Source organism: Trachypithecus francoisi, unplaced genomic scaffold (assembly GCF_009764315.1).
Source record: "Trachypithecus francoisi isolate TF-2019V2 unplaced genomic scaffold, Tfra_2.0 Lachesis_group11, whole genome shotgun sequence".
NCBI classification, from domain to species: Eukaryota; Metazoa; Chordata; class Mammalia; order Primates; family Cercopithecidae; genus Trachypithecus; species Trachypithecus francoisi.
In genome coordinates this window covers 131,645,753-131,884,080 of record NW_022681456.1, presented here as the reverse complement: position 1 = coordinate 131,884,080, position 238,328 = coordinate 131,645,753, and the positions used below count along the sequence as shown (strand labels likewise).

Genomic DNA, 238,328 nt, shown 5'->3' with positions numbered 1-238,328 from the left:
GCCAGGTGATGACAGGCTGATGGCGGGATTACCAAGGGGAGGGGCACGTCTGGGGGGAGCTCCTCACCGCCTCCAACAGAGGGGGCCTCTCTTCCCCCACCCCAAGAGGCATAGCTCAACAGAAATGGAGCCAAGCAAAGGAGACCAGCACACAGGGCAGGCAATCCATACACACTTGTTAACTAAGGCAGGGGGTTAATGGGTAGACACTGGCCTGAGCACAAGGAGATAAGGTTTTAGTCATATATCTGGCCCCCAAGAAGCCATGTGAACTTGAAAAAGTCCCTTTGTCTCTTTGGTCTCCAGGTTCTTCATCCATGAAGTCAGGGGTTTGCGTTAGAAGCAGGATGCCAAATGGTGCTGCCTGGAGGACATTCGGAAGGATTGTGAGGCGGGAAAGAGTCTGTGGTCAGTTAGCAACGTCAGCCGTGGGCAGCGGAAGGCACAGTACAGGGAGGCATGCCGTGTGTTTGTGAGGTCGAGGAATCATCTCCTAAGCCCCTTCCATTCCAGTGCTCCAGGAGCTCATGAAACACCTGCAAGAACAGTGTGGAACTAGGGCGGGGGCTGGAGATGCCAGGAGAGACCCGGAGGCGACTGCAGCCTGACGGCGTGTGAAGGCTTGCCTCTGTCGTTAAGCCTAAGGAAGAACCCCCAAGGGAACCTGCGATCCAGCGTAGTTGCTCAGTGTCACTTCCAACAGGGTATGTCCCATCAGGCTCTCCACGTCGGACGGCAGTGTGCGTTCCAATTAGAGCTCCTCTCCCCGTGTACAAATGCAGTCAGCTCTAACAAGAGCCATCCCCACAGCAGACTCCTCATAACTCGAGGCGTTACAATCAGATGGTGGCCTCCAAAAAGACCCCCCTTTATCAAAACGACGGTGCCGTCCCACAGGGATGGCTTCCCAACATGGCACGTCCCCGTGGTAGTGCCGTCAGCACAGGGGAAGGAGCTGCTCCAGCCAGCACAGGAGAGGAGTCTGGCCTCCAGCTGGGGGTGCCTGGGGCTCTCCAGAGGTTCCCAGCAGGATTGTGGCAGGAGACAGAGGCAGAGGCTGTCCGCTGAGAATGGAGGGTGGCCCTGACCTAGGTTCCCGGCTTAGGAGCCGTCTGGCCTCTGGCCACACCCTACAAATGGGTCTCCTTCTCCCCGGCTATCAGTCCTTCCTTTGCTGGGGAGGGCCCAAAGTCCCGGCCATCGCTGCCATCCAAGTAGAGGTGTTGCTTGGGCTGTGGCAGACTGGAGTCAGGGGTGATGAGCTGACGTAGGCGCTGTGGAGAGAAGAGGCAGGGATTGGAGCCGTTGGTGAGGGAGGCACAGAAGTTTCCTCGTGTGAGCATCCCCAGGGCCCAGCCCAGAGCGGAGCACATGGCCAGCACTGCACCGTATGCGTGAGTAAATGAATGAACCATTTGAGGTGAGAGGGGAGGCAGTAATACCGTGACTACAAACGAGTGTGCAGTGCCTGGGTTCCAGTCCTGGCTCTGCTACTGACCTGTGCCATCTAAGGCCACTCACGGAACCCCTCTGTTAATTTAATCCCCCTCAATATTCTCACCTGTAAATTGGGCATAATAGTAGAACACATCTCACAGAACAGTGCTTGGCACAGAGTAGGTGATCAATAAATACCTATTTTTGTTATTATCATTACTATTCTGATTACTTTTGTTATGTGCTCAATAAGTATCTATTATTTTTCTTCTTATCAGTGGTACTTCCTTCTTGCCTTGAATGCAGATGTGATGACGGAATCATGACAACCTTCTTGTGACCATGAGGTGATCAACATGATGATGAAAAAACAGCATGCTCAGGATGGAAGTGCAGAAATACAGGAAAGGTCTGGTCCTTACGGGCCTCTTTGAGCAGCCGAACCAAATACCAGCAGCCCTAATCTCTGACCTTCTTGAAATGTAAAAACCAAATAAGCCTATTTGCCAAAACTGTTGTAGATTGGGTTCTCTATTATTTATAGGCAAGATAGATTTCTACCGTTGTGGGTCACTGGCTATAGCTCCTTCCAGGAGGACATGTCCCAAACTCTAAACAGGGAGCCTCTTGCGTGTGTCCCCAGGAAGAGTTAAGATAAGAAAAGAAGCCAGGAGCCTGTGTATGGAGTGAACTGTGCTCGCTGGTTACCAGTTTTCCGAGGGCAAGGAATCTCCAGTCTGTAAACCTTCTGTGTCTGGGCACCTTCCTATTCATGTTTGTGACTTAGTTTTCTCCTGAACCTTTCAGCAGTTTGCCCTTGGTTAGCCTGCCCAGGTCATCCGCAGGAGGTCAGATTCTGCAGCTCTAGGACTCTAGGACTTTTCAGAACATTTCTGAAAAGCCACTGGACTGGTCTTCAAAGTTTGCCTCCTTAAGATTCTGTGAGACTGAAGGGCTGCTCCACAGAGTATGTGTCTGCTCCCTGGCCCCAGCCGTGTGTCCTGCCCCAAGTCCAGCCTCTCTCAGTGCCCTCCCTTAAGAGGTCACTCTCCCCGCACCACCTACCTCCTTGAAAGAACCCTGAGTCTTCAGGAGGGTGATGACGGTGAAGAGTGGGACACAGACCATGGAGGACAGAGCCAGGAACCAGCCAATGGAGTATCCCCAGGGCGGGTACACATAGACATTGTTGTACCTGAGGGGGGTGTACTTGCTCAAGGAGAAGAGGAAGGTGGCCTGGGAGGAGGAAGGGGCAGCCATGGGTGAGATAGAGGGCGACTGAAACCCTCCCTGCAGCTACGTACAGCCAAGGACAGAGGACAAGTCAGGTGCACTGCAGCACGTCTGTAAGGTGGAAGAGCAAAAGCCCCTGCAAATCCCAGACCAAGCCATCACGCACATCACAGACGGAGACAGGAGGTGATACAAAGGAAGGGAGGGGCTCAGAAGAGAAGCACAGACAGGAGACCAACCATGGAGAAATCAGGCAGAAGCGGGAGGCACTGTGAGGAAGGGGTGGAGCAGGAAGTAGGATAAGATTCTACTCATGGATGGATGAAATGGCCCCGGAAAGAAGAGCACGAAGCCAGCAGAGAACAGGAAATGGCCCAGGCCCCACGGTAGACTGGACAGGTAGGGAAAGAGCCCCGCATGTCAGCCATCCTTTCCCTCATCTCTGGAGTCTTCTGGGGCAAGAAGGAATAGAGGGGCAGCTGGGTGGGCACATACCAGGCAAAGTCCAGGGGTCAGGAAGAGCCAGGAGATCTTCACCAGGGGCCATGGCCGGTAGCCAATCATGTCCTCAATGTTGTCATAGAAACGGTCCGCCCCTGAGCAGACATGTGTGAGAGAGCGTGAGCCAGAGGGTGAGAACAGCTTCCCAGTGTTTGGGAGAGACCCACTTGGCTCTGTGCTCTCCCCTCACCCCCGCCCTGTGCAGGGAAACTGGAACAAGGCACGTGAGTGAGACGCCTCCGAGACACCCTGCATCCCTGCATGAGATGCATTCCAGTCATAGGGCAGGGAGTGCAGCGCAGACAGGGGCTGCCCCCATGCGCTGCTGCTGCCATCTCTTGTCAATGCAGTCTCTTGCCTCCGTCTTACGATGGAGACCCCACTGTCCTAACCACAAAGGAGGGGTGTGTTTTACACAAACGCCCGTTTACGTGGGTAGCAGAGATGAAACTGGTTCAAGTCAAAAGAGAGAAACCACAAGGCTCCCCTGTTCAAGCATGTCATAGAAAACCCGTAGAGGGCTAGAGGGCTGCTGGGAACAGAACGGTGGTCTAGATTCCAGACTCCAGAGGAACCACCTCTGAGTTCCCAAAAAAGCATAGTAAGAAGGTTAATTTGTGTTTAGTAAAAACATTGACTGGCTTAATTTTGTCCTGTTTAATTCCTGAGGTTTCCACATTTGCTGTAAGTTCTAGGCAGAGCCAGTCTTCTAAGTAAAGAATCACTGATTGGTAAAGATACTTGGAGGGGCTCTCTACCTTCCCACCCAAAATACCTTCCCACTGAGCCCTGATGCATGAAATCACACCATTAAAGAGTCATTCCTTTGACTGTGAAAAGCCAAAGGTAAAAGCCAGATATTGCCGGGTGAGCGAACCATATTAAGGCTTATCAGCCATTCACACCCGTTGTGATCAAGTTTAGCAAGTCCTCTCGGAGAAGAAGTTTTTAAAAGGAGTTGGGGAAAATCGGAAGGGCATCAGATGCCTGAGGTGAGAAGGAAGGAATATCTCCATGGAGAGGAAAGGACCCAGGTGGGAAGGCTTAGGGTAGCAAACTAAAGTATTTACTATTCATGGCTCTTCCGGAGGCTTCTATGTGGCCCCCACTTGACCTCTACCCTGAGCCTTGTGACATTGGCACTGTGTTCCCCGAGCGTGGTGCAGTGGAGCCAGAGGGACCTGGGGTATGATGACGGCTTCTCTGCTTGCTTTGTGAGCTTAGGCAAGAGGCTGAACCCCTCTGAGCCTCACTCTCCCCCTGCACAGATTATAAGTGCGTGAGACCAGCCAGCACAGTGCTTGGCACGCAGTCGCGCACTGGCTCAGTAAATCGGGTTTCTTCCCCTTCCTGTTGTAGGACATAGTCACCACCTGGCTGCTGCAGCGATCTCAGTCTGAGGGGCCAGGCTGCTGGCGGGGGCCAGTGAAAGGCAGAATTCACCTCGGTATAGGAAAGAATTCACCTCGGTATAGGAAAGGTATAGTCCTCGAAAACACAGGAAGGAGCTCTCTGTCCGTGGAAGTACTCAGACCAAGTCTGGGTGATCCCCTAGTTGTTGGAAGGGCAGTGTGGGAGTTTATGGAGGATTGGGCTAAGTGGCCATAAACATCCCTTCTGACTAAGATTCCCAGTGGCAAAGGGCCTCTGGCCACCTCCACATCGAGGACACTGTGCACTGTGTACTGTTACTGGTCATTCTCTCACTGTTGAGGGAAATCCATTTTGTCATCATTACAGCTCTGCCTGCTGCCATGAAAACGCCAGGCTTCCCAGCCACAGGTAAATTTCCCAGCAAGAAGCAGGGCAACAGCGCACAGACACACAGAAACCAGAGGGCCAGAGAACGGCCTCCCCCAGGCAGAGCCTGCCCCCGGCTGGCCTAGGTGGTCTGTCTCCCGCCCTGCTTGCCCACCTCACTCCACCCCACTCACCATACACCCAGCTGATGCAGACCACTTCAAACACTGACAGGAACAGCAGGCATATGCCACTGGAAGCATAGTAGTCAAACAGCTGGAAGATGTACATCCCGCCCTGTGGGGAGAGCGTGGAGCTGGGGCACAGCCGTGCAGGGATGGGACACACGTCGCCCATCGGTGAGACGGGAAATGCCCACGTGGGGCGCACTCCTGCCCGGCCCGTGGGACGCCATTCCTTGCCTCTAAAAGGAGTTTGCCCTGTCTGCCCCGCCTTCAGGCCTCCCAGTCAACATCAGGACAATAGCCTCTGACGTCTGCACTGGGGGACTGTGGTGGACGCACATCATTTCGTCTGCCCAGCATCTCCGCTTCTGGAAAGTGACACCCCCCATTCTGTGTTCCTTTTAGAGTGGGGTGTCCCTCTCTCCCTACTCGAGGCTTGAATAAGAGTCACAGCCTGGACACTTGCCACACTCTCAGGAAAAGGGCCCTCTCTTTCCCCCTGGGTTGGCTGACACTGACAGGTAAGCCTGAAGCCCAGCATCCGTCCCTAATGTCACAGGAGGAAAACCTGCCTCTGAGTGAAGTCACAGGAGACCAAGGAGTATTCCTGACAGTGTCACAAGAGCAGCTGGATCTGACCATGCCGAAACCCAAATATCTCTAGGGTTTTCAGCAACCTGACCCAGTACGTTCCCCTTTCTGCTTAAGCCAGCTGTATTGGTTTCTGTCACCTGCAACCAAAAGAGACCTCACAGATGCAGGTTGTGTGGTCTGTACAACCTCACTGTGGAGAGGCAGGGCAGGTGTCCTCACCCCTCATCAGCAGATAAGAAAAGTGAGGCTCTAAGAAGGGTCAGCATGTCCCCCGTGGCTCCCTCCCCCGGAGCCTGGCCTGCAGGCCACCGGCCCCAGCTCACCTCGGTGACCATGAAGAGCCCTATCAGGTAGCATGTGACGGCAATGGTGAGGATGAGGAGCTCCCGCCGCCCGCTCTTCCGGAGCTGCCTGGGGAACATGTCTACAGAGGCTGTCACCAGGCACTCCACACAGACAAACTGTGGCCAGCAGGGGAACTGGATGAGAGGGTGTGGGGCAAGCCGGTGGCCACCGGCCCTGGCCTCCACTTCCCCTGGCTCATCCACATGGATGCACAGGGGGGCAGGGAGCGGCACAAAGGGAAGAAATGGGGGTGCCCTGGGGTGAGCCAGCCCCACCCTTGACTACAACTCCATGACACAGAGTCTCAGCAGTGAGGGTTAGAGGGGGGATATGTTCTGTCCCCAGGGCTCGGGGGCTGGGGCTGGGCAGCTCAAGCTGAAGGAATATCTGGGAGGAAGCATCCATGCATGCCGAGGCCACGCCTGGGAGCCAGTGGCCCCTTCACACCAGAGGGTCTCCAGGCTTGGGGCCACACCCCCAGCCCCAAGGAAAAGCCCTGGACAGCAGAGGGGGCCTCAAGTTTATGGTCAGAGGAGTGGGAGTGAGGGGAAAGCAGTGCCAGGACAAGCAGAGGCTGGGAAGAGGGTCACCATGGCAGGGCAGGCTGGGCTGCAGTGACGTACCTGGCTGTCCAGCCCTAGGAATATGAGCATGATAAAGAACAGGCAGGACCACAGCTGGGATAAGGGCATCATAGTCACAGCCTTGGGGAAGGCGATGAAGGCCAGCCCAGGACCTGCCAGGCACACAGCACAGTCAGGGGGGCTCCAGGGCGTGCACTACCCTCAGGGAAGAGGGGTCTCTCTAAGCACTGTGTGTGTGTGTGTGTGTGTAGCTGTGCACACACTTTAAGAGGAAAGGGTGATTCCATCCACTATTCTTCTCTTTCCAGGCCTGGGAATCACACCGTTCATCTAACCATCCATCCATCCATCCATCCATCCATCCATCCATCCATCCATCCATCCCTCCATCCATCCTCTATCCATCCATCCATCCATCTATCCATCCATCCATCCATCCTCCCTCCCTCCATCCATCCTCCCTCCATCCATCCCTCCCTCCATCCATCCTCCCTCCATCCATCCCTCTATCCATCCATCCATCCATCCCTCTATCCATCCATCCATCCCTCCATCCATCCATCCCTCCCTCCATCCCTCCCTCCATCCATCCCTCCCTCCATCCATCCATCCCTCCCTCCATCCCTCCATCCATCCATCCATCCATCCTCCATCCCTCCCTCCATCCATCCTCTATCCATCCATCCATCCATCCATCCATCCTCCCTCCCTCCCTCCATCCATCCCTCCATCCATCCCTCCCTCCATCCCTCTATCCATCCATCCATCCATCCATCCCTCGCTCCCTCCCTCCATCCATCCATCCATCTATCCATCCATCCCTCCATCCATCCATCCATCCCTCCCTCCCTCCCTCCCTCCATCCATCCTCCATCCATCCTCCCTCCATCCATCCATCTATCCATCCATCCATCCATCCCTCCATCCATCCTCTATCCATCCATCCATCCATCCCTCCCTCCTCCATCCATCCCTCCCTCCCTCCCTCCCTCCATCCATCCCTCCCTCCATCCATCCCTCCCTCCATCCATCCATCTATCCATCCCTCCCTCCATCCATCCCTCCATCCATCTATCCATCCATCCATCCCTCCCTCCATCCATCCCTCCCTCCATCCATCCCTCTATCCATCCATCCATCCATCCATCCCTCCATCCATCCGGTGTTGGTCCATCTAGCATCCATCATCCTCCCCCTCCTCTTTCCCATGGTAAAGGAAGCCCTGCTTTCTGCTAAGCACTGCCCCAGATGCTAAAATTAAATCCTATTACCCACAAATAAATCATATTGCCCATATTCTGGGACTCATGCCTTTCAACAGGAGAGAAGTGTGTTTGACTCTCTTTCCCTTCAGACCCCAGACAGCAAAGTGGCACCTACCTGACTCGGCCACTTCAGAAATGGGCACCCCCTGCTCTTGCGACATGAAGCCCAGGATGGAGAAGACAACAAACCCAGCCACAAAGCTGGTGGCACTGTTCAGGAAGCAGAGGGCGACACTGTCCCTGTGGGAGTGGGGCAAGGGCAGATAGGAACGGCGAGGAAAAGAGAGGAGGAGAGGTCAAAAGACAGTGAGAGGGGACGGAGGAGAGAGAAGGGGAAGGTAAGGGAGGCACAGAGGAGGGGAGGAAGGGAAGAGAGCGTGGGAAGAAGACAGTAGAAGAAAAAGACAAAAATCGGGTGGCAGACAACAAAGAGAGAAGTGAGAGAGAAAAGGAAGAAGAAAGACATTCAGTCTGGGAACTGAACCCACCAGGTCAGTTTGACACAACTTATAATGAATAAGGAAGGTCTGAGCCCAGAGATGATGAGTCTTTGTCCAGAGCCCACCCCCAGGCCCCCAGCCCTCCTTCGCCCCACCCCGGCCCACGCTGTTCTCACTTGTAGCAGTTGTTGTGGTACTTGTTGTAGCTGCCCAGGGCTGTCAGGCACCCCTGGCAGATGGCAAAGGAGAAGAAGATCTGGGTGCCCGCATCCATCCACACCTACACAAAACCCCAAGAAAGAGGTAGAGGAAGCCCCCAGGGCCCAGAGCCAGGGTGACCTGAGATCCAGACCCATCCCGTGCAGCACCAGCCTGGCCCTTCAGTGCTCCCTGAGTGCTTCCCTCCTGCATCCCAAGTCTCCGTGAGTACGTCCTCCTGTCTCCATGGTGATCTCCTCCCCAGTGGGGCCCAGCTTCGGTTTGGTTCTGTAGGCACTTAGTGAGTACCAAATACATGTGTGTTGCTTGAATTTCTTCAGGGGAATCTACAAACCATGGCTGCACCCAAGGCCTATCTGCAGGGCACAGCTGGGAGTCACTTGTCTCATTCAACTAAGATCTCTATATACAGTGTCTTAAGCAGCTATGACCTGGGGACAAAGAGGCTGCTTCATCAAAATATCAAGATCAAATGCCCAGGAGCCATGGCTCACGCCTGTAGTCCCAGCTGCTCGGGAGGCTGAGGCGAGAGGATGCCTTGAACCCAAGAGGTTGAGGCTGCAGTGAGCTATGATGGCGCCACTGCACTCCAGCCTGGGGGACAGAGCCAGACCCTGTCTCTAAGAAAGAAAAAAAAATTTTTTAAGAAAAAAAGGTATATTTGAGTGGTGCAATTACAAGAGATTTTTAGTTTCTTTTTTATACAGCTTTCTTCCATATTTTCTAATTTTTCTCCAGTGGGCATCTATTGCTTTTAAAACAAGGAAAAAGCAATACAAGACTTTCAAAAATACAGACCTGGTTGGGTGGGGAGGGCATCTGGGGAAGTGGTCCCAGCACAGTACATACCTGAGGGTCCTTGAGGCGGAACAAATCTGGCTTCAAGTAATAGATGATGCCCTGGGAGGCCCCGGGAAGGGTAACACCTCGGATCAGCAGAATGACAAGCATCAGGTAGGGAAACGTGGCTGTGAAATAAACCACCTGGAGGTGGGGGGGCAGGCCAAGGTCACTCCTGGTGGGGACACAGTGGCCCTCCAGCCACGCCCCACAGGCAGTGCGAGTCACATGGAGCTCAGTCCCAGCTTCAGAGACCGCTAAGAGGGGCTAAGCACGGGAAACTTTCCACACCTCCCTTTACACATTCCAATGGGTCCGTGCTCCCCATAAATGTGGGGATACATATCCTGTGAGATGCACATCGGCACGGGAAGGGTGGGGAGGGGAGGAGGAAGACAGGGAGGGAGGCAGGTACAGGCTTCCAGCCCATAACCTTCCCAGACCATTTTTTTCCTCTTATGTTTAGTCAACATGTACGTATGTACATAATCTGTATATATTTATGAAAAAGAGTGGTAGTTCCATCCATGTATATAATGCGTCATGATAAAATCAAGGCAAAGACTCATTTAAAGTCCAGAATCTGGTCTTTCTTAATCCCTTATCCTGGCTGTTCTCTCCTTGCCCCCTGGCGACCCAGGGGAATGGTGACCAGATTTGTCCAGTGATTTGTGGGGAAAGTTAGACTGCACTTTTCCAGGCTAATGGTTGGGGGAGCAGTGGTGGCCGGAGCTCTGGGGCATTCTACGCTGCCACTCAGCAAACTCAGCTCCTTCCCTGGGTGGCAGCAGTGGCACTGTCTGTGCTGTTCTCACTACGGTGACCACTTTCATCATCACTATGACCAACTTGTGACAATTCAGGGAGGGGAAAGGCTGCTGCGGGAACAGACTAAGTGTATGGCCAAGCAGAGAAGTCTGTTTACTGACCATTCCTGGCTTTAAAAAGGCACGAAGCACCGTCTCCGGCTCTCTGGGTTGGAAATGATGCTCAAGTCTGAATTCTTTCTATGTGACAAGCCCACTGATGCCCGTTCTTGGTGGGAACCCCTTCGATAACTGGAAACTCACCACCTCAAAGACAGTTCTGTTTGCTAATTCAAACTCAAAATTATCTTGCTATGTGTTAAATACAACAACAAGTGAGTCACAAGAGCATGTGACCCTAATGATGTCATAGCCACACATAATGGACACACACACACACATGTGAGAGAAACCAGAAGGCAACACAGCAGAAACGAACAGAGATTCGCAGTGCCAACCTGGCAGCGCAGTGATTAGCTCCAACAATGGGACTTTTCTGTTTCGAATTTGCCCTGAATATCTTTTTTTTTTTTTTTTTTTTGAGACGGAGTCTCGTGCTGTCACCCAGGCTGGGTGCTGTGGCTGGATCTCGGCTCACTGCAAGCTCCGCCTCCCGCGTTTACACCATTCTCCCGCCTCAGCCTCCCGAGTAGCTGGGACTACAGGCGCCCGCCACCTCGCCCGGCTAGTTTTTTCTATTTTTAGTAGAGACGGGGTTTCACCATGTTAGCCAGGATGGTCTCCATCTCCTGACCTCGTGATCCACCCGTTTCGGCCTCCCAAAGTGCTGGGATTACAGGCTTGAGCCACCGTGCCCGGCCTGCCCTGAATATTCTTATGTAAACCGGATTTTTAAAGTCATATTGAAAAAGAAAGATTTTCCTTGCAGAGAGCTAAGATCCGCCTTCCTGTGACTTCCCCTGTTCTCACTATGCATCTCCCCTGCACTGCTCAGGAAGCATCGTTTCTTAAGAGAAAGAAATCCGTTCTCCAGAGGGTCCCCCCTCAAGTGTCCCCGAAAGCTCTGGGGGCCTCAGGGAGCTTCCCAGGAGGCAGAACACCTCACCTTGCCTGTGGACTTGACCCCCTTCCAGATGCAGAAATAGCAGATGACCCAGGCGAGCAGGAGGCACAGGGCCAGCTCCCAGCGCAGGGCCCCCAGGTCATGGATGCCCGAGGTGATGCTCAGAACTCGTCTCCTGGAGGATTGGGAAAAATAAGTAACGAGGGGAAAGGCTAAAGGGGGCAGTTTGCAACTGTCGGCAAGTTTCCTGATTCTCAGATTCTCAGAGCTGACCCCATGGGTCTCATATTCCAGGGCTTCCCCGACCCCCTGCCTCCCCCACAGTCATGCCATGTTCCGGTAGACCAAACTTCTACCATCATCCCATACGTATCTTTGTCTTTCTAACTCATCCAGATTTGTTTTTCTTGTACAGAAAGATGGAGAGAGAGAGAGATGAGGAATGTACACATGAGCGTTTAGCGAGTAAATATTTATACATGCAGGTTGATGGGCCAGTGGCATGGGTACTCCATGGAGGGGCTGGATGTGTGTGTCTAAATATGTGATGGGGTACTGGAACTGCGTGCTTGGGTGTGAGGGTTCGGCACTGCGAGGGCATTCATGTGTGAGGGCAGTGGTGCCTACGTGGGGGTGAGCTCGGTGTGAGAGTACAGGCAGCCTTGCGTGGGAATGTAGGTGGGCGAGTGTGGGCACGGGTCATGTGAAGGTGTAAGTTGTCATGTGAGAGGGTGAGTATGTGAGCGGAGGGTGAGTATGTGAGCGGAGGGTATGCCCAGGTCTTGATGTGCTCACTCCCACCTTGGGTGATTGCAAGCTACCAGCACGATGCCACCAAGCATGGCACTGGGGAGACACATGCACACCCAGCTGTCCTAAGGCTGTGAAGACTGTGTCCAGCACCCCACGGGACATGTATGGGCAGACACGCGTGGAGGTAGGGATGTGGGGGTGAAGGTGGACATGATGGAGAAATGTGAGTCTATGCGGAAGCAGGTGAGTAGATGTGAGTGCGTTCTCCCCTGCCTCAGCCACGTGAGGGGTTGGAGTGGGGCGGGGGAGGAAGTGCTGGAAAGCATACAGAGAATCTTAAACTTGCACCCCAGACATTCAGACTTGCACAGCTCAGACATCCTAATTTCTTCTGCTTGGAGCCTCTTCACATGTGGCATATGGGCCCAGCACCTACTCCCAGAATTCCATGACGGGGGAGGTAAAATTCCCAGATGGGGTCACTGTGCCGGCTTCCGAGTGGTTCAGAAAGTCCACGCAATGCTCTGTTGGGGACAAGGTTAGGGACAAGATGGAGAGAGATGCCCTCATACCCTAGTCCCCCGGCCCTCTGGCCTTGCAGCCTGGTGGTCCTCACCACTCTTAGCCCCAGGAGCTTCTTTTGGAGCCCACCCTCTCCAGAGCATCAGGAGGCTCATAGAGCCAGCTCTTCCTCCCCCTGCTCTTGTTCCCTCTGAATCTGGCTGCTTACCTGGCTGCCCTGCCAACCTCAGACACTGTCCAGACTTCAGATCTCCTCAGACCTCTCATGGGCAGCTGGTAGGGAACGCATTCTCCCCACTGGCCCGTTCCTGTCTCTTCACTTGACAGACCAAGGGACTGAGGCCCTGTGCCTGCTCTTCCCCCTGCTTGGAATGCTGTTCACGTGCTGGGCTCTTTCTCACTTCAGGCCTCAGATGACACGTCTCCCTCCCCTTGTTCTATGGTTTCTGCAGTTTCGTTCACCTATCACAGTTTGTGGTGGTTGTGTTTATGTGTCTGTTTCCACCACCAGACTGTAAACATAGTGAAGGCTGGGTCCCTGCTGCTTTTGCTTAGCCTTGTACCCATCTCCAGCCCTTGGCACCATGTTTAGCACACAGTAGGTGTCCAGCAAGTGCTTGCTAAGTGCACGAATGAGTAAGTGGCGATAACCCTTGCAGTTGTTTAATACACTCCCTTTGGGTTCTCCCAACCACACTGACTTGTCCTAGTGGCTGGCCTGAGGGCCCCAGAAGAGCCAAGGAGCAGAGCTGGCCCTGGAGCCCACATGGTTTGGCTGTGAGGCAAGTCCTGCTATACACCCCATCGCTGCTTGGACATCACCAGCCGCCGCAGCCCAGCCCCTATTAGGCAACATCCCAGAGGCTGAAATGATGGATACCTGTGTTCCAAACGTTGCTACAGGTCGTCCAGGGCAGCTCAGAGGTGAAGGAGCTGAACAGGTAGAAGAGAGCCCAGGCAAGGATGATGATGTAGTAGATATTCAAATATGACTCAATGACTACAGACGCCAGACCAATGCCTTCCAGAGTGGGGGAGAGGTGGGGAGGGACAAGAGAGATCAATGTTAGCAAAGAAGCTGCCAGTTGAGGTTACAAGGGTATTGGGTGCTACACAAAGAGAACCACTGGGTTTATCCAGTGGCATGAGAAGCCATTCACAGCATAGTTTTCTTTCTTTTTTCTTTTTACTTTTTTCTTGAGATGGAGTCTTGTTCTGTTGCCCAGGCTAGAGTGCAGTGACACGGTCTCGGCTCACTGGAAACTCCACCTCCCAGGTTCAAGCGATTCTCCTGCCTCAGTCTCCTGAGTAGCTGGGATTACAGGCATGTGCCACCACACCCAACTAGTTTTTGTATTTTTAGTAGAGACGGGGTTTCACCATGTTGGCCAGGCTGGTCTTGAACTCCTGACCTCCCAAAGTGCTGGGATTATAGGTACATAACCTGTGCCCTAGCAGAGGAAGTAAGAACTTTGGGCAGGGGACGGAACTTTGGGCAGGAGCCCGTGGGTGTGATGCAAGGGACAGCAGATGGCAATGCTTGGGAGTCCTGGTCCCTCAGACTACAGGCATGAGCCACTGCACCTGGCCCACAGCATATTTTTCTAAGGAAGAAATGCAGGTTACAGGACATTACCCTACGCATTTTCCCATTTTTGTAATATATATTTGAACGTATATATATATTTTTTCATGGGAAAAGCTCTGGAAAGATCTTCACCCTAAAGTTAACAAGTGATTCTCTAGGTGGTAGGATTTCAAATAACATTTTCAAGTTTCCAGGTTTTTTTTTTTTTTTTTTTTTGGCTATCTGCATTTTCTAGTTTTCCTACAACAACCATGTATTGGTTGGAAAATGAAAAGGGGCCAGAAGGAAGGAGTAAGTAGGAAAATTTGGTAAGAATGTGTCTTGCACCAATAATCCTAGCACTTTGGGAGGCCAAGGCGGGTGAGTCACTTGAGGTCAGGAGTTTGAGACCAGTCTGGCCAATATGGTGAAACCCAACCTCTACTAAAAATACAAAAATTACCCAGGTGTGGTGGCACACGCCTGTAATCCCAGCTACTTGGGTGGCTGAGCCACAAGAATCCCTTGACCCTGGGAGGCAGAGGTTGCAGTGAGCCGAGATCATGCCACTGCACTCCAGCCTGGGTGACAAAGGGGTCTCAGGATAACAGCAAAAGAAAGAAACCAGAGAAGAAGGGAGAAATGGTCCCTGTGTCAGGACCTTAGGAGCCTGAGTCAGCACCTAGCGCCATCTCAGCCAGCAGCAAGACCGCCAGCAAAGGTGGAGACCTCACGCTATTTTAACACTTGTCGTGAAGCCTCGTGGTTAGCTGGATGCACTTGGTCTCCTGGCAGCGTATTTGGGGAGGGAGGGTGGCGGAGAGGGAGGGCTTACACATACCTCCCCAGCACCCCTCCACCACCACCACCCCCCCCACCCCACCCCACCCCCCCCCCCACCCCCGTCTACAAAGTGGAATCTTTTCCACAGTCATTTTAAAAGCAACGTGTTGCCAGGTGGCTCGGGAGTCCTGCGGAGAAGGGCTGGAGCCCAGATTCCCCTGTGAGAGAACCCCCGCCCCTTTCCTGCTGGGTTAGCCCTCTCTTTGTCTTTAGTCAATGCTCAGTAACTTTATGTGTGTGTGTGTGTGTGCGTGTGCGTGTGTGTGAGAGAGAGAGAGAGACAGAGAGAGAGAGAGAGAGAGAGGGAGGGTCCAGGCTAGAGCTCAGTGGTGTGATCTCGGCTCGCTGCAGCCTCCAACTCCTGGGTTCAAGCGATCCTCCCATCTGAGCCTCCGGTGTAGCTGAGACCACAGACAGACCCGGCTAATTTTTAAATTTTTATGTAGAGACGGGAGAAGGGGTGGGTCTCACTATGCTGCCCAGGCTGGTCTCGAACTCCTGGGCTCAGGCGATCCTCCTCCCTCAGCCTTCCGCAGTGCTCCCTACTTAAGGAAGGACTGTGGACCTTTCAGAACAGCCTGGCTGAAAAATCAACGCTATGAACAAGACCACTCCTCTGGGGCCAGGCGAGCCCACCGTGGCAAGGACGGGTTCTGGGGGGCCCGGGCGGCCCCGCGGAGGTGGGCGTGGCGCTGCGCAGGAGGGAACCCGCCGATGGCAGAGGGTCCCCGGGGAGCGGGCGGGGCGTTGAGCGCGCGCACACAGACACCCACACAAACACACAAACACACAAACAAGCGGCCACTGTGCCGAGGGGGAACGCGCTGTGCTCGCGGCCATCCGGCCCATCCCGCAGCCCCGGGTCAGCCCCGTGAACTCAGCGGACCCGGGAGTGCTGAGCGGGGGCCGGCGATTCGGCTGGAGAGGGGGCAGGGCGGCCCCATCTCCGAGAGAGCAGGAGTGGCGCTGGGTGGAGAAGCCGGCCACCGAGCGGCCTGTGGCGGGAATGTGTGAGCGCAGGGCGAGCCCCGAGCCTGAACCCACCGTCTCTTGTCTCCCGGGAGAGGGGAGCGCGGTGGGCGCTGCGGCCGGCAGAGGGCGGGTGGCGCAGCCCGGGCCTCCCACCCGCATAGCATGGACCACACACCTCCCGCTGAGATCCCAGGCCTTGGCGCCTCTCTGACTTGGAAAAGAAGGAAAGAGCCACGATATCTCCTTCTCTCGCATTCCAGTGCTCCGTTTGCTCACCCTGACCATGGCACCCCCATAAGCCCTGTTTGTTCCAGAGAGGCCAGCCCTGCATGTGCTGTCCACGAGCGTGCTTGGACCTAGGCATAGGACCCAGCTGAGTGGGACATTTACAGCTGCTGGGATGGAGGGCAGAACAGGGGGAAACTGTTCTGGCTGAGGCACAGCAGTACCCCTGGAGCACCCACACCTGTGACTAGAACCACAGTAAGCCAAGCTTCACTCGGTTCCAGCCCCTCACTTCTGCCCCTGCAGGGATCCCATGGTTGCCCCAAGAGGCATCAGCACCAAACTGGCCTCCCCCACCTCCCCCTAATCAGTGGTAAGAGTCCCAGCTTGCTGGTGTTTCCCCACCAGGCTCACCTCTCTCCAACCCGCCCATGAAGCCTGCTTCTGCACTTGGCGCAGGATGGGAGTGAGCGGATGAGTGAGGCAGTGGGTGGGTAGGAAGGGAGAGACAATGGGGGGATGCAGGCAAGATGGAGGGCCCATGAATAGGAAGATGGGGGAGGATACATACCCTGGAAGAGGGGGCAGATCTTCCTCCAGGCTGTGACACTCCCTTGGCTGGTGTACTGGCCCAGCGCCACCTCCAGAAAGAACACCGGGATGCCGCAGACAAAGAAGAAGATGAAGTAGGGGATGAAGAAGGCTCCTGTAGAAAAGAGAGAGGCAGGGCTGAGCCACACCAGGGCTCTTCCTCAGCCTGGATCCTTTCAGACCCCCCTCCCCCAACAAACCCACCCTCCACCATCCTGTTCTTAATCTCCCTCCTGATCCCTCCCGAGGACCCAAGTCGGCTTCCTCCTGTCTGCCTGCCGTCCTGAGTGTTAGGCAGGTACAGGTGGGAATGTTCTGATCTGAACCCTACACAGAATGAGAAAGACCTTGGAAGGGAAATTAATGAAAACTTAGGTGGAAATTCTAATATATATACTATCTATTTTCTTAGTGTACTTTACAAATCTAGTCAATAGATTATTTTTGGAATAAACACATGGCTTCTATATAACTTGTTATGCTTATTAAACTTTTGGTACATTTTAGAGAAAAACAAACACAAACACGTGGGAAGCATTGTTTTCCCACTAATAATTTTCAGGGTGTTTGTTGCTTCCACCCAGTTCTGATCTGAACGGGGCTCCCAGCAGAGAAGGCCATGATGTGATTAGGTGCCAACCTGCAGGTGCCAGAGGGAGGCCAGGCCTAACAGACTTCCAGCAGGTTACACAGGAATGGAATCTGAAGACAACACCAAGCCCAGGAGACCCACCTCAGTAGGAGTTACTAAGGCATAAACCTCGCGTCAGAAGTTCATCTCAGGATGAATGGATTATTGTTTGTTACACCATGAGAACACTGAGTGCTTACTTGGTGCTGACTTCATGTTAGGCACTCTTGTACATGCTTCATCAACATCACAGTCCTTGCAAAACTCCCACGGGGCAGGCCCTACTGCTATCCCCATTTTGCAGATAATAAAACTGAGGTCACTTTAAAGATGGAAAAACCGAAGCATGAATGAGGAAACTGAGGCACAAACCCAGGCGGTGTAGTCCTGAGGCTGAGCTCTTAATCACTACACTATATACCTCTGATACTTCATATCCATATTATTATGTAGAAAACACAGAAAGTGGCCGGGCGCGGTGGCTCAAGCCTGTAATCCCAGCACTTTGGGAGGCCGAGACGGGTGGATCACGAGGTCAGGAGATCGAGACCATCCTGGCTCACACGGTGAAACCCCATCTCTACTAAAAATACAAAAAACTAGCCGGGCGAGGTGGCCGGCGCCTGTAGTCCCAGCTACTCGGGAGGCTGAGGCAGGAGAATGGCGTGAACCCAGGAGGCGGAGCTTGCAGTGAGCTGAGATCCAGCCACTGCACTCCAGCCTGGGAGACAGAGCAAGACTCCGTCTCAAAAAAAAAAAAAAAAAAGAAAACACAGAAAGTACAGAGGAAAAGAAAGGAAAAAGTATTGATTATCCTTCCAGATTTCTTAAAAGCACACACACGTATTTCTTTTCTGCAAAAATGAGAAGTAATCGTGTATCAAATACATGATTTGATAACCGCTTTTTACATTTTTACCATAAACCTCTTCATGTCAATAAATACATATCGACCTCATCATTTTGACTGCTGCACAGTGTCCCACCCTATGTATCTACCCTAGTGCACTTAGCCAGTATGTTGTCATTGGACTTTTGGTCATTTCCTCCAAAACGCTGTCATAATGAAGACCGCTGTCCACATCCTCGTGCACTTGTCTAATTCACTCCTTAGTACAAATTACCAGTAGAGGAACTCCTGAGTCAAAAGGTATGCACTTTTTTTTTTTGCTTTGTGTGTGTGAATGATAAAATATACATAATATAAGTCACTTTAACTGTTCTTAAGTGTACAGTTCAGTGGCATTAAGTATATTCGCAATGTTGTGCAACCATCACCGCCATCCATATCCAGAGCTTTTTCATCATCCCGGACTGAGACTCTGTACACATTAAACCCGAACTCCCCATGCCCCTCTCTCCCCAGCCCCTGGCCACCGTCATTCTACTTTCTGTTTCTATGCATTTGCCTCTTCTAGGTACCTCATGAACGTGTAATCATACAGTGCTTATCTCTTTGTGCCTGGCTTATTTCACTCAGCATGCATGCCTCCCAGATTCATCCAGGTCGTAGCATGAATTCCCTTCTTTTTGAAGGCTACATAATATTCACTTGTGGGAACCTACCACGTTCTGTTTATCCATTCATCTGTTCATGGATATTTGGCTTGTTTCTACCTTTGGGAGATGCACATTTTTTAAAACATGCATTTCCAAATTGTTCTCCAAAACTCTTGCACCCATCTGTCAGATTCCTGATAGCAATATGTGAGAGAAGGAAAAGGTTGTGTCTTCTGGATCCTGGAGAGCCACAAGCCAGTAACTCTCCACTGAGTTCCAAAGTCCCTTTGAACACCATGTTTGCCTTTCCAACCCTGGGAATACTAGAGTGTTGGTCAACACAGTGCCAGTAACACCACTGACCCAGGTTTCAGTGGCTTGGGAAGTTCCAGGACTTAGGCTGAAGGGTAGCGTGCAGTAGAGGGACATGGCCTGAGGCCTTCCCAGAAGGCGCTTTACAGGATGTCTGTCAGGTCCTCCCTGAAAGGGCGGCACCAAGTCTGGACCTTCGGGGGCAGATGAAAAGGTTGGCTCTGGATCGTGTATAGGGCGTCCTCTACCCTCGGGTTTCTAGAACGCTAATGCTGCCAACACCCTCCCCTCAAATTATCCGATCAGTGCCTTGCTTTGGAAGGTTACCCTGGTTCATGTCTCCTTGGTGTCAGCCCAGGCTGTGGGCACAAGCAGTCCAATGATGTCCCATGGGAACCTTTACAGACAGGGTGTCCGGTAGCCTGTGGTTGGTTTGAACACCTCTACGGTGTGCCTTACCTCCGCTACATGCTCGTTCCTGAACCACTCACAACCCAGATAACGGGAGTTTCCTAAAGTTCTCTTCTAAGGTGAATGATTTCTTAAGGAGGATCTAATTCAGGGGCTCCCCTCTTTTTCATAACCAAAGACCTCATTAGACCAATAGTTTTATTACTTTTTGTTTCTTTTGAAAGATTTTTCTCTACAGAACTATGTTTACTAATTAATAATCAATAAATTTCCCTATGTATATTAATAAAAATCATATTTAACTGCCAATCAGGCCTTATGGTCAGCTTGAGATAAACTTTATTATCACTATGAGTTAGTACTAAAACTAACTCAAATTAAAAGACGTTTGGACTAGTCTGAGACGTCCTGTTTCCACATCCATCCATCATTAGGTTGTTGGAAACGAGAAGATGAATTCCTGGTCCTTCTTTACTACATTCGTAGACCCCCAAGGACCAGGGACTCCAGATTGGGACCCCAACTTCATTTGGCCCCCTTGTCTTAAAGATGAAAGAAAGGGTGTCTTTCCCAAGAGTTAGGCTGGGACAAGGGTCACCCGGATCCAACATCCCATGATGTTACTGGGGGTACTTATCTCTCTCTGTGCACCCCGCCCCATGGCCAGGACAGAGGCCACAGCCACAGCAGAAGCCAGTGGCAGGACAGAGGCAGGGTGAGCGCCCGATGCCACGGCCCTGCCTCCCAGGCCCTAGTGCTCTCTCCCTCCCGGATAGCTGGGTGAGGAGTGTGCCGTGACGCAGGAACCAGCCAGCCTGGTTCCAGGGCCCTCTGAGGTCCTGGGCAAATCCTCCTCCACCAAAGGAGGGCTTAGCCTGGGCCACCTCCATCTCCAACCCTGACATCCTATATGCCACGAGATGGTGGCCCTGGATGAAGAAGGAACCCAACACCCTGACCCTTCATCCTCCTTCCCCTGACTTTCTGGCCCAGGGTCAGCCTACCCTCTCAGCCTCAGCACTAGAGACCGAGCCAGTCCAAGAAAGCCTACTGCTTTTTCTTAGGAGTTGTCAATTCAAGCAGCTTGTGATCATAACTGTAAGCTTTAAAACACATAGCAAGATATGTAGTAGACACTCCATAAATATTGGTCAGATTTAATATAAACAGTGGTTAGGAGGATTTTCTCAACAACGGTTATCTCTAAATGTGAATATTCTTTCTACCTTCCTGAAAGGTTCTAATGTTTGCAATAAACATATACCTTTTCCACAGGAAGAATAAAAGTGATTTCAAAAGGCAAAAAAAAAAAAAAAAAAAAAAAAAGAATCTGACCACTCACAAAGGACTGCCCATTGAACGACTCTATTCCTATGAAATAGCTCTAACAGGGATCCGCAGAGACCGGCAGCACGTGAGCAGTTGCCAAGGGCTGGCTGGGAGAGGGAATGAGGAGCGACTGCTGATGAATATAGGATTTCTTTTAGGGATGATGAAAATGTTCTAAAAGTGGTTGTGGTGATGGTTGCACAATCCTGTGACTAAAAACCACTGAACTGTACACTTAGAAAAAGGAATCCGGCCCCTCCCCACCACTGCTAATTTTTACATCCAGTGTTGAAAAACAATAAAATCCTGTTTCTCTAATTTGGAAAAAAAACTCAAAGGCAAGGTATTTCTCCAAGCAAAATTGCTTCCGTGGCTCCTATCTCACTCGGAACAGAGCCTGAGTGATCCTGTTACCTCTCTGACCTCACCCCATTCTTCTCTCCCTCTCTCATTCCGCCCCAGCCACACCTGGCTCCTCACTGCTCCTCAGACAGGCCTGCTGCTTCCAGTCCCAGGACCTGTGTCGGGCGTGTTCTCCATCCAGGATACACCCACGACACTCACACCTTCACTTCCTTCAAGTCTGCTGAACTGTGCCCTTCCCCTCCGCACGCCTAGCACTCCCTATCCCTCTTCCCTGCGCCACGCCTCACCCCTCCACGCATCACCATTTGACACGGACCATGCTGCTCTGTTTGTCCACAGCCTGCCGCAGACACAGCACCGCTCCCCAGAACCCTTCCACAGAGTGTAGCACGTGGAATGTGTTCTGTTCCGCACCTAGTGCCGGGTCTGGCACGTGACAGGCCTGCAGTCATGTTCGCTGAATGAATGGCGGAATTCTATCAACGATTGACCTTTACATAGTCATGAAGGAGCTTTTGCAAAAAGCTAGAATTTCTTGGTCCCGCCCATGGCCTAATTTCATCTTCACCATCGCCCTGGGAGGCATTGTCCCCATTTCACAGAGGGGACACTGAGGCTAATGGTGGAGCTGGAACTCACACTCAAGTCCTCCGATTCCAAAATAGCCCTCCTTTTATAAACCACACTGCCCAGGAAGGAGGGCCCAGGTAGGCACTGCCCAGCTGCCAGGGCACAGCTCTCCCCACCATGCCCACCTCAAAGTGAACTCACCACCTCCATTTTTGTAGCAGAGATAGGGAAACCTCCAGACATTGCCCAGCCCAATGATCTCCCCGGCCACTGACAGCACAAACTCCATCTTGTTGTTCCATTGGCCCCGATCCTTCACCTGGTCCTCATCTTCCTGGTCCAACTTCTCTTCCTCCTCGGGGACCCAGGAGACCGCAGGAGGCCCATGCTCGTGCACTGCCACTTTCCCGTCCATGGCCGTGTGGCGGATTGGGAGGCCCCGCTGGGTGGGCAGGATGACGAGGGCCAAAGCCTGGTGGGAAGAGAAGAAATCAGCTGTAAAACCCGACGTGCTCCCGCCAGCCCTGCTTTCCCGTCCTGATCTCTGCTGTCAACGTATCGCTGTTCTTCCCAAGTGCTCATGGCATTCTCACCTAAGGTTACGCTTCCTTCTCATCACTCTCAGAGCAAATAAAGAGCAAATCTTAGTTTCTGAGTTTGCAGATGAGGAAATCCAGGCCTTGACAGATGAAGTGATTTGCCCAACACCACTCAGGAGTAGAACTGTGACGAAAACCCAGGCTCGAGCTTTTTCTTTTCCTGTCCCTTTTTATCGGCACAGCTCGCCACCATCCCAGCCGGCCCATCTGCCCAGGTCCTTGATGTCTGCTGAGTAACCTCAGCTTAGCCTCTGGCCTCCAGGCCAGAAGGGATCAAGGCTGCCGAGGTAGCAAGGGTCAAAGGGCAGGTGTGGCCAAAGTGACTGCATGGTTCTCTCCTAGCCAGCTGTGTGCTAAGGTGATCGATCAACACGGAGTAAACAGGGGAGCCAGCAGCTCTGGGCAGCTGATTGGGAGGAAAAGAGAAGGTGGGGCCTCTGAACAAGGCCAGATGACAACAAGGATCGGCACCAGGGGCAAGTATAAGCCTTCAAGGGAGCCCCAGCTCCTCTTCTCTCTGCTGCATCTCTGTCCTGAGAAAAACTGGGGGGCCCTGGTGCCAGAAGGGATCAGCAGACCAGTTCTCGCCTGGCTGGAAATCATCTCCAGATGACCCCCAAGGTGACCAAATGACTGGCTCTTCAAGAGGGAGGCCCAGCAGTGGCTGCCCATCTCGGCAGGTCACTGCCCTTCCTTCTCCCTGCCCAAAGGAGCCTTTTCTAGAGAGCCCAAAGCGCCCTAGACCTCCAGAAAAAATGACGTGGGCCATTCTCAGTTCTACTCTCTGGCCCTTGGCCTGCTTGTCAACTGCCAGGAGATAAATCCGGTTCTGTCAGGGTGTCTCTCCAGTCTGTGTTTACCTTCTCCTCCCTCTCATACACACAAACAATTACCCTGAGGCCACCTCTGCCTTTATTCCCAGGGAATTGCCAAGAGGAGGTGCCCCAGACCGTAGAGGGGAGCACCCATCCCACAGCCCCTCACCTCTGAGGGGTATTGAGGGAATCAGGTCTACCGAGTGCACCGTGCTCCTCCAAGGCTCTAGAGAAACACAGGGATTCTTTTTATTAAGGAAAAGTCTGTGTGTATTTGTTGGTCCTTTTAACCCAGGCAACAGCCCAAGCCCAAGTCAGTTAGAAAGGCGTGGGCAGGAGCCATTTGAGGCTATGGAAATTTTTGAAGGTGACTTGGAGGGTGCCAGGAACGGGAAAGCGTGTCAGAGTGAAATTCTGGTTTGGGACCTACTTGGAGGCTTCCCCGCAGCCCAGGAGGGAGGATGAGGAGAGACACCCAGTGGAAAGCAAAGGCACTGAGTCTCTGATATAAGGGAGAAGGCGGGCAGCGGGGGAAAGAGCGCTTCTCAGTCCGTCCGGAGTACGTGACGAGACCCATGGGGGCTTTGAGCACTGCAGCCTGGGAGAACAAACGGGGAGTTAGGCCCAGGGGAGAAGCTGGTACCATCTGAACCCAAATGTCGATGCTGCTACAGAATTAGGACCGAGGCACCCTGAGAAATGACCCTGGACTCATCCCCGAACAAATGAACAAACTAGTCAACGAGCTTGAAAACATTCATGAAGAAGCACCAGATGGGAAACCCAAGTTCTAATCCAGATCTAGCTGTTAACAATAGCAACAGGCTGACACCTGAGTGAGCCCCGTGGTCACAACAGGCACTTTTTCTCTGTGTGACTGACGTGCGTCTTCGTAAGAATCTTTGAAGTTAGGTGTTACTATTAGCTCCACTTCATGTGTGAGGAAGTGAAGCTCCGAGAGATGAACGAACAGTGCCTGGCGCCTGCGGGGCCTCGGGGACACCATTCTCCAATGCTAGAATAAACTTACCAAGGGAGTGAGTGGTGGAGCTGGGTCTCTAACTTGCTGTGTGACCTCAGGCCAATCACACCTCCTCTCTGAACCCTAAGTCTCCCTGGAAGAGAGAACGCTGCTCAGCAGGGGTTTTCGGAGGCTGAAGGGATAAAAACAAGACTCAATAAAGAGAAGGAGAACCGAGGGTCTCTGCTCACCGGCCATAGGGTGAGCTCCAAACACAAGGACCCCTAGGGCAGTGGTCAGAAATGAGCCTGACTGTTCCCAGACTAGAGGCAGCGATCGCAGGACCAAGGTGGTCTCCAGAGTTGGGGGAGTGGAGTCTTGTTGGGGAAAAGGAGTAAATGAAGAGAAAGCCGGAGGGGAGCAGGGGCAGGGAAGCAAATCACAGAATCCCGTGTGGGCCCAGGATTTGAGTTTTATCGGAAATAGGGGAAGAGAGAAAAGAGAACATGAGGTGATGAACCGACACTGACACGTGTTTTTTTAAAAAATAAAAAGATAATTGGGAGGAGCATAACTTGTGGTTGAGAATGAAAATCCAGAATAGCAGGATGAAAGCAAGAGCAAGTGAAAAGGACAGCCCCGAGCCGCGGTAACTCAAGGGGAAACAGGCTTAAACTTCAGCAAGAGGGATTTAAGTCAGACTCAGGGAAGAAATGGCCCAGAGGATGTTGGACACCAAAACAAGCTGTACTGAGTTCTCCTTTCTGGCTACTTTTCAAAGGTGCACCCCACCCCCGCTGTGTGCTTCCACCACCAGCTTCAGCTGGCCGCCTCTCCTCCCAAGGCCGCCCACCTGCTTGGCTAAGCTGCGGCAGGGGGTGAGGGACGGCGGATGCACCCCATCATACTTCAGTGCCCTTCAGAAGCAAACACACCAATTTCCACCCCCGGGCTTGGTGCTGCCCCGAGAGGAAATCTTCAAGAGACTAGAAACTCCGAAGTTAACTCTGTTTTCAGGAGCTGGGCATGTAGCCAGAGGTCCAGCTGGGGCTAGCAGAGGAGCAGACAAGACCAGAAATGCTGCTGCCCATGTGCCGCTGGGGTCCCAGCTCTGTCCCCTTTGCTCCCCAGTCCAGCATAGGAACAGCTCAGCCCTTGCACATGGGGGGATGGGACCCAGCCCCCGCTTCAGCCCACACCCACATGCCAACACCCATTCGCGTACCCACACTGGTGCCATTTCCCGTCACGTCCCTTCGCACACACATACCTGTGTGCATGACCAAAACCTGGCTCCCTCTGTAGTCCTTCACACCCCTGAGCTGCTTGTCTCAGTTGGTGGCTGCCCGCAACTCCCCTGAGTGCCCCCCTCGGGCACGAGCACACCCAAGCCGCCCACCGCCCAAAGCCAAGACAGCTTCCTCCTGGGAGACGCCGGGCACCCAGCTCGTTATGCTCGGCCGGTAGGCAGAGGACAGGAGCCCCTCACCTGTGATCATTTATTGCAGTTCCTGGGCCCTCAGGAATGCCCCGAGGTTTCTCCTCTCCACTGTTCCTTCCACCTCGATGGACACCCTCTGCTTCCCTCCCCTCGCCAGATGACCACCTCTGCTTTCACCCACTGCGGTGACCAGCTCCCCATCGGTGGACTTTCCTGTTCCACAGGCTAATCCCTGAGCCGCTCCCACGCTGGATGGGGCGGAGCCAGGGGGCACCCCTTGTCCTGAGAGTCGGTCGTGGGCATCAGACTTGCCCTCTGGCCTGAGGTTACTGCTGGTCCTGCCTCCCACCACAGACACGCACAGTTCCACCGTCTCACTTCCCAGGGCTGTATCCCTCCAGCCCCTCTGGAGAGCAGGTGGAGGCTGCAAAAACAGAGCCAGCCCTTCCACTTCCCGCTCACCTCAGTTCCCAGCACCGGCTCCTGCGGTCAGCTCAGCTGCAGGCATCAGGTCTCCAGGAGAGTTCCAGGGTGGCCGCTTACAGGAAAGTCAAGAGAGCCGGGACCTGAAAGGGAAACTGTCCTCCACGTTCACGCCTTACCCTGTTCCTCCCAGTGCAAAATCCCATGTGACTTGTCCAGGGACTCCCAGACAGAAAGAAGCTGAGTGTGTGTGTGTGTGTGTGTTGGGAAGTGAAGGGACAGAGAAATACCAGGAGCGACAGGAGGGACTGAGGCCAAAAGTTTGTGAACCAAGATTACAACATCCAACCTCAGGAAGTCAAGTCCTCTGTCCCCAGTGTTCCCACCCCCATCCCACTCCCACTATGAACCCACTGTCTCCAGACCGTGCCCTCCCAGTGGGCATGGTCCCATGATGACCCCTCCAGAGCTGGGCTGAGCTGCTCCCTTGGGCAGGGGAAGGGGCTCAGAGGCTCACAGCCTGACCTCATCTCCCCTCCTCCTGCTCCTTGCCCTTGCTCCTTCCCCCTCCCCCTTCCCCCTTTTCCTCTATCCCCCTCCAGAACCATCTCCTTCCCAGGGACGAGGAGATGGGGATGTGCAGCACAGGGGCAGCCCTCTCTTACCAGAGACTACAGGCTGGAAACTGAGAACCTGGGAGGGGAGGTGACCTCACTGATGAGGGCAGGGGAGGAGGGTGAATCACACCCTGGAGTTTTCCACCAAGTACCTGCCCTCTGTGGCTTTCAGGCAAGGCCCTGGACCTTCACAACCACTACCCCTCTCCTTGGGATTTTCCTAGAGAAAGCACCCAGAGCCTATCTCAAGAAGCAGTGTAGAGAGGACCCAGGCTTGGGACCAGACAGACCTGAGTTCTTCTCCTCTATCATGTATCAGTCACAACAGCTAGACAGGGGTCAGCCTCGGTGTCCCAGTCTGTCAAACGTAGGTAACAAAATAATATCTACTTTGTGGGGCTGCTGTGAGGGTGTTGGGATATCATAGGTGCTTCAGGGGAGGTGTGGGTCCTCTGGAAGCAGAGGCTGGGACAGTGGGGTGTCTGGTCCCAGGCACCTCTGGTCACTGCACAGCACCAGGCACCTACCTAGAAGTTGTCTGGAGTGGTCTGGCAGCTATCAGTGGGGAAGGGTATTTTTGAATACATGTGCCCTATGCCGTGCGCCCAGTGAGTTCCTCCAGAACAGTGTCCTCGTCACTGTCCCTGAGCACGTCCACCTGCTGCTGGGTACGGCACCGTCCCACCGCCCTTCATTCAGAATAGCCGGTGCCTCCTTCAAGCAAAGGAGACGCTTCTTCAGCTCTAGGTGGTATGAAGGGAGAGGAAGTTGTGGGGAGAAAGGGAAAATTCCTTTTACATGTGCTTCCTCTTTGTACTTTAGAACTTCCCAGCAGGGGTGGGGTGTGAAGTGAGAATCTGAGTCTGTAGTTTTCCATCAAGCACCCCCAGTATGTGCCTCTCGGTCCCCTCTCAGCATGTCCTGTGGGGTTTCACATGATGAGGAAGGCAGAGCAGGTCTCAGCTCTCAGACCCATTGTCTCTACGAAACCAGAAGCCGGGCTGGGGATCAGCTGTGGCACAGTAGGACGTGGCCCAGCAAGAATCCATACTTGAGCCACCCTGGTGCTCAGGTGTGGCCTGTCCCTGCATGTCAGGTCTATCATGGATTGACCATAGAGCTATTGCAGAGGGGACATCAAAGTCCATGCAATCACCTAACTGTAGCTACTCCAGAACAAAACACGAGCCTCTCCATAAAAAGGAGAAAGAGGGGAGAGGATCCAGCAAGCCACGAGGGTGAGTTTCCCTGTTGGTTCCCTCAAAAATTATATCTAGCTCCTATGGTGTGACATGCTTTCTGCAAGGATGAACAGCAACAGCCCAGCAGTCCTGTCACCTCTCCTTCACCTTGTCAGAGAACAGCTGCCTGGTTGACCTGGCCCAGGGAGTGCAGTTTGACTTGCCCCCAAAAGAGCTACCTAGTCCCTCCCTGTTTTTATCTGACTACCTCTGGCCTTAGTCCCACCATCTTAATGTTGAGTCCTTCCTTACTCAAGTTCTCCTAGCCTCCAACACCCACTTAGTATTTAGACCAGTTAGTAAACTCCTGGAGGCCAGAGACTCTCATCTTTGCAAAAGATAGGCATCCTGGAAAGCCTAGCTGAGACTGGGCTGTTTCCACACTGAGGAGTGTGCAGAGTGAAGAGGACGTGTAGCTAAATGAATCTATTACCTTTGCTGCAGTAGGAACCACTGGCCACCACAGAATGTTCTCACCACCCTCATCTTCTAACCCCATGCATACTTTCAGAGGGCCTGGAATAGGACTTATTCCTGAGCATCTAACTCAGACGAGGGGTTTTACATGTTACTTCATTTCATCCCCTTAAGAACTTTGAAATGTAAAAATCATCAGCCCCATTTTACAGACAGGAAACTGGGGTGAATAAATAGAAGCTAAGTGGTTTGTCCTAAGGCCACACACAAGTGAGTGATGGTGCTGGGATTTGAACCTGGGTCTCTTGGCTCCAAAAATCTATGCTTGTTCCACTGTAGCATACTGTTCCCCTGACCATGGATATCAATAGGGCAGGGGTCTCATTTCATAATTCTTTATTTCTGCCTCTCGCATGTAATACAATTCTGCCTCAGAATAGGCACTCAGTGTTTACTGGATGGAGGATGGATGGATGGATGGATGGATGGACGGACGGACGCATGGATGGATCAATGGATGGATGGATAGACGGACGGATGGATGGATGGACGGACGGACAGATGGATGGATGGATGGACGCATGGATGGATGGATGGATGGATGGATGGATGGATGGATGGACGGACGGACGGATGGATGGACGCACGGATGCACGGATGGACGGATGGATGGACGGACGGATGGACAGATGGAACTTGAAGGGGGAAAAATGATTACAGTTTTCCCTTTTCTGGGAGGACATTGTTTCCCCAGAATCAGAGGGCTTAGATGACTCAGGTCCTGCTTATCTTGGATGATGCGGCTGTGCGGAGTAGCACTCTCAGGCCACAGGAGGCAGAATTATTTTAGGACTACCTCTCCCTCCAGTGCAACCTAGTCTGAGACTGGGCACAGCAAGGATATCTCTAAACTCTTCCTGAGCTTTTCTGTGATGCTGGCACCCCGAAGTGGTGGGGCTGGAGCTATGGGAAATAGAATGGGTTTGCCTGAATGCTCCCCAGGGCAGCTGTCCCTATAGCATCTGTTGGACTCTAACAACACTGATGTGAGTAGTAGTATTCCTGTTTTATGGAAGAGAAGACTAAGGATCAGAGAGGTTAAACTTGCCCAAGATCACACAGTTAGTAAGTAAAAGGGCCAGGATCCAAGCCAGGCCTGCAAGCCCCTCTAAAGGAGGACGCTCAGCTGGCTGTGGCGTCTCTGAGTTGGTGCACATGTGCACATGTCTCTGAGGATGAGGAGGGGCTGGTGCCTGCATGGCTGTGTATGGATCTGAGACCTGGGTGTCCATGTGGGCAAGGTCTGAGGCCCCACACAGCCTGGTGGGCTCAGTGTCTAACACGCTGCTTCCCCACAGCCCTGGGCATAGTCTGTAACTCCTGCTACCTCTGCTTCTGCTCTCCCTGTTCCGCGTGCCCCAGGCTCTCACTGCTTGCCTTTCTTCTCTAACAGGTGTGGCCTCCAGACAAGAGAGGGCTCCCTTCCTTTTGAGTCTTCTTCTCTGGGAACTCCAAGATATGGGACCCACCCTTCCAGGCTGGGGAAGCAGGTGTCACTGACTCGGCTGCCCTACACCCCCACCCCCACCCGTACCCCCATCTCTTCGGCCCTACTGGCTAAGGCCAAGATACTCCTGCTTCCTTCCCTCAACCCTGACCCCTGACCCAAGCCAGCAACATTCTCACATCACTGCCTGCCAGCCCCAGCCGCGGTCAGAGCCTCATCTCCTCAGCCACCTCCCTCGACTTCGATGACCTCACACCGTGTGTCACCAAGTGACTGAAAGGACCCTCACACCCATTACCTCCTTTGAGCCCTACAACAAGCCTGCTTGGAGAAGGAGCGCCTGGCATTATCTGCAACTGCAAAGCAAAGAACCTGAATTCCAAGCGACTGCACAAAGACACCCAGCAAGTTCTGGAACCACACCTCCTGATTCTTACACCAATAGGCGACTCTCACACCATGTTCTACCATCAGGACGCTCCTAGATGCGACTCAGATCACATCTGAGTCTCACATTCCCACTGAGGCTGGCAGTTCTGGCAACTTTGGTCAGATGGATGGATACAGACAGGTATTACACCCTTAGAACCCAACCTGCACCATGAGGTCCTGCCCTACCCCCAGTTATTCTTTTCCACAGCTCTTTGCTCTTTTCTGTCATGGTATCTGTCACTCATTGTTTAAGAAATTGTGTCTGTTTTTGCCCAGGCGTGTCACGAACCCAGCACGGCACCTCGAGCCCAGCACGGCACCTCGAACCCAGCACCGCACCTCGAACCCAGCACCACACCACACAGGAGGTGTTCTGTCAATAGTGTCCAATGGATGGAGCTGCGGGTCTTGCAGCATCTCGAGTTCCGGCCTGCCTCTCCAGCAGATGTATTTCTCTCCCGGTGAGACTGAGATTGAGCCCAGCACCCTTGGGGAATGCCCCAGCAGTCATTCTCCAGGAAAGGGCAGCCAAGGCTGACATACAGTAGGACAGCTGTCATTAATCTTCACCAACTCTTCCAAAGACAAAAAGTCAAAAATTGAAGACTAGCAAATATTTCAGTGCATTTTTGTCCACTAATGGACATGTGAAGAACTGAGATCACCCGGGGAAGCCTGTGCACCCTCAGACTGCAGATCTAAGAATCACGGGACACACCAAGGACAGCATGAGAAGACCCATCTGGACAAAGGTGGGTACGAGGGCAGACCCCCAAGCCCGCGCATAGGCAGGGAGAGATGTAGCCGTGTGTGCAGCCACTTCCAAAACCACACACAAAGCAACAGCCAGTGGCCGAACGTGGTGTCTCACGCCTGTAATCCCAGCACTTTGGGAGGCTGAGGCGGGCGGATCACGAGGTTGGGAGATCAAAACCATCCTGGTGAACACAGTGAAACCCCGTCTCTACTGAAAATACAAAAAAACTAGCCGGGCGAGGTGGTGGGGGCCTGTAGTCCCAGCTACTCGGGAGGCTGAGGCAGGAAAATGGCGTGAACCCGGGAGGCGGAGCTTGCAGTGAGCGGAGATCCGGCCACCGCACTCCAGCCTGGGCGACAGAGCCAGACTCCGTCTCAAAAAAAAAAAAAAAGCAACAGCCAGAAATATGTGGGCCCCAGCTCCATGCCCATATCCAGAGGTAAGGCCTGCAGAGACACACCTGTGGCACCCTCTGGGCACCCCCTCCGCCAGGCCCACTGTCCCCGAGTGGGGGCAGACTTCCTTCCACCTGGATCGTCTTTACAGCCTCACCCTAAAGAGCTCCTCCCGGCAGCTCAGGCCCTGACGGTAGAGCTGTGGCCACGGCAGTACCACCCCCTCGTGGCCACATCTGGCGGTGACCCGGCATCCGCTGTCTCCAATCCTCAGAAGAGCGAGGCGGTCCCAAGGAAGTGGCATCCCTCTGCTGGATGAGCCAGGCAGTGCCCTCCTCTGCCAAGGCTCCCGAACCTGCTGCATTGGGCGTGGTCACAGCCAGCCCTCTCCCACGTCCCCCGTGCCCGGCCTCGGGGGTCACACAGGCAGTTTTGGCTGCAGGGGGTAGGCGAGGACACAGCAGGGAAAGTGGGGAGGAGGAAGCTGCCACCAGCCTTCGCCTTTCCTTTGGCTAGGACTCGGGTCTCCTTCATGCATCCCTCAATTTCCTTTCTTATTCCACAGCCCAAAGGAGGAGGAAGGAAGCTGAGGACGCGTGGAGAGAGGCGGGGCAGCCTCCTCTGGTCCAGATGCCTGAGGATGGAGGCCCTCAGCCTGGCCCCACCACCAGCCCCCGATCACCGTGCTGAGTGGGCCCCAGGGAGAACTCAGTGGGGGACGCTAGGATGGGGAGGGGCAAGGCAGCCAGGCAGAGGGGCAGAAATCAGACAGAACCACTAGCAGTCAGCGGGAAGAATGTGGATTTAATGGAATGAAGGGTGAGAGGGCCCGAAGCCAGCAACAGTCTCGCCCCACCCACCAGCCCCCACCCAGCTTCCCAAGGGTCTCAGAGGGGCACTCTTGGCACTGGCCTTGCACATCTGTTCAGCAACTCCCGAGCTGAAAAGTTGGAGTGGGAGGCCTCCAGCTCAGCAGTGGATTCCAAAACACCCCTTTTGTCTTCTCCACTCCAGGTGGGGGGCAGGGAAGCACATGGGGCTCTGCTCTGCAGCCATCCCCACGGCTAGGCTCACAGGCACCATCCCAGGGCCTGCCGCCTAACAGTGAGACTCCAGCTCTGTGAGTCTGAGCAGCGAGGTCCTGGGGGTGGCGGGAGCCGAGGGTCCTGCTGGGTTCCGCTGGGGCAGGTCCTCCGCTGGGCACATGAGCTGACGGATTCTCTGCAGGGAGCGCGGAGGTGGCTGTCAGGGGGCAGAGTGGGGGCAGGTCTGCCAGCTTCCCTCATCACCAACATCCGCCTGCCTCCCCACACAGAAACCTGCCCTCCTGTCATCACAGCTGCTGTCTGGGAGTCACCCTGTCTCTTCCTGAGACCTCAGCAGCCCCTCTAGCTCCCTGACACCCAGGCTAGGCCCACGGCCCCTCCATACAGCTGTGTGCACCCTGGCTAGCCGTCCACCTGTCAGCACCTGCGAAGCCTCCCAGCCCGTCGGGCTACCTCTTGCCCACAAAGGCCCTACCTCTCGGAAGGGGCCCTTGAGGGTGCCCAGTCTGTAGAGGCTCCAGGCCGGAATGCAGACCATGGAGGAGAGAGCCAGGAGCCAGCCCAGGGCATCGCCCCACCACGGGTACGTGTATTTCTTGTTGTAGGTCAGTGGAGTGTACTTGATCAGGGAGAAGAGGAAGGTGGCCTGGGGGGGAACAGAAGAGAAAGGGGTTGAGGGGCGGGGCCCTGTGCCCTCAGCTCCCCCACCCCCAGCAGCCTGGAAGAAATCACCCTCCAAGCCTGGATTCCCTCTAGGCTCTTCTGGGCCAATCAGCCTCCAATCTTCTCCATCCACACTCTGCCCGAAACCCACACCCTCCAGCAGTGGACTCTGTCACGCCAGGGCCCCTGTGCCCCTGGGCACCTCTACATGCAGCTGACTTCCAGTTAGGACGTGATCGTGTGCCCACTGCGTGCTGTGGGGTATCTCCCTCCCCTCCTGCACCGTGAGAGTCTGGGGTGTGAGTACCTCGAGGGTAGAGGCCATGCCTCGTTCTCCCTCTGCCCCTCAGTTTTATCCTGCACACAGTGGGGCCTTGGAAACGGCTGACACAAAGAGATACAGCCAAAGGCAGTGGCCTGTTGTGCTCTCAGGCTCACACTCTGGAGGCAGGTTGCGTGGGGTTGAATCCCAGTTCTCTGCAACTTTCTAGCTCGGGCCAGTGGCTTAACAACCTCTTCAACCTCAGTTTCATCTGTAACACCAGTGCAACAGCAGCACTTCCTTTATGGGGCTCTTGTGAAGGTGAAATGAGTGAATACGTGTTAAAGCACCTTGGACCCAGCACCCAGTCAGTGCTCTGTACCGGCCGCTTTTACCATTGCTGTGGTGATTACAATATTATGAGCCGTCCAGTGCACCCGGGTTCAGTCCTGGCCTGTGATGTTAGACTCACACTGTGGTGTTGGTCAAACCGTCTGACAGCTCTGGACCTCAGTTTATCCTTCTGTGACATGGAAAGGAAGAATCTATCTTGCTGTAGTTTTCTAGAATCCACAAGGAGGATGAGTGAAAGCCTGAGATGATTTTCAGTTCCTAGGGAGAAGTCCATGGCAGGGCTAACGGCTTCTCTACCCTGCTAGCCACCGTCTCTCCCTCCCTTCATCTGACTGTATCCCTGAAATGAGCTTACTGTGCACACAGCTGGCGTGAGGAACAGCCAACAATATTTGATAAGAGGCCACGGCCTGTACCCAATCATGTCTTCGATGTTGTCATAGAAACGCCTGGCTCCTACCGTGGAGAAAAGAAGACAGAAGCGGGAGTCATTCTTCGGACCCAGAACATCAGAAGGGGGGCCACAAACAGACCAGAACGGGCGGGGACCCATTCAGAGACGGCATCACAGCTGTCTGTTCAAATCGCTGCTGGGAGAAAGCTCTTCCCTGGCTCTCACAGGCATAAACAGCAGCAAGCAGGCCTGGGCCTGCGGACGGGCAGTCACTTCCTGATTGTCGAGGTTGTCAAAAGCTGAAAACATTTGGACGGGGCGGGATACGGGCCCACCTGAGGTGGTCTAGGTACAGCCATAACCAGACTGTGGGCAAGGCAGCTTCCGGGGGGCCTTCCAAAGGCAGCAATTTAGGATTTGCCCGATTTTTGAGGTTGGGTAGGGAGGCGTCCCCAGGAAAAGGTAAGTGTGAGCAGTGGATGTCTGTTTCGTGTCTAAGGGCCCCGAGATCCTTAGACAAGAGGAGGATGCGGGGACCTAGAGGAGGAGTCACTCACCGTAAACCCAAGCCACACAGAGGGACTCAAAGATGGCCACGAACAGGAGACACATGCCACTGGCTGCATAGTAGTCGAAGAGCTGGAACACGTACATCCCGCCCTGCACAGGAGGAGAATGCTGTAAAAAGAACTTCATCCAGTGGAAACAGACAGATTCCCTCCTACGCCCTTGAGCGTCACACAGTGGAGGCACAGAGCAGAGCTGGTGAGGATCACAGGAGACGGATCATAGAAGTCATTTGTAAGGCGTAAAGCACGAGGCAGATATGAGACGCTAATTATTTTTATTATTGTTTTGAGACAGAAGATAGATGAAATAAGACAGCGATTGCTAGATTATGTCTGAGAACACTTAGGGACTGGCCCCAAAGCCCAAGACACAGAGTATACTCTCTGGGGAAAGGATCAGGATAAGGGCTGTCATTGATATTGTCAAGCTGACAAGCTCCATCTCCCTCCTTCTCCCTTGAGACAGCACACAGAACATTACCCAGCCCCAGGGCTCCCTTTCTCACTTTGAAGTTTGTACACAGAACTTGGTTCAGCTGCCTGGGAAATCACCAGATCTTGCTGGAGAGGCAGCTTCTCCCAATCCAATGCGCCACATACCTCTTCACTTACTGGGGAGCCAAATGGCTCCTCACCCATCCCTGGAGGTGGGTGGTCCATGCCCAAAGGCCAGAGGAGGGACCTGCCTACTTTGAAATTCCTGGGATGGGGAAAAGAGGGAGTCCTAGTGTCCGGAAGCCCAGAAGACCTGCCCTGACCCGAAGCCAGGGTATCTGCCTCACTGACAGGTAGCAGCTGTCACTCGGCTCCTCCTCCCCAGCCTTCCCCCGCCTCCCAGGCCCTCACCTCCGTGAGCATGACCAGCCCTACAAGGAAGGAGGCGACAGATACTCCAAGGATGAGGACTTCCCTCCGGTTCTTCTTGCGGAACACGCAAGGGTACATGTCCACCAGCGCTGTCACCAGGCTTTCTACACACACAAACTGGATGAGAGGGCAAAGGGATTGCAGGGAAGGAGAGCTCCCAAGATGCCCTGTCCATGAGCGCTGGCTTCTCGCTCCCAGGATCAGCCCTGCCAGCCTCACTCTCTCAGGTCCCCAGAGCTATTGTCCTCGCCTGGTGAGGTCAGGACAAACCCTCAAGCTCCCCTGCGTCCCCAAAAGGGCATCCACTGCTGACATTCACCCAGTCCCCAGCTAGTTTACGGGCCCTTGGGGCATAAAGTCCAACCACATGCCCACTGCTCCTCCTCCCCAGCACACACCCCCCACTCATCTCTCAGCCCCTGAGCGGCTGCCTCTTGATACCTGACTATCCAGTCCCAGGAGAACAACCATGAAGAAGAAGCAGCAGGCCCAGAGCGGAGAGAAGGGCAGCATCACCACAGCCCGCGGGTAAGCGATGAAAGCCAGGCCAGGGCCTACGACGAGGAGCAGAGGAACACGGGCCAGTGCCTGAGCCAGCTCCAGGCCGTGTGTGACCCACGGCTTCCCAGTGTGGGACCATGGAACACCAGGAGCTAGAGGACACTTCCCCCCAAAGTTACTATCACCACCACCGTCCTCACCCAGGAGAAGCCACCCCAACCTCCACCTGGTTCTCGGATTTCCAAGGTACCTCTCACTGCATTCTCATTGGTAAGAACCAAATTTAGAGATGGTCGGTGTAAAGGGCTGTGGGCCTAAAAGGACTCCAGATCTCCAGATCTATTGTACAGACCTGAGGTTTCAAGCCTGGAATGAGCTCAGAAGCCAGCAGGCCATAGACATGTGTGAAGCAGACCCGGTGCAAAACACAAGGAGGTGGCAGGGCCTGGTGAGAAGCGGAGCGATCAGGCCCCAGCTGCTAACGATGTTTTGTTGTATTTGTAAGGAATGTAGATGGTACCAAAGAAAATTGCTCCAAGGCCAGGTTTGGCCTGGGGCCTCCAGTTCACCACCTCTGTGCCTGGAGCCCTTTCTGTCACCCTACGACACTGGCACTGATTTCAGAGTGCTGCTGACCCACATCCTCGCAGTTCGTGAATGCTTCTCTCAACTGACTCGTGTGGCAGGAAAAAATGCACATAACGGAGCCTGGGTCTACCCATGGGAAGTTCCTCTGAAATGTGAAGAGCATCACTGTGACCTTGGAGGTCTTTTGCGTCTGCCAGTCCCAGCTCCCACACTGGTGAGGCGGGGATGGTGCAGAGCCTGCCCCACAGGTTTCTGTTGCATGGTACAAGCAGAGTGCCTTGCCCAGCACCTGGCATACAGTCCACACTTAGAAAGTGAGACATGGGCCAGGCACGGTGGCTCATGCCTATAATCCCAGCAGTTTGGGAGGTTGGGGTGGGTGGATCACTTGAGGCCAGGGGGTCAAGACCAGCCTGGCCAACGTGGTGAAACCCTGTCTCTACTAAAAATACAAAAATTAGCCGGGTGTGGTGGCGCACACCTGTAATCTCAGCTACTTGGGAAACTAAGGCACGAGAATCACTTCAACCCAGGAAGCGGAGGTTGCAGTGAGCCAAGATCATGTCACCGCACTCCAGCCTGGGTGACAGAGCAAGACTCCCTCTCAAAAAGTTTTAAAAAAAGAGAGAGAGAGAGACTATCCTTCTTAATGAGAATTCCAGACCTCCCCCGCCCAGGGCTTGGCATCCTGTGTGGCCCAGGCATGCTTCTGAATGCCATGGTAAAAAATCATCTTGTTACAGGGCAAAAGTAGGTGAGCAAGAGAAACATTTTACGGCTTATTCAGATCAGAGCCTGGTGTGATTTGAAAGCCTTGATGTTATTTGAAAGCAGCAACAACAGCACTGCGTGGCGGAAAGGCAGTCACTCACAAACGGGGGAGCTCTATATGCTAATAGACACTTTCCCTTGAGATTCATTTTAAAATGAACAAAATGAGACAAGGTACAGAACAGTGTATATAGTGTGTTATCATTTGGTTTTTTAAGAAGGAGGCAAGAAATAGAAATAGTAATATGTATCACATGTATACGTCTGTATATATATTTTTTCTCATATATGTCTAAACTATTTCTGGAAGGATAAACACGAAATAGATAACATTGGCTGCCTCCAGGGTAATGAACTGGAAGCCAAGGATGGGAAGAAAAATGTTCACTGCATGCCTCCTCTTTAAAGCTGGAATTACTGTTGCAGTTCTCCCCCAAGCCATCCCAGAATGCATCCACTGAATGGTGGCCGTAGCTCACCCAGAGTGTAGGCGACACAGCAGAAACGCCTCTCGACCCTGGCTGCCAGAGGTCTGAGCCAGGCTGCCTGCCTCCGGGCCTCCCCAGAAACACTCACCTGACTCGGCCACCTCAGAAATGGGCACCCCCTGCTCCTGGGACATGAAGCCCAGGATGGAGAAGATGGCAAAGCCGGCCACAAAGCTGGTGCCACTGTTGAGGAAGCAGAGGGCGAGGCAGTCCCTGTGGGGCAGGGGTGAGGAGAGGGTGGAATGGCAGGATTAGAACAGGGCTGCAACCTCTCCTGCCTCCTGTCTGGGAGCACAGCCCCTCCTGACAGACACTGTCCTGGCCCCTTCACGGAAGCCGGAGCAGGGCTACCTGGCAGAATTCAGAGGACCACGCATAGCATGGGCTCTCCTCCGACACTCCTTGGCCCCACCAGCCCAGGCATGGAATAAATCAAGGTAGTCCTAAAAGCATGAGGCTCCAGGGGAGTAAAACATGAATCCAGATGTGTCAAATTGCCACACAGCCGCCCCTCTCTGCCATCCTGGTCCACACCTCATGGGACGCTACCACTTGGCCATGATCCCATTTGGCACGCCACCACAGGGATAGAGACAGGGTAATCCCAAACAAGAAATAACTCTTGTCACCTAAATTCAATGTTGAGATGCACAAGAATGATTTCATTTCAGCTATGTTTCAGCCTGTGTTAAAATCGGCTTAAATTTTCTGAGCACAAACCAGGTAGGCAAGGAGAGAACAACAGGGACAGGACGTGATGTGGGAGATGGTGTGAAAAATGGGTAAGGATCAAACTTTTGGGGGCACATTTACCAAGTAGGCAAGACTGGGGTGCAATGCAGGACACTGCTAATCACAGTAGGACTCACTCAACATCATCGATACATTGTTGCAAATTGCAATTTTATGCAAAACAATCTGTAATGAAACCAGTTTTTTTTTTCTCATCAAAGTTATAAGGAAACTACATTATTCAAAGACCTGTTGTGCTTCTCAGGCTTGCTCACCTAGCACTCCTGAGCCCACCAACCTCTACATCAGCCAGGAGGCCGGGTCCTGTGATTGGTCTCCCAGCCAATCACAACTATCCCACCCTTTCAGATGCAATCCTCTGTCCATCTTGCAGTTGGCTCCTTGCAGCTCCTGGTAGCCCTGGGGTGTTGGATATGGAAGTGTAGACAGGGGGGCAGATCCAGGAGCTGAGGCACCCTCCGACTCACCCTCGTCTAGCGTTGCTGGAGGGACAGTAGAGAGATGCAGGTTGTGTAGCTCAGGCCCCACGCCCCCAATCACCTGTAGCAGTTGTTGTGGTACTTGTTGTAGCTGCCCAGGGCTGTCAGGCACCCCAGACAGATGGCGAAGGAGAAGAAGATCTGGGTGCCCGCATCCATCCACACCTACAAAGGGAAAGGGCAAGAAAGGTGAACTCCCGGGAAAGCCAGGCCATTCAAGCCATGAAGGACACAGGCATGTGGCTGAGCCGGACACTGGCTAGGGATGGTGAGAAACCTGTTCTCAGCCAACACTGGCATCCTGCGACCTCTGTCACCCCGGTGGGCTCTACTCCCGGGGCTCCTGGATGAAGTTTCTTGGGCACTACTAGGATAGAACAGGCATTAAGCATTCAAAGAAAATGAAAAAGACTAAAAGACCCGTGGTGGAAGTGTGTAGGAGGGTGGGACAGGGCTCTAGAACAACGCTAGGTCTCCTGTCAAGGTTTGGATCCTAGCTTCTGCCCCCACTTTCTCCTGTGACCAGTGTGGAGGAATCCAGGCACAGGGTCTCCGGGAACACTGACCCTAGCATCAGGGCTACCACCAGATGTAGCTTCGCCCTCACATCTCAGCAACCTGTCTGCAGACAGGGAGAGTAATTCTTGGCCCGCAAAAAGGCCAAAGGACGAACAGAAACACCTCTGAACAGGGCTTTGTAGTGCTTGGGAGGGGGAAAATCACAGTCCAGCTAAACATAGAGTTGGCTGTTATTGTTATTATCTCAGCTGGCTCGCCCAGCCTGTGCATGTTGTGATTTAGATCTAACAGCTAGAATAACATCCCAGACAGAAAGAACATCAAGGCAACAGGACCGAGTGACCCTGCAGATCCGCAGGACCCTCCCCAGGCGCTCCTGCCCCGGCGACGTGCGCACAGCCAGGGAGCGCCCCGCTATGGACGCAGACATCCAAGCAGGTGCTCCTCACATGTCTGTGTTCCTGACGGAAGGGGTACCGGATGACCCGTCTGTGTCTGTTGCTCAGCCTCCTTCTAGTACCCCACAAGCAGGCCCCTACTTTCCATAAAACCTATGCTTTCATCACTCCCTTCCGCTAATATCAGGCCTCCGATTCCTCAGTCCCTTCCTGGTCTTTGCCTGCCTGCCTAGGCATGGTCCCCACCCTCCGCCCCTACCCCTTGCTCCCTCCTTTCACGCTCACCCCTACCAAAGCGGCCACATTCCTCAGCAGTGTAGAGGCCCGAGGGATCCACCAGCAGGCTGACCGCCTCAGAATCACGCCGATTCCTCAGTCAGCATCCCCAGTCGAGACGCTAAATCCCTAGGCCTGAAGGAGAACCCAGAACTCGTATCCTTTTCAGAGCTTCCTGGCTGATCCTAATGGTCACCAGGTATGGGATGCTGTCCTAGGCCCCTGCATCGGGGTGCACCCAGGGCACCCATCCTCTTACCATGTTTCCATTCTGCAGGGCCAGGGACAGAGTAGGGAAGACGGTAGGGGGAAGGGGAGAATGTCTCCAGCCTCCCATTCTTGAGATCACTGGGAATCCTGTCCTGAGATGGTCTGTGAGGCAGGAGGTGCCACCAGGGACAGGGGGTCAGCAGCAAGAAGCACAGAGGAGGATTTGGAGGGGCTGGAGCCAGTGAGGAAATCACACAGAGAAGGAAATGGTAGGAACGAAATGCTAGAGAAGGAAACAGTGGGGATGAAAGACAAACCGTGAGGACAGGCAAGGGGAGTGCTTGCAAATTTCAGGGTCTCACTTCTCCCAGTTAAAACAAAAAGTTTCAGTGTGATGCCACACCAGCTTTGAGGAGATGCCTTGGCCAGTCTGTTTCCTCCTTCGAGATGTTCCAAATCCTTTTCTCTTCTAAAACTCTACCACACAGATCATGCAAAGATAGTCATCTCAGGAAAACTCACTGACTTTGGCATGAAAGTCACTTGGTTCTATCTTATTCCTGCTTCACCGGCTAAGTTATTGGCAGCTTCAGGAGCAGGACCTTTTGGCGAAAGGCCCTGAGCTTATAGAGAAAGCGTTTTCCCAGGGTGAGAGGTATAAGGGCTCAGGACCAATGCATGTCTCCTGGGTACTGCCCCTTCATGAGGTCAGGCACCCCCTCCCAAAAAGATCATTCAGGATGTGGCCCAGGAGCCTGGAGGCCTCACGCCTTGGACATTTGCTCCCGGGCCTGACAGTGCACTGGGTGCAGACCGGGCCATGAGTTACCAAAGAAACACAGTGCGGCTGCCCACACACAGGCAGAGGCACAAGCCCGAGATGGGCAGCTTTGTGAACCTGTGCTTGGGAAGGAATAAGAGAAATCGTGACTTGGCCATTCACCTCGCCTCGGCAGGGGTGGGAGGTCAGAGTGGGGTCATGTGGAGACTGAGTTGGGGGAGACATTAATGAGAACCAAGGAAAATGCAGCAGGAGGGCTGAAAACCCAGAGCACAAGGGTCAATGCTCTCTTTGACCAAAGCCTTTGACTAAAGCCCCCTCGCTGGGAGCTTGGCAAGCCGCAGCTCCCCACACAGCTGCTGCCCGACAAGCCTGCTGGGATGGGGAAAAGAACAGGGTCAGAAGCAGGGCTGAGGGACACGCAGAGCAAGCTGTTCCATTCCCACCACAGGCGACCACCCCCTGCCCATGTCAGAAGCTCTGGTTTCTGGAACAAAGCTCTGACATGTCTTTGGCTAGGGCAGAAGGCCGACCAAGGGAAAAACAAGTGTAAAAAATTCTTGGTGGAACGCAGGTAAAAAGAGGTCCTGGGGGGAAAGAGGAGGAGAGAGGACTCTAGAAGATCTGGGAAAAATGTTTTCAGCCTCACGTCCAACCCCCAGAATTATTCATCTCTATCTACTATTTCTAGGAAGGCAATGTGGTGTAGTGGAAAAGCACGGGCTTTGAAGTTACGTTAATCTGGGCTCAATTCCTGACTTTATTAATTGCTGGCTGTGTGATCTTAGGCAAGTCACTTTACCTCCCCGAACCTCCCTTTTCTCATGAGGAAAATGGGTATAATAACAAATAAAATAATATATGTAAAATGCCTAACGGATAAGTAAATATTTGTTTCCTATCTCACCTTCTAGAATAATAAAAAGCAGCTCTTAAAACTCTCAAATAATTCATATTCTTTGGGAAATATCTATGACGGTGAATAAGACAGCAGTCTTCGAAAGACTACTTGAGATCAACCCAAGCTCCCCCGCGTGCTAGTTTTGTGATTCTGGGCAAGTTTCTTGGGTTTCCTAAGCTTCTGTTTCTCCCTCTGTAAGATGAGGCTGACCCCCAGACTCACAGGGTTGAACTGTGTCAAGCACTCGGCAAAGGGCCTGGCAAATAAGGAGGATACAGTAAGGTTAGCTTTGGCCACTGTTTACTGCTGCTATTATTTTAAAAAGCAACTCATCTTTCATTGGTAATGAGGTGGCATAGATTGGATTTCAACTTCCTCCCTAAACAAACCTTTCCTTAGACTTGCTTAACGTAAGGATTTAAAAGGTTCCAGGAGGGCTCTCTGGTGCCCTCCTCCCATCCCCCGCCTTCAGCAATCTCCCAAAGTGCAGTAGAACGGGCACAGGGCCAGGAACCAGGAGAGAAACAAGTGGCCTGAACAAAGCGCACACTCCAGCAGAACCCTGGGTCTCCAGTGGCCACTCTCCAGGGGGACGAGACAAGGCCTGGGAACACCGGGAAAGGCAGCAACCTGCCCCCCAAACAGCAAGCCTGGCAGAAAAAGGGGAGCAAACAAGAGGAGAGCACGGCGTTGTCTCTGCCTGGCTCCCAACGACCAGCCCCAGTGCTTGGCAGAGAGACGTCTTTGGTCTACGTGTTGTGGAGAAGAAATTTTGCACCTTTCTCAAGTGCCAGGCAAATGCCAGTGAGAATAATCACACCTCCTGGGGAGTGCCAACGAGATTCAATTAGGACTCTGGCAGGGCACCCCCACCCCGCAGGTGCTGCTTTGTTCACTGACAACAGAGGCCTAGCTTCAGCATGAGACTTGGACCAGGCAGAGAGGAAGGCTGCTCAGGACCAGTCCTGGCACTTGACCCATCCCCCTCCCCACCACCCCACAGCACTTGGAAGACAGACGCAGCCTGCACGGCCCAAAGCTGGCTGGAATGGAAAGAATGGTATCCCAGAGCACAGGCTGAAAGAGGTCTTTGTCCCTGCAGTCACCCAGACAGAGACTTACGGCCTCATTAATGCTCAGAACTTGAAAGCGACCTGGTCCACCTTCTTTATGTTTTCTAGGAGCTATTATGTACCAAACATGGCGCTGGAACAGATCTGGCACATAGTGGATACTCATAGCAGATTCATTCAGGTTTTTGCTGATAAGCTGTGAGACAAACAAAGGTGAGCAGCCAGGGACCTCGTCTCCAAGAGTGGACCATAAAGTGCCTGGCATTTGTCACCCTTCGGACCCAGTCCAGCTGCAGGTATGAGGGTGAAAATATGCTTGAAGCTCTCTAGGCCTTAATGTCCTAATCTGTAAAATGGGGTTGCCTTGCTGACCTGCTGCGAGTGTTTGCTGAAATAACGCATGTAAGCCTCTGAACGATGTCAGGGACAGAGTAAGCACGCCTAGTAGTTAGCTGTAAATAGCTGATCAGGACAAAGTCACGAATCTGTTGTGGAAATACTGAGTCCCTCTGTCCTTCTTCTCTGCCAGCCTCCCTGCCTGTCACCTTTCCTGGTCATGCCTCCATCCTCTCTGTCCTACCTGCAGACAAAGGTGATCTTCATAGCTTAGCCACTGGTTCTCAACTCTGCCGCTCCAGAACCACCGTGGCTTTCTCGTGTGTGGGGAATCCAAGCCGAACTCTTCCCCTGGCCTTCAAAGCCTCCCCTCCACTCAGCTTCCCCTACAACTCCTGCTCGCCACCTGCTGTCCACCACAGCCCTTTGGTTCTAGGTAAGTCAAAGGGCTTATGATTCACAAAACAGAGATATCCTTTGCCTGGTCTGCCATGATTACTGGCTGCACAAACTTAGGCCACAGTGGGCTCATCTTACAATGAGGAACGTGCACTGGGGTCCTAGAAGGACCCCAGTTGTGCTTCTACAGTTTGGCTCCGAAGTCTGACTGCAGCGCCAGTACCCCGCGTGGACATGCGGCAGTAGCGAGCTGTGTCTCTGTGCTGTCTGAGAAATGGGAGAAGGGAAAGATAAGCCTGTATCCACCGGAAGGTTATTGAGAAACACTCAGGACCAGGACTACTTGACTCTGCAGGGAGGTTTCTGAAGAGCAGTGGTCTGGCTGCTTCTGGAAGCCACAGCGTCCCAGTAGAGCTCAGGATGAAAGAATCCAAACCTGGCCGGAGTGGCCAGGAGACCGAGAACGGCGTGGTTTCCGGATGGCCTGACGTTCCGCACCAGGGGGAGCCATTGGCCTGTGTGCACGGAGCTCCCAGCCTCGGTGTGCCTGTCCCCTTTCTCTTGCTCCCTGTCAGCAACGTCAGTGAATGTGCTGGTGCCCGACTATTTTAAAACGTTTGGAGCCATCCCAGAGTGTCTTCTACGTGCTGGGAGCCACTCGCCCTTATGTCTCCTTGGGGCTTCTTTCAGAGACACAGAGAGACTCCTCCAGCAACAAGAGGAGGATCTCTAGGTTGCACACTCACTCCCCCGGCAGGGTGGCCTCTGCGCCCGGGAGGCAGAGGCAGGGCATAACCGGGTAACATTTCAGGGCCTCTGGGGCAGAGATTACCCACGCTCCCCTGCGGCCCTCAACACCTCCTAGCTTTGCCAGCTTTCAACTGGCTGCCAAAGAGGGGAAGGTAAGAGACCTGTCAGAGGCAGGGGCGGCCCATTCCAGGTCTTGCTTTTCAACCCCCTTCAGGCAGCAGGCAACACCACCTCTCCCTACCCGGACGATAAAAAAGCACGCTGTAGCAGAGGGAGTGCAGACCACGAAGGAAGGGTGGGGAGGAGACCCGGAGTCTCTGGACATCTGACAGGGAAACTTAACACTGGCCCAGCTGGCTGAGGGCAGGGCCAGGGAGCTGGGGCCCAGACATGGGTCACATGGGCAGAGGGAGGGAACCAGGAGGCAGATTGAGGGGTAAGAATTAAAGAGGAAGCTCAGTAGGAGACAAGCCCCTAAGAGAGAAATGTATGAAGTGGGAGGGGAGAGGATGGGAGAAGGATACCCTTGAGTAAGGACTGTGAGTGACACTTGGGGCCCTTGAGAAACATTATTAGAAATATTACCCTAGTAATATTTGCCTGGGTTCCCCGGCAGCTGTGAACCCAAGAAGGGACAGTGTCAGACACCTTATGACCACAAACAGCTCCTAACACGTCAGAGGCATTTGAACCAGAGCGACTCCAGCTTGAATAGGGGCTGGGTGAACTAAAGCTGAGGCCTACTGGGCTGCGTTCCCAGGAGGTGAGGATTCTCAGTCACGGGATGAGACAGGAGGTCGTCACGTCCCAAGACACAGGTCATAAAGACCTTGCTGATGAAACAGGTTTCAGTAAAGAAGACGGCCAAAACCCGCGAAAACCAAGATGGCGACAGAAGTGACCTCTGGTCTTCCTCACCACTCTTTTTTTTTTTGAGACGGAGTCTCGCTCTGTCGCCCAGGCTGGAGTGCAGTGGCCGGATCTCAGCTCACTGCAAGCTCCGCCTCCCAGGTTTACGCCATTCTCCTGCCTCAGCCTCCCGAGTAGCTGGGACTACAGGCGCCCGCCACCTCGTCCGGCTAGTTTTTTGTATTTTTTAGTAGAGACGGGGTTTCACCGTGTTAGCCAGGATGGTCTCGATCTTCTGACCTCGTGATCCGCCCGTCTCGGCCTCCCAAAGTGCTGGGATTACAGGCTTGAGCCACCGCGCCCGGCCTTCCTCATCACTCTTTACATGCAAATTACTATGCATTAGCATGCTGAAAGACCCTCCTACCAGTGCCATGACAGTTTACAAATGCGAAGGCAACGTCAGGGAGTTAACCTCTATGGTCTGAAATGAGGGGAGAACCCTCAGTTTTGGGAATTGCCCACACTTTTCCGGAAAACTAATGAATAACCCACCCCTTGTTTAGCATATAATCAAGAAATAACCATAAAAATGGGCAACCAGTAGCCCTGGGTCTGTCCTACCTATGGAGCAGCCATTCTTTATTCCTTTATTTTATTTTATAGACAGAGTCTCACTCTGTTGGCCAGTCTGGAGTGCAGTGGCGCCATCTCAGCTCACTACAACATTTACCTCCTGGGTTCAAGTGATTCTCCTGCCTCAGCCTCCCGAGTAGCTGGCATTACAGGCTCCCACCACCACGCCCAGCTAATTTTTGTATTTTTTAGTAGAGGGGGGGTTTCACTATGTTGGCCAGACTGGTCTCCAACTCCTGACATCAAACGATCCACCCACCTCGGCCTCCCAAAGTGCTGGGATTACAGGCATGAGCCAGCACACCTGGCCTCCTTTACTTTCCTAATAAGCTTGCTTTTGCTTTATTCTACTCCCCCCAAATTCTTTCTTGTGCAAGGTCCAAGAACCCTCTCTTGGGGTCTGGATTGGGACCCCTTTCCAGCAACAAGCAGATATCTAGAGAAGGAAGGGTGCACCCCTGCTGCCACTGTGGACATCCTAGGGTAGTGCTAGGTGCAGGGGTTCCCTGCCAGAGTGCAGGGAAAGCCTGGAGCTCAGGTGCCCCGGGAGTCACGTGAGGGCTCCTGTCTGTGGTTTCTTACCTGGGGATCCCACAGACGTGTGAGGTTTGGGTACAGGTAAAACTGAATTCCTTGGGCTGCCCCAGGCAACGTCACCCCTCGAATTAACAGGACCACCAGCATGAGGTAAGGAAATGTGGCCGTGAAGTACACCACCTGGTCATGGACAAATGAGAGACAAGGAGCTTGTGAGGAAGTGGCAGGGGCAGGAGCGCCTCAGAAAAGGTCAAGGGAGTGTTCCTCCTGTTCCCAGCTCGCCGGCAGCTGTTTAGTTCTGTTGTGGGAAGTCAGGGACCCCCCGAACGGAGGGACCGGCTGGGAGCCACGGCAGAGGAACATAAATTGTGAAGATTTCATGGACATTTATCAGTTTCCAAATAATACTTTCATAATTTCTTACGCCTGTTTTTACTTTAATCTCTTAATCCTGTTGTCTTTGTAAGCTGAGGATGTATATCACCTCAGGACCACTGTGATAATGTGTTCACTGTACAAATTGATTGTAAAACATGTGTGTTTGAACAATATGAAATCAGTGCACCTTGAAAAAGAACAGAATAATAGCGATTTTTGGGGAACAAGGGAAGACAACCATAAGGTCTGACTGCCTGCCAGGTCAGGCAAAAACAGCCATATTTTTCTTCTTGCAGAGAGCCTATAAGTGGACGTGCAAGTAGGAGAGGTATCACTAATTTATTTTTCTAGCAAGGAATATGGGAAAGGAATGCATTCCTGGGGGGAGGTCTATAAACAGCCACTCTGGGAATGTCTGCCTCATGCAGTTGAGATAAGGACTAAGATATGCCCTGGTCTCCTGCAGTATGCTCAGGCTTACTAGGGTGGGGAAAAACTCCACCCTGGTAAATTTGTGGTCAGACCGGTTCTCTGCTCTCGAACCCTGTTTTCTGTTGTTTAAGATGTTTATCAAGACCATACGTGCACCGCTGAACATAGACCCTTATTAGTAGTTCTGCTTTTGCCCTTTGCCCTGTGATCTTTGTTGGACCCTTATTAGTAGCTCTACTTTTGCCCCTTGTCCTGTTCCCTCAGAAGCATGTGATCTTTGTTAGACCCTTATTGGTAGTTCTGCTTTTTGCCCTTTGAAGCATGTGATCTTTGTACCTACTCCCTGTTCTTACACCCCCTCCCCTTTTGAAACCCTTAATAAAAACTTGCTGGTTTTGAGGCTCAGGTGGGCATCACAGTCCTACTGACACGTGATGTCGCCCCTGGCGGCCCAGCTGTAAAATTCCTCTCTTTGTACTGTCTCTCTTTATTTCTCAGTTGGCCGACACTTATGGAAAATAGAAAGAACCTACACTGAAATACTGGGGGCCAGTTCCCTGGATATAGTTCCATCTCCCCTATCCCTTGAGCCACAGCCTCCCCTCTACCCTTCCTCCCTCCAGCTAAAAGCTCCCGCCTCCCCTGACACATATTCAATACATATTTGTTAAGTGACTGAATGACATTTGGCATTCTCCCAACAAATGTGCTTGGCATTCATGGCAAGGATGGTCAGATATGAAAAGATTTGTGACACATGACCCCTGTCCTCACAGAGCTTACTAGCTTAGCACAACCAGGCAGCCAGATTAGGAGAGGGCCCCCGGGCAAGAGTTCGGAAGAATTCAGAATGCCCTCTTTGCTCCAGGGCAAAGAGTCCCCCGGAATTCTTGAGTTGGTTAAGAGTCATTTTGAGATGAAGAGTCTTCATGGAATTCTTTTTCCAAAGAACTGTTGTATGATTTAGGGAACCATGACTCATGTTCAATTCGCAATGTGCCCACACATCATCAATTCCAAGATCAGATTACCCTGGAGGTGTCCTTCCTGTCCTTCTCGCTCTCTTCCAGTCCCAAAATCCAGAAGCACATGAATCCAGGAGAGGCACCGAATCAAGGATGGAAGCTGCATCGAATCCTTGCTGGGTCATCGCCTCCCATCCTCGACGGGGTCCCAGCTTCAAGCACTCCTGGGTGACAGCCCTTAGTGAGGACAGGGAGTACGGGGATGGGAGGGGTAGGAGCTCCCCACACAAACCTTGCCTGTGGACTTGACCCCCTTCCAGATGCAGAAGTAGCAAATGACCCAGGCCAGCAGGAGGCACAGAGCCAGCTCCCAGCGCAGGGCCCCCAGGTGCTGGATCCCATCAGAGATCTTCAAGACCCGCCGCCTGGGGAAAGAAGGGTTGAACCTGGCTTACTTTTCTGTCAGCCTCTGTTTTGTGGCCTTGTACCTGGGACAGTGCAGCCGAGCCGTGCCTCCCGGCTCTTGTCCAAAGGCTTCTCTGCTCTCTTCACATGAGGCCATCCTTAGCCCAGAGCTGAAGGTGGACATCAAGGTAGAGAATGGAGACTGCAGAAAGGTGAAGAATAGAGACTACAGAAAGGTGGAGAACAGAGACTGTCCCAGGTAAGTTTGCTCTGAGTGCTTTCTCCCCAGCCAGGGGAAGGAGGTGCAGGCACCTATGTTCCCAACCAAGGTTTCAGGACTTTTTGACAGCAGGACTCTTGCCCTGGGTGAATATCAGTGCTGGGGGGAGGGGTGGGTCACAGTCCACACACTTGCAGCCACAGGGAGGAGGAAGTGTGGAGTGAGAACACATATGCACACACACTGTCTAACGTGGGGCAGGGGTGCAGGCAAGGAAGGCCAGGCACAGCCCCAGGAGAACTGCAGGAGTCTTATCTCTGAAACGAGTCCTGCAATAACCACAAACACTGGCACCACAGAAAAAAGCCACTTAGTGAAAATTCTTCCCTTGCTGTCTCTTGAGAGTGACCTTGGTGTGAACTCCTCCCCATACCCTTCTTCTGAACACATGGCTCACACTGGGTGGGGTAGGGTCTCACTTACTCCCAGAACTCGATGACAGGAGAGGTGGCATTCTCAGAGGTACCATTCAGGGAGCCATTGGTCTTCTGGAACTCCACACAGTGTTCTACCCATGGGTCACGAGGAGGGAAAAAAGAGAAAAATCATCAGCCAGCATATGACACAACTAGAGAGCAGGGTGAAATTCTAGGAGAATGGGAAGGTAGGTATTTGGCAGAAGCCAGGCTAAGGTTATCTACACAAAACATCCTCCCACACATAGTAACCTCACCACACGCAGCTGACTCTCTACTGCACACTTGGACATGTGGGTACATAGATGCTTGGGTATATATTCTCCTTAAGCATGATCAGATGGCAACCCTGTGCAAAGTCACCACCTTTGAGGAATAATAAGAACAGTTTCTGGGGAAGTGACGTGTCAGAATGACCAAGAGCACGGGTTGGAAAGCTGTGGCTTGAATGCTGACCCCCCGGGTATGAACTGTGCATCTGGGGGTTAGTTATAACTCAGTTCTCTGTGTTTGGCTTCCCTCGTCTCTAAAATGTAGATAGTAAGATCCGTTACGTAGGATTGATAAGAAATTAAATGAAAACATGGATGTAGAGTGCTCAGTAAAGGGTCTCTTTATTATTTGTATGTGACTTTGGAGCTTTACAAAGAGTATTGACTTTTTTATGTTTGATAAATACAATAATCCTGGGAAATATTAAAACAGATACTGTTTTCCCTATTGTGCCCATGAAGACAGTGGATTGTCTTAGAAATGGCCTGTATCTGCTCATGAATGAGCAAGTGTAGGCCTGAACCCAGGTCAGCAAGTTGTCTGGGTTCCGCCTTCAAAATATCTAGACGGATCCTTCTTGTCACCTCTACTACCACCACCCTGGTAGAGGGTAGGCACCATCCGCTCCCGGCTCCTAATTGGCCTTCAGTTTTCACCCTTGCTCCCCTCATGAAATCTCCATTTTGTTAAACCTTAGATCGCTCCATGTCCCACCCCAGGTCAAGGCCTCCAATGGGTAATGGGTTTCCCATCCCGCTCAAAGGAAAAAGTTGCAACCCCTTTAGTTGCCTTCAAGGCCCTACTGGATCCATTCCTGCATCATTCCCTCAGCCACCTGCCCTCCCACATCCACCCTGTTCCCTGCACACACGGGGCGTGTTAGGTGCCGTGCCGCCTCAGTCCCTTCCTCCTAGAGTTCTTGTCCCCCAGCTGAATGGCTCGTTCCCCCTCCTCCTTGAGACCAATGCTAAAGGGGCATCTCAGTAAGGCCTTTCCCGACTATGCCACTGAAAATTGCAATCCCACCCATAAAACTCACAGTCTCTGTCTTATTTTCCTCCGTAGCCCGTCTTCTAACATGATGTACTGCTGCTTTCTAACCGGACACTTCTCATCCACTTGTTTTGTTTATGTCTACCTCCCACTGCTAGAATGAAAGCCCCAGGAGGGTGGGTCTCTGTTTTTGTTTATTACCATATTCCCAGTGCTCAGAACAGAGCCTGGTATCCTACAGCAGGAGCTCGACAAATATCTGTTGGGTGGTTGAAGGCCAGCTGGGTGCTCTGTCCACTAAGCCATTCACTTTCCTTGACGCTGCAGCACACCCAGAAAAGCATTATTTCATCTTGGCGGGACAGCATGTCTTGTGCTGTTCAAATGCGGGGCTCTGAGTAAAACCAGGCTCACCAGGAGAGATGTCAACAATGTCAAAAAATAACACTCAGGTATTCAATCTGCCTTGGCATTGTCCCAGAGGCCGCCAGTCGATCCAAAGGGAGACAGGCCTAATGATGCCCTGGAGCAAAAGCTCTAGGCCACCAAAAATTGACAAAATCGTTTTAAGAGGGACTCCACTGAGATCTGGATAAAATCTTTACTATTTGACAAGCTGGTTGTCAAGGGTGGTTTCAGTACACAAAGATATTTTTAAAAATAAAATAAAAACGAAGAAAAGAAAAATATATATAAAGCTAAAGAATTATAATAAAACAGATTTTTTTTTGGAGACCAAGTCTTTCTCTACTACCCAGGCTGGAGCACAGTGGCACAATCTCGGCTCACTGCAACCTCCACCTCCCAGGCTCAAGCAATCCTCCTGTCTCAGTCTCCCAAGTAGCAAGGGCCATGGGTGTGAGACACCACCCCGGCACATTTTTTGTATTTTTAGTAGAGATGGGGTTTCACCATCTTGCCCAGGCTGGTCTTGAACCCCTGAGCTGAAGGGATCCACTGGCTTCAGCCTCCCAAAGTGCTGGGATTATAGGTGTGAGCCACTGCCCCAGACTAATTATAATAAAACAGATCTTTACACCTCGATTCATTCAATCAATATTTTTGAGTGCTTATAATAGAGCCAGCACCGTGCTAGGCACAGAAGCTGTGGAGATAAAGACACCTTTTCCGCCCTCACGATCTTGATGCCTAGTGGGAAAACCAAGTCAACAAACAGAAGAAACGTGAGGGAAGTGCAGCGGTAGGACCGGGGCCAGTGCAGGTTCTACCAGATACGTTTAAGAAGAGCCTCGTGCAATCTTGGGGTATCAGAGGAGGTTCCCCCAAGGCTTACTTTCCCTTTGAAAAATCATGGTGGAATGGAGGTGGTGGCAGTGATGCACAAAGATGTGCCTGGAAGGGGAGCAGCAAGTACAAGGCGAGAGAGGTAAAGGTGAGGTGGTGACACAGACGGGAGTCAGGTCATGAAGGGATCAAGAATATCATGCCAACCGGCCAGGCGCGGTGGCTCAAGCCTGTAATCCCAGCACTTTGGGAGGCCGAGACGGGCGGATCACGAGGTCAGGAGATCAAGACCATCCTGGCTAATACGGTGAAACCCCGTCTCTACTAAAAATACAAAAAACTAGCCGGGCGAGGTGGCGGGCGCCTGTAGTCCCAGCTACTCGGGAGGCTGAGGCAGGAGAATGGCGGAAACCCAGGAGGCGGAGCTTGCAGTGAGCTGAGATCCGGCCACTGCACTCCAGTCCGGGCGACAGAGCGAGACTCCGCCTCAAAAAAAAAAAAAAAAAAAAAGAATATCATGCCAACCATGCAAAATGCTTTTCCGGGTAAGTAAAGGGTTCAAACTCCAGTTCAAAATTGAGTAACTTATCTGAGCAAGAAAGAATTGGTCCAGGCGCAGTGGCTCACATCTGCAATCCCAGCACTTTGGGAGGCTTAGGCAGGGGGATCACAAGGTCAGGAGTTCAAGACCAGCTTGACCAAAATGGTGAAACCCCATCTCTACTAAAAATAGAAAAAATTAGCCGGGCATGGTGGTGGGCGCCTGTAGTCCCAGCTACTCTGGATGCTGAAGCAGAGAATTGCTTAAACCTGGGAGGTGGAGGTTGCAGTGAGCTGAGATCGCACCACTGCACTCCAGCCTGGGCGACAGAGCAAGACTCCATCTCAAACAAACAAAAAGATAAAATAAAGAAAGAGTTAATCATGGCTAGCCCACTTCAAAGGGGTAGGGCCTCGTTGACTGGCACTGGAAGATACTTGGACAAGGAGAGAGGGATGTGCCAAGAAGTCAAGCTGAAGAGTGTCCCCTGTGCTCTCCAGCCACGCTGTCCACTCAGGCAGCCACGAGCCACCTGTGGCTGTTTAAGTTAACATTCAATGCAAATGTTAAAGTTCTGTTCCTCCGGCCACTTGCCACATTTCAGATGCGCAATAACCACATATAGGAGTCACTCCAAACCTACGCTGGTTGACTGCGACTGCCCAGAAAAGGTAAATCAATAAATAACCACATGTAGCCAGTATTAATAGCTACCATTTTGGATAGTGCAAAGAACATTTTCATCATTACAGACAGTTCTTTTGGACAGCATTGTCCCAGATATTTTTGTTGTTGTTCTTTCTTTTTTTTTTTTTTTGAGACAGAGTCTTGCTCTGTCACCCAGGCTGGAGTGCAGTGGCACGATCTCGGCTCACTGCAACCTCTGCCTCCCGGGTTCATGCTATTCTCCTGCCTTAGCCTCCTGAGTAGCTGGGACTACAGGCGCCACCATGCCTGGCTAATTTTTTGTACTTTTAGTAGAGATGGGGTTTCACATGTCAGCCAGTATAATCTCGATCTCCTGACCTCGTGATCTGCCCACCTTGGCCTCCCGAAGTGCTGGGATTACAGGCGTGAGCCACCGTGCCCAGCCTGTTGTCGTTCCTTTCTACACATTAGAGTCAGTAGTTCTATTACCATGGGTGGCTCAGGTAGTCTTACAAGCACAGGAGAAATTACAGATATGCAGCACATAGCAACATTTCAGTCAACAGTGGATCACCCATATGACAGTGTTCCCGTGTGATTATAAAATACTGCATCTTTACTGTACCTTTTCTAGGTTTCACTATGTTTAGATACGCAAATACCTATCACTGTGCTACACGCGCCTACAGTGCACAGTACAGTATTACAGCACGCAGCCCAGGTGTGTGATAGGCTGTGCCATGTAGGTAGGTGTGTGCACTCTGTGATGCTCATACAGGACAAAATGCCAACAGTGCATTCCTCAGAGTGTACCCGTCATTCAGTGACACACGACTGTAATTGCTATTATAAATCACAGCGGACCCTGGAACAACATGGATCTGAACTGTGCGGGTCCACTTGTATGTGGATTTTCTCCCGCCTCTGCCACCCCTGACAAGCAAGTCCGGATGAATTGCAAGTTTGAAAGACCTAAAATGTATCAGAAAGAAGATATGAGAAACAAATGAATGAATAAGGCATGTATCCATATATCAAACTAACCATATTCCAAGTTGATTTAAGTAAATGGCTAAACAACATAACAGTGGTCAGTTCTCATTGAAGATGTTAATTTTTTCTTTAAAAAGTTCCTGACATTTTGCCTGTGAGGCTGGTGAATTCTCGATCTTGTTCTTGACATAAGCTCTCCATGATCTACTTGGGTGATTTCTGGTGCGTCCGTGTTAAGCTGGGATAGAGGGACAATCCCACTTCCGGTGAACATGGCAGAACGGGAGGAGGAAGTGGGCCCTCGGGAGATGACCATACCTGTGTTCCACTCATGGTGGCAGCCGCCCCAGGGCAGGTCGATGGTGAAGCTGCTGAAGAGGTAGAAAAGGGCCCAGGCCAATACAATGATGTAGTAGACGTTGAGGAGGATGACGATCATCTGGGAGGCGTAGCCAATGCCTGCGGGGAAACTGCAGAATTGGGCTAGGGAAGGCAGACGGTGGTGGCGTGCACCTGTCATCTCAGCTATGCGGGACGCTGAGGTGAGAGGACTGTCTGAGGCCGGGAGTTCAATTTACCATTGAGGAAAACTGCTATTTTTGTAACTCCCTGTCAATCTATAATTATTTCAAAATAAAAATGTAAAGAAAATCCTATATATGGAGAAATAATGAAATTAAATACTGTAAATTTTAAATACTTGTGTCAAGACAGAATTTTTATTTTTTTAAGAGGCGGAGTTTCACTCTTATCGCCCAGGCTGGAGTGCAGTGGTGCAGTCTCGGCTCACCGCAACCTCCGCCTCCCAGGTTCAAGAGATTCTCCTGCCTCAGCCTCCTGAGTAGCTAGGATTACAGGTGCCCACCACCACACCCAGCTAATTTTTTGTAATTTTTTTATGTTTGTATTTTAATTTCACCATGTTGGCCGGGCTGGTCTCAAACTCCTGACCTCAGGTGATCCACCCACCTCGGCCTCCCAAAGTGCTGGGATTACAGGCCTGAGCCACCACGCCCAGCCAAGATAGAACTATTAATGAAATAATTTTTTCTCATTTAAAGTTCTCTTTTAAAATTTTTATAATTGAGCGAAATATGTCTTAAAATACAACAACATTTTTATGTATTTAAAACATATAGCTAAAGTAGCTTTGCACTCTACTGACTTGACTTAACTAAAACCTTTGCCCCATCCTCACTGCTGTTTCTCGCCCACTCTCTGATGGATCAGCTGACTAGCTTAGCATGCAGCCCACAAACCAAGGGTTTAGCATAGAGACTCGCAGTTTTATCTTAACCTCAGAACTGCTACTAATCACTCAAGTCATTCCAAATAAGGTTCATAACCACTAATGAAGATGCTTTGGAATCAGATACAGAGCTACTCACCCTCAAAGATGGGGCAGATTTTCCTCCAGGCTGTGATGCCTCCCTGGCTAGTGTACTGGCCTAGTGCTGTCTCCAGAAGGAAGACAGGAATGCCACAGGTAAAGAGGAAGACGAGGTAGGGGATGAAGAAGGCACCTGTGGTTAGAAAACAGGCTGTTCATTTCCTGGGTCTATTCTCCTCATGGTCTACATTCACCTCCTCCCATGACCAACCCACACTGCCAGTCAGAATCTCGGAGTAGAGAACATGCAAAGCTGCAGGAGACAGCTGTCTAGATGTTTGGAACCACAGCAGAGATCAAGAGTCACCTTGTTACTACACGTTCTCTTGCCTTTTTTCACTGCAAAGTTTCAGTCTATACTGAACAATTACTGCCTAACACATAACTTGTGGCAATAACAAGGAGCGTATTAAAAAACGGATGTCTAGGAGCACTGGCACAGCCCACAGGCTATCATTCTTTTCAAAGAAATCATTGCTGTTAATGTCAGGTAGTCTTTTAGTAGGCTGAAATGAGAAGCCCTTTCAGTCATTGTTGTGGTTTGAATGTATCCTCTAAAGTGTGTGTGTTGGAAACTTAATTCCCTGTGCAACAGTGTTGGGACGTGGAGCCTAATAAGATGTAAGTCATGAGGGCTCTGCCCTCGTGAATGGATTAATGTTATTACTGTGAGAATGTGTTTGTTATAAAAGTAAGTTTGGGCCAGGCATGGTGGCTCACACCTGTAATCCCAGCACTTTGGGGGGCCGAGGTAGGAGGATCACTTGAGCCCAGGAGTTCAAGACCAGCCTGGGCAACATGGGAAAACTCTGTCTCTAAAAGATATACAAAAAAATTATCTGGGCATGGCTGTGTGTGCCTGTAATCCCAGCTACTCGGGAGGCTGAGGTGGGAGGATTGATTAAACCTGGGAGTTCGAGACTACAGCGAGCTGTGAGTGTGCCACTGTCCTCCCTCCAGCCTGGGTGACAGAGCAAGACCCTGTCAAAGAAAAAAAAAAAAAGGTTTATGTGGTCTCTGACTTTTGCATGAATAGTCTCTTGCCTTTCTGCCTTCTGCCATGGGATGACACAAAAAAGAAGGCCCTCACCAGAGGTGGACTCCTGCCCTGGACTTCCCAACCTGCAAAACTATAAGAAATAAATATCTGTTCCTTATAAATGACCCATTTCAGGTGTTCTGTTGTAGCAACACAAAATGAACTAAGCTAGTAATCTGTCTCCTTCTGCTTCTATAAGCATTGGCGGAGACAAGACTACTGATGCCAGATATACTGATATTTTCTCTACCATGGACCTGTCATCTGCTGGCAGAGTGGACGGGAGAGTTCATAGGACACAGAATACCAGAGAAGAAACAGCTGCACAGAGAGGAAAATCTGCTTATCGGCAGAGGGTCCCCTCAAGCTTTCAATTGAGTACTAGTCAGTGCATACGTGTGAGAAAACTGAGGTGAGGGAAAGAACCATTCAAAATGATTAAAAGTAGTGGTGCTCACATGCTGCCAGAGTAAACTCAAGATTCACCAGGCATTAGGCAGAGTATGCAGAAAGGCATTTCCTCAGTAATGGGGAATATTTATCCCTAGACTGGGCACACTTCTAGTCCTACCTAACAAATCTTAAAAGCAAGACATAAAAAGAGCAAGTAACTTCACTGGTCCCAGAACAGAGCTCAAGAATATTTATAGAAATATGAAATTGGCCAGGCGTGGTGGCTCACACCTGTAATCCCAGCACTTTGGGAGGCCAAGGTGGGCAGATCACGAGGTCAGGAGTTCAAGACCAGCCTGGCCAATACAGTGAAACCCTATCTCTACTAAAAACACAAAATTAGCCTGGCATGGTGGCTAGTTGGGAGGCTGAGGCAGGATAATTGCTTGAACCTGGGAAGCAGAGGTTGTAGTAAGCCGAGATTGTGCCACCACACTCAAGCCTGGGCAACAGAGTAAGACTCCATCTCAAAACAAAACAAAACAAAAAAAAGTCGGGGTGCAGTGGCTTACGCTTGTAATCCCAGCACTCTGGGAGGCCGAGGCAGGTGGATCACGAGGTCAAGAGATCAAGACCATCCTAGCCAATATGGTGAAACCCCATCTCTAGTAAAAATACAAAAATTAGCTGGGCTTGGTGGCATGTGTCTGTGGTCCCAGCTACTTGGGAGACTGAGCCAGGAGAATTGCTTGAACCTGGGAGGTGGAGGTTGCAGTGAGATGAGATTGCTCCACTGTACTCCAGCCTGGCGAAAGAGCGAGACTCTGTCTCAAAAAAAAAAAAAAAAAAAAAAAAAAACTAAATTATCCAGCAACCCATAAAGCAAAAATATTACTAGGTCTGGTATTCAATCAAAAATTACCAGGAGAGCAAAGAATCGGGAAAATGTTACTCACAGCAAGGAGATCGAACCTGACCCATAACTGACACAGATGTTAGAATCAGCAGATGAGAACCTTTAAAAATTATTATAACTGTATTGCAAGTGTTCCAAAAGTTAGGAGTATAAAAGATATTGAAAAAGACCCAAATAAAGCTTCTAGACATGAGCACTACAATGTATGAGATTTAAAGAAATACATTGGATGGGATTAATGTTAGTAGGCAGAGAAGAAAAGATTAGTGAACGTGAACCATAGTAGAAACTACCCAAAATGAAACACAGAGAGAAAAAAGAAAATTTTTGCCAGGCATGGTAGCTCATGTCTGTAATCCCTGCACTTTGGGAAGCCGAGGCAGGTGGATCACCTGAGGTCAGGAGTTCAAGACCAGCCTGGCCAACAGGGTGAAACCCTGTCTCTACTAAAAGTACAAAAGTTAACTGGGTGTGGGGGTGCATGCCTGTAATTCCAGCTACTTGGGAGGCTGAGCCAGGGAAATCACTTGAACCCGGCAGGTGGAGGTTGCAGCAGTGAGCCGAGATCATAACCCTGCACTCCAGCCTGGGCGACAGAGTGAGACTCCATCTCAGAAAAAAAAAAAGAAAAGAAAAGAAAAATTTTAAAAAGAGCAGGTGTGCCTAAGTGGTGAGACAGCCTCAAACAGCTTAATGTAATGGGAGTCAGTGAAAGAAATAAAAGGGTGAGAAAAAGCTTACAGAAATAATAACTGAAATTTTTACAAATTTTATGAAAACTATAAACCTATAGATCCAAAAAGTTCAACAGACACCAAGACAAAAAAAAAACTTTAAAAAAACTAGTCCAAGGTGCATCATAATCACATCACTTAAACCAGAATATGGAGCTTTTAAGGGAAAACCTTAAAAGTCACCAGAGAAAAAGGACTCGTACGTACAGACAAAGATAGCATCAAATTTCTCATTTAAAACAATGCAAAAGAGAAGACAGTGATGAGGGAGCACATTTGTTAAAGTAATAAAGGAGGGGGGAGAAAAAAAAAGCTGTCAACCTGGAATTCTATACCCAGCAAAAATACTGTTCAAAAACGAAAGTGAAATAACTGTTTCTTTAGACATGCAAAACCTGAAAGGATCTATCATAAGGAGAACTGAACTATAAGAAATGTTGAAGAAACTCCTTCAGGGAAAGTGAAATGATATCACCAGATAGAAATATGAATCTATACAAAGTAATAAAGAACTTTAGAACCAGTAATTACATAGAGAAACATATAGAATGTTTTTCTTATTATTCAAGTATTTTTTAAAAGATAATTGGTAAACAAAAATAAAAACAATGTAATACAGATTTTATAACATATAAAAATGTATAACAAGAGCACAAAGATCAGGAGGAAAGAAATGAAATTGTAACATTTTAAGGTTCTTATATATATAAAGTGGTACATTATCACTTGAAGATAAACTGTGATAAGTTAAAGATGTATACTATAAAGTTTAAAACATCACTAATGGCCGGGCGTGGTGGCTCACGCCTGTAATCCCAGCACTTTGGGAGGCCGAGGCGGGTGGATCACAAGGTCAGGAGATGGAGACCATGGTGAAACCCTGTCTCTACTAAAAATACAAAAAATTAGCCAGGCGAGGTGGCGGGCGCCTGTGGTCCCAGCTACTCGGGAGGCTGAGACAGGAGAATGGCGTGAACCCGGGAGGCGGAGCTTGCAGTGAGCTGAGATCCGGCCACTGCACTCCAGCCTGGGCGACAGAGCGAGACTCCGTCTCAAAAAAAAAAAAAAAATCACTAAAATAACACAACAAAGCTACAGCTAATAAGCCAACAAAAAGAAGAAAGCTAACAATGGAATAATAAAAAATATTCAATTATTCCAAAAGAAAGCAGGAGGAAAGGGAAAAGGGGAAACAACTGATAAGACAAATAGAAAACAAATAATAAGATGATAGAGTTGAACCTAATTATATGGATAATTGTATTAAATGCAAATGGTCTAAGTATCCCAAATAAAAGACAGAGACTGTAGATTGGCTTTTAAAAAACTGACAAGACTCAACTATATACTGCCTTAAAAAAATGCACTTCAAATAAAAAAGACATGAAGAGGTTAAAAGGATAGAAAGATATGCCGTGCTAATACTACTCAAAATAAATCTGTGTAAAGTTTATCTTAATGTCACCCAAAGTAAATTTCAGAGCAAAGAATATGACCAAGGGTAAAGAAGGTCATTTCATAATGATTAAAGAGTCAATTACTTGAGGGTCAATTAATCAGTCAGTATTTCAAGTGCATATTCACCTAATAACAGAGCTTCAAAATACATGAAGCAAAAACTGAGAGAACTACAAAGAGAAATATATAAACTAATTCCTGATAAATGTTAAAAATTTTAATAGCCCTCTCTCAATAATTTATAGAATAAGTATACAGAAAATCAGTGCAGACATAAAAGATTTAAAAATTATATCAACCAACTCAACTTAGTTGACATTTATTGAATATTCTATCCAGCAGTCCAACAGCAGAATATACATTAGTTTCAAGTGAACATGAAATATTCTCCCAAGATAGGCCCGTATCCTAGACCAGAGAACAAATCTCAGTAAGTTTAAAAGGATCCAAGTAATACAAAATCGGTTCTCTGACTAAATTAGAAATCTATCAGAGAAAGACATCTGGAAAATTTCCACCTATTTGGAAATTAGGTAACACATTTCTAAACAGCCTATGGCTCTATTGAAGTAATCAAAAGAGAAATTAGAAAGTATCTTGAATGGAATGAAATGAAACCCAGTATCAAAATGTGTGGCATGCTGCTAAAGCAGTACTTAGGAGATTTACTAAATGATAAAAGAAGAAAAGTTTCAAATCAATTACCTCAGCTTCCACCTTAAGAAATGAGAAATTATTGCTGAAATGAGGGTGTAGTGAAAGAAAGAAAGAAAGGAAGGAAGAAAGGAAGGAAGGAAGGAAGGAAGGAAGGAAGGAAGGAAGGAAGGAAGGATAAGAGCAAATGAAAGCCAAAGTAAGTCAAAGGAAATAAAAATCAAAGTGGAAATCAATAAAATGGAAAACAGGAAAATAGAGAAAATCCATGAACCAAAAGCTGGTTCTTTGAGATTATAAAATTGATAAAGTTTTAGAAGATACAAATTATCAGCATGACAAATGAGAGGTATCATCAGTAAAGGTTCTATATATATATTAAAACAATAATAAGAAAATATATGAAGAACTTTATGCCAGTAAGTGCAACCTATTTACCTAAATAGGTAAAATAAAAAATTTTCTCAAAAAACACAACTACCAAAGCCCACTCAAAAAGAAATAGTCTGAATAGCCCTATAACTACTAAGGAAAATTCGTTTTTGGTTTAAACCCATCCCACAAAAATTTCCAGGCTCAAATGACTTCAGTGGTGAATCCTCCAAATATTTAAGGAAGAAATAACAGCAATTCTACACAAACTCTTCCAAAAAATTGAAAAGATGGAATGCTTACCCAACCAATTTTATAAAGTGAGCATTACCCTGATAATAAAAGCAGACAAATACATTATAAGAAAAAGAAAGTTAAAGATCAACATATTTCATGAATATAAATGCCAAAATTCTAAACAATTTTAGGAAATCAAACCTAACAGTATGTTACTAGGACGTTATATTATATAGCAATGTTTATCCCAGGGATACAAAGTGGGTTTAACATTTTTAAAAATCAACATAGTGCTGTAGCCTCCAGCTCTTAAAATAAATGGATAAATAAATAAATAATGTGACTCATCCTGTTAACAAATTACAAAAGAAAAGTTATATGATCATTCCATAGGTACTGTCAAGTATTTGACTGAATCCAACAATCATTCCTAATGAAAACTGCCAGCAATGATGAGGAGAAGAGAACTTCCTCAACTTGAGAGAGGGCATCTACAAAAAACCCTGCAGCTAACATCATACTTAATAGTGAAAGACTGCTAAGACTGAGAATAAAACAAGTGTCTATTCTTACTACTTCTATTCAACATTGTACTGGAGATTCTAGCCAAAGCAATAAGGCAAGATAAGGAATTAAAGGTTATTCCAATTTAAAAGGAAAAAAATAACACTGCTTTATTCTCAGAAGACATGATATTCTACATAGAAAATCCTTTGGGATACACATACAAAAAAACCCTACTAGAACCAATCAGTGAGCTTAGCAAGTTTGCAGGATACAGGATGGGCATACGTAAATCACTTGTAGGCCGGGCGCGGTGGCTCACGCCTGTAATCCCAGCTCTCAGGGAGGCAGAGGTGGGAGGATAGCTTGAGCCCAGGAGTTCGAGACCTGCCTGGGTAATACAGCGAGACCCCATTCTCCACAAAAAGGAAAAAAAAAAAAAAAAAAGACATAAATCACTTGTATATGTATTAGGAACAAACAACCATAAATAAAATGTAGGAAATCATACCATTTGCAATAGCATCAAAAATATGAAATACTTAGGAATAAATCTGACAAAAGTTGTGAAAGATATATGCACACTCACAACTACAAAACATTGCTGAGGGAAATTAATGAAGAGCTAAATAAATGGAGAGTCATACCATATTCAGGATCAGAAGACTTAATATCATTAAAACCTCAATTCTTGGCTGGGCGCGGTGGCTCACGCCTGTAATCCCAGCACTTTGGGAGGCCGAGACGGGCGGATCACGAGGTCAGGAGATCGAGACCATCCTGGCTAACACGGTGAAACCCCGTCTCTACTAAAAATACAAAAAAATTAGCTGGGTGTGGTGGCGGGTGCCTGTAGTCCCAGCTACTCGGGAGGCTGAGGCAGGAGAATGGCGTGAACCCAGGAGGTGGAGCCTGCAGTGAGCCAAGATCGTGCCACTGCACTCCAGCCTGGGCGACAGAGCGAGACTCCATCTCAAAAAAAAAAAAAAGAGGCCGGGTGTGGTGGCTCACGCCTGTAATCCCAGCACTTTGGGAGGCTGAGACGGGCGGATCATGAGGTCAGGAGATCGAGACCATCCTGGCTAATATGGTGAAACCCCGTCTCTACTAAAAAATACAAAAAAAAAAAACTAGCCGGGCGAGGTGGCGGCGCCTATAGTCCCAGCTACTTGGGAGGCTGAGGCAGGAGAATGGCATAAACCTGGGAGGCGGAGCTTGCAGTGAGCCAAGATCGCGCCACTGCACTCCAGCCTGGGCAACAGAGCGAGACTCCGTCTCACAAAAAATAAATAAATAAATAAATAAATAAATCTCAATTCTTTACAAATTGGTCTATAGATTTAATACAATCCTAATCAAAAGCACAACAGACTTTTTTGTAGAAATTCACAAATTCTAAAATTCATCTGAAAATGCTAAGGACCCAAAATAGCCAAAATAAAAACAAAAACAAAAAAGGGCTGGGCGCGGTGGCTCACGCCTGTAATCCCAGCGCTTTGGGAGGCCGAAGTGGGCAGATCACAAGGTCAGGAGATCGAGACCATCCTGGCTAACATGGTGAAACCCCGTCTCTACTAAAAATACAAAAAAATTAACCGGGTGAGGTGGCGGCGCCTGTAGTCCCAGCTACTTGGGAGGCTGAGGCAGGAGAATGGCATGAACCTGGGAGGCAGAGCTTGCACTGAGTGAGCCGAGATCGCACCACTGCACTCCAGCCTAGGAGACAGAGTGAGACTCTGTCTCAAAAAAAAACAACAACAAAAAAAACACCTTTGAAAAAGAAGAACTGAAGTAAAATTTTGGGCTAATTCCACCTGGTATTTATATTATCCTCAAGCACAGTAATGAAGACAGTGTGGTACTGGTGTCAAAACAAACAGATCCATGGAACAGAGTAGAATTCATCAACAGACCCACATACATACAAACAACTAATTTTCGATGAAGGTATAAAGGCCATTCACTGGAAATAGGACAGTCTTTTCTACAAATGGTGCTGGTATAAGTGAATACCTATACAAACTCCAAGAAATGAACTTCAACCCATCCCTTCACTGTATACAAAAATTAACCCAAAATGAAACATAGACCTAAATGTAAAACCGAAAACTATAAATCTTCTAGAAGAAAATATGAGGCCTTGGGTTAGGCAAAGATCTCTTTATATGACATCAAAAGTATGGTTTGTAAAATAACTAATTGATAAACCAGACCTCATCTTTATTTATATATTTATTTATTTATTTAAAATGCCTTCTCTTCAAAAGACACTGTCAGGAAAAGGAAAACAGTCCAGGTGCAGTGGCTCATGCCTGTAATCCCAGCACTTTGGGGGGCCAAGGCTGGAGGATCGCTTGAGCCCAGGAGTTTGAGATCAGCCTAGGCAACATAGTGAGACCTTGTCTCTACAAAAAAAAAAAAAAAAAAAGTTTTTAATTTTCTGGGTATGGTGAAACATGCCTATAGTTGCAGCTACTTCTTGGGAGGCTGTGGTGGGAAGATCATTTGAGCTCAGAAGGTCAAGGATGCAGTGAGCCATGAGTGCACCACTGAACTTCGGCCTGGGTGACAGAGTGAGATCCACCTCAAAAAAAGAAAAGGAAAATTACAAAACACAGAATGAAAAAAAAAGTATTTGTAAAATGCATTTCTGTTAAGGGACTTGTGTGTTAGAATATATGAAGACACCTCAATAACAAAGGATAAACTACTGATACGTGAAAACTACAAATGAATCTCAAAATAATTATGCTGTATCATAATTATCAACATACTGTATGATTCCATTTATATAATATTCCAAGAAAAGCAAACTAGTTTAGTTTGCATTTAGCATAATTATTGATTGCACTGGGATACGATGGCAGGAGTGAAGTTGGGAGGAAGGAATTAGAAAGAGACAGGAGAAACTGTTTTGGAGGTGATGGACATGTTTATTATCTCAATTGTGGCAGTAGTTTCATGGGTATATACATATGTCAAAATTTATCAGATTGTACGCTTTAAATATGTGTGGTTTATTGTAAGTTAATGAGGAACCCAGTTCTCCAGGTCTTCACCTTCTACTTCTCAAGGTTGTAATCTACACATCCATAATTCAGGCACTAAGGGAGATTTGATGATGAGGACAAAGAAAGAAAGGTAGCAAACAATTCAGCCTAAAAAGTCCATAAATCAATCCAAGGTTTGCTGAGCAGGAGGGAAAACAGGAAAGAGAGAACCCAGCAGCTGACAGGAACAGTCACTGTGGAGAGCCCAGTCCAGAAAGCAACAGCGATGGGCCCAGCCCAAGCCCCTCCCCATATTCACGTTGCCTGCTCTTTCTCTACAAACCAAGCCAATATTTAACTGCACTGGGCCCCGTGGTCCGCTGCTCCCACCTTCTCTGCTTCTTGGAGCACCTTGGCAGCCTGCCAAGAGGGACAAAGTCCATATACCTGCAAGGAGGAGCTACAGGACCTAGAAGTGTGAGAGGGGTCGGGAGGAGGCCAAGGGGGTCCAGGTACAGACTGAGGAGTCCTGAAGGGCATTCCGCCTCTTCCCCTCCGCAGGCACCACCGTCAAAAGATGAAGTTAGTCCTGGGGACGGCGGGCGGAGTTCACAGTTCCCTGCGCCCCGTATCAGGCGTACTAGTCTCAAAAATTCTCAAACGTGCTGGCATTGTCTCTGTGAGATGGGAGAGGCCACATCCCCATCCCAGAAAGGAATCACTCTCTTGGCCCTCCTTCTCAAAAGGAGCACGCTCTGTGGTGTCACCAGCCAATTCCTTAAGGCATAAACTGACGATCGTCCACTTGAGCAACAGAAGAGCGAGGAGCTTCCATGAGGTGTTATGTGCTGTCCTCGGCCTGAGCCTGCCCAACAGCGGGCCCTGAGTCATTAACTGCACTTGATAACACACTGTCACGCACTGCTAAATAACCATTACTTTTATAGGGACACATGAAAAGCGCTCCTTATTTCTCTTTATTCTCCGCTATCTAGAAACAGCATAGGGCTAATGGTTTTCCTTGCTGCCAAGGGAATCCTCTTTGTGTGGGCATCCCCGTGCACCTTCTTTACAGGCTGGCGCTGCGGGGTCTGTCCCTTCCAGGCCCTTCCGAGAGGTCCTGCTGTCCTGGCCTCACATGGTGACTCCAGTCCCAAGTTAATTCTGGGTGTTGAGCAGCTCGGCCCACCAGCAGCCAGGGTCCAGGCAGCTGGAGAGGTCTCAGCTGAAGGCCGGTGTTCTGAAGCACCCAGGACCTGGGTATTGGAAGACTGAGGTTCTGAAGAGGAGTTGGAGGGGACAGGGAGGAAGTCCTCACAAAAGGTGGTCTCCGGCTGGTGTCCTGAGACTAGTAGAAAAATTAAAGGTTCTTGGCATGGGTAACTTCTGCATCTAGTGAAATTTCAGCAACCTGGACTTAGAAATTAAGTGAAAATGTTGGCAGATGGTTTTTTCATCTGGGTTGAGATAGGCAGGAAGGTGATTTAAATTCCCTGCTGGCTACTGACAGCCCTATTACCAGAACCCTCTCCCGCTAGCTTCTTCCCACCTCACGCCTCCTGTGTTATCCAGCATCTCCTCATCCCATGACTGGAACTTTGGCTGGGCAGGCCCTAGTAGAAAATCATATTTGCTTTTCCTCCTGGCAGCTGAGGGTGGAGGGCTGGAGGAATAGTTCAAATGTACAGCTTCTTCAGCCACCTCATCAGCTCAGGGCCCCATCGCTAAGGCTGCCTGGTCACTGGCATACTGTGGCTGCTATGCAGGACTCACATGGCCTCCTTTCGTCCAGAAGGGAAATACACAAGGAAGGGTGGATTTTACCTGCTCCCACATTTTGCCCCAATAACCCACATTTATTATCTTCAATTATTTCCTCCCCATCTCCCCCATTATCTTGAATCCATTTCAATCAGTCCTTGCCCCCAGCCCTCCACTGTAACCGCTCTTACCAAGGTCATCAATGACTTCCCAGCTGCTAAAACCAACAATCAATTTCCTTTCCTCATTTTTTAAACCTACCTGCAGCCTTTGCTGCAGTTAATCTCTCCCTCCTCCCTGACAGAATTTCTTCACTTGGCTTTCCAAAACACTTCATTCTCTTGGTTTTCATCCTGCTTTACCAGTTTCTCATTTTCTGTCTCCTCTGCTGGTTTCTCATCTTCTCCCAGACCCACTAAAGGTCCTTACTTTCTTTTCTTATACCATCAAAATGCTAATGGTCCCCAAACACACACCTCCAGCCAGATCTCTCTCACAAACTCCAAACTCACATTCTACTGCCCAGTTGCCATCTCCACTTGCACATCCGATAGATACCTCAACTCAACTTTCCCAAAATTCACCCCCTTACTTTCCCTTCAAAACCTGCTCCTTTGAGGCGAGACACAGTGGCTCATGCCTGTAATCCCAGCACTTTGGGAGGCCGAGGTAGGCAGATCACTTGAGGCCAGGAGTTTGAGATCCGCCTGGCCAACATGGTGAAACCCCATCTCTATTTAAAAAAAAAAAAAAAAAAAACCACAACAAAAGCTTGCTCCCTTCATGGCCTTCCACATCTCAGTGAATGGCAGCTCCTTCCTTCCAGTCACTCAGGTGAAAACTCTTGGATTGCTTAGATGGGTGCTAGCAGTGGAGGGGATGTGAAGCGGTCGGGTCCTGCACATCTCATGGGTGGGGGGATCTAGTCCCAGGCATTCTGGATGCTGAGTTATTCACTCTGCCAGCAACCAGGGTCCCGGGAGCTGGAGAGGTCCTGAACCTCCCAGGACCTGCGTGTTTGGGTACAGTCAACAGTTATGAGAGGTGGAGAGAATTAAGGATGACTCCAAGATTTTTGCCTTATAACTGGTCAGCTTCTGCTCTCACTCCCCTATACTCAGTTCTCAACATAGCAGCTAGAGATTATTTTAAAATGTAAGATGACTGGCCAGGCACAGTGGCTCATGCCTGTAATCCCAGCACTTTGGGAGGCCAAGGTGGGTGGATCACCTGAAGTCAGGAGTTTGAAACCAGCCTGGCCAACATGGAGAAACCTCATCTCTACTAAAAATATAAAAATTGGCCGGGCATGGTGGTGCACACCTGTAGTCCCAGCTACTGGGGAGGCTGAGGCAGGAGAATCACTTGAACCCAGGAGGTGGGCTGAGGTGCTGAGATCACACCGCTGCACTCCAGCCTGGGTGACAGAGTGAGACTTCATCTCGGGGGAAAAAAAATGTAAGATTACTGCTGCTCAAAACCCTGCCCTGCATCTGAATGTCACTAGAGCAAAAGCTGAAGTCTGAGAGTGGCCAACCTAGCATACCCCATCTGCCTGCCTCCCTGTCCCAGCCCATTTTCTTCCCTGACCTTACCTTCTATTCATCTGCCCAGCTCCAGGCTCAAGTCCTCAAATAAGCCAGCCAGGCTCTTGCTTTGGTTCAACCTTTGTTTCCTCTGCCTGGAGCAAAGCACTTTCACCCCACCCCATAATACCCACAAGGCCAGTTCTCTCACTCCTGGCAAGACTTTGCTCAAATGCTCTCAATGACCACCGTTTTAAAAATCGCCACCACCCACACCCACACTCCTGATCCCCTTTACCCAGCTCTCCTTGTTCTTTTCCTATAGCACTCACTCATTCGGGAATGCAATCTAACTTACACATTTATCCCGTTGATTGTGCATGGTCTGTCTCCCTCCTCTAGAATGTATGCCCTATGAGGACAGGGAGTTGGTCCGTTTTGTTTATAGGAGGTATCCCAACCACCTAGAACGATTCCTGGCTTATGCTAGTGCTCAGTAAGTATTTGCTGGTGAATGACACAGTCAGGCTCAGGGCTTGGCTGGGTGTGTGCCCAGGCAACGGACAGAGCCTGGAAATTCTAAAGCCATTAGGAAGAAGCAGGTGCTTGGGGGTGGATCAGCCACAGGTCCTGGACAGCAGGGAGACTGTTTACCTAGGAGACGGTGGAGGTGGGCATCCCTCTCACTCGCCTCCCTAAAAGCCTCCCTGTTGCTTCCGACTTCGGATGGGCTTCTTCGTATCACTTTCTCAGCTTGCCTGCCTTTTGACTACAGTTTTCAGCTGTTTGCCTTGTGTTCTATCATAGCCTTGCCTCAGCCCTTTCCCTGCTCTGGAACTCATTTCAAATTAGATCTACCAAATGTTGATGCTGGAAGAAATCAAAGAAGATGTCACTTATATTTTCAGTTTGGAAGTAAAATTGTGCTTTGAGGACGTCTTCATCCCTGAGTTTCTCACTAAACAAATACTACGATGAATTAAGACTCCTTGATTGCCTTCCCCTCCCCGCCAAGCACAAGAGTGGCTACTTGGAGCCGTGAATTTCAAGAAAGGGCCCAGAAGCAGACTGACAGGGTGCATTACTGGAGGATGGCACACGCTGGGGGTATCCCAGCATCCTCTCCAGGGCTTGCTCAGAACACTCTTCCCATGCCCAGGAGCCCAGGCCCCAATCTGAGAATGGTAAGTTCAGATAAAAGCACTAAACCAGGATGAAAGGGGTCAAACCAATCTAAGGGTCTCCATTCTCCCAGCCTCCTGCCCACATCAGCAGCAAAGGGCCCTTTCAGGAAGAGGCAGCAGTCTCTTCTTCGGCAAAGGGACAGGAGATGACAAGATGAAGTTTAAGGGCCCATTTTCTGTAGGAGTTTGCTTTGCCTGGGAGGCGAGAGGAGTTAACTGATGACAGAAAAGCTAAACTGCTGAGAACACCAAAAAAAAAAAAAACAGAAAAACAGGCAGGTCCAGGTTCCTCTAATGACCACACACATCCTTGATCAGCCCGCTTACCATGGTAAAGGAGCCATTTCACGAACCCAGCCCACGGCCCTGGGTGACTCACGCCCTCCAGAGCAAACCTGCGCCCTGCCTGCAGCTCCCCAGTCCCTCAGAACACTCCCCTCCAGCTGAAGCCGTCCATCAGCGAACGGGGAAGAGGAGTGCTCAGGCCCCGCGCTTGGTAAGGGAAGAAGTTATGGGTAGGCAGTGTAAGGGTTAAACAGAGAACTTGACCGGATGGCAGAATTCCCACACATGTCAGGACTCTCCAGGGAATCAGCGTGCTGGAAGGCAGGCTCTATCCAGGGAGGAGGAGACCACAGCCGCCACCCTGCTGCCTCCACTTCCCCACACAGGACCCACGTGAACAACCAAGGGCTGTGGGGGCTCTTTTCCCCTCAGGCCTCTGTTCCCACACAAGACACAGTCAACATATTCCCAGGCCCACACAGACTCACCACAGAGCCCTGGGACCCAAACATTGCCAGACAAAGGACCAGGGAGAGTCCCTCATCCCCCGCGTTCCTGTCACTGCTCCCCTCCACTTTCCCCTGTCAGCCCAGTGGTTTGCATTAGACCTGGAAGGCAATCTCTCCTACCTCTTCGTGCCATTCCTGCTAATTCCCAGGCCAACCTTTACCCAATTCCAGAGAAGCTTGCGGAAAGCTGCTCACCTCCTAATCTCTCTGCCATGTGAGGAGCTAAGCTGGTTACCAGGTTCCAGACCCACAGTCCCAATGCCAGCTTAGTCCCCAAGCCTCCAGCTTTCGCCCTCGGCCAGCTCCGTCTCCCTGATTCTCCAGAGGGAGGGTATTCAGGCCTAAATTCCTAAACAAGCACGTGGAGCACTCAGCACCAGGTAAAAAGTGGGTAGACCTTCCCTCTTCCCTCACAGCGCAAACTGAGCAAATTCCTATGATTTCAGGCCACTGGCCAGAAATTCCTAGGAAGAAGGGACACACCAGCCCATTTTCATCCCTCCGGAAACACAAGTTAACCTCCAACCCAGGGACAATCCCCAGTTGCCACAGACCTGGGAACCAGACTCCATGGGCCCAGGGCCTCTCTCGTGTTCTCCTCCAGTTCCCACACCTCCACTCTGTATTGAAGGCTTGCTTTCTCTAAAATCCTTGTGAGACTCAAGCTGGATGCGTTTGGCAGCTCTTACTCACCTGCAAAAGGGTAGGTATTGCTTTAAAGAACCTCAAATCCTGTAGCCCATGAACTTGCCCCTCCTCTCATGATTTTCCCTGATGGCTACCTCTGTATCCCACGTTCCTCCAGGCCTGGCTGCAGTCTCACTACCAAATCAGACCTGGGAACCCCAGGCCTGTCAGCTTCACCCATAAGCAAGGAGCCATTCCTAGCCCACTGGTCACCCAGAACGCGCCAGTACTTGGGAAATCCCTCTGGGGCTTCCCACAGAAATACAAAATTCGCTGAATGTGGGTTAGTGGTTGCAAAATTTGTCACTGCTGCGAGGATAGAAGAATTACCCCAGGCGGCTGGAAGAGAGGTGAATGAGAAGCCAGTGATGACATAGTAAAGAGCCGGAGGTAATGCTCTCCCTACAACACACGCACATTTGTACCGGGACATTTTAAAAAGAGAGCCTGTACTAGAAGGGGTTGGGTAAGGGATGGCTTAGGGAACCTCCCCCTGCCAGCAGAGTAGGAAAAAGACACCAGGCCAAGGTTGGGGAATCTCAAGACCACAGAGCAGTTTGGTATTGATATTATCATCAACAAAGCTACTATTTTTTAAGTTCTTTACACACATTATCTCTAATCCTTACGACGACCTTGAAAGGCAGGCATTATTATCTCGATTTGCAGGAGCGGTAACTGATGCTCTGAGAGCTTAAGTAACTTGTCCAAGATCACACAGAGGGTAAGCAGTGGGGCCAGAATCCAAACTCTCCTCCACCTGGTTCCAGCTTGTGCTCACATTTCTACGATGCCACATGACAATAGAAAGAGCCCTGGGACGGTCACGGGATAGTCCCGCATCTTTCTAGGTCTTAGTTTCTTACAGAGAGTCCTGAATGACCACTAAGTGTCCTTCCAACTCCAGAATTCTATGCATCTATGGGACTCCCCAGAGGGGCCGAGAGCGCAGGAGATGGAAGTGTCCTCCTTCCAGGAGCGGGTGGGGTGGCACAAGAGCTCTCACCTCCCCCATTTTTGTAGCAGAGATAGGGAAACCTCCAGACGTTGCCCAGCCCAATGATCTCCCCGGCCACTGACAGCACAAACTCCATCTTGTTGTTCCAGTGCCCCCGCTCCAGGGTGCCATCTTCCTCCTTCTTTTCCATGACTGGATACACTGGCTTTGTCTCTCCATTACTGGCTGTGCCTGAGGCCCTGCTATCCATCCCACCTGGAAAACAAGTGGGAGGCCCTGTTACTGTTGGGAACCCCAGAAGGAAACCCCTCCTCCTCCTTTTACCGACAAATCCATAAGGGGATGAATGCCCTGGAAGAGGTGACTGCTATGCCCTTCCCTGTAGACCATGTCCTCCTTAGCACTTCTCAGTGGTAGAAGCTGGGTGACAGCTACTGAACGTATATATCCCTTTCCTGTTCCAGGAGGAAAGTGTTGGTGCTGATGGACAGCGTCTGCTTCCACTATAAGGCCCTCTTGGGTTGAGGCTTGTAGACATGGAGGAGTTCACCGGCCGCTGTGCTGTCTAAATTCTCCCTGCCGCCCTACAGTCAGCCTCACCCGGATCAGCACGTGCTTCCGTCTCTTTACTCTCTACGCTGGGACACGTGGGAAGGATGGGATTTTACATGTCCTCAAAGCCACCAATTTCCCTTGCAGGAATTTACCCTGAGGAAATAATTGTGATTGTGAGTGAAAGGTGTAGCAGGAGGATATTTATTGTTTATAACAGCAAAAAATCAGAAAGTACATAAATTGTCAAAAATGGTAGATATGTTCATAAATTATGGCACATTCATATAATGGACTACTATATATAATCATTAAAACCTGTGTTACAGAAACAAGTGTATCGGCACAAAAGGATGCTCACAATATATAGTAAAACCCAGTACGTACAATATGATCATGCTTGACAAATATCTTAGAAAGTATTTATAGGCATTGACAGATTAGGATAGCCACCAAATGTTTTTCTTTCAGCAGCTGGGTTATAGGAACATTTCCTTATCTATATTTTCTACATTTACATAAAAAAATATGTTTTACTTTTGTAATATAAAAATAAAAGCCAGCTTAAAAAAAAAAATCCTGTCAAAGGACTGGGAGAGTTGAGTGGGACCAGGAATTGTGAATAAGATGAGGTGGTCTAAGTACTCCTTCTATGTCTCTCTGAAATCAGCAGAAGGGAGACATGAGCTATGTGCTCTTTTTCTCTTCTGGTGACGACAAATGGAGTCTGTGACAGTAGAGAAGATGACATAAACTAAAAAGCCACAGTTTTAACCATTCACTGTCAGAAGTGGCCCATTCCAGACTATTGGGATTGAGGATGACTGGGTGTGGCTCCCATTTAGTCAGCAACTACTATAGACTAGGCACTTCACATGCATTCATTTCATTTAATTCTCACAGCAACCCTGAGATGTAAGCATTATTACCTCCACTTTATAAATAAGGAAGTTGCAGCTCAGAGAGGTTCAATAATGTGACTGCTGCTGCCATGTAGCTAGTAAATTGCACAGCCAGGACTTAAATCCACTCTGCCCCTGCTCTTTCAGTTCCAGCCCTTTGATTACAATGGCTACCCAGGTTCACTGGCATATCTACTAAAAGCATCTTCTAATGACTCTGCCTTGATTTTGCAGAGTGGCCTCTTTTCTGAAGAAGTAGGCAGATGGGCTTTTTTCTAACCCTCAAGCAAAGTTCATGTTAACAGAACTTTCTCAGCAGTAACCTCTTCTGGCCACAGACTCTCCTTTGGCTCTGAGCCAGAAAGTCAGAGTCAGGGAACAGGCTGGGCGCGATGGCTCACGCCTGTAATCCCAGCACTTGGGAGGCTGAGGTGGGTGGATCACCTGAGGTCACGAGTTTGAGACCAGCCTGGCCAACATGGTGAAACCCCATCTCTACTAAAAGCAGGAGAGTCGCTTGAAACCAGGAGGCGGATGAAACCAGGTGCAGGGAGCTGGGATCACGCCACTGCACTCCAGCCTGGGCAACAAAGCGAGACTCCGTCTCAAAAAAAGAAAGAAAGAAAACAAAAAAGAAAGTCAGGGAACAGCAGGTATCTATGTTTATTTGATAAATGAGAGAATGAGCTCCTTTCTACAAAGGAGAAACTCAAGTAACTGGTCCCAAGAGGGCTCCCCAGTCCTTTTGGGAAGGTTGTCAAGGTACTGACTTTGCTGGAGGCATCCCCTCCCTTTACCAGCTGATGGATCCCTCCCGGTGATGGAAAGCCTTCCCTTCTCCGCCCTCTCAGACTCTAGGAGAAACAGTAGCGCTTTCCTGGTTCCCTTAGCCCCATTAGAGCTGCTTCCCAGAGGTAGCGTGTTGTGTCTGAAAGGCCATGAGCTGTAGAGCCAGATGAGACCAGGTTTAAACATTAGTTTTTTCTCATACCAATGTCTGACTTCAGAGAAGTTAATGAATGACTCTGAGTCTTCGTTTGTTCATCTGTAAAAGTGGGGATGATTGATAGGATATACTTAGCTATAAGAATTAAATGAGGAAATATACATATATATATGCACTTAATAGAATAACAGGTACTGAAATTTTTGTTTTCTTTCAGTCCTGTCAAAGAGTTGATCATTGCTCTCTTTTCTCAGAGTTAAATCCGATTTTTCTTGGAGCTAAATCCAATTGTCTTTCCTCTCAATCTAGGGCTCTCTCTTTCCAAATCACATTGTCACTTAAGTCAACAGCCACCAAGTTTCAGAAAGTCAAGAAAATAGCATATAATCTTGGCATCGCACACATAAATGTCAGAAGCATATTTTCTAGGAGAGGGTGAGAAAAAAGTCCTTTGGTTATAAGTCCCATGGATCCCACCAACCTGCAGACTGAGACCCAGAAACAGAAAAAAAAAAAAAAAAAAAGGAGAAAACATTTCGAACCTTAGTGAAGTTGCTGCCAGACGTCCAGTCGGGGAGAATTATCTAAGGGGGAAGGGGAAGGTGCCGGCTATTTAAAGTGTGGTCCCAGAGCGCCTCTGTGGCACTCGTAATTCTAAACTTGGCCCAGCCCACATTCCACCCTTGTGCCTCCCCCTCCACTTTTCACCCCTCCCCTCCCTCGGCCACCGGACAACCCGCACATGAGTGATTCCGCAGTCTGGGGAGTGTGCACCCTGGCAGGTCGGGCCAGCTGCTGGTGAGCTTATGAAGCATGGTCTCTTCCCCAGAGCTCATGTGCACTTCCCACCCGGTGATCTCAGGGTCTCTGTGGAGGGATCCTGCCTCCCACCCCTGTCTCTAACACAAGTGCTCCTATAAATCCATCAAGAATAGGTGTTCCTTTGGTCAGGTGCTGTGTAGATTAATTTAAAAATACATTTATCTTACCGTTTTGCAGCTTGCAATGTGGAATGGACGATGATTTAGAACAAAGATACATAGATACAGAACTCTGAGATGTCAGAAAAACTTCCCAAACATACACAGACATTTATACACATAGAAGAAGTCTGAAAAAAATGTCACTAAATGGTTAATAGTAGTTACTTTTGTAGAGCGGAAATGAAATCAGGAGATGGCAGTAAGGGAGATTTTTTCCCCACTTTATCAATATTGTTTGGATTTTTAAATAGTATGCTATAATTTTAAAGTATTTTTTAAATCAATAGAGAAAAGGAAGTGTCAAAGTTTAAAATAAAGCCAAGCCCTAAAGCTGTCATAAGTGAAGGAGCTGGCCGTGAGCACGAGGCACAGGTCATCCAGGGAGCTTCGTTTTTCTGCAGGAACAGCCCCCAGAGGCGGCTGTGAGCGCAGCTCATTCAGCCTGGAGTCTAGGACAGGGCAGAGTCCCACCTCAGCCACGTGCCGAAGCACAGTGCATGCAGGGGAACCTGCTTAGACTTTGACACCGGAGAGTGTGGGGTCTGAGTCCCACATATGTGACTGCCCAGCTTGAGATTTCAGGAGATGGTGACTCACTGTAAATGGCAGCTGTTATTCATCCTTACGGGATTATTCACAGTGAGCAGGGAAGTCTTCTTGAAGGAGACAGGACTGAGAAACCCCTGAGCTAAGCTGGGCTCTGGCCAGACTGGGAGAATGAGTTAGGTAGAGGATGGGGCAATGAGTGAGTGAGGTGACAGAGACATCTTGAGATGACAGAGAGGAGTGGAAAGAAAGATGAATCGAAGAGTCTAAGGTAGTTTCCATTTCCTTCATCCCTCATCTAACTTAAGGGCATGGGGCAGGGGCAGGGAAACACCGCGTGGCAATACCTGGAGAGCTTCCCAGAAGCTTCTTGGAAATCATTCTTCTTATGTTTCAGCTGCCCCTGTTCCTCTCCCCTTCCAAGCTTTCATCTATTAGATTGAGCCATGTAAAGCAGTAAACCAAAAGGGTCCTGAGACAGCCTACAAACTCATGTAAAAAAAGACCATCTTCAAAGCAGTGCTATTGACTTCCATTTTTACTTATCCTTGAGTGGTACTTACTAACGGCCTACTACGCATTATAAACTTCGGCGTTTGTAATCTAAAATTACCAGATAACTGGTGTTTTCTCAGATACCATTCGGCCCTTGGCAATGTTGCACAGCCCCTTCTATGCCCTCATATATGCAAACGGTTGCAATTTCCAGTTTCCAGGAAAGACTGTCAGTGACAAGGACATCATCAGGCTTATCCTGAGTTGGTTGTAAGTTGCTGCTCTTGTATTAAGGAATGTTGGCTTTACTTACCAACTCTTTTGTTTTTACATAACTGCTGCCATGTTACCACATGTTGACTCCTATTTTATTCCTCTCCAAATGTTTGTTATCCCCAATTTCTTTTTCCCCCATAAAGTGGGAATGGCTATGGTAGGTTTTTTGTCCTGCTTAGGTTGACAAAAGTTAAACAACAACAACAAAAAGCTTGAGAACCACTGGTAGATAAATGTTGGTGACAGTCCCTCACAACTTCCTGTCTGGGGTTCCACACAAAACAGGTGTGACTAGCCTTGCATCTACCTCACGTTGCCATCATCCTTTGGTCTGCTGGGTGCATAGTCAAGAAACCTGAAAACAAGTAACACCAGAATTAGTATTCAAGAGTTCTTACTCAAGAGACTGCATAAGTTTTAAGACTCACTAGAGATTGTTAGTGAGGATACTGAAGGCTGCGCTTCCCACAACAGGACTGTACAAAACAAAGTGAACCACGCAAAAAGCAGGCCTAGGAGGTCCTGGTTTGTACCAAGTTCATCCCAGGTATGTTTAAATGACAGTAGGCCATGACATGCTCTTCCAAAAATTGTTTGACTCTACTAGGAGTGGAATAAACATTTCTCAGCAACATCAAGGTGGCAAAGGAAGTGGTGGGTTCTCCTCTGGAGAGCTTTAAATTAAGAGATGTAGTTCTGTTTAACTGCAGGAGTCAGGAACCTGTTGACCTTTTGGATCCCTTTTTAAATATCACACTGAAAGAAAAGAAAACACACTGAAAGAAAAGTAGAACAGACTAAACAAATTATGGCTTGCTATAACTGAAATCATTCAAACAACAAAATGAGTAATGATAGTATGGGATTGTAGCCCAAAGAACAAAATTCACTAATAAGTTCATGCTGATACAAATAACCAATACGTTAATAAGTGGGAATGAAAGGACCATTCTTTCTTGCAGTTGAATTCCAATAAATAAATATAGAAGGATGCCGAGCATGGTGGCATGCACCTGTAAGCTCAGCTACTCAGGGAGGCTGAGGTGGGAGGATTACTTAAGCTCAGGAGTTTGAGGCAACACAGCAAGACCCCATCTCAAAGAAAATCTTAATAAATGTAGAAGGAAAGAGAAAAATAGGAAATCACCACTAGACAAACACCACTATAATAATTGTTGCAGACAAGATCTACCAATGAACGCTAAAATTGGTGGGTGAAAGTTCAAGGAGGAACAGAATTTTTACAATTCCAAAGTGTCTCCCCCAAGATATGTATTAACTACAAAGGGAAAAATCGTAATTTTGAAGTAGAGAAGCCAGGCAGAAACCACCTTAACCAAATTACCAAGGTCAGCACCACCAGTAATAAGACATCAATATCTATCTATATCATGAAGCATGGATATGATGTACGAAGAGGGACACAACATTTTTGTGATACTCTTGCCAAAAATGTGGTTCAATCACAAGAATCGTAAGACAAACCCAAAGTGAGGGGCATTTGACAAAATTACTGATCACTACTCTTCAAAAGTGTTAAAAGTGTCACGAAAGACAAGACAGACAAGAAAAGAAAGACTGAGGAAGTGTTTTAGGCTGCAGGAGACTAAGGGAAAATAACAACTAAATGCAATGTGGGGTCCTGAATGGGATCCTCGATAGGATCCTGGAATAGAAAAGGACATGAATGTAAAAACTGGTGAAAGTTGCATAAGGTCTTTAATTTACTAGTACCCTATCAATGTTAATTCCCTCGTTCCAACAATTGTACTATGGCTGTGAAAGATGCTAACATTAGGGGAAGCTGAGTGAAAGATGGAAGCTCTCTGTACTATTTTTGCAATTTTTCTGTAAGTCTAAAATAAAGTTTTTTCGTTTTTCTTTTCTTTTCTTTTTTTTTAAGATTTTCATTTACACTCTATTACAGCCCAAGTACTTGACCCTGCTGTGAAAAGCTCTGGAATGTTACATGCAGAAACCAGAGGTGTCACTGAAAACTGTGAAGAGTTTTCTGTTTGATCCCAGATGGGATAATTCACCTACATTCTATAAGCTCCAATTTGTTTTCTTTTTTGTTTGTTTTTGTTTTTGAGATAAGGGTCTCATTCTGTTGCCCAAGCTGAGTGCAATGGCACAATCATAGGTCACTGCAGCCTCAACCTCCTAGGCTCAAAGGATCCGCTCAACTCAGTCTCCCCAGTAGCGTGGACTACTACCATGCCCAGCTAATTATTTTTTAATCTTTTATAGGGATAGGGTCTTGCTATGTTGCCCAGGCTGGTCTTAAACTCTCAGCCTCAAGCAATCCTGTCTCAGCCTCCCAAAGCACTGGGATTAGAGGCGTGAGCCACCACACCAGACCCAAGGTCTGAAAGAAACAAGACTTATGACAAAGAATACTAATAACACCAACCATTACCATTACTAACGTTTGTTGTGCATTTCAAACGTGCCAGGCGTGGTGCTAAGTGCCATACAGGCACCATTTCATTTTATCCTCAGAACAAACCTGTGACACAAGAATTACTGACAAGATCATTTTAAAGATAGGAAAACAAAGACTTAAAGATATGACTTGCTAGGCCACATAACTAGTAAACGGTAGACCCAGGATTTGAACTCAGGTTTGTAGAATTCTAAAGTGCATTATTTATTTATAGCTACCATGTTCTCTATAAGTCTAGAGGTGGAGGAAAAAAGACAAGAGAAACACTAAAAAGCACAACTCTAGTACTGCTTATTTTGGCTATTGCTGGCCCGTGGGATTAAATATAATTTTCTCAGGAAAGAGGTGAACAATGAAAATGACAAGAAAAATGTTGCTTTCACTGAAAATCTCATCAGACCTGAAGAATACTTAAAAAATCTAATCAGAAGGCTCTCTTCCCATCCCAATGTGTTCCACAATTCTACTACTCTGCCCTCCCTATTAAGTTAAATCATACCTTTTGTCTTTAACTCTAGAAAAGTAGTTGCCGTTTTTTTCCAGTTTCATCCTGTTTCTTCCAATCCCTGTTTCCCTGATTTCTTGTCCGACTCTCAGAGTACATAGAGTTTGCAACCCTTATGTAACTAGTCTCAGTGGGAAGTTCTTGATGAACAGTTAGTGAGCAGGGGTTCTGAGGGAATGGAGACACCCTGACACCATCAAGCTGTGGTGAGGGATGAGGGCAGAGTGGCAACATTTAAAAAAAGCAACTTCAATCTCTGGACAGTCTTTTATCCTAAACATTTTAAAACACCACTGCAGGACGTTATTTGTGAGGAACAAAATCTATTGATGCACTGGTCATGCGGCTGACTGATGCGGAATGCAGTGTGGCTGGAATCTCATCTCTCATGTCTCAGCCCAGAGAGAGAGAGGGAACCCAGAAGGGAAACGCAACTGGTTTCCCATGACTGGGAAACAGGACAGCTCTCATGTGTCCTGGTTTCCCCAAACAAGAAGAAACAGACAGGGCCTGCTCAAACTGTGTGGTGTCAATGCCCGTGAGCCAAAGACCATGAGGAACACACCTACAGTTAAACAAGTTGGGTTCGTTACTCATGGCAACAAGGAAGAGTGCACACAATGTAAACTGTGAGGTGTCTCAGTCAGAGGGTGTCACTGAGGACTTGTTATTGGATGAATTTGTATTAGGTGATTTTGAGGAGGCTTCAGGAAGCAGGGCTTTGCTTTGGATTGGATGCTGTGAGGAAGGAGGAGTAATTTTATAATTGGGTTTCTTAATGGATTTTACCTAGAAAGCAGGAAAAATGAAGTGAAGCGAAAAGCTGTGATAGGTAAGGAAGGAGTAGTCACTTGTGTTAGGCAGCATAAGATGTTTGACCATTTGTGTGGGTTGGACAATGTTTACGTTGTTGTCTTTGTTCAGACATCATCATAGAGTGATCTTATTTGTGTCTGGATCCACCATGATCACAGAGTGGTCTTGCCTGACATTGATGCGTGAGAACGAACACCAGAGCAGCTCCTAGCAATACAAAGCCTAATCGACAGTGTCAGTCCAATTCCCAGCTGTCAGGGGCTTGCTTCTTTTCTTTTTCAGCCATCATAGCCACACACACTTGGAGAAGTGAACTGACGTAACAGAAAGTGGTGACTGTAGTGGGAGGAAGGCACCTGTACCTGTTCTCAAGGCCTTGGCCATGGGTTTTCACCCCCTTACCTATATTCTCCTCCTTCACACTAAGCCCAATCCCCCCTTTCCCACTCTTGTTATATCTTACCCCCATTCCCTCCATTTAAAAAAATACATTTTTTTTTCCTAGCATAGTTTGACATCATTGGGCAATTTTCCTCCCAATTATTCCATAAGATTAAAATTTAAAATTTTCTCAATCAGAAATCCATGTTGGCTACCCCGGGAAACATTAAAGAAATTACCGATGTTTAACGCCCACTCCTGAAGAGAAGATTCTGATTTAATTGTTCTGAGGTGAAGCTTGAACATTGAGATTTTTTCAAAAGCTCTCTGGAAGTCTCTAAGAGGCAGCTAAATTGGAAAAGCTCTGTGGCCTAATTGCTGCTGTTAGCTAATTTCTTAGTCTATCCTCAGGGAAGATGGAGTACAGCTGGTCTTATATCTGATACTCCTTTTCAAAGCCACTCTCAGCCTTCTCTTCTCCAAGATAAACAATCTGAAACCCTTTTATCTTTCCTAAGAGTTCTTCCTTCTCACCCCCACCCACTGTTTTCATTGCTCTCCTTTGGAAGCTCTCCAGGTTCTAAACATCCCTGTCAAGTACTGGTGTCCAAAGCTCCCTCGCGGCCCCTTTCCGCGGCCTGCCTGCTGGCTGCTGGTACTGCTCGTTTCCACAGCTCTGCAGTTTCCACCAATGGAGAAATTCAGCAACGGAGAGAGCACTCCCTACATGTTAGACTAAGAGGCAGAAGAAGCCTGAAGAAGGTCCCGCAGCCTGACTGTTGGACCAGGGTGGCCTTCCATAGAGTTCTGCTACATGGACAATGGAGAAGGAAAACTAAAGAAGGAAGAGGCATAAAAGCAGAATGAGTTAGAGCAAAGTTCAGTGTGATGAAAAAAATGTATAACCTGGGAGGAAGAACTCCAAAATTCTAGTCCTGGATATGACCTGAATCAGCCACATTAAATAATCTCGGGCAATCCATGTTGCCTTTCTAGGACTCTGTTTTTCATGCATAAGACAAGAGAGTAAGACTGGGCCATCCCCAGGCTTCACGTCAGCTCTGAGTCTTCCACAGCTGATCTCAGGCTTGGAAAAAAAGAGACTGCTGGTCTGATCACCCCTCTTCTAACTGCTCTGGCCACAGCTCTTTCTTCAGCAACTCTAGTTATTCCAAGAGTTCTTATATTCCCAATTCCAACAGCCAATGATTATAGCCCAGACTCGCACCTCTAGTCTGTAAGCTTCTTGAAGACAGTAGAGTGCCATCTGCCATCTCCTGAATATAGATAAAAACCTAGGAGTGCTTAGCTCTCTCAGCAGATACTTTAAACATTTCCTTAACCTCCAGGAATCAGACTTCCAAACAACAATGACCAGATAATCGATATTCACTTTTCTTTTTTTTTTTTTTTGAGACAAAGTTTCGCTCTTTGTTGCCCAGTCTGGAGTGCAGTGGCATGATCTTGGCTCACTGCAATGTCTGCCTCCCGGGTTCAAGCGATTCTCCTGTCTCAGCTATCCAAGTGGCGGGCATTACAGGAGCCTGCCACCACACCCGGCTAATTTTTGTATTTTTAGTAGAGACGAGGTTTCACCATGTTGGCCAGGTTGGTCTCGAACTCCTGACCTGGTGATCCACCCGCCTCAGCCTCCCAAAGTGTTGGGATTACAGGTGTGAGCCACCGCACCTGGCTGATACTCACTTTTCATGAACAATCATCCTTCCAAAACTTAGCACCACATAAAGTCATCCATATTAGCAGTCATGGCACACCCTAGGCACCTTCACATACATCTCTCATTTAGTCTTTATTGACAAGCCAGAAAGACTGGCATTATCACTGTTTTATAGGTAAGAAATTGAGTTTCACAGACAGGAAAACTAAATTGCCCAAGATTCCAAAGCTATGAAGTGACACACTTAGGATCTGGACGTCTGTCTGCCCGGGCTCCTTCTGCCAAAGCGACACACTTAGGATCTGGACGTCTGTCTGCCCGGGCTCCTTCTGCCAAAGCGACACACTTAGGATCCGGACGTCTGTCTGCCCGGGCTCCTCCTGCCAAAGTGACACACGTAGGATCTGGACGTCTGTCTGCCCAGGCTCCTTCTGCCAAAGCGACACACTTAGGATCCGGACGTCTGTCTGCCGGGCTCCTCCTGCCAAAGTGACACACGTAGGATCTGGACGTCTGTCTGCCCAGGCTCCTTCTGCCAAAGCGACACACTTAGGATCCGGACGTCTGTCTGCCCGGGCTCCTCCTGCCAAAGCGACACACTTAGGATCTGGACGTCTGTCTGCCCAGGCTCCTTCTGCCGAAATGACACACGTAGGATCTGGACGTGTCTGCCCGGGCTCCTTCTGCCAAAGCAACACACTTAGGATCTGGACGTCTGTCTGCCCGGGCTCCTTCTGTTCCACTCAAGCAGATTTACCTTGCAGTTAATACAATGTAAGCTTTGGGGCCCCTCCCCTGCATGGGTGCCTTCCAATCCCCTGTACCTAGTTTTGAATTATTAATTTTGTGCCATTTTCCATAAAGAGGACCCTCCACGAATTGTCTAAGCTTCAATATCTACAAAATCTAGATCCTGAACTCAGCTTTCCATGTAAACAGAAACATGACCATCTTGTTTAGTAATTTCAATCTGAGGGTATTTTTCAAACATGAATTCAAGAGGAATCCTTGCCAGCTTCTGCACTAGGAACCGACGCTGGTTCTTTGAAGAAATGGTAGAGTATGGCTTTGCCTTGAGCCATGTGGCCGGGGTCACTCCCTGTTCCGTCTTCCCACTTCCTCTGTGCCCATGGTTCTCTTCTCCCACGCCGGGCTGTAGATTTCCTCTCTCCCTCACAGCAGGCCTTCCTGAGTCTGGCTTTAGCCTGTAGCATGCCCTTCCATGCTCGTTTTCATAGATCACTTTATTCTGTACTCAATCTTTGGTAATGACTCTGTTCCACCCCTCCTGCTGCTTCTCTTGGTTTGCACTTTGGACCGGAACCTGCTGCTGCTGCTTTGGGATTGAGCCTCAGCTGCTTTCTGTAGCCAAAAAAGCAGTGCTGCTGTGACATGAAAAGGGGGAAGAAGGGGGTTGTTGTCTACTTCATTTTCTGGTAGGTAGGCTCTAATTCTGAAATTCACATTTCATTCCAACTTCTGTAACCTCTCATATTTACCCATCAGAATATTCTAACACTATCTACTATTCCTTCCCTGTACCTTGACCTTAGTTATCAGATCTCTCTTCTTTAGACTTTACATGTATAAAATTTCCCTCTTTTGTCCCCTCTTTGCAAACCAGAGAGGGTGCAGATCCAACTTTGGAAAAACACAGTTTAGCAAAGAAATAGCTTGGGAACTGAGGCTTTCAGGTGAACTCAGCACACCATTTCTTTCTCGCTCTGTCCTGTCCACTTGTCATCTCCTAGAGCTTTAATACCTCCCGCTATAACCATCTGACAAATGAGAAAAATCTTTACTCAGTCACAATTTACCATACAATGGTAACTTAATTCATAATATTAGAAAACCAGGATAGAACTAGGCAATCTATACATATTTCCAAAATACATTTTTTTTGTGTGCAGGCCATCTTTTACAAATGTGTAGATACTATCCTAGTAGTAACAGAAGCATAGAAAAGTTGACGTTAGGATACCTGAGAATCTTAGGGCTATGTAATTCTAAGACATGACTTAAGATGTGTATGTATTAATCCACAGAACCTACAGCAATTAGAATATTCAACATTTTCCAAACAAGAACTGCAAAACAAACACACAGAGCCAGCACGGATCCATACCCTTGCCGCATTGTAAACGAGTCTGAAGAGTCACCTGTCAGTAGCAGCGATGGCAATACCATTACCTTGGAAAGAAATCATTGCTTCCTAGTTGACAAACTTGGGATGAAATACTTTAAAACTCTGAATTCTGCTTTCGGTTTCTTCTCTTGGCTCCTATGTTTTCATACCACACGTACCACCAATTTACAAAACCCCCAATGCATCCATCCCTAGGAACAAAATGGAAATTCTTGTGATGCACAGGAAAAGACAAATTTCAATGATGAGGAAATCCTCACGTTTCCATTTCTGGATGGAAATTACACCGATTTTTGCTGACACCTTCCAAAAGCACAGGCTGTAGAAGAAAAATGTATGGAGAGGAAACAAATTCAGAAAGATACTTACCACTGTGAATGCTACAAATTTTAAAATTCAAAATCTGATTATTGGCTGGGCGCGGTGGCTCACGCCTGTAATCCCAGCACTTTGGGAGGCCGAGGCGGGTGGATCACAAGGTCAGGAGATCGAGACCACGGTGAAACCCCGTCTCTACTAAAAATACAAAAAAAAAAAAAAAGCCGGGCAGCGTGGTGGGCACCTGTAGTCTCAGCTACTCGGGAGGCTGAGGCAGGAGAATGGCGGGAACCCGGGAGGCGGAGCTTGCAGTGAGCCGAGATAGCACCACTTCAGACAGAATTGTAATTTGAAGACTAAGAGAATGCTTTGTATAGATATTAAAAGGGATATGAACCACTTGGAGGGTGTTCAGAGGAGAATCAGTAGTTAAGGAACCAGAACACAGCTGACAAGATTTGGAGATTTCTATTTTCCTAAGAAGTAAATTTGTTCTACTGAATGCAGCATATTGGCCAAAGGGCAGTTATAAAGACTTCAAACTGCAGCAGTCTTATAAAATGTTAGCCCAAGTGTAAAAAGTTACCGCATTTCTTCTCATGAGCATTAAAAAAGAAAGACATTACACTTACCTTTTTTGATCTAACTTGAATAGGAAAGTATGGATACAGCGACTTTTATAGGTTGGTGCAAAACTAACTGTGGTCTTTGCGATTGACTGTGATTACTTTTGCACCAGCCTATCTTAGGCCTAAGGAAGTTCGCTTATGCTCTCAGGCACTTCAGTCTTTGTATGACGCAGCACATTCTGTGTGAGGACAGCAGACAAACTCAAATTTGGCCTCCCGCAATCCCGGCCTCCCCAGGTGCTCACATCCTTTTGTGATTGTCTCTTGGCATGGGCAGGACCTGGGACTTGCTTCTCGCCAATGGAATAGGGCAATGGTGGCAGGATGTATGTGATTACACATACACGTTTACGTTACGTAAGATTGTAACCTGGTCTTGCTAGCTTTGAGAAAGCAAGCAGCCATGCTGGGAAAGCGCAGAGGCCAAGGGACCGAAGTTGGCCTCTGGCCAGTGGCCAACCAAAATCTAAGGCCCTTATTCCGATGACCCAAAAGGAACTAAAGGCGGCCAACAACCACATGAGCTTAGAAGTAGACTCTTCCTCACACTTCAGATATGACACAGCCTTGACCACCACTGTGATGACAGCCTTGTGAGGACACCCTACCTGAAGCAGGGTACCAGCAAAGTTGTACCCTGACTTCTGACACAGCAATTGTGAGGCAATACATGTGTGTTGCTTTCAGCTGCTAAGTCTGTGGTAACACTGTTATGCAGCAGTAGATAACAAATACAGTAAATACTGAACATATACACATTTGTAAAGTGTGTTTGCATATTAGAGGTTTTGGAATGACTATATGTACACATGCACAGACAAGCAAACCATTGAAGAAACTTAAGAAATGTAGTCAACAGAGCAATAAAGAAACTTGGCATTCTTTACACCAACCAATTCAAGATGTAACAAAGATTTAATATAAAGAATAAAAGTTTTAAGCAAAATCATGGAGGTATTTTTATTATCTTGTAGTAGGGAAGGTCATTCTAAGCACATCAGGAAAACCAGGAATTATAAAATCAAAAAGATTAAGTTTACATCATAAAACTTAACTTTTATAACAAAAAAAACTATAAATAAGGTTAAAAGACTAATAACAACATGGTCAAAAATTTGCAACACAAAACAAAGAAATAATGTCCTCAATATACATAGCTCTTAAACATCATTAAGATTCAGTATAATGCAAAACTATACAGCCATTAAAAACAATACAAATCTATATCTATGGTCATGTACAAATGTTCTCAGTATTAAGTGAAAGAAGCAAGTTACAAAGCAGTACATAGAGTGTGGTCTCATTTATGCAAAGGTGTACATAGTTGTATAGAAGCATATGTAAATATGCACGGAGTTGTCTGAAAGTAAATCTTAACTGGTCATTTTGGGATATTTTTTCTTTCTTTTTAAAATGTGCATGCGCTATTTATTTTTTTAAAAAAAGTAATATATTTTCCAAAAGAAGTTTTAGAAATGTTTGTGTACCTATGAAGCAAAAGTCCATTTATTTGGCAGATAAGTTAATCAGACAGCAAAACCTCTAGTGAAGAAACACCAATGAGAAAGATAAAGGAAAATAACTTCAAGGATGGAATCAACATCAATACGTGCAATCATTACTGAAGACATTATCTCAGGCAAAGTGCTCCTAAGATACCTTCCAGCACTATTCATTTATGAGCTAAAGGGGAAAAAAGCAGACTGGAGATGTTTTAAAATAACCTGAGGAGAGAATGGGAGGCCATTTTGAATATGATACTAAAATGTAGAAAAGGAAAAATAATAGAATGGTCTATTAAGTTCCATTATCAAATTAATGATCTTTGTCTTACTGGTGATAGATGCATTCACTGTATGGATGGGAGTCATAAATATGAAAATATGTAAAACATACTTATTATACATAATCCTTAAAACTCATTGTCTCTCATAATGCATTTAGAACTACGGTTCTCAATACTGGCTGCAGAAAAACAAAATCCTGATGTTTAGGTCTAGAAAAGGCAACTCTAGAGAGACTCAGATTAATGGCCACCTACGGCTGGGAGTAGAAACAGGGATTGAACAAATAGACATGAAGTTTCTTTGTGGGTGATGGAAACATTCTGAAGTTTGTATGATGTGGTAAGCGTTGCACAATTCTTTAAATTTGCTAAAATCATGTATTATGGTATGTAGATTATGCCTCCATAAAGCTGTACAAAAAAAATTGATGCTTGGGCTCCCTGTGAGATACTTGCAATTAGATTGGTCTAGGATGGGAGGGACAGGTTCGGTTTGTTTTTGAGGCAGAGTGTCCCTCTGAAACCTAGGCTGGAGTGCAGTGGTGTGACCTCGGCTCATTGCAACCTCCGCCTCTACTGGGTTCAATTGATTCTCGTGCCTCAGCCTCCCGAGTAGCTAGGATTACAGGCAGGCACTACCATGCCCGGCTAAATTTTGTATTTTTAGTAGAGACGAGGTTTCACCATGTTGGCCAGGCTGGTCTTGGACTCCTGACCTCAAGCAATCTGCCCACCTGGGAACACCTCGAACTGTACAAGTGGAATTCTATGTTCATTGTGAACTCTGTCTTGCTGGGATGATTATAGACATGTATAGTTCCACCTTTCAGAGCTGTAGGTTAAAAGCTAAAAGGGTATTTTGAATATATATTTAAGATGGATATGAAGTAAGCTGGAATTGTCCAGAGAAGCCCAATGAGGAAAGTGAAGGGATTCAAAGTTAGAGCACATGAGAAAAAAAAAAGATATTAAACCAGAGGAGTTGGGGACGAGAGGTGTAGTAGTAGAGATGACCGCTATCCTCAAATGCTGTAAGGTTGCCTAACAGAGATGCAACTGAACTAGTTTTTCATATGCTCAACTAGGATTGATGAGGCTACAGGAAGATAGACTTCAGGTCTTTATAAGGAAGATCTTCACAATAATCCTGTTCTATGTGTTGTGTCAGATCCTGGAGATACATTCTACAGTGACTATGTTCTAGTGGTCCTCAAACTTTGCACGCATCACAGTCACCTTCAGGGCTTGTTAAAACGCAAGTTGCTGGCCCCACTCCCAGAGTTTCTGATTCAGAAGGTCTAGGGTAGGGCCTCATAGTTTGCATTTCTAATGAATTCCCAGACGACGGTGATGCTGTCCATGCAGAAGTCTTACTCTGAGGACCCGTGTCTAGTCTAAACGCTATTAGAGCTCCAAGAAAGGACATCTAATTCCGATTAGATGGAGAGAAGTAACCCGAAGGACTTCTCAGAGGAATTTGGGGATGAGCTGAATTTTGAAGAATGAGAAAGTAGTAAGGAGAAAAGGCAGATGAGGTTATGGCAGTCCAAACAGAGAACAACAGGGGAGCAATAATGTACAGGAAGGAATGAAGGCATGAAACAGCATTCCTTTGTTATCTGCTGAATGTTTATGCATAGCATTGTACTAGTTGCTGCGTATGGAGAGATAAAGGAAACAAAACCTAGGCTGTCATGGAACTTTTACACAGATGTGCCATATACGGCCAAGTCCCCTAATGGAATAGAACAGGCCATTGCAAGAGAAAACATGGGGCCTCTGAAGAGGTAGCATTTCAACAAGAAGAAAAAGAGAACAGGAAAAGAGGTTCAAGGGAAAATATATAGGAGTTGAGCTCTCCTGTTCAATACAGAGCTTGAAATTACATGCTAATGAAAGACGCGGAAGATAGAGGGCTGACTGACAGAACAAGGTCTCTAAGGAGTTACAATGGGATAGGACTCACTGATCAGCTCATTCACCTGTACTTTCATGGCGTTGACCACAGGACAGACCCCTCTCCTGGGACAGATGAGGATGATGATACAGATAACTGAGGAAGAAGCTTAGCAGCTCTCCTGTTAGCTTCAATTTACAGGTTAGGAGGGGAGGCCTCTGCAGAGGCAGCAGAGGTGACAGGCTATTTGACAAGAGGTGAAAAATCCGAAATAGTCTTTAAGAATGGAAGAGGCTGCTGGACCGCCAGGGCTGCTAAACTGCTTCAAGCGCCTGCCTACTTGAGTCAATCTGTGGTGCTACCAACCAATGGTATATACTCAGTAGTAGGCAGCAGCCCATGAAAGCAAGTAAGTCAGAGAGCCAAACTGATCCAGGGATAAGTTTCTGCAGAGCCAGAGTGACAGGCCACAGAGTCTATGCTAAATGGGGAAGCGGTAAAGCCAGAGTAAACTGACAAACGGGGAGGGGGGGCGGGGGGAAGGTTGGTTAAGGAACTGGAGGCTTCTTGAGGTCAAAGAGTAAGTATACTGTATATTGAGAGGAAGAAATTAAAGGACATTCAAGTCACAGAATAAATTAGATTCTACATTTCAGAAAATAAATTTCTGATGAGTCCAAAGTGTTGACTTAAAATTGGTTTGCTAAATGGAGTGAAAATGACTAGTGGGGATGGAGGTCCAGAAATTAAGGTCATCCATGACTAATGAAACTGCCCAGAATGATGGCAGCACTGGGGAAAGAGATGCCCATCAATCATCAAAGTCCCTTCCATAAACGAAGAGGAGTGACCAGAGATGACAGTGAGAAGGACAGATGGTGCAGCTGAACAGCAGAAGCCTCAGAATAGAAGAACAATGGTGTAGCAACCGCAATCAAGAATACAGGGGCAGCAGACTCTGTAATCCATACACTTACTAGCAGTAAAGTGAGAAAATGAACTCTCTCCACTTGAAATAGTCCTAAGGTACGTATGGCTGAGGGAGAGTCCATTTCCAGTTAATGAAAAAGCAGAAAAGCATATTACAAAGGAATAGAGAATGAAAATCTCTGTAACGCAAAGAACTGGCAAGGACGGCAGCAACGGTAAAACGAATTGAGGAAAACAGGTACCAATTTGAGGCCTGATAGCTGGATGGGCTTATTTCAGATGGCAATGCATTATGGGAATGAGAAGCAAAGGGAATCAAACCAGTCTCTCAATGTTTCAACTAACTCTGGAATGAGATGCTTCTATGACAAAACAAGTCCTGGGAAGTGACCAAGGTGAGATGAGTTTGAATTGTTATTCAAGGTTCCAAAGAGATCATGAATGATTTGCTGTTTTGTGTCTCAATGAAGTTTAGCCCCAATGAGAGATGGTAGGGCTAGGTCAGAAAGACTCAAGCTGCCAGTACCCAGGTGGTCTACTGGTCTCAACAGAGCAGCATCATTTGCAGAGGGAAGGGGCCCATACATGACTGAACGGTTAGGCTAGGTTTGTCAAAATGTGTCAACACTCTCACCTTACCTCCACGGAGTTCAGCACTGAATGGAATCGACAGATGCAGATATGCTAGCCCCATGGCAAAAGGGAAAGTGCTTGAAAATGCTGCAAAATTCAGACCCCAGCAGAGGGAAGACTATAGGCAAGCTCCAATACATGTTAGTGACCAGTACTTAGATTTTTCCAAGAGACAGTCAGGACAGACACTGTATGTTCTGTCCTCAGGAGTGCCGAATCCATTTTTCTCTGATTAAATGGGGATTTGGACTACACAGCCTCTGTTGTCGTCTTTAAATTCTATAACCTTTTTAGGAAGAAACATCCTTAGAAATCATCTATGTCAAGGGGAGGGGCTGTAACTTGTTTCTTTGTGACTAACTTGCGTATGGTAGGAAACCAAGGTCCACAACAGATAAGCAGCGAACACAAGGGGCCAAACACAGAGCTAAAACCCAGATTATTTTCTTCCTAAACCCAGTGTTCTTTACATCATGTAATTCTAGGTTCTCATCTGGGCTTCTGAAAACCTTTTTTGAAACTAAAGAAAATTCTGATTTCATCCTATGTCCCTGACAACTTCCAAAGGGCTCCTTAACACAAGGTAGGACCACCGAGCCATTTCTAAAGCTTCTTCTTGTGGTGCCTTTTCCCCCCCACGGACAAGATACACAACCTAGCTCCAGAGATAAGGCTAGGGAAAAGTTCTGCCTAATAAAGAAATTTCATGGATCTTTAAGGAAAGATTAAATCAAGTCTTTCTTCCTACCAAGGTAGAAATACACTTCAAAGAACAAAAGTGAGAAGGAGTGAAGAGAGTGAAATTCCAAAATCACTCTAGTTTATTTACATAATATAATATTTGATTGCATTATTTTGTACTGTTCCCTACTTTTATAATGTGTAAATGTTTCACTATGTTCCAATTAATGGTTGACTTTAAATGAAAATATTCTGGATCTTTCATTTATTGGTATCAACCACAATGTCAAGACCCCCAACAAATACTTGATCTAAACTGGGAGGGTCCAACACAATTTTTTTTTTAATGGACTTGCCACCTTAAGAAACTTCAAGTGTATATTTTTGTTGGCAAGAAAATTATTTCCCAAGAGGTAATCAGATTTCCCTCCCCACCCCTGCTCTTTCCACCAACCCTCCTCCTAACATACACATACAGAGTTACACATTTCATGAAACTGTTTTGAGGCCAAGTTCACAGCAAGCAGAGTCTCAACATTTTCAGAAATGATCTGTCCTTCATATCTGCATAAGCTGGGATCCTTGGCAATGGGGAAAAGGTGCCATTTGCTTCTCTGAAGTAACTTGGGGTCTGAATTGGGTAAGAAGCCAAAGAGAAAAGGAAAGCATTTCCTTGTTTTCCCTATTAATGGTTTGTTGCAAAGGGATAAACTTCTCAAGAACCAAAGGTGAGGAAATGTGTTGGTCATCACTGGATTCTTGCTGGAAACAGAAGGCAGGTGAAATCTTCAGCAATCACTTCACACTCCAAAAACACTATTCTTAGCAATGATAATAGGCTAATCACACCACTGATCAAATTATTTCAGCTCAGTTCTTTATTTCGCAGTTAGAGACCAAATGAAATTAGAAACTGCTTTGGCACAGGTTAAAGGTGGCTCCCATATACTCACTAGTTTTCCTCAGGATTATCAATACTCATTACCAAAATGTACTTTTACTTAGTTACCATTTAAAGTTGCCACCAATGTAAATGACAGGGGGTAGGGGTGGGTGTGGGTGTGGGGAACCTGAGCATACACATAATTTTTAAATCTTTTAGATGTAATGCAATCAACTATATCTAATATTCTTTCAGAAAACAGAAGAAACACAAAACATGCTCAAAGATCAAGAAATCAAGTTATGCTTTTCATAAGGCACCACCAATTACCCTGATAAATTGTAAATAAATATGTAAGGGAATAAGCAATAGGGAGTCTTGAGGTTTACAAGACATTCCTGTTTAGACTACTTGGAGCACTGCAAAAGAAAAAACAAGCAAGATACAGCTTGAATAACCCATCATATCCTTGCCCAGCGCACATCATTTGTTGCATAGTGGTGACTGGATATGATCCAGGACAAGAGAAGACCAAAATTCAAAACAATACATTAACATCCATTCTTCCTCACACTACAGTATGAGATACCACTTGGGGCATTCATATCCAAAGAAGTAATGGTATGATTTAAAAAAAAAAAAAAGGAATTTCAAAAGGAGTATTTAAGGACCTGCTGTAAAAGCACCTTCTACACACACATGAAGCTAATCCACATGTGAAACTTTATCAAATCTGGTTATATGTGGGACTTCAACAGCTCAATTTTTCCACCATTTAAACTTTTCAAATCCCACTCCAAACTGTCACTTTCTCCCTTAAAAAGTGGATTATCCCATCCTTTGAAAGAGAGGCTTTCTCAGTTTTTCTTTTCATTCTCCTACTGTAAGTGCTAATATTCACACAAATGTACTACAGAATTGAAATGCTGACAAGCAAGTAGTTTCTTTACATGCACTGAATTGCATCCAGAATCCAAAAATTAAGAAGCACAAAAAGACATTTTTTGGACACCTACTAAAGACAAAAGTAGAGAAGAACAGAAGTAAAGCACAGGTAAAATCATGCTAATCTTACAGGTCAGCCTTTGTCCTTTCTTTTAAAAAAAAAAAAAAAAAGGAGGGGGAGAGAGAGAGAGAGAGAGAGAGATGGGGTCTCACTGTTGACCAGGTAGGACTCAAATTCCTACGTTCAAGCAATCTTCCCACTTCAGCCTCCTGACTACACTGCACTGGAGTACACCTGGCTGCTATGTTTTTTATTATTAAAGTCCACTGTGGGCAATCACAGGTTTAATGTTTGCCTTTTCAATTATTCAGAGTATGACATGCAATAGTTTATAATTTTACTGAGGCACAAATTTGAATCATGCAGGCAAAGCTGGTGTGCAGCAGCTTAGTGAGGAAGTCCCGCATCTACACACCACATGGCTTTGCTGCAGTACATATCAGGAAGCAAAATAAACATCTGTGGAAGGAAAATCTCCTGTCTTCTCCCCCAGCTAGAAAGCTAACTACTAGTGCTGTATTTGCACTTCTAAACTTGGGGATCTGCATAGTTCTCATGACTTAGCTTTTAAGAATACCAAAGGCCTACCATTTTTCCGTTTTTCTTTCTATAACCTTTGCCAAGGTTAAAATACTAATGATGAAGAATTGCAACTTCAGTTGCAGTTTAGAGGAGATAAGAAGGGTAGAAAGACATTTTAAATCATGTCATAATACAAAATATTACAATAGAGCGCACGTTGTAAATAATTTTCTCTAAGTGAAAATAATGCTTTGTATTAGAACATCAACATTTCTTTAAATAGATCAATCTTGTTTCGTTAATTCCAAAACTGCAGATTTGTGTATTTTTTTGTTTTGCCATTAATTTCTCCCTTCTGTTCTTCTCAGCCTTGGTCTAAACCTGTGGTCAAGTCCTACCAATCCTCCATGACTTTCAAGTAAACAGAGAAAATCCCACAGTATCAATGAAAAGACATATTTAAGTTTCAAAACGTCAGAAGGTAACAGGAAGCCAGTCACACTTTCTCAGCATCCTCATGACTCTCCACTGACGGTGGAATCATTAATGGATGATTAGGAAGGAAAAATAAAAATTGTAAATGTATTCCAGGCATCTATCACTTAAAATTACATTCAATTTTTAACCCACAAGTATCTGAAGACTTTTACAAAGAAGACCAAAAGGCAAAAAAAGTTTTGTGCTTTCTTGTATAACATCAACCAGAGGAAATTCTTAATTGATAATCGTTCGTTTGGCAAAAGGAAAACTTATGAAATCGGTTAATTAGTTACCTTGCAATATCCACTGAAATCTTGGATCATACACAAACTTACTTGAGATGAGACCTCAAGACACATGCACAGCAACACTAACCAACCTCTGGACAAGTCAAAACACTCAAAAGGTTATACAGTATTAAGGAAAGAATGAATAAAAAGTAGGTAACAGAGAAAACATTTACAGAAATTGGATTTTATGAGAAAACATGTTTTTTTGTCTTTTTTTTTTTTTGTAAGATGCCTTTTGAGTTAAATCTCATACCCACTCAAACTGTAACTGGACAGTACATTTCACTTCTAGTTACTAGAAGACAGTTCTTTAAAAGAGACTGGGGCAAAAAGGGAAAAGGAGACTATAAGCCGTTGCTAGGTCCACCCCAATCCCCCCCTTTAAAAGGAAAACTGATGAATTTAAGTCAAACCACAGATTTTTTTAAACCAAAATAAACACACCAGACAGACAGTGATGACAAAACACTATTTTTAGTCTTTTTTTTTTTTGTCCTTTAAAAAAAATTAGTCCCCTTCTAATAAGAGTTTACATACACAGCTTACCTGAAACCTTAAGAACAGAGAACACGACAGGAGGGAAGAGGACACAGCACCATAGTTTCAAACATTCATACGCAAAAGAAAAAAGAGCCAGCACAGACTAGAGTGAGACCAAGTTGCCCGACAGGAACAAGTCCCAACATACAAAGGACATATAATTATCTATATGAACAAAAGCAAATGGAAGATCTGGTCAGGCTGGGATGGAGGAGGGAGTGCTAACTCCTTGCACTACAAGGAAGGAATGGGATTTTTTTTTTTTAAAGCAAAAAAGAAAAAGCAAGCCCCCAAATGGATTTTTGATGTTGAAACTCTGTCATATGCTGCTGGTAACAGTAAATATATATATTTATATATTCATATATGTATATTAAAAAAGGAAAAATAATCTATTTATAGAACAGTCAGTAGTCAGAGACATTTAGAAAAAAGTAAAAACAAGTCCTTTTTTTTCTTTTTAAAAATGGATTTACTAAAACAACTTCATCACCCAGAGGTACTACAACCCCGCATCCTCTGATGAAGCCATGGCGTTATTCAACAGCATCTGCTGTGGGCTGCAGTTAGAAATTGCCAATGTTGGAAACAGCAGACATTGGGGTCAGGGCTGCAAGGCAAAAAGCTGTTATTTGCTGGTCTTGCTCATGGCCATGCCTGAAGCCTGGTGTCTGGAATACTTGTGAATGAAGTTTTCCCCGAAAAGCATGCATCACTGTGGCTCAGTAAGATAGAATGACTGGTCATCGTCGTCATCGTCGTCTCTTTTTTTTTGGCAGAGGCCTGAATCCATGTACCTGCTCTTCCCTAAAATGTAGACCCAAGACAGCAAGACTTTTCGATGCCAAAACACGGCTCCTTGCCTTGTAGTAGGTTCTTCTCCCCAGAATCCAATCTAGTCAGATTTCTGGTCTAGGTGACATCCTCATCCTTACAAAGACAAGGTGACCTGCCCCAGCGGGTGAGAGGTTCTCCTATTTGGGGTGTTCTTCTAGCACAAACAAGCACAAATAGCTGATGTCAACAGACTGTGATACTATTCCTTGACGTCTAACAGAAATCACTTTGGCCCTGTTACTCCTAGTTGTATCTTTAGGGCATTAAGTACCACGTAACAGTGGAAGGAAAGTGGTACTCCAATCCCTCTCCAACTATCCCAGTGAAGGCGATCCAAGCAATTAGCACCTTCAGTTGGTGCTGCTCCTAAGTTGTAAATCTCTAACTACTATCAGCTGGACAAAAGCCACATCCTACATGCCCTGTTAGCACACCAATGTATTAATACTAACCAGCCACCCTAGAGCTGAATCAAGCATCTGGCCTTAATGCAGTAAACCACACTCAAAGGAGACATGAACTATTGGCTGCTGTACCAAAGAAGACACCCTCTGCATAGGTATGTTGACAGAGAATGTAACCCCCAGAGTCCATGCAAAGAGGAAGCCAGCACTAAGAGGACTTTCTCTGAAGGCCATTCATCTTTGGAAGCAACATTCCAAGTGGATATAAACCACTCTACTTGATGACTAAGGTCTCAATGTGGTCCATTTCCCCCCATGTCCCAAACTAACCAAGCATCTGCTAACTGGTCTCTTTCAGATCCTCCACTGGTAGTTTGTAGCTCATTATGAAGGAAGGAGGTGGTGCTGGACCTGGGCTAACTGGCCCCTGCTTCTTTGCACAGTTTATACAGATGTAATCTTCATTTTCAGCCATTTCTGGAGATACACCCACACAAACTTGATGAAACCACTCATCACAGCCACCATCACATTGTACCCAGTCTACCTGTAGGAAACAAGATTGGGGAATGTTTAGGTTACATAAACATTAAGCCTAGAATAAAAGCAAACCAAAGAGCTTTCTTGGCTTAAATGATAGCAAACAACTGGGATGTCTAGAGATAGGCAATGACTTCTTACGGGGTTATTTTTTAAAGAAAGAAGCTGAGAAGTTAATACCCCAAAATTATATTTTACCATAGTGTGTCCACAAAATTAGGCCTCTTAGGTACTCCATTACCTCATGAATACCTGGGGCTCCTTGTGAGGCAGAAACATGTTTGAGAAAAATTTGACAAAAAGGGAACTTCTAATAGAGCAGCCAAGTAGTTTTAGCTAATATTAACAATTTCTAGGCTCTAAGACAATGCAATTATCAATCAAGAAAGGAAGAGTACAACAATGTGAAGGCAATCCTGTGTATTAGCTTTATTTCAAAGAGATAAGCCAAAGTACTAAGAGCATTAAATACCTTTTTAGAAAAGCAGTCACATAGGCCACTTTTAAAACTAATATTTTTTATTCTCCTCTTCTTCCGTTACAAATACAACTCCCTATAAAAAGTTAGCAAATATCAGATGTCAAATCTTACAAATTAACCAATTATAACAGTCAAAGACACAGGTCAATAGATCACTCTGGGGTTTAAAATTCAAATCTGAAAAACTGACAGGTCAGTGGCAGGTGTCAAACTTTGACCCTTCTGACAACACTCTGATTATAGGAGGCTAGGAAGGGACTGTAGTTTGCTGACTTTAAGCCTTGGACTTAAGAGTTAACAATAAAGTGACTTTTGGCTTTTATATTTGAAGGCTGATTGTGGTAGTTTTTATAGCTAATGTCATGGCAGACAAGAACATTTAAGACGAAAAGAGCCGCTCTCCTTCACCTCAATACAAAGGTTGGTCATTTCATTGGCAACATAAGAAGCCACTTAAAACCATGAGCTTTACCAGATATCAAAGGAAGGAATAGAAAGGGATCAAAGAAGTACCTCTATACAACTTATGAGAAAGAACAGATGAAGGAGGTTTTGACTAGGTAAATGAGTTTCATTCACAGAAAGTGAGTGGTTTTCAAAATTCGTTTCCATGTCCTAGAAAACAATTGTCAAACCACAGTAGTCATGTCAGTAGTTTTAGGCTTGTAATAAGGGGTGGGAAAAATAATTTGTCAAAATGAAATTCTACTTGTATTGTTCCTATTCTAAAGTTCTAGATCTTAAGAAACAATACTGTTTAACATAAAGATTACTCAACTCAGAAGTTCTGAGTTTCAGTGTGTAATTTCAAGCAACTCACTTAACCTCATTGAGTGGCTCAATTTCCTCATCTGAAAAATGGAGATGACATTAATTACTAGATTACCGAGAGGATCCAATGAAATAATGTACAGCAAAACACCTAATTCACTGCCTAGGATACTGGAGGCACTTTTCAGTCACGGTCTCGTGGCTCTACTCATTATCCTACACTACACAAAACGTTTTGCACCTTGATATAACTGCAGCACTGCTTTTCAAAGTGTGTAGACCACTGGCATCAGAATCATCTATTCTGTTTGTTAAACATGCAGCTGGGACCTATCACCCTATGAACTCAGAATGTCTGGGGAGTACAAGCCAGAAGCTTACATTTTTAATCAGCTCCCAAGTGATTCTCATATATTCTAAATCCGATTGCTGCTGGCCCTCTGTGACATCACTTCCTGTAAATTCAGAGCAACTTAACAATACCTTCCTAAACTGATTTGTTTTTGTTCTGTAATTGTTTGTTTAGCTTCTGAAATCTGTGCAATAAAAAAACTCACTAAAATGTTCCTATTGTAGCAAACTAATCAGAGACCAAAAAATAAAAAGGGAAATAATGGCATCTGTGCAAAATGTAAAAATTAAAGTACTGCAAGCAGTAAAGACTCATAAAATGCTAGCTGTTAGAGTAGGTGCACTCAAGTGTTTCGGCTGTTTGGGACAGATAAAGGGAACTGGATAGGTAAATTGTGGCTCTCTGTGCTGCCCAGGTTTGAGATACTATGCTGTTTATGATGGTACCCATGAACCAACAGATACCTTTACCCTTACCTCCAACCCTCTTAATCCAGTCTAGTCCCCATTCATGCTAATCCATTGGATAAGAACGTTATCAATGTATCAGTATTTGCTACAAAGAAGTGTCCCAGGTCTTTTGAAACCTAGTGTTTGCACTATACTCACTGGCTTACAATTTCCCAAAATTCTCTCGCAAATAAGACAAGACTTTCCTTTTGTGATTTTCACTCGAGGTCCCTTCCTAAGCCTAGATCTTCTACCATTTCAAAAGATATATAACCTTTCTTGAGATATTGGTACACAAATTCTAACCTAGACTACAGGTTATGTAACAATTTAGCCTGATAACAGAACAAGTAAAAATAGTCCTTCTCTTTACCAATATCTTTTTTATCATGCTCATCTACTAACAATCAAATGTGAGTCCTACTTCTGTGTGAAAGGCCCACAGCATCATAAAGCAAACTCAAGTCTGGGATGCCAACCGAATCCACAGATGATTCTGACACAGGGGCAACAGACTAGGTAGTGTCCTGAAGACTCAAGAACACAGAATTTGGATAACTGTATAAACTGTCATTTCCCCTTTCATTATTTCTAGGGAGATGTATTTAGTGAATCACAAAAAGAATTATTAAACTTCACAGCTGTGAACTGTTCAAATACTAAATTGATAAGAGATTCTACATCACAGTACAAATAGGTTACTATGTTTAGATCTGGGGGAAATGTCTGTTTTAAGAAGAAATACATTAAAACGAGGAAATATTAGTTTAATATTCATGTTTTGCTGTATGGTTTCATATTTACACTTAAGAAAAAATACTTGGCACAGTATATTTTGTTCATTTCTTAAAGAATAGTACTGCACTGGGAAAAAAGAAAATCTGGTAATTTAGTGATATTCTTAGCTTAGTAATTAAACTGAGCTTTTGTTATTTTGGCATTTAATATCGTTTGCACCCCAAGTTTCCTAGTAAAAGCAGGATTTGAAAAAGGAAAACAATTGATTTAGTGAACTACAACACATGTTCAGAATCCTTGTGTATTATTTTCTTGGTGCTCTCAATATTCAGTGACCAACCCTCCCAATTTGCCGAGGAATGACAGATTTCTCAGTATGTGGGAATTTCAGTGCTAAAACAGGGAAAGTCCCAGGGAAACTGGGACAGTTGGTTACTCTAGCTGAACATCATGCACGCAAGTGTATTACACACATTTAGGTAACTTAATCTTTGATTATCTGTGCCAAAAGGAGGTATGAACTAGTAAAGCCATTGAAAATGCAAATACCTTGATTGAGGCAACATCCCCGTGAAAATCTTAAATCAGGGTAGCTAATAAATAGTAAGAATCAGAGTTCACAAATTTAGTCTCTTAATTTACCACACAAAACTTCTCATGTAAGTAGGAATGGGTAAAGGAAAAGGCCGACAATAAGAGGGTTAAAAAAAGTGAAGAGAAAAAGAAGACTATTTTCATAAGTAAAACTATTAAATATTTATTCTAATACAGAAGAAAAATACTACTTAAATTAGTAGCCTGAAAGAATTTGGTCTTTTTCCAGTTAACTTGTTTTATCTTTGGTACCAGTAAGACTGAATAAAGAGTTCTGACAGAAAAAGATTCTGAACTTTAAAATTAATTTTTTAAAAATAGTTCTTTGTTAATAATTTTAGCTTGACATTAATTTAAAAATCAAAGGAAAAATTATTTTTTCAAAACCTTTCACATTATTCTGGTATTGTCTTTCTTTTTCTAAAACATCTTGAAATTGAGGCTAGGCACATTTAAACTAGCCTCATTTAATCTTTCTTTTAATTTTTAAAAGAGCATTTCTCAAAAAAAGAGCTGGACATGGTGGCGTGTGCCTGTAGTCCCAGCTATTCAGGAAGCTGAGGTAGGAGGACTGCTGGAGCCCAGGAGATCAAGGCTGCAGTGAGCTATGACCACACCACTGTACTCCAGGCTGGGCAACAGAGTAGGACCCTGTCTCAAAAAAAAAAAAAAAAAAAAAATTTCAATCTGCGTATTTTGGGGGAAAAGTCATAGTAATTACTGGTTAAAGAAATAATAGTAATTACTGGTCAGAGAATTCACCTAAAAACAAGTGAACCCTAGGAGTTATTTTTTGCAGAAGATATTTTAAAGAACAAACTGGCCTAAAAAGCATGATTTTCTTTTCTTTTCTTTTTAACATCATCTTGCCAATCTTTTTCTTTTTGAGACAGGGTATCCCTGTCTCGCCCAGGCTGGAGTGCAGTGGGGCAATCACAGGTGCAACCACAGCACATTAACTATAGCCTTGAACTCCTGGGCTCAGGCAATCCTCCTGTCTCAACCTTCTGAGTAGCTGGGACTAGAGGGATGGGCCACTGCACCTGGCAAAAGCATTCTTTTCTTATTTTGTTCTAAACATGTGTGTTGTATATTAAGTTTTCTCAGAGAAATACTAAACACTGAGAAAGTTTTAACATTCTTTACAGAAACTTTTATAGAACTGTAACTTTTATTTAGTAAAATCAATGTCAGGAACAAACATGTAGAACCATAAAAACCGCAAAATAGCAGTAACAGGCAAAATACCTATAATCTGAAATAACTTCTGCTTAAAATGAAACACATTATATAACTAACAACATAGGGTGGGGCACACATTGCTCACCTTTATGTATTTTAACAGTTCAAAATAAGACACTTTCTCTGAGCACTCAGCCAAATCTCCTTTTGCTCCATCAAAATGTAGGTGATAACTCTAGATTTGGTTTACAAAACACCTATACTATTAGGAGCAAATCTCACAGTTCTTTCAAAAATAATGATCACATCTCAGCACTTACGTTGCATTTTTTGGTTAACAAGTGCTTTCACAGAGATTGTTTCGTCTTATCATCATAACCCTTTGAATAGGCGGGGCACCTGTTAATTTGACAATTTCAAAGCAAATGAAAAAAAAAAAAAAACGGCCTAAGTGTTTATATTGCTATAAGAAGACAACAGTAATAATAGATGAACTGAACCCTATTTAAATGCTGAGCAGAAGGGAGGGGAAAGATTAAGTGATAAGGAGAAAAAGTACGAAAATAAGACAAAAGGCTCATGATAGATACAAACATGATAGAAAAAATGACAGGAAAGTTTAAAACGGAAACATCCTACCTTGCTGCTCGTCTTTAAATTACCATAACATTAAGGGAGAAAGAAAAGGGAGAAGGCTCTGCCAGTGCTGAACTGTTGCACTTTGGTGCCCAAAGAGAAAGTTAACTCTTCCTCAGCCTCTTTAATAAACAAACTCAGATAGAAATAAACGCAAAATTAAAGATAAAAATAATACGCACATATATATGTACTAAAATGCTTTAAAATGTTTATAACATAGAATGCTTATACAATGAATAGATGCAAGTCAGTGAACAGTCTGACAATGACATAAAACAAATGCCATAGAAAAAAACTGGGAAGGAAACACTAAAATATTTACAGCTGTCTGCCTTGGAAGATGAGACTACAGGATATGTATTTTACTATACGCAGTATTCATTTTCCAAAAAATGAACAGAATACCCCTAATACATCTCATTTAAATATGTGTCATTTAGTTTTGGAATGTGTTTTTGTACTTACATCTCAATTACCGATGGGGTAGAGGTGTTAGTGGAGAGAACCTGGTCTGAGAGCCAGGGATCTAGGGTTCTACTTTTGGTTTTGCTACTGATCAGCTCTGTAACTTTGGTCACATAATTATCTTCCCTGAGTCCTGGTTGCACCAGTTGTAAAATGAGCAGCCTGAACAAGGTAAACTCTTGGTCCCTTCAAGCTCTAAATATGTTTAAGTATTTCATTGAAAAAGTGAGGGCATAACCTATAGGGAATAGAGATGCAGTTTTACTTGTTTATATTTTCAAACTGAAGCACTATTAGAATTCTAAATATCAAATAGTATAATGAGTATAATAAAATTAAAACTACAGATTTATCAGTATTCTTGATAAGAACTGTAACAGGGGCCTCCAATCATTTAAACAACTGGAATTTTTCATAAAGTCTGACTATTACTCTCAAAAGTTGAGATGGAGTTTCACTCTTTTTGCCTAAGCTGGAGCACAACCTCTGCCTCCCGGGTTCAAGTGATTCCCCTGCCTCAGCCTCCCGAGTAGCTGAGATTACGGGTGCACGTCACCACACCCGGCTCATTTTTTGTATTTTTAGTAGAGATGGGGTTTCATCATGTTGGCTAGGCTGGTCTCGAACTCCTGACCTTAGGTGATCCACCCACCTCGGCCTCCCAAAGTGCTGGGGTTACAGACATGAGCCACCGTGTGCAGCCTAAAATAATGCATTTATAGGTTTGAATCATTTGTTCCCAAAGATTTGAAGAAAATCATATTCCATTTAGGAGAGTGCTTACAGGTGTGAGTGTGAGTAAGATATGGACTAAAAGTTTCAAGTCTTTGGAATACAATCTTAATGCAACTGGCCGCAGCTCTTACAATACTGGCCCAGGATTTTCTTCAGGCCACTGGGACTATCTGACAAGGTATTTAGTTCTCTGAGTCACCTTACAGGCAAGGCACAAGATTATTCTGAAACTTGTTATGCCCACTGCATATGAAATGCACCATTTGCCAGGGAAGGTCACATAGCTTCTCTCTGCTCCTGTCTCATTATGTTCACTAAGTATATGATTTCTAAAATACAACACTTCTACTAGCCACACTAAGAGCCTCACATTTCAAAACAGTTTATAGAAATTGTACAAAAGATATTATGTTGGAAGTCCAAATCCTAGAATCAAAAACATACTATATATTGATATCAAACATGTGTCTCCACAACTGTTGTTCCTTGACCTCTCATGTTTGACCATAAACAGCTGGAACTCACCTTGTCCTTGCAGGGCCTTTGGCAGTTCTGTGCTGCGCACACAGCATTCTCATCATCAGACTCCTCTGCTCCTGACCAGTCATACTTTGAGGGAATGTCCAGCACTTTCTTCTCTCTTTTCTTCTCAGTGCTCTCTTTCACAAGTTCAACTTTGGCCGCAGCGGCCTTCTCCTTCTTTTTCTTTCTCTCTTCTTCTTTTGCTAGTTTCTTGGCCAGTTTATTCAGCTCCTTTGATTTGTCTGCACTTAATTTTAATTTCTTCTTTTTAGGTTTGTCCATTTTCTTTAACTCCTTGGACTTCTGTTTTCCTTCTCCAAAAAGTTGCTCTACCTTTTCTAGCTTCCGTTTCCGTTTCTTCTCTGAAGAGTCCTTTCCTTTCACTTTTAGTGGTTTCTCTTCCATGCTGTCATCCTTCAAAAATATAAAATTGGGAACAATTTTAAAGCAAGACAGTTAAAAAACTACTTAGTATTACTCTCTTATATGAGGTACCTAGAATAAAACACATTCAAAGAGACAGAAAGCTGAACAGAGGTTACCAAAGGCTGTAGGGAAGAAGAAATGAAGATTTGTTTAGTGAGTATAGTTTCTGTTGGGGGTAACTAAAAAATTCAGGAAATGAATAGTGGTGACAGTTGCATAACACTCTCAATCTACCTAATGTAACTGAATTGTCTACCTAAAAAGGGTTAAATGGTAAATTTTATGTTATGTATATTATGCTACAATAAAAAACATTTATGGGCCAGGAGCGGTGGCTCACGCCTATAATCCCAGCACTTTGGGAGGCCGAGGCAGGTGGATCACTTGAGGTCAGGAGTTCAAGAGCAGCCTGGCCAACACGGTGAAACCCCGACTCTACTAAAAATACAAAAATTAGCCGAGCATGGTGGTGCACGCCTGTCGTCCCAGCTACTTGGGAGGCTGAGGCAGGAGAATGGCCTGATCCCAGGAGGCAGGGGTTGCAGTGAGCCGCAATCAATCCACTGCACTCCAGCCTGGGCCACAGAGCAAGACTCCATCTCAAAAAACACAAAAAGGATTTATGTTATTCTAAAGATATTTAAAAGACATTTTAAGAAGGCAAGTATACTATTCAATGAAGATAACAGTAGAAAATCACAAGTCTGAAATGAAATATTTATTTTACATTAGCTTACTAGGAGAAAAAGGGCACACAAAAAAATTCAGTGTTAGCATATTAACACAGTCGGTAGCATCTCTGTTACAGATGAAAACATACACAAAAAGCAAACTGTACTAAATTATGTAGTAACTTTTGGGGTCTTCATTAATTACTAGTAAAGTTCTTTCTTAACCCAAATAATAAAAGTATTGGTAGTTATTTTTAAAAAGTCAGAAAAACATAAAATTGTATCCATGATCTCATTACACAGAATATATAGTGACTTTGCCAACGGCTAGAAAACAGTTCGCGTGACAAAGCAAAAAAAAATCGTCATTTTTGTTTTTGGCTTTTTAATACTGTAGCTAGTATGTGCCAATGTAATAAACATTTAAAATTTTAATGGTAAAAGTGTATCTAGTAACAGAAAGAATGGGAGGGGGCATCAGAGAAAGAAATACTGAAGAAATATAACATAAACCTAATAATTCCCTTGAGAATTCATTTTTCTATAGATTTGACACTTAAAAATCTTTGACAGGAACCTAAGAATCAGCAGAATCCAAAAGAACACTGGATTACAAGTGTCTTAAGTTTATTACATCTTAAATAAGATATTTAACCTCTTAATACTTTGTGCTTCCTTATCTATAAAATAAAGAAGATTGGGTAAGACAATGAATGTGAAGAAAATGCTTTGCAGACTAGAAAACACTATCTAAATTACGTTACTAGACTTGACTTTCAAAACAAAAACAAACTATAGTATGCTAAATATATCTCCATCAACTACTGGTGGCACGGTACCATTTCATTACATGGAAAGAAGGAAACTAATGAAAAGAATACGAGTCAAATGGCAGAATTCGAATCCAGGTCTCTTTATTTTTTACTGGATATGTGACCTTAATTTTCCACCTCTCATACTTACTTTCTTCATATGCAGAATGGGTAAAATACTTGCCCTCTCACTCCCCTACCCATTCCTCTTCAAGACGGTGGTGAGGACCAAATGAGCTCATGGATATGGTATCACTGTCTCATCAAATGAGCTCATGGAATTGCTATGTAAGTGTGATATATGAATGTGGACCTTCTCTCCCACCCAATCTACTTCCATTTAACCATCCCTGTGCCTCTTTTTTATAGCTACTATATATTCTCCCCTATCTCTGGGCCCTCCAATAATGACAGTCTGGGCTAAAGAGGTTGTTCTAAACTAGATGGTTATCAATCACACCCTTGCCCGCTTCTTTTTAGCAAAAATGGCCATTTTTTTCAACTTAGATAGTACCTAAAAGTTTAATAAAGAAAAACCTAAGTCAAATCTCTGGTGTCCTACAAGAAGAAAAGGAAAAAGGAAAGGAAAAAGGAAAAAGGAAAGGAAAGGAAAGGAAAGGAAAAGGAAAGGAAAAAGGAAAAGGGAAAAGGAAAAAGGAAAAAGGAAAAAGGAAAAAGGAAAGGAAAAGGAAAGGAAAAAGGAAAAAGGAAAGGAAAAGGAAAAGAAAGGAAGGAAAGGAAAGAAAAGGAGAAAGGAGAGGACAGGACAGGAGGAAGGGAAGGAGGAAGGGAAGGAGGAAGGGAAGGAGGAAGGGAAGGGAAGGGAAGGGAAAGGAAAAGGAAAGGAAAAGGAAAGGAAAGGAAAGGAAAGGAAAGGAAAGGAGAAAAGGGGAAAAGGGGGAAAGGGGAAAGGAAAAGGGAAAGAAGAAAAGAGAAGAAAAAAAAAGGAAAGGAAACGAGAAAAGAAAAAGAAAAGAGAGAAAGAGAAAGAGAGAGAGACAGAAAGGTAGAAAGAAAGAGAGAAAGAGGGAGGAGGGGGAAGGCAGGCAGCCAGCAAGCCATAAAGCCCAATTTCTTTGACTGAAGTGGGAAAGTAGGCCAGCCAGATTACTGCCCTCAGCCATCCCTCTGCTAACATTTATGATACCTCTAAGGAACCCAGGCATTCTAGTTTTATAACCACTGTTTAAATAAGTATTAAATCCATACCTCCATGATATGCAAGAATCTGTCTTCAGAGGGTGGGTGTGTGGCCTGCAAAATCCGCCATATGTGTTGGGTCTCGTCCAGAGATACTTCCAGGAGGTCTCCAACCATCATAAGTTCTTCCAGTTGTGCCTTAGCTCCAGGTGACAACTCCAGCACTGGAGGTTCCAAACTTCGGGGCACCAAAGGGCTCTTCCGAGGTTGTTTCCTTGGGGTGCTAGAACCTTTCCCAAAAAATACCATAAAACAAAGCAAATAAAAATTAAAACTATGGAAAAAACATGTTTTCAAAGTAAATATTTACAATAGCCCCTCAGACCCCCAATACTAACTTCAGATATCTGGATTAATTCTATCAGTATGAAAATGTAAACACAATTAGAAACAAATACAGACCAAAAAGGCGAACAATTCCAAGGCCCACTCTTAAAAAAAAAATGGTTTGGGGTTATTAATAAAAAGCGGTTCTTCCAGCAGGGCATGGTGGCTCACGCCTGAAATCCCAACACTTTGAGAGGCAGAGGCGGGCGGATCACCTGAGGTCAGGAATTCGAAACCAGCCTGACCAACATAGTGAAACCCCATCTCTACTAAAAATACAAAAAATTAGCCAAGCGTAGTGGCACATGCCTGTAATCCCAGCTACTCCGGAGGCTGAGGGTAGGAGAATCGCTTGCACTTGGGAGGGGGAGGTTGCAGTGAGCCAAGATCACGCCACTGCACTCCAATCTGGGCAACAAGAAAGAAACTCCATCTCAAAAAAAAAAACAAAACAAAAAAAGTAGTTCTTTATCCTGAATGTTAATTTCTATTGAGTTTTTATCGTGTGGCAAGGGGAGCAAGGAACCAGAATCTCTCCATTTTAGAGTATACCAAAAGATTAAGCATTTAATAAAGCATTTGGCTGCCTTATATCAATAACTGGTTATCTTTCTAATGAACAGAAAATAAGACACGGTTCCATAAAATCCTGAATTTTATTATAAAGCGATAAACACCCTCCATTTTCCAGAGTTGTGACCTAAAGTAATGTGATTTGTTTTTGCTGAGGGAGAGAAAAACGAACATCACAGAGAAAATCACCCTCCAAGGAAAGGAAGAACTTTCTACAATTAAAGTAACCCAGAAACAGAATAAATATGCTTAAAAAGCAGCAGTTCCACAACACCTGATAACGACCAAATAGGGCTGAAGGACTACCTATCCAGGATTTTCTAGAACTGAGGCATGGGACTAGATGGCCCCTAAAGTTCTTCTAATTAGGACTCTAAAATTCTTTGTAAGTTTTCAGGTTGTGATGACAGAAAATGCAAATAGGGATTGGCTTTTCCTAACGAAAACAGCATTTTCAGGTTCCATTAGCATTTCATGGCCAACCATTGTACTCCACTCAAACAGGACTCACAGTCTTGATTAACATAATGTTTTTCTCACTGGTTTTCCGCTTATCTTCCCCCCAGTTTTTTAAAGGAGTAATACCTTGAGAACAACTCTTGGAAGCAGAAGAGTAAGCATGCTCTGCACAAAATGAAGGTGCTGTCCACATGTGAGTCACCACCTCCTCAGATTTGATGGGAATCTCTTCATCACAAAAAAGATTGGGTTCAAGACTACTAGAGGACTTCACACTGGCTGTGTCCTGAAGAAGAAACAAAGAGAAGTATTCAGAATTAGAGTCATTTAACTTATTTTATGACAAGGCCCAAAATGGAGGCTTTCGGGTTAAAGTTTCTAATATACTAAAAATATGAGATTAAAATTAAATATCTGATGTTAAATAGGATAGAAAATGTCCATTGGGGAGAAAAACTCTAACTGTGGCAGGCCAGTTTCCATTAGCAACCAGAACAGTTTCTACTAACACATTACTATAATTCTAATTAATGTGTAACTTAAACAGTAAAGAAATGGAAAAACCATGGCCTTCGTACAAGGGCTGAAATGTGAAAACAAACCCATTAAGATTTTCACCTGGGTTTTCTCAGACCCTAAAGCCTGATAAAATTATGAAGGCATTCTTACACACACCTTGTACCAGGGCCCACTTAAGATTAAGAAACTTTTCCAAGTCTCTAGAGAAAGCTTTCCAGGCCCTGGACCCTACCCTAGATACAGTCTGAGTGAAAGAGCCTCACTTGTAGGTGCACCTCCCACACATAGACATAGAGTTTAGAATGAATACAAGTATTGAAAAAAAACTTGTAACTTAGTTGGTCTGGTGAGTTACTCCATAACCAGTTGCAGAAATAAACTCCCTTCTTTCTCAGTCAGTCTGCATCTTCTTATTGGACTGAGAGAAAAAAGCAGCTAGACCTTGTTCTGTCCAGGAACACAATGACTACAGATTCAAGCCAAAAGAGAGTATTAAGGTCAAAAACAATCCAGAGAGATAACAAACTTACAAAAAAATTACTATTGCTCTCTACATTCCTCCTCTCTGGGCAGGGCATCTCTGAAAAAAAGGCAGCAGTCCCAGTCAGGGACTTATAGATAAAATCCCCATCTCCCTGGGACAAAGCACCTGGGGGAAGGGGCAGCTGTGGATGCAGCTTCAGCAGACTTAAATTTCCCTGCCTGACAGCTCTGAAGAGAGCAGCAGATCTCCCAGCACAGCACTCAAGCTCTGACAAGGAACAGACTGCCTCCTCAAGAGGGTCCCTGGCCCCCATGCATCCTGACTGGGAGACACCTCCCAGCAGGGGTCAACAGACACGTCATACAGGAGAGCTCTGGCTGGCACCTGGCCGGTACCCCCCTAGGACAAAGCTTCCAGAGGAAGGAACAAGCAGCAGTCTCTGCTGTTCTGCACCCTCTTCTGGTGATACTGAGGCAAACAGAGTCTGGAGTGGACCTCCACCAAACTCCAGCAGACCTGTAGCAGAGGGGCCTGTTTGAAGGAAAACTAACAAACAGAAAGAAACAGTATCAACATCAACAAAAAGAATGTCCACTCAGAGACCCTACCCAAAAGTCACCAAAATCAAAGACCAAAGGTAGATAAATCCACGGAGATGGGGAGAAACTAGAACAAAAAGGCTGAAAATTCCAAAAACCAAAACACTTCTTCTCCTCCAAAGGATCAAATCTCCTCGCCAACAAAGGAACAAAACTGGACGGTGAATGAGTTTGACGAACTGACAGAAGTAGGCTTCCGAAGGTGGGTAATAACAAACTCCTCCGAGCTAAAGAAGCACGTTCTAACCAATGCAAGGAAGCTAAGAACCTTGAGAAAAGGTTAGAGGAATTGCTAACTAGAATAACCAGTATAGAGAACATAAATGACATGATGGAGCTGAAAAACACAGCACGAGAACTTCATGAAACATACACCAGAATCAACAGCTGAATCGATCGCGCGGAAGAAAGGATATCAGAGATTGAAGATCAACTCAATGAAATAAAGTAAGAAGACAAGATTAAAGAAAAAACAGTGAAAAGAAACAAACAAAGCCTCCAAGAAATATGGGACTATGTGAAAACACCAAATCTACATTTGATTGGTGTACCTGAAACTGACAGGGAGAACGGAACCAAGTTGGAAAACACTCTTCAGGATATTATCCAGAAAAACTTCCCCAACCTAGCAAGGCAGCCAACATTCCAATTCAGGAAATACAGAGACCACCACAAAGAAACTCCTCGAAAAGAGCAAACCCAAGACACGTAATTGTCAGATTCACCAACGTTGAAATGAAGGAAAAAATGTTAAGGGCAGCCAGAGAGAAAGGTCGAGTTACCCACAAAGGGAAGCCCATCAGACTAACAGCGGATCTCTCGGCAGAAACGCTACAAGCCAGAAGAGAGTGGGGTCAATATTCAACATTCTTAAAGAAAAGAATTTTCAATCCAGAGTTTCATATCCTGCCAAACTAAGCTTCATAAGTGAAGGAGAAATAAAATCCTTTACAGACAAGCAAGTGCTGAGAGATTTTGTCACCACCAGGCCTGCCTTTCAAGAGCTCCTGAAGGAAGCACTCAACATGGAAAGGAACAACCGGTACCAGCCACTGAGAAAAACATACCAAACTGTAAAGACCATCGATGCTATGAAGAAACTGCATCCACTAACGGGCAAAATAACCAACTAGCATCATAATGACAGGATCAAATTCACACAAAACAATATTAACCTTAAATGTAAATGGGCTAAATGCCCCAATTAAAAGGCACAGACTAGCAAATTGAATAGAGTCAAGACCCATCAGTGTGCTGTATTCAGGAGACCCATCTCACTTGCAAAGATGCACACAGGCTCAAAATAAAGGGATGGAGGAAGATCTACCAAGCAAATGGAAAGCAAAAAAAAGCAAGGATTGCAGTCCTAGTCTCTGATAAAACAGACTTTAAACCAACAGAGATCAAAAGAGACAAAGAAGGGCATTACATGATGGTAAAGGGATCAATGTAACAAGAAGAGCTAACTATTCTAAATGTATATGCACCCAATACAGGAGCACCCAGATTCATAAAGCAAGTCCTTAGAGACCTACAAAGAGACTTAGACTCCCATACAATAATAATAGTGGGAGACTTTAACACCCCATTGTCAATATTACACATATCAATGAGACAGAAAATTAACACAGATATCCAGGACTTCAACTCAGCTCTGCACCAAGCAGACCTAATAGACAGCTACAGAACTCTCCACCCCAAACCAACAGAATATACATTCTTCTTAGCAGCACATCACACTTATTCTAAAACTGACCACATAATTAGAAGTAAAACACCCCTCAGCAAATGCAAAAGAACAGAAATTATAACAAACAGTCTCTCGGACCACAGTGCAATCAAATTAGAGCTCAGGATTAAGAAACTCACTCAAAACCTCACAACTACATGGAAAGTTAACAACTAGCTCCTGAATGATACTGGGTAAATAATGAAATGAAGGCAGAAATAAAGACGTTCTTTGAAACCAGTGAGAACAAAGACACAACATACCAGAATCTCTGGGACACATTTAAAGCAGTGTGTAGACGGAAATTTACAGCACTAAATGCCCACAAGAGAAAACAGGAAAGATCTAAAATTGACATCCTAACATCACAATTAAAAGAACCAGAGAAGCAAGAGCAAACAAATTCAAAAGCTAGCAGAAGGCAAGAAATAATTAAGATCAGAGCAGAACTGAAGGAGATAGAGACATGAAAAACCCTTAAAAAACATCAATGAATCCAGGAACTGGTTTTTTGAAAAGATCAACAAAATAGACCGCTAGCAAGACTAATAAAGAAAGGAGAGAAGAATCAAATAGACGCAATAAAAAATGATAAAGGGGACATCACCATCAATCCCGCAGAAATACAAACTACCATCAGAGAATATTATAAACACATCTACACAAATAAACTAGAAAATCTAGAAGAAACGGATAAATTACCGGACACATACAGCCTCCCAAGACTAAACCAGGAAGAAGTCGAATCGTTGAACAGACCAATCAAGTTCTGAAATTGAGGCAGTAATTAATAGACTACCAACCAAAAAAAGTCCAGGACCAGACAGATTCACAGCTGAATTCTACCAGAGGTACAAAGAGGAGCTGCTACCATTCCTTCTGAAACTATTCCAAACAATAGAAAAAGAGGAAATCCTCCCTAACTCATTTTATGAGGCCAGCATCATCCTGATAACAAAACCTGGCAGAGACACAACAAAAAAAGAATTTCAGGCCAATATCCCTCATGAACATTGATGTGAAAATCCTCAATAAAATACTGGCAAACTGAATCCAGCAGCACATCAAAAAGCTTATCCACCATGATCAAGTCGGCTTCATCCCTGGGATGCAAGGCTGGTTCAACATACTCAAATCATACACATAATCCATCACATAAACAGAACTAATGACAAAAACCACATGATTATCTCACTAGATGCAGAAAAGGCCTTCAGCAAATTTCAACAGCCTGTCATGCTAAAAACTCTCAATAAACTAGGTATTGATGGAATGTATCTCAAAATAATAAGAGCTATTTACAAACCCACAGCCAATATCATACTGAATGGGCAAAAACTGGAAGCACTCCCTTTGAAAACCAGCACAAGACAGGGATGCCCTCTCTCACCACTCCTATTCAACATAGTGTTGGAAGTTCTGGCCAGGGCAATCAGGCAGGAGAAAGAAATAAAGGGTATTCAAATAGGAACAGAGGAAGTCAAATTGTCTCTGTTTGCAGATGACATGATTGTATATTTAGAAAACCCCATCATCTCAGCCCAAAATCTCCGTAAGCTGATAAGCAACTTCAGCAACATCTCAGGATACAAAATCAATGCGCAAAAATCACAAGCATTCCTATACTCCAACAATAGACAAACAGAGTCAAATCATGAGTGAACTCCCATTCACAATTGCTACAAAGAGAATAAAATACCTAGGAAGCCAACTTACAAGGGATGTGAAGGACCTCTTCAAGGAGAACTACAAACCACTGCTTAAGGAAATGAGAGAACACAAACAAATGGAAAAACATTCCATGCTCATGGATAGGAAGAATCAATATCGTGAAAATGCCCATACTGCCCAAAGCAATTTACAGATTCAATGCTATCCCTACCAAGCTACTATTGACTGTCTTCACAGAACTGGAAAAAACTACTTTAAATTTCATATGGAACCAAAAAAGAGCCTGCATAACCAAGGCAATCCTAAACAAAAAGAACAAGGCTGGAGGCATCACGCTACCTAACTTCAAACTATACTAAAAGGCTGCAGTAACAAAAACAGCATGGTACTGGTACCAAAACAGATATATAGACCAATAGAACAGAACAGAGGCCTCAGAAATGACACCACACATCTACAACCATCTGATCTTTGACAAACCTGACAAAAACAAGAAATGGGGAAGGACTCCCTATTTAATAAATGGTGTTGGGAAAACTGGCTAGCCATATGCAGAAAACTGAAACTAGATCCCTTCCTTATACCTTATACAAAAATTAACTCAAGATGGATTAAAGACTGAAAGGTAAGACCTAAAACCATAAAAAACCTAGAAGAAAACCTAGGCAACACCATTCAGGACATAGGCATGGGCAAAGACTTCATGACTAAAACACCAAAAGCAATGGCAACAATAGCCAAAATAGACAAATCGGATCTAATTAAACTAAAGAGTTTCTGCACAGCAAAAGAAACTATCAGCAGAGTGAACAGGCAACCTACAGAATGGGAGAAAAATTTTGCAATCTATCCATCTGACAAAGGGCTAATATCCAGAATCTACAAAGAACTTAAACAAATTTACAAGAAAAAAAACAACCCCATCAAAAAGTGGGCAAAGGATATGAACAGACACTTCTCAAAAGAAGACATTTATGCAGCCAACAAACATACGAAAAAATGCTCGTCATCACTGCTCACTAGAGAATTGCAAATCAAAACCACAATGAGATACCATCTCACACCAGTTAAAATGGCAATCATTAAAAAGTCAGGAAACAACAGATGCTGGAGAGGATGTGGAGAAACAGGAACACTTTTACACTGTTGGTGGGAGTGTAAATTGGTTCAACCATTGTGGAAGACAGTGTGGCCATTCCTCAAGGATCTAAAACTAGAATTACCATTTGACCCAGCAATCCCATTACTGGATATATACCCAAAGGATTATAAATCATTCTACTATAAAGACACATGCACACATATGTTTATTACAGCACTGTTCACAATAGCAAAGGCTTGGAACCAACCCAAATGCCCATCAATGACAGAATGGATAAAGAAAATGTGGCACATATACAACATGGAATACTATGTAGCCATAAAAAAGGATGAGTTCATGTCCTGTGCAGAGACATGAAGCTGGAAACCATCATTCTCAGCAAATTAACACAAGAACAGAAAACCTAACACTGCATGTTCTCATTCATAAATGGGGCCTGAACAACAAGAACATATGGACACAGGGAGGTGAACATCACACACCGGGGCCTGTCGCGGGGTGAGGGGTTAGGGGAGGCATAGCATTAGGAGAAATACCTAATGTAGACGACGGGTTGGTGGGTGCAGCAAACCACCATGGCACATGTATACCTATGAAACAAACCTGTATGTTCTGCACATGTACCCCAGAACTTCAAGTTTAATAAAAAAAAATTATGGTTAAGTAATCCACCTTCTATAGTCTACAACCTATAATAACTCCTATACCAACAAGCTAAGGAGGGGAAGACAAATTTAGATGTGACAGCTTAAGGACACAAACCATTTAATCCTCTCTAGAGGTTTTCAAACCTAGAATCTTACCAATTGCTCTTACTTAAAATAGGTATATGTCTGACTGACAATATATAGATTATAGTAAGTCTTCATGTAACGTCATCAGTAGGTTCTTGGAAACTGACTTTAAGCAAAAGGAAGTACAATAGCAGGTCCATGAATAAAGTTGTTTTCATTTCATTATAACAGCGATGAGGGGAAAAAATAAGCTCAGCTTGCAAACCAGCTTGGTAGTGCTCATTAATCTCACTGTTTCAAGTCCTTGGAATGTGAAGTGAGCTCTGATCAGGTCTCAGATGATTCTCCTCGAAATCAGTATCCCCAAGCTTCACCTACACAGACACAATCCCAAAGACGCAGGACAGACTTTGCTTCATTAAATGTGTACCTTGTAAGTAAAGACTTTCTGGATGGTAATTAAGATAAAATGACTGATTTTATTTTACTAAATAATTACCTACTCCTCTTCCTAAACCAAGAGGGGGCTCCTCCTCAAGCAAGAATACTATGTTCAAAGTATTTTAATTATGAATTTATGGTCACAACAGAGAACACCACACAAAGAAAAAAAACACCAGCCAAATGCAAATAAACTGGCAAATAAAATTTTTATTATACAATTATCACTTGCTCTGCGGGAAAATGCTCAACAGTATAGGCTTTTTTTTTTTTCTTCATTCAAAGATATCAACATCAAAGTAAACTGGCAGGGTATAGCTCAGTGGTAGAGCATTTGACGGCAAAGTAAATTTGAACTTGAATTACCGTAAGTCTTGCCACCATTCTTCTCTTCTCAGCTGTCAAATACATTAGTAACCATAATCTTATTTTTCTACCCTGCCAATACCTACTACCAAACAGACAGTAAGCTAAGATTCTCATATAATTTCCTCCAAAAAAAGATGACTCCATCCAACCATATCAAACTGCAGTTGTGATCCCTAGTCCTGAAAATCATCAATACTTGTGATGTGTTCATAGGTTACCAGTCTGCTTTCAAGCAAGGCCCATGATGTTAAGCAAATCTAGAGGACTGGCTGATACTTAATGTGCTAGAAAGCAATCACCAAAAATATCAAAGGCCTCTAAGCAGGGCAAACAGGTGATTCCAGTATTCAAGGAAAAGGCGAATTGGCATGGGTTGCGTTCCTTTTCAGCTGCTCCTAGTCACCCTACATACAACTTCGTAAACAAAGATAGTCATTAACTTCCAGATAACAACGTGCTTAAGAAGATTATCTGAATAGGCTAATTCAAGTTTCAACTGTTCTCAAGTCTTTAAGTCACATAACTGAAAATTCCCAAGTCACCTGGATCCATTTTTTTTTTTTTTTGAGACGGAGTCTCGCTCTGTCACCCGGACTGGAGTGCAGTGGCCGGATCTCAGCTCACTGCAAGCTCCGCCTCCCGGGTTCCCGCCATTCTCCTGCCTCAGCCTCCCGAGTAGCTGGGACTACAGGCGCCGCCACCTCGCCCGGCTAGTTTTTTTGTATTTTATTTAGTAGAGACGGGGTTTCACAGTGTTAGCCAGGATGGTCTCGATCTCCTGACCTCGTGATCCGCCCGTCTCGGCCTCCCAAAGTGCTGGGATTACAGGCTTGAGCCACCGCGCCCGGCCACCTGGATCCATTTTTATCTTGAGAAAAAACATTTCCCAGTGGAAGAATCTACGAGCGTCTATGATGGATGGTTTTAATTTTACACTCTAGCAGTTTTAATGCTGATGAGGTTAATGAGCAGTACCAAGCTGATCTGCAAGCTGAAAAGACAAAAGATAGTGAAGGGGTTGGGACAGAATCTCCCCTTGTTCTTAGGAAGCAACCTTTTGTATCAGAGTAGGAATTCCCAGGTTACAAGAATAGATTCTAAACAAAGCAACTAAGAATCACATAAAACAAACCAATGGATTGACTGTAATCTGGCAGGGTCTCTGACTAATCACGTTGTTATTACTAGGTTAAAAAGCAAAGGACTTGCACCTAACAAAAAGGGTGAATGAAAAGCTAACTGGATCCAACACAAAACAAAGTTGTCAAAACCTTCTCTTCACCACCAGTAAGGTGTCATTACCAAAACAGTCAGATTGATGGTAAATAATTTGTTGTAGCTGCAACTGGAACTCAGCAAATTCTAATCTGGGCCTAAGTATTATATTACCCATCTCTGAATATTACTTTCTATCTGGCATCATCCAGACAAGAAAGCAGAGCAAAAGACTCATAGCCTAGCTGGAACGGAATTTTTTTTTTTTTTTTTTGAGTCAAGGTTTTGTTGCGCTACCCAGCCTGGAGGGCAGTGGTACAATCACGGCTCACTGCAGCCTTGACCTCCTAGGATCAAAGCAATCCTCCCACTTCAGCCTCCCAAGTAGCTGGGACTACAGGTGCATGCTACCACACCCAACTAACTTTTCTATGTTTTTGTAGAGATGGGGGTCTCGCTATGCTGCACAGGCTGGTCTCAAACTCCTGGACTCAAGTGATTCTCCCACCTCAGTCTCCCCTAAAGTGTCAGGTTTATAGGCATGAGCCACCACACCACGCCTAGAATGGAATTCTTAAAACTTAAGTGTATACAGACTTTAACTCAAAGAAAAAAATGTGAAAAACTGAAATTGGCCATGAAAGCTTTACCTAATTTAATGCACTTTCTAGTTCCTCTAAGCCATAAGGGACTATGAGAAAAACATATACAGATTTTTTTTTTTTTTTTTTTTTTTTTTGAGACGGAGTTTCGCTCTGTCACCCAGGCTGGAGTGCTGTGGCCCGATCTCAGCTCACTGCAAGCTCCGCCTCCCGGGTTCACGCCATTCTCCTGTCTCAGCCTCCCGGGTAGCTGGGACTACAGGCGCCGCCACGTCGCCCGGCTAGTTTTTTGTAGTTTTTTTAGTAGAGACGGGGTTTCCCCGTGTTAGCCAGGATGGTCTCAATCTCCTTCTCCTGACCTCATGATCTGCCCGTCTCGGCCTCCCAAAGTGCTGGGATTACAGGCTTCAGCCACCGCGCCCGGCCCATATACAGATTTTTAAATACTATTTTTTAAAAATTGTTTCAGGTCTGGCACAGTGGCTCACACCTGTAATCCCAGCACTTTGGGAGGCCGAGGCGGGCGGATCACTTCAGGTCAGGAGTTCAAGACCAGCCTGGCTAACATGATGAAACCCCATCTCTACTAAAAATACAAAAATTAGCCGGGCATGGTGGCATGCACCTGTAATCCCAGCAACTTGGGAGGCTGAGGCACAAGAATTACTTAAACCCAGAAGGCAGAGGTTGCAGTGAACAGAGATCACACCACTGCATTCCAGCCTGGCCGAGAGAGGGAGACTCCATCTCAAAAAAAAAAAAAATTATTTCAGCAACCTGTAATTTTTTGAGTTTTGAAAAAATGCTATGACTAAAACCTCAGAAGAGATAAATGACTAGTTTTCTCTTTCACTTTCAGGCCTCAACCATCACTGTTCAATAGCTTTTTTTTTTTTTTAAACAAACTCAATGATCAGGTATGTACCCACACAGCCTGTCCGTGTAACTACCTTCATGTCGTAGCCATACGTCTCTCGAATGTCTTCATCAGAGTCTGTTTCTTCGTCATCATAGTCCATTGTTTGTCGAGGAGAAGATGACACACTGCTCACCACCCGATTAAAAGCAGACTGCTGGAAACTAGGTAAGTGTCCCTAAACAACAAAGAATTCCAAGATGAACGGCAAGACATGAGAGACCAGCAGGGGAATTAATGTGTGCCTAAGATCACCAAAATGTAATGAATAAGCAAAGTGGCTAACAAGAGTTCTTCAACAGTTAGTAGAAATCAAATTATTTGATGATGATGCCAAAGTCCACCTGAATGACATTCCCAGGAATAGTTCACTAAGTACGCATCCAAAAAAAGTATAATAGTATCTGTTGAATGAGAATGCAATGGATAATTGCTGACAAGTTACTGTTATTTTCCTAATCAATTGGTAAGACAGACTCGATTTACTATTTATACACTGACATATCCCATGAAATAGAAAAAGAATGTAAATCCTAAACTTGCCTGTAAGTCGGGATTGGCAGCTGCTTTTTGGAGTTCTGCACTGATGATCTTTTCAGTTTTTTCTCGAGCTGCCTGTTCCACCATACGCTGGCTCAACACAGACAGTTTGGCCAGGGCAGAGGAGAGTTCATCTGTGGCTAGAGCCTGCCGTGCTCTATCTTGCCAACTCATAGCACGTTCTGTCAAACACTGCAGGGCCTCTCCTTCAGGCAACCGTACGGGCAACTTCTGAAGGGATACCAGGAGTGACAGAATAGTCTCTAGCCTGGGCCTTCGAGACCGCATACAAAGAGGGCAAAGGAATTTTACTTCTTTAGCTTGCCAGTTGGATCCTTTTTTTTGGGAACTTGATTTCGGAAGAGGAACACAGCTGTTATGGAACCAGTCCTTGCAGAGCTCACACTGTAGCATAAACCCACTGGCTGTCTTGCGGCAAATGCAAAATTTTACTTCTTCTATGCGGTCTACCATTGTCATCTTGGCTAGGTTGGCTGCTCTGAGAGAATGCATGGCTTCAATCTCTTTTTGCTCCCGTTCTTTGAAAACTGCTACCTGTACAAGAAAAACATTTAATTGAAGAGTCACTGCAATATACCCCAAAATACCAAATTCTCAAGGCTGTGGGATCTTTCTCCAAGTTATCAGTTATAAACAGTTTCCTAAAATTTGGGGCCCCTGGTAGTTTCCATGCAAACATTCCTCATCTGTGAAACAGACAAAGTGCTATCACATTTGATCATGTACATCAGTGCAGTACTTTGGCCTCTTCTGTAGGGCGCAGTACAAAGATGGCATGCCTTGAAATCAAACAACCTGGGTACAAAGCCTGGCTCTTGTACTTTTAGACTGTTAATATGCGGCACAAGTTTCAGAACCTCCATTTTCTGAAAAATGAGGATACTACCAACCGTTATTTTGCTGTTTCACAGATTAAATAAGGTAACATACGAAAGTGCCTAACCTGGTATCTTGCAGAAGAAAAACACTCAATAAAGTATTAGTTTCCCATCCCCTTGTCATTCATTCCCTGGGGCAAGTCCTATACACATTAATTTATTTCTCTCTAGAAGGCCTCTTCATGTGTCAGTAGAGTAACACAACTTGATCAATTGTAACAACAGAGTTTTATGAAACTCAATTTAACAAAGTAAATAAAGGCAAACAAATTTAATTATCAATACTGTCAGTGCATTTTCTTCTTAAACTATATCGGCAGCTTTGAAACAATTTTGAAGTAATTTCCAGTCCTACTTGTCTAGCCAGACTGACTTGTTAGGCAGGTCCTCTAATCAGAAATCATTTTCATTGGCTTCAAAACAGAATCATTTCTAGGCAGAAAGAGCTATAGCATATGCAATTCCCTACTTTTATTGCCCAGATTCGTATTTATTTTCTATTTCCTCAGGATCCTAGTAATCTTAACACATTCCTCCTATCCTCCAAAAAAGCGTAATTCTCATCAACTACAAATATTTTAACACTCATTAAGAGATGGAAATCTGTAGTCTGGCATAATTCTTTTAAAAAATACATAGTAATAAGAGTCATAAAATGTTTATATTAAATTCTAACCCAGTAATTACATCCCTAAGAGTCAAGTCTAGGAAATTTAAAAGAAGGAAAAGGCTATACAAAGAAGTTCATTTTATTACTTACAATAAGAAACTCAGTAACAGGCAAAATGCTCAAAATTAGAAAACTACAGCAGGTCCTCAAATAACATCTTTATGTTCAGTGTAATTTCATTATAACATTGAAGAAAAAAAATCAATTCCTGGCCAATGCCACTGTCACTCACTAATTTACCAGAAATTGGTTAATTATCTAGTTTTTATTACTCTTTCTTAAATGTATGTTTAGCTCCAATTTTCTCAGTGTTTAATATCAGAAGTGTTTGGGGTCTTCATTTTAAAAGTCTGATGATGTTTTTGTGACCAGAAATATGCTGGTTAAAAAATAAGGAACTCAACTCTTGTTTATATCAGCCTGTAGTAAAACTGGGTTCATTATACATTGCTTCACTTGAGAGTTACAGTGCAAGAAGCTATTGATAATGTTAAATGAGGACTTACTGTACTCAGCAAACTATGGACAACTTGATGGAACAGCAGACGACTATTAAAACAATAAAGAACAGAGGTATGGAACAGACAATTTTGGGAAAAGAGCAGAATACTAAACTTTTTGTATATCTTGATTATAAATACTTACTTTTAATGTGAAATATGGATAATCATAAAGCCAAAGTATATGAAAATAAAAAGTTAAAAACATAAAAACTGTGAGTCTGCTAATATCTTTACAGAATTTTGTATTCACCAAGCAAACTCAAGACGCTAGGTAATTTCTTACCACCATGGCTGTATCTCTGGTTTCCTCCAATCCTTCCTCCAGATCACTTAGAGGCTCGAGGTCCAGATCCTTTTCTTTTTCTTTTTCTATTAGTTCTTTTACTTTTTTCCTCCTATTTTTGCCACTCCCATATACACCAATGTCAGTCCGGGGGCTCAGCACCTACAAAAATAAAACCACCATTATAAACTCTGGTTTTCAAAAAATCTTAGAAGTGAAAATAATAAAGGAACCATTTATTGACCATTCAACCATGTCCGAGGCACTTTCTTAAGGACTTTATACACATGATCTAATTCATTCCTCACAACAACCCTATGTAGTAGGTATTAGTATCTACATTTTATAAACAAGAGAAACTGAGACTCAGAAAGGAAATAACTTGCCCAAGGACACAGGGTTACCAATTAAGGAGTCCATTCTCAAACCTGAAAAGACCTTATTCCAAAGCCTTTGCTCTTAACTACTATGTTCAACTTCTCAAGATCAAAGGCACGATGAGTATACAAATTTGTGCTTCGGAGAAAAAAGATCATTCAACGATAGGCTGGACGTGGTGGTTCACACCTGTAATCCCAGCACTTTGGGAGACTGAGGCGGACGGATCACTTGAGCTCAAAGGAGTTCGAGACCAGCCCAGGCAACATGACGAAATATCATCTCCACCAAAAATACAAAAAATTAGCCACGCATGGTGGTGCATGCCGGTAGTCCTAGACACTTGGGAGGGTGAGGTGAAGGGATCACTTGAGCCCAGGAGGCAACAGCTGCAGTGGGCTGAGATCACACCACTGCACTCCAGTCTGGGCAACAGGGCAAGACTCTGTCTCAAAAAAACAAAAGAAAACAAAACTGTTTCAATGACTAGAGTCCAGTAACAAGCCAAGGCCGACTGACTGCTTTTTCCAGGGACAGCACAAGATTAACTGGAAATGAATTTGCCCAAGACTCCAGATTTCAAGTCAACATCTGATATCACCTAGTAAGAATCACTTGTATAATGGTCATCAGATAAACTGAAAATAACCCTCACCAATACTATTACTACTTAAATTATCAGTGGCTTCTGAGAGTGCTGAAGTTCAGGAGAGTGTTGAAGTTCAAGTACCTGTAACAACGTATGGCTGGAATTCTTCTTAAGAAAGGTCCGCCCCGTCCGTTCTCTCCACGCCCGCGCTGCTGCTACCTGCGATTCCACTTGCGGCAGAGCTTCAAGGCGCACAGGGATAGGGCGTCCTTTCGCAGACAAGCTCTCAAGCTGCTCCAAATAAGCGTAGTTGCTGCCACTCTGAAAAACCAAAGTCGATTCTCACAATCTGAGTTCTCTTATGGGGTCTGGCAATATACTGTTGCAAGACCTTACAAAGTTTAGTGTTAGTTCTTTTATGAAATACTATTCTTTGCATGGAATTCCATCTCTTGAATTCATATAACTTCCAATGTTCTATTTTTTAAAGTTTGTGTAAATTATTTTTTTAATGAACATGTCATCAATGATTTTATTTACTAATTAATGAGAGAACCACAGATATAAAAATCAGTTCAAAGGACAATCTAAAGCACAGACATATATAAATGCAGTTAGCAGGCCAGGCATGGTGGCTCACACCTGTAATTTCAGCACTTTGGGAGGCTGAGACAGGCAGATCACTTGAGGTCAGGAGCTTGAGACCAGCCTGGCCAACATGGTGAAACCCTGTCTCTACTAAAAATACAAAAATTAGCCAGGCGTGGTGGCGCACGCCTGTAATCCCAGCTACTCAAGACGTTGAGGCAAGAGAATTGCTTGAACACGGGAGGCGGAGGTTGCAGTGAGCTGAGATCGTGTCACTGCACTCCAGCCTGGGCAACCCAGTGAGATTCTGTCTCAAAAATAGATAAATAAACAAATAAACAGGAATCAGAAAACGCATTTACTAATAGATAGAAATATATGCTTAATATAGAGGAAAACTGAATCATCTTTTTCTACAATGTGAAAATCAACTATACCATTCCACACAAATTTCACTGCTTTTCTGTGGACATACTTCATTTGCATTGCTATCTTCTTCTTTTTAAACAACTGACAGGTGTCAAATAGGCTGGCCAAAGAAAATCTAAGGCACACACCCCTAGAATCAGATAATCCTGGAGAGTTCACTAGACAACATCCAGTATTCCACTGAAAGGATACCTAGATATCTTTTTGCCAATTTCAAAGTCTTTCATAATTTTTCGAACAACTAAAAGCAGTATATCAATTCTGGTAACCACCTCCATTTTAAGTTACACAAACAGAAATAAGAATAAATATTTTCCTTCCAAGTTCACAATGTTTCAACTTTCCATGTAATGAAATCATTATTGTTTACAGAACATCTATACTGTATTCCAGTATAAGGATATTCCCCAAATATTAACAGATACATTTGCCTATAAACTCAATTTTGAAAGAACACTGAACCATGGAGAAAAATAAATAGGCAAGAAGCCTATGAATTTTTGGCTGAGTGCAGTGGCTCATGCCTGTAATCCCAGCACTTTGGGAGGCTGAGGCAGGTGGACACTTGAGGCCAGGAGTTCAAGACCAACCTGGTCAACATGGCAAAACCTTGTCTCTACTAAAAATACAAAAATTACCCAGGCACAGTGGTGCACACCTGTAATCCCAGCTACCTGGGAAGCTGAGGCACAAGAATAGCTTGAACCCAGGAGGAGGAGGTTGCAGTGAGCTGAGATCCAGCCTGGGCAAGAGAATGAGACTCTGCCTCAAAAAAACAGAAAAAATCTATGCATTTTTAAAGGGGGTAAGGAAGTGGCTCTAGTCCTAGAAGATATTAAAATGATATAATTAAACTACTACAATACCAAGATAGGACCAGATAACTAAATGGAATAGAAAACAAGCTCATATCAAGATACGATATTTACTATTATTCTTTCTCGTGCCCAATTATAGCCATTTGACTAGAGAACACCTTCTGGCTAAGCCTAGACATAGGCTGCTCCCAGGCCATGCAGCCTAAAGAAAAGTCTGTCAAATAACAAAACCTGTCCACTTACTTAGAGCCTACAAGTCACTGAAGGGAAGAGCCTGGTAGAGAGACAGCCCTTTGAAATTACAGAGGAAACACATGATAGCTACCTACACTTGTTGACTTCGTCCTTCAATTATAAATAAAACAGCCAATTAAAGATTCTCAGACATCTGAAGACAACAACTACTGCCGGAGCCAGGTCAAAGACTCACCAAACATAGAAGCTGTCCAGATAAAAACAGAAATAATTCAAAAAAACAGAAACGAAACACTGGCAGCTAAGCAGGTCCCAGAAAAACTCAACAGAAAAGAAAGTAAAAGGGAAGTCATTAGAACTTGACACCCAGGCCAGGAACCGTGGCTCACACCTGTCATCCCAGCACTTTGGAAGGTCAAGGCAGGCGGATCACCTGAGGTCAGGAGTTCAAGACCAGCCTGGCCAACATGGTGAAATCCCATCTCTCCTAAAAATACAAAAATCAGCTGGGCCTGGTGGCGCGTGCCTGTAATCCCAGCTACTTGAGAAGCTAGGGCAGGAGAATTGCTTGAATCCAGGAGGTAGAAGTTGCAGTGAGCCAAGATCACACCACCACTGCACTCCAGCCTGAGCGACACAGGGAGACTCTGTCTCGAAAAACAAAAAAAAGAACTTGACACCCAGAATATGTTCCTTTTGGGGGCAGCAGTTTAGTGGAAGTTGGTTTTCTTTTTGAGTATAGGTCTATAATTAAGAGTGTTTAGGCCGGGCGCGGTGGCTCAAGCCTGTAATCCCAGCACTTTGGGAGGCCGAGACGGGCGGATCACAAGGTCAGGAGATCGAGACCATCCTGGCTAACACGGTGAAACCCCGTCTCTACTAAAAATACAAAAACTAGCCGGGCGAGGTGGCGGGCGCCTGTAGTCCCAGCTACTCGGGAGGCTGAGGCAGGAGAATGGCGTAAACCCGGGAGGCGGAGCTTGCAGTGAGCTGAGATCCGGCCACTGCGCTCCAGCCTGGGCGACAGAGCGAGACTCCGTCTCAAAAAAAAAAAAGAGTGTTTATACACTTAACACTGTAAGTGGTGCTTAACGGTTTTTATGATTCAAGTATACTTTTTTCTCTATCTAGCACTTACCTCATTCTGTTTTAAATTACAGATGTGTAAAATATGTCTCTCTAACTAGAAAATATGTATTTGGAAGACTCTAGTTTTATACCCTATTTTATACTGTAAGTCCTATTTTTACACCCTTCCCTTACATGCCTGCTCCCAAATACCTAGAATAGTAGCAAGAGTGCTGTGGTGCTCAGTACACGTTAATTTCATTTTCTTTTTCTGCCTCTAATTTTAAAAGTAATTCATTGTGGTGCTCAGTGAACGTTAATTTCATTTTCTTTTTCTGCCTCTAATTTTAAAAGTAATTCATTGTGGTGCTCAGTAAATGTTAATCTCATTTTCTTTTTCTGCCTCTAATTTTAAAAGTAATTCATTGTGGTGCTCAGTAAATGTTAATCTCATTTTCTTTTTCTGCCTCTAATTTTAAAAGTAATTCATTGTGGTGCTCAGTAAATGTTAATCTCATTTTCTTTTTCTGCCTCTAATTTTAAAAGTAATTCATTGTGGTGCTCAGTAAATGTTAATTTCATTTTCTTTTTCTACCTCTAATTTTAAAAGTTTACTCATGCACATGGAAAAAAATTTGAAGAATACAGTAGGTAACAAATTCCCTATTGCTAAAGAGTTAAATAACTAATTCTATCATCTTTCATAGCAGGGAGTCAATAAAAACAAGCAATATTTAAGTAGGTAATAATTATTCTAAATTATAAAATCAGACAAAAGAGTAAGTGAACTTGACTAGAATTATTTTATAGATGCTCCTCAACTTACAACAGGGTTATGTCCCCATCGTAAGTTGAAAATGCATTTAATAAAATTAACATACTAACACGCCGGGCGCGGTGGCTCAAGCCTGTAATCCCAGCACTTTGGGAGGCCGAGACGGGCGGATCACAAGGTCAGGAGATCGAGACCATCCTGGCTAATACGGTGAAACCCCGTCTCTACTAAAAAATACAAAAAACTAGCCGGGCAACGAGGCGGGCGCCTGTAGTCCCAGCTACTCGGGAGGCTGAGACAGGAGAATGGCCTGAACCCGGGAGGCGGAGCTTGCAGTGAGCTGAGAGCCGGCCACTGCACTCCAGCCTAGGAGGCAGAGCAAGACTCCGTCTCAAAAAAAAAAAAAAAAAAAAAATACTAACACAGCTTAGCCTACCCTACCTTAAAGGTGCTCAGAACCCTTCCATCGGCATGACCGACGGAGCTGTGGCTCAATGCTGCTGCCCAGCATCGTGAGAGACAGTGTCACACCACACATTGCTAGCCTGGCAAAAGTTCAAAATTCAAAATTCGAAACACATTTTCTACTCAATGCATATCACTTTCGCACCATCATGAAGTCAAAAAATCACAAGTCGATCTAAGTTAGGGATCATTTGAATTAAGATTATTCTATTCTAAAGAATTAATAGTTTAAAAATGAATCCGTGAAACAGGCGTTACCTGATAGGTGGGATAATCCAAAAGCCTTCTTACCTGAATAGCTTCCACTTTAGCTGTCCATTCTCGAGCCTTTTGTAAGGCTTCTTTCAAGGACAACACATTGGGTAGAAAGGCTGGAATGTTCTTGGCTTCATTGACAATGCTTTCTAAACTTGCCACACTGTGCCGTGGTCTAAAAGAACAATAAAAACAGAGTAGGATGCATGAGAAATCAACATTTAAATAACATTTCAGAATGCTTAGATAACTTTCATTTACATGATTTCACCGAATTCTTACCACAATCCTATAAGGGAGGCAAAGCAGCTAGTATCTTTCTTTTCCATCTTATAGATAAGAAAATGTATAAACATAAGTTTATAATAAAATAAAACATAAATATTTTATGGATAAGAAAACTTTAACTCAAAGAGAAGTTATTTTCCTCAGTCATTTAGCATAATAAACGACACATCTGAAATACCGATTCAGAATGAGGGTCAGATCCATGATCCTTTCACTATACTAGACTGCCTCTATTCTACTTCTCTACAGTACCTGAAATTGTCAGAGATGCACATTTGATAGCAATGTAGAAAACAAGAGACTAGAAATCCATTAATGTTGACAAGGTACATTTACTTAAACTACATTCATGAACATTAGTTACACAAAGATGAACAAAGCATAGACCTTATCCTCAATGAATCACAATACAAGATAAGAATTATGTTTCTACTGGGAACTAAAACCAAATTACTATAAACTCACTGTTATGGGAGGCAGTGATTAATTCTGCCCAGGAAAGCTGAGAAAGGCTTTGAAGTAGGCCTTAAATTAGTATGATTCTGTCAAAACGAAAAGTTAAAGAAGTTAAACCAGGAATACAATGAACAAAGGCATGGAAAAACACTTAAAAGGCAGGTCATAGTTCAGTTTGCAATTAGGGGGTGATGTGGAGAACTGGAGGCAGGGAACGGGTGGAAAAAGAGTGGGACAGGAAAAGGGAATTTGGCAGGAAGAAAGATCCAGAGTCCTGAGAGCCATGGACTTCATCGTGTAAAGCAATGGGAAGCTACTGAGGTAGAAATCGTTCATCATCCACGAATCCTACTATGTGTTAGGCACTGTTTTAGGTACTGGAAATTGCTCATGAGCAAGAACGACAGTCCTTGCCTCATGAAACCTTTATTTATTTTTTGAGTCTCGCTGTCACCCAGGCTGAAGTGCAATGGCGCAATCTCAGCTCACTACACCCTCTGCCTCCTTGGTTCAAACGATTCTCATGCCTCAGCCTCCCAAGCAGCTGGGACTACAGGCATGTGCCACCTTGCCCAGCTAATTTTTTTGTATTTTTAGTAGAGACAGGGTTTCACCATGTTGGCCAGGCTGGTCTCGAACTTCTGGGCTCAAGCAATCCACCCTCCTCAGCCTCCCAAAATGCTGGGATTACAGATGTGAGCCACTGTGCCCAGCCTCATGAAGTTTTTTAATTTTATGAAGATTATTAATAAGGAGTTTATGATGCACTGTGAGAACTGTAATGATAAATGAAAGTAAAGGTGCTATTGGAATACATAGTAGGAGAACCTAATCGACCTGGTGGGTAAAGAAGACTTCCCAAAAGTGATGTCTAAGCTTTCTCATCCTTTCTGAATAAGGCTTAATCAGGAAAGCTGGGGCCAGGGGCAGGAGAGGGTTGGTAGCGGTACACCACAGGAGATGGCCTGAAAATAAGAGTGCTCTACAGGAGAATAAAATACACATGCACAAAGATGCAGAGAAAGAACATAGATGTTTGAGGAACTGGGAAGAAAAATCACAATGTTTGGAACATAGGATACAAGAGGAAGAATGGCAAGAGGTAAGACTAGATATGTAATTAAGCAAGAGGCTAGATGACAGATGGCCTTACAAATCAGGTTAGAGAATCTGGACTTCATCCTGAGGGCAACAGAAAACTAGAGGATTTAATAAGGGAGTGAAAGTTACACCTGTGTTTTAACAACGTCCTAGTGGCAGTATAGAGAATGAATTAGAGAGGGCTAAGGCCAGACAGAACCTGCTGCTGTGATCTAGGCTAGCTATGACAGCAGCCTGAGTGGAATGAGAGAAAAAGAAGGAATAATCCTACAAGATTCTTTTCAAAACAGCAGACAGAATGATATATCCAAAGTACTAAGACAAAACAATTGTCAACCAGTAATTTTACACCTAATGCAAAAAAGTCCTTCAAGCATGAGGGTAAAAGGCTGGGCACAGTGGCTCATGCCTGTAATCCCAGCACTGTGGGAGGCTGGGGCGGGCGGATTGCTTGAGGTCAGGAGCTCAAGACAAGCCTGGCCAACATGGTGAAACCCCGTCTCTACAAAAAATTTAAAAATTAGCTGGTCATGGTGGGTATGCACCTATAATCCCAGCTACTCGGGAGGCTGAGGCATGAGAATAGATTGAGCCTTGGGCAGTGGAGGTTGCCATGAGCCAAAATGGCACCATTGCACACCCCAGCCTGGGCAACAAAGCAAGTCTCTGTCTCAAAAAAGAGGGTGGGGAGGGGGTTTGAAAAAGAATGAGTATAGCATAAATCCATGTGCAGACTTAAAAAAAAAAAGAATGAAAGTGAGAAGCACTGGGGAAATATAATCAGCACAACTGAGTTTGAGGATAAAGAAGAAGGGAGGAGTCAAAGCTAACTACCAAAGTACCCGCTTGTTCAAATGAGTGAAAGATGGTATCATTTAAAGAATAAAGAAACAAAGGAGGAGGATATGGGAAGACATTAATGAGTCCAATTTTGGATACAGGGAATTTCAGGTATCTGTGAGACATCCCCTGGAATTATCTAACAGGCAGATGATATTTATGAAAGAAATCTATATTATAAATGAAGATTTAGGAGTTACTCAGTATAAAGAAGGCAAACGGAGCCAAGAAATTAAATTTCCAGAGAGACTGTACAGAGTGAGAAAAGAAAGGTATCTATGCCAGAATCTTGAGGAAAACCATTATTTTAGATGTAGAGTGAAGGCCAAAGGCAAAGAAAGAATCTCAAGAAAATAATGGTAAGTAGTTAATAACCAATACTAAGAGATCAAGAAGATTAAGGATGGGTTTCAGAAAGATAATTCTGACAGAAATTAGAAAAGAGTCTAACTCCCACTATTCCCACCAACCACATAATCCTCTATTTCTTTACCAGTTTTACTTTTTTCATGACAGTAATTATTTGAAATTCATTCATTTATCTCTCTCTCTACTAGAACGGTAGCTCCATGAAAGCAGAGATCTTTGTGTGTCTTGTTCACTACTGTCTACATAGCATTTAGAAATAGTACCTGGCGGGGAGGGGGGAGGGGGGAGGGATTGCATTGGGAGTTATACCTGATATAAATGACGAATTGATGGGTGCTGACGAGTTGATGGGTGCAGCACACCAACATGGCACAAGTATACATATGGAACAAACCTGCACGTTATGCACATGTACCCTAGAACTTAAAAAGTATAATAATAAAAAAATAAATAAATAAATAAAATTTTTAAAAAGTAGTACTGTACTGTCCACTAGAAATATAATAGGAACCACATATGTAATTCTTAATTTTCTGAATTTTAGCAACATTAAAAATAAAGAGCAAGTCAAATTAAAAAAAAAAAAAAAAAAAAAAGAAATAGTACCTGGCATGGAGTAGGTTCTCCATCAATACTTACCAAACTCAAATATCAAGGGGAAATACAAGAGGACTACAACCAGGTCAGTGACAATGGATTTGAAAGAGAGACATGAAAGACATTTTGGAGACAACATCAGGACCTGGTGGCTGATTAAATACAGGAGACCAGGAAAACAAAGTGTCTAACTATTATTACCAACGAAATCTCACTTGGTAGCCTACTACCAGTTGTATCAGGTATCATCAAAATCATAGTTTTACATTCCAAAGTTATTTAGCTTTGTCCACTTAATATGTTCCCACCTCCTGGAACTGTCATTAATCTGAAGACACTGAGTAATATGAATAGTTCAAACAGGAAAAGCAATGAATAAATTTTAGTATGTATTCTGCATGTCATCTGGATAGCAAAATATCCAGTGTACATAGAGGCTTCTCAGAGTTGTGCTCATTAAATCACCTAAAGATTCTCTTATCAAAATGTATCCAAAGTTAAGTGGCTAGCAAAGTAGTTAAGTACACAGAGATATTGAAATGAAGTGGAAGATGCTTTAAATTTCAGTTGTATCACTCAGTAACTACGTGATCACTCTATGCACTCGTTTCCTCATCCTCACAAGAGAAATTATATAAATATTAATCTTAGCTGCTAGAGAAATGCTTTCACAAAGACCACCACCATTAATCATCACCCAAATTTGCTGATATACAGTCAGATATAAACACTTTATTTAAATCTCATTAAGTCCAATGGGGTGCTGATGCTAATACAGCCACTCAACACTCTCCTCTCCCAATACTTTTCAGCATAAATCCTCCACTCCAGGGAAACTCACTTATTTTCTGCCACCTGAACACACCCTAAATATTCCTTAAACTCAGTTTCTGACATTTCTCTTACCTTCCTTCCACTTCAATCCTACTCATTCCTCAAGGCTCTACCTAAGTTCTTATTTTTCTCTGAAGCTTCTCTATTGACCACCCAAGCTCACCATGATCTTCCCCCTCTGAATCCCTGTAACATTTTTCCGTACCTTTCGGTTAACATTCATAACATCCTACAATGAGCTTTACACTTCTTACTTCCTAACTATCATATCACTAAGTATAGGCTCTAAACAAAACACTACTTTGTATAACATGAAGTACCTAACAAAGTACTCTGCATGATAGTCTGCACATATTTGAAACTGTCTACATGTAGCCCCATTTGATAACTTAGCAACTGGCCAGGGAAGGCACAAAACATTTAATTAAATATTTAATGTCATCACAATAAACCAGTTGTTGGAGCCAGACACAGGAGAACCCACTCCCTAGCACTGCCACTCCATTCGTGGGTCCAGACACAATGAGGAGCTCTGAGAGCTGAAGAAGGTGTAGACTGTGGGCATTCGTGCCCAGCAAGAAACTCTCCAGCTTGCCTGTGCCCACTGCCACCCACCTGCACCTCTCCAGGAGCTGCCTGCCAAGCAGGGAAAGAGGAGAATCTCCCCATTTCCTTCAGGCCCTGGATCATCAGGAAATGCCTTTCCCACCTACACAACTTAACCAATGCTACTTACACATTAAAATCCTAAAGGCAAAAAAAAAAAAAAACAAGCCATTTAATGAAATAAGCCTTTAAGCTCCTTCTCCCATTCTACCTTCTGACTTAGTTGTTAAAGAGGCAACAGTCACCAAAATGTGTTCACCTTGCCTGTAGGCAGACCTTAGCCTTTTCTTCCCATCGTTCAGAGACTGTAAGGAGCTCCTGCAGTTCAGCCATTGCTTTCTCCACAGCGTGGTGGGGTGCCAACCCTACCCCAGAATCTATCAGTTTCTTCATGACATCCAAAGTGACTTGCTGTGGATCTGATAAGGTCAGCCTTACTTCGTCCAGCCACCGAGCCTGTTGCAGCTCTTGCTTCAGTCGTGGTAATTCAGGGAGTTCCACATACAGACTAGAGCCCATATCTATCAACATTTGGAGTTTGGAAGAATCTGGGGTTTCATCCATCATGGCCTCCTGAGCACGTTCATGAAACTCTTCCACATCATCTAGCAGATTCTGAAAAGGTCAAAAGAAATAAAAATTCGAAAAACAAATTTAAAAGATACAAAAGAGTATGAACTAGACATAGTCAAGGCACACTATCAATTCTAGACTCTTATAATCTCACCATCATAACACCAAATATTCAGATATGATAGTTAAAGTAATAAATATGCTTTTGTGTAATTACTTCTAGCTATACTCCTACTTTTAAAATATAGTTGATTCATTCAATAAATATTTAATGACTCCTGATTTAGATGCCGGCACTTTTCCAGGCACACAGTATTAAAGAAGACATAAAAAGTCCTTGTCTTCAGAGAACATACTTTTTTTATTTTTTTTGAGATGGAGTCTCACTCTGTCTCCCAGGCTGGAGTGCAGTGGCACGATCTCGACTCACTGCAAGCTCCGCCTCCCGGGTTCATGCCATTTTCCTGCCTCAGCCTCCCAAGTAGCTACGACTACAGATGTCTGCCACCACGCCCAGCTAATTTTTTGTATTTTTAGTAGAGACGGGGTTTCACCATGTTAGCGAGGATGGTCTCAATCTCCTGACCTCATGATCCGCCCGCTCAGCCTCCCAAGTGCTGGCATTACAGGTGAGAGCCACCGTGCCCGGCCCAGAGAACATATATTCTAATGCAGGTGACCAGACAGTGAACACACGAATAAAATGTTTCAGTTAGTGTCAAGTGCTCTGAAAATAGGGCAGCACAACAGAGAATGACCAGAGCGGGCAGAGGCATATTACTTAGCAATGTCATGGTAGTCACAGAAGGCAAACTGAAACTAAATTGAGGGTTGGGGAGGAACTACAAGAGGGTCTGAATGAAGAACAGTTAGGGCAGGGTAAATAATAATTGCAAACGCTTTTAAAGAAGAATGGGCTTGGTGTGTTGCTACAAGTGGACGATGGAGAAATGTGGTTAAAAAATAAGCAGAGGTCAGACTACACAGTATCTTCTAGGTTACAATGGGTTTGAATTTCATTCAAATGGCTTTGGGGAACCACTGGAGAATTTTAACCACAGGGAAATGATGTGATTTGATTTCAAGTTTAGATTATCATTCTGGTTACCAAACAAAAACTAAAATGTCAGACGAGCAGAAGAAGAGAAAGCAGCTGAAAGCCTGTTGCAGTAATCCAAGGGGTACATTCCAGTGGTGTAGAGCATAGTTTAGGCAACGGAGAGGACAATAAATGGTTTGCTTTGGGATATATTTTGGAGGTAACAGCAGCCAGCACTTGTTTAAATATTGAACACGGGGAATAAGGGAAATAAAGAAATCAAGGAGTTTGATTCATTTGGTTCATTAAACAGCTTAAGGCCAGGTGTGGTGGCTCACGTCTGTAATCCCAGCACTTTGGGAGGCCAAAGCAAGTGGACTGCTTGAGCTCACGAGTTTTGAGACCAGCCTGGGTAAAATGGTGGAACCTTGTCTCTACAAAACATACAAAAATTAGCCAGGTGTGGTGTGTGCACCTGTAGTACCAGCAACTTGGGAGGCTGAAGTGGGAGGATTGCTTGAGTCTGGGAAGCCGAAGTTACAGTGAGCTGAGACCATACCACCGTACTGCAGCCTGGGTGACAGAGCCAGACCCTGTCTCAAAAAAAAGAAAAAAAAAAAAAAGAAAAGAAAAAAAGCCTTTAATATGCCTTTTAGTCCACCAAAAGGAAATCCAGAGTATACAGCTGGACATACAAGTCTGTGGGGGAAAAAGGCATCCAGGGCTGGAGATGTGGGACTGAATCAACAGGATATAGGTGATATTTAAAGTCACTGGGCAAATAAGGTATCAGAAGTGGGGGCACCTGAAGAAAAGGCCGAGACTCCTCATATACTCCAATACTTGAGAAGTCAAGTCAAAGAGAAAACAAGCAGCAAGGAAGACTTAAGAGAAGAACTGCCAATGAGCTAAGAAAAAACCCAGAAAGTGTGATGTCACAGACGCTTAAAGAACAGCATTCAAGAAAGAGTAGTCTATCAAAATGCTCTTATGAAATGGAATAAGACAAGAACACAACTGACCCTAGATTTCACAAGTTGATAACCTCGATAAAAACTATTTTAGGCCGGGAACGGTGGCTCATGCCTGTAATCCCAGCACTCTGGGAGGCCGAGGTGGGTGGATCACCTGAGGTCAGGAGTTTGAAACCAGACTGCCAACATGGTGAAACCCCGTCTCTACTAAAAATACAAAAATTAACTGGGCATAGTGGCCCATTCCTGTAATCCCAGCTACTGGGGAGAATCACTTGAACCCAGGAGGCAGAGCTTGCAGTGAGCCAAGATCGCGCCACTGCACTCCAGCCCGGGCGACAGAGCGAGACTCCCTTTTCAAAAACAAAAACTAAAAACACTATTTTAGACCCCTACCCACCCCCAAAACACAAAAACACCCCAAACTATCAAAAGATCATTAACTATGGAGATTAATATATTTAATACATACTTTGAAGATTTTACATATTCATTAAGCCATCAGGGTGCTGGTAATTTCAGAGCTCTGCATTTTTAAAAGCTCGTGTATTAATAACACTGATACATGCAGATTACTTTAACTAATTTCTTGCATCTCAATTACACCTATGTTAAATGGGTGTTCTGAACTAAAATTAATATAGAAAAAAATAATTCTTTATCAGCCTTACAGAATTTTAAATGGGGAATAACGGCTAAGAACAAAACCAAAAAATTGCCTATTAAAGAACCTCAAGTAGCAGCATATAGTGAGAGAAAAAAAAAAAATAGAGCAAAAAACTAGTTTAGAGATACCATTCTGTGAAACCCAGAACAGGAGACTACGTCACAAAGGACATTACCCAAAAAAAGGATGTAATACTCCACCTTCACTTGCCGAGCTTGGCTGATGACACACGGAAGACTAAAAAGTTGTTGGACAAAGGCCTTCAATTCTTCCACTGTCAGTTTCGTCCGAGTCCTCCCACTATCTGGGCTCTGTCTGATGTGAAATAATATTGAGATATAAGTAAGAAAAAATCAGTCATTCTGGTATCAAAAGGGCTCCTATTCTCTTCAGAATTCAAACCTAAGCAATCCTAGAATCCCCGTGTTTGAGGGATTACACTGCAATGGTGACCACTTCAAAACAGTTTTTAAGTTCTTCAGTTAATGACTCAAAGATTCAACTCTCCAAGTTACAGTTCCTTCGATCTACAAGTATTAAACATTTCAAACATTACATAAATTCCTCATAGTTGGAATATTAAGTTCATTGATAAAACTTAACCCTGTATCTTAAGAAGGTTAAAATGTGAAAGAAGAGCCTTTAACTTGCCTTAGGTTACAATGAATCCTCTGAAAGTGTTCCAAAATTTTGTGTGTGTATGATTTTTCTAAGAGGGTTCCTAAACTTTTACCAGGTTCTCCAAGTGGGGTCACTGGCCCAATGACAAGCTAAGAGCCGTTGATCAATGTCTCTAAGAAAAGTTATCTAACAAAATGGTAAATAAACAATTTACAAGGTAATTTAAAAACCCAATATGAATTGCTATAGAAAAGCCATTCAGACAAAAGAAATGTGCTGGAATTACAACAACACATTTAAATACCACAGAAAATTTAATACTTAGGAATTACATCATATCAAGGGTGCATACTTCTATGCTTCTTAACAACCTCCTCTGCATCCATCAAGGTTACCCTTTGCTGCCACCTGCCTTCGGCCTATAGTTTCCATTTATTCATTTACAAATATTTATTGCACAACTATGTGCCAGGCATTGTTCTAAGCACAAGAAATATGACAATGAAAAAAAAATTCCTGATATTCTAGTCTTGTGTACATTCTAGTGGGAGATGGGGAAGAGAAGACAGATAATAATTAAAATAAGTAGATTAGTATATTAGCAGGTGATGACACTAGGAGAAAAACAAAGCATGAAAGAAGGGTAAAAGGACTGTAATTTTATAAAGGCTTGTCAGAAAAGCCCTCGCCAACAAAGTGACATTTGAAAACAAAGGCTTCAAAGAGGTAGGTAATGGAACAAGCCACCTGGATATGGTGGGAAGGGAAGTCCAAGCAGAGTAAAGAGAGAGCATGAAGTCCTAAGCAAAAAAGTACCCGCTATGTATGAAGAACAGCAAGAGAAAGAACACTGCAGGCGGGAGCAAGAAAGAAGGGAGAATAGTAGGAGATAAAACTGGAGCATTACTGGGAGCAAGAGACACGGCCACAAGAGGTCCAAGACAATGTAGGGCTTCACAGGCCAGACAAAACTTTGGTTTTTACTCTGAAAGAAAGAGGACAACAGTAATTAAACTCTTCTTAGGTTTACCTGTGTTTCTGCTTTTTGCTCAGAAGCAGCTGAGCCACAGAAGCACAGGTCTCAGCTTCTTTTACAGCATCCCTGAGTTTTCGAAAGAGATCATTCTCTGGGTATTTTCTATCCTCAGCATCTTCCAGCATGACTCGCAATTCAATCAAATCTGTAAAAATAAATAAAGAGCCATATACAATGACCACAGACACAAAAAGCCATTCTAAAATCTTCACCAACCTCACTCAAGTGAGTCCCCAACCTACTAGTAGAAACATAATAATCAGTAGAAACAAACAGCTGTGAAAATCTCACCAACACAATAAAAGCTAACAACCAGGTGCTCATTTATAATCCTTATAGACAGTTTCTCTCAGGTAAATAAATTTCTCTTTCCAAAGAAGCCTTCAGTGTTAGTCTTACTGGTAATATGGGTTCCCAACATATATAATAAATTTACTGCAAGTTAGATGTCCGGCCCATTTTTAGTCAGTTTTTTCATTTCAAAGAAGATTCTCAAATAGAAAATTTCGTCTATATTCAACCAACCTATTAATCTCAAATCTCATAGGAAGCCTAGGATTTTTCTTTTACGGAAGGAAAAAACATAAAACTAAACAAAGCCTCTTTTACAGTGACAATCAATTCAGCATATGTATACGAAAGAAGGAAATTTAACCTTTTTTGTGGTTGAAGTTAGCAGACAATGCTTCTGTAACACGACTGACCCAAGTGTCATAGGACTGTGCCCTGACTTTTACACCATATAGCAGAGAAGGGAGGTCTTCTAACGGGTAGCGATATCTACAAAAAGAAAACACAAACACACACAGAAATAAAAACCTCAAAAACCAACAATAACTTAAAAATAAAGTTTTAAGTATAACCGGCTTAAGGAGAATACAATGGCCAAGGGAATGGGATCTTCGTTCACATGAAGAGAAAAATCAAACCAGCCCACCGTTTTTAATGCAAGGAGACAAGGAACATGTGAAATCAACTGATAAAGAAACTAATTTCAGCTGCCAAGTTTAGGGCCAACTTTAAAGGACTGGTCTTCAAGCCTCAAAGTAGACAGAGAAGTTGAGAAGTCCAGAGTAAAGGAGTAAAGGAAGGGAGTAAGTAAAAATAACATTAAGACTTGGTTTTAAAAAAAGGTCATGGAAGTTTCACAAAATACTTTTGGATACCTAAGACATTTCTTCTGCATGGGGCAGGGGCACAGATCAGTTGGATGGTAGAGACATACAAGCCGCTCAGGATTACAGGAACATGTGAGAGCAGAGAGAAAACATGTGGTTCTGCATGCTGAACACTGCCGCTCATCATCAGGAACAAGCTCAAACACTTCTTCTTCTGACATCAGGACACCCTGAAATATAATTTATTGCACTAGATCAAGTCTTTCTAGTCTTTAAAACATCAAAAAACTTAAGTTACTACATTTTTTTCCACAGACAAATCTCTGACTTAAAGGTATAAACATGAAAGGTACGATGGCACAACATCGAAATGCTTCCTAAAAGTGATCATCGTTGTTTTTCAATGGGCAAGATTAAAGTTTGGTATCTAAGGATGCACATTTGAGCAACAAAACTACAAAGAACGTGGGCTGGTTGCAGTGGCTCATGGCTATAATCCCAGCACTTTAGGAGGCCGAGGTGGAAGGATTGCTTGAAGATAGGGATTTGAGGCCAGCCAGGGCAACAAAGTCAGCATCCCTACACAAACATGTTTAAACATTACCCAGGCATGGTGGTTCATGCCTGCAATCCCAGCTACTCAGGAGGCTGAGGAGAGAAGATCATTTGAGGCCAGGCTGCAGTGAGCTGGGACAGTACTGCTGTACTCCAACCCCAGCCAACACAGCAAGACCCTGTCTCTAAAAAAAAGAAACGTGATTACCACAAAAGTCAAGACAGTTTTTTGACAGAAGGGAAGAAAATTGTAATTGGGAGGCATTCTGGGGGTGGCTGGCCCCAAACTCCCAATTATATCCTTGAGCAAAATAAATTAGTAATCTATTATCCAAAAGTAACAGTGACATATACAAACATATGTAAGGACAAAGAAGTATAAAGTAACTTGTACAAATCAAAATAAAGTATCAGCATGACATCAAAAAGAAAGTTAAGACAAATTCAGTATGCCAAGAATATAAGAGTGGGCAGGGTGCAGTGGGTCACGCCTGTAATCTCACATTCTGGGAGGCTAAGCCGGGCCGATCACCTGAGGTCAGGAGTTTGAGACCAGCCTGGCCAATATGGCGACACTTCGTCTCTACTAAAAATACAAAAACTAGCCGGGCGTGGTGGCGGGCGCCTGTAGTCCCAGCTACTCAGGAGGCTGAGGCAGGAGAATCGCTTGAGCCTGGGAGGTGAAGGTTGCAGTGAGCTGAGATTGCACCACTGCACTCCAGCCCGGGTGATAGAACAAGACTCCATCTCAAAAAAAAAAAAAAAAAAAAAAAAGGGATTATAAGAGCATATGAAATGCATTTTACCAAAGACCTCCATTTATTATATAACTTTACAGTTTCTGCTTACTTGATGGAGCAAGTTACTTGGAAACACAATTCTGCAAGAAGAGCAAACTTTCTTCATTTAAACAAGGTGGGAACCTGATAATTTATTCACTGGCATGCACAGTTCTGGTTTTTCATTATACATTGTTTTTGATACCAGTTTAATTTAGATGTCTGCTGGCCATATTCTCCTATCTTTCCATTTTCTCATACTGGCATTTAGTATTTTCTTTAAAAATTATTTTAACATAAAAAGAGTTTCAAAATGCACTGCACATACTTCTTAGTTTATAAGAATTTAGCTTCAGAACAACTAGCAATGCTGTTCTCAAGGGAATGCTAAGGTGGCAACTGAGAAAGTTCTGGTTGCTTCAAGAAATTTTATAGTTTCCCAAACTGTACTCCAAGGATCACAGATCCTAAAAGATACTCTGGGGAAAATAATTTTTTCTTGTTCCAGGTGCGGAGGCTCACACCTGTAATCTCAGCACTTTGGGAGGCTGAGGTGGGAGGACTACTTGAGCCAACGAGTTCAAGACCAGCCTGGGCAACATAGGAAGACAATGTCTCTACCAAAAAAAAAAAAAAAAATAGGGAAAAACATTTCTTTGGATGAACTTCACAGATGAACAATGAACACCAGCATATTCAAGAATCAGATGTTCTGCAGTAAAGATCTCATTTATCTTTCTTTTTGGCCTATATATGTTTTTATTAATTTTTACCATTAATTTTCCTATACCTTTTAAGTAATTTTAAAATCCTAAAAACTGGAAAAGTATATATTTCACATTATTTTAGGTCCGCCTATTTTTTGTACCCCAACTAGAATTCATTGTTCTTTTACTTTCCAGTCTTAAATGAAGCTAACATCAATATTTTAAATATATCCATTTACCTTTTCTTAGCCTGCCATTTTCAAAACGTTGTTAGCCACAGAACTTTTCCTTATAATACCTTCTAAAATATTACAAAGCTTATATTCCTGAGAATATACTTTAGAAAACCATAAATAAAGCCGGGTGCGGTGGCTCAAGCCTGTAATCCCAGCACTTTGGGAGGCCGAGACGGGCGGATCACAAGGTCAAGAGATCGAGACCATCCTGGCTAATACGGTGAAACCCTGTCTCTACTAAAAAAATACAAAAAACTAGCCAGGAGAGGTGGCGGGCGCCTATAGTCCCAGCTACTCGGGAGGCTGAGGCAGGAGAATGGCGTAAACCCGGGAGGCGGAGCTTGCAGTGAGCTGAGATCCGGCCATTGCACTCCAGCCTGGGCAACAGAGCGAGACTCCGTCTCAAAAAAAAAAAAAAGAAAAAAAGAAAAAAGAAAACCATAAATAAGGAGAAAATGGAGAGAAGAAAAAAGCCAGAAATACAAATTAAAAGCTACTTGAGGCCAAGCGCAGTGGCTCATGCCTGTAATCCCAGCACTTTGGGGGGCCAAGGTGGGCAAATCACTTGAGGCCAGGTGTTCCAGACCAGCCTGGCCAACATGGTGAAACCCCATTTTCTACTAAAAATACAGAAAATTAGCCAGGCGTGGTAGTGCGCACCTCTGGTCCCAGCTACTGGGGAGGTTGAGGCAGGAGAATCACTTGAACCCGGGAGACAGAGGGTGCAGTGAGCCAAGGCTGCGCTACTGCACTCTACGCTGGGTGACAGAGCGAGACTCCGTCTCAAAAAAACAAAAACCAAAAAAGGCTATCTGAAATAAGCCAGATGAGAAAATGAGGGAATGGAACAGGATGGTGTAGCAGTAAGGAAAAAAGGGGGCAGGAGAGAATGATGAGAAACAGTGCTAAAGAAAAACTTAAAACTAGGTAACAGGCCAGGTGCAGTAGCTCACACCTATAATCCCACTACTTTGGGAGGCTGAGGTGGGTAGATCACCTGAGGTCAGGAGTTCGAGACCAGCTCGGCCAACATGGTGAAACCTTGTCTGTACTAAAAATAAAAAAATTAGCCAGGTGTGGTGGCACACGCTTGTAACCCTAACTACTCAGGAGGTTGACACAGAATTGCTTGAACCTGAGAGGTGGAGACAGCAGGTGAGCCGATATCGCGCCACTGCACTCCAACCTGGGCAACAGAGTGAGACTCTTTCTCAAATAAATAAATAAATAAAACAAAAAACTAGGTAACAGATAACTATGAAGGAAACGAGGCCAGGTGTGGTGACTCACGCCTGTAATCCCAGCATTTTGGGAGGCTGAGGAGGGCAGATAACCTGAGGTCAGGAGTTCAAGACTAACCCAGCCAACATGGTGAAACCCTGTCCCTACTAAAAATACAAAAATTAGCTGGGCAAGGTGGTGAACGCCTGTAATCCCAGCTACTCGGGAGGGTAAGGCAGGAGATTCGCTCGAACCCAGGGGGCGGAGGTTGCAGTAAGCTGAGATCGTGCCACTGCACTCCAGCCTGGGTGGCAGAGTACAATTCCATCTCAAAAAAAAAAAGGAAACGTATGAGTCAAGATCACACTAAGTTTTTACATGGTGGTCCTGGCGCTTACTAAGATGAGGCAATTAGGAAAGAAAGTAGTTTATGAAGGGTGGACAGGAAGGAGATTTTCTATTTCAGATGCTGAAACTGAGTGATAAAAATCTAAATAGAAATGTGCAATACACATGTTGGAAACACAGATTACAAATGAGTGGCTGGACACAGCCTCTTTCAAAGTGACAATAATTCCTGTGTGTAACGTAACAGGAGGAAACTTTAAGAAGTGAGAACTGAAACCACAAGGTAATAGCTGACAGACTGAAGACCCTTAGATGAGCATTCCAAGATAAACAGCACAAAATAACAACAATAAACAGTCAAAGGCTGCACCCTGCACACATTGTTGAGGATATAAGGAGAAAGAACTAGAAATGATGGGCAAATATAATCAAAGAGACTGAAAAAACAGTAGAGTAAATGTTAGGGAAAGAAACCAAAGCACCAATATATAGTGCAACAAAGAGCTCACCGGGGTGGAAGACACAGAAAGAAACCACTGGATTCTGGCCGGGCGCGGTGGCTCACGCCTGTAATCCCAGCACTTTGGGAGGTCGAGGTGGGAGGATGATGAGGTCAGGAGATGGAGACCATCCTGGCTAACACGGTGAAACCCCGTCTCTACTAAAAATACAAAAAATTAGCCAGGCTTGGCGCCTGTAGCCCCAGCTACTCAGGAGGCTGAGGTAGGAGAATGGTGTGAACCCGGGAGGCGGAGCTTGCAGTGAGCCAACATCGCCCCACTGCACTCCAGCCTGGGCGACAGAGTGAGACTCTGTCTCCAAAAAAAAAAAAGAAACCACTGGATTTTGCAATAAAGTGTGTCACTGGTGAACTCTGAGACTTTCAAAAGTATGATGGGAACAGAATGACAATGATAATGAAAGGATAAAGAGGACATAAGACTGCTGACCACAGGAAAACCACTTAAGATTTTCAGTAAAAGGTAAAATGAAAACTTTTCTTAAAATAGGAAAGACAAGTTCATAATGCAAAGTAAGGGCAGGGATAAGTAACTGGAACAAGGGCACAGGTGGAAGGTATGTTTAAAGGGTCTACAGAGAAATTTGATCAAAGTATCACAAAGAAACATGGTAGAGGATCAGGAGACGGGGCATTCAAATTATCAAAGAGCAAGGAAAATAATGCCCCATTCAGGTTAAATCTGAAATACTGAGGACATATCACGAAATCGTATTTCATGAGTCTCCACCAATGTACTTAAAATTTCAAAATTCAAAAGAAAGACTCTAGGCAATGAGAAAAGGAATCCCATTTTAAATAAATATATAATCAAAATAAGACTTTTAAGAATACAAGTATAGGCCAGGCACAGTGGTTCACACCTGTAATCCCAACACTTTGGGAGGCCAAGGTAGGTGGATCACTTGAGGTCAGGAGCTCAGTATCAGCCTGGCCAACATAGTGAAACCCCATCTCTACTAAAAATACAAAACTGGCTAGAGAAGGTGGTGCATGACTGTAATCCCAGCCAGTTGGGAGGCTGAGGCAGGAGAACTGCTGAACCTGGAAGGCTGAGGCTGCAGTGAGCCAAGATCATGCCACGGCACTCCAGCCTGAGCAACACAGTGAGACTCCGTCTCAAAAACAACAACAAAAAAAGAATACAAGCTCAAAGTGGGAATATCAAATAATGAAATACCACTATAACCTTATCACAATGTCTAAAGTTGAAAAGACTATACCAAACGTTGGTAAGGACAGAAGGCAACTGAAACTTCTTACACACCGCTGGTGGAAATGTAAAATGGTATAACCACTTTGGAATACAGCTTCACAGTTTTTTAGAAAATATTACACATACAGCTGGGTGAGGTGGCTCACACCTGTAATCCCAGCACTTTGCGAGGCTGAGGCAGGCGGATCACCTGAGGTCAGGAGTTCGAGACCAGCCTGCCAACATGAAGAAACCCCCTTTCTACTAAAAATACAAAAATTAGCTGGGCACGGTGGCGCACGCCTGTAATCCCAGCTACTCGGGAGGCTGAGGCAGGAGAATCACTTTAATCCAGGAGGCGGAGGTTGCGGTGAGCTGAGATTAAGCCATTGCACTCCAGCCTGGGCAATAAGAGCAAAACTCCATCTCAAAAAAAAAAAAAAATTACACATACACATACTATATGATCCAAGCATTCCACGCCTAGTATTTACCCAAGATAAATAAAAGCATATGTCCATCAAAAGGCTGTACACAAATGTTCAGAGCAATTTAATTTCTAACAGCCAAAAAATGTTAACAATCCAAATGTTCACCCACAAGTGAAAGGATAAACAAATTGCGGTACACCTATTCAAAGGAAAACCAGTGTGCAATAAAAAGGAATAAAGTATTGGTACATGCAACAATATGGATGAGTCTCAAAGTAATTATGCTGAATGAAAGAAATCAGACACAAAAGGACAACTTGTATGGTTTGATTTGAATAAAATTCTCCAAAAAAATAAGCAAAGAAAGAATAGTGGTTTCTGGGGTTTGGGGGCAAGAGGAGAAGGTGATGGTGCAGGATGGCCAGGTGTGGTGGCTCATGCCTGTAATCCCTACACTTCAGGAGGCCAAGGCAGGAGGACTGCTTGAAGCCAGTAGTTTGAGAGCAGCCTAGGTAACAAAGCAAGACTCCACCACTACAAAAAATCTAAAAAATTAGACGGACATGGTAACACGCACCTGCAGTCCCAACTACTCCAGAGGCTGAGGTGGGAAGATTGTTTGAGCCCAGGATTTTGAGGCTGCAGTGAGCTATAATTGTGCCACTGCACTCCAGCCTGGGCAAGAGAGAGAACCCATCTTTCAAAAAGGTGGTACACAGCAAGAAGGAAGAACCATATGAGGGCATGAAAAAACTTGTAGAGGTGATAGATATATTCATTATCTTGATTGTAGCAATGGTTTCATGGGTATATACATAGTCAAAACTTATCAAATTGTACATTTTAAACACATGTAGTTTACTACATCTCAATTATGCTTCAACAAAGCTATTTTAAAAACAGAGACAGAATATCAGGCAGAGGAGGAGGAGGGACGTGACACAAAAACAGGAGGAAGCACAGTGTAAACCTAATGAAGCTATAGCCAGCTATGCAGGAAATAGTAGACAGAACAGGCCAAGATGATGCTAAAGATGCACATTTTCTCATATATTAGCCAGTTCAATGTGATGATGCTTAGCTTATTCTAAGTATTTTAAATCCCAACCCTTGGTTATTCCATCCTTCCTATTCATCCAATTACTTAAAGGGGAGGGAAAAAGATGAATTCAAACTGACAGTCTGTAATTGCCAGAAACACAACTTATTCAACACAAAGCTCGGGAAAAAAATGATTTAAATTTTCTTGTTTCAACAATTAACACTGTATGTAGAAGATTTAAAATGTAAATATATACCTAAGAAATTCTGATAGGACTCGTTTTAAAAACCTAGATCGTAAGATTCCTAAAACGTTTTTAATCTGGAGAAACCAATATGTCGATTATAAAAACATAAAATCTCCAAATCAGTGATTTTTAAGTTCAACTCCTAGGGAGTCAGAGATGAGACTTCTATGTATAGGTGCACTTAGCATATCCCGTGAGCAGCATCAGACACAGAAAACGCGCTCAGCAAACTCACCATCTGCACAACAGACTCTCTTAACCGTGTTTCCTCTTCAGTCACGAGAGTCAGTTCTCTGCAGACCATGGCCGCCAGCCCCACATCTAAGCATTCTGGATCTGCTGCCATCTTGAAAATGAGTTCCTCATGTGAAAAGACACAATGGCGCCTCAGGCGTCGGTAGTGATTGACACACTGACGTCCAATGGGCAACTGAAAAGGAGATTTCCAAATTAAATAACTCGCTTATAACATACCCCAGAACAGAACCACGACTTACCCTCCAGGTCCTCCCTTTTATTAGAAAGAAGACAGAATACCAAATCCATTTAAATATAAAGAGGCCATATTACATTAACTGTAAATATTAACCCTGTATGACCCAGCTAGAATTTCAAAGGCTTTCCCACAGAAAATTCCCATAACCTGAAATGCTAAATTTCTGGCCTAAACTGCTAATTTTCTATTTATTGTATATCAGGGAGTTCTTTGGTATATAACTGAGGCAGCAAACTCTTTTAGACTAACTTAACATGAGCCTGCCCTTACAAGAAAAAGAAAAATACTATAAAAGTAAATAATTAAATAAGTTCAGGCCAAAAAGGGTTAAGTGGAAATACTCAGAGGACTCAAAATTCCATAGAACAAAAAGAACAGATGTTATTAGAAGAAAAAAAAAGAAAGAAAAAAATAGGAAAGAGGGAAAAAGTAATACTTAAGCAATCCACATTGGCTGACATTTAGTTTTTTTGCAAAAACCAAAACAAAGGATGATTTAGATTTTAGCATCTAGAAATTATTTTAAAAACAACCCTGGCAGAAAGATAATTCAAAGTGAAATTATAAAATTATATACTTTATTTCCCTAACAGTGAAATAAATGACTAAATGATCACTTTTCATAAATGAACAGTTATAGCCTTTAAAATAAATCTTGAAAATCTCCGTAATTATCAAGCTACAAGCCAAATTATAACAATAGCTATACCCTACACATAAATATGTGCTCCAACTTCAACTTCTTTCCTATGCTCAGGCAGAAGAACTTGGATAAAGGAAGTTTTGTTTGTATTTGTAATATAAAAGAGAAAAAATTAGAAATTGACCTTTAAGACCCTTTTAGAATTCATCTACAGTTTGAGAAAGGCAGAAAGGAATCTGAGAAATCAAAGAAAATATGAGGCTATCTCTGAATTATGCAGTGTTTCCATACTCTTCAAAGAAAAAACTTTCCCAAGGAAAAAGTGTGTGTGTGTGTGTGTGTGTGTGTATATTTTGAACCTATGATTAGCAATGATTTTGTCTATTAACAACACACAACTCTTTCATATCTTAAGGACGTACTCTTTAAAAATTTCTCACCTAGTCTCAATACAAAAATAAGCAGAAGAAAAAATCATACTGTGGGATTTGCAGTTCTTAACTATTATAATATGTGAGGAAGCCACATAAAATAGAAGTGATTACCCATTGTAACTTATAAAAATTAGCCCCATTAATTTATTCCAGAGCTAAAACTGCTACAACTTTTAATTTGTATCACACCCTTCTTCTAAAGAGTGTCAAGGGCTTCCACGCATATCCTCTAACTTGTCTGAGGTTATTAAGTGAATCTATCAGCATCTTTACATACCAGCTAAAAAACTTAGGCCCAGTGAAATGTTCAAAGCTGCCCAAGGTCAAATACCAGTAACAGTGACAAGGGGAACAGTAGAAACTATCTCCAGCTCCTAAATCCTCCCATTTTCTACCCTACACCTAGCCAATTACCATGTATCATAAACACTCAATAAATGCTGGGTGAATGTTTAGAAACAGAGCTCGAGCCCAAGGCAAAACCCTAAGCCTAGTCTTGTTCTTGCTAAATTATGCTGTTTCCAAAGCCTAATAAGAAAAAATTTCAAAACTATTGGATCAAGAAAGACTATTTATTGTATCATTTTACTCATTAGCAAAGGAAACAAAAACAATCTCTATATGATTAATCATGGAATTTAACAAATTAAGGTGCCTGCAGAAAACATAAGATCCATTATTAAAGGGTTGCCCCCAAAATGTTAACAGAAGCAACAAAAACAGCACCAATACAAGAAAATAAAGTCAGTGTGTATCATAAATATACTGTATAGTCTTCTCCCAAGCAACATAACAGCCACTAAATACTTTTTGATTATCTACTTCATACAAAAGCAAAACAGCAATTACCTAGCATTATCATTTAAAGTATAGTGCAGAGATCTCAATACTATAGTTACTCTTTTAAAATTAAAAAAAGGAACAGAATAAAACATAAAATGGCAAGACTAGTAAAATCACTAATTGTCTATCAAAAAAAAAAGAATTTGTAAAATTTCAAAGCTATGTATTTGAAAATATGGTAGAATATCTGAAATTATCCCTATAAGCCTGATCACCTTAATAAGTCCCAAAAACGCTCAGAGAAAGCAAATGCTAAGAAAACCATACGGTGGTGCACAAGTAGTTGCGGTTTTAAAACTGCAATTACTTGTGCACCAACTTGTATCTTCAATGGCAAAAGCCACTATTACTTTCGCACCAACCTGTATCTTCCCTTAGAAAAGAAGGATTCAGAAAGAATCGACTGACCATTTGTAAGTTCAGTCTCTCTCTTCTGAGCACTTGACCAGAAGGGAGGGAGTCCAAATAAAGGAAAGCAAAGGAGAGAAGGAAAGGAAGGAAAGAAGGAAATGCGGGAAGGGGAAAGCGAAGGAAAAGAATGGAAATGAAGGAAGCAAGTTAAAACAGAATGAGGAAAATAATAAATGGGTAAGAACTATAAAATCTTCAAAATAAAAAATGTGATGGAAACCTACTTAGCTTTCTAAACTATAATAGCCACTCCAGTCTCCACTAAAATACTGACAAACCCTACCCTGAGCCCAGCTAAGCAAACATGGCAACTAAGCTGCTTTATATTTATAGGGGGTTAGTAGACGTACAACAGCCACTTGCTATAGAACAGACCCAGTCAGCAGTACAGAAGTTCACAGCTTCAGCAAAGTTGTAGCCCTGGTTAAATCCAGAGTGATAGGCACGAGGAAATGTCACAACAAACTCGCCAGCACACTGATTGGTCCTGTACACCTAAATGCAAATTGGGAACAGGGACACAAAAATAAAAAATAAAAACAACAAAAAGAGGAAGACAGATTTTATTAGTCAGATAATTTCAGATGCATTTTCTAAAACTGAAAACAATAAAGCATTAAGTTAAACATATCAGAAAATGATATCAGAAATAGCCAGAATTCTACCTTCTTAAAATAGTCACTGATAATAGATTATAATTCATGACAAGAATTAGCAGTCAAAAGAAATTCTCAAAAAAAAAATTACTCTCAATGAGCTACGACTTTCTTAAACTGATACAATTTTTACAATTAAAATAATTTGTTTTATTCTTGTATTGTAAATAGTGGCAAAGAATAGAATTTCCTGCTACTTTTGGGTAGTTTTTTGGAACTAACTAAACTCACATAGCATATGAGACATCCCCAATGAGATGTCCCCAGAATCAGTTTTCTCGAAATCTCACTTTGTTTTACAATAATACTGTATGTCTCCTGAAAAGTCTCAGATTCTGGTATATATTTATTACTTAAAAACAAAGTAACTTTATAAATGTTACTCAATCTACTTTCTCTTTAAAGTTATGATGAATATTTGATTATCTATAGTAAACCTGTTAAATTTATACTTTATCAGGCATTAGCTTGAATTTGAGAAACATCTTCAAACTTAGGTTCAAAAGTGAAAAAGGCATTTGCAGTATATTTTTATTTCATTATCTCATGTATTAAAAGCTAAATCTGAGAAAATAAGGATAAGCATACTTATTAGTTATTAGTTATTAGGATAAGCATCCTTATTAGTTATTAGAGCCACCACTTAAAATACCTCTGCTTTGGTTAAACAGGGATAACAAAGAATATGAGATTTTTGTTCAAAGTAGGATGTAACATTTACTGAAAAAAGAAGGTTATGTGAATAGGTAGCTATACATCAAGTATGATTCATACTTTAATACTCCCCTTGTTAATCAGATCAAAGTTGTTCCCTGCAGAGTATCAATTCTAATTTGGCTAAAAGATGTTATGACTCATTTCTAGTTATAAAACAAAGCATATGTCGTTATTCTATCTAATCAAAAGCTAAAATAACTTTAAATTAAAACTACTGGCTGGGTGCAGTGGCTCGCACCTGTAATCCCAACACTTTGGGGGGTCGAGGTGGGAGGGCTGCTTTGAGCTCAGGAGTTCGAGAACAGCGTGGGCAACACAGTGAGGTTTCGTCTCTAAAAACATACAACAAATTAGCCGGGGGTGGTGGTGTGCTCTTCCAGTCCCAGCCACTCATCAGGCTGAGGCAGGAGAACTGCTTGAGCTGAGCAGGTCGAGGCTGCACTCAGCAATCACTGTGCCACTGCACTCCAGCCTGGGCAACAGAGCAAGACCCTGTTTCAAAAATGAAACAAACAAACAAGAGACTGAAGGAAGGCAGCAAAAGACTCACAGGCACACCATGCTCCATCAGCACATTGGGGTTCATGATGGTGACTAACTGATGCAGAAGATCAGGCTGGGATTCAAATAACTCAGGGGCCAGCTCTCTCATCACCTCCTCCAGTTGTTCTGCGGCATGAGATGGCACACCATACCATGTCTTTGGCTCCCCCCTAGCAAAAGAAATAACTGTTTAGGCAGAACATGGTACCAATGAGGTTAGGGTATCTGATTCCAGTCCACCAAATTATAATTAGCTTGTCTTATTCCATGGTCAGATTATATGCCCTGAATTCTAGCAACCGTCTCATAAGCCTGTGCTGTTGTTCACAACAGGAGGTAAGTAAATAGTAGTCTATATAGGCAGATACAAACTTATCACTACAATTAGAAAAGCAACTCAGTACATGAACTCTGGAAGGCAGATCGGTGAAAACACCTTCACACAGGAAAGACACTATATGAAAAGTAAGCACTGTCCCAAAGGATGCTGATACATGACCTTGATTCACAGGTCCATGTGAATAACGGACATTCCAACTATCCCCACAATGATCAGAACAAGTCAGTGCTCTCTAGAATACCTCTAAACAGCTTCACTGAGTTCAGTTTTACTACCCAAAGAAACAGGCCAAGGCTAGAAACTATGGAAATCTTAAACATACTCTGTCTATAAACCTTAAAGATCAAAAACTTGGCATCATTAATTCACTAGACTTTAGCAGAGTCCATGCATGCTGTATTTCAGACTGTACATACCAGTGCAAGTAGTTGATGGAGTAACTCCAGTGATCTTCAATGTGCCAGCAAAAAGAAGAGAAGCACATTCCCACATAGAGCCACGGCACTTTCATACCAGAGATGTCCACATTAATATGTGCAAGAACAGACTGTTCCAGGACAGGCATGTTATTCAAATTCCAACCAGAAAGTGCATATTCCTATAAGAGAAAAAAAAAACTGTAAATGAAAAATCAGAAATGAAAAGTGCTCAATAGAAATGTCAAGGGAATCTTTCCAGAAAAGTAAAAAATTTTATAGTATTTATACTCTAGTGCATACAGTCTGTGATCTTTGCTATCTACTACATGTAACTCATATAACTCAATATTTAATCCTACCTTCTGTCTAGGTTCTACTTAGATTCCCTTTATCTCAGATGCCTCTGGTTACTCCAAAGCACATGAGCAATTCTTTATTCTCCTGCCAGTCAGGAAAATGGGTCCCACCTTAATACAACATCACTATTTCTATTATATACCCAGTAGCGTAATATCCTAAAATCTTATTACTATATTGATAGAACGGTGCTAGATACTGTAAAGACAAAATGTAATAATACACATAATCCTGAACTTGTGTCAACAATGAAGACTGACACAATGCAGAAAGTCACTGCCATCAATCCTAACCATTATACAAACACATCTAGAAATACTGGACAAATGATAACAATAACCAAAAAAACTTCACAGCTGAACCTAAAAGAAAAGGGAATTCCCAGTTTCTAGAAACAGAGCAGAAGTAAGCCAGAATAAAAAAGGAAGCTGTTGCAAGGGTTTTCACAGGGGCTTCTAAATGGAGACTGGCACTGGAGAATGACTTTCCAACATCCATCTCTGAAGCCGTATGAGGCTGTGACTTAAAAAAGTGCTAATCATCTTTACGGAGAGCAGTTCTCAAAATGAGATCCAGAGGATCCACTAAGTGAAACTATGTTCACAGTAATTCTAAGACATCATTTGCCTTTTCCACCTACGTTCTTGCAGGAGTGTAGTGTGAGTTTTCCCGGGGAAAGATGATATGCGCTATCACAACAGTCTGAACGCAGAAGCAGATATGAGAATCGGCTATTAGAAAGTTGATAACTGAATGTGAACGTCAGGAACTCGCAGGGGTGGGGGTAGGGTCATTATTGTGCTTACTGTTTAGAAGTTTCTATAATACAAGTTAAAAATAAAAAACCCTCAAGGTAAGAAGTTAAAGAGCCAGTGACAAAGCTTAAGAGAATTTGTGAACTAGAAGACAGGTTTGAGGAAATTATCTATAATGCAGCACAGAAATATATAAACTTTCAAACTGTAATTAAGAGTCACAGAGAGGCAGGCTGGGTGCAGTGCCTCACACCTGTAATCCCAGCACTTTGGGGCGGTGAGGCAGGTAGATCACCTGAGGTCAGGAGTTTGAGACCAGTCTGGCCAACATAGTGAAACCTTGTCTCTACTAAAAACACAAAAAATTAGCTGGGCATGGTGGCAGGCGCCTACAATCCCAGCTACTGGGGAGGCTGAGATGGGCGTATCACTTGAAACCAGGAGGCAGAGATTGCCGAGATCGCCCCATTGCACTCCAGCCTGAGCAACAAGAGTGAAACTTTGTCTCAAAAAAAAAAAAAAAAAGTCAGAGAGAAGCCAGGCATGGTGGCTCATGCCTATAATCTCAGCACTTTTGGAGGTCCAGGCAGGCAGATGACTTCAGCCCAGAAATTTGAGACCAGCCTGGTCAACATGGCGAGACCCCATCTCCACAAAAAATACAAAAATTAGTCAGGCGTGGTGGTGTTCCAGCTACTAGGGAGGCTGAGGTGGGAGGATCCCCTGAGCCCAGGAGACTGAGGCTGTGAGCCGAGATCACGCCACTGCACTCCAGCCTGAAAGACAGAGCGAGACCCTGTCTCACTAAAAAAAAGAAAAAAAAAAAAAAAAAGTCACAGACAGGCCGGGCGCGGTGGCTCAAGCCTGTAATCCCAGCACTTTGGGAGGCCGAGACGGGTGGATCACGAGGTCAGGAGATCGAGACCATCCTGGCTAACACGGTGAAACCCCGTCTCTACTAAAAAATACAAAAAACTAGCCGGGCGAGGTGGCGGGCGCCTGTAGTCCCAGCTGCTCGGGAGGCTGAGGCAGGAGAATGGCGTCAACCCGGGAGGCGGAGCTTGCAGTGAGCCGAGATCCGGCCACTGCACTCCAGCCTGGGCGACAGAGCGAGACTCCGTCTCAAAAAAAAAAAAAAAGTCACAGACGATAGAATAACAAAGTCCAACATAGGTTCAACTAAGAATTCCAATAAGAAATGACAAAGAGATCTATCCCTAAAGTTCAACAGGCTAACAAAAAAGGAAATAAAAAGAATCTCAACAGGTTATTGCTCAATGTTTTTTGATTGGTCAGTTGGTTGGCTGAAAAATAGTGAATTTCACTGAAGAGACAAGGTCTACAGACAAAAAGAACACTGGGAGGCCGAGGCTGGTGGATCACTTGAGGTCAGGAGTTCGAAACCAGACTGGCCAACACTGTGAAATCCCATCACTAGTAAAAATACAAAAACCAGCCAGGCATGGTGGTGCACACCTGTGGCCCCAGCTACTCAGGAGGCTGAGGCAGAAGTGCCTGAACCCAGGAGGTGGAGCTTGCAGTTAGTCAAGATGGCCTCACTGCAATTCAGCCTGGGCAACAGAGCGAGACTCCATCTCAAAAAAAAAAAAAAAAAAAGTTACAATACAAGGTAACATATATAAAATTCCAAACACACATAGAAGAGAAAAATACAGTTCTTCAGAGGACAACAAAACAGTGATCATCATGGGTTTGGACTGTGATATGGTTTGGATTTGTGTCCCTACTCAAATCTCATGTTGAACTGGAATACCCAATGTTGGAGGAGGTGTCTAGTGGAAGGTGACCGGATCATGGGGGCAGATTTCCCCCGCTTGCTGTTCTCACAACAGTGAGTTCTCACAAGATCTGGTTGTTTAATAAAAGTGTGGAGCAACTCCCGCTTCTCTCTCTTCCTCCTGCTCTGGCCATGTAAGACGTGCCTGCTTAGCCTTCACCTTCTGCCATACTTGAAAGTTTCCCAAAGCCTCCTCGGCCATGCTACCTGTACAGCCTGCGGAATCTGTACAGCCTCTGTTCTTGATAAATTACCCAGCCTCAAGTATTATTTATAGCAGTACGAGAAAGGATAACAAAGATTGTTGGGAAAACTTCACAGCAAGGAAGAAATTGCGTTGAGCTTTGAAGGACAGATAAGATTTGAACAAACATTCTAGGAGGAAGAGCTATAAGAACGTAAAAGGTAAATTACAGAGTATATACTAGTCTAGCTGGTGAAGAGGCAGAATGGAATAGTCATACTCAAAAACAGAGGAAATAACACTAGAAAAAAAGATTAGATCTTTAATCTTAAGTTTTGGACTGAGAAGCTTAGATTTATGCTATATTCAAAAGGGAAACCATATGTTTTGAAAAATGAAACAATATGATAAACATAGAATCAAATATTTCTAAACTTTCTTTTTTTTATTTTTTGAGACAGAGTCTCACTGTTGCCAAGGCTGGAATGTAGTGGCACAATCTCAGCTCACTGCAATCTCCACCTCCTGGGTTCAAGCAGTTTTCCTGCCTCAGCCTCCTGGGGAGTACAGTCACCTGACACCATGCACGACTAATTTTTGTGTTTTCAGTAGAGACGGGGTTTCACCATCTTGGCCAGGCTGGTCTTGAATTCCTGACCTCGTGATCCACCCACCTCGGCCTCACAGAGTGCTGGGATTACAGGCATGAGCCACCGTGCCTGCCCTGGATTTTACAACAGAAAGAACTAGGCAAAAATATTAAACTGGAGTTAAAATTTTAAACTAATTAAATTAGCTTTTTTCTCCTTTTCTTTAAGAGACAGGATTTTCTTCTGTCACTCCTGGCTTCAGGCGACCTTTCCACCTTGGCCCTCAAAGTTCTGAGATTACAGGCGTGAGTCATTCCACTCAGCCTAAATTATTTTTTTTTTTCTTTTTTTTTGAGACAGAGTCTCACTCTATCGCCCAGGCTGGAGTGCAGTGGCCGGATCTCAGCTCACTGCAAGCTCCGCCTCCCGGGTTTACGCCATTCTCCTGCCTCAGCCTCCCGAGTAGCTGGGACTACAGGCGCCCGCCACCTCGCCCGGCTAGTTTTTTGTATTTTTTAGTAGAGACGGGGTTTCACCGTGTTAGCCAGGATGGTCTCGATCTCCTGACCTCGTGATCCACCCGTCTCGGCCTCCCAAAGTGCTGGGATTACAGGCTTGAGCCATCGCGCCCGGCCCTAAATTAGTTTTAAAACGCAGAGCTGGCCGGGCGCAGCGACTCACGCCTGTAACCCCAGCACTTTGGGAGGCCAAGACAGGTGGATCACCTGAGATCGGGAGTTCAAGACCAGCCTCACCAACATGGAGAAACCCCACTAAAAATACAAAATTACCCAGGTGTGGTGGTGCATGCCTGTAATCCTAGCTACTGGGGAGGCTGAGGCAGAAGAATTGCTTGAAACCAAGAGGCAGAGGTTGCGGTGAGACAAGATGGCGCCACTGCACTCTAGCCAGGGCAACAGGAGCAAAACTCCTCTCAAACAAAAAAAAAAAAATGCTGAGTTAACGGCCAGGCACGGTGGCTCACGCCTGTAATCCCAACACTTTGGGAGGCCAAGGCGGGCAGATCACCTGACATCAGGAGTTCAAGACCATCCTGGCCAACACGGTGAAACCCTGTCTCTACAAAAATACAAAAATTAGTCGGGCATAATAACGGGTACCTGTAATACCAGCTACTCGGAAGGCGGAGGCAAGAGAATTGCTTGAACCAAGGAGGTGGAGGTTGCAGTGAGCTAAGCTCATGTTTCAGCCTGGGCGACAGAGGCAAGATTCCTTCTCAACAACAAGAATACAGAGTTAAATAATTTTTGAAAGTATTCTGAATTCATTGTTTTCAAAACTGAAGATTATTTATACTGCCAAATCCTATATATTTAATATTTTAAGTTAATGTGATCCCTTAAGATAAAGAAATGTAGTTTTCTATGCAAAAGCTAAATCAGCTTGGAGGTAAGCAAAAGTTTGAATAAATCTGCACCTCTTCTTCTGGTAGCATCTTTCTCCGCCCATCCTTCACCGGAAATCCACTTCCAAAGTCTTTTGAGGAGATATCTGCCCCATATTCCACGATAACATCTTCTTCAATGCTGCTTACCAGCCGCCAAAATTCCTTTTCTACTAGTTCTGTGGGAACCATCTACACAGGGAAAAGAAAGATGACAAATTATTAAACCGCTATAATTATAACCCAGTATAACATAATACACAGGGTCAAGTAAACACAAACCCATGATGAGATTAAAAATCTTCTGATTCCCTAGAGAAGTAAAGACCCAGATCCTAGCTTTTTCCATTGAGAACAGGGAAAAGCTGAGACAACTCGGACATTCAGAAAAACAATGAACTGTGCTGCCCTTTTCTGAAGGAGACTGTTTCCCAAGTAAGAACAAAGATGAACCAGGAAATCAAGGAGGAATAAGGAAATGTAAACAGCAAGACTAAAATTTTTTTTTTTTTTGAGACGGAGTCTCTCTCTGTCACCCAGGCTGGAGTGCTGTGGCCGGATCTCAGCTCACTGCAAGCTCCGCCTCCCGGGTTCACGCCATTCTCCTGTCTCAGCCTCCCGGGTAGCTGGGACTACAGGCGCCCGCCACCTCGCCCGGCTAGTTTTTTGTATTTTTTAGTAGAGACGGGGTTTCACCGTGTTAGCCAGGATGGTCTCGATCTCCTGACCTCGTGATCCGCCCGTCTCGGCCTCCCAAAGTGCTGGGATTACAGGCTTGAGCCACCGCGCCCGGCCTAGACTAAATTTTTAATAGCTTCTATGTTTTGCCTTTTATTTTATGATTTTAACACAAAATTTCATTTTCTTTTTGTTTTTTATTATACTTTAAGTTCTACATTGAGAATTTCTCCTAATGCTAGCCACGACCCCCCAGACAGGCCCTGGTGTGTGATGTTCCCCTCCCTGTGTCCATGTGTTCTCATTGTTCAACTCCCACTTATGAGTGAGAACATGGGACATTTGGTTTTCTGTTCCTGTGTTAGTTTGTTGAGAATGATGGTTTCCAGATTCATCCATGTCCCTGCAAAGGACATGAACTTATCCTTTTTTATGGCTGCATAGTATTCCATGGTATATATGTGCCACATTTTCTTTATCCAGTCTATCACTGATGGGCATCCGGGTTGAGATTTCAAGTCTTTAAGGCAAGACTAAATTTTAATAACTATAGCAAATTTTTTGGACAGGGACTAAAAAAGCCTAAGATATCCTAGGAAAAGAAGCAAACCCCACAATAAAAATAAAAAAAAGCAGCAACTGCCCAATACTTTATGCTTTTCTGTAAAGGATTACTCATAGAGGGCTAATATAACAATTCGAGCATCAAAATAGACTTTACAGTGGTGCGTAGTGGCTCACACCTGTAATCCCAGCACTTTGGGAGGCCGAGGTAGGCAGATCACTTGAGGTCAGGAATCGAGACCAGACTAGGCGACATGGTGAAATCCCATCTTTATTAAAAATACAAAAATTGGCTGGGTGCAGTGGCTTATGGCTGTAATCCCAGAATTTTGGGAGGCCAAGGCAGGTGGATAACCTGAGGTCAGGAGTTCGAGACCAGCCTGACCAATATGGTGAACCCCATCTCTTCTAAAAACACAAAAATCAGCTGGCAGTGGTTGAGTGCACCTGTAGTCCCAGCTACTTAGGAGGCTGAGACAGGAGAACTGCTTGAACCTGGGCAGTGGAGGCTGCAGTGAGCAGAGATGGTGCCACTGCACTCCAGCCTAGGCAACAGAGCGAGACTCTGTTTAAAAAAAAAAAAAAATCCAAAAATTAGTCAGGTATAGCAGTGCACACCTGTAGTCCCAGCAACTTGGTAGGCTGAGGCAGGAGAATCACTTGGCCCTGAGAGTAGGAGGCTGCAGCGAGCCGAGATCACGCCACTGCACTCCAGCCTGGGTGACAGAATGAGACTCCAACTCAAAAAAAAAAAATAGATTTTACAACAAAGGAGTACATACTGCCACAACAGACAGTGACAGAAAAATAAATGTCAGGCCCCTGATTTTAAGATGCAGTGTTTCATCATCTTTTTCATGCAGTCCCTGTTTTCTACAAAATAATAAAAGTAAAAGAGAAGGCCGGCCGCAGTGGCTCACGCCTGTAATCCCAGCACTTTGGGAGGCCGAGGCAGGCAAATCACAAGGTCAGGAGTTCGAGATCAGCCTGGTCAATATGGTGAAACCCCGTCTCTACTAAACATACAAAAATTAGCTGGGCATGGTGGCGGGTGCCTGTAGTCCCAGCTACTCAGGAGGCTGAGGCAGGAGAATCGCTTGAACCTGGGAGGCAGAGGTTGCAGTGAGCCGAGACTGTGCCACGGCACTCCAGCCTGGGTGACAAAGTAAGATTCTGTCTCAAAAAAAAAAAAAGAGGAAACTGAAGTCTTTGGACTCAGGTAAATCTTTGTACCTCCCCAGACTGACCTAAAAGATAGCTTACTCACATGGACTGGCATATTAAAATAATCAGACTTAAAATTATCTGCCATCTCTCCAAAGCTCTGAAGTGTATACTCTCGTACAGCTTGTTCAAATCCAAAGGCTTCTCGAGGTTTGCTACATTCCTGGAGAGAAAAAATATGTAAGATTCACTCACTGAAACGAAACTGAAGAAAGCTTTAAGGCTCTTAGTTACTAACTTCTTTGATCATTTCCCTAGGTAAAGCAAATCCAATCAACCCTAGACAACAAAACAAATATCAGCTCCTTACAATACAGTATCAGGAAGCATTTTCTAGAGTCTCAACTTCATCGTCACAGCCTTCCAATAGGAAGGTGGCACTAAGACAGCTTTAGATCCAGAGGTAGCATTAAGTTCTGGCACCAAGACAAACATCTAAAGGACTGACTTGGAATCATTCTGAGGGATGCCTAACACTCTTGGCACACCAGTGGTTTTGGCCACAGAGAAAATACATGTTCATGGAGGAGGGAAAGTGGTGACAGCCACTGGACTGTGAGGATATCAGACTAAGAGAATAGCTTGCTCACACTACCAATCACCATGACCAATGTCTTAACACAATGACTCACTCAGAGTAGAATTGCCTCTGAATCTTTTAACCTTGAGAATAGTAAATAAGCAGTAATTCAAACAGCATAAAAGACCTTTGAATGCATTTACATACACCCAGCCAACACTTTCTCTTTAATGTCCTATCACAGCATTTTGTTAACATAAGTAAACAGACTGGGCATTTCACCACAATGACAGTACTACAATCTTTCACTAAGAAAAATTTAGCACAATCAAGTAAAAATTTGGGCAAGCTAAAAGATACCATCAGGGCCCAGCACAGTGGCTCGCAGATTCTGTAATCCCAGCACTTTGGAAGGTCAAGGCAGCTGGACCACTTGAGTCCAGGAGTTTAGACCAGGCTGGCCAACATGGTAAAACCTTATCTCTACAAAAAAATACAAAAATTAGCTGGGCGTGGTGGCGTACATCTGTAGGGAGGCTGAGCTGGGAGTATCACCTGAGCCCAGACGTCAGAAGTTGCAGTGAGCTGAGATCGTGCCACTGCACTGTAGCCTGGGTGAGAGGCTGTAGACCCTGTCTCAAAAAAGTAAACAAATAAATAGTAAATAAATAAAAGATATCATCAATTTATTTAATAGCATGAAATTGGATGCATAAATCCCAAGTTCTACAGTTTCATGTCTGGTTATACTTTTAATTAATAGAGAAAAAACAATCTATGCTTTTCTTCATTTTTATTGTTGTCCAGCAATATAATAAAGTCTCATTATCTGCAGCAATAAACAGAATGACCTAACCAACAGTCAGAAAAAGAACCTTTCAAAGGCAAGCTACCACAATACAATTGTTACATTTCCATTCAATATAGATATTGTAAGTCCTGGAAATTGACTAGGCACGGTGGCTCATGCCTGTAATCCCAGCATTTTGGGAAGCCGAGGCAGGCAGATCATGAGGTCAAGAGACCGAGACTATCCTGGCCAACATGGTGAAACCATGGTCTCTACTAAAAATACAAAAATTAGCTGGGCATAGTGGCTCGCGCCTGTAGTCCCAGCTACTTGGGTGGCTGAGGCAGGAGAATCGCTTGAACCCAGGAGGTGGAGGTCGCAGTGAGCTGAGATCACGCCATTGCATTCCAGCCTGGTGACAAAGCAATACACCATCTCAAAAAAAGAAAAGTCCCAGAAATTTTAAACACCACATAATGAAGAGAGAATGACAAAAGGAAACATATTTGGGAATATGTTTACATGTATGTGTACATGCATGTATTACTGTTTTTAGTTAAAAAAGGATCCACAGAGGTTAGACTTGTACCTCAGCGACACATTTAGGACACCTCCAGTCTCCTTTGGGCACATCAGGTAGTGGAGGAATGAGACAAAATGTATGATAGCTGTCATCACATCCGTCACACAAAAGCAACTTATCTTCATTGTTTCCCCGACCACAAAACATACAAACATAGAGATCAACCTGTTAAAAAAATAAAAATAAAAGTCTATTTTCCATAATACTAAATTTTTACCAGGAACTCCTTAGCTGAAACAAACAAAATAATGCAACTGAAAAGTAAACATAACTTAAATCCTGAATGTCTATTTCAAGAAATTGTATTTAAACAGCTTTTCACAAAACTCCCTAAATTTTCTTCCACAGTTTTTACAAGGAAGTTAGTTAATAAAAGTATATCAAGTTGTTAAAGAAAGACTACAAATCTAGGGTATTTGAAAATCAATTTACATATATTTTTTAAAATACCATGTCCTTCTTCCCATATACGAATACTCTTTGATAGAGAATGAATACCGAGACTGTCTATAATAGAACTCAATGATTACACAGATTTATTTTCAGGCTCTCACTTGGTTACCCATAAGGTATATGACTTACAGGAAGCAGCCTATGTACATAGGACAAAGCAAGGTTAACAACATAAACAAAAGCTGTAACTTCATAGATGTGCCATCAAGTCTTCTAACCAAATGAGCTAACTAAATACATACCAAGATATACCAGGATAGAAAGTGCAAAACTATAATAAAAATAAATCCTTTCCCTCCTGACAGACCCCAAAACACTTACAAAGTTAACAGAGAGAGTGCCTTTCCGTTGTCTCATTTGCATGTTAAATGCGTCTGACCTGTTGGTAACTTTTCGTCTTCGGGTGACCTCATCTTGAAATAAAAAGTTATACAATAATAGTAAAAACTAATGTTGAGAGCTTACTATGGACGAGACACTATTTAAAATTATTTAAATTAGTTAAAATCTTACAACTGTTTATCTATCTAGAGGTAGATATACTATTTATCTCTCACTGAAGATGAAGAACCTGAGGTACAGCGAAGTTAATAACTTGCTCAAAATCATACAACAAGGCAGATTTAAGATTCTAATCCACTCACGTAGGATCCAGAGAGCTTACCCATTAATGCTGTATTTGTATGCAGTACGTACTACATACAACCCACAGGTATTACTTGGGGGAACTCCCAAATTAGGGACTAAGTTCTAAGACTGTTGACAGCCAATACTATAATTACAAGAACAACAAAAATAAAGTACTTAATTCTTCAAAAAGGAAATATTATCATTATTACAATGTATCTAGTAAGTCTTATTACATGGGATGTTTTAAGAGAGATGGAACAATATTATTTAATCTTCTAGAGTTCAGTCCACTATCTGAATTGTATGATTTAACTACACATCTAAGTACATAGTAATTAGTATTTGTGACTGTAGCATTTCATTAAGTTCTTGTATAGTTAAAACATATCCAGCCTAATCTTTGTTAAACGGTTTTAAAATTGCCATGTTACATAAAGAGAACAGTGGAACCTGATCTTTGCACGAGCAGTTCTACCGACAAAAAACTTCCAAGCATGAAGCCGAGAGTACTAGACTTACTAAAGAAAACAGTTCATTCAAATGAACTGACATATCAAGGACAATTATTTTTAAAATCAAAATTATGGTTAGAATTTTAAAATTCTAAGTTTCCCCCAGCATATGTTGATACTAAGAGTCACAGCTTTAGCTCACTAGGTAAGAACCATTAATTCCACCATTCTCTCATAAACCAGCCTTTAGAAACTGCAATAAATTTGTGTCATATATTAGATACAGAGAAGGAAAATCCTCCCCTCCAAAATCATAAAAATTCAACATAAGATTGCTCTTCACCCCTTAAATTTAAGAGATCTGGCATTAAAAAAGGTGATGTGCCTGGGAACCACATTGCAACTTTACAATTCTTAAGAAATTCCCAGCACAGACTGCAATTCAAGTATCATTTGAATGTTTTTACAACCATATTCTACCTTATCTCTTTTCATGATCAAATAACAAATCTTACCTTCTTTATCTTTTGTTCCCATTGCCAGGCCCACAACCTTGGGCCCAGCCCCAAAAATCTGAAGTTTCTTCAATTCCGTGTTTCTATTCACATCTCCAGATTCTGACTAAAAAATAAGCAAAATTCACGTTAGCATAATTACGCTGATTCATGCATGTATTTTTTTACCCCAGAAAAGTTTCAGGATCCTCTTCAAAACGAAAGAACAAATTATTGAATTTCCTTTCTGTAAATCCACTCGCTGCCTCATTACCACAGTTGAAAACAGTCACCAAAACACCATGCACCCAGATTCCTTTCCACAAAATAAAATTCGTGTATGACTCATAAAAGCACAGTTGTCAAGCTGTCTCAAGACAGACACTGCTGGTTATCACACCACAGAAATCCCCACTTCTAAATTGCTACTGGACACCTGTATTTGATTAGAGGGCATCTCAGGACATGAACTGTGACTATCCTAAGCCAATCATACTAACCTCATTTTTCTTTGTTGGTGATGACCAACAAAGGGGTGGGAATGTGATCCAGTTCTAGCCAGTGGGACATTAAAAAATTGTACTGGAATCCCCTGGGAAAGATTGCCATCTTCTAATAAAAGGCAAATGGCCAGGCACAGTGGTTCACACCTGTAATACTAACACATTGGGAGACCAAGGCAGGTGGATCATTTGAGTTCAGTAGTTACAGACCAGCCTGGGCAACACAGGGAAACCCCATTTCGACAAAAAGTACAAAAATTAGCCAGGCATGGTGGTGTGCATCTGTAGTCCCAGCTACTTGGGAGGCTGAGGTTGGAGGATCACTTGAGTCTGAGAGGCTGAGGCAGTGAGGTGAGATCATGCTGCTGAACTCCACCCTGGGCGACAGATGAGATCCTAAATCAATCAATCAACGGGAAAGCTTCTCCAAGCCTGGGCGACACAGTGACCCCCCGTCTCTACCAAAAAAAAAAAAAAATTAAAAATTGCGCATGGTGGCACGCACCTGAAGTCCTAGCTACCCAGGAGACTGAGGCAGAAGGATCACTTGAAGCCCTGGAGTTCAAGGCTGCAGTGAGCCGTGATTGTCCTACCACACTTCAGCCTGGGTGACAGAAAAAGACTATGTGTCAAAAAAAAAAAAAAAAAAGGAAAGCATCTTAAAGAATAAGTCCTTTTGGAGGCCGGGTGCAGTGGCTCACACCTGTAATCCCAGCATTTTGGGAGGCTGAGGCAGGTGGATCACGAGGCCAGGAGTTCGAAACCAGCCCGCCCAATATGGTAAAATCCCATCTCTACTAAAAATACAAAAATTAGCCGGGCATGGTGGTGCACGCCTAGAGTCCCAGCTACTCGGGAGGCTGAGGCAGAATTGTTTGAACCCAGAAGGTGGACGTTGCAGTGAGCTGAGATTGTGCCACTGCACTCCAGCCTGGATGACAGAGTGAGACTCCGTCTCAAAAAAAAAGAAGTTCTTTTGCCCCAACTACCTTCCTTCCTGCTAAGGGACTCAGTCTGGTGAAAACATGGTGCTGGACTCTGCAGCAGCCATACCACAACTGGGAGGAAATTTATTACCCGCACACTGAAGAAAGCAAGGCAGAAAAATGGAAAGAAGCTGGGCCCTTGACCAATCCTAGAACTACTTACCTCTGAAAACCTTATGTAAAAATGTATTCTTATATGAAAAATTAATTATTAATGTTTAAGCTACTATCACTTGGCATTCTAATACTTGAAAGTGAGAACATCCTGACAGATACTGGTATTCAATCTTGAATTAAGATTAACCGGCCGGGCGCGGTGGCTCAAGCCTGTAATCCCAGCACTTTGGGAGGCCGAGACGGGTGGATCACGAGGTCAGGAGATCGAGACCATCCTGGCTAATACGGTGAAACCCCCGTCTCTACTAAAAAATACAAAAAACTAGCCGGGCGAGGAGGCGGGCGCCTGTAGTCCCAGCTACGCGGGAGGCTGAGACAGGAGAATGGCGTGAACCCGGGAGGCGGAGCTTGCAGTGAGCTGAGATCCGGCCACTGCACTCTAGCCTGGGTGGCAGAGCAAGACTCCGTCTCAAAAAAAAAAAAAAAAAGATTAACCATAATCTGGTCGGACGCGGTGGCTCAAGCCTGTAATCCCAGCACTTTGGGAGGCCGAGGTGGGCGGATCACAAAGTCAGGAGATCGAGATCATCCTGGCTAACACGGTGAAACCCCGTCTCTACTAAAAAGTACAAAAAACTAGCCGGGCGAGGTGGCGGGCACCTGTAGGCCCAGCTACTCGGGAGGCTGAGGCAGGAGAATGCCGTGAACCCGGGAGGCGCAGCTTGCAGTGAGCTGAGATCCGGCCACTGCACTCCAGCTTGGGCGACAGAGCGAGATTCCGTCTCAAAAAAAAAAAAAAAAGATTAACCATAATCTCTGAATATAGACTAAGTAAACAGCCAAAATTTATTTTAAGTGTATAATAAATAAAGAATAAGCATAAAAATAAACCAGGATAAAATACAGACTACTTTATAAGTCTGTGGTTACATAATAAATGATGTATGCAATCTAGACTAACAAAAGATCATATAAGTAAAAAACCTAAATGCCATTTCAATATTTATCTTTAAACTTTTGTAGACTGATTTGGTTATACTAACCAACTTCTACTGTTAGTTGAACGAGAAATATAACACCACACATTCTTTACCATTATTAAAGCAGAGTACGTAACAATAAAGCTGATATAAGTTCAGTAAATAGTATGTGCCATATCTAAGTACTTTAATCAATTAGTCCTTACAACCTTTTCAGAAAAGCAATAAAGTTCCAAAAAGTAGAATAAAACAACATTCTTTGATCTAAAACTCAAAATAACAAAATTAAAAAGGACCTTCCACCTGAACATTTTAATTCTCTACTTAAAAAATAACAGGCCAGGCACGACGGCTCACATCTGTATATCCCAGCACTCTGGAGGCCAAGGCTGGTGGATCACGAGGTCTGGAATTCAAGATCAGCCTGGACAATACGGTGAAACCTGGTCTCTACTAAAATTACAAAAATTACCTGCACGTGGTGGCAGGCGCCTGTAATTCCAGCTACTCGTGAGGCTGAGGCAGGGAACTGCTTGAACCCAGGAGGTGGAGGATGCAGTGAGCTGAGATCGCGCCACTGCACTCCAGCCTGGGTGACAGAGCAAGACTCCATCTCAAAAAATAATAATAGGCCGGGCGCGGTGGCTCAAGCCTGTAATCCCAGCACTTTGGGAGGCCGAGACGGGCGGATCACGAGGTCAGGAGATCGAGACCATCCTGGCTAATACGGTGAAACCCTGTCTCTACTTAAAAATACAAAAAACTAGCGGGCGACGAGGCGGGCGCCTGTGTCCCAGCTACTCGGGAGGCTGAGGCAGGAGAATGGCGTAAACCCAGGAGGCGGAGCTTGCAGTGAGCTGAGATCCGGCCACTGCACTCCAGCCTGGGTGGCAGAGCAAGACTCCGTCTCAAAAAAAAAAAAAATAATAATAATAATAATATAATAATAATAATAATAATAAATTTTAAAATAACAATAAAAAGACTACATATTAGATCTCTAAAACAAATTAAAGTAGTGATCACAGGAAATTTTATAGTCTTAAACATTTCAATAAAAACAGAAGAATAAAATTAAATTCCCAACTCAAAACACCAGGAAAAAACTAGAAGATAAACCAAAAGAACTGTGGTGCTGGATTAGAGCTGAATTAGAGGATGAATGCAGAACATCAAGTTATAACTTTTTAAAAATTTATTTTCTAGCCCTGACCATTTAAAAGAGCCTAGAAGCAATGAGATCCCAGTGGGAACAAGCAGACCGTGTGCTCAGATCATGGTTTCTAAATACCATTTCAAACACATAAATGAACTACGATCCCTAGTAGAAATTTCAGACATAATAGCAGCCAGCACTTGCTTAAAGACTGGACACGGAGTATAGGGAAATAAAGAAATCAAGGAATTTAATTCATTTGATTCATTCAAAGGCTTTAACGGTTGGGCACCGTGGTTCATGCCTGTAATCCCAGCACTTTGGGAGCCCAAAGCAGGCAGATCACTTGAGCCCAGGAATTTGAGAACAACCTTGGCAACAAGGCAAAACCCTGTCTCTACAAACACACAAAAATTAGCTGAGTGGTATGTACTTATGGTCCTAGCTACCTGGGAGGCTGAGGTGGGAGGATGGTTTTAGCCTAGGAGGTAGAGGTTGTGATTACCCAAGACTGCACCACTGCACGCCAGCCTGGGTGACAGAGTCACACGCTGTCTCAAAAAAAAGGCCAGGGGAAGTGGGAAGGAAGGAGGAAGGGAGGAAGGGATGAAGGGAGGGAGGGAGGAAACAAGGAGAGAAGGAAGAGATGATAATACATTATATTTCAGATGTATTGAATTTGGCATACCTGTGCTATAGCCAATAATAAGTGCACACGTATATGTACACACACACCCCGGTGAAAAGAAAAGGATGGATGTTAACACAGATTTGGGCTGGGTGCGATGGTTCACGCCTATAATCCCAGCACTTCGGGAGGCTGAGGCAGGCAGATCACTTGAGGCCAGTTCGAGACCAGCCTGGCCAAAATGGTGAGACCCTATCTCTACTAAAAACATAAAAATTGAGCCAGGTGTAGTGGCATGTGCCTGTAATCCCAGCTACTGAGGAGGCTGAGGAAGGAGAATTGTTTGAACCCGGGAGGCAGAGGTCGCAGTGAGCCAAGATCGTGCCACTACACTCCAGCCTGAGTGATAAAGCAAGACTCTTGTCTAAAAAAAAAAAAAAAGACAAGATTTGAGAGTTCTGAGCATTACAGGTAGTATTTGAAATCCCATGCAGATGAGACAGCTAAGGAGAGTGAAGATGGAAAAGGACCAAAGATACAAAATAAGGGGAAGACAGAAGAGATGACGAAGATGACTAAGGAGTGGTCAGAATATAAGGAGGAAAACCAGAAGAGAGAGCTATCACAAACGAAAGAAAAATCAAGTTAATCTAATTTCAAGGACAGGAGTCAACAACCACATTACATGTATACGTGACCAGAGACCAATTAAGATATGAAATAAAAATGAGAATCTCAGAATTTGACAATTAAAAACTCAGTGGTAACTTGGACAGTGCAGTTTCAATAAAATTACTTAGCTCAAAGTTAGATTAGAGAGTATAAAAACTAAACAGATGTTGAGGAAACTGAGACAATAAAGACTATTTTTCAAGAAACTTCTCTGTGAAAAGAGGCAAGGATAAGGCATTATGTAAGAAGAGGGCTTTTATGTTTAAGATGATAGAGACTTAAACACATAATGGGAGGAGTGGAATTCAACAGACAGAGGAAGTGGGAGAGAAAGATTTCTCAGTATGTTGAAATCACTGAAGATGCCAGAAGGGATGGAAGTGGAGGGATTATCCTTGGAGAGAAAGGTACACTTTGCCCACAGAGATAGACAAAGACTAAGTATGAATACCAGCAGTTTTGTGTATGGGGCAAGAAGCAGAGGTTCTACCAAAAAGCCTTTATTTTCTTTCTGAAATAGAAAACTAGGAATGAACGGCAGACATTCAACAGAACAATTAAGTACAAATTATGAGTTGAAAAAATTCTTAATTTCAAATCCTGAAACAGCGTATCAACAAATCTGAATATAGTGACAATTATCACATTCCATGTAGTCCCCATTTTTTTTTTTTTTTTTTTTGAGACGGAGTCTCACTCTGTCGCCCAGATTGGAGTGCAGTGGCACGATCTTGGCTCACTGCAAGCTCCGCCTTCCAGGTTCATGTCATTCTTCTCCCTCAGCCTCCCGAGTAGCTGGGACTACAGGTGTCCGCCACCACACCCAGCTAATTTTTTGTATTTTTAGTAAAGAAAGGGTTTCACTGTGTTAGCCAGGATGGTCTCAATCTCCTGACCTCGTGATCTGCCTGCCTCAGCCTCCCAAAGTGCTGGGATTACAGGTGTGAGCCACCACACTCGGCCTGTAGTCCCCATTTTTATAATAAAGAAAAACATTAGAAATAGGCAAGACAATCTTCATGGTTTCAAGGTGAATATCAAAAAAAATTTCATCACAAGCTGGTGATTGGTTAGATGGACAGGAACAACTGCAGCAACTCTTCAAAGCAGAATCACCATGTCAAAGGGACTAGCAATCAGTGTTTACCCAAATCACCGTATACCCAAAGATGATCAGAGATGCTGACACCGATCGCACTAACAAAAAAGACGTAATGACGAAACCAGAGTTTACTAACTTGTAATGGGGTTATCACTTTCCAATGAATTTCCATGAAAGTCACAATCCTATCCAGGACACCTACCTTTCTATTTTCAAAGAGTACCTAAAAAGCTGGGTATTCAGCAAACATAAATTCAGAAAAAGAAAGGCAGAAATGGCATAACGGAGAGACAGTCCCTGATCTGTAGAAAAGCAAGAAGTATTAATAGTCTGCCTCTCCAGTCCCCTTCTCTACACAACCCCAGATTCAGTGTCTCTTGTTAAGAGCAGTTTTGTCCTGCTTCTCTGATACCCACTTTTGATGCTAATCATTCCCACCTCTATACTACATTGTTTCCTTAAATGTTAAAATCGCTGGGCACGGTGGCTCACGCCTATAATCCCAGCATTTTGGAAGGCCGAGACGGGTGGATCACAAGGTCAAGAGATCGAGACCATCCTGGCTAACACGGTGAAACCCCGTCTCACACAAAAAATTAGCTGGGCGAGGTGGCAGGCGCCTGTAGTCCCAGCTACTCGGGAGGCTGAGGCAGGAGAATGGCATGGGCCCAGGAGGCAGAGCTTGTAGTGAGCCGAGATCGCGCCACTGCACTCCAGCCTGGGTGACAGAGTGAGACTCCGTCTCAAAAAAAAAAAAAAAAGTTAAAATCAACGATTAGGATTCAGTGATGTTGCTTTTCCTGTCCATCTATATGTTAACGTACATGGATTAAATCTTAGGAGTTCTAAGGGCACCTCACTTTCTCAGTCTCCAAACTTGTCTTTACTAAAAACCTTAAAAGACCACAGAGAAAAGGAAACGGGTTTGAAAGAGAAGTAAAGCTTGGGAAAAAAAGAAAAAAGAAAAGAAAGAAAAGAAAGAAATAGGGGAAAGAGGGAATCAGACAAAAAATAAATTAGGGCATTTTTCATCTGATGTTATTTTAGGTTACATGAACACTACAGTAGTTAAACTGGAATGGCTCAGACACTAAGAAATTTACACTCTGGTTCTTAAAGGAATGGTGGGTGAAAAATAAAACCACACTTTCCTATTCATCTCACTTCTGCTAACATAAAAATAAAATGTATTAGAATTCATCCGCATGTCTATAACATTGGTATTACGCTATCTGGGATCACCCTCTGACTGTCATCCCTGTCAAAAACTGCTAAAAATTAACAAAGAACTTTCTAAATCTAATTACACCACATTTCACAATTTATTCTCCATTCATCTCAAAAGTAAATAAAAATACGGCTCAAGTTTTAAAGAACGACAGTCTATGAGTGGCCTCCCATGACCAGATACCTGTTCCACACAGTTATGCACTTAAAACTCCCATTAAAAATGGCCCATAAGCCAGGCACAGCAGCGTACACCAAGCAGCACTGCTCAAGAGGCTGAGGCAAGAGGATCACTCGAGCCAAAGAGTTCGAGGCCAGCGTGGGCAACATCACGAGACTGCCTATTCAGAGAAGGAAAAAAGCCCATAGACATGGATACCTGAGACTTCACACGTCGTGCTCTCTTCGGCAGAGTGTTTGTTCTTGTGCCTGGCTCTGCGGAAGTCTGGGTATCGGCGCTGAGAACCTCAGGCTCCACCTTTTCTTTAAGATCTAAATTAGGCATGTGGACACCCTAAAAGATCAGAGCACAGAAAGAGGTAAGAAATCACGCTGGAGAATCAGTGGAAAAATAATACATTGCCAATGAATCCCTAAAATTACATAAAACTGGATCACAATTATCTCTCAAACTGACATACAGCTATCCCTACCAAAATCCTGGCAGGCTTTTTGTTGTTGTTAAAACTGAAAGGTGACCCTAAAACTTACGTGGAAATGTAAGTTGTTTAGAAATTTTGAAAAAGAACCAAAAAACTTAACACTACTGAATATCAACATTTACCATAAAGCTATAGTACTCAAGACAATGTAGTACTGGTTTTAGGGTCGTTATATAAATCAATGCAACAAAAACAGAGTCTAGAAATAAACCCACACATTTATGGTCAACTGATTTCCAACAAAGATGGTGAGTTAAATCAGTGGGAAAAGGATAGCCTTTTAAACAAATGGTGCTGGTACTACTCAATATTCATATATCCCCTTCCCCACCAAAAAATAAACTTACATCTTCACCTCACACTATACACACAAAAAAGCCTCAAAATGCATCACTGACCAAAATATAAAAGCCAAAACTGTAAAATTTCTAGATTAAAGCAAAGAAGAAAATCTCTGTGACCTTGGAAAAGATTCCTTAAATATGACACCAAAAGTACAATCCATTGAAGGAAAAAATAAATAAATAAATGGTTCTTCAAAAAGTCACCATTACAAAAATGAAAAGATAACAGTAGGAGAAAATATCTGTAAATCATTTACCTGGGCCGGGCGCGGTGGCTCAAGCCTGTAATCCCAGCACTTTGGGAGGCCGAGACGGGCGGATCACGAGGTCAGGAGATCGAGACCATCCTGGCGAACACTGTGAAACCCCGTCTCTACTAAAAATACAAAAAACTAGCCGGGCGAGGTGGCGGCGCCTGTAATCCCAGCTACTCGGGAGGCTGAGGCAGGAGAATGGCGTAAACCCGGGAGGCGGAGCTTACAGTGAGCTGAGATCTGGCCACTGCACTCCAGCCTGGGTGACAGAGCCAGACTCCGTCTCAAAAAAAAAAAAAAAAAAAAAAAAAAAAAAAAAATCATTTACCTGGTAAAGGACTAGTACACAAACTGTATAACAAACTCACAAGTATAAGACAACCCAATTTAAAAAAGATCTGAACAGACACTTCACCAAGATATACAAACGGCTAATATGAATATGAAAATAGGCACATCACTAGTCATTAGAGAAATGCAAATTAAAACCACAGTAAGGCATCACTATACAACTAACTAGAATGGCTATAATTTTAAAAACTGACAATACCAAGTGTGGCCAGGATATGGAAAAACTAGAAGCCTCGACATTACTGGTGGGAAGTAAAAAGATTCAGCCACTTTGGAAAACAACTTGGCAGTTCTAAAAAATTTACACAGGCCGGGTGTGGTGGTTCACACCTTAAATCTCAGCATTTTGGGAGGCCAAGGCGGGCGGTTCACTCGCAGTCAGGAGTTAGAGACCAGCCTGGCCAACACGGTGAAACCCTGTCTCTACTAAAAATACAAAAATTAGCTGGGGGTGGTGGCGTGCACCTGTAGTCCCAGCTACTCTACTCAGGAGGCTGAGGTAGGAGAATCGCTTGAACCCAGGAGGCAGAGGTTGCAGTGAGCCGAGTTCATGCCACTGCACTCCAGCCTGGGTGACAGAGTGAGATTCCATCTCAAAAAAAAAAAAAAAAAAAATTTACACATACACTTACCATAAAACCCAGCAATTCCACTCCCAAGTATCTACCCAAGAAAAATGAAAACATATGTCAACTTAAAGACTTGTATATGAATATTCATAGTAGTCATAAACTGGAAACAATCTAAATGTCCATCAACTGCTAAATGGATAAACAAAATGTGGTATATCCATACAATGGAGTATTATTCAGCCATAAAAATTTAGTACGGACACATGCTATAACATGGCTGAACTTTTTTTTTTGAGACAGGGTCTCACTCTGTCACCCAGGCTGGAGTGCAGTGGCACGATCTCAGCTTACTGCAACCTCCATTTCCCAGCCTGAAGCAATCCTCCTGCCTCAGCCTCTGGAGTAGCCGGGACCACAGGTGCACACCACCACATCTGGCTAATTTTTTGTATTTTCAGTAGAGATGGGGTTTTGCCATGATGCCCAGGCTGGTCCCAAACTCCTGGCCTCAAACGATCCACCCACCTCAGCCTCCCACAGTGCTAGGATTACAGGCATTAGCCACCGCATTCAGCCAACATGGCTGAACTTTGAAAACATTAGGCTAAGTGAAAAAAGCTAGACACAAAATCATATTGTATGATTACACCTAGGTGACAGTTCTAGAAAAGGCAAACTATAGAGCCAGAAAGCAGGTCAGGAATTCCCTGTGTGTGGGGGTGGAACAGGAACCAACTACAAACGAACAAGAGAATTTTGGGGGCTAGTGGAAGTGCTCTGAAACTGGATCCCAGTCATCGCTGCATAAATGTAGAAATTTATTAAAGCTTACCGACTGCGCACCCACAAAGGGTGAATTCTATGGTATATAAATTATACGTAATAAAGCTGTTTTTAAAGAATTCATGAAACAAACAGGAGTTTTTCAAAAAATTTCAGTCATAAAGGTTTATTTTAAATAAATAAGAAAACATTCTTCATTTCCATTATTCTTTATCTTGTAAACCATCAAAAATAGCTAAGATTTTTGCACTATGATACACACTTTGCTTCCCCAAAGTTTGGTGCCTGCTAACTTGGGTTAAACAAAGTCTAAAGTTTATACTTGGGCAAACTGGATTGATCAACTTTTTCTAAACAGAATCATGCATCTCACCATAAGGCTCACACCAGACTGGAAAAGCTCATATGGGTAGAGAATTCTCTCATAATGTGACTTCAAAAGAGACCCAGTTCCTTTTCCTGGCAGATATCCCAAGCGACTACCCACTTTAGACCATTTCTTCTCTTTGGTGACCACTTCAAAACCTCCTTTGCTGGCAACAATCTGAAAAGAAAGTAAAAGCTGCTTAGAGAAAAAAATGTAGATTCAAGCATCCTGACACTTAAGTCTTGTCTACTAAACAGAAAAGTTATTCAGGGCTTAAATTTCAAATTTCCTTTCAATAAATATCTAACCAAACTGACACCTGTCAACATTTGGAGTAAGAAATAGAAATAATGCTTTTCAGAGGTTTAAAATGTAATTAACATTATGCCTACCTTCAAACCAAGCATTCAAAAATATTTAATGAATTAATACTCTGTACAGTATGTACCGTGAGAAAACTAAACACATGTATAGACAGACCATCTACTTAAGGAACTCACGATATGAAATAAGAATAAAAACAGATAAAAAATTGACATGAAAATAAATATGCTATACAATACAAAATCAACATAAATCCTGAAATTAGAAATAACCAAGTAACCTACAGAACTTAACAAAAACGTCAATCAAATCATGAATACAGAGGACAGTTTTGAAACACAGGCTGTAATTTTTCAAAAGGACAAGAGTTTTACATGGAAGATTATAAAGGAACACTGAGGACAGATTACCTTGCAGTAGATGTACTGATATGGGGTACAGAGTATATTGAGGTAGAAAACGAGATAAATTGGCTAACTTGGCTGAGCGGTCACATCAAGCCAGACACTCCACAGAACACGTAGTTCAAAGCTCCTCAACGTCCAGGAGCTGTTATTATACATCTCTTAGGCTCTAAAACACAGTCATGCACCGCGTAACATTTTGGTCAAAGACAGACCGCATCCCATAAAATCATAATACCATATTCTTACTGAACCTTTGTGTTTAGATACATACACAAATACTTACCATTGTGTTACACTGCCTACAGTGTTCAGTACAGTAACACGCTGGACACTTTTGTAGTCTAGAAGCAACAGGCTACACCACAAAGCCTAGGTGTGCAGTAGGCCACACCATCTGGGTTTGTATAAGTACATTCTAGGATGTTTGCACAATAATGAAATCCCCATGTTTTTCAGAATATATCCCTATCATTAAGTGACACGATTGCAGAGGCAGTTTTCACTTTCACTGAGAATAAAGGGGACTGTGACACAGTGTTCAAACTCAGTTTCTCCTATTTGATTTAGTATATACTACTGTATCTTACTATATAAAAAAAAAATAAAGCCAGGCACAGTGGCTCACATCTGTAATTCTAACACTTTGGGAGGCCAAGGCAGGAGGGTCGCTTGAGCCCAGGAGTTCCAAACCATGCTGGGCAATATAGTGAGGCCCCCATCTCTACAAAAAAATTTAAAAATTAGTTGGGCAGGTCGGGCAGGGTGGCTCATGCCTGTAATCCCAGGACTTTGGGAGGCAGAGCTGGGCAAACAGCCTGAGTTCAGGAGTTCAAGAGCACCCTGGGCAACATAGTGAAACTCTGTCTCTTCTAAAAAATATATACAAAAAATTAGCCAGGCGTAGTGGTACACGCCTATAATCCCCGCTACTCAGGAGGCTGAGGCCCAAGAATCACTTGAACCCAGGAGGCAAAGGTTGCAGTGAGCTGAGATTGTGCCACTGCACTCCAGCCTGGGCAGTAGAGGGAGACTCCATCTCAGGAAAAAAAAAAAATTAACTGGGCAGGTGGTGTACCTGTAGTTCCCAGCTATCTGGCAGGCCAAGGCATGAGGATCAGTTGAGCCCAGGAGATCGAGATCGAGGCTGCAGTGAGCCATGATCACACCTGGCACTCTGACCTGGCTGACCCTGTCTCAAGTGACCCTGTCTCAAAAAAAAAAAAAAAAAAAAGTTAAAAGTTACACATAAAATTACCATATGATCCTGCAATTTCACTTCTAGGTATATACTCAAAGAACTGAAAGGAGGGACTCAAACAGATTCCTGCACACCAGTGTTCACAGCAGCAACATTCTTGAGAGTCAAAACGGAACCAACCCAAGTTTATCAAGATAAATGAATAAATGAAATGTAGGACAATAAACATACAATGGAATATTATTCTGCCTTAAAAAGAGAATTCTGATACATCCCAAACATGAATGAATTTTGAAAATATAAGTAAAATAAGCCCGACACAAAACGATGACTACTGTAAAATTCCATTTATATAAGCTACATAGAGTAAGCAAATTCACAGAGACAGAAAGCTTAATAGAAGTTGCCAGGAGTGGTGGAAGGGAGGAGGTCCTGGAACTATACAGTGGTGATAACTGTACAACACTGTAAATGTACTTAATGCCACTGAACTCTGTATTTTTCACTGCTGATGCTATATACATAATTTAAAAAAAAAAAAAAAAAAAAAAAAAAAAGACAAAAAGACGACTCTGGAGCCAGACTGCCAGTATTCAAATTCCAGCTCTGTCACTTAATAGTTATATGACCTTGGCCAGGCCTGGTGGCTCACGTCTGTAATCCCAGCACTTTGGGAGGCCGAGGCAGGCAGATCACCTGAGGTCAGCAGTTTGAGATCAGCCTGGCCAACATGGTGAAATTCTGCCTCAACTAAAAATACCAAAAATTAGCCAAGCATGGTGGCGCAACCTATAATCCCAGCTACTACGGAGGCTGAGGAAGGAGAATCACTTGAACCAGGGAGGAGGAGGTTGCAGTCAGCCAGATTGCACCACTGAACTCCAGCCTGGGCAAGAGCCAGACTCTGTCTCAAGAAAAAAACAAACAAACAAACAAACAACAAACAGTTATATGACCTTGGCAAAGTTACATAATTTGCAATTCAATTTCCTCACCATCATCAAAATAGTAACAACAGTGCCTACACCTCGTTATGAGATTACTGTGAGGACAAATGAAATAAAATATGAAAAGCACCAGGATAAAATGCTATACCAATGTGGCTATATTATCAATGTCTGAGTGTGGACAAATGGAGGGAGAGGGTACACATACTAAAAACAAGTGAAGGAAATGTTTTCAACTCTTGTGCTTTATGATGTCATTATAAACAAAGATGAACCTATGGCCAAAGTACAAATTTTCTCTAGTGAATTATCTGAAAGCTTGGCACAAATTCATATGCACAAGAGTTGAACACATCTCTAGTTCTTCAGCTCCTCTTATCACCCGCAAAGAAGCCCTCTCTGTTAAAAGAATCAACCAGGGAAAAATTATACAAAGAAAAAAATTATTTTTCGAAGTTGGTAGCACAGAGAAAGACACAGTGAAAGTGGTTTAAATAGAGGGCTGTCCGGAAGCAACTGCATGGATTAGCCTTTCATTCAACAGGCATCTTCCCAGTGCTTCTGTACTGCCCGCTACTATTCTAGGTACCCGGGATACATTTATGAATAAAACAAAGATCTTTGTCCTCATGCAGCTTACACTCTAGTAGAGGAAGACAGACAAAAAACAATGAACATAATATATAAATTGTGAAGTGATAAATACTGTAGAAGAAACTTAGAAAGCAGTCAAGGGGCCTCCAGGTAACACAGTAAGGATAATCTGAAGTATTCAACGATCGCAAAAAGCCTCATTATAAAGGTGAAATCTAAGCAAAGACTTGAAGGGAGTGAAGTAGTTAACTAGCAGATATAAAGGGAACAGACAAAGCAAAGGCTCCAAGTCAGAAGCATGCCTGGAGCATTTGAGGAGAATAAGGAATGACATGTGGCTAAAGCAAAGTGAACCAGCAGGGAGGAGAAGTAAAGGAACTCAGGGAGGCAACAGGAGCCCCCTTATCTTTACTATCCCACACAATAATAACTGTGACATCATAAACTGCTTGTATTCAAAGCGTTTCAAGCTGAATTTCCCTTAGTCATGATATACCTGCGTGGATCCAGTCATGATGTCCCACCTAGTTCTGGTGATTAATAGCAGCCAGGATACGGCCATGACAAAGGAATAAACTACCTCACAAAGAAAATAAAACCATTACTTTGGCTCCATGCATACAATACTCTAACAATCTAACCAAAAAACTCACAAAACCTAATACCTGTTTTTCTTTGGCTGGCAGATGCAAAGATTATCATGCGTAATTAAAAAATACAAACCAGGCAGGGCACAGTGGCTCATGCCTGTAATCCCAGTACTTTCGGAGGCCAAGGCAAGTGGATCACCTGAGGTCGGGGGTTCAAAACCAGCCTGGTCAACATGGGGAAACCCCATCTCTACTAAAAATATAAAAATTAGCTAGGCATGGTGGCAGGCACCTGTAATCCCAGGTACTTGGGAGGCTGAGGCAGGAGAATCACCTGAACCTAGGAGGCGGGGGTTGCAGTGAGCTGGGATCACGCCACTGCACTCCAGCCTGGGCAACACAGCAAGACTCTGTCTCAAAAATAAATAAAAATAAAAAATATCAACCATTGACTCCAAACATTTGCCATGTACTGCATCACAACACTGTCCCCAGAAATATCACTATGAACCATGCTCTATAAAAAGACACACAGCATGCACTTGAACTGAACACAATCAAGACAAGCTCTTGATCAAAACTTGACCAAAAAGTAGTATCGCTCAAGACCAAAACGGCTGGGAATAGACAGTTTTAATATACCTGGGGAACAGTCTTCTACTTAAAAACTCACTCTAAAAAAATCCACTAAAACGACAGGAAAGAAACAAAAAGGCATCCTCTCAAGAGGTCAAATAGACCAAGAAAGGAACCAAATACAAACAAATGTAAACAATATTTTGAAGCTAGTGATAACTAACAAGCCAAAACAACAACAAAAACAGACAAACAAAAATTACAAGTTTAAAACTAAGTGCCTTGCAACAGAAGAAAGCCAGAGCAGCTTCTGCAACATAGAATCTGGAAAGGCTTAAGAGGACCTCCTTCCTCCCTTTTCTAAAACAAGGAAAAAAAAAAGGAAAGTCTTAAGAAGTATTTAAGTAAGCAGCAGTAACTCTAAATGTAGGGGTGGCAATGCAGCAGAGAACAGAATTGTGAAAACCTGCATAAAAGCACTTAGACCTCTTCCAGGAAACTATCCCCTCTCCAACCCCAGCAGAAAACTGGAGATTTACTCTCAGCATAGTAAGGGATGCTAAACTAAGAAAGCTATAAGTAAGTAAACTAGAGGACCAGCCTAAAATGTCTAACATCTAACTAATAAAGAGTCCAAAAGAAGAGAAAAAAATGAGTACACAAAATTATCAAAGAATACAGGAAAAATCAGAAGAATTGAAAGAAATGAGTTATCAGATTAGAAAGGTTATTGAGAGCCATAAAAACAGTGAACGAAAATAAACACATACCAATGCATATCACCGTGAAATTTCAAAGCCCTGGGAATAAAGATAACATCCTAAATCTTCAAGAAAAAAAAGTCACAAAAAAGAATATAACATCGTTCTTCTCACCAACAAGACAACAGAGTAAAGCTTTCAAAATACTGAAGTAAAATGATTTACAATCTAGACTTTTAAACCCCACCAAACTACTAATAAAGTAATAGAACATTTGTACACAAGTAAAAGGTCTTAAAAAATGTATATCCCATTAACCATCTTTCTCAAGAAACTAGCAGAAGAAATGTTTCACCAAAATGAGAGTAAACCAAGTAAAAGGAAGACTTACAACAAGGAAAAGAGGCCAAAGAATTCCCAGAATGACAGCAGTAAAAGGAATTTCCAGACTCACAGCTGACCTTAAAAAAAATCCAGTCAGGATTTGAGAGTAAAAAAGCCTCCAGGAAGAATGGCTCCAAGAAAATAAAGCTGATAGATTATCTGATGGGTAGAAGCATACTGAGAGATGTATACTTCTACTGGGAAATATATTTTTCATGGTATTAATTTCAGATTAATAAATTAATGTAACTACACTAGAAGGGGGATGACGGACATAAACATGGGAAGATTTACACCCATTCTCTTACACTCATTCTCCATCTTTAACAGGAGGAAATCAGTATATGATATTTAAAATCGAGAAATGAAGAAACAGCATAACGAGCATATTACTTGGAAATACGAAGATCAAAATCAGAAACAGCTAAAAGAACTGAAAGTGATTAGTTCTGAGGAGTAGGAATGGGGTGGAGATGAAGGGAGATGCTGATTTTCATTTTAAGCCGCCTTTTTTTTTTTTTTTAATAGACAGGGTCTTATTCTGTTGCCCACGCGGTGCAATCAGAGGTCACTGTAGCCCCGAACTCCTGGACTCAAGGGATCCCCCAGCTTCAGCTTCTCAAGTAGCTGTGACTACAGGTGTGTGCCACCACATGCTAATTTTTTTACGTTATTTGTAGAGACGGGCTCTCCCTATGTCTAGACTGGCAGGTTGATCTAGAATTCCTGGGCTCAAATGATCTTCTTGCCTCGGCCTCCCAAAGTGCTGGGATTACAAGTATGAACTCACTATACCCAGCCAAAGCCTTGTTTTTAAAAGTGTACTACTTTAATAAAAATAAAAATGCTTTGATGAGAAGGGCTAGACTGAATGCTTCTTGCTGAAGTGGTTATAAAAACTGTAATTATTCCGCTGGGCGTGGTGGCTCACACCTGTAATCCCAGCACTTTAGGAGGCCAAGGCGGGCGGATCACAAGGTCAGGAGATCGAGACCATCCTGGCTAACACGGTGAAACCCCGTCTCTACTAAAAATACAAAAAATTAGCCGGGCATGGTGGCGGCGCCTGTACTCCCAGCTATGGGAGGCTGAGGCAGGAGAATGGCATAAACCAAGATCGTGCCACTGCACTCCAGCCTGGGTGACAGAGAGAGACTCTGTCTCAAAAATAAAATAAAGTAAAATAAAAAATAAACTGTAATTATTCATATAGAAGTCCATTAAAATACAGGTATTCCAAGTAATACTTTTTATCATCAAAAATAATAGGGAGAAAGATGAGGTGATTGAATCAAAACAGGAAACCAACACATTGATGACTTAATGACTCAGAAGACTGAAAATCTGCTTCCCGTCAAAAAGCAATAGCTATCATACTATTTTCAAATCGTATCTATAAAAAAAACTCAATAGATGCCAACAAACTGTCAGCCAAAAATTACTGTTTTTTTTTTTTTTTTAAAAAAGGGCACACCTAACAACCTTAAAACACCTGAGCTCTCAGGATTTTGTGCAGTTTTCAGCCCAAGCCTCTTGATAGAATAAAACGCCATGTTAATGAAATAAATAGTCACCCACTGATAATGGTCAGAATCAATTACCTTTGTGAAGAAGTATTGACTGGAAAGGAGATGAAAGAACCCACTAGAGTGCTATAAAAATGTTATATATCTTGATCTACGTGGTGGCTACAAAACAGGTGTATACATATATGAAGATTTATTGAACTGTACACTTAAAATTTGTGCATTACACTGTAAGTTACACCTCAATGTAAAAGAAAAAAGTTAATCTGAGAAGCAGCAATCTCACAATGACATTCAGGGAACAAAGTATTATAAACAAAACTAACTACAAATCAGTTTGTCTGCCTTTTAGCTTTAAATCTCAGTTTTGCAAGCATTCTCACAGGTGAGGGGAAAGAGATGTCCATGAGGACTTTAAAAAACCCACAAAAGACAAGACTCCAATAAACCCTCAGATAAGCACACTTAACCTTTAATCACAACATATTTTCAACTAGTTTTCTGAATATTTAAACAAAGTGCACTTTATTAGTAGTATGAACCTTAAAAGGAAATTAGTTTCTCAAGATGGAGTTAAACAGTCTGGATGACCAGTGTTGTAAGGAGAACTGTGAACAACTAAGTATTCAGACTAGGTTACCTCTAAAAGCCCGTTCCTGATTTTGAAATCCTACAACTTTAGAAAATCAGAAAAATGCGGCCGGGCATGGTGGCTCACACCTGTAATCCCGGCATTTTGGGAGGCCAAGATAGGAGATCACTTGAGATCAGGAGTTTGTGACCAGCTTGGCCAACATGATGAAACCCTGTCTCTACTAAAAATACAAAAATTAGCCGGGTGTGGTGGCGCACGCCTGTAATCCCGGCATTTTGGGAGGCGAAGATAGGAGATCACTTGAGATCAGGAGTTTGTGACCAGCTTGGCCAACATGATGAAACCCTGTCTCTACTAAAAATACAAAAATTAGCCGGGTGTGGTGGCATGTGCCTGTAGTCCCAGCTGCTCCTGAGGCTGAGTCAGGAGAATCGCTTGAACCCAGGAAGCAAGAGGTTGCAGTGAGCTGAGATCGCACCTCTAGCCTGGGTGACAGAGGGAAACTCCATCTCCAAAAAAAATGCAATTTAGCTTACCATCAGATTAAACCTAAGGTTTACCTTTTAAATGGAAAATCACGGACAGAGAAAGTTTCAATAGATTACTACTCATACTATTAATAAACACTTACTCTAGTAAATTCCTTACGGTATTTATGAAAATAGAGATAAATATTGGCCAGGCACAGTGGCTCACACCTATAATCCCTACACTTTGGGAGGCCAAGGTGGGCAGATCATTTGACGTCAGGAGTTCAAGACCAGCTTGGCCAACATGGTAAAAACCCCATCTTTACTAAAAATACAAAAACTAGCCAGGTGTGGTGGCACACACCTTTTTTTTTTTTTTTTTTTTTTGAGACGGAGTCTCGCTCTGTCACCCGGACTGGAGTGCAGTGGCCAGATCTCAGCTCACTTCAAGCTCCGCCTCCCGGGTTTATGCCATTCTCCTGCCTCAGCCTCCCCAGTAGCTGGGACTACAGGCGCCCCGCCACCTCGCCCGGCTAGTTTTTTGTATTTTTTTAGTAGAGACGGGGTTTCACCGTGTTAGCCAGGATGGTCTTGATCTCCTGACCTCGTGATCCGCCCATCTCGGCCTCCCAAAGTGCTGGGATTACAGGCTTGAGCCACCGCGCCCGGCCGGTGGCACACACCTTTAATCCCAGTCCCAGCTACTAAGGAGGCTGAGGCACAAGAATCGCTTGAACCTGGGAGGTGGAGGTTGCAGTGAGCCAAGCTTGTGCCACTGCATTCCAGTCTGGGCAACAAAGCGAGACTCTGTCTTAAAAAAAAAAAAAAAAAAAGTAGAAAGAGCTTCATTAAAGAGTACCACAACATATATATTGTTATTAATGATAAAATAATATTTGAAAAAAAATTTTTTGAGACAGTGTTTCGCTCCTGTTGCCCAGGCTGGAGTGCAGTGGTACTATCTCAACTCACTGCAACCTCTGCCTCCCGGTTTCAAGCTATCTCCTACCTCAGCCTCCTGAGCAGCCTCCCAAGCAGCTGGAATTACAGGTGCCCACCACCACGCCTGGCTAATTTTTTGTATTTTTAGTAGAGACAGGCTTTTTTTTTTTTTTTGGAGATGGAGTTTTGCCGCTCTTGTTGCCCAGGCTGGAGTGCAATGGCGTGATCTCCGCTCATTACAACCTCCGCTGCTTGGGTTCAAGCGATTCTCCTGCCTCAGCCTCCCAAGTAGCTGAGATCACAGGAACGCGCTACCACGTCCGGCTAATTTTGTATCTTTAGTAGAGACGGGGGTTTCTCCATGTTGGTGAGGCTGGTCTCGAACTCCCAACCTCAAGTGATCCGCCCGCCTCAGCCTCCCAAATTGCTGGGATTACAGGCGTGAGCCACTGTGACCAGCCAAGACAGGTTTTCACCATGTTGGCCAGGCTGGTCTCAAACTCCTGACCTCAGGTGATCCATCCACCTCAGTCTTCCAAAGTGCTGGGATTACAGGCATCAGCCACAGCGCCCAGATAATTTTTGAAAATTTTTTTTATTTTATTCATGCTATACTCAAACACATTCAGAATCTTAAACAGCATCATACAGCAAAACTTAGTAGGTAAGTTTTGACTGAATAAAAATTTCGAAAAAGCAAATTATTAAAATGAATTTTTATCCTAATAGTTCCCTATAAGAAACCCACCACTCAAATTTAGTATAATTTGTTTTTTAGTACCATATGTTTTCATATAACTACACTAGACAATTCTTGGCACAGTACTTACTTACTAACATCATTACCTAATTTAAAAAAGTCCCAAGCTGTATTTTAGCATAAGACCATACTGCCCAAATTTTTTGTAAGAGAATTCTGCCCTGACACTAATTTTAAAATGTATCATAAAAGATAATTTAACTATGGTTACTCTGTTTGTTTGGAAACAGGGTCTTGCTCTGTCACCCAGGCTGGAATGCAGTGGTGTGATGACAGCTCACTGCAGTCTTGACCTCCCAGGCTCAAGCAATCCTCCTGCCTCAGCCTCCTGATTAGCTGTGACTACAGGAGTCTACCACCATGCCAGGATTATTTATTTTTTAATTTTTTGTAGAGATGGGAGTCTCACTATGTTGCCTAGGCTGGTCTCGAACTCCTAGGTTCAAGCAATCCTTCCACCTCAGCCTCCCAAAGTGCTGGGATTATAGGCATTAGCCACCACACACCACGAATTATTCTCACGTTTTTCCTTAAAAGTGAAATCTTCCTGGCCAGGCACAGTGACTCATGCATGTAATCCCAGCACTTTGGGAGGCCGAGGCAGGTGGATCACCTGAGGTCAGGAGTTCGAGTCCAGCCTAACCAACATGGAGAAATCCTATCTCTACTAAAAATACAAAATTAGCCGGGTGTGGTGGCAGGCACCTGTAATCCCAGGTCTTCGGGAGGCTGAGGCAGGAGAATCACTGGAACTCGGGAGGTGGAGGTTGCAGTGAGCCCAGATCGCACCACTGCACTCCAGCCTGGGCAGTGACTCCATCTCAAAAAAAAAAAAAGTGAAATCTTCCAAAAGTAACTGCAATTTAAGTAAGAATAAATTTTTATTTCAAAATAGTATATAAATTATAAGATATGAAAGGCCACAAAAAGTTTTATAAAATTTCTCAGATAATTAAGCAATAATAAATTTGTATTACTGTATTAACAAAACATATTTCAGCCAGGTGCGGTGGCTCATGTGTGTAATCTGTAATCCCAGCACTTTGGGAGGTCGAGGTGGGCGGACCACGAGGTCAGAAGTTCGAGACCAGTCTGATCAACATAGTGAAATCCCATCTCTACTAAAAAATACAAAATTAGCCAGGCGTGTTGGCACATGCCTGTAATCCCAGCTACTCAGGAGGCTGAGGAAGGAGAATTGCTTGACCCTGGGAGGCGGAGTTTGCAGTGAGCCAAGATCAGGCCATTATGCTCCAGCGTGGACAACAAGAGCAAAACTCCGTCTCAAAAAAAAAGGAAAAAAGCATATTTCAAGGTTATTACAGTCTCAGCTTGCAGGTCAGTTTTTTTCATATTAGGGAATATAATGTTAAAAAGTTAACACAATTTGGGCAAAAACTTGTCTAAACTCTTCACCATTAAGTTTCTGAGCTGTTGTTCATCCTACTGAATAATGATAGCCTCGGTTAGCGATTAACACTACATACAGGTATTAACAAAACTAATATATACCACACATAAGAATGCTGAGAAACATGAGTCCCTTTAATATGCCAGATTTTCTCTTTTTTTTTTTTTTTTGAGACAGGATCTCACTTCTGTGACCAAGGTTGAAGTGTAGTGGTGCAACCACAGCTCACTGCAGCCCTGACTTTTCGGACTCGTGATCCTCCCACCCTAGCCTCCTGAGTGGCTGAGACTACAGGTGTGCACCCACATCCAGTTAACTTTTCTGTATTTTTAGTAGAGAGAGGGTTTCAGCATGTTGCCCGGGCTAGTCTCTAACTCCTAGGCTCAAGTGATCCTCCCACCTCAACCTCTTATAGTGCTGGGATTACAGGCATGAGCCACCGTGCCTGGGCCAAATTTTCAATTAAGTAACAAAAAAAGATGACAAGCTCAATACAGAACATTGTACACTCAGCACAAGATAATATTAGCAGGCTAGAGTAATTTATTTTGCATACCATGTATCACAGAGCCTGATAAATGTTAATATTTGGTAATTACATATTAATCTCAACAAATATAAAATAACTTTTAAAGATAACTTTGAGATCTCTCATTTCCATTTATTCAAATGGGCATTTCATTGCTCTTTTTGAGACGGAGTTTTGCTCTTGTTGCCCAGGCTGGAGTGCAGTGGCGCGATCTCGGCTCACCACAACCTCCACCTCCTGGGTGCAAGCAATTCTCCTGCCTCAGCCTCCCGAGTAGCTGGGAATACAGGCATGTGCCACCACACCCGGCTAGTGCATTTCATTGTCAAACAAATCCTCCATTGGAAGCAATGTTTACCACCAAATGTATTTGATATTCCTAAATTAACAAGCCTGTGCTAGTATTAGCCTCACCTTGCTCAAAGCATACAGATCCAGGATTTTTCTCTCTACCACAGGGATCTTCAGAGTAGATCCTTGAAGTTCCCAAAATTTTGCTAGTTGATCCAAGAAATCCAGTCTCACTCTGGTCATTGCCTAAGATTATTAAAATACAGAAATAAAAACTAAGTTACGACTGAAATGAATGAGCATAATAGAGCAGGGGTCCCCAACCCCCAGGCTATGGACTGGTACCCATCAGCAGTCTGTTAGGAACCCAGCCGCACAGCAGGAGTGAGCAGCGGCAGCAGGCAAGCATTACCACCCTCTCCACTGTGAACTGCACGTGAGGGATTTAGGTTGTGCGCGCCTTTTTGAGAATCTAATGCTTGATGATCTGAGGTGGAACAGTTTCATCCCAAAACCATCCTCCATATATCCCCATCCATCCATGGATAAACTGTCTTCAATGAAACCAGTCCTTGGTGCCAAAAAGGTCTGGGACTGCTGTAATAGAGGTATTCATTTCTCTAAAGAAATTCAAAGACTTTTCATTATTGCTTATTTCAACCCTGTAAAACTAGCCAATAATAAAGAGGCAAAAGACTTCTAATAAACTGTATTTATTCAGGCAAAAAGGTCACTCTGATTTACGTAAAAAGTGGTCATATTAGCAACCAAAACAATTTTTGTAAGTTGGTTTAACTTTATGCCGATCAGAAAATTCAGTAAATCGGATTCTCCTCGTCTCTAACATTCTGTCATTTCATCCACAGGTAACATGCACACTTTAGGTGCATCAACTCTATACCTCACTGATACTAATATTCTTTATCAAGCATCTAATTACAAGAGACTAAAAAGAAAAAATATGTATTTGCGGCCAGGCATGGTGGCTCATGCCTGTAATCCCAGCACTTTGGGAGGCTAAGGCAGGCGGATCACCTGAGGTCAGGAGTTCCAGACCAGCCTGGCCAACATTACAAAACTCCATCTCTACTAAAAATACAAAAATTAGCCAGGCATGGTTGTTGTAACCCCAGCTAGTAGGGAGGCTGAGGCAGGAGAATCACTTGAACCCAGGTGGTGGAGGTAGAAGTGAGCCAAGATCGTGCCACTGCACTCCAGCCTCGGTGACAGAGCGAGACTCTGTCTCAAAAAAAAAAAAAAAACTATATATTAAACTCTCAAATATTTTGGGGGTGAAAAAACACTTCAGAATGACATAATAAACCTTTGCTATCCATAATTTTCCTTCTGTACTCTAAAAGTTTTCGTATCACAAAAAAGAACCTTCTGAAAATCCACAGACAAGAAAAACAGTAATACATAAATAGACTTCCATTTAGAAAATTTAAGATACATTAGTAATGTTTAAAGGCAGATCTTAATAAATCAGATTAACACTCCTGGCAAAGTTGCATTAAAACCAAAACCAAAACAAAACAAAACTAACTTTGAAAACTAGGGTTTTAAAACAGAATTTAAAAATCCATTTTCCAAGAACCAAGGGAGACAGAAATCTTCGGAGATTAACAAAACTTTTAGTAGAGTAAGAAACATGAGAGAAAGTAGAATTTAAGAACTCTAAGTCTCTGAAGCTAAGCATTCAATATTTCCACTAGAAAAACAGGGTAGAGATAGTTTCTCATGATCTCCGTTAAATGGAAAAACCATCACTACTTGGCACAATGTTTTAAAAATCACACTCTTCCTGCAAACATCAAGTAACTATTCAATACCAATTAACACAAACTCCAGGCTGCGGTCCACGAGCTTCTCCAAGTTCTCTATCTACAGCCCTAACACAAAGAATGAATCAGGAAGCAGAAATGGTGACAAAACACTTACCTCAAGTTCATTCAGACGCTGGACTCGTGGAGTGAAACGAAAGCTTTTTACTTCACAGGCAAATGGAGGCTGCCAGTCCTAAATAGAAAGTTTTTTTTAAAAAAACAGTGGTATTTAAGCAAGGAATGAGTTATTTATTCCCTTAAAGGGGGGTTTTGCCATAAATCACGGTGCTAATAGATTAACTTATAAGACTTCTTTATTATAGAGACAGAATGAGCAATTCTTTTAGATAAAATAATTTTAATACAGGTTGAGTACCCCTCATCTGAAATGCTTGGGACCAGAAGTGTTTTGGATTTCAGATTTTTCCATATTTTGGAATATCTGCATATGCATAAGGAGATATCTTGGAGAGAGAAACCAAGTCTAAATACAAAATTCGTTTGTTTCATATAGTTATACACATAGCCTAAAGGTAATTTTATGCAATATTTTTAGTAATTTGGTGCATAACGTTTGTGTACACTGGACCATCAGAAAAGAAAAGTGGGCCGGGCGTGGTGGCTCAAGCCTGTAATCCCAGCACTTTGGGAGGCTGAGACGGGCGGATCACGAGGTCAGGAGATCAAGACCATCCTGGCTAACACGGTGAAACCCCGTCTCTACTAAAAATACAAAAAACTAGCCAGGCGAGGCGGCGGGCGCCTGTAGTCCCAGCTACTCGGGAGGCTGAGGCAGGAGAATGGCGTGAACCCGGGAGGTGGAGCTTGCAGTGAGCTGAGATCGCGCCACTGCACTCCAGCCTGGGCGACAGAGCGAGACTCCGTCTCAAAAAAAAAAAAAAAAAAAAAAAAGGTGTCACTAGCTCAGCCACCAATGTGAACAATCTGTGGTTGTCTGGCGTCACCATCATTTCTGACTGCGAATTTACATGCTACCAATAAACAATCATTTCCTTACACTTATTTCCACTTAAGCAGTTAACAGAAAAAATATAACATACCATTCATACAATGAAAAAAAAATCTATTCAAGCTGGGTGCAGTAGCTCACACCTGTAACCCCAGCACATTGGGAGACTGAGGCAGGAGGATCGCTTGAGCCCAGGAGCTTGAGACCAGCCGAGGGCAACAGAGCGAGACCCTGTCTCTATAAAAGAAAAAGAATAATAATGTTTCAGGATAACTTGGTTTCAGATTTGGGAGGATTTCGGATTTGGAATTTTTAAAGTAGGGATGGATGCTCAACCTATATTACTCAGAGAAGCAATCCTCTTCAAACCAGTCCCACTGTTTATCTCCCACAATTATGCCTTCCCAAGTTACTCAAGCGGAATTCAATGAGGTCATGTACCACAAAACAGTGTCTAGTAAACATTCAGGTTTACCAAGATCAAAAAAAAACACCAAAAAATTTAAAAAACCAAAAAGAGTAAAATTAAAAATTAAAAAGAAACTTTTAAAAAGAACTTATTTAAACTTTTTCTTTTTTACTGTATGTGTAATGTGATAGAGCACTTTATGTTACACAAAAGTTTTGTTCAAAGCCCGGCATCTGGGAACCCAAATATTCAACAACAAAAAAAAGTAAGCAAACACACAGAACAAGGACAATTTCCAGACTGTGATATAACTAAAATTAGATAGCATAGTTCAAGTGGAGTATAAATAACATAGTTTGATTTGGCCTAAATAACAGAATAACAGTAAACCTATCTTAAAACGTGAGTAGTCAAAAAAAAAAAAAAAAAAAAAACCCAGGAGGTGGAGGTAGAAGTGAGCCAAGATCGTGCCACTGCACTCCGGCCTGGAAACTAAAGAAATCTGCCAATACTAACATTAAATTCTGATTGTAAACAAGATTTATTCTCAATAATGTGACATAAAAAGAGACAGCATTATTTCAACATTTTTTAAGCAAAAAAAACTTTTTTTAATCGAAGTAACCGTGAATAGAATTTCTTTTTTTTTTTTTTTTTTTTTTTTTTTGAGACAGAGTCTGGCTCTGTCACCCAGGCTGGAGTGCGGTGGCCGGATCTCAGCTCACTGCAAGCTCCGCCTCCCGAGTTTACGCCATTCTCCTGCCTCCGCCTCCCAAGTAGCTGGGACTACAGGCGCCCGCCTCGTCGCCCGGCTAGTTTTTTGTATTCTTTAGTAGAGACGGGGTTTCACCGTATTAGCCAGGGTGGTCTCGATCTCCTGACCTTGTGATCCGCCCGTCTCGGCCTCCCAAAGTGCTGGGATTACAGGCTTGAGCCACCGCGCCCGGCCAGAATTTCTAATTAATAAATTCAAGAGTAGATGAAAATATGACTTAGGAAAACCTTCAATGCTTAAGACTTGTTAATATTAGGTAATTATGATAGAAAAAAGGGTTAAATGGAAGTTTTTGGAGGATGGCAATACATATCATCACAGCAATTATTTGTTAATCCTCTGCTCGCAATGAATAGTCTGTAACCTTAAACTCATTCAACATAGAGTATTATGTCTGTTTCAGAATCAGAAAAACCGATCTAGGTTCAAAATACACTTTGCCACTTGCCCAAGATCATACATCTGGTGTTTTAACTTACCCAGATTAGTCTCATCGGTAAAAGGTGGACTTTATTTACCTATCAGGGCTTCAAAGATTAAAGCAAACAATCTATAGGTGTTAAATTAGCTCCTCCTCGCTGTCATTTAAGTTTTTAATTTGCTGCGGTGCCTATCACTGTGGTAGTCAGTGGTGACGGCAGATGCTTTTTAAAATGCAACACTGGTTAACAGTGCTTAATATTTTATCATTACTAATACTAGACAAAACATAACGCAAAATGTCTTTAAGAAGCAATGACTAAAGCAATGACTAAAGCAATGGTTCGAAAACCTCAACTTACATGAAGAATCATCTGAGACTAGTTGCTAGAAAAGGAGATTCCAGAACTTCCACAAGAAGCCTAGAGATCTGTATTTAAAGAAGCATCCAGTTGACCCAGGTGCAAGTAGTCCAGCAACATCATTTAAAAAGCACTGGTCTAATGAGTAAAGAAAAACACCTTTTGACCTTGAGCATCTCACTCAACCTCTTGGGGCATTAATCCCCTCCACACAAGGGCTAGTATCTACTTTCCTTACCTCAAAGGCGAGATTATAATTAACCTTATAGGCAAACCTAGTTATCTGCAATAACTGTGATTCTAAAATCGTTGATCTTGAGTTCCCTATGTCAAGAGATTTCAACATTTCCTTCCACCTCCATTATAGATCAATTCTTCCTAAACCTCTAAATTTTAGAATTATTGCTGCTCCTCTTTCTCCGGTAAGACTTTCTCACTGCAGCAATAATTAGTCTGGAGTTCTGTCTATAATACCATCTGGTGGCATTAGAGCTCAGATTACCTCTTCAGAAACCCTAGCCCTGAGATGAGGCCTGCAAATATTTGATCCAATCAGGTCTTGAATAAAGAGATAGCCGACTATCAAACCATAATGAGGATACGTGAGGGAAGAATATGTCACGTCATAATACTGTACTTTAATTAAACACCATACTGGTTAACGAAAGGCCTTAGGCCCACAGCTGAGAGAAAAGTATCAGTTCCCAAGTTCTAGGCGGAAGAGACCCCAGAGACGCCACTTTCTCGCGTTCAGATGTGTCTACATAAGACCACAAAAGAAACCGAAGCAGAAACATCCAGAAACAGGCTCCAGTTGTCTCAAAATAAAGGAGAGTACATATGAAAGGAGAGAAGGATCAGAAAAGTAAGGCTAAACCCAGTGTACGGACTCCCCCATTCTTCCTTCTCCCCCTCTCTCTTCACAGACTGAGGTACCTTGGGCGGCCGAATTTTGCAGATGCCGGTTTTCTCCGCCAAAGGCCGGATGCGGCCGATAAAGCTGAGCGGATCTGTGAACTCCTCCCAGCTCGGCTCAAAGACGGGGCACTCTGGGGGTGGCACGAACTCGGCCGCGTAGCCCCCCGGCCCCACGCCCGCCATTGCAGCGGCCGGGGGGGTGGTCCCCGTGGAGAACCGGTGGAGAAAAGCTGGCTGAAGCCCACTGAGCCCGTTCACGTCTCCTGACAGGGGCCGAAGCGCATCTTCGCGGACAAGAACCGTTCAAGCCAGAAACCCAAGAATCGCTTCCTCCTCCCGTTTGTTATTGTTTCTTGCAAGGTTTTTCCTCGGAGGTTCAGGACTTTTCCGGAAGTTACTGTGCTGTCAAATCCCTCCGCCCCCTGCAGGAAACGGAATCCTTCCGCAGCGGCACCACGGCTGTGTATCTGGCCCTTCCTCCTTCTTCTCTTGCCCGGCAGCCCAGTGTGGCTCTTTCTCTCCTTGCCTGCGAAAGTTCTGCCCAGTCCAACGACTCCACGCGGCTCGCCCTTGGTAGGGGGTCGGGGAGGGGCACAATCTCTCCTTCACTAGAGGTAGGGATAGAGCGAAGCCGACGGGGCGAGGCGAGGCGCGACGCGTTCTTCCGGCGCGGAGGAATGTGTAATGCCCCAGAGGGCAGAGGTTGTGCTTCCGGTGAGGAGGGTCCCGTTCCCTTTTGTGTGTCAGTGCACTCGAAAACACGCAGGGCTAACGTTAGCCCCCCAGCCTGGCCGCCCGTGCTGTTTTAACCTACCCTGCGGCGTTTATAGCAAGTAGCCTTTCCAGCATTTCTCTTTTTTTTTAGCCCTTTGAATGCAGATATTTTACAGTAATCTCACTCTGCCACTTTATACCCGCCTCTTCTCCATGAAAACAAGTGCAGGTCTAACCCATCCATCCCCTAAATCCTGCCAGCTGGCTTTAGCCACCATCCAGGAATTGCTTTTCCTTTTACACAGGACACAGCAGCTCTTCTGAATTACCAGCCAGTACTGTCTAGCTACCTACAGGACATCTCACTCTGGTAACTCAAAGTACTTTAATTGTTCACTATTTCTTCAGTGTTCCTGGTTTCCATTAATGCTTCGTCTATTCAGTTGCCTGAGCAAAAAAAAAAAAAACAAGAAATAATCCTCATGCTTTCTGCTCTCACTTCCCATGTATAATCTTGTGTCTCTCCATCCTCGTTACCAGTATCCTAATTTAAATACTCTTACTGACAACAACTCATTTCTTTTCTCCTCTCAAATCCCTCTCCATTCTCAAGTTGGTTTGCTTTGTCTAAAATCCAGAATTCATCTTGTCACTTTTCATCTCCAAACTCAACAACTCCACACATCTTTTTTAATTCTGATTTGCTGCTTTACTCTCCAGCTTCATCTCTCCTGCTTCTCCATATGATCTACAGAAGTCTTTGTGGTGACTTTAGTACACCATGATTTTTCTCACCTCTGAGCCATCACACATATTTCCTCTGTCCAGAACATTTTTGTACTCTGCTGACCCAAAATCATTCGTATCATTATATCCCCTTCCTGACTAAATTTCTACTCATCCTTCATTTAAATAAATATGAAGGATTAAGCTGAGCGGATCTGTGAACTGTGAACTCCTCCTTCATATATATTTAAATAAATATTATTTAATAATTATTTAATATTTATTTAATTATTAAATATTTATTTAAATAAATATGAAGGATTAAATATCACTTCATTTAAATAAATATGAAGGATTAACTATCACTTCCAGATAGCGTTTCCTAATCCCACGAATTGGTGTGGTCAGCAGCAACTTGTACTTCCTTGTCAAACTTTTTGAAATTGCATATTTAATTGCCTTTTTCCCTCAAACCGTAAGTTACACAAAGGCAGGGACAGTGTCTGTCTTGTTTTCCCAGCTCCTAGAATAGTGGTTGGTGTATAGGAGGTGTGCAATAAATATCTGCTAAATAAATGATTCACAAACCAATTTGCCTTGTGTGCCGTTGCCTCATCCTACATTTACGTATGCCACGTTTTGTTTGAGACTGTACCAGCATGTAACATACACAATATCCCTCCACTTGATTATAGCATCCACAAAAGTTAATGTCCACTTACTCATAACCCCCAGCCTAAACCCACACTTTCGCAGATAGTACGGTTTCAGTTACCCTTTGTTGTGTAACAAATCACCTCAAAACTTAGTGGCAGAAAATAAAAAAGACTAATGGCAATTCTGTGGGTTAGCAATCTGGTGTTTTCATGGCCTCACCTGGGATCACTCCTGCAGTGAGAATCATCTGACAGCTTGACTGGTATGATGGTTAATTTTATGTTCAATTTGGCTGGGCCATGGTGCCCAGATACGTGGTCAAACATTCTACTGTTTCTGTTAGGGTATGTTGCAATGAGATTAACGAATCAGTGGACTTTGAATAACGCAGATTGCCCTCCGTAATGTGAGTAGGCGGTATCCAATCAACTGAAGGCCTGAATAGAACAAAAGACTGACCTTCCGTGAGCAAGAAGGGATTTTGACAGTAGATGGCTCTCGGCCTTGAACTGTAGCATCACCTTTTCCCTGGTCTCCAGCCTGCCAACCCACCCTGCAGATTTTGGACTTGAAAGCTCTATAATCAAATGAGCCAAGTCCTTAAAATAAATATCTTTATAAACACACACATGCACACACACATCCTATTGGTTCTGTTTCTCTGGAGAACCCTGAATACACTAGGGTTGGAGGGTTCAAGATGGCCTCACTCATGTGTCTGGCAGTTGGTGCTGGCTATTGGCTGAAAAGTCTTAGTTCTCCACATGGCTTCTCATCTTCTTATGGTGGATGGAGCTTTTCCATTGCATGGTGGTCTTAGCATTCTAAGAAGCAAAGACCTAAAACCTAGACTCCAAAATGTACAAGATCACTCCATCATACTCTGTTGGTGGAAGCAAGTCATAAGACCATCCCAGATTCAAGAGGTGGTCAAATAAACTCCAATTTTTTATGGGAAGAGTGACAATGTCACATTACAAAGGGGTGTGGACACAGGAAGCTGTGATTCGTAATAATTCCATACAATTATTATAATGATTTACATCCGGGTGCAGTGGCTCATGCCTGTAATCCCAGCACTTTTCGAGGCCAAGGTGGGCAGATCACCTGAGGTCAGGAGTTTGACACCAGCCTGGCCAACATAGCGAAACCCTGTCTCTGTTAAAAATGTATAAAAATTAGCCGGGTGTGGTGGCGGGCGCCTGTAATCCCAGCTACTCAGGAGACTGAGGCAGGAGAATTGTTTCAACCCAGGAGGTGGAAGTTGCAGTGAGTCGAGATTGCGTCGCTGCACTCCAGCCTAGGTGACAAGAGTGAGACTGTCTCCAAAAAAAAAAAAAAAAATTTACAACAAAGTATTTGATTTTTACCACTTAAATCTGGAAAACTATATTATTCAGAAAAAGAAATAATGGAATTCCAAATAAAACAAGCCACTCAAATCATTCATTTTCTCAAACATTCAACTAAAATATAATGGTTTTGCTTTCAAATTAATGGAGGGTGAGAACCTGATAGAACCTCAGTATAAGCACAAATCCTTAAAAGCTTTGATTGGTCCTATTTGTTTCCTGTTATTTTCTTCAGATTTTACTTACCTATTATTTTATTTTAAACTGTCTCTCTAGTAGAATAGAAAATGTACAGAGTAATGATTCTCAATCATTTTTATTCGTCACAGTACTTCTGAGAAATCCGTAGTGGTTGCTTACAACAGCAGGAAGGCTGTAAGAGAAGGACAGTAAACATTAGCATCTCTGGTGCGAACAGAAGAAACTTCTCTAGTTACAATCGCCTCACATTCTGATGCTCCCCTCAGGGAGGGTACATGAATCCCACTCCCACCTCTCATGCTTACCCCTTTAAAAATCACTGTTGTAAAAATCCAAATTGTGTTTTATCAGCTTCTATGAGGGCATTCTGCACACACAATGTCAAACTGAGTCAATAGTATTTGGGTTTCTGGGCAAAATGGAGTATAACTGTAGTTTAAAAGGATCATTTGCATTGTTTAAACAATCCTTGATAGTAACTTTTCAGAAAAAAAAAAATTAGAGTATTATTTATCTGAAATTTATTATCCTGAGTGTTAAAATAGACTAAAATGAATACCTAGATCTGATAATCATTTGGCTACACTGTGGTCCCTGGATTTTTAAAAAATGCAACAAAACCTCACAAAATCAGATTAATTAAGGGAGGGTTAGTTTCGGAGAGGGAAAAGTCAAAATTACTGAATTTTTTTTTTTTTGAGATGGAGTCTCACTCTGTCACCCAGGCTGGAGTGCAGTGGCCGGATCTCAGCTCTGGGACTACAGGCGCCAGCCACCTCGCCCGGCTAGCTTTTTTGTATTTTTTAGTAGAGACGGGGTTTCACCGTGTTAGCCAGGATGATCTCGAACTCCTGACCTCGTGATCCGCCCGTCTCGGCCTCCCAAAGTGCTGGGATTACAGGCTTGAGCCACCGCGCCCGACCAAATTACTGAATTTTTAAAGAAATATCCTTTTAATTCAAGAATAATTTCCACCAAGGCCAGGCACGATGGCTCACGCCTGTAATCCCAGCACTTTGAGAGGCCAAAGCGGTGGGGATCATAAGGTCAGGAGATCGAGACCATCCTGGCTAACGCAGTCCCCACCTATACTAAAAATACAAAAAAAATTAGCCGGTCATGGTGGCAGATGCCTGCAGTCCCAGCTACTCGGGAGGCTGAGGCAGGAGAATGGCGTGAACCCGGGAGGCGGAGCTTGTAGTGAGCCGAGATCGCCCCATTGCACTCCAATCTGGGTAACAGAGCGAGACTCCATCTCAAAAAAAAAAAAAAAAGAATAATTTCGACCAGTGATTCTCAAATTGTTTTGGTCTCAGGACACCTTCACTCTTAAAAATTATTGAGGCCAGGCACAGTGACTCATACCTGTAATCCCAGCACTTTGGGAGGCTGAGGCGGGAAGATCACTTGAGGTTAGGAGTTCGAGACCAGCCTGGAGAAACCGCATGTCTACTAAAAATGCAAAAATTAGCTGTGCGTAGTGGTGGGCACCTGCAATCCCAGCTACTCAGGAGGCTAAGGCAGGAGAATCGCTTGAACCTGGGAGGCAGAGGTTACAGTGAGCCAAGATGGCGCCACTGTACTCCAGCCTGGGCAACAGAGTAAGACTCTGTCTCAAAAAAAAAAACTACTGAGAACCCCCAAAGTTCTTGTTTATATGCATAATATATATTGATGTTTACTATATTAGAAATTAAACCTAAGATGTTTAAAATATTTTTTTTTTTTTTTTTTTTTTGAGACGGAGTCTTGCTCTGTCGCCCAGTCTGGAGTGCAGTGGCCAGATCTCAGCTCACTGCAAGCTCCGCCTCCCGGGTTCACGCCATTCTCCTGCCTCAGCCTCCCGAGTAGCTGGGACCACAGGCGCCCGCCACCTCGCCCGGCTAGTTTTTTTTTTTTTGTATTTTTAGTAGAGACGGGGTTTCACCGTGTTAGCCAGGATGGTCTCGATCTCCTGACCTCGTGATCCGCCCGTCTCGGCCTCCCAAAGTGCTGGGATTACAGGCTTGAGCCACCGCGCCCGGCCATGTTTAAAATATTTTATTCATTCAAATATAAAACTTTTATATTTATACATTTTAAAAATAATAACTATATTTTCCAAAACAAAAAATTTCGTGAGAAGAGCGGCATTGGTTTACATTTTTTATACCTTTGTTTAACATTTGGCTTAGCAGGATTGAGCTGCATTCTCATATCTGTTTCTGCATTCAACCTGTTACAATATGTTCTTTTTGTTGGAATATATGAAGAAAAACCAGCACCACACAAATATGTAGTTGGGAAAGGAAAAGCATTTTATTAATTTTTATTTTTTATTTTTTTAGACACAGGGTATCACTCTGTTACCCAGTTGGAGTGGAGTGGCACAATCCCAGCTTATTCCAACTCTTAGGCTCAGGCAATCCTCCTGCCTCAGCCTTCCAAGTAGCTAGGACCACAGGTGTGCATCATTATGCCCAGCTAATTAAAAAAAATTTTTTTGTAGACATGGGGTCTTGCTATGTTGCCCATACTGATCTCAAACTCCTGGGCTCAGGGATCCTCCCATCTCGGCCTCCCAAAGTGCTGCGATTACAGGCATGAGCCACCATGCACAGTGGGGAGAAGCATTTTAATAACCTTCTCAGATAACTGTAATTTCTTAAAGGCTAACAATTTGGAATCTAAAACTTTATCAGTTAACTTTTTGTAGTCTGTCACATTAAAATGGTAGTCAATCTTGTCCTTTTTCTCTTCTTTTTTTTTTTTTTGAGACAGAGTCTTGCCCTGTCCCCCAGGCTGGAGTGCAGTGGTGCGATCTTGGCTCATTGCAACCTCCGCCTCCTGGGTTCAAGTGATTCTCCTGCCTCAGCCTCCTGAGTAGCTGGGATTACAGGCGCCCGCCACCACGCCCAGCTAATCTTTGTATTTTTAGTAGACACGGCGTTTTGCCATTTTGGCCAGGCTGGTCTCGAATTCCTGGCCTCAGGTGATCCACCTGCCTCGGCCTCCCAATATGCTGGGATTACAGGCGTGAGCCACTGCACCCAGCCAATCTTGTCCTTGAATGGACATTTTTACCCAGTCATGCTGTTGTAACATCATGCATTGGTCATTTAGAAAATACTGGTTCACTGAGTTATACAGCTCTTGATCCACCTGCCTCGGCCTCCCAAAGTGCTGAGATTACAGGTGTGAGCCACCGCGCCCGGCCGCAAATAGCTCCTTTCCTTAAACCTCACGAACCAGCCTCCGCTAGCTTCCACCTTTTCTTCTGCAGCCTCCTCACCTGTCTCAGCCTTCATTTTATCGAAGAGTTAGGACTTTGCTCCAGGTTAGGCTTTGGCGTGGGGGAATGTTGTGACTGGTTTGATCTTCTGTTCAGACCACTCAGACTTTGTTGATATCAGCAATATCTGTTTCACTTTCTTATCATTTGTGTGTTTACTGGAGCAGCACTTTTAATTTCCTTCAAAAACTTTTCCTTGGCATGCACAACTTGGCTAACTTTGGTGCAAGAAGACTGGCTTTCATCCTCTCTCGGCTTTCAACATGCCTTCTTCACTGAGCTTGATCATTTTCAGTCTTTTATTTAAAGTAAGAGATGTGTGACTCTTCCTTTCGCTTGAACCCCCACTGTAGGGTTGTTAATTGGTCTAATTTCAATATTGTTATATCATAGGAATAAGAAGGCAAGAAGAGAGGGAGAAAGGCAGGGAGACTGCTGATCTGTGGAGCAGTCAAAACATCCACAACATTTATTAATTAAGTTTGTCATCTTATATGGGCATAGTTCATGGTGCCCCTAAACAATTACAATAGTAATATAAAAGATAACAGATCAGCATAACCCATACAATAATTATGAAAAAGTTTGAAATACTGTGACAATTAACAAGTGTGGTTCAGAGACACATAGTAAGCCTGTGCTGCAGGAAAAATGGCGCAGATAGATTTGGTTCCATGCAGAGTTGCCACAAACCTTACAGTTGTAAAAACAGTTATCTGGGAAGCGCAATAAAGGAAAGTGTGACTGTAGCAGACGCACGTTCCGTTTAGACATCCTTAGGACTCATACCAGCGAAGGGCCCAGCTTTTCCATGCCAGTAGCTGCAATTAAGCGCTTCCCCCCAACCTTTACACCTTGCTTTCTGGAAAGATGAGAACATAATGGATTTTGAACTTGCTTTGATCATTAAAGCCCAGTGACTCACATTTCTCCGGAAAAGGAAGCAGTGTCTGCTACGGAACAAACAGTAGAATTTTAATACATAATCCCCTGACCGTAGAAACTGAACCTCAGGTCCTATTCTGGCTCTAGGCCAGCAGGTCATGGAAGAGTAAACTTTTCTTAGAATCTTTATCTTCTTGAGACAAGCTTGGAAATGACAACATATATGTACCATGAACGCGAAGCACCTGAGCTCAAAGCAGTTGAGCAATCTTAAGTGGGGGTGCCCGGAAGTGGTGCGTTCTGACCCCAAACGTCACATTACCGGTACCTGGAGGAGCGGGTTGCAGTCCAGCTGCATCGCCCCGCGCAGAACTGCATGCAGAGGAAAAACTACGTTTCCCAGAGACCTCTGCGCGGCCAGGAGCACTGCGAGGAGGGGCGAGATGGGGCGGGCCTCTGTGTGACGGCCGTTCCCATTGGTGCGCAGTCGAAAGGGCCGTGTAAACTCCTGCGCGATTGCACGGATTCAGGGACCGGCCGTGGCGCCGCGACTCTCCTGGGTTTGACTTTTGTGTTTCAGTTGAGTTCCCTGACTCGGAGTCTCCGTGTGTCGTGAGTATGGAGTTTCGGGTTTGGGGTGAAGGGGTTAGTAAGAGGCCTTGGGAAGAAACTCTTGTGAGGGAGAAGTAACCGCGGAAGCAGTGCGGAGGAGAGGGACGTGAGCCTGGGATCTGGTGCCCGTGGAGGGGCTGGGGACCTGAGGAGAAAGTTCCAAGGTGCAAAGGGAGAGACCTCAGGAGTGCTGGAGGGTGGGGACCTGCAGCAGGGAGGGAGTCGAGCATGGGATGAAGTGGGGAAAGGAGTGCAGGATTGGGACGCCCTGGAGATGGGTTCCGGCATACGCTCACCCCACGCTGGTCGAACCCTCAGGTTCCTCATTTGTAAAATAAGGGATAATAAAAATACTTACCAGTTGTGGGGATAATAAAATAAATTTCACAGATTTGTCACATGGCTAAAAGAAAAAAATTCAAAGTGCTACATAAATGTTAATTGTTAGTAGACAAGCTACAAGAATATATTTAAGCAAGGATATTGGAGATAGGTGCAGAGAAGCTAGCTGAAACCCGTTCATTTACCTATCAGCAAGGGCATTGTTCTTTGGAAGAGGCAATGAAGAGTAAGACGCGGTTTCTGTCTGCAGGGAACGCACGCTAGCCTGGGAGAAACGATAGCAATAAAGAACTCTAATATGTTGACTTGTAGAGAATTTCAAAGGCAGTTCTTTTGCCTTTATATCATTTTTGCTAAATCATTTTGGATGGGGAGACTCGGGAAAGAGAAAAAGGAGGTGCTATTTAAGACGAGTTTTCATATACAGACTAGATTTTGTTCAGTGAAATGAGGGCTGTGGAGGGAGCTGTGTTCCAGCTAGAGGGAAGCTCATGAACAAAGGTATGAAGGCAGGGAAGTTATCTGGAGACATTTAGGGGAGTAGAAGGAAATAAGGCAGGAAAGTTAGGTTTGGCCCTTATGTAGAAAGTCGTGAATTCCAGGCTAACAAGTTTGATTTAGTGCGTTAGGCTATGAGGTTCTACTGATGAATTTTATTAAAGAAAATGGTTCGGGAGAGGCAAGGAGTTAGTAGAACCGTTAAGCTGTTGTAGTGGTATGGGTAAGAAGTATTGAGACTCTGAATTGACATGGTCATTGTGGAGATAAAATATACAAGATATTCATATGGTTAGACAGGAGATTCAGGAGAATGAGTGATCAAATGATGAATTTAAGTTGCCAACTCCTAGTTGCTTGGAAACGTCGAATTAGTACCTAAAATAGGAAAGTCAGAAGGGTCATGTTTGGATAAAAAGATGATGTGTTAGGTTTAGGAAATGTTAGTTTTGAGATGCTAAAAAAAAAAATACCTAACTTGAGTGATTTCTTTTTTAAGTTAAACATTTCAAGCGCCAGTGGGACTATAGGTGAAAATGTCCAGTACATTTTTGTTAATTCAAATTAGGAGGTTGAAAGAGATGTTTATTTATTCAACATGTAATTGTTACTTACTATGTGCCACGTAGTGTTTTAGATGGTAGAGTTAATAATAAAAACTGGAGGAATAATGATGTTCCCAAAGAAATGGTTAGAGGAAATGATAAAGAAAGCTGAAGACAGAACCTTTGGGAGTTGTCAATAATAATAACAGTCCACATTTATTGAGTGCTTATATGTCAAACACTGTCACTCGGCCCTATATTCATTATGTCATTTAATCCATATACCAACCTATGACATAGAAGTAACTGAAATTTAGAGAGGATAACTTACCTGAGGTACACAGCTAATAAGAGGCAGGGCTTTGACTCAAACCCAAGTCTGATATCAGAGCTTACACTCTCAACTACAAAGCAATTATTTATTTTTATTATTATTATTTTTTCCAGATAAGGTCTCACTCTGTCGCTCAGGCTGGAGAGCAGTGGGGCAATCTCAGCTCAGTGCAGCCTCTGCCTCCCAAACTCAAGCAATCCTCTAGCCTCAGCCTCCTGAATAGCTGGGACTACAGACACGTGCCACCACTCCCAGCTAATTCTGTAATTTTTGTAGAGACAGGGTTTCACCATGTTGCCCAGACTGCTCTCAAACTCTTGACCTCCAGCAATCCATTCACCTTGGCCTCCCAAAGTGCTGGCATTAAACAGGTATGAGCCACTATGCCCAGCCTATTTTAATTTTTTTTTTTTTTTGAGACAGGGTCTTGCTCTATCATCTAGGCTAGAGTGCAGTGGCACGATCACTGCTCACTGCAGCCTTGAACCCCCAGACTGACAGCCACAGTGGCAGGTGCCTGTAATCCTAGCCACTGGGGAGGCTGAGGCAGGAGAATCACTTGAACCCGGGAGGCGGAGGTTGTGGTGAGCCAAGATCGCGCCATTGCACTCCAGCCTGGGTGACAGAGCAAGACTTCGTCTCCACACAAAAAAATAAATAAATAAAAGGGTGGAACAGGGAGACCAGTTAAGAGACTGTTGTAGTCATCTGGACAAGAGATAACAGTGGGTTGGAAGCCAAGTGCAGTGACTCATGCCTGTAATCCTACTACTTGTGTGGCTGAGGGGAGAGGGTTGATTGAAGCCAGGAGTTTGAGACAAGCAAGACCCAGTATCTAAAAAAACTAAAAAAACAAAAGCAAAAACAGCGTGCTGGACCAGGGCAATGAGGGTAGAGGTGGTAAGTAGTTGTCAGATTCTAGGTATCTTGATAGACTAGCCAGTAGGATTTGCTAATGGGTTATGTGTGGCATGTAAGACAAAGAGATGAGTAAAATTTCTCCAACCAAGTTTGTTTGTGATAAACAACTGGCAGCGTAGAATTAGTATTTACTGGAATGTAGAATTCTGAGAGAAGAGCGGGTTTTTGTGGTGGGAAGTATGTATCAGGAGCTCAGTTTTACACTTGGCAAGCTTGGGAGACCTGCTAGACATCCATGTGGAGAGACGGAGTAGTCAGTTAGATGTGTAGGTCTAGAGCGGAGGGCAGAGTAAGGACAGAGGCGTCAATTTGAAAACTACTAATGTGTACATGCTATTTAAAACTGTGAGACTTGAGGAGATCATCAAGGCAGTGAGTGGTGACCAGTAAGGAAAGGGGACAACCGGGAAGAGGTGTCCTGGAAGCCAGACAAAGACAGCTTTGAAGGAGTCCGGGAGAGAGGCACTGTGGGGTTCTGAGCAGGAAAATGGTATATGGAAGTAACAGTGGTGATTGTCTCTTTTGATACTTTTACACAAAATTCTTTCCCAAGGGACTGAAGAATTTTTTTTTTTTTTTTTTTTTTTTTTGAGATGGAGTCTGACTCTGTCGCCCAGCCTGGAGTGCAGTGGCGCGATATTGGCTCACTGCAAGCTCCGCCTCCCGGGTTCACGCCATTCTCCTGCCTCAGCCTCCCGAGTAGCTGGGACTACAGGCGCCGCCACCATGCCTAGCTAATTTTTTGTATTTTTAGTAGAGACGGGGTTTCACCGTGTTAGCCAGGATGGTCTCCATCTCCTGACCTTGTGATCCGCCCACCTCGGCCTCCCAAAGTGCTGGGATTACAGACGTGAGCCACTGTTCCCGGCCGCAGAACTGAAGATTTTAAGCAGATTATACCAGGTAGAAGGACATAACAGAACATCATCTGACTTGCTGAGAATCAGAATGGATTGGCAGAGCATGCTTGATAAGAAAGCTTTCACCAAAGCAATAAAAAATCAGCCTCTCTCCCTCTCTCCTTCCTTCTCTGTCAATCATATAACATGGAATGGCATTCCCTTTCCAGCCATGAGGTTTATCTTCCTGAAAATTTCTATGATAAGGTTGCTTAAAGTACAGGAGCTCAAGATCTTGCTTTATCAGTTGAGATGGAGATTATGAAGAGCCTTTTAAAGTTTGTAAGTAATTTTTTTTCTTTTACTCACGATAATAGAGAAAGCACATGAAATGAAGGTTGCATCAGTGGTTTTGTATTCATTTTAAATTTGATATAGTGGGTGCTCTACCTTCATTTCCATGTATTACTTCTGTTTTTGGAGAGAGGAGTGGGGGCAGGGGAAGTCCATTTGTTGGTGAGGCTGGCCTTGAACTCCTGGGCTCAAGTGATCCCCTCTCCTCAGCCCCCTGAGTAGCAGGGACTATAGGTGCGGGCCACTGCACCTGGCTCTATGTGCTGTTTCTTGCATAGTAGAGATTTTTCTGCATCTCCTTCTCCTATCCTATAACTTCAAAGAAAAGATTGTAGATTTGTTTTTGTGTTTTTGCAGTTAACAAGGAGACCTTTCTTTCTTTGTGTGCTTATCCATTTAAATATTCAATGCCATTCTGATTTTTATTTGAAAATAATTATGAGTACCTTTTGAAAATGCAAAAGGCATTTCAGGATTTGGAGATACTTCAAAGAATACTACATTTTAGGCCGGGGGTGGTGGCTCATGCCTGTAATCCCAGCACTTTGGGAGTCTGAGGTGGGCAGATCATGAGGTCAGGAGATCGGGACCAGCCTGGCCAATATGGTGAAACCCCCATCTCTACTAGAAATACAAAAATTAGCTGGACGTGGTGACGGGCGCCTGTAGTAGTCCCAGCTACTTGGAAGGCAGAGGCAGGAGAATCGCTTGAACCCGGAAGGCAGAGGTTGCAGTGAGCCAAAATCAAGCCACTGCACTCCAGCCTGGGCAACAGAGTGAGACTCTGTCTCAAAACAAACAAACAAACAAACAAACAAACAAACTACATTTTAAAACATCAGATTCTTTCCAAGAGGCAAATAGGATGATATTGAAGAGGGAACCAGTCTATGCATTCTGTACTGTTTTTATTTTTCTGTTCTTGGCCCCTAATTATGAATTTTTGTGTATTTGATAGGTGTGAAAAAGACAGCATGAACTTTACCCCAAAACACACCCCTGTCTGCAGAAAGTAAGACATTTGCTTATTTTCAAGTTGTTAAGAAATCAAGACTTATATAGCCTTAGACTAAGTTAGCCTAGGAACTGGGAAGGTATTAGAAACATATTTCCTGATGGTTTTTTTTTTTTTTGAGACAGAGTTTCACTCTGTTGCCCATGATGGAGTGTAGTGGCGCAATCATAGCTCATTGTAGCCTTGACCTCTTGCACTCAAGCAATCCTCCTGCCTCAGCCTCCCAAAGTGCTGAGATTACAGGCATAAGCCACTGCGCCCAGCCTGAAACAACCCTTTAGAAAATATGAAATGTTGGCCGGGCATGGCGGCTCACGCCTGTAATCCTAGCACTTTGGGAGGCCGAGGTGGGCAAGTCACAAGGTCAGGCGTTTGAGAACAGCCTGGCCAACATGGTGAAACCCCGTCTCTACTTAAAAAAAAAAAAAATTAACTGGGCATGGTGGCAGGCACCTGTAAACTCAGCTACTTGGGAGGCTGAGGCAGGAAAATTGCTTGAACCCAGGAGGTGGAGGTTGCAGTGAGCTGAGATCGCGCCATTGCACTCCAGCCTGGGCAACAGAGCAAGACTCCATCTCAAAAAAAAAAGAAAGAAATGTTAAGTAAAACAGTATTTCTCTCACAAGTTTTTAATGATTGGGAAAATGTTTAAGTTTTTCTTCACGCTAGTTGACAGATTTTAATATCTCTGCATGCTTATGTATTAGAAGTGAGCACATATATTAACTCTAACTCAGAGCTTCTGGTATAGTTTCTCCACTCTGCTGTCTGTTTTGTTACGTTATAAATTGCAGACAACCAAATTTGATTTATTTTCACAGGAGGGTTTCTCTTCTTCTGTGCTATTTTTGTTTTGTTTTTTTTTTTTTTTGAGACAGAGTTTTGCCCTTGTTGCCCAGGCTGGAGTGCAATGGCATGATCTCGGCTCACCGCAACCTCCCTCCCAGGTTCAAGTGATTCTCCTGCTACAGCCGAGTAGCTGGGATTACAGGCATGCACCCGGCTAGTTTTTTGCATTTTTAGTAGAGACACGGTTTCTCCATGTTGGTCAGGCTGTTCTCAAACCTCCGTTCTCAGGTGATCCGCCCGCCTTAGCCTCTCAAAGTGCTGGGATTACAGGTGTGAGCCACTGCGCCTGGCCAGTACTGTTTTCCGACTTTCATTATTTTAGCTCAAGTCTTGTTTGCTAGAAACAAAGAAACAAAAATTTCTTGTCCACCCTTTTTTTTTTTTTTTTTTTGAGATGGAGTTTCGCTATTGTTTTCCAGGCTGGAGTGCAATGGTGCGATCCTGGCTCACTGCAACCTCCATCTCCCAGGTTCATGCAATTTTCCTGCCTCAGCCTCCTGAGCACCTAAGATTACAGGCATGCGCCACCATGCCTGGTTAATTTTGTATTTTTAGTAGAGATGGGGTTTCACCATGCTGGCCAGGCTGGTTTTGAACTCCTGACCTCAGGTGATCCACCCACCTCAGCCTCCCAAAGTGGTGGGATTATAGACGTGAACCACCACACCCAGCCATGTCCAGCCTTTAATCAGAGTCTTTTTGCCAGTTATAACATTTAGTTTTAATCTGTGTGATTCAAATGTCTCATATGCTAGAGATTAGCATCTGATGTATTTGTTCCAATTGCAATATGTCTTCTTTTTTTTTTCGAGACATAGTTTCACTATTGTTGCCCAAGCTGGAGTGCAATAGTGCAATCTCTACTCATTGCAACCTCTGCCTCCAGGTTTCAAGCAATTCTCCTCCCTCAGCCTCCCAAGTAGCTGAGATTACAGGCACATGCCACCACACCTGGCTAATTTTTGTATTTTTAGTAGAGACAGGGCTTCACCATGTTGGTCAGGCTGGTCTCGAACTCCTGACCTCAGGCGATCCACCTGCCTTGGCCTCCCAAAGTACTAGGATTACAGGTGTGAGCCACCATGTAATATGCCTTTTTTTGTTGTTTTTTGCTTGATTTGTTTTTGGAGATGGAATCTCACACCCAAACTGGAGTGCAGTGGTGTGATCTTGGCACTTGAGCCTGCCTCTTGGGTTCAAGCAATTCTCCTGCCTCAGCCTCCCGAGTAGCTGGGATTACAGACATGCGCCACTATGCCCGGCTGATTTTTGCATTTTTGGTAGACTAGGTTTCACTCTATTGGCCAGGCTGGTCTTGAACTCCTGACCTCAAGTAATCCACCTGCCTTGGCCTCCCAAAGTGGTGGGGATTACAGGCGTGAGCCACTGCACTCAGCCTGCAATATGTCTTATAGTAGTACTACACTTTCTAATTGTTACTACGTGGTCTCCCTTAGTTCTTTTTTTTTTTTTAATTATCTTTTTAGTCTCTAATGGATTTTATTTTTACTTCTTTAGAGACAAGGTCTTGCTATGTTGCCTAGGCTGGACTGGAACTCCTAGGCTCAAACAGTCCTCCCACCTCAGCCCCCTGAGTAGCTGGGACTGCTCAGCCACTCAGCTGTGCCACCATTCTTGGCTCTAACATGTATTTTGAATCCAGCTTTAAACCATTAGTACTTGGAAGATAATTAATAAAATTATTTACTATCCTATCATATCAAACTTTCAATTTTTTTTTTTTTTTTTGAGACAGAGTCTCGCTCTGTCACCAGGCTGGAATGCAGTGGCACGATCTCGGCTCTGCCTCCTGGGTTCAAGCGATTCTCCTGCCTTGGCCTCCCGAGTAGCTGGAACTACAGGTGCACACCGCCACGCCCGGCTAATTTTTTTTTTTGTATTTTAGTAGAGGTTTCACCGTGTTGCCCAGGCTGGTCTCGAACTCCTGAGCTCAGGCAATCTGCCTGCCGTGGCCTCCCGAAGTGCTGGGATGACAGGCGTGAGCCACTGCACCGGCCAAACTTCCAAATCCGTGAGCACCTTCATCGTAAGCACTTTAGGAACACAAAAGCTGCTTTGATTTAGAAGGTCATAACTCCTAAACTCCGCAGAGTGTAGTGAATATATCATTTCCAATTTCACACAGGCAAGCAGTCGTCTCCAAACGTGCCGTTGCCACCAGTGGTCCCACCAAGAGGAGGGGAATGGCAGACTCACTGGAGTCAACCCCCTTGCCTTCCCTCGAAGATCGTCTGGCCAAACTCGGTCCTTCTAAGGAGCTCCTGGAATATTATCAGAAGAAGATGGCTGAGTGCGAGGCAGAAAATGAGGACTTGTTGAAGAAACTGGAACTCTACAAAGAAGCTTGTGAAGGACAGGTGAAGAGACGATGCACGCTTTTTTGGAACTCTGATGAAGTCTTCATTAATTAGAGATGCTCTGCAAGTGCCAGCTTGTATCATAAGCAGATGTTTTATAAAAATATTCCTTTTAGGCCGGGTGCGGTGGCTCACGCCTGTAATTCCAGCACTTTGGGAGGCTGAGGCAGGCGGATCATGAGGTCAGGAGATCGAGACCATCCTGGCGAACACGGTGAAACCCCGTCTCTACTAAAAATACAAAAAAAATTAGCCGGGCATGGTGGTGGGTGCCTGTAGTCCCAGCTACTCGGGAGGCTGAGGCAGGAGAATGGCATGAACACGGGAGGCGGAGCTTGCAGTGAGCCGAGATCGCGCCACTGCACTCCAGCCTGGGCGACAGAGCGAGACTCCGTCTCAAAAAAAAAAAACAACAACAACAAATATTCCTTTTTTATTCCCCAGCCCAGCTACTGGGCCCTTTAGGCCCTCCTTGGATCATAACTCCCAAAAACTGCTCTTCCTCTCAAATCTTAGATTCTGACATCTCCATATCTCTTACACCTAGTTCTTTCCTTTCCTTATATCTGAGTAGTCCTTAACTTCTTTGTTACCTCTGTAGCTTCCTGAATTTTCGGTTTTCTAAGTGCTGCATATAGCTCTGACATCATGTCCTTCAAACCTAAACCCCATGATGCTTTACTGCGTAGTAACTGCGCTGCCTGCAAATGACCCTTTGCTCAATTATTCTTTTGCTCCACCTGCATAGCAAAAACTAAGCTGTGGCATCATCCAGTTCTCTGCCACCTGTTCTCCTATAGCAGGATTTCTTGACCTCAGCATTACTGACATTTTGGCCTGGATGATTCTTTGTTGTGAGGGGTTGTCCTGTGCGTGATAGGATGTTTAGCAGCATCCCTGGCCTCTACCCACTAGATGCCAGTAACACAACACCCCCAGCTGCGACAATCAAGAATGTCTCCAGACATGGCCAGATGTTTCTGGAATGGGTGTGTATATGTGCAAAGTCACTCCTGATTGAGAACACGGTTGTAGAAAGGTCATAAATCAGTACATAATGAATCGACGGTAAACAAATTCAGCTGTACCCTCAACCACTATACAACAGTTTTCTTACCTATCCATACTGGGTTTCCTCTCCTTCCACATCTGTGCCGTACCCTCACCTCTAGCCTGCAACCCCTTCTTAGCCCTCTCTCAACATCTTTCCTGCTCATCTTCACACAGTTACTCCATCCATATCTGTCTCCTTCTTCTTTCCTTTGGTTGCTTTTCTTTTCTTTGTTTTTTTTTTTATATTTTTTTGAGACGGAGTCTTGCTCTGTCGCCCAGGCTGGAGTGCAGTGGTGCGATCTCGGCTCACTGCAAGCTCCACCTCCTGGGTTCACACCATTCTGCTGCCTCGGCCTCTCGAGTAGCTGGGACTACAGATGCCGCCACCACGCCCGGCTAATTTTTTGTATTTTTAGCAGAGACAGGGTTTCACCATGTTAGCCAAGATGGTCTCAATCTCCTGACCTTGTGATCCACCTGCCTCGGCCTCCCAAGTGCTAGAATTACAGGCATGAGCCAATGCTCCCAGCCTGTTTTTTTGTTTTTTGAGATAGGGTCTTACTTTGTCACCCAGGCTGGAGTGCAGTGGTATAATCGTGGCTCACTGCAGCCTTGAACTCCTGGGCTCTACTGATCCTCCCACACTCAGCCTCCTGAGCAGCTGGGGCTACAGGCACACACCACCATGCCCAGCTAATTTTTTAAAAATTTGTTGTAGAGACATGGTCTCACTGTGTTGCCCAGGCCGGTGTTGAACTCCTGGGCTCAAGCAATCCTCCCACCTCAGCCTACCAAGGTGCTGGGATTACAGGTGTGAGCCACGGCACCTGGCCTTCAGTCACCTTTCTGATGATCATTCTTACTGCTTCAGGAACAAGGCATCTTTGCCTATTTGAGCTGGATTGATCCAATGCCTACTGTGGGCCTCATCCCTTTTTCCTCCTGAGAAACCTTACTCCATCATTTTTTTCTCCGCTTTCTGTTGTATTTTTAACTTCTTGCTTGATATTAGCTTTTTCTTCTCAGTATGTAAACATATTCCAGTCTTTCCGAACTTAAAAGAAAAATGAAAAACTCTTCTTTCATTGTGCTTCTCTCTCTAGCTACTTTTTTATATAAATGACTCTTTCTTTTCCCAGTCACACTTCCAGAATCTTTTGACTTTCCCATTCACTGAATGGGAAATTTTTTTTTTTTTTGGAGATAGAGTCTTGTTCTGTCACCCAGGCTGGAGTGCAGTGATGCAACCTTGGCTCACTGCAACCTCTGCCTCCTGGGTTCAAGCAATTCTCCTGCCTCAGCCTCCCAAGTAGCTGGGACTACAGGTGCACACCGCCACACCCAACTAATTTTTTGTTTTTTAGTAGAGGTAGGGTTTCACTGTGTTGCCCAGGCTGGTCTCAAACTCCCGAGCTCAGGCAATCTGCCCGCCTCGGACTTCCAAAGTGCTGGGATTACAGGAATGAGCCACCACTGCCAGCTGGGGAATTTCTTGACTGCAGTTTCATCTCTGTCCTTGCCACACCACTAAAACCGTGCCTTCTGTGTTCTCCAAGTACCTCTTTGCCAAACTTTTCTCTTTTTTACCTTTTGCAGTGTTGGTCACTTTTGACCTCTCTTTTTCTGTAATTTTCTTCCTTTCTTGATTTCCTTTTTTTTTTTCTTTTTGAGACAGTCTCACTCTGTCACCCAGGCTGGAGTGCAGTGGCGCGATCTTGGCCCACTGCAACCCCCGCCTCCCGGGTTCAAGCGATTCTCCTGCCTCAACCTCCCGGGTAGCTGGGATTACAGGCACCCGCCACCATACCCAGCTAATTTTTGTGTTTTTAGTAGAGACAGGGTTTCACCATGTTGGCCAAACTCGTCTCAAACTCCTGACCTTGTGATCCGCCTGCCTTGGCCTCCTGAAGTGCTGGGATTACAGGCGTGAGCCTGGCCTCCTTAATTTCTGTGTCATTTTTCTTTCACAATTTCTATCTAACCTCTCTGATCAGCTCATCTCAGTGTCCATTAACAACTCTCTTTCCTTACTCTTAAACATCAGAGTTCTTCCAGATTCTACTATAAATGACCTTGTTTTATCCTTGTATTACACTACTACATATGTGATGAGGACTGTTAAATAACTAACCCTGACTCACTTTTCTCCTGAATTCCTTTCTCTACCCCCTCTTCCCCACCCGCACATGTATCACCACCATTTTGCCTCCCTCCATTCCTCATTCCTTAACTTTTTCTGTATTCTTTGTCTTGGTAAATGGCATCATTGCCTACAGTTCTTTCAAGCCCCCTACACTGAATCTTTTGGCAAGTCCTATTGATTCTGCTTCCTAAATATTACTGAATCCATTCCCACACCCACATCACTCTTGCCACGATGCTCATGCGGACGCTTGAGTTGCATCTAAACTATGACAGTATCCTCCTTGCCAGTACCTGCCTCTGGTCTCTTACATTCCCAGTTGGCCTCGCATTTTTCACTCTAACGGTACTGAAATATTTGTGCTTGTCCAAATCTATTAGGCTTTTGGTTTTTGGAGGTTTGCTTGTCATTTTTCTCCCATTATGTGTATATACAATGAATTACAGGGTAATTCATTCCATTTGAGCTACTGAATAGCCTCAGGATGGCGGCTGGTTGCCAGATGACGGTGATGCAGCATCTCTAAGTACATTTACTGGGACTTGGTGTGAGTCACCATGCCCGGCCTCATTTTTTTTGTAGATTCTACAAAAAAAAGTGTTTCCAGCCTTTTGAGTTCCACTGTGGACCCGTATGCTGTCCCTTTCTCCGAATCAGTTGTTAATATTTATTTGTCATTTTTGTCACATTGTGTATGTATCTATAGACTTCTAGATTTTTTGTTTTTTGTTTTTTGAGTCAGGGTCTTGCCCTGTTGCCCAGGCTGGAGTGCAGTGGTGTGATCATAGCTCACTGCAGCCTCAAAGTCCTGGACTCAAGCAATCCTCCTGCCTCAGCCTCCCAAGTAGCTGGGACTACAGACGTGTGTCACCATGCACAGCTAATTTTTTATTTTTTATTTTTGAGATGAAGTCTTGCCCTTGTCACCCAGGCTGGAGTGCAGTGGTGCGATATCGGCTCGCTGCAACCTCTGCCTCACAGGTTCAAGCACTTCTCCGGCCTCATCCCCCTGAGTAGCTGGGATTATAGGTGCCCACCACCACACCCGCTAATTTTTGTCCTTTTTTTTTTTTTTTTTTTTTTTTTTTTTTGAGACGGAGTCTCGCTCTGTCACCCAGGCTGGAGTGCAGTGGCCGGATCTCAGCTCACTGCAGCTCCGCCTCCTGGGTTCACGCCATTCTCCTGCCTCAGCCTCCCGAGCAGCTGGGACTACAGGCGCCCGCCACCTCGCCCAGCTAGTTTTTTGTATTTTTTAGTAGAGACGGGGTTTTCACCGTGTTAGCCAGGATGGTCTCGATCTCCTGACCTCGTGATCCGCCCGTCTCGGCCTCCCAAGTGCTGGGATTACAGGCTTGAGCCACCGCGCCCGGCCAATTTTTGTACTTTTAGTAGAGACTGGGTTTCACCATGTTGACCAGGCTGGTCTTGAACTCCTGACCTCAGATGACCTGCCTGGCTTGGCCTCCCAAGGCGCTGGGGTTACAGGTTTGAGCCCCTGCACCCCGCCCCATTTTTTATTTTTTGTAAATACAGAATCTCACTCTGTTGTCTAGGATGGTCTTCAACTCCTGGGCTCAAGCATCCTCCTACCTTAACCTCCCAAAGTGTTGGGATTACAGGCGTGAGTCACTGCGCCCAGCCTTTGTGAAATTATTTTTAATGACCTTACCCAATTTTAAGTGTTCAGTAGTGTTTAAGTGTTTGTGTGTGTGAGTATGTGTGTATATATATATAATTTTTTTTTTTGGAGACAGTCTTGCTCTTTCACCCAAGCTAGAGTGCAGTGGCGTGATCTCAGCTCACTGCAACCTCCACCTCCTGGGTTTAAGCGATTCTTATGCCTCAGCCTCCCAAGAAGCTAGGATTATAGGGTGCCACCACGCCCAGCTAATTTTTGCTTTTTTAGTAGAGATGGGGTTTCGCCATGTTGGTCAGGCTGGTCTTCAACTCCTGGCCTCGAGTGATCTGCCATGCCTGGTGTGTTAAGTATATTCACATTGTTGTGTGACTGATCTCTAGAATGTTTTCATTTTACAAAACCAAAACTCCATCCCATTAAATAGATCATTTCACCCCACACTCCCTGTAACCATTATTTTACTTGCTATTTCTATGAATTAGAAATAGAGCAGGATTTGCCAGGCATGATAGCTCATGCCTGTAATCCCAGCACTTTGGGAGGCCGAGGCAGGCGGATCACCTGAGGTCAGGAGTTCAAGACCAGCCTGACCAACATGGCAAAACCTGTCTCTATTAAAAATACAAAAATTAGCTAGGCGTGGTGGCACATACCTGTAGTCCCAGCTACTTGGAAGGCTGAGGCAGGAGAATTGCCCAGGAGGTGGAGGTTGCAGTGAGCTGATATCGCACCACTGCATTCCAGTCTGGGTGACAGAACAAGGCTCCGTCTCAAAAAAAAAAAGAGCAGGATTTATCTAGAACAGAGTGGAATCATACTGTAGTTTTTCTTTTAGTGACTGACTTCACTTAGCACAATGTCCTCAAGTTTCGTCTGTGTTGTAGCATGTGATGAGATTTCCTTCCTTTCTGACAACATCAGGCTCTCCCGTGGTTCTAATTCACTGTTCTCTCTTCTTGGAGTACCAACCATCTGCTTCTCTCTCTACCAGTCTTCTGTTCATCTGTCAAGTGTCAGCTCTTTGGTGGCAGTGCTTTGATTTCCCCAACAGATTTCAGAATTTTTATTCCTGCCACGCCTTCCCCCACACCATTTCACCATGCATGCTTTCATGAAGTCATTATTTTATTTGAATCATTTGCCTCTCTCCCCATGAAATTCCTTAGCTCTGTAGACAGGAATCAGATCTTTTCATCTTTGCTTTTCTGCATGTCATAATAATGCTTATGATATAGGAAACATTACCAAAAAAATGTGGATAGGCCGGGTGCGGTGGTTCACGCCTGTAATCCCAGCGCTTTGGGAGGCCGAGGTGGGTGGATTGCCTGAGCTCAGGAGTTCAAGCCAGCCTGGCCAATGTGGTGAAACCCCATCTCTACTAAAAATACAAAAAATAGCTGGGCGTGGTGGTGTGCACCTGTAATCCCAGCTACTCGGGAGGCTGAGGCAGAAGAATCACTTGAACCTGTGAGGGGGAGGTTGCAGTGAGCCGAGATCATGCCACTGCATTCCAGCCTGGGCGACAGAGCAAGACTCCGTCTCAAAAAAAAGAAAAAAAAGCTGTGGATAGAATAGGTGAGTCGTATGGCATTCTGGATTCTATAGTCCGTAAAAGGAAGATGTGAGAGCTTTGATGTTAAATGCAAACTTCACACTCATCCTGTAGCTTTTTTTTTTTTTTTTTTTGAGACAGAGCCTTGCTCTGTCGCCCAGGCTGGAGTGCAGTAGCACGATCTCAGCTCACTATAAGCTCCGCCTCCCGGGTTCACGCCATTCTCCTGCCTCAGCCTCCCGAGTAGCTGGGACTACAGGCGCCGCCACCACACCCGGCTAAATTTTTGTATTTTTAGTAGAGACGGGGTTTCACCATGTTAGCCAGGATGGTTTCGATCTCCTGACCTCGTGATCTGCCCGACTCAGCCCCCCAAAGTGCTGGGATTACAGGCGTGAGCCACTGCGCCCGGCCTCATCCTGTAGCTTTTAAACTCCAGTCAAGGCCGGGCATGGTGGCTCGTGCCTTTAATCCCAGTACTTTGGGAGGCCGAGGCGGGTGGATCACTTGAGGTCAGGAGTTTGAGACCAGCCTGCCCAACGTGGCGAAACCCCGTCTCTACTAAAAATACAAAAATTAGCTGGGCATGGTGGCGTGCACCTGTAATCTCAGCTACTCGGGAGGCTGAGGCACAAGAGTCACCTAGAAGGTGGAGGTTGCAGTGAGCTGAGACTGTGCCACTGCACTCCTGCCTGGGCAACAGCAAGACTTGGTCTCAATAAATCAACAAACTCCAGTCTATACATGCCTATTGCTGTCATTTGAATTCTGTATTGGCGAAATTATTTATTCTGGAATATTTCTACATGAGTAGACTCCTCCCTATCCAGTGAGAGATACTTCGTTGAAGCCCAGTGTCTTTCAGCTATCTTATTGTGGTTTTTTTGCAGCATAAACTTGAATGTGATTTGCAGCAGAGGGAGGAAGAGATTGCTGAACTGCAGAAAGCTCTAAGTGACATGCAGGTCTGCCTCTTCCAAGAACGGGAACATGTTTTACGCCTCTACTCAGAAAATGACAGACTGAGAATCAGGTACCAAACAGGAGAAGGGAAATGTTGGAGTTATAACTTTAAATTACTTTTATTTTATTTATTTATTTATTTATTTATTTTGAGGCAGTCTCCATTGCCCAGGCTGGAGGTGCTATCTCAGCTCACTGCAGCCTCCGCCTCCTGGGTCAAGCGATTCTCATGCCTCAGCCTCTCGAGTAGCTGGAACCACAGGTGTGCGCTACAACACCTGGCTAATTTTTGTATTTTTGTAGAGATGGGGTTTTGCCCTGTCAGCCAGGCTGGTCTCGAACTCCTGGCCCACCTCAGCCTCCCAAAGTATTGGGATTACAAGCGTGAACCACCATGCCCAGCCCTTTAAATTACTTTTAGAAAGATGCATTTCTCTACATTAATTCTCTTAGGTTGTATTCCCTAGGAAATGGACTCTGAGATGGAGATTTGCCTTCAGGGCAGTTACTGGAGAAGCTCTCTGGAATAATAGCTATGAGCAGATTTGGGCAGAGGTAGAATACGAATGGATGCAATGGTAACAGAAGCCTTCGCCAACCCCATAGGGAGCACTAAGGATAGGGTGGTCTTTCGGCGGCAAAGGACTCAGACTTTTGTGTCCCCCCATTGACCAGTCATAGAATGCAGGCTATCCCCAGGGAGGGTGTGTAAACTTGGGAGAGGAAGCCCCCTTCAGCCAAGTGTAATTTTTAGAGAAGAGCTGAGCTCCTGGGAGATCAATGTCGCGATCATGAGGGGGAATCTGAGCAGTACACTACATGTTCCCTTACAGTGCACTTCCGTGTGTGTGCTGGGAGTGGGAGGGGAAAATACTCATAACTGAAAGTTTACCATTGCAGCCATCTGAAGTGCACGGTTCAGTGGCATTAAGTATATTCACATTGTTGCACCACTGTCACCAGCGTTGAACTCTAGAGCATTTTCATATTCCTACACTGAAATTGTATACCATTCAACAGTAACTCCCACCTCCCCGTTACCCCAGTTCCTGGAACACGCCATTCTACTTTTCGACTCTATGAATTTGACTATTTTAGGTACCTCACGTAAGTGGAATCATACAATGTTTGTTATGTCAGGCTTATTTCACTTAGCATAGTGTCTTCAAGGTTCATCCATGTTGTAGCGTGTGTCAGAATTTTCTTGCTTTTTAAGACTGAACAAGATTCCGTTGTATGTACGTACCACATCTGGTTGGTCCATTCATCCGCCAGTGGATCTCAGCTCACTGTAACCTCCGCCTTCCAAACTGAAGCGATCCACCCCCTCAGCCTCTGAGCAGCTGGGCCTACACGTGTGTACCAACATGCCTGGCTAATTGTTTTTGTAATTTTTGTAGAGACAGGGTTTTGCCATTTTGCCTGGGCTGGTCTCCAACTTCCAAGCTCAAGTGATCTGTCTGCCTCAGCCTCCCAAGGTGCTAGGATTACAGGTGTGTGCTGCTGTGCCCATCCGAGACCTTACTTTTAATTCTTTTATGTATATACCCAGAAGTAGATCATATGGTAGTTCTGTTTTTATTTTTTTGAGTAACTGCCATACTATTTTCTATAGTGGCTATACTGTTTTATCTTCCCACCAGCAGTGCACAAGGGTTTGAGTTTCTCCACATTCTTACCAATACCTGTTATTTTCTTTTTTTTTTTCCTTTAAGCCTTTTTTTTTTTTCTTTTTTGAGACAGGGTCTCACCCAAGCTGGAGTGCAGTGGCATAGTAACCGTCTTACTGTCAAATAAACAGAAACCCCTTACAGGTGTGAGGGAGTCTCATTGTGGTTTTGATTTGCATCTTAAAATCTCAAACGTCTTTCCTGTGCCGTTTATATATCTTCTTTAGAGAAGTGTCGATTCGGATGTTTTGCCCATTTTAATAACTGGGTTGTTTTTCTTGTTGTTGAGACAGGGTCTCGCTCTGTCACCCGGGCTACAGTGAGTGGCGTGATCACGGCTCACTGCAACCTCTGTCTGCCGGGCTCAAGCTCTCCTCCCATGTCAGCCTCCCAAGTAGCTGGGAATACAGGCATGTGCCACTACGCCTGGCTAATTTTTGTATTTTTAGTAGAGTCGGAGTTTTGCTATGTTGCCCAGGCTGGTCTCAAACTCCTGAGCTCAAGTGATCCTCCCACCTCACCCTCCCAAAGTGTGGAGATTACAGATGTGAGCCACCGTGCCTGGCCATAGAAGTTCTTTATATATTCTGGATACTAAACCTTTATTAGATATACAGATACATGCAAATATTTTCTCCTATTCCATAGATTGCCTTTTTATTTTCTCCTTTTTTTTTTTTTTTTTTTTTTAAGAGGCAGAGTATCACTCTGTCGGCCAGGGTGATCCTCCTGCCTTAGCCTCTGGAGTAGCCGGGACTATAGGCGTGCACCACTATGCCTGGCTAATTTATTTTCTTTTTTTCATTTTTTTGTAGAGACAGGAGGGTCTCACTATATTCCTCAGGCTGGTCTTAAACTTCTGGCCTCGAGGGATCCTCCTGCCTCAGCCTCCCAAAGGAGTGAGCCACCATGCCGAGCAAGGAGTTTTTAATTTTATGAAGTTCAGTTTATGTATTTTTTTTCTTTTGTTGCTTCTGCTTTTGGTATCACATCGAAGAAATCATTGCCAAATTCATTGTCAGAAAGCTTTTCTCCTATGTTTTCTTCTGAAACTTTTATTATTTTAGCTCTTATGTCTAGGTCTTTGATCCATTTTGAGTTAATTTTCGAATATAGCATTAGGTAAGGTTCCAACTTCATTCTTTTGCATGTGGATGTCCAGTTTTCTCAACATCATTTGTTGAAAAGACTTAGCCATGTGGTTTCTTTTTTATTATTATTATTTTTTTTTTTTTTTTAATTTTGAGACAGAGTCTTGCTCAGTCACCCAGGCTGGAATGTAGTGGCATGATCTCCGCTCACTGCAACCTCCGCCTCCCGGGCTCACGTGATCTCACCTGCCTCATCCTTCCAAGTAGCTGGGACTACAGATATGAGCCAACACACCTGACTAATTTTTTGTGGAGACAGGGTTTTTCCATGTTGCCCAGGCTGGTCTTGAACTCCTGAGCTCAAGCAGTCTGTCCTCCTCAGCCTCCCAAAGTGCTGGGATTTCAAGTGTGAGCCACTGTGCCCAGCCTCGCCACATGGTTTTTTTGGTGTCCCATGGTCAGGTGCTCCATTTTTAGCAGGATCTAGTAGCATGGCAGAAGCTGGTTTTCAAATGTGACGTCATTCTCAGCTGTAGACAGCATGGTCTTTCTGCAGATTCTCAGAGGGTCTGTCACGATTCTTGTAGTGTTGCTTGCCGTAAACTCTGGTTGGTACCTTGTGCCACCACAGACACCATAGGATCTGCCAAGTCATATGTCCCAAGCAGCAGAGCGTCCTTTCAACTCTGGGCCGCACTGAAAGCTCGCCTTCTGTGTCAGTTGGTATGTGGGTCAGAGCAGTATTCCAAAATACAGACTATGTTGTCTTCAGAACCTGAAGACTCCTTTCAGGCATTATGCTTCCTTCTCGGTGTAGCAGGTACCAGATGAAATAATTTGATCTTTACTTCGGAGGGAATATCCTGGCATGCCTAGATCACAGCCTTAAAAACTTCACTGATGTACTTCGTAAGGTTCATCTCCAACCCTCTGGAACACACATATCTTACCAAAGGTTCCAGTGCACTTGCTGTTTCTTGTTCATGCAGTCTGATTTAATGCAATATCATCAGTAGTGAGCTCCTGGCAATCTGTGGAGTAGCCAGATCCAGATTCTTTTTTGTTTGTTTTCATTTGTTTGTTTTTGAGATGGAGTCTTACTCTGTCACCCAGGCTGGAGTGTAGTGACGTGATCTTGGCTCACCGCAACCTCTACCTCCTGGATTCAAGTGATTCTCCTGCCTCAGCCTCCCGAGTAGCTGGGACTACAGGTGTGCATTACCATGCCCAGCTAATTTTTGTACTTTTTAGTAGTGATGGGGTTTCACCATCTTGGACAGGCTGGTCTCGAACTCCTGACCTTGTGGTCCACCTGCCTCAGCCTCCCAAAGTGCTGGGATTACAGGTATGAGCCACCACGATGGCCCAGATTCTTTTATACTGTATTGACAGAGAGTAAAAGCGTTAACATGGCCTTGGGGAAGACTATAAACGTTGTCCACATCAGAACTGCCTCTGGTCTTTTGAGAGATAGGAAGGAATGCATTTGCCTAATTACTCGCCACTTACCATGTGCCTGAGGCTAAGTAATTCTGCTCTAGCAGAGGTCCTACACCTGGCACCATGACTGAACTTGGGGCCTACTTGGTGGTAGTCTGCTGTTATCCCCAGAATCCACCTGGTTTTGTAGAGGTCAAACTGAGGAATGAAACGAGGCTTTGGTAAGGACCTCCACTCTGCATTCTTTAGATCTTTATTGATCATCTTGACTGGGTAGGGAGGGGCAGTTTCAGAGGCTTTCACTTAGCTTACCCCAGAAGCCAAGAAGCTAATTTGGAGGTACTGCCCCCACCTAGTGTGTCCATTTTAATCATTTGGAAACTGAAGAAATGACCATTGATTTGGTGGATCAATAGACCTGCTGTGAGCTGGACGTGCCCAAATTCCATTTATTCCACGGTCCCCACACGCCCCAGTGCCACGATGATGCTTCAGGTTATCTGGTATCAGTGTCAGCTCAGACCCTGTATCCAGCAATCCTTAAAATGCCCAGGTCGTCCCTTTTTCACAGTGTATAGTTACTTGAATAAATGGCTGTAGACCCTTTAGAGGATGTGAGGAATCATTACCATGAATATCTCCTCTGTGGTGTCACAAGGTCTTACCTTCTAGGAGTTCGAGCCTCTTCTTTATTTATTTATTTATTTATTTATTTATTTATTTATTTTTTTTTTTTTTGAGGCGGAGTCTCGCTCTGTAGCCCAGGCTGGAGTGCAGTGGCGCAATCTCGGCTCACTGCAAGCTCCGCCTCCTGGGTTCACGCCATTCTCCTGCCTCAGCCTCCCAAGTAGCTGGGACTACAGGCGCCCGCCACCTCGCCCGGCTAGTTTTTTTTTTGTATTTTTAGTAGAGACGGGGTTTCACCATGTTAGCCAGGATGGTCTTGATCTCCTGACCTCGTGATCCGCCCGTCTCGGCCTCCCAAAGTGCTGGGATTACAGGCTTGAGCCACCGCGCCCGGCCGCCTCTTCTTTAGGTAATTGTCGCTAGGACTTAAAACTGACTTGAGGCCGGCGCGGTGACTCACGCCTGTAATCCCAGCACTTTGGGTGGCTGAGGCGGGCAGATCACGAGGTCAGGAGTTCAAGACCAGCCTGGCTAACATGGTGAAACCCCGTCTCTACTAAATATGCAAAAATTAGCTGGGCATTCTGGCACACACCTGCAGTCCCAGCTACTCGGGAGACTGAAGCAGGAGAATTGCTTGAACTCAGGAGGCGGAGGTTGTGGTGAGCCGAGATGGTGCCATTGCACTCCAGCCTGGGTGACAGCGAGACTTTGTCTCAAAAAAAAAAAAAAAAAAAAAAAAAACGGACTTGCGCCTGAAAAATGAGTCAGAGATTGTGATTTTGTATGGGGTGCAGCCCTCAGCCTCTTTTCCATCTTTGACTTATCTTTTATTGTTTAAGCTATACTCTGTTGACTACCCATCTCCCTTGCTGCGAGAAACGCCATGTTCTGTAAACCATCTCCACGTCACTGGCTCTGAAATCCCCTTTTATGTTTTTTTAAATTAATTTTTTTTTTTTTTTTTTGAGACAGAATCTTGTTCTGTCACCCAGGCCGGAGTACAGTGGTGCAATCTTGGCTCACTGCAACCTCCACCTCCCAGGTTCAAGCGATTCTTGTGCCCAGCTAATTTTTTTTTTTTTTTGAGACGGAGTCTTGCTCTGTCGCCCGGGCTGGAGTGCAGTGGCCGGATCTCAGCTCACTGCAAGCTCCGCCTCCCGGGTTCACGCCATTCTCCTGCCTCAGCCTCCCGAGTAGCTGGGACTATAGACGCCCGCCACCTCGCCCGGCTAGTTTTTTGTATTTTTTAGTAGAGACGGGGTTTCACAGTGTTCGCCAGGATGGTCTCGATCTCCTGACCTCGTGATCCGCCCGCCTCGGCCTCCCAAAGTGCTGGGATTACAGGCTTGAGCCACCGCGCCCGGCCTAATTTTTGCTTTTTAGTAGAGACCGGGGTTTCACCATGTTGGCCAGGCTGCTCTCGAACTCCTGACCTCAGGTGATCTGCCTGCCTCGGCCCAGAGTGCTGGGATTATAGGCATGAGCCACCACACCAAGCCCGAAATCCCTTTTTAGCGTTTGCGTCCTTGGTCCAGTCCAGAGTAAGCTATCTTAGGTTGAGTTCTCTGGGAAACAGACTGTGCAGTGGAGATTTGCTTGCAGGAATTTTATTGGGAAGTGAGGGAACTTGAACTGGGACTCAGTTGCAGCAGGCCTCCTCCAGCACCACACCGCAGGGGTCTCTGAAGCTGCGATTGCTCTTCAGAGATACCCTGAACTGAGGCAAGGGGATTGGATTTTTGTGTTCCCTCATTGACCAGGCACTGGATATAGGCTGTCCCTGAGGAATGAGACTCCGTCCCCTTGGCTGGAGATTCAACTACAAGCTATCAGCAGGCAGCATTTCTGGCAAATGGCAGAATGAGCCATCAGCCCTGAAGAGGAGATCCGAGCAGTGCCCCTCAGCAGCCGCTCGCTACAGTTCCCTTTTAGAATTAGCTGAGAAGGGCCGGGCACGGTGGCTCACGCCTGTCATCCCAGCACTTTGGGAGGCCGAGACGGGCGGATCACGAGGTCAGGAGATCGAGACCATCTTGGTGAACACGGTGAAACCCCGTCTCTACTAAAAATACATAAAAAAAAAACTAGCCGGGCGAGGTGGCGGCGCCTGTAGTCCCAGCTACTCGGGAGGCTGAGGCAGGAGAATGGCGGGAACCCGGGAGGCGGAGCTTGCAGTGAGTGGAGATCGCGCCACCGCACTCCAGCCTGGGTGACAAAGCGAGACTCCGTCTCAGAAAAAAAAGAATTAGCTGAGAAGTGCCCTGGGCCCTTTTCTCTGAATGGAAATACCTGATGTTTTACAAAGTAGAGCTAAAGTCTAGATACATAACTATTCAATTTTAATTTGAGGTTACTGTTTTCATTTGAGGTTACTATTGTTTAAAAGAAATAGAAGGGAGATCCTTTAAACAGCAAGGGTTACTCACTTGGGACATTGATTAATATGTGCTTGCTTTCCATGAGAATTGCAGGGAGCTAGAAGACAAGAACAAGATTCAGAATCTCTTGGCTCTTGTGGGAACAGATGCTGGAGAAGTGACCTATTTTTGTAAGGAGCCTCCTCACAAAGTAAGTAATCTTTGGTGGAGCATGGTGAGTGTGGCTTCACAAATCACAGGCTAGGGCCCATCACCGGAAGAACGTTAGTATTCGCTAGAGAAGGCAGGTGGAGAATTAGCCATCATAGTGCCTTGTTTGCCTGAGTTGTTAAAGCATTTTTCTTCAAAAACCTCAGGAAGTAGCATCGTTTACCCCATTTCACTGTGTAGAAACCTGAAACACAGAGGGGTGGCTGTTTTAGCTGAGACAGAGAGGAAAGCAGGAGCAGACTGTGTGTGGGAGAAAGTTTTGATGCTTAAGTTTCTTTTTTAAATCTTTGTTTATACTGATTACAAATGATATCCATGGTCTTTATTAAAAACGAAAACAGAGTATAGTAATCTATCATCTAAAAGTGGCAGCTTCTCATAATCCTAGACCCCAGAGATAATCCACTCTTAATACTTTGGTATATATACCTCCATTTCTTTTTCCATTCCTGTAGAAATAGTTATGTGTTTGTGTATACTATTTCTATTTTTTCACTTCTATAAACAGTTCCTGAGCATTTTTATACGTATCTGTACATGTATACTTCTATTTCCTGAAGGTCCTTGGCCAAGAGCTACTTTTTATTTTTTTTTTTTGAGACAAAGTCTCATTCTGTTACATAGGTTGGAGTGCAATGCGCAATCTTGGCTTACTACAACCTCCGCCTCCCATTCTCAAGCACTCCTCCCAACTCAGCCTCCCAAGCAGCTGGGGCTACAGGTGTGCACCACCACGTCCAGCTAATTTTTGTATTTTTTGTAGAGATGGGGTTTCACCATGTTGCCCAGGCTGGTCTGGAACTCCTGAGCTCAAGCAGTCTGCCCGCGTCAGCCTGCCAAAGTGCTGGGATTACAGGCATGAGCCACCACACCCACCAAAGAGCTGCTTTTTAAAAAATAAATACATAAATACATAAAAACAATTTAGAGCTGAGGTCTTGGTATGTTGCCCAGGCTGGACTCACACTTCTGGGCTTAAGCACCATCCTTCCAAGTAGCCGGAACTACAGGGTTGCACCAGTGTGTCCCAAGCTGTTCTTGGTTTTGTTTTTAATCATATATTACCAAATAGCCCTGGAATTTTATTTATGTATTTATTTATTTTTATTATTTATTTATTTATTTATTTTTCAAGACAGAGTTTCACTCTTGTCACCCAGGCTGGAGTGCAATGGTGCGATTTCGGCTCACCACAACCTCTGCCTCCTGGGTTCAAATGATTCTCCTGCCTCAGCCTCCCGAGTAGCTGGGATTACAGGCATGCACCACCATGCCTGGCTAATTTTGTATTTTTAGTAGTGATGGGGTTTCTCCATGTTGGTCAGGCTGGTCTAGAACTCCCGACCTCAGGTGATCTGCCCCCCCTCGACCTCCCAAATTGCTGGAATTACAGGCGTGAGCCACCATGCCCGGCCTTATTTTTATTTTTTTTAGAAACAAAGTCTCGTTCTGTTGCCCAGGTTGGAGTGCAATGGAGCGATCATAGCTCACTGCAGCCTTGAGCTCCTGGGCTCAAGCGACCCTCCCACCTTAGCCTCCTGAGTAGCGGGGACCACAGGCACATGCCACCACACCCGGCCAACTTTTTTAAGTTTATATTGTCAACACAGGGTTTTATCCGGTTTGTTACTTTGCCTGTGTGGTCTCTCATATGCATGACATCCTTATATAATCATATCAGTTTTGACAAATTTAACTTCCAGCCTTCAATCTACAGAACTAAGGCTGAAAAATAAAATATTACATTCATAGGAAGGCTACTTCAATACCAGTGTTTGCTTCCTTAGGTCACCATTCTCCAAAGGACTATCCAGGCTGTAGGTGAACGTGAGCAGAATGAATCTTCAGCTTTCAAAGCAGGTAACAAACATATAACCCATTAGAAATTCTCATCAATGCAGAATAGAAAATCACAGGGCAGGCCGGGTACGGTGGTTCACACCTGTAATCCCAGCACTTTGGGAGGCTGAGGTGGGTGGATCACCTGAGGTCAGGAGGTCGAGACCAGCCTGGCCAACATGGCAAAACTGATGTAAACACAAAAAATTAGCCAGGCATGGTGGCAGGTGCCTGTAATCCCAGTTGTTTGGGAGGCTGAGGCAGGAGAATTGCTTGAACCCGGGAGGCGGAGGTTGCAGTGAGTCGAGATCACACCAATGCACAACAGAGCGAGACTCTGTCTCAAAAAAGAAAGCACAGTGCACACAATTGGAAATGTTTTCCCTACTGTACACTGATAATTGATGTTCATAATGATGCCTTTGGTGGTCTAATGTCTTAATGAGCTTCTTGAACCATCCAAGAAATTAAATTTTGCTCAGTTCAATTGTGTCTTTTTGTTTTGTTTTGTTTTGAGATGGAGTTTTGCTCTTGTTGCCCAGGCTGGAGTGCAGTGGCGTGATCTCCGCTCACTGCAGCCTCTGTCTCCCAGATTCAAGTGATTCTCCTACCTCAGCCTCCCGAATAGCTGGGATTACAGGCACGCACCCCATGCCTGGCTAATTTTGTATTTTTAGTAGAGAGGGAGTTTCTCCATGTTAGGCTGGTCTCGAACTCCCAACCTCAGGTGATCCACCTACCTTGGCCTCCCAAAGTGCTGGGATTACAGGCGTGAGCCACCGCACCCGGCGTGCTTAGTTCAATTTTTAACTTTCCTTATCTTTAAAATAACCTTGTCTTTTGAAAATTGTGTGATATGTCATAACCAAAATGTTTAAGTTTTGTTTTTCTTATTCCTTATTCTGTTTGATGATTGGTTGATTGCGACAGGCTCTGTCGCCCAGGCTGCAGTACAGTGGTATGAGCATGGTTTTCTGTAACCTTGAACTCTTGGACTCAAGTGACCCTCCCACCTCAATCTCCTGAGTAGCTGGGACGACAGGCATACGACAGCCACCACACCTGGCTAATTTATTGTATTTTACTTTATTTTGTGTAGGGAGGGGTTCTCACTGTGTCACTCAGGCTGGTTTTGAACTCCTGGCTTCAAGTGATTGTCCTGCTTTGGCCTCCCAAAGCACTGGGATTACAGGCATGAGCCACAACACCTGGCCTTATTCTGATTAAATAGTATCTTACTAAGAAAATAGACACAACTATTTTAGTGATTGATCCTAAGGAAAATTTAGTGGTTGATTCTGCCAGAAGATGAACAGGATTACTTAGGTGACATCTTGCAGAGTTCCCTGACAGAGATTCCTGTTTGAAAAGTTAAGCCCAGTAGTTACGATGTTTCCCTTTTTCTTCCTTTCCGTCCCTCACAGGTAAATGAATCTGAACTCCCCTGTGCGGGAAATGCTGACACTTCAATAGCAGACAGAAAAGCTGGATAAAACCTTCTTGACAGATTTTGTTTTCTATTTTAGATCCTAAAATAAGCAAAAGAAGACCATCGAGAGAGAGAAAAGGAAGTTCTGAACATTACCAAAGAGACGTACAGACACTCATCCTGCAGGTAAAGAATGTAGTTTTGGCAGACCAAGATGGCTTTTATCCACAAGTTTGGCTTTATATAACATACCCTCAGTATCGTGTGATAAGTATCTCCTTGCACACAGGTTACATCTAAGCCTCATGTGATTGAGAAAATTGAGATTGTTCTTAATTTCCAAGAGCTTGTATTTTCAAACCATCCTTTTCTATTTGAACGTTCTAAAAGTGCTACTCTAAACCTTCAGTTCAATGTACTAAGCCCCGTCCACCAAAACCATTACAAGGTAAGAATCCCCTGGCCTAGGGACATACAGAGATTGCAGAGGGAAGCTTGTCTATGTTGACGGATCAACGTTTGGTGGTATATTCATTTCTTTAGTGCTTAGGTTCTACAGTCTAGGAAAGTAATCAACTATTCTCTTACCTCCTGGTTATTATGTGTCATTTGGAACCATGATTTTTCATCTAATTGCACTAAAGTTTCTGTCCTTACTGGGTTAAATCTCTGTTGATTTAAATGACAGTTTCTACCTTTGGCTAGTATCTCCATGTGGAGTCGTGATAGCCAGACACAGAGAAGGAAATTACCTTATATTCATTTTGCTGTACTTTTTGAAACCAAAAACCAAGAGTCATTTTGCTTCTGGGCAGGAAGGGTGTCTTAAAGGGAGACAGTCAAGGGAGATAGTGAACAGGCAAAAATCACAGGGTAGGGGAAACGATTTTGTAGCTTTGTTCGTGTGATGTAGATGCTGGGTTTCGTTTGAACGAAGAATCTGCTCTTGGATAGCCTGACCCCATTTATAAGACATTAAGAGAAACTGGGCCGGGCATGGTAATGCCTGTAATCCCAGCACTTTGGGAGGCCGAGGCTAGATGATTGCTGGAGCCCAAAAGTCCGAGACCAGCCTGGACAACATAGTGAGATCCCATCTCTACAACCCAAAAGTTCCAGACCAGCCTGGACAACAGAGTGAGACCCCATCTCTACAAAAAATAAAAATAAAATTAGCTGGGTGTGGTGGGACACACCTGTAGTCCTGGAGGCTGAGGCAGGGAGGGCCGCTTGAGCCCATGGGGTTGAGGCTGCCGTGAGCTATGATCACGCCCCTTGCACTCCAGCCTGGGGGACAGAGCAAGACCTTGTCTTAAAATGTACAAGAGGATTAGGATTGAGATTTTTTTTGTTTGTTTTTTAATTTTTCTGGAGAAAGGCTGACTTTTCCTAGAGGTATGAAGTAAGTGGAAGTAGGGTTGGATTCCTCACCCCTTTTTGGCCTGTCTAGGTGGAGGCACTGCAGGCTCAGCTGGGAGAACAGACCAAACTTGCTCGAGAACAAATTGAAGGACTCATGGAGGATAGACGGATTCACCTCGAGGAAATACAAGTTCAGCACCAGAGAAGTCAGAACAAAATCAAAGAGCTAACCAAAAAGTGAGTGTCTAAGAAAGCTGTACCTAACAGGTATTTTATTTTTCTGAGTGACTTAAAAGTTAGCATTTTGTACTTGAACAACAGCGGGTCATAGAACTAAAGGGAACCTTGAAAAAACTGTCTTCCTCAGAAACCCCTGGCTTTCCGTAGGTGAGTATCTCGCTTTTCCAGGCATGCTGTTGCAGAGCTGATGAGTATTTCATGTGCTCCTTTTAATCCACTGTGGTGTTTTAGCTTCTGGTGGTTAAGAAGTGTTTTTAGGCCGGGCTCACGCCTGTCATCGCTCATGCCTGGGCGACAGAGTGAGACCCTGTCTCAAAAAAAAGTGTTCTTTTACCCACTGATACACTGTCTGACTCAATGTCGTAGGCCATTTTCTTTTGTTTGCCCCCTCATGAATATGGAAAACATGAGTTTACATATCTATACCAAAAACACTGCACACTCAGTATTTTAATCGGAACTCTGCCAGTGCTTTTATCTAGCGACGTGTTGTCCTTTTTGGCTTCTATGAAATCTCTGTCCCAAGAAAGGCAGGATTATATGTTTTTCTAACAGACTGAGTTGGCACAGTGTATTCTTGGTTATCAGAATACTCATATAGCTTTGGGATTTTGAATTGTAAATATCTATGATGTGTGAAACAGCACGATACATACTGTACGATCTCACTCCCATAAAATGGGGTGTGTGTCTGCACACACGCAGGAACTAGAGCATCCTGCACACTTTACAGTTTATAAACTGTAAAGTGCTTCTGATTGTGGATGACTTTGTTCTTTGCTTCTTGTGTGTTTCAGTTTCCTATAATGTACATACTTTTAAAACATCAAGGTGATTTTTAAAATCTGAAAAAATAAAAACAAAAAATGGCCAACTCTGTCCTCATTGTTTTTGTTCCTAACCTGCTCACCTTTCTTTACCTCTCTGCAGTCTGACTTCAGCCCCCCATTTTATTTTATTTTATTTTATTTTATTTTTTTTTGAGATGGAGTCTCGCTCTGTCGCCCAGGCTGGAGTGCAGTGGCCGGATCTCAGCTCACTGCAAGCTCCGCCTCCCGGGTTCCCGCCATTCTCCTGCCTCAGCCTCCCGAGTAGCTGGGACTACAGGCGCCGCCACCTCGCCCGGCTAGATTTTTAGTGTTTTTTTTAGTAGAGACGGGGTTTCACCGTGTTAGCCAGGATGGTCTCGATCTCCTGACCTCGTGATCCGCCCGTCTCGGCCTCCCAAAGTGCTGGGATTACAGGCTTGAGCCACCGCGCCCGGCAGCCCCCCATTTTATCAAACACGCCCTTTCTGGGGTTACCGCTGACCTCTTTTATTTTTTTTTTGGAGACTAAGTCCCGCTCTGTCACCAGGCTGGAGTGCAGACGCTGATCCCAGCTCCCTGCAACCACCGCCTCGCAGGTTCAAGCGATTCTCCTGCCTCGGCCTTCCAAGTAGCTGGGATTATAGGCGCCGCCACCATATCCGGCTAATTTTGTAAATTTAGTAGAGACGGGGTTTCACCGTGTTAGCCAGGCTGATCTTGAACTCCCAATCTCTGGTGGTCCACCTGCCTCAGCCTCCCAAAGTGCAACGATTACAGGCATAAGCCACCAGGCCCAGCCAACCTCTTTTTTCTTTTTTTTTTTTTGAGACGGAGTCTCGCCCTGTTGCCCAGGCTGGGGTGAGTGGCGCGATCTCGGCTCACTGCAAGCTCCGCTTCCCGGGTTCACGCTGTTCTCCTGCCTCAGCCTCCCGAGTGGCTGGGACTACAGGCGCCACCACCATGCCCGGCTGATTTTTTGTATTTTCGGTAGAGACGGGGTTTCACGGTGTTAGCCAGGATGGTCTTGATCTCCTGACCTTGTGATCCACCCGCCTCGGCCTCCCAAAGTGCTGGGATTACAGGCGTGAGCCACTGCGCCCAGCCCTGGCCGACCTCTTAACTTCTGAGACCAGTTATATCTCTGTTCAGGCCTTATTATACGTAGTATCTTCTTGCATGTTTGGCGTCACTGATCAACCCCTCCTTGTAATTCATTTCCCTTGATTTCTGCAGCACCTGTCTTTCTTGGTTCTTCTACCCGTCTAACCCCTTCACCCTTTTGCCTGGTTCCAGTGGCCAGACCTATGCCATAAGGACATTCTCAGTTGAATGTGTTTGAGCGTGTCAAATTTACCATTACTGAAACCACACTGTTTCTCCCAACAAATACTCCCATCCCCATCTCAAACCTACTACTTCTTTCTTCTTTTCATTTAGTTTCATGACATCACATGTATTCAGTTTTCCAGGCTTGAAACCACAGGATCATCTTCAGCTCTTAACTTTCTTATTCCTTAATTCCAAACCCTATGGATTGTGAGCCTAAAAACCTTCTCAAGTCCTTTCTCTGCTCTCTGATATAGGCAGTTCTACATGGATCACAGCATACACAAAAGCAAAGCTGTCGGCCGGGCGCGGTGGCTCAAGCCTGTAATCCCAGCACTTTGGGAGGCCGAGACGGGTGGATCACGAGGTCAGGAGATCGAGACCATCCTGGCTAATACGCTGAAACCCAGTCTCTACTAAAAATACAAAAACTAGCTGGGCGAGGTGGCGGGCGCCTGTAGTCCCAGCTACTCGGGAGGCTGAGGCAGGAGAATGGCGTAAACCCGGGAGGCGGAGCTTGCAGTGAGCTGAGATCCGGCCACTGCACTCCAGTCCGGGCGACAGAGCGAGACTTCGCCTCAAAAAAAAAAAAAAAAAGCAAAGCTGTTTTTGATACTATAGAACTTGTGTTAACTTGTCAGAGCTCCATGATTTAGTACTTCTGTGTCTTATTCCTAGGAATGGTCCATACTTATGCAGGCTATGTGTAAATATCCCTGTAGTCCTTCTAATCATATAACCTGAAGTTAGCACTCAGGAAAGTATCTCCTCTCTGATTGTTTTGTTTTGTTTTTTCCAGTAAAGACAGGGTCTTACTCTGTTGCCCAGACTGGAGTGCAGTGGTGTGATCATAGCTCACTGCAGCCTTGAACTCCTGGGCTTGAGCAGTCCTCCTGCCTCAGCCTTCCAAGTAGCTAGGATTACAGGTGCATACCACCAAACCTGGCTTATTTTTATTATTTTTTGTAGAGATGGGGTCTCGCTGTGTTGCCCAGGCTAGTCTCGAACTCCTGGCTTCAAGCAATCCTCTCACTTCAGCCTCCTAAAGCACTGAGATTACAGACATGAGCCACTGTGCCCAGCCCTGAACTCTCATTCTTAGTACATTAATTCAAACTCTATTCCTTTGTTTAAATTGTTCCTATTGCCGATCCTTTGTGTTCTTTTTTTTTTTTTTGAGACAGAGTCTCACTCTGTGGCCCAGGCTGGAGTGCAGTGGTGCAATCTCGGCTCACTGCAAGCTCCGCCTCCCGGGTTCCCGCCATTCTCCTGCCTCAGCCTCCCAAGTAGCTGGGACTACAGGTGTCTGCCACCACGCCCGGCTAATTTATTTATTTATTTATTTTGTATTTTTAGTAGAGACGGGGTTTCGCCGTGTTAGCCCAGATGGTCTCGATCTCCTGACCTTGTGATCCGCCCGCCTCGGCCTCCCAAAGTGCTGAGATTACAGGCGTGAGCCACCGCGCCCAGGCTTTTGTGTTCTTATATCTTTCTCACTACTATGAATTAGTTCCTCTATTAGGAATTATCAACTGCTTAAAAATATTTGATAGTCTCCATTTACCTTATGATAAAGTCCTGATACCTTAGCATGAATTTTTAGGAACGTCATCATCTGACACCAAATAACCCTTCAGCCTCAGCTCCTCCCCTGTTGCTGTAGTTCGCCCTGTGCATCAGCCAGACTAATTATAACAGCTGTTGTTCATCGGACATTTGTTATGCGGCAGCACCTTCTGACACTTCCTTCTTAGCAGAGCCAGGGTTTCACCATGTTAGCCAGGCTGGTCTCGATCTCCCGACGTCAGGTGATCCGCCCACCTCAGCCTCCCAAAGTGTTGGGACTATAGGCGTGGGCCACCGCACCTGGCCTGCTATGTTTCTTTTAACATAGTATAATGTGTTTGCATTTGGTCAGTATTTCTCCATCTGCATTTTTATTTTTAGTATTTTTGCACTTAAGTATATAGCAGCTTGACTTTTCTTTGGGTTTTAAGGGACAGATATTTTTCAAATTGTCACAGTAATTTGTAATTTTATATCTGTTTTCCAGAATATCAGTAACCTTCCTTGTTTAACATTATCTTCATATCTGAGCATGTGATCAGCTCCTTCCATTAGACAGATCTTCCTAAGAAGAAATCCAAGGCCATTAATGACTGTCCTTCGGGTGTCACTTTCAAGCTACTTGTATTTTAACAAGCCCGTACTTTCCCAGTTTGAGATTGAGAACGTAATGTAAGAATAAAATAACTCATTGAAAGTGAGAGAGACCCGTGTGGTAACTGAATGAAATCTCTCTTTATATACGTGGACACATACCTGCCTGTATACATTCATCTTGTGACATTTACTGTGTGCTTGGCACTATGCTACCATTTTCCTCGTATCTGTGTGCCCTTTTACTCATGAAAATAAGTGGATCTGACAATATTTGTTCAGTAGAAAACTGTAGTGATTGCTTCATGGTATTTAGTACTCTTGCAAGCAGTTAGATCATTCAGTATAGCATTTTTCTAGGGGCTAATGTTAAACTGATGAGTTGCTAACTTCCAAGGACATTGTTTTTTAAAGATAGAAACATCGTCTATCCCTAAATTTCAGGAAAGGGTCATCAAGAATCTGTTAACTGCCTGTGTATATCCAGTAGTTAGTATTATCCTTGACAATCTCATGGCATTGGAGCAAAAATAAGCAATAAGTAAGGTATATGCTTTCACTCAGTGTGGGGAAAAGTGCATGTTGACAGTTAAAATGTGACAGATGAGCAAGTGTTGAATTATAAGACAAGGGAACATTAACACTGGGATGGAATTTCAGAGAATGGAGGAATTAAAATAGGCTAAAGTTGTTGAAAACGACTTCGTACAGGAAGTTGATTTTTTAAGGAGGCCAGGTGCAGCGGTTCCCACTTGTAATCCCAGTATTTTGGGAGGCTGGGGCGAGAGGATTGTATGAGCCCGGGAGTTCCAGACCGGACTAGCCTAGGGAACATAGCAAGACCCAGTCTCCACACACACACAAAATTTTAATGAGCTGGCAAACGCCCTGGGAGGTGGTCCCAGCTGCTTAGGAGGCTGAAGACAGAAGGATTGCTTGAGCCCAGGAGGTCAGGGCTGCTGTGAGCCGTGGCTGTGCCTCTGCAATCCAACCTAGGTGACAGAGCAAGACCCTGTCAAAAAAAAAGTTCTTTTTAAAATAAACAAAGGATAAAATTTTGATACAGGCAGTTCTACATGGAGCACAGCATACACAAAAGCAAAGCTGTTTTTGATACTATAGAATTTGTATTAACTTGTCAGAACACCATGATTTAGTTCTTCCTTGTCTGATTCCTAGGAATGGTCCATACTTATGTAGGCTGTGTGTAAATATCCCTGTAGTCCTTCTAATCATCTAACCTGAAATGAGCACTCAGGGAAATGCCTATAAAGACCAGTCTATGAACCAGTGAGCATGGGTAGATACGTTATACTTTGCCCAGTAAAACCCGTAAGATTGCCAGTGATCAGATTTTTACAACTGCTAATTTTTTTTTTTTTTTTTTTTTGAGACGGAGTCTCGCTCTGTCACCCAGGCTGGAGTGCAATGGCCAGATCTCAGCTCACTGCAAGCTCTGCCTCCCGGGTTTACGCCATTCTCCTGCCTCAGCCTCCCGAGTAGCTGGGACTACAGGCGCCCGCCACCTCGCCCGGCTAGTTTTTTTCTATTTTTAGTAGAGACGGGGTTTCACCATGTTAGCCAGGATGGTCTCCATCTCCTGACCTCGTGATCCGCCCGTCTCGGCCTCCCAAAGTGCTGGGATTACAGGCGTGAGCCACTACGCCCAGCCTCAACTGCTAATATTTTACAAAATTTATATATTACACAATTTTGAAAAGAGCCATTCTCTTCCATTGTGGAATAATCCTTGCTTTCAGGTGTGCTGTGTGTGCGTCCTCATGTCTGCATTTGTACTTTCTTTCCTAGTCTTCGCCACACCCAAGAGCTGCTCTATGAAAGCACCAAAGATTTTCTGCAACTCAGATCCGAAAACCAAAATAAAGAGAAGTCATGGATGCTTGAAAAAGATAATCTGATGTCAAAGATTAAGCAATACAGGGTGCAGTATAAGAAGAAAGAAGATAAAATTGGAAAAGTGTTGCCTGTTATGCATGAGAGCCATCATGCTCAAAGTGAATATATTAAGGTAATGTCCTTAGGTCTTAAATAAGTTATTTACTTTTCTGGGAGAGTTGAAGGAATTCCAAAGAACCTACAGTTTGTAATGTAAAGTCCATTCAGTGCGGAAAGCTCTGGTAGCAGCTGCCTCAAGAACTAGGTTTCGCCGGGCGCGGTGGCTCAAGCCTGTAATCCCAGCACTTTGGGAGGCCGAGACGGGCGGATCACGAGGTCAGGAGATCGAGACCATCCTGGCTACACGGTGAAACCCCGTCTCTACTAAAAATACAAAAAACTAGCCGGGCGAGGTGGTAGCGCCTGTAGTCCCAGCTACTCGGGAGGCTGAGGCCGGAGAATGGCGTAAACCCGGGAGGCGGAGCTTGCAGTGAGCTGAGATCCGGCCACTGCACTCCAGCCTGGGCGACAGAGCAAGACTCCGTCTCAAAAAAAAAAAAAAAAAAAAAAAAGAACTAGGTTCGAAGAACAGCTGATCATTATAGCGCTTTGGGATTTAAAATATTAGCCTTGTTCATTCATTCATTCATTCATTCATTCAGCAAATACTTACTGCACTGCTGGCCGGGCACAGTGGCTCACGCCTGTAATCCCAGCACTTTGGGAGGCCGAGGCAGACAAATCACGAGGTCAGGAGTTCAAGACCAGCCTGGCCAACAATGGTGAAACCCCATCTCTGCTAAAAATACAAAACAAATTTAGCTGGGCGTGATGTTTTAGCTGGGGTGCCTGTATTCCAGCTACTTGGGAGGCTGAGGCAGGAGAATTGCTTGAACTCAGGAGGCAGAGGTTGCAGGGAGCTGAGACCACACCACTTCGCTGCAGCCCTGGTGACAGTGCGAGACTCCGTCTCACAAAAAACAAAAAACACAAATATTTACTGCACTCCGACTATGGGTTAGGCCCTAGAGTTACAGTAATCTAAACAAGGTCTGTCCTTATGGTATTTACATTTTAATGGGTGAGAAAAAACAGAAACATTAACAAATAACTAAGAAAATTATAGATTAGGGTGGGCGCGATGGCTCACACCTGTAATCCTGGCACTCTGGGAGGCCAAGGCGGGTGGATCACCTGAGGTCAGGAGTTCGAGACCAGCCTGACCAACATGGTGAAACCCCGTCTCTACTAAAAATACAAAAATTGACCAGGCGTGGTGGCAGGTGCGTGTAATCCCAGCTACTCGGGAGGCTGAGGCAGGAGAATCACTTGAATCCAGGAGGCGGAGGTTGCAGTGAGCTGAGATCATGCCATTGCACTCTAGCCTGGGTGACAAAGTGAGAGACTCTGTCTCAAAAAAAAAAAAGACTTTGGGAGGTCGAGGTGGGCCGATCACAAGGTCAGGAGTTCGAGACCAGCCTGGCCAACACAGTGGAACCCTGTCTGTACTAAAAATACAAAAAATTAGCCAGGCGTGGTGGTGGGCGCCTGTAATCCCAGCTACTTGGGTAGAGACTGAGGTAGGAGAATCGCTTGAACCTGGGAGGCAGAGGTTTCAGTGAGCCGAGATCGCGCCACTGCACTCCAGCCCAGTGACAGAGCAAGACTCCGTCTCAAAAAAAAAAAAAAAGAAAGAAAGAAAATTATAGATTATAAAAATGTGGTGTTAAGGGAATAAAAGAATTACATGAAGATTATATGTGGTTGCTGGACGTCTATTGTATTAATAGAAGGAATGCACAGAGACACTGTCTCAAATCTGGTGCTTTTGCTGAGACCTGAAAAATGGGACTAAGCTTGCCGTGCAGACCTTGAGGAAGAACATTCCTGGCAGAGGGAAAAGCAAGTTTATACCCCTGGAGTATGTTCAAGGAAACGGAAGGCTGTCATCGTGGTTGTAGAGGAATGAATAAGGAGGAAGTGGTATGCCCTTTAAGAGGCCAGGGTTGGCAGCAGCCAGTCGTGGAGGGCCTTGTGCATTATGGTACAGAGTGTGAACTTAGCTCTCAACAGTGTCAGGCCTTTGAAGGATTGTGTGAAAGAAGTAACATGATCTGATTTGGGTTTTTAAAGGATCATTTTAACTGCTCAATACAGCATGTATAGTAAGTGTTGTTGTTAATAATTCTTCCTTTTTAAAAACATATATTGTAATGTCTCACTTGAGACAGCTTCTGAAGTCCATTATCTGACTCTTCCCAGAGCCAAAAATATTTGTTTGAATTTCTACTCTGTACACTTTAGAAACCAGGTTTACGAGACTGGCCTAGAAGTAGGAGATTTTCAGATGTTCCTCAAAGTTCCTTGTCGTTTGGTTCCTTAAGTCACTTTGTACCTCTGGAAATCCCTTCTTTTCTTTCTTTCTTTCTTTGCCTAAGTGCTACTTGAATTACTTAAACTGTAGAACTGAGTGTTCATAGTTTTTGTCCCTTTGACTTGCAGTCCCTAAAAGATAAGTTAGTCCAAGAGAAAAAGCTGTCCAGTATGTACCAAGAGCAGTGCATTTCCTTAGAAGAGGAACTTGCCCGAATTCGTGAGGAAGAGGGAATGAGGCGAGACATCTTCAAGGTACAAAATTATCTTCCATTTGTAACGGAGTAGGAAGCGCAGATGGCTGGGGAAAACACTTCCCTCACCTTCATAAATGCCTTCCCATTCCCCGTATTTAGGATCGCACTAACAAGATGGGGAAGCGTTTACAGGTAATGACAAGACGCTATGAGGCACTGGAGCGTCGACGGATCTTGGAAGTAGAAGGCTTTAAGACAGATATTAAGGTTCTCCGACAGAAACTGAAAGACTTGGAGCAAATGTTGTATAAGGTAATTGCTGGTCGTGGATTGCCACAAGGGAGAAGAGAGGTGTAAGTGAGGGAACGTGGTCATGAGGGCTCCTCAAAAGAAGGATGTGTTATTTCGTGCTGATAGACACTCACGGATCACTGCCTTTAAGCCTCCCTGAAAATCAGTTCCAGCACATGCTAGAGGGAAAATAAAAACTGAAATCACTGAATGATTGCGTCATTAATACTTCGATGTGAGCTACACTTAACGGAAATTGTCATCCCCCCTAATTCAAGAAGTAGATGAAACAATCATGTCTGTTTTACAGTTGGGGAAAGTGGGTCATTGATGGACAGAGTGATTTTTTCCGGCAGACACAGTTCTTTAGAATGCAAGTTGCCTCAAGAGCCGCCTTCATGAGATTTAGCCAGTTAGCCTGTGTTCCAAACAAGCTCAGTTACAGAAAAGAGGAGAGGCCTGCTTTCCTTCTTTGACAAATTTACCAGTAGTGTTGCTTATCCTGGCCTCTCTGACTCCTCTTTCTTGTTCATTGATCTCTAGCTCAAGGCTCCTTTATTGTACGGGAAGGATATTCATGGGATTTCTGCTTTAATTCTACGTTTTCCTTCTTTTGTTCGCCACTGAATGAACTAAGGATGGAATTTATCCTATGTACTCAAAATCTCATAAAAAGGAGCTAGCACAACTGTGTCTTTTTGACCGCTCTCTCTGCCCTGGCATATATCATAATCATTTCTTTCTTTTTTTTTTTTTTTCAAATCCCTAGGCAACAATTAATGCCCGGGCAAACCAGGATCTTGCCATTCTATGTGAGGTCCGTGACAGCAATAGACGGGCACATAAGATACAAGGAGAACTGAAGAATCTTAAGTCGAAAGTGTTTGGTCTGGAGCATGAACTGAGACTCTGTTGATGTCTACTTTTGGAAATGGCCCCCATTTAGAAGAGGTGTGCTCCTTGAAACCTGAGGAGAAGGTCATCTGCTGCCAGAAAATGTAAACCTGAGTTGACTAGAGTGATGGTAGTGATTATTACGAAGACAGGGTGAAGAATCAGGGACCACTAGGAAAGCTTTTCTTGCGTGCTCAGCTTGCTTTGTCATTTTTGCTGTCCTTTTACCATTTGTGGAGAGTAGGGGCCTGGTCCTGAATGACCTAGAGGCTTTCATTATTTACCCCGTCTGTATCAACAGGTTTTTGTTTTTTTAGAAGACAGTGATGATAAAAACTTAGGAAGAAGGTATTTTGCAATGAGCTTGGCTGAGTGTCCGTGGGAAGAATACTTTCCCTAAAGAGAGAGATGCACTCACAGAGGCTGCCTTTTTCCTGAGCCCAGGGAGAAGGCAGCACATCACAACCTGTCCCATTGCTCATTCTGCTGTTTCACCTTCCATCGTGAGCAGAGCCTGAATTACGTTTCTGGGCAGTTTCATGGTGTTTCACCAGAGGGCACTAGAGACTCAAACAAAATGTCCATCTGGAAAAATTAAGGAGACACTTTGGCAAGGGTGAATGAAACAGAAATGATCCTTGTTTGGAAAGTTTGATGTTTTTATCAGTAACACGGCTTTTGAAAAATGATGTATAGATTTTAAATTAACTATTTTCAATAAAATATTTCAAAAGATTCTCTGAGTTTTCTGTAACTTCTTCTCAATACTATGTTTATGCTTCGTTAATGACACGCAACTCAGTTTACTTTTTTGTTCCATGGCCTCTGCAGTTTTGTGCAAGTGTACAAGATTTTTGGGGGGTTTTTTGAGACAGAGTTTCACTCTTGTCATCCAGGCTGGGGTGCAGTGGCGTGATCTCGGCCCACTGCAACCTCTGCCTCCTGGGTTAAAGTGATTCTCCTGCCTCAGCCTTCCAAGTAGCTGG

The 238,328-nt window shown here is 44.5% G+C and overlaps 5 protein-coding genes across 15 annotated transcripts in view; 2 read left to right on the top strand and 3 right to left on the bottom strand.

Moving 5' to 3' along the window:
* The window catches only part of LOC117090932, a 1,661-nt gene extending 1,155 nt beyond the window's left edge, over positions 1–506 (top strand). Inside the window, exon 4 of the mRNA XM_033223506.1 lies at positions 307–506. Coding sequence (XP_033079397.1) covers positions 307–476 — 170 coding nt within the window. The 3' untranslated portion in view covers positions 477–506. The remainder of the gene's footprint in view (positions 1–306) is intronic.
* On the bottom strand, positions 153–26,681 carry SLC6A12 (solute carrier family 6 member 12). Of its 2 annotated transcripts, XM_033223346.1 has the most exons (16): positions 26,084–26,681; positions 24,250–24,334; positions 22,007–22,277; positions 16,667–16,801; positions 13,369–13,509; positions 12,403–12,490; positions 11,256–11,388; positions 9,393–9,527; positions 8,501–8,604; positions 8,000–8,124; positions 6,659–6,771; positions 6,014–6,151; positions 5,106–5,208; positions 3,166–3,266; positions 2,503–2,673; positions 153–1,274 (listed from the first exon to the last, which is right to left on the bottom strand). In XM_033223346.1, exons 3-16 carry the CDS (start codon positions 22,218–22,220, stop codon positions 1,131–1,133), a joined length of 1,845 nt encoding a protein of 614 aa, XP_033079237.1. In that variant the 5' UTR covers positions 22,221–22,277; positions 24,250–24,334; positions 26,084–26,681; the 3' UTR covers positions 153–1,130. The 2 variants fall into 2 exon arrangements, with proteins under 2 accessions (XP_033079237.1, XP_033079238.1); XM_033223347.1 differs by lacking the exon at positions 26,084–26,681 and having other exon boundaries at positions 159–1,274; positions 24,250–24,359.
* A 5,513-nt stretch (positions 26,682–32,194) lies between these two features.
* SLC6A13 (solute carrier family 6 member 13) lies at positions 32,195–78,805 on the bottom strand. 5 transcript variants are annotated; one of them, XM_033223336.1, is made up of 15 exons: positions 74,919–78,805; positions 72,025–72,231; positions 55,768–55,902; positions 54,698–54,838; positions 49,694–49,778; positions 48,878–49,010; positions 46,856–46,990; positions 39,207–39,310; positions 38,002–38,126; positions 36,007–36,119; positions 35,545–35,682; positions 34,687–34,789; positions 34,091–34,191; positions 32,932–33,102; positions 32,195–32,631 (listed from the first exon to the last, which is right to left on the bottom strand). In XM_033223336.1, exons 2-15 carry the CDS (start codon positions 72,224–72,226, stop codon positions 32,509–32,511), a joined length of 1,809 nt encoding a protein of 602 aa, XP_033079227.1. In that variant the 5' UTR covers positions 72,227–72,231; positions 74,919–78,805; the 3' UTR covers positions 32,195–32,508. The 5 variants fall into 5 exon arrangements, with proteins under 5 accessions (XP_033079227.1, XP_033079225.1, XP_033079226.1 ...); XM_033223334.1 differs by lacking the exon at positions 74,919–78,805 and adding an exon at positions 74,422–74,886 and having other exon boundaries at positions 32,195–32,652; XM_033223335.1 differs by lacking the exon at positions 74,919–78,805 and adding an exon at positions 74,422–74,884.
* A 16,398-nt stretch (positions 78,806–95,203) lies between these two features.
* On the bottom strand, positions 95,204–191,654 carry KDM5A (lysine demethylase 5A). Its single transcript, XM_033223333.1, has 28 exons — positions 191,283–191,654; positions 187,526–187,603; positions 185,708–185,830; positions 173,346–173,516; positions 170,386–170,520; positions 162,657–162,762; positions 161,381–161,472; positions 160,613–160,771; positions 158,757–158,876; positions 156,281–156,439; positions 151,156–151,337; positions 150,407–150,569; positions 148,859–148,978; positions 145,892–146,086; positions 138,424–138,605; positions 137,913–138,037; positions 137,252–137,402; positions 135,801–135,915; positions 132,607–132,962; positions 127,293–127,431; positions 122,805–122,984; positions 121,697–121,858; positions 119,345–119,896; positions 118,836–118,979; positions 108,547–108,706; positions 107,071–107,291; positions 103,956–104,366; positions 95,204–97,031 (listed from the first exon to the last, which is right to left on the bottom strand). Exons 1-28 carry the CDS (start codon positions 191,445–191,447, stop codon positions 96,825–96,827), a joined length of 5,073 nt encoding a protein of 1,690 aa, XP_033079224.1. The 5' UTR covers positions 191,448–191,654; the 3' UTR covers positions 95,204–96,824.
* Positions 191,655–191,709: 55 nt separating this feature from the next.
* CCDC77 (coiled-coil domain containing 77) lies at positions 191,710–238,078 on the top strand. 6 transcript variants are annotated; one of them, XM_033223342.1, is made up of 12 exons: positions 191,710–191,837; positions 204,474–204,527; positions 207,526–207,757; positions 215,035–215,177; positions 222,410–222,506; positions 224,314–224,386; positions 225,892–225,980; positions 227,245–227,393; positions 233,501–233,720; positions 236,090–236,215; positions 236,317–236,469; positions 237,218–238,078. In XM_033223342.1, the coding sequence occupies exons 2-12, from the start codon at positions 204,490–204,492 to the stop codon at positions 237,362–237,364; spliced, it is 1,467 nt and encodes a 488-aa protein (XP_033079233.1). In that variant the 5' UTR covers positions 191,710–191,837; positions 204,474–204,489; the 3' UTR covers positions 237,365–238,078. The 6 variants fall into 6 exon arrangements, with proteins under 6 accessions (XP_033079233.1, XP_033079230.1, XP_033079231.1 ...); XM_033223339.1 differs by lacking the exon at positions 191,710–191,837 and adding an exon at positions 199,482–199,682; XM_033223341.1 differs by lacking the exon at positions 191,710–191,837 and adding an exon at positions 199,689–199,846.
* Positions 238,079–238,328: the final 250 nt, after the last annotated feature.

What these genes read in the sequence shown, in the direction of transcription:
- SLC6A12 (XM_033223346.1), bottom strand. Translation starts at nt 22,220, where the DNA reads ATGGACGGGAAAGTGGCAGTGCACGAGCATGGGCCTCCTGCGGTCTCC. An exon ending in TAGCAACGTTTGGAACACAG is followed by an intron (nt 12,491 to 13,368) that starts GTATCCATCATT and finishes TGTCCCCAACAG; the next exon opens with AGCATTGCGTGGACTTTCTG. An exon ending in GGGTCAAGTCCACAGGCAAG is followed by an intron (nt 9,528 to 11,255) that starts GTGAGGTGTTCT and finishes CCCCACCTCCAG; the next exon opens with GTGGTTTATTTCACAGCCAC.
- SLC6A13 (XM_033223334.1), bottom strand. Translation starts at nt 74,614, where the DNA reads ATGATCAACTCTTTGACAGGACTGAAAGAAAACAAAAATTTCAGTACC. An exon ending in AATCTGCCCCATCTTTGAGG is followed by an intron (nt 54,839 to 55,767) that starts GTGAGTAGCTCT and finishes GTTTCCCCGCAG; the next exon opens with GCATTGGCTACGCCTCCCAG. An exon ending in TACCACAACAACTGCTACAG is followed by an intron (nt 38,127 to 39,206) that starts GTGATTGGGGGC and finishes CCTGCCCCACAG; the next exon opens with GGACTGCCTCGCCCTCTGCT.
- KDM5A (XM_033223333.1), bottom strand. Translation starts at nt 191,447, where the DNA reads ATGGCGGGCGTGGGGCCGGGGGGCTACGCGGCCGAGTTCGTGCCACCC. An exon ending in CACGACGTGTGAAGTCTCAG is followed by an intron (nt 162,763 to 170,385) that starts GTATCCATGTCT and finishes CTTATTTTTTAG; the next exon opens with TCAGAATCTGGAGATGTGAA. An exon ending in TTCCAAGAGTTGTTCTCAAG is followed by an intron (nt 107,292 to 108,546) that starts GTATTACTCCTT and finishes TTTTTGGGAAAG; the next exon opens with GTTCTAGCACCCCAAGGAAA.
- CCDC77 (XM_033223342.1), top strand. Translation starts at nt 204,490, where the DNA reads ATGAACTTTACCCCAAAACACACCCCTGTCTGCAGAAA. An exon ending in ATCAAAGAGCTAACCAAAAA is followed by an intron (nt 227,394 to 233,500) that starts GTGAGTGTCTAA and finishes TTTCTTTCCTAG; the next exon opens with TCTTCGCCACACCCAAGAGC. An exon ending in TGAGGCGAGACATCTTCAAG is followed by an intron (nt 236,216 to 236,316) that starts GTACAAAATTAT and finishes CCCCGTATTTAG; the next exon opens with GATCGCACTAACAAGATGGG.